Raw genomic sequence first — 249,108 nt, forward strand, 5'->3', positions numbered from 1 at the left:
AGAATGCAAGGAGCAATTAGTGCTATTTTTGCCCTCTGCCCCAAAGAACATGAGTAACACTGCTCAAGATAGGGGGAGAAACATAGGAACAGAAATAGGCCATTCCCACAAGCTGATCATACCTGATTGAAACCTTAATTCTGTTTATCTGTCATTAATCCATATCACGTGATATCCTAATACAATAATAATTTCAATGTTGCAAATTTCGATTGACTCAGCATTCACAACCTGTTGGGAGACTTTGAACTTGTGCCCAAAATGGGCACAAAGTGGGCAGGGCCAACACGTCCTCACCCAATGATTGTGCCTTGCGTTAATACTTTTCAGGTTTGTGGATCCTTTGACAGGTGAGCTCTTGGCATCAATTGTGCTGGTAATTGGGCAGGTCAGCCATGGTGATGAAGGAGTGAGAGGGTGGGGGGAGGAATTTTGGCCAGACTCAACCCCAGTTGCTGGTGACATGCACCTCGTAAAGGCATGGTGCAGTGCTCATTGTAGAGCTCAACTAAAGGCTGCTTGTGCACTGGAAGGCAAAAACTGCTGACTGGATGAGAGCAAGATTGTTTGAGAATGCCCCAGAGGCTTTAGTGAAGTAAGTTAGTTGAAGAAACCATTTCCTAATTTACATCAGGTCGGAGAAGAGTGTCCTGCCACTCTCAGAAGCACAATCTGAGGTTGCTGAGTGTGTAAATGTCAGATATTTAGCCCCTCGGACCTCAACGCAGAGCAAAAAGAAGTTCAATGATCTTACCTGGGCTGCTAAGGTATGACTGCCATTCACAGTTTCGTTGTCATTGTCAGCACAGCCCTGCGCCCCTTTAATGTAATGACACTAGTAAGTTCTGACGAAAGATCATTGACCTGAAACATTAACTCTGTTTCTCTCCCCACAGACGCTGCCTGACCTGCACTTTGCAGCATTTTCTGTTTTTATTTCAGATTTCCAACATCTGCAGTACTTTGCTTTTGTACCAGCGATCACTCCCACTTCAGATTCCTCTCATCCAATCATTGCAACACCCTTCAGTGGCCCCCTTCATGCTACCACTTCCTAACGATGCCACTGCTCTCACAATTAATGCCCCCTCTTGAACACTTGATCTTGTTCATAGATATTTAGAACTCTTCATCACCCCATTCAGTAACACCCTCCCATTTCTCTTGTAGGTCAAACTAGTTCCCAATACCAGAGAGAGCACCCACACAAGAGGAGGGATGCTTTCATTGAGAAACCACTATTTTGCAAACCATTTTGTCTATTCCCTCTTTCTAAGTCCTGCTGAAGTCCCAGGCCCATTGGTGGTTGAGGAGGAGTGCAGTGAAACCAAAGAGATATTGTCACTTTTGCGCTCACAAACATCAGCTTAGAAATTTGCACCCACAGCCATCACGTCACTTAGATGGGTCAGTACTGGGTGATGCAGCAAGCACAGGTGTTTTAGGAGGAAAGGATGGCTTAGGACTCAGCCTAGCAGAAGACAAACTTGTATCCTAGTGCTGCTGTAGAGAGAAGGGATGATGGTTTCCAGGGGCCAGCTTTCAAAAGACCAATATGAACTGAGTACCAGGAAGTGGCGCATGTAGTGGACTGACTGTCGGGGAGGCTATGTAACACAGTAGAGGTGTCTAGTTCCAACTTGTATGCCATGTTCACTCACAGCATCAAGTCACTGTAGCCTACCATGGAGCATATGGTGATCTCCGTATAGGTGGGCTTACTATCCAGGAATCTCTGGCACCAGAAATTCACATACTGAAACTATACAGGCACTGGGCTCCACCATTTCCTGCAGCTTACTAAACTGAGAGGAAAGCACTGATATGGGCTTCCAAGATGTCAAAGCACCCCTGAAATCTGCTCTCTTGCAGATCTGCAGGAGTTCTGAGGCACCACCACATGCGAATGGCAGTGGCACCAAGGGAGAGGTGTGTGCTATGTCCTTTCTTAGGAGGATAGCACACTTGCTTCCCTGCTACCCTCTTGTCCAGTGCCAGTCCTGGCTCTACAGAATGAAGTGAGACCTTCTCAGGTTGCCAGCTATCTCCAGTTCCCAACAACCTTCGACATCCCAAGCTGAAGGTGCTCAGGAATCAATAGAATGATACAGCGCAGAAGGAGGCCATTTGGCCATCATGCCTGTGTTGGTTCTTTGGTAGAGCTATCCAAGTAGTCCCATGCTCTTTCCCAATTGCCTTGTAACTCTTCCCTTCAAGTATTTATCCAGTTTCTTTTTGAAATTTACTATTGAATCTGCTTCCACCACAATTCAGGCCTCCTGAAAACTTTTAAAATGTGTGTTTTTAACGTTAGAGAATAATCTTTTCACCTTGCTTTCTCAAAATTAGCAGTGAAGACAGCATAAAGAGCATAAAGTGCAGCACGCTGTTCTTGCTACACCTTAGTGCCCGTTAAACCAAGGTCTGTCTGCAGTATATAAATGTCTGCTAACTGCACATTTCAGTCGAAAGACCCTAGTATTAGACTGATAGTTCCAATATTGCTGTAGCCTTAAAACATCTTATTGCTTCTAAAAAAAAATCTGGTTCAGAAAGTTGTACATTGAACTTCATTATTTTTAGATTTTTATTTTGTTTGTGTATAAGCAGTTAGGTCAATATTGGCTCATTCTTCATAAGTTGACAAAACAATTGCCCTTTTTTCCAAAATCCCTTTGTGATCTGCAAATTGTTGCTTACAAGAAGTAATTACTTTATTTCCAGCTAAACACTTGTTTTCTGCGAAAGAGCCAGACATAACCTAATTTCCTGTTATGTGGATGTGTGAAGTTAACAATTCCTTTTTGTTGTGTTGCTGTAAACATGTTCTCCTATGAAATCCTGATTATTTACCCTGGTGTTCCCACATCTCAGTCTCCGAGGACGATGGTGACGCGAGTTTGCAGGAAGATAAAGGGTATTTCTCACCAACAGTTTCCTGTTTTTGATTTGCTATTGTTTAGATGTAAACTCCTGACATCTAGGTTCTCTAGAGAAATGTCAACAACAAAGTGATATAGCCCACACATGTGAGCTATCTTTTTACATAATCTAACCAATTAAGTATACAACATAAACTATTGAAGGAGGAAAATCTTCCATAATTTACTTAAGAATAGTTCCTCAAATCCTGAATACTAATAACTTTGAAAGCAGGAATGCTAGCCTTAATGAGCTTATGGAAGTTTACTTTTATGAAAGATATGGGTTCTGAAACTTTGTGAAATAAAACTCCATGACCGGAATTTTACAGGAGTGGGCTGGTGGCAGTGGGTAACATAAAATTGAGTGGGAGGGGGTTGGGGGGTATGCCGTTCCCGAAGTCTTCCCGCCCCCACTCCAATTTTACCAGGGGCGGATACAGCGGCGAGAAACGGCCTGCCACCCCTCCCTCCAGGCCAATTAACTGCCACTTAAGTGCCTTCTCCCACTACCACTGGTATTTTACCAGCAGCTGGCGGGTGTCTTCGGTCCCCAGAATGCCGCCAGGTAAAACTTGGCAGCTTCCTTGCAGGCTGGGTGTGGTGACCCTCCTAATCGGGCACCCTGTGTCCTGCCGAAGGCCCCCCCCCCAAGTCCCAACCCCCCCACCAAAATAAAGATGCCCTCCCCCCCAACCGCCCCCTCTTGCCTTGCCGGGGCCCTGCCAGTTGTCCCCGGTGAGGCCCCAAAACATACCTTTGTTCCGGTGCTGGCGTCTTTCCTGCTGCTGATGCTGGGTGCAGTCCCAGCAGTGGCCACCTCTCCCTATAGCGCTGCTGGGACTAAGAACTGCCGGCCCGCTGATTGGCCAGCAGCTTTTGGAGGCGGAACCTCCTGCCTCGGAGATGTGGAAGTCCTACCAAGTCCAATTAAGGGCCTGTGCAGCGTAAAATTCTGGCATGGCTCCCCAGGCCCAGCAGAGGTGGGCTCACCCCGACGTTTTGGCCATGGGCAGGACCTCTGCCCAAAGTAAAATTCCAGCCTATTTTGCAAATATAATGAGGGAGAAAATTACTTCTTTCTCTAAAATATAAAGCAGTTTCAAAAGCTTTCAGAAATATTAAGTTTGTCATCTATATTTCAGCATAGAAAGTTCGACATGTAGTGGGATAGATTATTAAATTAATAGGTCAGTTATACAGTTGAATCTATATAAAGCTTTAGTAAGACCACAACTGAAGTACTGTGTGCCATTTTGGGTTCTACATTTTAGGAAGGACGTTGAGACAAGAATGCTGTCTAGTATGAGGAGTTACCAATACAAAGAAAGATTTGAAAAACTGGCCTTTTTTCATTAAACAGAGGAGATTGAGGTGATTTGAAAGACGTCTTTAAAATTATGAAGGGGTGGGACAAAATAGATAGAAACAGAGGGAAAGGAATTTGTTCACATTGCGCCACGTTTAATGCTGCTGGGCAGAATTACGTCGATTCCTCAGGGGCTGGCAGCGGCACGGTCCACTACCTATGCAGCCTGCGCGCCTTACCTCATTGATGTTGGTGAAGAACACCATCAGGTAGCAGCTCGCACCATGACCTGCTTCCTGGGAATGGACACAGTCTGCATAGCGCCAGCAGAAGTGGCATTACCCGAACGAATTTCTCTCCAGACTGTTTAGTGGTTAAGCAATTTGGAATGAAAGGACAGGGATATAAAATAAATGTAAAAGAACAGGAGAAACTTTTATACACAGGGGTTTAAGTGGCTGTGAAGTTAGTAGAGCAGAGACCATGTCAACATTTGAGAATAGGTGGTTGAAAGAAAAAGAGGATATTAGGACAGCATGGGCACATAGGATCAGGATTACTGCTGGAGTGGATAAATAATACGAACATGGGCTGACTGGACTAAACTGCCTCTTTTGTCATAATTTCTCTGTAATTATATGCATGCAACCAAGGGCTTATGATGTATCCACCTAGAAATTCACAAACATTTTGGAACCAATTTCCTTGGTACAATGCACCAAGGCTCCTTAGACAGCATCTTCCAAATCCATGACCTCTACCAACTAGAAGGACAAGGGCAGCAAATGCATGGGAACCTGCAAGTTCCCCTCCAAGTCACACACCATCCTGACTTGGAACTATATCCGTTCCTTCACTGTCGCTGGGTCAAAATCCTGGAACTCCCTTCCTAACAGCACTCTGGGTGTGCCTACCCCACATGGACAGCAGCGGTTCAAGAAGGCAGCTCACCACCACCTTCTCAAGGGCAATTAGGGATGGGCAATAAATGCTGGCCTGGCCAGCAACGCCCACATCCCATGAATGAATTTAAAAAAAATTAACTCTACAATAAGTCTTAAATAGTCTTCATGTCACACAGTAAAGATGTAACAAGGGAAATGTGTATAGGATAGCACATTTGGAGTTTAGAAGGTACAAGCAAGGTGATTTCAGAAGAGCACTGATCATAGTAGTAACGGTAAAATGGAGAAAGACAAGAAAGTTGCATGCAGTGGGGGAGAGTAGTAAAATAAACCTTTTTTTCTATTTTGTCTGAGATGATAGGTTAGCTTCCCAAGGTATGGACTATAGAACATTAAAAGGGAAATAGATGTTTGGCACAAACAAGAAAACCAATCTTAAAGGGAGCTTATATTAGACCCAATTAAAGTAAAATGAGGAAAATAGTGAGAAAACGCAGTAGAAGACAAGAGAGCAGAAATGGCATTTCAATGGAAGGAAAAATTGAGTTACCCCCAGCAAAGCTACTCCTGGCAATATTGTAATACGGAGGTTAGGTTTGACCTTAAAATAAAAGCAAAATACTGCAAATGCTGGAAATCTGAAATAAAAAAGAAAGTGCTAGAAATACTCAACAGGTCAGGCAGCATCTGTGGAGTGACAAGCAGAGTTAACGTTTCAGGTCTGTGACCTTTCATCAGAACTGGCAAAGGTTAGAAAAGAATTAAATTTTAAGCAAGTGAAGGGAGTGGGTGTTGATGGGGAAGAGAACAAAAGGGAGGGTGTGTGATAGGGCAGAGGGCCTGGGACAAAAGCAAAGAGTCTGTTAATGCTTGTGGTCTTTCACCACCAGAATGGCACCACCCAATTCTTTTCTAACCTTGGCCACAGACCTGAAACGTTAACTCTGCTTGTCTCTCCACAGATGCTGCCTGACCTGCAGGGTTGGGACCTCTTCAGGACAAAGAAGGTGATTTATGCTTAGAGGTGCAGAGCAAGGCTAGAATACTTAATGAGTACTTTGTATCAGTGTTTACTAAGAGGATGCTGACAAAATATCGGTAGAAGCGAAGACGGTAAAGGTAATGGACAGGGTGCAAATTGACAGGAAGGATCTACTGGAAAGGCTGGTCATGCTTAGAGTGGATAGGTTGGATGGCTTGCATCCCAGGTTGCTAAGGGAGTTGGGGTGGAGATAGGGGAAAGGTTTACCATAATCTTCCAAACTAACCTAGATGCGGGGGAGATGCCAGAGGATTGGAGAGTGACAAACGTTACACCCTTGTACAAGAAAGGGTGTAAGAACATTCCAAGTAATGAGAGGCCGGTCAGTTTAACATCAATGGTGGGTAAGGTTTTAGAAACAATACTGAGGGGAAAAATTAACAGGCACTTGGAGAGGTTTGAGTTAATTAAGGATAGCCAGCACAGATTTGTAAAAGACAGATCGTGTTTGACTATTATAAATGAATTTTTTGATGAAGTAACAGCCAAGGTTGATGAATGGAATGCAGTGGATATTGTCTATAAGGATTTTAAGAAAGCCTTTGACAAAGTACCACAAAAAAGGCTGGTTAACAAAATTGAGGCTCATTAAGGGTTGATGTCAGTTTGGCTAAAAATTTGGCTTAAGGACAGAAAATAATGAGTCATTGAAAATGGTTGTTTTTCTGACTGGAGGCTGGTAGACTGTAGTGTTCGCCAAGGGTCAGTGCTAGGACCACTATTTTTTGTTATATATCTAAATAACTTAGATATTGGATTACAAAGTAAAATTTCAAAATTTGCTGAAGATATCAAACTTCAAACAGTGAGCATGATACCAATCTAATGCAACAGGACATAGAGAGGCTGGCAGAATGGGCACACAAGTGACAGATGGAATTTAATACAGAGAAGTGTAAATTGATAAATTTTGGCAGAAGGGATAAGGAGAGGAAATGTAGACTTAATAGCACAATTCGAAAGAGTGTACATGCACAGAGGGACCTGGCCTGCTCAGGTCAGGGAAACAAAACTCAACCCGAACCCGAACCCGACAGAACTACATCGGACCTGAGCCCGACCTGGCCCGAGTCCTTCCATTTTTTCCCGCGCCGAACCCAACCCAACCCGAGCCCAACCCTACCACCGGAATGTTCACTTTACCTATCTTCCGATTCCAAATCCGTTTTTAACTTTTTCAGTTTATGCAGATAAGCAACAAAAACTGTAATTGGACTTGAAAGGTTGTTAAAAAAGATTGGAGCCATGAAGTCAGTGATTGTTTGGTCACAAGTTAAACAGAAACCCATAGAGTTGTGCCCAGACAGGTTGTCCCACACTGTACCCGTATCTGTATTGCTTAAAATAACCACAGCAATTGCCCGAAGGCTCCGAAAATATCCTCATACATTACCTCAACTCCTGCTTTACAGGTTGAAATACTTGCTGCAAGTTTATCCAGTGGAGAAAAGCACTGGCAAAGACAGAAACAGTTCATTAGTCCATCAAGTCTTTGCCAGTGCTTTTCTGCACATTAACTACCTCAACTAATTTCACTTTCCAGCTCGCATTCCACACTCCTTAAAGTGCAAGTAAATTAAATAAATAATAAATACCTCAGTTACTGCATTGAATAAAATGATGGAGCATTCTGTCATGGAAGGATGTAGAAAACAATTATTATTCATATATGTAAAGCTAATAAAGTAAGGATACAGCGGATGAAACACAAATTTAATTAAAAAGTGACCAGCAACTCTTCTTAAGGCACCTGAGATGTTGTAAGAAATATGTTTCCTCTGATAGAAAACTTACAGTAAACCTATCAATAATTTTCATTGGAACCGTAATTCCTGGAGTGGAAGAGGACACAACTCAGGTTGATCAACTTCCCCCCCTCCCCCGCAACGTCACCTCCCCTTCCCCCCACCACCCTCCAGGGACAGGAATTTGGGGTGGAAGCTGGGTCTCTGGGTTTCTGCCCCACATAAGAAGCATTATCAGTTCCAATGGAGAAGGAGGAATGCAGGCGGCTGAGTCTTTTGCCCATTTCCTACCCATTTCCCCTATGTCTACAGACATTTTTGCGGGAATCTCTGGGGAAAGATCCGGGGGTTACCCCAGGAATTCCACACATTACACTCTTATTGGACAGAGTGGAAGCCACTCATGCTGACAGCATATGTGAGTTCCAAACGAGGCCTTTAGAAGATCACAAATATCTCAATGAGGAAAGATAGTCAATCCCAGAGGGAATCAATTGTCTAAAAACAACTTATTTTGTTTTCCTATGGGGAAGGTATTAATGTTGTAATTACAGTCTACAGCTGATTAATGTTCTTTGTCTTTCCCCAATTGGAGTGGCAGGGTGCTGTTACAGTTTCCAGCACTCTTTTGGGGTGGGCTGTTTTGTTGCCCCTCTACTGGTATGACAGTGCCAACACTTTAAATTAGCCCATCTTTGCAATTTGGAATGGTGTCAACTCCAGGTCACAGTGGCAGATGAAAATCCCACCCCACCATATGTCCAGTAGTGGAGCAGGGATACTGAAATGTTAAGCCATTTGTTTTTTTACCTTAACCCCAACTTCCGACTGTGTCAATTGATATATTGATATATTTTTGCCCCATTGATGCTTGTGTATTTGCCCTAATGAGACCGTTCATTTTTAACCGATTAACAAAAGTTTTGGACTTACAATTACTGCAATTACTAGCAATTGAAAATTGTCCAAATTTTGTTCAGTCAGCAGAGAGATCCTTAAGAAATTTCCTTTAACTCTTAGCATAGTCGACATCCTCATAACCTCTTCCTAACACATTTTATCTCGAGAAGTAAAGTCCTGCAATATTACTCCTTGTTTCAAAACTAAATCAAGCAAACTCCAGCATACTTATCAAATCATACCTCTTAGAGAGACTGTGGATGGATGAAAATTGAGATAAAGTCAGATTTTGGGTTTTGTATTTGGTCTGTGCTCATCCTAACTAAGATGTCCTGTTTTCATTAGATAAAGAACTGGTTTCACTTTGTACAGAGTAAATATTTTCTTAATCAATGCTATTACTGTTTTTGATATCTTTGGTATTTTGTTTATGTTTTCTGCCATAATAGAAATAAAAGTAATTTGGAATGAAGCTAATGGATCCTCTTGTGAATGTGTTGAGATTTTTACTTAAAGTCCCCTTTGATTATTTAACTATGTAGAGGATATTTACAATACAGATTTGAAAAGTGCTTGACATGAGTTGATTGCTTGCGTGAGTTTACTGAGTGGGATCCAGCACTTTTTATGCACTGGGCTGCTTTTGACGGACTTTCATCACATTGAAGACAATAAATATTCTACAAGGAGGTGAAAAGCTGACATGGAAACAAAAGGGAAGCTCAACAAATTCCAAAATAGGAAGCTCAGGATAGGAAGTTAAAAATAAGAAACAGGAAAGAAAGTCAGGCACAGATGCAGCAACTAACTTTAGCCCTGTTCCTTTGTTAGAGCTAATATGCAGATATTGATTTTGGATGCGGTTGATACCATGAGTCACCCTTCATCTCAAAAAAAAGGTGAATTCAAAATGTTTGAATGCAAGATTTTCAGAATTTAGATAGATTTATAGTTTCTGCATCAGTACCCATTGCTGTTTTGCCTTCAAAATACATCAGCTGCAAAGACTGCATACATTTGCAGATTTTGCTGAGTATAAATCTAACAATTCTGTTGTCATTTCATCCTGATAAATTACTAATTTTTTTGAAAAATATCATGTTCAGACTACCATGTTGTGATTTTGAAATCTCTTTGCTCACATATTGTGTGGCATGTTACAGTTTGCAATCAGACGCAACCATATCCGGGTTCGATTCCGGGTACTGCCTGTGTGGAGTTTGCAAGTTCTCCCTGTGTCTGCGTGGGTTTTCTCCGGGTGCTCCAGTTTCCTCCCACAAGCCAAAAGACTTGCAGGTTGATAGGTAAATTGGCCATTATAAATTGTCACTAGTATAGGTAGGTGGTAGGGAAATATAGGGACAGGTGGGGATGTTTGGTAGGAATATGGGATTAGTGTAGGATTAGTATAAATGGGTGGTTGATGTTCGGCACAGACTCGGTGGGCCGAAGGGCCTGTTTCAGTGCTGTATTTCTAATCTAATCTCTAATCTAATATCCAGTGCAGACCTCACAAAATTGCCTAACTGTTCCTGTGGTCACAGAGATCTGTGGTATTTATTGTGTTGTACTATGAAGCTGCTTTCTCTGGGTCTAATCATTTATGCTCCAGCTATGCAACAGTTGATGCTTTACACTGCATTTGAAGGTCTGCACGAGGAAAAGAAATGCTGAGGAAAAAAACGCAGAGCTGAATTTTATGATCACGCTGTTGCTCCCGGCGGCTGGTGTGAAAAATGGTGGCACTCCCGCTTATCCTGTGATTGGCCGTGCCACCGCGATTATGCGGCAGGCGGCCATTTTGCATAATGGAAGCGGCTGTCCCCCCCCCAATCATGTGGCGGGGGCAAAAATGTAGACAGTGTTCACGGCATCACCTGATATAGGACCAGGTGCTGGCGCCAACTTTAGTAGTCTGCCAGCTCTGCATCTACTGTCTCCCTGCATTCTATAGAAACTCTCTGAAGCAACACTTCTGTGCTGTTCCAAAAAGTTAAAACTCAGCAAGTCGCCTCACTGGGCATCCTTCTGATCATGTCAGAGGTCTGAGAAAGGTTGGCCCCACAGTTCAGTAATGCTTCCCTGCTGATTCTCTTTCAGGCTGCAAGGGAAAGGCAGACAGTTCTTTTCTCTAGCGATGGCAAGAAGAGGTCCTCCAGCCTGACCAAGCAAGCCTGGACAGAGATCGCAGAGGAGGTTAGTAACCATGGGGGTCATCTGATGAAACTGGGTCCAGTGTGGGAAGAGGGTCAATGACCTCCTGCATTCAGCAAAGGTAAGTGGCATGTTCCAAAATTGCTTGGTGCAATCTGGTTGTCACTACACGGTATGCCACATCGGTGCCACTGCCATTTCAAACAAACAGGTCTCCCTCATTAATACCTTAAACTAAGTTAGACCCATGACAGGTTGAGTCAGTATGCCAGACAAAGCATCCCCCAGGTGTTGATGAAATGCCCATGTTAGTAGAACTGTGATATTGACATTTGGCAATGTTCAATATCTGCATTCTTGCTCTTTAAGGAAAAGAGGGCCCATAACAGGAGGGAGATGGCCAGGACCGGTGGCTGAGTGCCCAACCTGTGTCCTTTAAGTCAGGCCAAAGAGAAGGCACTGCAACTAGCCAGGAGTCAAAGAGGACGCGCAATCTCAGACATGGAGCTTGGGGTCTCAGCGCAAGAACATAAAAAATAGGAGCGGGAGTAGGCCATTTGGCCCCTCAAACCTGCCCCACCATTCAATTAGATCATGGCTGATCTGCCCCAGACATCAACTCCTCTTTGGTGCCTGCTCCTTCTAGCCCTCAACTCCTCGATATTTCAAAAATCTATCTACCTCCTCTTTAAATACTTTCAGTGATTTAGCCTCTACAGCTCTCTGGGGTAGAGAATTCCAGACTTTCATTACCCTCTGAGAGAAGAAATTCCTTTGCATCTCAGTTTTAAATGAGTGTCCCCTTATTCTGTAACTATGTCCCCTAGTTCAAGATTCCCCCACTAGTGGAAACATCTTCTCAACATCGACCCTGTCCAGCCCCCTCAGAATCTTGTACGTTTTAATAAGATCACACCTCATTCTTCTAAACTCTAATGAATAAAGCCCTAACCTGTTTAGCTGTTCATGATAAGACAACACCTTCATCCCAGGAATCAGCCTAGTGAATCTCTTTTGAACTGCCTCCAATGCCAGTATATCCTTTCTTAAATACGGGAACCAAAACTGTACACAGTACTCCAGGTGCGGTCTCACCAACATCCTGTACAGTTGTAACAAGACTTCCCTATTTTTAAACTCCAACCCCCTAGCAATAAAGGCCAAAATTCCATTTGCCTTTTTAATTACTTGCTGCACCTGCATGCTAACTTTTTGTGTTTCATGCACAAGATCCCTCTGTGATGCACTTTTTTGAAGTCTCTCTCCATTTAAATAATAGTTTGCCTTTTGATTCTTCCTACCAAAGTGCATGACCTCACACTTTCCTACATTACACTTCATCTGCCAAGTTTTTGCCCACTCACTCAACCTATCTATATCCCCTTGCAGATTCCTTATGTCTTCATCACAACATGCCCTCCCACCTATTTTTGTATCGTCAACAAATTTGGATAGATTACACTCTGCCCCTCCTCCAAGTCATTAATATAGATAGTAAATAATTGAGGCCCAAGGACTGATCCTTGTGGCACTCCACTAGTTACGTCTTTCCAACCTGAAAAAGATCCATTAATCCTGACTCTCTGTCTTTTGTGAGTTAACCAATCCTCAATCCATGCTAATACATTACCCCCAATACCGTGAGCTCCTATCTTGTGCAATAATCTTTTATGTGGCACCTTATCAAATGCCTTCTGGAAATCCAAATACACTACATCTACTGATTCCCCTTTATCAACTCTGCTTGTTATATCTTCAAAGAACTCTAGCAAATTTGTCAAACATGATTTCCCTTTCACAAAACTATGTTGATTCTGTTTGATTGTGTTAAGCTTTTCTAAACATCCTGCTATTTCTTCCTTAATAATGGACTCTAGCATTTTCCCAATGACCGATGTTAGGCTGACTGGCATTTAGTTTCCTGCTTTTTGTCTTCCTCCCTTCTTGAACAGGGGCGTCACATTAGCGGTTTTCCAATCTGCTGGCACCTTCCCGGAATCCAGTGAGTTCTGGAATATTTTGACCAACTACCTCTGCAGCCTTTAATTATTGATTATTGCCAATCAGGTAAAAATACAAACAGCAAACGACCACAAACAGCAAAGTGATAATGACCAGATAATCTGTTTTAATGATGTTGAATGAGGGACAAATATTGGCCAGGACTCTGGGAACAACTTCCTGCTCTTATTAATTGTAATGGTTCTATGTGGTAGTTAGTCCTTAGTGGAATCCTTAGTGGTGTTAAGGCGGTTGCTGTTCACCATCATAGATGAAGACATCTAGGGAATTATCTACAAGTTCGCAGTTGATATAAAAATGCTTGTTAGGACCTTTAGCCATGAAGAGAAGATTGCAGACAGATGTACATGTGATGGGAGAATGGGCTTGGGCCTGGCAGATTACTGCTGCTAGATAAATGTCGCATTTTTCACTTGGGTAGGGGCAGCATCAAGCATGAGTACATCATGCAGGGTTCCATCCTATTGGGTGCTGACTGAGTGTTATAGTGTACAGTTTATTGAAGGTCCATGACCAGTGCCAAAAATCTATTAGAAAAATGTTGATGTTGCCAGAATAATTAAATGCGTATCAAGAAATAGTACTCTATTCTACACAAGAACTTGCTAGCACCTCATCTAGAATACTGTGACCAGTTTTGGTCTGAATGATATAAAAGCCCTGGAGAGGTTCAGAGGAGGGTTTTTCACGATTGTGCTCTTGGCTAGGGCTGTTCATTATTCTGTTGTTAACACTTTCTCTGAACTGATGCTTTGTCTTTCACCACACCATTAACGCACTGTCTTTGCCTTTACCCCATGACGCCCTTGTCAATTAATCTTTCCAGCCTTCTGTCCTATCACACACCTTCCCTTTTGTTCTCGTTCCCTCCCACTGCCATTTTACTTGCTTAAAACCTATAACATTTCTAACCTTTGCCAGTTCTGATGAAAGGTCACCGACCTGAAACATTAACTCTGCTTCTCTCTATACAGATGCTGCCAGACCTGCTGAGTATTTCCAGAACTTTCTGTTTTTATTACTTAAAGAAGGAAGATGCTGTATGCTGTGTGTTTTCCTCACTCTGTAGGTTCAATGTGTACATATAGAAACATAGAAAAATAGGAGCAGGACTAGACCATTGGGCCCTTCGAGCCAGCTCCGCCATTCAATACGATCATGGCTGATCATCCAAATTCAGGAACCTGTTCCCGCTTTCTCCTGTATCTCTTGATCCCATTAGCCCTAAGAAGTATATCTAACTCTATTTTGAATATATTTAATGATTTGGACTCAACTGCTTTCCATGGTAGAGAATTCCACAGGTTCACCACTCTCTGCATGAAGAAATCCCTCCTCATCTCAGTCCTAAATGGCTTACCCCTTATCCTTAGGCTGTGACCCCTGGTCCTGGACTCCCCCGCCATCGGGATCATCCTTCCTGCATCTAGTCTGTCCTGTTAGAATTTTGTAGCTTTCTATGAGATCCCCTCTCATTCTTCTAAACTCTAGTGAATACAAGCCTAATCGACCCAATCTCTCTTCATACGGCAGTCCTGCCATCCCAGGAATCAGTCTGGTGGACCTTCGCTGCACTCCCCCCATAGCAAGAACATCCTTCCTCAAATAAGGAGACCAAAACTGGACACAATATTCCAGATGTGGTCTCACCAAGGCCTTGTATAATTGCAGCGAGACATCCTTGCTCCTGTACTCGAATCCTCTCGCTATGAAGGCTAACATACCATTTCCCTTCTTAACTGCCTGCTGCACCTGAATGCTTACTTTCAACGACTGCTGCACAAGGTCACCCAGGTCTCGCTGCACCTCCCACTTTCCCAATCTATCGCTGTTCAGATAATAATCTGCCATTCTGTTTTTGCCACCAAAGTGGATAACCTCACATTTATCCACCTTATACTGCATCTGCCATGTATTTGCCCACTCACTCAACCTGTCCCAAATCATACTGGAGCCTCTCTGCATCCTCCTCATAGCTCCCACTCCCACCCAACTTTCTGTTGTCTGCAAACTTGGATATATTACATTTAATTCCCTCATCTATATCATTAATATATATTGTGAATAGCTGGGGTCCTGGCACTGAACCCTGCGGTACCGCACTAGTCACTGCCTGCCACTTGGAAAAAGACACGTTTATTCCTATTCTTTGTTTACTGTCTGCCAACCAGTTTTCTATCCATGTCAGTACCTTACCCACAATCCCACATGCTTTAATTTTGCATGCTAATATCTTATGTGGGACTTTATCGAAAGCCTTCTGAAAGTCCAAATCCACCATCCACTCGTTCTCCCTTATTTATTCTACTAGTTACAGCCGCAAAAAATTCCAGTAGATTTGTCAAGCATGATTTCCCTTTTGTAAATCCGTGTTGACTTTGTCTGATCCTGTCGTTGTTTTCCAAGTGCTCTGCTATTACATCTTTTATAATGGACTCTAGCATTTTCCCCACTACTGATGTCAGGCTAACCGGTCTATAATTCCCTGTTTTCTCTCGACCTCCTTTTTTAAATAGTGGGGTTACATTAGCTACCCTCCAATCCGTTGGAACTGTTCCAGAGTCTATAGAATTTTGAAAAATGATCAGCAATGTATCGACTATTTCTTGGGCCACTTCATTAAGTACTCTGGGATGTAGATTATCAAGCCCTGGGAATTTATCGGCCTTCAATCCCATCAATTTCCCCAACACCATTTCCCTACTAATACTGATTTCATACAGTTGCTCCTTCTCATTAGACCCTATGTTCCCCAACATTTCTGGGAGGTAATTTGTGTCCTCCTTAGTGAAGACAGAATCAAAGTATGTATTTAATTGGTCTGCCATTTCTTTGTTCCCCATTATAAATTCCCCCGTTTCTGACGTCTCTGTAAGGGACCCACATTTGTCTTCACTAATCTTTTTCTCTTCACATATCTATAGAAGCTTTTACAGTCAGTTTTTATGTTCTCTGAAAGCTTACTCTCATACTCTATTTTCCCCTTCTTAATCAATTCCTTTGGCCTCCTTTGCTGAATTCTAAACTGCTCCCAATCCTCAGGTTTGCTGTTTGTTCTGGCAAATTTATATTTCTCCTCCTTGGATCTAATACTGTCCCTAATTTCTTTTGTAAGCCACGGTTGAGCCACCCTTCCTGTTTTATTTTTGCGCCAGACTGGAATGAACAATTGTTGTAATTCATCCATGCGCTCTTTAATTGCTAGCCATTGCCTATCCACTGTTAACCCTTTAAGCAACGTTCCCCAATCTATCATAGCCAACTCGCGCCTCATACCTTCATAGTGTCCTTTATTTAGATTCAGGACCCTAGTCTTGGAATCAACTCTCTCACTCTCCATCTTAATGAAGAATTCTATCATGTTATAGTCGCTCTTCCCAAAGGACCCCGCACAACAAGATTGTTAAATAATCCTTTCTCATTACACAATACCCAGTCTAGGATGGCCTGTTCTTTAGTTGGTTCCTCAGCGTATTAGTCAAAAAACCATCACGTACGCACTCCAGGAATTCCTCCTCCACGGTATTATTGCTAATTTGGTTTGCCCAATCTATAGGTAGATTAAACTCACCCATAATTACAGTTGCACCCTTATTGCATGCATCTCTAATTTCCTGTTTAATGCCATCCTCTACATCACCACTGCTGTTTGGAAGTCTTTATACAACCCCCACCAATGTTTTCAGCTCCTTGGTGTTTCTTAGCTCTGCCCATACAGATTCCACATCAGGATTCTCTGAGCTAATATCCTTCCTCACTATTGTATTGATTTCCTCTTTTACTAATAACGCTACTCCACCTCCTTTCCTTTTTGCCTGTCCTTCCTAAATATTGAATACCCTTGGATGTTCAGTTCCCATGCTTGGTCACCCTGCAGCCATGTCTCCATAATTGCAACAATATCATATCCATTTACATCTATTTGCGCGGTTAATTTGCCTACCTTATTGAGAATACTCTGCGCATTGAGGCACAGTGCTTTTAGGCTTGTCTTTTTAACATTCTTCGTCATCTTAGCATTATTTCACACTATGGCCCTATATGTTTCTTGCTTTTGATTTCTATGCCTTCCACTTTTGCCTTTTTGTTTCCTGTCTTTTGTTTCTATCCTTGTTTCCTCCTCCTCAGTCTCCCCACTCAGGTTCCCATCCCCCTGCCATTCTAGTTTAAATCCTCCCCAACTGCACGAGCAAACGCCCCTGCGAGGACACCGGTTCCGGTCTTGCCTGTGTGTAACCCATCCCGCTTGTGTAGGTCCCACCTTCCCCAGAACCGGTCCCGATGACCCAGGAATCTAACTCCCTCCCTCCTGCACCATTTCTCCAGCCATGCATTCATCTAGTCTATTTTCCTGTTCCTATACTCACTAACTCGTGGCACAGGAAGTAATCGTGAGATTACTAACTTTGAGATCCTGCTTTTTAATTTAGCTCCTAACTCCTAAATTCATCTTGCAGGACCTCATCCCTTTTTCTACCTATGTCGTTGGTACCGACATGTATCACGACAACTGGCTGTTCACCTTCCCCCTTCAGAATGTTCTGCGGCCGCTCCGAGACATCTTTGACCCTAGCACCAGGGAGGCAACATACCATCCTGGAGTCTCGTTTGTGGCCACAGGAAACGCCTGTCTGTTCCCCTTACATTTGAATCTCCTGTCACAATGGCTCTCCCAGTCTTTTTGCGCCCCTGCTGTGCAGCAGAGCATCCGTGGTGCCATGAACTTGGCTGTTGCTGCTTTCCCCTGGGAGGACATCCCCCAACAGTATCCACAGCGATATATCTGTTTGAGAGGGGGATGGCCACAGGGGACTCCTGCACTACCTGCCTGCGCCTACTACTCCACCTGGTGGTCACCCATCCCTTTTCTGTCTGTGCAGCCATTACCTGCAGTGTGACCAACTCACTAAACGTGCCATACACGATGTCCTCAGCATCGTGGATGCTCCACAGTGAATCACACATAGCGCAGGAGGAGCATATCACGGGTGTGAGCTCTCCTGCCATGACTTACCTTTAGAATAATTAGTTACTCCCTTTAAAAAAAAATACTAATTACACTAGGGGCCTTATTCTACTCCAAACACGACCCACTACAACCTAAATTCCTTAATAAATTACATTAATTTAAAAAAAACACACTTTAGTAGTACTAACCTTATCACTTATAAGGTAGGTTTAAAAAAAATGAACTTCCCCCTGATTTTTTTAAAGCTATTTCCAGGCACTAACAGCTATTACTCACCAACCATTCACCTTGCAACTTTCCTGTCATGTCACTGTTGACTTTTTTTTTCAAAATCCGGCGCACCAGGACTCCTCTCTGCTCCACTGCTGGAAGGTAAGTGACTGGGCCTTGATCCTCAAGCTCAATTTATCCACTTCTCTCGCTCGGCGTTCTCCCCACAGGTCCACTCCTCTCTGTTCCGCTCCCGGGAGGTAAGTGACTGGGCCTCAATCCTCTGCTCAATTTATCCTCTTCTCTCGCTCGGCGTTCTCGCCACAGGTCCGCTCCTCTCTGCTCTGCTCCAGGAAGGTAAGTGACGAGACTGCGATCCTCGGGCTCAATTTATCGGCACTTCTCTCGGCGTTCTCCCTTCAGGTCCGCTCCGCTTCCGGAAGGTAAGTGACTAGGCCGCGATCCTGGGGTTCAATTTATCGGCTGCTCTCTCAGTGTTCTCCCCTCAGGTCCGCTCCTCTCCGCTCCACCTCATTTCCATTTATTACACTCACTTCAAAAGTATCTAATTGACTATGAACATATGAACATACAAATTAGGAGCAGGAGTAGGCCACTTGACCCTTGGAGCCTGCTCCACCATTCAATAAGTTCATGGCTGAACTGATTACTCCACATTTCCACCTACCCCCGATAACCTTCCACCCCCTTGCTTATCAAGAATCTATCTACCTCTGCCTTCAAAATATTCAAAGACTCTGCTTCCACCGCCGTTTGAGGAAGAGAATTCCAAAGACTCACGACCCTCTGAGAGAAAAAATTTCTCCTCATCTCTGTCTTAAATGGGCGACCCCTTATTTTTAAACAGTGACCCCTAGTTCTAGATTCTCCCACAAGGGGAAACATCCTTTCCACATCCACCCTGTCAAGACCTCTTAGGATCTTATATCATTCAATCAAGTCGCCTCTTATTCTTCTAAATTCCAGTGGATACAAGCCTAGCCTGTCCAATATTTCCTCATAAGACAGCCCGCCCATTCTAGGTATTAGTCCCGTTATGTCCTCTTCACAAGTTACTTTCCTACCTATCTTTGTGTCTTCAGCAAATTTCGCAACCATACCTTCGGTCCCTTCATCTATGTCATTTATATAAACTGTAAAAAGTTGAGACCCCAGCACAGATCTCTGTGGCACACCACTCGTTACATCTTGCCAACCAGAAAATGACCAATTTATGTCTACTCTTTGTTTCCTGTGAGCTAACCAATCTTCTATCCATGCCAATATGTTACCCCCTACACCATGAGCTTTTATTTTCTGCAATAACCTTTGATGTGGCACCTTATCAAATGCCTTCTGGAAATCAAAGTACAAAACATCCACTGGTTCCCCTTTATCCAGCACATGTAACTCCCTCAAAGAACTCCAATAAATTGGTTAAACATGATTTCCCTTTGACAAAACCATGTTGACTCTGCCTGATTACCTTGAATTTTTCTAAATGCCCTGCTATAACATCTTTAACAATAACTACTAACATTTTCCCTAAGACAGATGTTAAGCTAACTGGCCTGTAGTTTCATGCTTTCTGTCTCCCTCCCTTTTTGAATAAAGGAGTTAGCTTCGCTATTTTCCAATCTAATGGAGCCTTCCCCGAATCTAGGGAATTTTGGAAAATTGAAACTAACGCATCAACTATCTCACTAGCCACTTCTTTTAAGACCCTAGGATGAAGTCCATCAGCCTGCAGCTCCAACAATTGTTCAGTACCGCTTCCCTGATGATTGTAATTTTCTTGAGTTCCTCTCTCCCTTCCATTTCCTGACTTACAGCTTATACTGGGATGTTACATGTATCCTCAGTAGTGAAGACCGATGCAAAATACCTGTTCAGTTCTTCTGCCATCTCCTTATTATCCATTATTAAGTCCCCAGACTCACTTTCTGTAGGACCAACACTCACTTTGTTAACTCTTTTCTTTTTTAAATATCTATAGAAATTCTTACTATCTGCCTTTATATTTCTAGCTAGCTTTCTCTTGTACTCTAATTTTACCTTCCTTATCAATCTTTTAGTCATTCTTTGCTGCTTTTTATATTCTGTCCAATTTTCTGACCTGCCTCCCATCTTTGTACAATCATAGGCTTTTTCTTTAAGTTTCATACTATCTTTAACTGTTTAGTTAACCACGGATGGCAAGTCCCACCCTTGGAATTTTTCTTTCTTGTTGAAATGTATCTATTCTGTGTTTTCTGAAATATCCCTTAAATGTCTGCCATTGTATCTGTATTGACCTACCCTTTAACCTAATTTGCCAGTTCACTTTAACTAGCTCTGCTTTCATGCCCTCATAATTGCCCTTATTTTAGATTAAAATACTAGTCTTGGACCCACTCTTCCTATAGATTGGGCAAACCAAATTAGCAATAATACTGTAGAAGAGGAATTCCTGGAGTGCGTACTTGATGGTTTTTTTGGACCAATACGTTGAGGAACCAACTAAAGAACAGGCCATCCTAGACTGGGTATTGTGTAATGAGAAAGGATTAGTTAACAATCTTGTTGTGCGGGGTCTTTGGGGAAGAGCAACCATAACATGATAGAATTCTTCATTAAGATGGAGAGTGAGAGAGTTGATTCCGAGACTAGGGTACTGAATCTAAATAAAGGAAACTATGAAGGTATGAGGCGTGAGTTGGCTATGATAGATTGGGGAACGTTACTTAAAGGGTTAACAGTGGATAGGCAATGGCGAGCATTTAAAGAGCGCATGGATGAATTACAACAATTGTTCATTCCTGTTTGGCGCAAAAATAAAACAAGAAGTGTGGCTCAACCATGGCTTACAACAGAAATTAGGGATAGTGTTAAATCCAAGGAGGAGAAATATAAATTTGCCAGAACAAGCAGCAAACCTGAGGATTGGGAGCAGTTTAGAATTCAGCAAAGGAGGACAAAGGGATTGATTAAGAAGGGGAAAATAGAGTATGAGAGTAAGCTTGCAGAGAACATAAAAACTGACTGTAAAAGCTTCTATAGATATGTGAAGAGAAAAAGATTAGTGAAGACAAATGTGGGTCCCTTACAGAAACGTGGGATTTATAATGGGAAACAAAGAAATGGCAGACCAATTAAATACATACTTTGATTCTGTCTTCACAAAGGAGGATACAAATTACCTCCCAGAAATGTTGGGGAACATAGGGTCTAGTGAGAAGGAGGAACTGTATGAAATCAGTTAGTAGGGAAATGGTGTTGGGGAAATTGATGGGATTGAAGGCCGATAAATCCCCAGGGCCTGATAATCTACACCCCAGAATACTTAAGGAAGTGGCACTAGAAATAGTAGATTCATTGCTGGCCATTTTTCAAAATTCTATAGACTTTGGTACAGTTCCAACGGATTGGAGGGTAGCTAATGTAACCCCACTATTTAAAAAAGGAGGTCGAGAGAAAACAGGGAATTATAGACCGGTTAGCCTGACATCAGTAGTGGGGAAATGCTAGAGTCCCTTATAAAAGATGTAATAGCAGAGCACTTGGAAAACAATGACAGGATCGGACAAAGTCAACATGGATTTATGAAAGGGAATGATGTTTGACAAATCTACTTGAATTTTTTGAGGATGTAACTAGTAGAACAGATAAGGGAGAACCAATAGATATGGTGTATTTGGACTTTCAGAAGGCTTTCGATAATGTCCCACAAGATATTAGCATGCAAAATTAAAGCACGTGGGATTGTGGATAAGGTACTGACATGGATAGAGAACTGGTTGGCAGACAGTAAACAAAGAATAGGATTAAACGTGTCTTTTTCCAAGTGGCAGGCAGTGACTAGTGGGGTATTGCAGGGATCAGTGCTAGGACCCCGGCTACTCACAATATATATTAATGATATAGATGAGGGAATTAAATGTAATATATCCAAGTTTGAAGATGACACAAAGCTGGGTGGGAGTGTAAGCCATGAGGAGGATGCAGAGAGGCTCCAGTGTGATTTGGGACAGGTTGAGTGAGTGGGCAAATACATGGCAGATGCAGTATAAGGTGGATAAATGTGAGGTTATCCACTTTGGTGGCAAAAACAGAAAGGCAGATTATTTTCTGAACAGTGATAGATTGGGAAAGGGGCAGGTGCAGCGAGACCTGGGTGACCTTGTGCAGCAATCGTTGAAAGTAAGCTTTCAGGTGCAGCAGGCAGTTAAGAAGGGAAATGGTATGTTAGCCTTCATAGCGAGAGGATTCGAGTACAGGAGCAAGAATGTCTCGCTGCAATTATACAAGGCCTTGGTGAGACCACATCTGGAATATTGTGTCCAGTTTTGGTTTCCTTATCTGAGGAAGGATATTCTTGCTATGGAGGGAGTGCAGCGAAGGTCCACCAGACTGATTCCTGGGATGGCAGGACTGCCGTATGAAGAGAGATTGGGTCGATTAGGCTTGTATTCGCTCGAGTTTAGAAGAATGAGGGCATCTCATAGAAACCTCCAGAGCTGGGAGAACAAAAGGGACTGGTAGAGTAATACCAAAGTAAAATTGTTGATTTAAAGTAAAGGCAGGAGGTTTAGAGGGGATTTGAGGAAAATGTTTTCACCCAGAGGGTGGTTGGTATCTGGAACCCCTGAAGGATTGGTAGAGGCAGGAACCCTCACAACATTTAAGTAGTATTTAGATGAGCACTTGAAACGCCATAGCATACAAGGCTACGGGCCAAATGCTGGGATTAGAATAGATAGGCTTGATGGCCGGCGTGGACACAGTGGGCCAAAGGGCCTGTTTCTGTGCTCTGTGACTCTATGACTCTAACAGGTTGCTGCCTTAAGGGGTTTTCTTAAACAGCAAGTGAAAGACCAGAAAACTGCTGGAAAGAGAGGCAATCATGAGATGTATCTGGACCGGGTCCGGAGGGACACTATGTTCAAACCTCTGGACAAGGGCGGGAAAAATGTACCCAACGTGGCCCTCATCCTGATGACCACCTTCGTGTGCGGCTGCATCAAGCTGTGTGTAGACCTCCAGTACGCAAACTCCAAGTGTCACTACGTGCTGAGGTTCTATCTGTCCCTGGTGTTGCGAAGGATGGGCCTGGTCACATTGCCGCGGAACGCTCCATGCAGTTGGGCCGTGCCGTACCACCTATCCTTCGTGGAGCAGTTTCTGCGGGAAAACACCTTTGACCACCAATCCATCAGGCAGTGGTCTGCACGGAATGTCCTCAAGGCCCTACGGGAAAAGGAGACTGGGGATCCTGTCGGATGGTTCCCCGAGCAGACCGTCAAAGTCATTTGGCGGAATGCCTCATCACCAGAACTTTCAAACAAGCACCAAGACGTAGCTTGGCTAGTGGTGAGAAGGGCTCTCCCCGTCAGATCCTTCCTGCACGCCCGAAGTCTCGCCCCCTCCGCACAATGCCCCCGCGGTGGCTGTGGTGGGGAAGAGACGGTTGCCTACCTCCTCCTGGAATGTGTCTTTGCAAAGCAGGTGTGGAAAGAGATGCAGTGGTTTTTGTCGAGGATCATCCCAAGCAGCTCTGTAACACAGGAGTCTGTGCTCTACGGGCTGTTCCCAGGGACGCACACCAAGACAGACATCAACTGCTGCTGGAGGACTATCAATTCGGTGAAAGACGTCCTTTGGTCTGCCCAAAACTTGCTGGTCTTCCAGCGCAAAGAGTTGTCCACCACCGAATGTTGCAGACTGGCACATTCCAAGGTCCAGGACTACGTGCTGAGGGACGCACTAAAGCTTGGGGCAGCCGCAGCAAAGGCTCAATGGGGAAAGACCAGAGTGTAAGGTCCCCCCACCAAGCTGAACTGAGGGGCTGGATCCATTGGAAACCCCTCGAACTGTATCGGAAAAATTTTCATTTGCTGTAAATTGTAAAAATGTTAATGGCATGACAAATGAATTGGAAGGGTTGTGAGGCACCTCATGATTGTATTGAAGGAAACTGATCTTCCTTGCAATGTTTGTATTTTTTGGTGCTGTTTGAAACTGTTTGGCAATGTAATTTTTCCAGATTTTTATGAATAAAGTATATTTTGGAAATTTAAAAAAAAAAGTATCAAAACTACATTCAGGAACTGAAAAATTGTTTGAAGCATTAGCGGGGTCTTATGCTTGTTGTATCGGGTTGACAGGTTAAAGAACAGAAAAGTTCATGGGCTAAGTAGAATACAATAATATAGCACAGGCTGCTTGGACAAATGCATACAGAAGGGAAGAACAGCACAACCTGAATGTGAGTCCCGGTAACAAAGGCTTAGAGGGAAAGAAGTGATGATGCCACTTAAGGTAACAAAGAAAGATGCAAGAGGATAAGATGTGGGAACTGCCACATCTGTGTGGAAAGAGATGCAGTGGTTTTTGTCGAGGTTCATCCCAAGCAGCTCTGTAATACAGGAGTCTGTGCTCTACGGGCTGTTCCCAGGGACGCACACCGAGATAAATATCAACTGCTGCTGGAGGACTATCAATTCGATGAAAGACGCCCTTTGGTCTGCCTGAATCTTGCTGGTCTTCCAGCGCAAAGAATTGTCCACGACCGAATGTTGCAGACTGGCACATTCCAAGGTCCAGGACTACGTGCTGAGGGACGCACGAAAGCTTGGGGCAGCTGCAGCAAAGGCTCAATGAGGAAAGACCACTGTATAAGGTCCCCCCACCAAGCTGAACAGAGGGGCTGATCCATGGAAATCCCCTTGAACTGTATCGGGAAAATTTTCTTTTGCTGTAAAATGTAAAAATGTATATGGCATGACAAATGAAATGGAAGGGTTGTGAGGCAACTCATGATTGTATTGAAGGAAACTGATCTCCCTTGCACTGTTTGTATTTTTTGACTTGGTGCTGTTTGAAACTGTTTGGTAATGTATTTTTTACGGATTTTTTTGAATAAAGTATATTTTGGAAAAGAAAAATGTGGGAACTGCCACAGTATCATGTGATGCTCTGCAATTAAGAGCTAGCATAGAATATCTCATAGATTAAACCTAGGGAGGATCCCGGTATAGCTGCAGTAGAACAAGTAGCTGACATAAAAACAAGAAATGCTGGAATCACTCAGCAGGTCTGGCAGCATCTGTGAAAAGAGAAGCAGAGTTAACGTTAACTCTGCTTCTCTTTTCACAGATGCTGCCAGACCTGCTGAGTGATTCCAGCATTTCTTGTTTTTATTTCAGATTTCCAGCATCTGCAGTATTTTGCTTTTAAAGTAGCTGACATAAAATTGCAATGAGGGACAAAGGGTGAAATTGATACTCCATGGGCTGGATTTAGTGCGGCTGTTTGGAGCGGGAATGGAGGCATGGGGTGCTGGAGAATAGTATCAGATGCGTCCACCCAGAAATCCGATCTCATGAGCATACGAACATGCGAATTAGGAGCAGACGTAGGTCATTTGGCCCCTCGAGTCTGCTCCACCGTTCAATAAGATCATGGCTGATCTGTTTCTGTCTCGATTTCCACACTCCCATCTACCCCCAATAACCTTTGATTCCCTTGCCTAACAAGAATCTATCTACATCTGCCTTAAAAATATTCAATGACCCGCCTCCATCACCTTCTGAGGCATAGTGTTTCCCTAACAAAGAACAATCAAAGAACAAAGAACAGTACAGCACAGGAACAGGCCATTCGGCCCTCCAAGCCTGCGCCGATCTTGATGCTTGCCTAAACTAAAACCTTCTGCACTTCCGGGGTCCGTATCCCTCTAGTCCCATCCTATTCATGTATTTGTCAAGATGCCTCTTAAACGTCGCTATCGTACCTGCTTCCACCACCTCCCCCGGCAGCAGGTTCCAGGCACTCACCACCCTCTGTGTAAAGAACTTGCCTCGCACATCCCCTCTAAACTTTGCCCCTTGCACCTTAAACCTATGTCCCCTAGTAACTGACTCTTCCACCCTGGGAAAAAGCTTCTGACTAGCCACTCTGTCCATGCCGCTTATAACTTTGTAAACCTCTATCATGTCGCCCTCCACCTCCGTCGTTCCAGTGAAAACAATCCGAGTTTATCCAACCTCTCCTCATAGCTAATGCCCTCCAGACCAGGCAACATCCTGGTAAACCTCTTCTGTACCCTCTCCAAAGCCTCCACATCCTTCTGGTAGTGTGGCAACCAGAATTGCACACAATATTCTAAGTGTGGCCTAACTAAAGTTCTGTACAGCTGCAGCATGACTTGCCAATTTTTATACTCTATGCCCCGACCGATGAAGGCAAGCATGCCGTATACCTTCTTGACTACCTTATCCACCTGCGTTGCCACTTTCAGTGACCTGTGGACCTGTACACCCAGATCTCTCTGCCTGTCAATACTCCAAAGGGTTCTGCCATTTACTGTATACTTCCCACCTGCATTAGACCTTCCAAAATGCATTACCTCACATTTGTCTGGATTAAACTCCATCTGCCATTTCTCCGCCCAAGTCTCCAACCGATCTATATCCTGCTGCATCCTCTGACAATCCTCATCACTATCCGCAACTCCACCAACCTTTGTGTCGTCCGCAAACTTACTAATCAGACCAGCACAAGTCGCACAACCCTCTGAGAGAAAAAATTTCTCCTCATCTCTGTCCTAAAAGGGTGACCCCTAATTTTAAAACAGTGCTCCCTAGTTCTGGACTCACCCACAAGAGGAAACATCCTTCCCACATCCACCTTGTCAAGACTGTTCAAGATCTTATACACTTCAATCAAGTCTCCCCTCACTCTTCTAAACTCCAGTGAAAGCAAGCCCAGTCTGGCCAACCTTTCCTCATACGACAGCCCGCTTATTCCAGGTATCAATCTAGTAAACCTCCACTGAACCGCCTCCAACGCATTTACATCCTTCCTTAAATAAGGAGACCAAAACTGCACACAGTATTCGAGATGTGGTCTCATCAATGCCCTGTATAACTGAAACATCACATCCTTACTTTTATTTTCAATTCCTCTCATAATAGAAGGATAGCATTCCATTAGTCTTCTTTAATATTTGCTGTACCTACATACTAACTTTTTGTGACTCATGCACTAGAACACCTAGATCCCTCTGCACCTCGGAATTCTGCAGTCATTCTCCATTTAAGTAATACTCTGCTTTTTTATTCTTCCTGCCAAAGAGAACGTAATACTCTGCCAGATTTTTGCCCACTCACTCAACCTAGCTGGATTGGTCTGCAAGCTCCTTATGTCCTCTTCACAAGATACTTTCCTACCTATCTTTGTGTCATCTGCAAATTTAGCTACCAAGCCATCACTCCCCTCATCTAAGTCATTGATATAAATTGTAAAAAGTTGAGGCCCCAGCACAGATCCCTGTGGGACTCCACTCGTCACATCCTGCCAATCAGAAATGGACCCATTTATGCATACTCTCTGTTTTCAGCCAGCCAGCCAGCCAATCTTCTATCCATGTTACCTCCTACACCATGAGCTCCTACTTTGCGCAATAACCTTTTATGTGGCACCTTGTCAAATGCCTTCTGGAAATCCAAGTGCAGTACGTCAACGGGCTCCTCTTTATCCACAGCACATGTTACTCCTTCAAAGAACTCCAATAAATTGGTTAAACATGATTTCCCTTTCACAAAACCATGCTGACTATTCCTAATTACCTTGAGTTTTTCTAAGTGCCCTGCTATAGCATCCTTAATGATCGATTCTAACACCTTCCCCATGACAGACGTCAAGCTAACTGGGGCCTATAGTTACCTGCTTTCTGTCTCGCCCCACCCCCTTCTTGAATAGAGGGGTTATATTTACTACTTTCCAGTCTGATGGAACCTTTCCAGAATCCAGTGAATTTTGAAAAATTAATGCCAACGCATCTACTACCTCATTAGCTACCTCTTTTAAGATCCTAGGATGAAGTCCATCAGGACCCAGGGACTTGTCAGCCCGCAGCTCCATCAGTTTGCTCAGTACCATTTCCCTTGTGGTTGTAATTTCATCAGGTTCCTCTTTTCCTTCCTCCTCCTGATTTACAGCTATTATTGGAATGTTTTTTGTATCCTCTATAGTGAAGACAGAGCAAAATATTTGTTCATTTCATTGGCCATTTCCTTATTATTTATTATAAACTCCCCATTCTCACTCTCTAGACGACCAACACACACTTTACTTACTCTTTTCCTTTTGAAATACCTGTCGAAACTCTTGCTATCTGTTTTTATATTTCTAGCTAGCTTCCTAGAGTCATAGAGAGATACAGCACTGAAACAGGCCCTTCGGCCCACCGAGTCTGTGCTGACCAACAACCACCCATTTATACTAATCCTACATTAATCCTATATTCCCTACCATCTACCTACACTAGGGGCAATTTATAATGGCCAATTTACCTATCAACCTGCAAGTCTTTGGCTGTGGTCACAGGGAGAACGTGCAAACTCTGCACAGGCAGTATCCAGAACCGAACCCAGGTTGCTGGAGCTGTAAGGCTGCGGTGCACTGCACCACTGTGCCACCCCTAACCTTCCTCTCATTCTCTAATTTCTTTCTCCTGATTAACCTTTTAGTCATTCTCTGCTGTTCTTTATATTCTGACAAATCATCTGACCTGCCACTCACCTTTGCGCAATTATATGCTTTTTCCTTAAATTTGATGCTTTCCTTAACTTCTTTAGTTAACCATGGATGGTGGGTCCTCCCTTTAGAATTTTTCTTTATAGTGGGAATATACTTATTCTGAGTATTCTGAAATATCCCCTTAAATATCTGCCACTGCTTCTCTATTGATCTATCTCCTAGCTTAGTAACCCAGTTCACTTCAGCTAGCTCAGCTTTCATGCCCACATAGTTGTCCTTATTTAAGTTTAAAATACTAGTCTTAGACCCATTCTTCTCTCTTTCAAACTGGATGTAAAATTCAATCATATTGTGGTCGCTGCTAACCAGAGGTGCCTTTACTCTGAGGTCATTAATTAATCCTGTCACATTACACAAAACCAAATCTAATATAACCTGCTCTCTGGTTGATTCCAGAACCTGCTGCTCGAAGAAACTATCTCGAAAGCATTCTATGATCTTATCATCCAGGCTACTATTGCCAATCTGATTTCTCCAGTTTATATGTAGATTAAAATTACCCATGATTATTGTTATCGCTTTATCACAAGCGCCCAATATTTATTCTTGCATACTTCGCCCTACATTGTGATTATGCTTAAGGGGCCTGTCGACTATTCCCACTGGTGACTTCATTCCCCTAATATTCCTCATCTCCACCCAAACTGATTCTACATCCTGATCTCCTGAACCAAGATCATCTCTAACTATTGCACCAATGCCATCCTTGTTAACAGTGCTACCCTTTACCTAGCTTTCTATTCTTCTTGAATGTCATATATCCCTCAATATTCAGGATTCAATCCTTGTCATCCTACAGCCATGTTTCTGAAATGGCTATCACATCATATGCATTCACTGCAATGAGTACTATCAGTTCCTCTACTTTGTTATGTGTGCTACGTGCATTCAGATACAGAGCCTTTAGTTTTGTCTTTTTGTTATCTTTGTAACATCTTGTCTTGACTGTTGGTGTGTTCTTAGGTTTTTTCTCTCTGTCCCTTCCTGTCATTCTCTGACCCTCACTTCCCATATTACTATTCTGCTTTCCTGCCTCGACTCTACCCCTTGATTTGTTACATCTCCCCGAGCTTGATCCCTCACCCACCTTGTTTAGTTTAAAGCCCTCTCTACTTCCCTAGTTATACAGTTTTCTAGAACACTGGTCCCAGCACGGTTCAGGTGCAGACTGTCCCAACGGTACAGCCCCCACTTTCCCCAGTACTGGTGCCAGTGCCTGACGCACTGAAACCCACTTCTCCCACACCAGTCTTTGAGCCACATATTCATTTCACTAATCTTATGTGACCTCTGCCAATTGGCACCTGGCAGTGGTAATAATCCAGAGATTATTACCCTTGAGGGTCTGCTGTTCAATTTGGTACCTAGCTCCTCATACTGAATAATCTGAAACTCTTTCCCAGTCCTACCTATGTCATTGGTACCTACATGGACCACAACAACTGGATCCTCCCCCTGCCACTCCAAGTTCCAGCCCTGAGCAGATGTCCCGAACATAGCATCACGTAGACAACACAACCTTCTAGACTCATGCTCTCAGCTGCACAGAACAGTGTCAATATTCCTCACTATACTACGCTCTACTACCACTACATTCCTCTTTGCTCCCCCTACTTGAATGGCTTCCTGTACCAGCGTGCCGTGGCATGTCTGCTCATCCACCCTGCAGACCTCACTTTTATCCACACAGGTTGAAAGCACCTCAAACCTGTTTGACAATTGCAAAGTCTGAGGCTCCTCCACTACTGTCTGCTTGGTCCCTTTGCCTGCCTCACTCACTGTCACATCCTCCTGTCTCTCGTTGCTGACCAAAACAGATGACCCTGTTCTAAGAGGTGTCACCATCTTCTGGAACAAAGTGTCCAGGTATATCTGCCCCTCTTTTATGTAGCGCAGTGTGTGCAGTTCGGCTTCCAGATCAATAATCCTGATCTGGAATTCCTCTAGCTGCTTACACTTTCAGCACCTGTGTTTGTCCTGGATCGCCTTGGCATCCAAAATCTCTCAGATACCACAGCTGCACCATAACACCTGTCCTGCCATTGTTGCTTATGCTTTTAGTTAATTTACTTTATTTACTTTCCTAATTAACTTAGAATAATTCCTATGTATAGTAGAATTTACTGTGTTTATTATATGCTAGTAACACCTACAGCTAAAGGTATACTTTTCTTGAATATACAGATATGTAAACCTTTCTACTGTGTCAGACAGACCCCCATGTGCCAAGAATGAGATATATTCATTTTGTCATATGAACATTGATTTTAAACGGTTGCTGGAGTGAAGAAATGACTTGTTAACGGGATCACCAGACATTTGGGCTGGAAGAGCATTTGCATACCAAGAGACACTGTTTGTGAAGACAACCCTCACTCTCTTGCGCGGAGTCTTCAGTCTCACCATCAGCAATTGAGCAGCCGCCTCTTCCTCAGCTATAGAGAGGCTGGATGTCTGATATTCCTCCGCCAGTCGGGGCTGTCTCCTTGCTATCATGGGCCCTCTTGTCCTGCAAGTGGAAAGAGGAAGATAGTCACACTTCGCAGAGAGATTAACGTGACAATTCTGCTAGTGGCAGCTCCTCGTCCCCTACTGGGATTTCCTATATTGCTCATGCTGCCGTCCGCTCTCGGGAGTTAATGGGGGTGAGCTGTGAAAGAAACTGGCCTGTGGCCAAGATGCACCCATGATTCTGGCAGGGATAAAGTGATGTTTAACCCCCTTTGCCAGCGCCTTTGTGATGCTTGCCTCCTCACGTCCCGCTTCCTCCTGATCCCTAATCACTAAAAATGAGAGAGGTATGGAGCAGTCACCTTGGCTGAATGAAGGAGGTCGTTGACCCTCTTTTGGCACTGGACCCATGTTCGGGAGGTGATGCCATGGCTGCTGACCTGCGATCTTCATCCAGGCTTGCTTGTTCAGGTGGGCCAACCTTTTCTTGCCATCGCTGGGCCAGAGACTTCCTACCTTTTCCTTGCAACCTGGAAGAGAATCTTGAGGGAAGTGCCGCTAAACCATGGGGCCACCCGATGTTTTGCCTCTGCCATCCTGTGGCGTCCTTCACCAGGGGAGTTGGGATGGAAGTCCAGGAAATACTACAACACTGATTTCAGCAGAGACGACAAAACAGCAAATGAGTATAAGTCAGCAATTCAAGCAGGGCTGGCAGGACCAGCACCTGCCCTGGAGTCACTTGACACCATATTCGGCGCCTCGAGTCCAGCCCCGTTGCCTGATTGGCTGGGCCCACGCATCCGTTATGCAAAGTGGGCTGTCCATTGCATGATTGTGGTGGGCCGGCCACACATGTGACTAGCGGGGATGATGCCCAGATCCTGGTCTGCCACCAGGACCCACGACGTCCTCACTAAATTCAGCCCCATGTGTTCCATCTGGATGTGTATAAGTCTCTTCCTAACTTGATTAAGAAAGGCACTGGGAAGTGGAAAGGGCTGAAAGGGGCAGTGTGGGCATCAGATCACAATGCCCTAAAAGGCCTGCTGGAATGCAAGCAGGAGATTTGCAAGATCATTTTTCTGGTCCAGAGTCTGCTCCGTTGAGCAGGATGAGATGTACTCGCATTATTCTTCCAAAAGGTACACACAGAGAGCTCTGTGATCAGCAACCTGAAGGAAGAGGATGGCTCGGTAATGTCTTTGCAGTCTGACATACTAAGAATCAGCAAATCCTTTTATGCTGGGCTGTACGACGTGAAGCCCACGGACAGCACGGCTTCCTAGTCCTTCCTGTCATCTATCATGGAGGTCTTAGATGACAGCACAAGGGAGAGACTGGACAATCCGCTAACTCTGGATGAGCTGACAAACGTGTCAGGTCCATCGAGACGAGTAAAACTCCTGGAAGCAACGGCTTACCGGTTGAGTTGTATTTGGCTCTGTGGGACTGGGTCAGCCCAGACCTGCAGGAAGTGTACGAGAGTATGCTTCTGGCCGGCAGCATGTCAGAATCCATGAGGAGAGGCATCATCACCCTCATCTACAAGCAGAAGAGGGAGAGGGCGGAAATCAGAAATTGGCGGCCCATCTCACTGCTTAATGTTGACTACAAGATTCTGTCCAAAATCATCGCCAGTCGGGTCAAGCCTGCTCTGGAGTTGGTGATTCACCCTGATCAGACCTGTACTGTACCCAGCAGGAGGATCGCTGATAGCCTCGCGCTACTCAGGAATACGATCGCCTATGTACGGGTCAGGAGGGTGGACACCTGCCTCATCAGCTTGGACCAGGAGAAGCTTTTGACGGATACCTACATGATGGACGTGCTCTCCAAAATGGGGTGTTGGGAAGGGAATCTGCAATTGGATCAAACTGCTCTACACAAACATCAGTGGCGCAGTCTCAATCAATGGGTGGGAATCAGAACGTTTCCTGATCCAATCTGGAGCCAGACAGGGCTGTCCTCTCTCCCCTGTCTTGTTTGTTTGCACTCAGGTAAAAGCCTCCCTGTACATGGACAACATCGCCGTCTTCTGCTCGGATCCGCTGTCCGTTTGCAGACTGATGAGCATCTGCAACCAGTTCGAACTGGCCTTGGGAGCCAAAGTTGACCACGGCAAGAGTGAGGCCATGTTCTTTGGGAACTGGGCCGACCGATCCTTTGTCCCCTTCACTGTCAGAACTACCTGAAGGTGCTGGGGATATGGTTCGGAAGGGCTGGGGCGTGCGCCAAAACCTGGAAGGAACGAGTAGCCAGGGTATACCATAAACTGAGCACATGGGAGCAGCGATCTCTCTCCATTGCGGGTAAGAACCTGGTCATCAGGTGCAAGGCGTTCATATTGTTGCTGTATGTGGTGCAGGTCTGTCCCATACCCCACTCCTGCGCTGTGGTGGTCACCCGAGCTATTTTCCGCTTTATCTGGAGATCCAAAATGGACTGGGTCCGGAGGGACACAATGTTCAAACTTCTGGATAACGACGGGAAAAATGTACCCAACGTCGCCCTCATCCTGATGACCACTTTTGTGTGCAGCTGCTTCTAGCTGTGCATTGAGCCCCAGTACGCAGACACCAAATGTCACTACGTGCTGAGGTTCTATCTGTCCCCAGCGTTGCGAAGGATGGGTCTGGTCACATTGCCGTAGAACGCTCCATCCAGTTGGACCGTGCCATACCACCTATCCTTCGTGAGAAGGTTTCTGCAGGGAAACACATTTTACCACCAATTCATCAGGTAGTGGTCTGCACGGAATGTCCTCAAGGCCCTATAGGAAAAGGAGATGGTGGATCCTGTTGGATGGTTCCCCGAGCAGACTGCCAAAATCATTTGGCAGAATGCCTCATCACCAGGACTTTCAAACAAGCACCAAGATGTAGCTTGGCTGGTGGTGAGATGGGCCCTCCCCATCAGATCCTTCCTGCACACCCGGAGTCTCACCCCCTCCACACGCTAACTTTGAGGTGGCTGCGGTGGGGAAGAGACAGTTGCCCAACTCCTTCTGGAATGTGTCTTTGCAAAGCAGGTGTGGAAAGAGATGCAGTCGAGGTTCATCCCAAGCAGCTCTGTGACACAGGAGTCTGTGCTCTACAGGCTGTTCCCAGGGATGCACACCGAGATAAACATCAACTGCTGCTGGAGGACCATCAATTAGGTAAAAGACGCTCTTTGTTCTGCCCAAAACTTGCTGGTCTTCCAGCGCAAATTTTTGTCCACGACTGAGTGTTGTAGACTGGCACATTACAAGGTCCAGGACAACGTGCTGCACAGGCTCATTGGGGAAAGACCACTGTGTAAGGTCCTCCCACCAAAGTGAACTGAGGGGCTGGACCCATGGGAAACCCCTCAGGCTGTATTCACCAAATATGCGTTTGCTGTAAAATGTACATGGCATGTAAAATGGAATGGAAAGGTTGTGAGGCAACTCACTCTTGTATTGAAGAAAACTGATTTCCTTTGCACTTTTTGGAATGTCAACTTGGTGCTTTTTTGAACTGTTTTGTGATGTATTTTTTACAGATTTTTATGAATAAAGTATATTTTTGACAAAAAAAAGCAAGCAGGAGGTTTGCGAGCTGCTGAAGGTGTTTACAGACTGATAATGGGATCACTATTAGTCAGTCTTTCTTGGGCTTGATTGTAATAGTGATGATAGGTAAGGTAGTGGATTCAATACCTGATTGGAGCTGTGCATGAAAGATATAATGCAATTAGAGAAGTTTACAGCTCCTCTAATGATAAGCACAATGAGGAGTGGGTTACAGGATGAATGAACTGGAAGTGGGAACAATTAAAATTCCAAAAGGCAAAGGTCCATTCAATCCAATCATAGAACATAGATAGAACATTACAGCGCAGTACAGGCCCTTCAGCCCTCGATGTTGCACCAACCTGTGAAACCATCTGACCTACACTATTCCATTTTCATTCATATGTCTATCCAATGACCACTTAAATGCCCTTAAAGTTGGCAAGTCTACTACTCTGTTGCAGGCAGGGCGTTCCACGCCCCTACTACTCTCTGTGTAAAGAAACTACCTCTGACATCTGTCCTATATCTATCACCCCTGAACTTAAAGCTATGTCCCCTCGTGTTTGCCATCACCATCCGAGGAAAAAGGCTCTCACTATCCACCCTGTCCAACCCTCTGATTATCTTATATGTCTCTATTAAGTCACCTCTTCTCCTCCTTCTCTCTAACGAAAACAATCGTTAATGAATGTTCCACTGCACCACCCCACCCCCACGCACCCATGGAGGAATGAGGGACAACCAAAATGTGGGCTTCATCCGGCATTCCCCTAAAACCTAGGCTGGGTCATCTTCAAGGTGTTTGAGTTGTGGGCAAATAGACCATCTTTACAGGGAATGTCCAAAACAGGAGAAATTGCAAAGAAAATGCCCAGTGGGAAGAGGAACTAACAAGGTGAAGTTTTTGTGGAAGGAGATTGAGGAATTAAAACAACGTATGAGGGTGTCCGGGCAAGCAGGCCAGGTGTACGCAACAGGGCCTGAGCTGGGTAATGCCCCAAGCATGCTAGGATGGTCAGCAGCCGTGCCGGTATGGGGATCTGTGAGTGAGTTGCACTCAGATCCCTACGGCGGGCATCATGTAACTGAAAGTGTTGCGTGATATGTCCCGAATGTCGTTGGTTGATACCAGGGCGACTCACATGAGTATTTGGAAAGGGATTCCCCAGATATTTGCCTCTCAAGGGGTAATGAAGATGGCCAGCAGGTGGCAGACTCTGTGCAGCAGAGTTTCCGGGAGCCCACTGGAGTGAGAGGTGCAGCTGGATGAGGAGCCTAAAACACAGCCTCATATTGATACCTTGCAATGTACTCCATTTACAAGGAGTACATCCAAGAAAGTGGAAGAGACTCCAAGTCAACCATCTGGGCACAGTCATGCAGTTCCAAATACGCCATCGGCCATGGAATTTCGGAGACACTCAGAAGACAGCTGCATCAGAGACTTGTCAACATTTGACTCTGAAAACAGCAAGGTTACATTAGGAAAATCTCCAAGGATATCACCCAGGTGTCAGTGTTACACAGAAATCACCACAAACTGGCTGCTGGAAATAGTCAGCTATCTCTTGTGAAAGGCTCTCGCAGGGAGAAGGGTGTATGGGTGGAAACTCTGAGCCAAAGGAAAATGAAGAACTTTCCAAGATACAGCTCACTTAAGCCCCAGGTACAGAATGGGAGAAGGTGAAGGAGGCAGAGAGGAGGCCACAACTTGGCAGAGGAACACAGAAAACACCACAGAAAAGCATGATTGCTGGTCATTGAAGGTTAACTCTGGTGATGGACTGCCATGGAAAGGGAAGGTGAATAGAAAGTCTGAGGAAAGCAAGTTTCAGACATAAAATGCAACACAAATGAAGAAGACTCTCTGATATAGCACAGTGAAGGACCAGGTGCAGAATTGGAAAGGGTGAAGGAACTCCAAAAGCCTGTCTGAAGGAAATCAGTGCGCATTGCCAGCCAGCGATCCCGGCTAGAGAAGTCATGCTCAACAGTCAGCATTGAACACAATTGAATTGGACACAATGGCAGAAAACCAGAGGATCATGTGGATATGAAGTGTGAGCTAGACATAGCTAAGCAAAGTGAAGTGCACACTCCAAGCCTTAGCAGAAGTCAAAGAGGAGTCTGAAACTGGGAAGGTTAAACAAGAAAATGTGGAAATAGACAAGGAAGAGAATAGAGTTTTGGGGCAATCACCTTGCATCGCTGCCGTCAGCTCTGCTTGAGCGGGAGTCTTTATCAGTAAAAGACATGTGTAGAAGTCAGGCACAAAGTGGCAGGAACTCAAAGGATGTCGTAGGTACAGAGCCGAAGCCCAACCTCGCAGATAAAAAAGTGCAGACAGAGATTTTGAAGCTCGTCATTGAGAATGAGCAAGGGTTGAAGACTGAAGATCCAGAAAAGGAAGAGAGAATATTTGTGGAAGACATCTTTCCAAAGAAATCGCGGAATGATGCTGTTAAAGAAACCCTTTTGTTCAAACAAGCACACTGCAATCTCAGGAATGGAACCAGCAAATTGGGAGCTATGCAGTTGGAGGCAGACATTGAACAGGAAGTCAATGCAGAACCTCTGCCAGTGGGTGAAGAAAGGACAAGTGAAAAATGATGATTTCCTCCCTATCACTTAGCCTGCAGCCAATCTTCAATGCACAGCTGCCTTGCAAGAACATTTGGTTTGTATGCAACAAGATAATAAAGATATTGAAAAAGGAATCAAAACTTTAGGCAATCACAGATGGTGGGATGTGGTATACAATGTGGGACAATCCTTATGGCCTCATATGCTCTCTTATGTTTTCTAAGTTGTTCTGATTATTACTTTGATACGTATATGAGGAGCGTGTCGCTAGTTTGAGAATCAACTGGATGTCTGGCAAACTTTGCCTATTTTTGTGGGCCTTTTGGAAGGTCCCCTTGAGCAAGCTGGAACTCCACACATTTAGCAATATCTGTAAAATTATTAGTAAATGTTGATACTTTGTAATTTTTAAGATTGTGGACACAAAGTGATCCAGCTAATAGGTTAACACAATTGGAAATAAATGAACCAGATTTTAAAACTGAGATTCATTAGGGGGAATGTTAGAATTTGCTTTGTGTTCCATCAAATTTAATCTCTTATAAGGATTTCTGTTAACATCGGCAGTTAATCGGAACGATGGAATTTCCCAACACAGCTCCCCCCAACTTTCCCAGCAACTCCCCGCTTTCAAGTCCTCAGCACAGGGCCAGGAAATTTCAGTCCTCTGACTCAGGCGGGAATGTTACAACCGAGCGAAAGGTGCACTTCTGTGGCGTGCTTAGCTGTTCTTGCTTCCCTCACTAACAAAACGTACTCTCAAAAATAACTCATTTTAACATTGTATACGACTACAATTTCACTTCTGGATAGTCAGTTTTCAAAGAAAAACAAGCATTTTACCCATATTTTCAAACAGAGAAAAATATAGCCCGAGGATTCCTGAACTATGATTGGTAAAGATAACGTGCAAGTAAGTTTCTAATTAAAAATAAATCTGTTTCTAAGCAATCAAATGTGTCTCTTTTTGTTCTATTGTGTAATGTATTTCAGGAAACAAAGCTACATCCAATTGCTTCAGTCTAGACAGGAGAAAGGAAAGAATGCATTTAAAACATCAAGGGATGGCCAGGAAAAGCTTGTGGAATTCAACTCCGCGTACCGTGGAATGAAAGGATATATTTGGTCAAAAACAATGACTATCAATATTGAAAAGCAGAAAGTTATGTTAAACTTGTATAGAACCTTGGTTAGACCATACTTAGCGTACTGTCTACAGTTTTGGTCACAATATTACAAAAGGGATATAGAAGCAGTGGAGAAGGTGCAAACAAGATTTACAAGGTTGATACCAGAACGGATTAGTTCCAACTATCAGGAAAGACTGAATAGACCGGTCTCTTTTCTCTAGTTGACCGAATCAAGGTCTTTAAGATTATGAAGGTGTTTAATGAGATAGTCTTAGAGGCTTTTTATACATATATAAAGAGCTAGAGGGTAACCAGGGAAAGGGTTGGCCCACTCAAGGACAGAGATGGGAATCTATGTGTGGAGCCAGAGGAAATGGGCGAAGTGCGAAATTACTACATTGCATCAGTATTCACCAAAGAGAAGGACTTGGTGGATGATGAGCCTAGGGAAGGGAGTGCAGATAGTCTCAGTCATCTCATTATCAAAAAGGAAGAGGTCTTGGGTGTCTTGCAAAGCATTAAGGTAGATAAGTCCCCAGAGCATGATGGGATCTACCCAAGAATACTGAGGGAGGCAAGGGAAGAAATTGCTGGGGCCTTGACAGAAATCTTTGCATCCTCATTGGCTACAGATGAGGTCCCAGAGGACTGGAGAATAGCCAATGTTGTGCCTTTGTTTAAGAAGGGTGGCAAGGATAATCCAGGAAATTATAGGCTGGTGAGCCTTACGTCAGTGGTAGGGAAACTATTAGAGAGGATTATTCAGGACAGGATTTACTCCCATTTGGAAACAAACAAACTTATTAGCGAGAGACAGCATGGTTTTGTGAAGGGGAGGTCGTGTCTCACTAATTTGATTGAGTTTTTTGAGAAATGACGAAGATGATTGATGAAGGAAGGGCAGTGGATGTTATCTATATGGACTTTAGTAAAGCCTTTGACAAGGTCCCGCATGGCAGACTGGTACAAAAGGTGAAGTCACATGGGATCAGAGGTGAGCTGGCAAGATGGATACAGAACTGGCTCGGTCATAGAAGACAGAGGGTATCAGTGGATGGGTGTTTTTCTGAATGGAGGGATGTGACTAGTGGTGTTCCGCAGGGATCAGTGCTGGGACCTTTGCTGTTTGTAGTATATATAAATGATTTGGAGGAAAATGTAGCTGGTCTGATAAGTAAGTTTGCGGACGACACAAAGGTTGGTGGAGTTGCGGATAATGATGTGGAATGTCAGAGGATACAGCAGGATACAGATCGGTTGGAGACTTGGGCGGAGAAATGGCAGATGGAGTTTAATCCGGACAAATGTGAGGTAATGCATTTTGGAAGGTCTAATGCAGGTGGGAGGTATACAGTAAATGGCAGAACCCTTAGGAGTATTAACAGGCAGAGAGATCTGGGCGTACAGGTCCACAGGTCACTGAAAGTGGCAACGCAGGTGGATAAGGTAGTCAAGAAGTCATATGGCATGCTTGCCTTCATTGGTCGGGGCATAGAGTATAGAAATTGGCAAGTCATGTTGCAGCTGTACAGAACTTTAGTTAGGCCACACTTAGAATATTGCGTGCAATTCTGGTTGCCACACTACCAGAAGGACGTGGAGGCTTTGGAGAGGGTACAGAAGAGGTTTACCAGGATGTTGCCTGATCTGGAGGGCATTAGATATGAGGAGAGGTTGGAAAAACTCGGATTGTTTTCACTGGAACGACAGAGGGGCGACATGATAGAGGTTTACAAAGTTATGAGCGGCATGGACAGAGTGGATAGTCAGAAGCTTTTTCCCAGGGTGGAAGAGTCAATTACTAGGGGACATAGGTTTAAGGTGCGAGGGGCAAAGTTTAGAGGGGATGTGCGAGGCAAGTTTTTACACAGAGGGTTGTGAGTGCCTGGAACTTGCTGCCAGGGGAGGTGGTGGAAGCAGATACGATTGAGACTTTTAAGAGACATCTTGACAAATATATGAATAGGAAGGGAATAGAGGGATACGGACCCCGGAAGTTCAGAAGGTATTAGTTTAGGCAGGCATCAAGATCGGCGCAGGCTTGGAGGGCCAAATGGCCTGTTCCTGTGCTGTACTGTTCTTTGTTCTAGAGAAAATGTCACCACTTGTGGTGGAGTCCAAAACTAGGGGCATAAATAAAACATAAATGTAAATCCAAGAAAGAATTCAGGAGAAATGTCTTTATCTGGAGAATGATGAACTTGCTATTGTATGAAGTCGTTGACATGATGAACGTAGATGCCTTTTAAGGTGAAGCTAGATAAGTACATGGGGAGGAAAGGAATAGAAGGATATGCAGATAGGGTTAGAAGAAGTAGGGTCAGAGGAAGCTCATGTGGAGCACAAAGACGAGCACACACCAGTTGGGACAATTGGTCTTTTTCTGTGCTGTAAATTCTATGTAATAAATTGTATGAAAGATTAACATAATTCCATGTTGAACTAACATTTTCTACACAATTTTTTAAAACATTAAGTTCTCTTGAATCAAACTTGAAATAAATTATTATTGTCACCTCTTGACTCTGTCTCTAAGTTATTTTCTGCCGTCTTTCTGTAATTCTTTCCTTCTTCTGTAGTTCTTCCACTTTCTCTATATGTCTCTTTTACACTTACTCTTTGTATGTTTCTATCTATTTCCTGCTACATGTCAACCACTGGGTACATCTCAGACATTTTATTTTCCATTTCTCTATCTCTTTCTTTCTCTCTTTCTTTTCTAAGGAATCAGACCCTCCGATTGTAGAAGAAATTAGCTCCTGTCCTTGGGATAGAAACAATGTGTGGAAATAGATGGCAGGGTTGGAAGCAGGAAATGAGGGGTGGTGAGGCTCAGTGAGAGCAGGAACCTGGATTGGGATATGCACTACCCTACTGGATGGTCTTTTTTGCTATTTTTGCTCGAAATCCAGAGTTGGGCCTTTATTAGTTTTTCCATATCTGGGAAGAAGAAAGGAGCAGAGTGATGGAGCCAGAAGTAGGAACATAGATGCATAACTTGTTTTTCTGAGTATGTGTTTTACAGATGAGCCAGGACAAAGATTAGGGTGACGTGGACATGTCTGATGCTGTTTGCAGGTAGGAAGAATATACCTGAGGTTCATAATGAAGGTTCATAATGAAGTCCAGTGGGATGCACTGGGCTGAGAAATCTTTGGAGGTGATTATAAGGTGGTAAGCTTAAGGGCTAGTATATGATATTCCTTTGTGAATAGCTGATTTTTCTATGTGCAATTGATTAGGGGGGCGTTTATTGAGCTATTTGAAGATTCTAAGTGAGGTAAATTTTTGTCGAACATACAACTTGACTATTTAAAATGATTCTTTTGTGAAACTTGATTGGAGTCCTCAATTTTGGTACCAACCAGAAACAGTAAACAGGTTAAATCAAGTGGAAAGCTCATTTGTAAGGTATCAAATATTGGAAATTAGGCCAGTGTCCAAATAGGATCGAGTTTATTTAGAATAATTTGCCTTAACCTTATTTTACTGGACAAAATTTTAAATACTTGTGATTTCTTTATTTGGAGAGTATTTACTTTGATCTCTAGCTCGAACAGGTTGAGGTTAAGAGGGAGGATGTGCTGGAAATTTTGAATGATATGAGGACAGATAAGTCCCCAGGGCCAGACGGGATATACCCAAGGATATTACGGGAAGCGAGGGAAGAGATTGCTGCGCCTTTGGCGATGATCTTTGCGTCCTCACTGTCCACTGGAGTAGTACCGGATGATTGGAGGGTGGCAAATGTTGTTCCCTTGTTCAAGAAAGGGAATAGGGATAACCCTGGGAATTATAGACCAGTCAGTCTTACGTCGGTAGTGGGCAAATTATTGGAGAGGATTCTGAGAGACAGGATTTATGATTATTTGGAAAAGCATGGTTTGATTAGAGACAGTCAGCATGGAGCGAAGAAGGATGAGAGGTGACTTGATAGAGGTGTACAAGATGATGAGAGGCATAGATAGAGTGGATAGCCAGAGACTTTTTCCCAGGGTGGAAAGGGCTATCACCAGGGGGCATAATTTTAAGGTGATTGGAGGAAGGTTTCAGGGAGATGTCAGAGGTAGGTTCTTTACACAGAGAGTGGTGGGTGCGTGGAATGCGCTGCCAGCGGTGGTAGAAGCAGATGCATTAGGGACATTTCAGCGACTCTTGGATAGGTACATGGATGATAGTAGAATGAAGGGTAGGTAGTTACTTAGATCTTAGAGTAGATTAAAGGTTCGGCACAACATCGTGGGCCGAAGGGCCTGTACTGTGCTGTACTGTTCTATGTTCACTCTCACCCCCACTCCATATAGCTCAAATCTGCATTTTGATGGATACTGAGAAATGTATTAATTAAACCATTTATTAGTGACAGTTATTGTCTGCATCAATCAGTACCCTAGTGATGCAGTTTATAGATTAAAGGTCATCTCTGTATTTTGTAAATTCTTGCATTGGTGAAATGCATTTGTTAGTAATTCTACCTAATAATTTCTAACATGAAACACACTGGAAAATTATTTGACGCTTGTTATTATGGGTGAGCAAGTACAGCTAGACTTTTTTATTCATTCATGGGATGTGGGTGTCGCTGGCTAAGCCAGCATTTATTGCCTATCCATAACTGCCCTTGAGAAGGTGGTGGTGAGCTGCCTTCTTGAACTGCTGCAGTCCATGTGAGGTAGGCACACCCCACAGTGCTATTAGGAAGGGAGTTCCAGGATTTTGACCCAACAACAGTGAAGGAACGGCGATATAGTTCCACATCAGGATGGTGTGTGACTTGGAAGGGAACTTACAGATGGTGGTGATCCCATGCATTTGCTGCCCTTGACCTTCTAGTTAGTAGAGGTCGTGGGTTTGGAAGGTGCTGTTTAAGGAGCCTTGGTGCATTGCTGTGGTGCATCTTGTAGATGGTACACACTGCTACCACTGTGCGCTGGTGCTGGAGGGAGTGAATGTTTGTGGACGGGGTGCCAATCAAGGGGGCTGCTTTATCCTGGATGGTGTTGAGCTTCTTGAGTGTTGTTGGTGCTGCACCCATCCAGGCAAGTGGACAGTATTCCATCACACTGCTGACTTGTGCCTTGCAGATGGTGGACAGGCTTTGGGGAGTCAGGTTAGTTACTCACTGCAGGATTCCTAGCCTCTGACCTGCTCTTGTAGCCATGGTATTTATATGGCTACTCCAGTTCAGTTTCTGGTCAATGGTAACCCCCAGGATGTTGATAGTGGGGGGTTCAGCGATTGTAATGCCATTGAGTGTCAAGGTGGGATGGTTAGATTCTATCTTGTTGGAGATGGTCATTGCCTGGCACTTGTGTGACACGAATGTTACTTGCCACTTATCAGCCCAAGCCTAGATATTGTCCAGGTCTTGCTGCATTTCTACACGGACTGCTTCAGTATCTGAGGAGTCTGACACAGAACCAAAGAAAATCTTCACCCACAACCATGAGGAAAGCATGAAACCCAAAAGCATTGTTTAAGAATGAAACAAAATGCTGTCTTCAGTATAGTAAATGTTTATTTCTATATTTCATGGCCCCACAGGATGGTTTTGGATTTATTCACATTTTTCTTCTACATAAAATTCATGCAACACTACAATATTTTTAGCAGTTTCATGTTATAGTTACATACATCTGAAAACAACTTCGTAAATAAAAGAACAACCAGGAGCATTTAAATAAAATCAGAAAAAATGGAATGGCATCACTATTCATTGAGCATTCAAAATTGAGAAGATGCTTTAACATTTTGGTCAGATTTCTTCAGAATAGGTTCCCATCTGAAACATCAACCAATCTTTCTCTTTCAAGTACTCAAAGAGCTACAGTGCATTTTCATCTTTATCTATTCATTTAGTAAAGATAACTGTGCCTTTCCTACACATCTATGCTAGGTTTGTGGCAATATGTACATAGCGAAGTACAAATAGGAATACAAAATATTGTTCTCTATTGATGAACATAGTTCCACCAACAGCTAGTAATATCTAATGATGTACATATATATACATTTTTATACTAAGTCGATCAACATGAACGTCTGTCTAGTTTTACAATATTTAACAACAGGAAAAATCTAAGTTATTTGTTAGCAAGCTGAACAAGCTGTACATAATAAATGGCTGATTAAAATAGCTAACTACAGAATATGACCAGCAGAAGATGGCAATGCATTTTAACATAAAATTTTGTTGGCAACATTTTCCAAGGCAAAGCTGTTTTATACCAACCACTACCCTTGCCAATTTACATGCACAATACTTTTTCTTTAAAATGGAGAAACTAAGGTGAAGGCTTGTTGGCTGGGACATTACTGATGGTGAAAATAAGAAATGAGAATAAGCTAAGAAGCAGTAATTAGGTAACATCAAACTTGGAGTTTAGAAAATTAGGGTTGCAGAAGGGAAAAAATGCTGAGGGATATTAGGATTCTGCAATTTTGAGATGGTGAAAAAAAATGAGTTACAGGAGGGGATATTGAGAAGAGAGAAAACATGTTGGATACTATTTAAAAAGTTTAGATAAAACAAGCGGGAAAAGTTCAAAAGAAAATTGAGCATAGTAGTATGGGTGAAATAGTAAGAAAGAACAGTGGATGTAATGGGAGGAGAAACATGTTAGAATGGTAACCTACCTAATGCTTAGCTTTTGCCCCTGTCTTGTCCAGGAATGGGGTTGAGGTGCTTGAGGTATTTTCTTGGATATGGTTAGTATTTAAGCCAAGCCTGGATTTCATTAATGGGGAGGAGAGTGGCACCAAAGCAGATACCAAAGTTCTTGGAAGTAACGTTTGTAATGGAGGACAAATGGGCAAGTCCTCGCTCTGAAGCCTTAACTATTGGCATATTGAAGTGTCATGGATATGGCGTGGTGGCTGTCAACAGTGGTCGGAGCTCTCTCACTACCGTATCTTTCATATTGTTAGGTTAATGTTTGCATGGGATTTGTCAAAAGCAACCATTGAAATTGAAGACCTAAAATATTTGTTAAGGCACTTTCTACAAAATGTAAGAAAGTCAAAATGTCCGTTATAAACAAAATAGTGCTTCTGTACAAACAACATTTCAATGTCTACATAGACATGTATTTAAATACGACATAGAATAGCAATATATAGTAAGTTCGAACATGAGTTTGAATGGCAGGTCCCTTTCTCTTCTGACAGAAATCCAGACAAGCATCAGCGAGGGCTTTGTCGCTTCTCTCCGGTGGAACTGTTTGTTTTATCTTTGAGAACATTCTGCTTTAGATCGTCACTGCTGTAACCCGATCCTTGCTCATTTGCTGTTGAAAAATGTTAGTGAAGTACAGAGTATTATTATTCAGATGTTAAATGTACTTAAAACCTTACCAAGAATAAAGGATTATACATGAAACATCATTCACTATTTAAAATTTCGAGCCTGGTAAAGTTGTGCAGTTATTCCTGTCGAGATGGATAAGATTTTGAGGATTTTTTTCACCGGCAATATTTATATTTAACTATCTCTTGTAATTTTAAAAATTCAAATAGATGCTGGGAGAATTCCGAGTAATTAAATGTAAAACGAAATGTTGCTGTTTTGTACTGAGGTAAATTACCTGACAGAGGTGCAGATTTCTTACGGTTTCCAGGTTTTGTTTCAGGAATTTGAAAAAACGGGAACTTCGTACACTGGCCTGTCTCTCTGTTACAGATCCCAAACGCGCATTTACACGCTTTCCTGCATTCTAGCCCGTAGGTTCCAAAGGGACAATCTGAAAGTGCAACATTGGAATATGAAAGGGAAATATGAAGATGGTTAGTCTTAATACCATAATTAATGTTAAAGGTCACGGTATGTACAATATCGCACCGCGTCACGAGTTTATTTACTTCTGACCCTTTTCTAAAACTAGCTGGTTTATTCATATCGCCTTCCGAATCGTCTACGCCATTTCGCTTGTTCCCTCCCTCACAGTCACACACTGTGCAGCTAGCTGAAGATGTCACCCTCACTCTGACTGGTGTGCACTGTATCAGGCTTGGTCAGTTATCTTCTAACCTGCATTAGAATTTAAACTCTAATTCTGAAATGTAACTTGTCCACTCACTCAGTTACAAATGAAGAATCCAAGTGCTAGGTAAAGCCTTTACATCAGCTTGATCATAACCTCTGTTCAGAACAGCTAACCGAGATAATGCGATCGGCAATATAGGAAAGGTGGTTTATGTAGTTTCATTGTAACATCGCCTTAGGCGAAACAATGGAGGAACAAGCCTGTGAGTGCAGTGTTTATAGTGATAGCAGTTCCATACATGTGGTTTTCATTGCTGACATTTGCAGTGGGCAGATTGACGCCTGTTATCACTGCATCAACAAGCAGCAACCACACTGCACATCTCATTACCGTTTCCTTCGCTTTGATGCATCCACTGATGGTGCCTCATAAAGCTTTCGGGTCTCCGAAGCAAACACCATATTCGACAGCTGGATCCACGGTAAACAGGGGATTCAGACATCATCAACATGTTGCAGTGGGTGATGAAGTTTCATTTTTATTTTTTTAAAGTGTTATCAGGACTACTCAGAGAATGCTGTCAACTGAGGAGAGGGAGAACATTGTGACCTGCACACATTATTCTCTCATTTTGGTCAGCCTAGTGTCTACACTCCATGCATACAATTCTGGAAAAGTAAGTACTGGGACCTCCACACAGGTATCCTTTCTGTTTTCCAATATGGAATACACACTCTTTCAGTAGGGAGACACACCACTTACTTAAGTCCAAGAAACTTGGTTGACAGGGACCCGCCCCCAGGTGTGCGCAGGCGTACTACTGGACTTACTCGCAATGATAGGTTGTCTGCTGCTTTTTCAGCTCCGACCACCCGAATGGCGAGGGCACTGACTGGCAGGAATAAAGAACATCCTACATAGCAGTGATGCTGGCGAGACTGGAGGTAGCTTCAGTTCACTGCCTAACAGAGCTTTCAAACAGTTTTATAAATGCAGTAGCAATTACTCGAATAGTAACAAAAAAGCTTAAAATACCGTGAGCAGGTGCACTGAACCATCACAGAGGGCAGGACTACGATATAATTTTACTTAAACTCCATGTTCCTTGTGTATTTACCTCTGCAAATGCCATATTCATCTCCAAAATCGTCTTCTTCACTGTTAAAATTGCACCGTAGCCCAGGTCCGCATTTAACCCCGTCCATTCCGGCCACTGTGCGGTAACACACCTCTCCTCTCCCGGCTGCACAAACCTTGCAGCAGCCGCAGTCGTCCAGCACTGTCCTTTTGCAGCCCGCCGTCACGGGACAGGCGGTGGTCCGTTCACACGAATAGGAACAATCAACTGCATACTTCAAAGTGAACCCTTCCACAGTGACAGTCAAAACCACAAGCAACAAACTCACACAGGCACTGGACATATTTACAGACTGTGACCGCACTCCACCTGGACTGACACTGATTCTGAACTGAGCTACAGCACTGGGTGACCGTGTGCTTTTATCAGTTGTGTGCCCACATGTTTTTCACCGGGTCAGTTTCCTAAATCCGGTGTTGTCTTCTGGCCAGCTTGTGTTGTAGGTTTCTAAATCCGGACTGGAAGTAGATGGAATTGAACATGTTGCACAGGGTTGCCATCCAGGAATTGAAAAGATGTGTTGACGTAAGATGTTATGTTTAGTTGTTTTGTAAAGATTTTCAGATTCGATCTCTCACGTACTTGTCAAATGTTCAAGGACGCGAAGAACAACAGCAAATTTATAATCTGTGGAACTGCGTACGGCCACCCCAGCGGGCACTGCATATTTGGCACAATTTCAATTTACCACGTCTCTAGAATTTTCTGACACGTGCGTCATGAAGCAGAATTACTAATGAATGAAATGCATTGATGAAAGATATTTTTAACCTTTGGTTCTGTAAATCAACACTTTAAGGAGTTGTCACTTTATAAAATCTGCATCCAAGAAATAACAGGGAGTGACAAAACTGATCTTTTGGAGGACAGAAATTAACAGATTAGGCAGGAAGGACCAGAGTAATGAGAGTGGATCAGCGTTTCAATCCAGGGTCCTTCAAATCTGGCCTCATACCATCTCTGATTTTATTTGCTCCTTCATTGGCGGCCGTGTGTTCAGCTGTCTAAGTCTAATCTCTGGAATTCCCTCCCTAAACATTTCTGCATTTCGAGCTCTCTCCTTTAATATGCTTCTTAAAACCTACCTTTTTGAGCCAGCTTTTGGGCAGCAGACCTCATATCTTTTTGTGTGGCTCCATGTTACATTTTGTTTGATAACCTTCCTAAGAAGCACCTTGGGACATTTTTACTATATTGAAGGCACTATATAAATACAAATTGTTGTAGACTGATGGAGTGAAAGTCTTCTATCTCCACTGGCTGTTTGAACCCAAATGCTACAGTTGAGTGTCACCCTCATTGGTCCATCCAAATAAGCATAATGCTGTAGAAATATTGCAAGCAAAGCACTATTTGACACTTGTGCATGTTTTAAGGGTGCATTTATACAACAACTTTAGAATTGCTGCAAAAGTTTCCACATGGCAGCTGTTTTTATGTTGCATTTTGTGGTATGGAGTTGCTGGCTCCTGACACAGACCTTGCACAGCCGATAGCAATCCCAGTGCAAACGTGTCAGATTTGCTGAGGCTGGTCTTCAAGAAATCCTCTTTCAATCCCCACTTGGTCTTGTCCCACATATCTGTATGATCTCCTCTTTAAACCACTCCAACACTCTGCAGACCTCCTTTTGGCCTTTTCTGCACATCCCTTCGTCTTACCATTTAACCCTTTGAGTCCTTGCCAGCTGTCTGTAGACCAATCCAATCAGACCCATTTCCCCGTGGCCCTGCAAGTGTCCATCCAATTTCCGTTTGAAATCATCATCTCTGCTTCCACCATCCTTGTAGGCAGTGAGTTCCAGGTCATTACCACTTGTTGTTAAAAAAAGTTCTTCCTTACATCCCGCCTACATCTCTTGTCTAAAACCTTAAATCTGTGTCCCCTAGTCCTTGTACAATCAGCTAATGGGAATAGCTTTTCTTTGACTAGTTTATCTAAACCTTGTACACGTCTATCAAAGTGCCCCTCAATCTCCTTTGCTCCAAGTAGAACAATCCCAGCTTTTCCAATCTAACCTGTAGCTAAAATGCATCATCCCTGGAACCATACTGGTAAATTTCTTCTGCACCTTCTAAACGACCCTCACATCCTTCTAAAAATGTGGTGACTAGAACTGGATGCAATCCTCTAGTTGTTGCCTAGGTTCAGCATAACTTTTCTGCCTTTGAATTAATATCACTATTTATGAAGCCCAAGATCCCATGTGCTTTGCTAACTTCTCTCTCAAAGTGTCCTGCCACCTTCAAAGATCAATGCACATGAACCCCCAGGTCCCTCTGTCTTTAGAACTGTGCCATTAAGTATATATTGCCTCTCCCTATCCTTTCTGCCAAAATCCATCACTTTATGCTTCTCTGTGTTAAATTCTATCAGCCACGTGTCTGCCTACCCTCACTGTTTACCACACCTCCAAATTGGCAACTTTGAAATTTTACTCTGTATTCCAATATCCAAAGCATTAATATATATCAACAAAGCAGCGGTCCTTGCACTGATACATGGGGAACACCACTGTCTACCATCCTCCAGTCTGAAAAACACCCCTTTACCACAACTCTGAAATAAAAATAGAAAGTGCTGGAAATAGTCAGCAGGTCTGGCAGCATCTGTGGAGAGAGAAGCAGAGTTAACATTTCTGAACTGGCAAAGGTTAGACATGTAATAGGTTTTAAGCAAGTGGTGGGGGTGGGGGAAGAGAACAAAGGGAAGGTGTGTGATAGGGCAGAGGGCAGGAGAGATTAAATGACAAAGATGTCATGGGACAAATGCAAGGGGAGTGCTGATGGTTGTGGTGAAAGACAACGCATTAGTCAAGAGAGAGTATTAACAGTAGAATAATGAACAGCTCTGTCCAAAAGCACAAACATAAAAAAGCAAGTTTAAGGCAGGCATGTGGTTAAAAAATAAAATGATAATGATAATGAAAAAAGGCTCTGAAATTGTTGAACTCAATGTTGAGTCTGGAAGGCTGTAGAGTGCCTAATCGAAAGATGAGTGCTCTTCCTCAAGCTTGCATTGATGTTCACTGGAACACTGCAGCAAACCAAGGACAGAAATGCACGCATGAGAGCAGGGTGATGAATTGAAATGGCAAACAACCGTAAGCTCGGGGTCATGCTTACTTTACCACAACTCACTGTTTTCTGTCCTTAAGCCAATTTTTTAAAAATCCAAGTTGACACTAACCCTTCTATTCCATAAGCCTCAATTTTGGTAACCAACCTTTTATGTGGTACTTTATCAAAGGTTTTCTTAAAATCCATATAGACAACATTCACTGCATTTTATTCATCAAACTTCTCCGTTACTTCATCAAAAAATTCAATTAGATTTGTCACTCACGATCTGTCTTTTACAAATCTGTGCTGGCTCTCCTTAATTAACTCAAATCTCTCCAAGTGCCTGTTAATTTTTTCCCCTGATCATTGCTTCTAAAACCTTAACCACCACTGATTTTAAACTGACTGGTCTGTAGTTACTAGGACGGTCCTTACACCCTTTCTTGAATAAGGGTGTCACATTTGCCAGTGTCCAATCCTCTGGCACCTCCTCCGTATCTAGGGAAGATTGGAAGATTATGGCTAACACCGCCACCTCCTTTAGCAACCTGGGATGCAAGCCATCTGGACGAGGCGACTTATCCACTCTCAGTATAATCAGCTTTTCCAGTAGATCCTTCCCCATCCATTTTCTCTGCCATCTCTACTTCTACTGATATTTTATCAGCAACCTCTTCCTTAGTAAACACCGATAAAACGTATTAATTAAATATTCTAACCTTGCCCTGTACCTCTAAGAATATACCACATTCTTTGTCCCTAATAGACCCCACCCCACCTCTTCCTACCAGCTTGCTATTTACATGCTGACAGAAGATTTTTGAGTTCCCTTTTACATTAACTGACATTCTATTCTCATATTCTCTTTTTGCCAGTCGCATTTTCCTCTTCACTTCCCAAGTTCTTGCTTGAAGAACTCACCTGACATTCGTCTTACACCCTCTTTTTTCTCTTTCATCATATTCTCTATCTCCCTCGTTATCCAAGCAGCCCTGGCTTTGGTTCCCTTACCTTTCGCCCTTGTTGGAAAGTACCTAGCCAGTACCTGAAACATCTTTTCCTGTCAATCATTGGTTCAATTTTACCCTGGCTAGATTCCCTCTCATCCCATCGAAGTTAGCTGTCTTCCAATTTAGTAGTTCTACTTTAGATTGTTCCTTGCTCTTCTCCATTATTAATCTAAACCTTATGATACGATGATCACTCTTATTCAAGTGTTCCCTCACAGACACTTAGTCCACTTGGCCCCCCTCATTCCCCAGCACCAGATTCAGCAATGTCTCCTTTCTAGTTGGACTGAGAACATACTGGTCAAGGAAGTTCTCCTGAACACATTTCAAAAATTCCTCCACCTCCTTTCTGTAACATTATCCCAATTGAAACTTGGGTAATTAAAGTCCCCTAGTATCACCATTGTATAGTTTTTGCACATCGCTGTGATTTCCCTGCAGATTGCTCCTCTATCTCTCTGTCATTATTTGGAGGCCTATAGAACACCCCAGTAGTGTGATCATACCATTTTTGCTTCTCAACTCTAACCAGATGGATTCTGTCTTTACCCCCTCAAGGACATCCTGGCTTTCGAACACTACAATCTCTTTCCTCATCAGTACTGCCACCCCAACTCCCTTTTCTCCTTCTCTATCTTTTCTGACACTTTGTATCCTTGAATATTATGTGCCCAGTCCTCACCAGTTTTAAGCCATGTTTCTATTATTACCACTACATCATATTTCTACATTGCTATTTGTGCATATAGCTCACCAACCTTATTCACCACACTTTGTGCGTTTACATACATGCATTGTAAACCTGTCCTTGTATTTCTTCGTAGTCCTTCTTAGTCTGCTGCTATCCATGTGGTACTACTTCCTTCTCCAGTACTATCCAAAACTCTCACTCCTTTATGCACCTTATTCCTCTTTTCTACTTCTATATGCTGGTGGCCACCCCTATCAATTTAGTTTAAACCCTCTCCAACCACACTAGTGAACCTCCTTGTGAGGACACTGGTCCCAGTCCTGTTGAGATGCCTTTTGATGTCCCTTTTGAATATGTGCCTCCTGCCCCAGAATTGTTCCCAATGTCCCAAGAATCTGAAGCCCTCCCTCCTGTACCATGCTTCAAGCCACGCATTGATCCTCCCTGTCTTCCTATTTCTACTCTCTCTAGTTCATGGCACTGGGAGTAGTCCAGAGATTACTACCTTCTAGGTCCTACTCTGTAACTTCCTCCCTAGCTTCTGACCTCAATACATGCTCTCTCAATGCCATTGGTACCAATATGTACCACAATTTCTGGCTCACTCCCTTCCCTCTGCCGAATATTCTGCATCCTCACCGTGATGGCCTTAACCCTGGCACCAGGGAAGCAACACATCATGCAAGACTCACAATGACAGTTACAGAAATGCCTGTCTGTCTCCCTAACTATGGAATCTTGTGTACTACTGCACTTCTAGGTTTTGCTGTTCCCTCCTGTGCAGTCCCTTGCCCATTGGTGCCATGGTCTAGACTGCCCTCCTTCATGGTGTTGTCATTCCCAGTAGTCTCCAATGCTGATTACTGGTTTTAGAGTGGCATATACCCCGAAGACTCTTGAACTTCCTGCCTCTTCCTACTCTTCCAAATGACCATCCATCTACTATCCTGGACTCTCACTGCCTGTGGGGTGACCACCTCCTGGAATGTATGATCCAAGAAACTCTCCCTCTCCCTGATGCTTCACTGTGACTCCAGATACCTGAGAGGGTAAAGCAAATTAATTTTGATTGTTGGATGCAGGCACTAAAGGTAGAGGCCACATTAGGGAAATAATTCTCCTGGAAGAATTTAAAAGTTCACACCATGTGTTAGTAAGAACCCATGTAGAGAACCAGAAGGTTTCAAAAGCCAGACAGGCAACTGAGATCGCTGATGATTACGAGCTTGATCACAAGCCCAAACCCTTTGTCCTTCACCCCCACAAACCCGAGAAAGATACAAGCTGGGAGGGTGAAAGGAAGGCAAGTAGCCGGGGACAAGAAGGGACATTTGGGAATGCCCAGGGATCTCCTGCTCAGGCCAGAATGGAAGGTGCTGAGGGTGGAAGTGAGGTTCCAAAGCCTAAGTGTTACCATTGTCACAGGGTGGGACACTTTCGTGCAGAATGCTGGAAGTTGTGGAGTAAACCTATGGGACCTATTGGGGTGCACAGGGCCAATGCAGAGAAAGGGGCCGTGACTGGAAATATGACAGATCAGGCTGTAGCTTTGACTGCAGCTGTAAGGCCAAGTACAAAAACCGCTGTGAGTGGGGGGGATGTGAACAAGATACCTGAGAATTATAGGAAATTCTTGTCAAAAGGAAAAGTAACTCCTTATCCTTCAAGTGAGGCAAGTAAACCTATAGTTATACTCAGGGATACAGGAGCCACCCAAACTCTTTTGCTGGGGAAGGCATAACTTTTCCACCAGAGAGCGCATTGAATGCCAAGGTTTTAGTGAATGGTATTGGCGGAGAGTATATGCCCGTACCTTTGTATCGGGTGCACCTAGAGTGTGACCTAATGTCTGGAACAGTAACTGTAGGAGTTGTCCATAGTTTTCCTGTAGATGGAGTTAAGCTACTCCTGGTGAATGATTTGGTTGGAGTGAAGGTCATAGCTTCTCCAGTAGTCACGGAAAAAACAAATGAAGTTAAAGAGACAGAGCAGCTGCAAGAAAAGGTTCCAGGAATTTTTCCTTCATGTGTAGTAACTCAAGCAATGGCTAAACCAGTTCCATTGCCAGAGGTAAAAGTGGCACCACAGACTGATAGCCGAATATCTGAAACTTCCTTTGGGGATTTGGATAATCTGATGGAAATGTTCATTAAGTCTTCTCTGATCAAGGCTCAGCAAGCCGATCCAGAGTTAAGTAAAGTGGCACAATTGGCTCTAACTGAAGCTGAAGCAAAGGGAGTTCCAGAAGGCTACTCGATTAAAAATGGGATTCTGATGAGGAGGTAGAGACCTCCTCACAGACCTGCGGATGAAGAATAGATGGTTGTTCACCAGACTTTTTGTTTATTCTTTCATGGGATGTGGCGTCGCTGACAAGGCCAAAATTTGTTGCTCATTCCTAATTGCCCTTGACAACTGAGTAGCATGCTAGGCCATTTCAGAGGGCAGTTAAAAGTCAACCACATTGCTGTGGGTCTGAAGTCACATGTAAGCCAGACCAGGTAAGAATGGCAGATTTCCTTCCCTAAAGGACATTAGTGAACCAGACAGGTTTTTATGACAATTGATGATAGTAATGATGCCATTACTGAGACTAACTTTTAATTCCAGATTTTATTTTATTAATTGAATTTAAATGCCACCAGCTGCCATGGTGGGATTTGAACCCATGTCCCCAGGGCATTAGCCTGTTCAGTGACATTACCATTTCTTCACCATCTCCCCAAGATTGTGGTACCGCCCAAGTATCGCCGGGAAATATTAAAGATAGCCCATGAAATTCCTAAAGCAGGACATGTGGGGATCGGGAGGACCCAATCATGTATAGGTCAACATTTTTACTGGCCAGGTCTTTCCAAGGACGTGGTGTAGTTTTGTAAAACGTGCCATACGTGCCAGATTGTGGGAAAACCGCAACCTGCCATAAAACCGGCATCTAATTCCCATACCAGTTTTTGGGGAACCGTTTAGTAGGGTGATGATAGCCTGTATAGGAGCTTTACTGAAAACAAAAGCGAACACCAATATATACTCACTATCATGGATATGGCTACTCGGTTCCCAGAGGCCATTCCCTTGAGAACAATTTCTACTAAGGTTGTGGTAGAGAGGTTAATCCAGTTCTTCACTAGATATGGATTACCGAGTGAGATTCAGTTGGATCAAGGTTCCAATTTTGTGTCAGAAGTTTTACAGGGAGTTATGAATAATTTGGGTATAACACAGTTAAAGTCTTCAGCCAACACCTACAGACACAAGGAGCTTTTGAATAGTATCATCAGACCCTCAAAACTATGATCAGGGTATACTGTCATGAATATCCCCATGATTGGGATAAAGGGCTAGAATGTCTCTTCCAATGCCTAGTGATGCCATTCGGGATAAAAAATGCCCCAACCACTTTTCAGAGACTAATGAACAAAGTGGTAGCTAGTGTTCCTAACTGTGTGGTTTACCTTGTTTATGTGCTGGTATACAGTGACACTTGGAAGCACCACTTGGACCTCTGTTTAGAAAATTACAATTGGCTGACTTAGTGGTAAACCTTGCCAAAAGTGAATTTGCAAAAGCCAGAGTAACCTACCTTGGGCATATAGTAGGGCAAGGACAAGTGTTGCCAAGAACAGCAAAAGTGCAAGCATTGGCGGAGTTCCCTACCCATAAGACCAAGTGAGAAATCATGAGGTTTTTGGGGATGTGTGTTTTACCAGCTCAAGTTGGTACTAAAGTTTAGTTCTATAGCTGCTCTACTGACAGATTTACTATAAAAAAAAACAAGGTAGTGTGGTCAGGGGAGTGCCAAGCATCTTTTGAGAGGCTGAAAGCCATTTTGATTAATGAACCTGTGTTGGGTGCTCCAGAGTTCACTAAGCCCTTCAAGGTAGCAATTGATGCTAGTGACCTGGGGGACGGTGCAGTCCGTTTGCAAGCATAGAAAGGCCAGTGGGATACTTTCCAAAAAGCTAAATCGACACCAAAAAAGATCTTCAACAATGGAAAAAGAAACCCCAGGCTTACTACCAGCTGTTAAGCATTTTGAAGTCTATGTCTGCCACGATTACAGAGAGACACTGGTATATACTGATCATAACCCCCTAGCCTTTATAGAAAAATTCAAAAAACGTAATGCCAGACTATTCTGATAGAGTTTACTATTGCAACCTTATTACTTAAAGATTATCCATATTGCAGGAAAAAATAATGTAATTGTGGATGCTTTGTCTAGAGTCTAACTTTGCTTTGAGCCGAACTGTATTAGCTACAGGTAAAGAGAAAATGGGAATGAGTGTGTAAATGTGCTTTGATAATTTTGCATCTTCTGTTTTTCACTCTTTGTAATGAACTGCATTTAAAAATGGTGTTTCATTCCTCCAAGGATGGAGGTGTTATGAAAGTGCTTCCATTTTTTTTGATATTTTGTTTTTTGAGGGCTTGTGTTAAAACTGAAAAGATTCCATGGATTTTTTTTTACTAAGTTCACCGATAGGACAAGAAATTGTTTGAAAGCCACCTGTGCTGGAGGCCACCTGTGACTTGGGCTCAGAAAACAGCAGAACCCTTGGTGACTTGGGGGAAAACAGTTACAGAGAAGCCACATGTCAAGGTTTATGGAGGTCAGGAGGTCGACTCACTGTTTGGGGTTCGAACTTTGTCTTCAGTTTTAGTTTTCGTGGTGCGCTGTTTGAAGACAATTGGTGTTTTCCTGCTAAGGAGAAACCACACCAGTGTTCCTCCTTCTCTACCTTTTTGAAGAAATCCTGCCAAGATCCAGTGTGGAAAAAAAAATCCCTGGTGCCGTATAGCTCCTGAGGAGCTGAAAGAAAATCCTGCGATTCAGGTGTGTGCTGGCGGAAAAATCTTGGTGCCACATTTCTTCTAGAAAGCTGACTAGAATAATTCTCGACATCTCCAGAACAGACTGCTTCTGAAACAAACCCAGTGACCTGTCTCCATACACCCAGATGCCAGACCAAAAATAGGGACAACTGACTTCCTTCCATATCTTCTTTCATTTTTCTTCAAGAATTAGCAAGTATTTGGCCAAAGTAGTTTATTTTTGTCTTTTTTTTTTGTAACAGACCTCTGCAGAGTGAATTTCTATATTTTTTCCAGTGTGTGTGTAGTTGGGGAATTTTTAAAAAGGGAAATTTCATATTTTAATCGGTGCGTTAATTGCTTTGCTTCATTACTGGTTAAGTTTTGTTTTATAATAAATTGATAATTTTTTTGTTAATTAAAGAAACCTGGTTGGTGTATTTTATTCTGGGATTTTAAAAAAATAGAGTGTATGATTGGCTGTATCGGTAACCGGGTAAACATTTAAATAGATGTTGTGACCTGTGAAGAAGTGGAACTCGAAAAGACAGTGCTCTCCTCCTGCCTTGGTCGTAACAGTACATTATAGTTTCCTGGTCCTAGTTTAAACCATTGTCCTAGTTTAAATAAAAAACCTAATACTCGCCAACCAATCACATACCTGCCTTCCTCTGACATCACATCTTGCTTTTTTTGGAAATACCCTGATCAGGTCTGCGGTATTCCCCCCACTCTCTTTATCTCTCTCTCTCAGTCTCTTTTATTCCCTGCCTCCACTGCTGGTGTCTCTGATCAGGTCTGTGCTGTTCCTCCCGCTCTCTGTCTCTCTCTCTCTCTCTTTTATTCCCTGCTGCCGCTGTTGGTGTCTCTGATCAGGTCTGCGGTGTTCCCCCATGCTTTGCCAGCTCTCTCTCTTTTATTCTCTGCCGCTGCTGCTTGTGTCTCTGACTAGGTCTACACAGTTTTTGGCATTCTCCCTCTAAATCCCTCCCAGCTGTCCATTTCTCTCTCTCTACCACTTCAAGACATACCATTTTAACCAAGCTTTCATTTAATTATTCAAACCTTCACAATATGTGAGTTGGCACCAGTTCCTTTATTCCATTCATCCAATTATCCACTCACCACTTTATGTTGGGAGATGTTCTATATTAAAGGTGCTACATCAATGCTAATTGTTGCTGCCACCTAGCTGGAACCAATATACAGCGACCAGTCTCAGACCATCAGTTACACTATAAATGCTACTGTTATGCCTGGTGAGAAAGGGGTCTAGGGGTCCCTCTCAGCCTTTACCTGGTCTTACCACACCAGGTTTAATTTTAAACACACCGTGTTTTTAGCTCCCCCTTGGTGAAGCCTTGTTCACCGCTTTCCAATTATAAGGCAAAGAAACCATCACAAACAAGTTTTCTTAGTTTAAAGAAGGTTGAAATTTATTAAACTTAAACTCTAATTTGGTTAATGCCTACGGATACACGACGCCCCACGCCAGCAGGCATACACGATACACACATGCGTATAGAGACAGAACAGAGCAGAAGAAATAAAGTGGAAAAGTTTGAGGCAATCTCTGAAGAGGGATCTTCGAGCTCACTGTAGAGTCTTTGATTGTGGGTAGATCTTGCTTTTCGTTGGGGCCCAGTATTCTTCTTAAACCTTGTTCGCTGTCTGAGACTTTTCTCTCTTGGGGTTCATGTGTCTTCAGTGGATTCAAAGGCTTGTGAGAAAGAGATGGTAGAAGACAGGAGAGATCTTCTCAGTCCAAGAGCAAACAGTCTTTCTTTAGTTCAAACCCTCTGTGGCTAGTTCAAAAAACCCTGGAACAGCCAGTTAGTCCTGGCCCCTGTGGATTGCATCACCCCAGCAGGTCTTGGAATGCACTTCCCCACCCCCTCACTGTCCAGTGATCAACATCCATTGCAGGTTGAATGTGACAGGGAATGGTCCTTTGTCTACACAAGCACCGTCTGTTAGTATGCAAATGTTTTTTCCAGCCATGGCTGATCTGTTCAACAAGTCATTTTCGTGCTCCAGCAACAGTTCAAAATCAATGTTAATATGACAAAACCAATGTGCCTCATTCTTGGCAGGTGGGGGCCTGCATGACAGCTATATTAGAGTGGTGTCAGTAATCGTGTGATTGGTCTGCACCTTTATGCTGCCTGACCACCACCCCCCCCCTCCCCCTCCATGGATTCCGCAGCAATGAACATTCTGGACTGATACCTAAGCATAATGAATGTTCAGTTAGGGTGATTTTCTATGGACTCTTGGAGGTTTTCATCAACTACAAAAGACAGAAAAGATTCCTGCAACTTATCCATGGTGGTTTCATCCTACTTTCCCTTGTGTCTCAAATAATCATTGTATTTTTAAGTTTCCAGTAAATGGGAGGAGTTTTAATATGGGTGTGGGTTTGGGTGCTTGTGGGGAGTTAAATCTTCTAAAGGTTATGTTGAGTCATGAGCTCGACATAGGAACATAGGGCTTAGAGCAAGAGAAGGCCTTTCGACCCTTTAAGTTTGCACCGCCATTCGATAAGACCATGGCTGATCTGGTTGTGGTCTCAACTCCACTTTCCTGTTTGCACCCCATAACCCTTGACTCCCTTGTCTATAAAAAGTCTATCTAACTCAGCTTTGAATAAATTCAATGATCCATCCTCCACTGCTTTCCAGGGAAGAGAATTTCACAGATTAATGACCCTTTGAGGAAAAAAAATTCCTTATCTCCGTCTTAAAAGGGAGACCTCTTATTTTTAAACTGTGTCCACTAGTTCTAGTCTCCTCCACAAGAGGAAACAGCCTCCCAGTATCCACTCTATCAAGTCCCTTCAGGAACTTACATGTTTCAATAAAATCGCCTCTCATTCTTCTGAACTCCAATGGGTATAGGCCCAACTTGTTCAACCTTTCTTCATAAGATAAGTTCTTCATTTCCAGCATTAGTCGAGTGAACCTTCTCTGAACTGTTTCTAATGGAATTATATCCTTTTTCAAATAAGTAGACCAAAACAGTACACAGTACTCCGGATGTGATCTCACTAAGGTCCTGTGCAGCTGCAGTAAAACTTCCCTACTCTTATACTCAATTCCCCTTGCAATAAACACCAACCTTCCATTTGCCTTCCCAATCACTTGCTGTACCTGCATAGTAACCTTTTGTGATTCATGTACCAGAACACCCAGATCCCTCTGTACCACTGAGTTCTGCAATCTCTCTCTATTTAAATAGTATCATCCCGCCCACTCTTGGGTTTCACTCGTGGGTTTGCAAGCAAGCAGGAACCCCCTTGGAGCTGTTGGCTATGTCACTACAATACTTAAATATGTCATTAACTGTTGTTTTAACCAACCATGTGGCTTTCACAACCAGCACACCTATTTCCTGAGCTGGCAGCAACTCACCAGGATCAATCAGGTGAGTATACAGCAGGGAATGTTTCTTCAGTGCAATTGACAGGCTGGGAAAGCTTTGATCAGTGAAACTGAACTGCTGCAGCCATGGCCAGGTGAGAGGATGGTGCTCACAAAACCTCTTCTGAGAGTGTGATTTTACTGCTTGACAGATGATTTCCAATTTCTTGGAAGTCTGTTCACCTGTCGAGCACTTCCCTTACCTTCAGCAGCACTTCCCTGCTGCTGGCCCTTATCACAGCATGGGAGCAGCTTATGCAGCTTCACCTTCCAACTCCGATGAGGAACAAGAGGAGCAGCAACACCAACAGCTGCAATACCAACAGCTGCAACAGCTGCTTTCTCCTCATCCATGTGCTGCTCCAGAGGGCAGAGGAGATGGACACAGATCCAGCTCAATGGAGGCAAGACCCCCAAAACAGGGTCTCCAGGCAGAGGATCGGCTCTCTTGACGTGTGACTGCCAGTGCCTCAGGAAGTTCAGGCTCTCACAGCAGGTTGCTGGTGACATCCGCAGCCTCCTGCAACAAGACTTCCTTCCAAGTGGACCAGGTGGGCACCCACTGCCAGTGGCCATCAAGGTGTTGTCACTGGAGGGCCCCAAGTTTCTGCCTCTCCCTGAGGTTGTATGCTCTTTTCTCCAGCAAGGTGAGGAAGCAGAGAGTTCTGAGTGTTAGGAATGCCTTGTGTGGATCAGAGAGAAGGACAACATTTGTGGAGGGTGGCATGGATACAAGAGGGCAATTGAATGAGTTTAAGTTTTGGCTGTTCAGATGGGAAAGTAAGGTGCCTGGAGGGAGAGGAATGAGTGGAGCGGCAAGGTGCGTTGTTCTGAGGAGTACTGTGCATGAGAATGCTGGGAAAGCCAGAGTATGGGGCTTGGCACCTGAAAGTGTTATGCCAATCATCTTGCCTGCCCTCCTGAGTTCCTGGATTATCTTGGTCTACTGTCTTGGAGGGAACTACACTTCTGCTGTTGACTTCCTTGGCCTCTTCCATTCACGAGAGCACCTCACTTCAGTCCCTCAGATCCCACAGATTACCTCCAGGTAAGAGTGAGAAACCCGGGGAGGAGGAGTAGCGTTGCCAGGTCTCCCATTCCATTCCTGTGGTTGCTGCAGCCTCAGGAATCCTTGTCCAGTTCAGTCATTCTAACCAATGCTGATGTCTCTTTAATTTGAAATTCTACCTTTGACAGAATCGATCCTCATCCCACCCACCCTCTCTGATTGGTCGGGAGCCCGGAGATGAAATGCTAATACTATGGCTCAGTTAAATAGCCATGGCAAAGCCCACTGAAATTGTCAACAGGTTCCCGACCCAATACAGGTCCCGTGTTTCAGCTGAGTCTATCAGTTAAACATTCCGCAATATTTCTCATGCAAATACAACTTGTTTTAATTAACTAGAAAAGAGATGAAATAAGAAAACAAAGCCTGTTTGACAGCAGCCTTTATCAAGTCAAATTTCTTTAATGCTTGCCCAAAGAATTCTGAATAACAGAAATAATGTAGAACCATAGAAAGGTTACGGCACAGAAGGGGGCCATTCAGCCCATCGTGTCTGCGCCAGCTAAAAATAAACTAGCCGTCCAATCTAATTCCACCTTCCAGCACCTGGTCCGTAGCCTTGCAGGTTACAGCACTTCAGGTGCATGTCCAGGTACCTTTTAAATGAGTTGTGTGTTTCGGCCTCCACCATCGAGAGGGGCAGTGAATTCCAGACACCCACCACCCTCTGGATGAAAAATTTTTTCCTCATGTACCCTCTAATCCTTCTACCAATCACCTTAAATCTCTGCCCCCCTGGTAATTGACTTCTCCACCAGGGGAAACAGGTCCTTCCTGTCTACTTTATCGAGGCCCCTCATAATTTTGTACACCTCAATTAAGTCATCCCTCAGCCTCCTCTGTTCTAAGGAAAACAACCCTAGCTGATCCAATCTTTTCTCATAGCTGCAACTTTCGAGCCCTGGCAACATTCTCGTAAATCTCCTCTGTACTCTCACCAGAGCAATTATGTCCATTCTGTAATGTGTTGACCAGAACTGTATGCAATACCCCAGCTATGGCCTAACCGGCATTTTATACAGTTCCAGCATTACATCCCTGCTTTTGTATTTATACCACAGCCAATAAAGGAAAGCATTCCATATGCCTTCTTCACCACTTTATCTACCTGTTCAGCCACCTTCAGGGACCTGTGGACATGCCCTACAAGGTCTCTCACTTCTTCTACCCCTCTGAATATCCACCCATTTATTGTGTATTCCCTTGCTTTGTTTGACCTCCCCAAATGCATTACCTCACACTTCTCTGGATTGAATTCCATTTGCAGGTCACTGAAAGTGGCAACGCAGGTGGATAAGGTAGTCAAGAAGGCATACGGTATGCTTGCCTTCATCGGTCGGGGCATAGAGTATAAAAATTGGCAAGTCATGCTGCAGCTGTACAGAACTTTAGTTAGGCCACACTTAGAATATTGCGTGCAATTCTGGTCGCCACACTACCAGAAGGACGTGGAGGCTTTGGAGAGGGTACAGAAGAGGTTTACCAGGATGTTGCCTGGTCTGGAGGGCATTAGCTATGAGGAGAGGTTGGATAAACTTGGATTGTTTTCACTGGAACGACAGAGGTGGAGGGGTGACATAATAGAGGTTTACAAAGTTATGAGCGGCATGGACAGAGTGGATAGTCAGAAGCTTTTTCCCAGGGTGGAAGAGTTAGTTACTAGGGGACATAGGTTTAAGGTGAGAGGGGCAAAGTTTAGAGGGGATGTGCGAGGCAAGTTCTTTACACAGAGGGTGGTGAGTGCCTGGAACTGCAGGTACTATAGCGACGTTTAAGAGGCATCTTGACAAATACATGAATAGGAAGGGAATAGAGGGAAACGGTCCCCGGAAGTGCAGAAGGTTTCAGTTTAGGCAGGCATCAAGATCGGCGCAGGCTTGGAGGGCCGAATGGCCTGTTCCTATGCTGTACTGTTCTTTGTTCTTGCCACTTTTCCGCCCACTTAACCAAACCATTGATATAATTCTGGAGTCTACAGCTATCCTCTTCTCTATCAACTACACGTCTAATTTTTGTGTTATCAGCAAATTTCCCAATCATGCCTCCCACATTTAAGTCCAAATCATTAATATATACCACAAACAGCAAGGGACCCAACACTGAGCCCTGTGGAATACCACTGGAAACAGCTTTCCATTCACAAAAACATCCGTCGACCACTACCGTTGGTAACCCATCACTGAGCCAATTTTGGATCCAATTTACCACATTCCCCTGTATCCCATGGGCTTTTATTTTTCTGATCAGTCTGCTATGTGGGACCTTGTCCAATACCTTACTAAAATCCATGTAGACCACATCCACTGCACTAACCTCATGAATCCTCCTTGTTACTTCCTCACAAAATTCAATTAAGTTAGTAAGACATGAGCTACACTTAAAAAATCCATGCTGACTATCCCTGATTAATCCGTGCCTTTCTAAGTGGCAGTTTATCTTATCTCTCAGAATTGATTCTAACAATTTACCCATCACCGAGGTTAGATTGACCGGCCTATAATTATTTGGCCTATCCCTCACACCCTTTTTAAACAATGGTACAGCATTCGCAGACCTCCAATCCTCTGGTACTTCGCCTGTATCTAGTGAGGATTTGAAGATGATTCTCAGAGCATCCACTATTTCTTCTCTGGCTTCCTTTAACAACTGGAGATACAATCCCTGGTGATTTATTCACTTTCAAGGATGTCAGACCCTCTAGTATGAACCACTCATTCGTTGATGAAATAAAGGTCCAGACTTTTCTGCAGCATAGCATGTCCTGTTAGTTAAATTTATTTGCGCATGTTTAAGTTTTAAAATTTTTTGCCCACAATGTTGCTGGAAGTGCAAGCTCACAACAGTGAGGGCAATAGGGCATCTGGAAAGTTGATGAACAGTGGGAGAAACAGTGGTCAGAGTTTAATGCCCCCCCCCCCCACAGTGAGCAGGCTGGTGGCAGGGCATGCCGTAAAATTGAGTGGGAGGTGGGGGTGCTGGGGGGGAACCGTTCCCAATGCCTTCCCACCTTCACTGCAATTTTACACGGGGCAGCAGCAGCAAGAAACGGCCCGCCCTCCCCAGGCCAATCAAGGCCCTTAAGTGGCCAATTAACTGCAACTTAAGGGCCTCCTTCCGCCGCTGCTGGTATTTCACCTGTGGCGGCCGGATGGCAAAGGCCCCAAGAACCCTGCCTGGTAAAGCGTGGCTGCCTTCTTGTGGGCTTGGGAGGGGAGTGGGGGCCCTCCTGATCGGGCACCCTGTGCCCCCGAAGCCCCAACCACTACCACCGACCCCCCGTTGCCTCGCCGGGGCCCAGACAATTGTCCCCGGTGATGCCCCAAAAACTTACAATTGTTCTGGGGCCAATCTTCACCTTGCTTGCGATGATTGGATGTAGTCCCAGCAGTGGTCACCACTCCCGGTGGCCCTGCTGTGACTAAGAGCTGCCAGCCCGCTGATTGGCCGGCAGCACCATTAGGCGGGACATCCCCCCACCTCCCACTCAATTCTCAATTTTACGGCACGCCCCGCCACTGTCCGCTCGTTGAGGGCTGTAAAATTCCAGCACTGTTTGTCCCATTGTTCATTAATGTTCCGGATGCCCTTTTACCCTCACTGTTGAAGTTGCTGGAATGCAAGCTGACATGGGCAAAAATTTTTTAAACTTAAACATGCCCAAGGCCAATTAAGGGCCTGAGGAGTGAAAACTCCTGCCGTGGCTCTCGAGGCCCGGCGAATGTGGGCACACCACCAACTTTTCAGCCTGTGGGTGGGGCCTCCCGCCCAACGTAAAATTCTATCCGATGTATCTCTTTAACCAATGAGATTAAAGGGTTAAGAATTAAACACAAGAAGCACTGAGAAGGAGGACGAATTAAAGGGGGTGAATTCAATGTCAAATCAGGAACACAAAAAGAAATAAAGAGAGGGAAAGAAACATTGGATTGAGAGAGAGAGTAAAAGAAGAGACTGGAAGGATAAATAAGAAGCATTTAAAAAAAATTGACATGTTTAAAACCTCCTAAATCAATTTACAACCTGAAGGAATGAGACTCCACACTTTTAATTGTACGCTTACTGAGCAAAAGAGGTTGATTGACAGTCATTAACAATTAACATGTTGTTAAAAGGGAGCCTGTGCTGTTAATTACTCGACTTACCTTTCTGTGCAGGAATGTTAAAGATGAAATGCCATTTTCATGAAGCTAACGGCAGAGTGACGCATATCAGCTCGTAACTTATGGCAATTCACAATTCAAGAGGGTATCCTTTCTTTGGCACAAATTGCTGGCTGATATGCACATTTATACCAGCATGCATCGTTCAGATGCCCTTTTCTGAAAAATCTGGGCTAACATCCTTTCTCCAATTTCAGGTGGCATTTCCTATCTTTTGACTTAACCCTATGTATAGCAAGCTGTCTAAAATACCGCATTCATGACAAATGCATGGAAAACTTCTAATATACTTTCTTTCCATAAACTTAAAGAAAAATCCTACCATTTGGTTTATAATGACAGTTTTCTCACTGCTCTTCACTGTCAGTATATTCCCTATCTGTTGTAATGAAAATAATGTTCTTGCATAGAGAAAAGTAAACTGCATAACTTAACATAAACACTTGAGTTAATATTAAATGTTTTCTGTTTTGACAAAGAATTGTTTAAAATCCAAGTGCAAATTATTCATCTCCCTATTGGCAAGCACAGAGTTTGCACAACATTTTCTTGACTGATATCCATGCATGAGAATGCTTTTTCAGGATAATTTTGAATGGAAGCCATAAATAAATATATATGTTAACACTGAACTGGAGATGTGTGTGTGTGTGTGTGTGTGTGTGTGTGTGTGTGAGAGAGAGATAGACAGACAGAGAAATGGACTGAAGATCAGAGAAAGAATTGGACAGGGTCAGTTAATGATGACAGAAAATAGATCATAGAAAAGATAAATGGAGAAAATAAACAAATGAAGACTAAACTAATATAATTTCTTGCAGCATCTATTGTATTTTGGGCCTTAATACAACTTGGCCAGACTGGCCAAGAGAGTGTGGGAAAATGGCGCACTGACACGGAACACAAAAGTCCAAGTGTATCAAGCCTGTGTCCTCAGTATCTTGCTCTACGGCAGCGAGGCCTGGACAATGTTTGTCAGCCAAGAGCGACGTCTCAATTCATTCCATCTTCGCTGCCTCCGGAGAATCCTTGGCATCAGGTGGCAGGACCGTATCTCCAACACAGAAGTCCTCGAGGTGGCCAACATCCCCAGCATATACACCCTACTGAGCCAGCGGCGCTTGAGATGGCTTGGCCATGTGAGCCGCATGGAAGGTGGCAGGATCCCCAAGGACACATTGTACAGCGAGCTCGTCACTGGTATCAGACCCACCGACCGCCCATGTCTCCGCTTTAAAGACGTCTGCAAATGTGACATGAAGTCCTGTGACATTGATCACAAGTCATGGGAGTCAGCTGCCGGTAATCGCCAGAGCTGGTGGGCAGCCATAAACGCAGGGCTAAAGTGTGGCGAGTTGAAGAGTTGGCAGGAAAAAAGACAGAAGTGCAAGGGGAGAGCCAACTATGTAACAGCCCCGACAACCAATTTTATCTGCAGCTCCTGTGGAAGAGTCTGTCACTCTAGAATTTGCCTTTATAGCCACTCCAGGCGCTGCTCCACAAACCACTGCCCACCTCCAGGCATTTGCCCATTGTCTCTTGAGACAAGGAGGCCAAAGAAGAAGAATAAGAATACAACTTGGCTAGTGTGCTCTGATAAATACTGGCATTACAAATCAGATAAAGATGCTCAAGTACTTTCTATGAGAATGTAACAATATATGGCTTTCTGGTACGTGCTTTGAGTCCAGGATATAATTCTTCTTTTACATACTGACGGAAGCAACTATAGCCATACTTGGGAAACTTGAACTAAATATAGTTCAGGATAAAAGAACAAATAATTAGGTACTGAGTTATGCTGGTGCAGTATCCTTTTGCAAAACAGGGCCAATCAAGCACAAGGTACTGGTATCACTTCTCGTAAAAGCCATAGCTGGAAGTGCACAGCGCAATGAGATGCTGAGAACATAGACACATTTGAATACACATATATCTTGCTGTCTGTTTTCCGAAATGGAGGCACTTCCTGCCATAGGATTAACTGCAGCAGTCATATCAACAATGTGTCTGCCAAAGCAAGGCAGCTGTTGGGTACTCTGTGGTAAGTGGTACATCTGCTGACCCCATCAAAGCCTCACCATCAGCTACAAATTTCAGGTCAGGACTCTGATGAAATACTGACCACTTGCCTGGATAAGTGCAGTTGGAACAAGATTCAAGGAGCTTGATACCATCCAGAACAATGTAGCTCACTTGACTGACACCCCTATCACTGGACATAATATCCACCTCCTTCACTACTGGTGTACTATTACTGCATTATGTACTATTAGAGGATGGTGTGCTGCAATTTACCATGCTTACTTTGACAGTAACTCCTCCTGTGAACTTTACCATCATAAAGGACAAGAACAGCAAGATTATGGATACACTATCACCATCAATCCCTCCAAGAACAGAAGAACACAAGAAATAGAAGCAGCAGTAGACCATATGGCCCATCGAGCCTGCTCCTTTTGGTCATACACCAGCCTGACTTGGACATATATGAGCATTCCTTCATTATCATTGAGTCAAAATTCTGGAGCACTACGTAATGCCATCCTGGGAGAACCATCAGCACAAGAACTACTGCTGTTCAAGAAAAGGATCCACACTATCAGGACAACTAGGGATGGACAATGATTATGCAGCTTTTCCAGAATAGCAAAGAAAACTTGCCTGACCAATATGGCTGTCTCATTCATTGTGGAAGGCAATAGCAGGAACAGAATAACTAGGTACATTAGGTAGAAGTGCCAGACTAAACACCCTGGGGCTTGGATAGTGAATCTTTCAATGCTCTTGGCTTGAAGAATGGGGAATGACACGACCGATCTCCTACACCCTTTTGGCACTGCAATGTTTGTGGCATGCCTTTTGCTCATTTCCTTAAATAAATTAGTTTTGTAACTATTCTGTCTATTTGAAATACATGATGAACATACAGGGGTTGAGTTTGCACGAGGTTTGATAATTCCAGCACAATTATTCCAAAACTAACCAAAATACTGCAAAAGATTGCTGAATGTTAGCACCAGTTAGGCTCAGCACAGATCGAGTTATTGCGATCTTTTGCAAAGGTTTGACAAACATTGCACTAGAAGCTGGCCCCATACACACAACCGGCCGTGTCCCCAGATTGAAGTAATCACCATGGTGAGTTTTCTAAAATTGCGCCATTTGCGGACTATCGAGGAGACTTTACAAATTAGGCTTTTGAGGTGCAAAGATGCGATAAGGCATTTTTTCAAAAATTTTAACTATTAAGAAGTACAGAATTTACAAAGAAACTTACTGGTGCTTTTTAAAAAATCAATTCAAAGTCAGCATCTGCAGGCATATAAATAGTAAAGAGGTGCTAAAAGGAGTAGGGTCAAATCCCCTTAAAAGGGGATTTAAGCATAGCGCAGAGGGCATAGCTGAGTTACTAAATGAGTACTTTTCATCTGTCTTTAGCAAGGAAGAAGATTCTGCCAAAGTCATAGTGAAAGAGGAGGTAGTTGATACACTGGATGAGACAAATATTGATAAAGTGGAGGTATTAGAAAGACTGGGCTGTACTTAAAGTTGGTAAGCCACAAGGACTGGATCAGATGCATCCAAGGATACTGAGGGAAATAAGCGTGGAAATTGCAGAGGTACAGGTGATCAGGTTATTGTTGAGTCAGTGCCGCTTGATAGCACTGTCGACGACACCTTCCATTAGTTGGCTGATGATGGAGAGTAAACTGATGGGGCGGTAATTGGCTGGATTGGATTTGTCCTGCTTTTTGTGGACAGGACATAACTGAGCAATTTTCCACATGGTTGGACAGATCCCAGTGCCGTAGGTGTACTGGAACAGCTTGGCTAGGGGTGCGGATAGTTCTGGAACACAAGTCTTAAGGACTACAGTCAGGATGTTATTGGGGGCCCATAGCCTTTGCTGTATCCATTGTTCTCAGCTGTATCTTGATATCACATGGAGTGATTTGAATTGGCTGAAGACTGGCTCCTGTGATGGTGGGAATCTCAGGAGGAGGCTGAGATGCTTCATAAGTTCATAAGAAATAGGAGCAGGAGTAGGCCATTCGGCAGCTCGAGCCTGCTCCACCATTCAATAAGCTCATGGCTGATCTGATTGTGGCCTTAACTCCACTTTCCTGCCTCCACTCATAACCCTTGGCACCCTTGTGGATCAGAAATCTGTCTAACTCAGCCTTGAATATATTCAATGACTCAGCTTCCACTGCTCTCTGGGGAAGAGAATTCCAAACACTAACGACCCTCTGGGAGAAGAAATTCCTCCTAATCTCCATCTTAATTTGAAACTGTGCCCCCTAGTTCTAGATTTCCCCACAAGGGGAAATATCCCCTCAGCATCTACCCTGTCAAGCCCCCTCAGAATCTTATATATTTCAATAAGATCACCTCTCAATCTTCTAAACTCCAATGAGTATAGGTCCAACCTGCTCAACCTTTCCTCATAAGACAAACCCTTCATCTCAGGAATAAGCCTAGTGAACCTTCTCTGAACTGCTTCCAATGCAAATATGTCCCTCTTTAAATAAGGTGACCAAAACTGTACACAGTACTCACAGATCTCACCAATGCCCTGTACAGTTGTAGCAAGACTTCCCTACTTTTATACTCCATCCTACTTGCAATAAAGGTCAACATTCCATTTGCCTTCCTAATTACTTGCTGTACCTGCATGCTGACTTTTTGTGATTCATGTACAAGGACAGCCAGATCCCTTTATACTGTAGCATTCTGCAATCCCTCTCCAGGTGAATAATATTCTGCCTTTCTATTCTTCCTGCCAAAGTGGACAACCTCACATTTTCCCACATTATACTCCATCTGCCAAATTTTTGCCCACTCACTTAACTTACAGACTCTTTGCATCCTTCTCACAACTTGCTTTCCCACCTATCTTCATAACATCAGCAAATTTGGCTACAATACAGTTGGTCCCTTCATCCAAGTCATTAGTATAGATCATAAATAGTTGAGGCCCCAGCACTGATCGCAGTGGCACTCCACTAGTTACAGTTTGCCATCCTGAAAATGACCCATTTATCCCGACTCTCTGTTTCCTGTTATTCAGTCCTCTATCCATGCTAATATATTACCCCCAATACCATGAGCTCTTAGCTTGCGCAGTAACTTTTTATATGGCACCTTATTGAGTTCCTTTTGGAAATCCAAATATATTACATCCCTTTCACAAAACCATGTTGATTCTGCCTGATTGTATTGTGATTTTCTAGATGTCCTGCTACTACCCCTTTAATAATGGATTCTAGTATTTTCCCAACAACCGACACTAGCCTAACTGGCCTTTAGTTTCCAGCTTTCTGTCTCCCTCCTTTCTTGAGCAGAGGTGTTACATTTGCTGTTTTCCAATCCACTGGGACCTTTCCAGAATCTAGGGAATTTTGTAAGATTAGAACCAATGCATCCACTATCTCTGCAGCCACTTCCTTTAAGACCCTAGGATGCAGGCCATCCAGGTCTGCTTTTAATCCTAATAGTTTTCCTAGTACTTATTCTCTAATGATAGTGATTGTTTTAAGTTCCTCCCTCCTTTTTGCCTCTTGATTTTCTGCTATTCTTGGGATTTTTTTGTGTCTTCTACTGTGAAGACATCTACAAAATACTTGTTCAAAGCCTCTGCCATTTCCCCGGTTCCCATTATTAATTCCCCAGTCTTACCCTAAGGGACCAACATTCACTTTAGCTACTCCTTTCCTTTGTATATATTTGTAGAAGCTTTTACTGTGTTTTTATATTTCTTGCTTGTTTTCTCTCATACTTTAATTTCTCCCTCTTTATTATTTTTTAGCCATCCTTTGCTGGTTTCTAAAATTTCCCAAACTTCTGGATTTCCCCACGAGGGGAAACATCCTCTTAACATCTACCCTGTCGAGCCCCCTCAGAATCTTATACATTTCAATGCGATCACCTCTCAATCGTTTAAACTCCCATAATCTTTGCAGCATTGTACACCTTTTTCAATTTGATACCACCCTTAACTTTCTTAGTTAGCCATATTCTAAAGATTAATGACCCTCTGAGAGAAGAAATTCCTCCTCATCTCTGTCTTAAAAGGGAGAGCACTTATTTTAAAACTGTGTTCCCTTGTTCTAAGTTATCCCCTTCTGGGGTAATTAGGAATGGACAATAAATGCTAGCCTTGTCAGCAATGCCACATCCTGTGAATGCATAAATTTAAAAATGACAGAAATAATGTTACAAGGCAAAATGAGGTCACACTGAGAGAAATTAGAGAAACAGATGTGGCCAGAGGATGTGCAAATGGTTACAGCAGAATAGCAGAGGGAGAGGGAAGCATGGAAAATCTGGAAAAGCAGAGAAGGCTTCCCTGGATCAGGAATGTGGCAAAAGAGAAGGCAGGTAAACATTATGCGTTTGAACGACTCTGCCAGCCTTGCACCAATAAGGGATCCCTATTCCAACACCAGCCCACACTTTTCCCATTCCCTGTAGCTCTGGTGTACCAATCCTACATTACCAGCACCTGGTGTCCAAGAGAAAATGGTGCTGTAGTTAAGGTCTGAGTTTGTTAAAATTAATGTTAAAGGCAGAGGGCTATAAAGTCCCTAGTAGAAAGATGAGGTGATGTTTCTCGAGCTTGTGTAGGCCTTGCCCAGCCACACTTCCATCAATGCAGTAGTCTGCCAGGAATTTCAGGGCTTCTACCTTTCAAAATCATGTTGCATCTATAAAGAGAAATGCTCATTTTTATTGTTGTCAGTTGTTCAGCAGAATATTCCAAATTAATGAGTATCTATGGGCAAGATTTTGCCCTTTGGGTTGGGACCTCAACTTCGGGGTCAAATGGGAACAGAATCCCGCATGGTGGGGAAGCAGTCTCCTGGAAGTGATTTTCCTCGAATTGGACAATTAATGGCAAGAGGGCAGGCTCACCATCCAATTAAGGATGGCGGGTGGGTTCTCGAAGCTGGAGGCCCAATAGGAGGCCCTCCAGCACTGAAGAAGCAGCAGGCTATCTTTTCAGATAAGTAACTTTAAAATAAAAGATGCCCTTAGCAGCTGGGCTACCATTGTGGAGGGGTAGCCCCTCCACAGGGCAGCCTATGGCTGCAGCTGAAGCCAGGCAGGTGGGGAGGGCCTCAAAACTTGCCTGGAGCACTGGCACCCCGGTCTGCCACTGGGAGGGCATCTCCAGGCAGCTGGTAGTCCCAGTGCTTCTAGGGGCTCTGGTGGAAAGTTCCATTCGGTTTCTGACAATCAGCCTTAATAGGCCTTTAAAGAACCTTAATTGGCTTCCCACTGCTTGCCAGCGGGTAGCCCTGCTACACCCCCCACCAATCCTGCCTCCAGGAAAATGACTTGGGGGCAGGATGATGCTGGAAAACTGGCATGCCTGCCAGTGGCGTGAAATTCCGCACCCTCCTGCCTCTGTGCTCGCCCCCATCGGGGCCTCAAACTCCAGCCTTATGTTTCCATGGGTCCTTTCTGGCATTTGTATCTTTAGGGTTCAGATATGTAGGTACTTCTTTATAGGCCACTGTGGATAATGAGTGAAAAACTAAGGGTTTCTGTTTTGTTATCCTGGATATGCTACAGGATGTTCTGTGCCATCTTGAGATTCTCCTTATTTCATTAAAATCAATACAGACCATATTTTAGGCTTTAACTTCAAATCAATTTATTGAAGAAACCATGTGAGAGTGAGAAAGTGAATAAATAACTGTAACATCTGCTATATATTCAATTTGCCACATGGGGTGCACATTTCATTGAAAACTTTCACAAGAAGCTTGATTCTTTGGGTAAACTCATTTTAGTAGCTGCAATACCAAGTTACACCTGTAGATGACACTGTTCTTTGAGGGTCTCACACCTTACCTGTCACTAAGTGACCCAGCCTGGTGTTGCACAGAGCAGATGTGATTGCGCTGGCAAGGTGACTTTTACTTTTAATGTCATTACCTATATACAATAAATAAAGTTTGCTTTTCACCTCTCAACTTATGTGGTTTCAATACTTTTTAACCACCCCAACTTGGATTTATATTGTACCTTTAATATAACAAAAAGCCCCAAGGTGCTTCACAAGAGCATTATCAAACCAAATTTGACACTGAGTCACATAAAGAGATATTAGGGCAGATAACCAAAAGCTTGGTCAAATAGGTAGGTTTTAAGGAGCGTCTTAATGGAGGAAAGAGAGGTCATGAAGAGGTTTAGGAAGCGAATTCCAGAGCCTTGGCAGCTGAAGGCACGGCCATCAATGGTGGAGCGATTAAAATTGAAGATGCTGAAGAGGCCAGAATTAGAACAGCACAGTTATCTCGGAGGGATGTGGGGCTGCAAAAGATTACAGAGATAGCGAGGGCTGTGGCCATGAAGGGATTTGAAAACAAGGATGAGAATTTTAAAATTGAGGCATTGCTTAAGCGGGAGCCAATGTAGATCAGTGAGCACAGGGCTGAAGGGTGAATGAGACTTACGAGTTAGGACACAGGCAGTAGGGTTTTGGGTGACTTCAACTTTATGGAGAGTGGACACTAGCCAGGAGTATGTCAGAATAGTCAAGTCTAGAGGTAACAAAGGCACGAATGAGGGTTTCAACAGCAGATGAGCTGAGGAAGGGACGAAGTCAGGAAATAGAGGTGGAAATATGTGGTTTTATTGATGGCATGTATATGTGGTTGGGAGCTCATCTCGGGGTCAAATATGACATCAAGATTGCGAATGGACTGATTCAGCTTCAGACAGATGCCAGGGGGGAACAGAGCTTGTGGCAGGACTGAAGACAATGATTTTGGTCTTCCCAATATTGGAGGAAATTTCTGCTCATCCAGTACTGGATGTTGGACAAGCAATCTGACAATTTAGAGACAGCGGACGGGTCGAGAAAGCTGCTGGTAAGATAGAGCTGGGTGTCGTCAGCGTACATGTGGAAAATGGCCCTGTTTTTTTGGATGATGTCACTGAGGGGCAGCTTGTAGATGAGAAATAGGAGTGGGCTAAGGATGGATCCTTGGAGAACACCAGTGGGAAGTGAAGCCAGTGAAGGTGATTCTCTGGCTGCAATTAGATAGTTAAGAATGGAACACCTTGTAGTCCCACCCAGCTGGAGGATAGAGAAACATTGGAGGAGGATGGCATGGTCAACCTTGTCAAACGCTGCAGACAAGTACAAGGAGGGATGGTTTACCTTTGTCACAGACACATATAGGATGTCATTTCTGACTTTGCAAGAGGCATTTTATTACTGTGACAGGGGCAGAAACTTGATTGCAGGGATTCAAACTTGAAGTTCCATGTTGAAAAAAAATCCAGTATTAAAAATAAGATTCTTGCATGTCTAAATAAATGTGCTTCCTAAGTCGAATATAAACAAATAAACATGCTGGTCTGACTCCGATGTATATTTATACAATAGGATTGCTTAATTTTAAACTGCTCAGTTTCAGTAGGTTTTCTGCTTCCTCCTTTTTCTTGAGCTTTTTATTTTAATATTTGTACATTATAAATCTTTCAACTATTTATATTTTTAATCCTTGTGCTTTGCTCCTTGCTCTCCGCATTGCCTTTTATTTAGTATTCTATTTTATAGCTTTTATTTTTAAAAATGTAACTCTTTGGCCCTCAGACTGTCTTACTGTGCTTCAGTTCTTCACCCCTTTGTAAGTCTCCCTCCATTCTGCCATCCACCAGCAGGATCAGGTTCACTTTTTTATTATTTTTTGGTGGGGTTTAGTTTAAAGTGCTTATTTACTTAGTATTTACTTTTTAAGGCTTCAGGAGATTTATTTAAGATGTTTAATTGAAAAAATAAAATTTATTTGGAGGATGGATTTAAAATAGTTTATATTTTTACATGTTGACTTTTGGCCCTTGTCACTGCACCTCGAGGAAGCCCAGTATTCGAAAACTCCTGCACCTTGGCCCATTTCTGCAGCCACCATTGGGATTTATGAGAAAGAAAGAACTTGCATTTATAAAGCACCTTTCATGATCTCAGAATGTACCAAGGAATTTATGTAATGCAGAGAAACTCACAGCCAATGTGTGGACAGCCAGGTCCTACAAACAGCTATGAAATAAAATCCTTCAGTACTGCACTGAAGTGACAGCCCAGATAACATGCTCAAGCCTCTGGAGTGGGGCTTGAACTCACAAACCTCGGACTCAGCAGTGTGAGTGCTGTCACTGTGCCAAGGCTGACACTGATATTCCTGCATTTAAATTTAATTTTTTGGGCCTCAGGAGATTGATTTTGACCTCAGCAGCCCTTATCTAATTTAACTCGCACCCATTTTGCTCCAGCTCCCCACTCCATCCTCACTCCATTCTCACTCTACTGTTCTACTTCCCCACCCTACCTGCTCTACCTTCTCTTTCTGCCTTCTTCTGTCCTCAAGTATTGCAGTCCTGGCTGTGCTCTGCTCCAAATGCCTCCCTAACCACTACTTGGATCGCCCTGAAGACTACCTGTGTACAACATTGTGGGCTATCAATTAGTAATGTAGAGAGACTAGTTATTAAACTATGCTAACTTCTTGTACAAGAAAATAATTAATGCTCTGCAATCTCTAATATTAAACTGTATCTAATAATTAACATTTTATGTAAATATTTATTATTTTCTTTTATTCTTACCACCTATCTGGTCTAACTATATCATCAAAGTCCCAGAGCAACTCTTTTTGACTTGAACAAGTAAAGCTAGTTATTACCCTCAGAACAATTGCTAGGGGAATTGAGTAATTGTCAACTAAATTCAAAAAGAGTTGCCACTCATACACATAACTGAACAAATGAAACAGTTGTTTGTATTTGAATTATATAGCCTGGCTGCTCCCTCCTGCTAGCTGTTCAGAGACCAAACTGTCGAGTAGTCTTTGTAACAAAAACAAGAAATGCTGGAATCACTCAGCAGGTCTGGCAGCATCTGTGGAAAGAGAAGCAGAGTTAACGTTTCGGGTCAGTGACCCTCCAGTTCCGAAGAAGGGTCACTGACCCGAAACGTTAACTCTGCTTCTCTTTCCACAGATGCTGCCAGACCTGCTGAGTGATTCCAGCATTTCTTGTTTTTGTTTCAGATTTCCAGCATCCGCAGTATTTTGCTTTTAGAGTAGTCTTTGTAACTTTATACTGAATTAGGTTAGGACATGGATTCTGAAAGCAGTTGATCAGTTGATTTTATGAATTAATCTTTTGAATTGACTAAGTTAAAGGAAACTATCTAGCCAAAATAAATCATTTTTGTCAGAGAGCTTTTATCTGATTCTCCATGTTTACGCTGTAACATCATTACTGATCGGTCATTTTCTTGATGGAACACAATATACTCTGTCAAGTTACATTTAATGGGAACATTTTCTTGGCATGATTGAAATCATCTGTTGGTGAAATGTCTATTAATCCTCTTATTCTACATAGAACATAGAACAGTACAGCACAGTACAGGCCCTTCGGCCCACGATGTTGTGCCGAACCTTTAATCTACTCTAAGATCAAACTAACTATCTACCCTTCATTCTACTATCATCCATGTACCTATCCAAGAGTCGCTTAAATGTCCCTAATGTATCTGCTTCTACTACCACCGCTGGCAGCGCATTCCACGCACCCACCACTCACTGTGTAAAAAACCTACCTCTGACATCTCCCCGAAACCTTCCTCCAATCACCTTAAAATTATGCCCCCTGGTGATAGCCCTTTCCACTCTGGGAAAAAGTCTGTGGCTATCCACTCTATCTATGCCTCTCATCATCTTGTACCCCTCTATCAAGTCACCTCTCATCCTTCTTCGCTCCAATGAGAAAAGCCCTAGCACCCTCAATCTTTCTTCGTAAGACTTGCCCTCCAATCCAGGCAGCATCCTGGTAAATCTCCTCTGCATCCTCTCTAAAGCTTCCACATCCTTCCTATAATGAGGCGACCAGAACTGAACACAATATTCCAAATGTGGTCGAACCAGGGCCTTATAGAGCTGCAGCATAACCTCGCGACTCTTAAACTCAATTCCCCTGTTAATGAAAGCCAACACACCATACACCTTCTTAACAACCCTATCAACTTGGGTGGCAACTTTGAGCGATCTATGGACATGGACCCCAAGATCCCTCTGTTCCTCCACACTACCAAGAATCCTGTCTTTAAGCCTGTATTCTGCATTCAAATTCGACCTTCCAAAATGAATCACTTCACACTTTTCCAGGTTGAACTCCATCTGCCACTTCTCAGCCCAGCTCTGCATCCTGTCAATGTCCCGTTGCAACCTACAACAGCCTTCCACACTATCCACAACTCCAGCAACCTTCGTGTCATCGGCAAACTTGCTAACCCAGCCTTCCACTTCCTCATCCAAGTCATTTATAAAAATCACAAAGAGCAGAGGTCCCAGAACAGATCCCTGAGGAAACATCACTGGTCACCGAGCTCCATGCTGAATACTTTCCATCTACTACCACCCTCTGTCTTCTATGGGCCAGCCAATTTTGTATCCAGACAGCCAACTTTCCCTGCCTCCTCACTTTCTGAATGAGCCTACCATGGCGAACCTTATCAAACGCCTTGCTAAAATCCATATACACCACATCCACTGCTCTTCCTTCATCAATGTGTTTTGTCACATCTTCAAAGAATTCTTTAAGGCTTGTGAGGCATGACCTGCCCCTCACAAAGCCATGCTGACTGTCTCTAATCAAACCATGCTTTTCCAAATAATCATAAATCCTGTCTCTCAGAATCCTCTCCAATAATTTGCCCACTACCGACGTAAGAATGACTGGTCTATAATTCCCAGGGTTATCCCTATTCCCTTTCTTGAACAAGGGAACAACATTTTTAACCCTCCAATCATCCGGTACTACTCCAGTGGACAGTGAGGACGCAAAGATCATCGCCAAAGGCGCAGCAATCTCTTCCCTCGCTTCCCGTAATATCCTTGGGTATATCCTGTCTGGCCCCGGGGACTTATCTGTCCTCATATCATTCAAAATTTCCAGCACATCCTCCCTCTTAACCTCAACCTGTTCGAGCATATCAGCCTGTTCCACGCTGTCCTCACAAACGACCAGGTCCCTCTCACTAGTGAATACTGAAGCAAAGTATTCATTTAGGACCTCCCCTACCTCCTTCGACTCCAGGCACAAGTTCCCTCCACTATCCCTGATCGGCCCTACCCTCACTCTGGCCATCTTCTTGTTCCTCACATAAGTGTAGAACGCCTTGGGATTTTCCTTAATCCTACCCGCCAAGACTTTTTCATGTCCCCTTCTAGCTCTCCTAAGTCCATTCTTCAGTTCCTTCCTGGCTACCTTGTAACCGTCTAGAGCCCTGTCTGATCCGTGCTTCCTCAACCTTAAGTAAGCTTTCTTCTTCCTCTTGACTAGCTGTTCCACATCTCTTGTCATCCAAGGTTCCTTCACCCTACCATCCCTTCCTTGCCTCATCGGGACAAACCTATCCAGCAGTCGCAGCAAGTGCTCCCTAAACAACCTCCACATTTCTGTCGTGCATTTCCCTAAGAACATCTGTTCCCAGTTTATGCTCCCCAGTTCCTGCCTAATAGCATTGTAATTCCCCCTCCCCCAATTAAATATTTTCCCATCCCGTCTGCTCCTGTCCCTCTCCATGACTATAGTAAAGGTCAGGGAGTTGTGATCACTATCACCGAAATGCTCTCCCACCGAGAGATCTGCCACCTGGCCTGGTTCGTTGCCAAGCACCAAGTCCAACATAGCCTCTCCTCTAGTCGGCCTATCTACATATTGAGTCACGAAACCTTCCTGGACACACCTGACAAAAACTGCTCCATCCAAACTATTTGCACTAAGGAGGTTCCAATCAATAGTAGGTAAGTTGAATTCACCCATGACAACAACCCTGTTACTTCTGCACCTTTCCAAAATCTGCCTCCCAATCTGTTCCTCCGTGTCTCTGTTGCTATTGGGGGGTCTATATAAACTCCCAATAAAGTGACTGCTCCTTTCCTGTTTCTGACTTCCACCCATGACTCAGTCGACAAACCCTCCTCGACGACCTTCCTTTCTGCAGCTGTGATACTATCCCTGATTAGCAATGTCACTCCCCCACCTCTTTTACCTCCCTCCCTATTCCTTTTGAAACAGAATCTCCTGTCTGTTCCTCTAACCATTGAATCTCCTATCACTATCGCTCTCCTATTCTCCCCCCTTCCCTTCTGAGCCACAGAGCCAGGCTCAGTGCCAGAGACCTGGCCACTGTGGCTTTCCCCTGGTAGGTCCCCCCCCCCCAACCGTATCCAAAACGGTATACTTATTATTGAGGGGTACGGCCACAGGGGATCCCTGCACTGTGCGCCTATTCCCTTTCCCTCCCCTGACGGTCACCCAGCTATCTTTATCCTGTAACTTAGGTGTCACTACTTCCCTATAACTGCTCTCTATCACCCCCTCAGCATCCTGAATGATCCGAAGTTCATCCAGCTCCAGCTCCAGTTCCCTAACGCGGTCTGCGAGGAGCTGGAGTTGGGTGCACTTCTCACAGGTGAAGTAGCCCATGAGGCCATCTAAATGGAGGTTGCTTTTCAGCACTCTGTTCTCTCCATCATCTATTAAGGTCTCACATTCTGAAGATGCTTCCTGATTTCATGAAGCTCTAGATAACATTCCAGGTTTCAGATTTTGGCCCAATTTTAACTGTGTACATGAATGGGTTTTGAGTGAGTTAAAGTTTTCACTTCAGCATCTGTTGTGTAATAATAACTCCTCTTAGCCTTGCACTGATGGAATGATTTAATGAAAAACATAGAGAGTTGCAGCTTTTCCAGTTTCCCTTGCACCTTGAAATTGGTATGTTAAGGTTGATTGTATAAATGCATGCTGAAGATGCCTTGCGCGTAGGACACATTAGGAAATTTTGGGTACAGTATCCACAATCTTCTGATAAGACACAAGCCTCCATTTGATAGATGCCAAAGTGCAGGTGCTGCTGAATTAGGTGAATGTGAGCATGGGTGTCCTCTTTGGCTAAATCCTTTGTTTTTCATTCTTTATCTCCTCACTTAATTGCTTGTTCACTCCCTCAAACAATGTTGCTTCGTCAACTTTGCACCCATTTTGGGAGCAAGTTATCCCATGCAAATATCCTTGGACAACTCGAGGTACAATTGCCTTCATCTTTTTTACATAGGTTGGAGCATTATGGCAGTTCCTTCTTCAGAGCTTAAGGTGCAGATATCAATGAACTGGTCAGGTGGGCAGAAAAGTGGCAAATGGAATTCAATCTGGAGCAGTGTGAGGTAATGCATTTAGGGAAGGCAAATAAGGCAAGGGAATACACAATAAATGATAAGATGCTGAGAAGTGCAGAAAAGTCATAGAGTCATAGAGTTATACAGCACAGAAACAGGCCCTTCGGCCGATCGTGTCTGTGACGGCCATCAAGCACCTAACTATTCTAATCCCATTTTCCAGCACTTGGCCCGTAGCCTTGTATGCTATGGCATTTCAAGTGCTCATCTAAATACTTCTTAAATGTTGTGAGGGTTCCTGCCTCTACCACCTCTTCAGGCAGTGCATTCCCGATTCCAACCACCCACTGGGTGAAAAAATATTCCCTCAAATCCCCTCTAAACCTCCTGCCCCTTACCTTAAATCTATGCCCCCTGGTTATTGACCCCTCCGCTAAGGGAAAAAGTTTCTTCCTACGAACCTATCAATGCCCCTCATAATTTTTTATACCTCAATCATGTCCCCCCTCAGCCTTCTCTGCTTATATTTATATCTATATTTAGAGAAACAGCACTGAAACAGGCCCTTCGGCCCACCGAGTCTGTGCCGACCATCAACCACCCATTTATACTAATCCTACACTAATTCCATATTCCTACCACATCCCCACCTGTCCCTACTACCTACCTATACTAGGGGCAATTTATAATGGCCAATTTACTTACCAACCTGCAAGTCTTTGGCATGTGGGAGGAAACCGGAGCACCCGGAGGAAACCCACGCAGACACAGGGAGAACTTGCAAACTCCACACAGGCAGTACCCAGAATTGAACCCGGGTCGCTGGAGCTGTGAGGCTGCGGTGCTAACCACTGCGCCACTGTGCCGCCCATAAGAACAAAAACAAAGAACAGTACAGCACAGGAACAGGCCATTCGGCCCTCCAAGCCTGCACCGATCTTGATGCCTGTCGAAAGTGAGATCTAAGGAAAACAACCCGAGCCTTTTCAATCTCTCTTCATAGCTGAAATGCTTCAGCCCAGGCAACATCCTGGTGAATCTCCTCTGTACCCTCTCCAGGGCAATCACATCCTTCCTATAGTGTGGTGCCCAGAACTGTACACAGCACTCCAGCTGTGGTCTAACTAGCATTTTATACAGCTCCATCATAACCTCCCTGCTCTTATATTCTATACCTCGGCTGATAAAGGCAAGTATCCCATATGCCTTCCTAACCACCTTAGCTACCTGTGCTGCTGCCTTCAGTGATCTATGGACAAGTACACCAAGGTCCCTCTGACCTTCTGTACCTCCTAGGGTCCTACCATCCATTGTATATTCCCTTGCCTTGTTAGTCCTCCCAAAATTGCATCACCTCACACTTCTCAGGATTAAATTCAATTTGCCACTGCTCTGCCCATCTTACCAGTGCAGCTATATCAAATAGTATTCTCAGGCTTTCCTCCTCACTATTTATGACACCACCAATTTTCATGTCATCTGCAAACTTACTGATCATACCTCCTATATTCACATCGAAATCATTAATGTACACTACCTTAAACCTGTTTTACTTGGCTTAAACCAGTTTTCAGGGGCTCGAGTCAGTCAGTATAAAAGTGAGCCATCTCACAGTGCTGACTTTGTTTGCATTGGAGTGCTGACTTGGGTTGCATTAGAGTGCTACAGTGGAAGTTTGGTAACTGAGGAAGTTCAGTAAGGAGGGAGCGAGGAGCTCCTTTCATTTCCTCCCTGTCCTCAGAGTGAGGGGAGCCCAGAGCTTCCAAAGAGCACAGCTGACTGGGAGAAGACTCGGAGGGCGGAGTTCTGGACCGGTAAGTATAAAAAACGTACCTCTGGTAAAAAAAAAACTGAAAGTGACGTCACAGGAAAGCTGTGACCTGATTGGCTGGTAGGAATTTTTTTACTGAATTTGAAAATAAAACATTGATAAAAATTGATTAAAACCCTAATTTACTAATTAATAAGTAGAGTAACTAAACCAGAGGGAGGAGATTACTGTATTTAGTTAGCATTTAATATTTATAGGAGGAATCTAGCACTAGGGACCATATAGTTAATTATAATAATTTAGCAAGGATTTAATAAGTATTTATTTATTTTAAATTAATTTATTAATTAGTGCTAGAAATGTCAGTTAGAGGGGTGAAGTGCTTCACCTGAGAGATGTAGGAGGCCCGTGACGCTTCCAGCGTTCCGGACGACTACATCTGCAGGAAGTGTACCCAGTTGCAGCTCCTCACAGACCGCATGGATCGGTTGGAGCGGCAACTGGATGCACTCAGGAGCATGCAGGTGGCAGAGAGCATCATAGACAGGAGTTTTAGAGAAGTGGTTACACCCAAGGTGCAGGCAGATAGATGGGTGACCGCTAGAAGGGGCAGGCAGTCAGTACAGGAATCCCCAGTGGCAATCCCCCTCTCTAACAAGTATACCGTTTTGGATACTGTTGGGGGGGGGGATGGCCTATCAGGGGAAAACAGCAGCAGCCAGTGCAGTGGCACCACGGCTGGCACTGTTCTTCAGCAGGGAGAGACAAAGCGCAGAAGAGCAATAGTTATAGGGACTCTATAGTCAGGGACACAGATTGGCGCTCTGTGGACGTGAAAGAGACTCCAGGATAGTGTGTTGCCTCCCTGGTGCCAGGGTCAAGGATGTCTCTGAACGGACAGGGGGCATTCTGAAGGGGGAGGGTGAACAGCCAGAGGTTGTGGTATACATCGGTACCAACGACATAGGCAGGAAGAGTGATGAGGTCCTGCAGGGGGAGTTTAGGGAGTTAGGTAGAAAGTTAAAAGACAGGACCTCTAGGGTTGTAATCTCGGGATTACTCTCTGTGCCACGTGCCAGTGAGGCTAGAAATAGGAAGATAGTGCAGCTAAACACGTGACTGAACAACTGGTGTAGAAGGGAGGGTTTCAGATATCTGGACCATTGGGATCTCTTCAGGGACAGATGGGACCTGTACAAGAAGGACGGGTTGCATCTAAACTGGAGGGGCACAAATATCCTGGCTGCAAGATTTGCTAGCGTCACTCGGGAGGGTTTAAACTAGTGTGGCAGTGGGGTGGGAACCAGAGCAGTAGGACAGCAAGTGAAATAAATGAGGGGGAACCAGTAAATAAGGCCAGTAAGGCTAAGAGGAAGAGCAGGCAGGGAGATGTTGCGGAGCACAGCGCGACTGCTGGTCTGAAGTGCATTTGTTTCAATGCGAGAAGTATAACAGGTAAGGCAGATGAATTTAGAGCTTGGATTAGTACTTGGAACTATGATGTTGTTGCTATTACAGAGACTTGGTTGAGGGAAGGACAGGATTGGCAGCTAAATGCTCCAGGATTTAGAAGCTTCAGGCGGGATAGAGGGGGGTGTAAAAAGGGTGGGGGAGTTGCATTACTTGTTAAGGAGAATATCACAGCTGTACTGCGGGAGGACACCTCGGAGGGATCGTGCAGCGAGGCAATATGGGTGGAGCTCAGGAATAGGAAGGGTGCATTCACGATGTTGGGGGTTTTCTACAAGCCTCCGAACAGCCGGCGGGAGGTAGAGGAGCAGATATGTAGGCAGATTTTGGAAAGATGTAAAGGTAACAGGGTTGTAGTGGTGGGTGATTTTAACTTTCCCTATATTGACTGGGACTCACTTAGTGCTAGGGGCTTGGATGGGGCAGAATTTGTAAGGAGCATCCAGGAGGGCTTCTTGAAACAATATGCAGATAGTCCAACTGGGGATGGGGCCGTACTGGAACTGGTATTGGGGAATGAGCCCGGCCAGGTGGTCGAAGTTTCAGTAGGGGAGCATTTCGGGAACAGTGACCATAATTCCATAAGTTTTAAGGTACTTGTGGATAAGAATAAGAGCAGTCCTCGGGTGAAGGTGCTAAATTGGGGGAAGGCTAATTATAACAATATTAGGCAGGAACTGAAGAATTTAGATTGAGGGCGGCTGTTTGAGGGTAAATCAACATCTGACATGTGGGAGTCTTTCAAACGTCAGTTGATTAGAATCCAGGACCAGCATGTACCTGTGAGGAAGAAGGATGAGTTTGGCAAGTTTCGGGAACCTTGGATAACACGGGATATTGTGAGCCCAGTCAAAAAGAAAAAGGAAGCATTCGTAAGGGCTGGAAGGTTAGGAACAGACGAATCCCTTGAGGAATATAAAGACAGTAGGAAGGAACTTAAGCAAGGAGTCAGGAGGGCTAAAAGGGGTCATGAAAAGTCATTGGCAAACAGGATTAAGGAAAATCCCAAGGCTTTTTATACGTATATGAAGAGCAAGAGGGTAACTCGGGTAAGGGTTGGCCCACTCAAGGACAGAGATGGGAATCTATGTGTGGAGCCAGAGGAAATGGGCGAGGTACTAAATGAGTACTTTGCATCAGTATTCACCAAAGAGAAGGACTTGGTGGATGATGAGCCTAGGGAAGGGAGTGGAGATAGTCTCAGTCATCTCATTATCAAAAAGGAGGAGGTGTTGGGTGTCTTGCAAAGCATTAAGGTAGATAAGTCCCCAGGGCCTGATGGGATCTACCCCAGAATACTGAGGGAGGCAAGGGAAGAAATTGCTGGGGCCTTGACAGAAATCTTTGCATTCTCATTGGCTACAGGTGAGGTCCCAGAGGACTAGAGAATAGCCAATGTTGTTCCTTTGTTTAAGAAGGGTAGCAAGGATAATCCAGGAAATTATAGGCCAGTGAGCCTTGCGTCAGTGGTAGGGAAATTATTAGAGAGGATTCTTCGGGACAGGATTTATTCCCATTTGGAAACAAATGGACTTATTAGCGAGAGGCAGCATGGTTTTGTGAAGGGGAGGTCGTGTCTCACTAATTTGATTGAGTTTTTTGAGGAAGTGATGAAGATGATTGATGAAGGAAGGGAAGTGGATCTTGTCTACGTGGACTTCAGTTGAGCCTTTGACAAGGTCCCTCATGGCAGACTGGTACAAAAGGTGAAGTCACACGGGATCAGAGGTGAGCTGGCAAGATGGATACAGAACTGGCTCAGTCATAGAAGACAGAGGGTAGCAGTGGAAGGGTGCTTTTCTGAATGGAGGGATGTGACTAGTGGTGTTCCGCAGGGATCAGTGCTGGGACCTTTGCTGTTTGTAGTATATATAAATGATTTGGAGGAAAATGTAGCTGGTCTGATTAGTAAGTTTGCGGATGACACAAAGGTTGGTGGAGTTGCGGACAGTGATGAGGATTGTCAGAGGATACAGCAGGATATAGATCAGTTGGAGTCTTGCGCGGAGAAATGGCAGATGGAGTTTAATCCGGACAAATGTGAGGTAATGCATTTTGGAAGGTCTAATGCAGGTGGGAAGTATACAGTAAATGGCAGAACCCTTAGGAGTATTGACAGGCAGAGAGATCTGGGCGTACAGGTCCACAAGTCACTGAAAGTGCCAACGCAGGTGGATAAGGTAGACAAGAAGGCATACGGCATGCTTGCCTTCATTGGTCGGAGCATAGAGTACAAAAATTGGCAAGTCATGTTGCAGCTGTACAGAACTTTAGTTAGGCCACACTTAGAATATTGCGTGCAATTCTGGTCGCCACACTAGCAGAAGGACGTGGAGGCTTTGGAGAGGGTACAGAAGAGGTTTACCAGGATGTTGCCTGGTCTGGAGGGCATTAGCTATGAGGAGAGGTTGGATAAACTCGGATTGTTTTCACCTGAACGACAGAGGTGGAGGGGCGACATAATAGAGGTTTATAAAGTTATGAGCGGCATGGACAGAGTGGATAGTCAGAAGCTTTTTCCCAGGGTGGAAGAGTTAGTTACGAGGGGACATAGGTTTAAGGTGAGTGGGGCAAAGTTTAGAGGGGATGTGCGAGGAAGTTCTTTACACAGAGGGTGGTGAGTGCCTGGAACTTGCTGCCGGGGGAGGTGGTGGAAGCAGATACGATAGCGACTTTTAAGAGGCATCTTGATAAATACATGAATAGGATGGGAATAGAGGGATACGGTCCCCGGAAGTGCAGAAGGTTTTAATTTAGGCAGGCATCAAGATCAGAGCAGGCTTGGAGGGCCGAAAGGCCTGTTCCTGTGCTGTACTGTTCGTTGTTCTTTGTTCTTTGTGTACAAACAGCAAGGGTGCCAGCACCGATCCCTGTGGTACACCACTGGTCACAGGCTTCCACTCGCATAAACCATCACCTTCTGCCTCCTGCCACTGAGCCAATTTTGGATCCAATTTGCCAAATTGCCCTGGATCCCATGGGCTCTTAGTTTATTAACCAATCTCCCATGTGGGACCTTATCAAAAGCCTTACTGAAGTCCATGCAGACTACATCAACTGCTTTACCCTCATCTACACATCCAATCAAAAAATTCAATCAAGTTAATTAGACACGATCTCCCCCTAACAAAGCCATGCTGACTATCTCTGATTAATCCCTGCCTCTCCAAGTGGAGATTAATCCTGTCCCTTAGAGATTTTTCCAATATTTTCCCAACCACTGATGTTAGACTCACTGGCCTGTAATTACCTGGTTTATCCCTGCTACTCTTCTTGAATAATGGCACCACATTCACTGTCCTCCAGTCCTCTGATACCTCTCCTGTGGCCAGAGAGGATTTGAAAATTTGTGTCAGAGCCCCTGCAATCTCCCCCCTTGCCTCACATAACAGCCTGGGATACATCTCATCTGGGCCTGGAAATTTATCCACTTTTAAGCCTGCTAAAACAGCTAATACCTCCTCCCTTTCAATGCTAATATGTTCAAGTATATCACAATTCCCCCTCCCTGATCTCTACACCTCCATCGTCCTTCTCCATAGTGAACACAGATGCAAAGTAATCATTTAAAACCTCACCTACGTCCTCCGGCTCCACACACAGATTGCCACTTTGGTCCCTCATGGGCCCCACTTTTTCACTGTTATCCTGTTGCCCTTAATACACTTGTAAAACACCTTAGGATTTTCCTTTATCTTGCCCGCCAGTGTTTTTTCATGTCCCCTCTTCTCACTCCTAATTACTTTTTTTAGTGTCCCACTACACTTTCTATACTCCTCTAATGCCTCCCAGGTTTTAAGTGCTCAGAATCTGCCATAAGCCTCCTTTTTTTCCTGATCCAATCCTCTATATCACTTGATATCCAGGGTTCCCTGGACTTGTTGGTCCTACCCTTCACTTTAACGGGTACATGTTGGCTCTGAACCCTCACTATTTCCTCTTTGAATGACTCCCAGTGGTCTAATGTAGGCTTTCCTACAAGTAGCTGCTCCCAGTCCACTCTGGCCAGATCCTGTTCTATCATATTGAAATCGGCCTTCCCCCAATTCAGTACCTTTATTTCCAGCCCGTCTTTGTCCTTTTCCATAACTACCTTAAATCTTACAGAGTTATGGTCACTATCCCCGAAATGCTCCCCCATTGACACTTCTACCACTTGTCCGGCTTCATTTCCTACGATTAGGTCCAGTACTGCCCCTTCTCTTCTAGGACTTTCTACATACTGGCTCAAAAAGCTCTCCTCTATGCATTTAAAAAATTACGCCCCCTTTAAGCCTTTTACACTAAGACTATCCAGTTGATATTAGGTAAGTTGAAATCCCCTACTATTATTACCCTATTATTTTTACACCTCTCTGAGATTTGCCTACATATCTGCTCCTCTATCTCTCTCTGACTGTTTGGAGGCCTGTAGTACACACCCAGTCAAGTGATTGCCCCCTTTTTGTTTTTAACTTCTGCCCATATGGCCTCATTTGAAGAGCCTTCTAAGATATCATCCCTCCTTACTGCAGTAATTGACTCCTTGATCAACAGTGCAATGCCACCTCCTCTTTTATCCCCTCCCCTGTCACGCCTGAAGATTCTATATCCTGGAATATTGAGCTGCCAGTCCTGCCCTTCCCTCAACCATGTCTCTGTGATCGCAACAAGATCATAATCCCATGTGTTAATCAACACACTCAATTCATTTGTCTTACTAGTCAGACTCCTTGCATTAAAATAGATGCAATCTAGCCTCGCCTTTTTCCCTTGTGCCTTAACAGGTCTATATTTGCTCTGCCTTCCAGACTGACTCAGTTTCTCTTCTATATTTGACTGAGCATCATCCCCTACTGTACCTCCACTTTGTATCTCATTCCCCTGCCACCCCCAACAGCACAAGCAAACCTCCCAGCAAGGATGTTGGTCCCGTTCCAGTTCAGGTGCAACCCGTCCAACTTGTACAGGTCCCACCTTTGCCAGAAATAGACCCAGTGATCCAGGAAACTAAAGCCCTCCCTCCTGCACTATCTCTTCAGCCACGCATTCATCTGCTCTATCCTCCCATTCCTATACTCACTAACATGTGGCACAGGGAGTAATCCTGAGATTTCAACCTTTGAGGCCCTTGTTTTCAATCTGCTACCTAACTCTCTAATTTCTTGTTGCAGGACCTCATCCCTCTTTTTACCTATGTCGTTGGTACCAATGTGTACCACGGCCTCTGACTGTTCACCTTCTCCCTTCAGAATGTCCTGCAGCTGCTCCGTGATATCCTTGACCCTTGCACCAGGGAGGCAACATACCATCCTGGAGTCACGTTTGTGGCCACAGAAACGCCTATCTGTACCTCTTACAAAAGAATCCCCCATCACTATAGCTCTTCTACACCTTTTCCTTCCCTGCTGTGCAGCAGAGCCATCCGTGGTGCGACGAACTTGGCTGTTGCTGCTTTCCCCTGGGAGGTCATCCCCCCCAACAGTATTCAAATTGATATATCTGTTTGAGAGGGGGATGGCCACAGGGGACTCCTGCACTACCTGCCTGCGCCTACTACTCCGCCTGGTGGTCACCCATCCCTTTTCTGCCTGTGCAGCCATTACCTCTGGTGTGACCGCCTCGCTAAACGTGCCATACACGATGTCCTCAGCATCGCGGCAGCTCCACAGTGAATCTACCCGCAGTTCCAGCTCTGTAATGCACTGGAAGCGTCCCCGATTTCCCACATAGCGCAGGAGGAGAATATCATGGGGCTGAGCTCTCCTCCCATGACTTACCTTTAGATTAATTAGTTACTCCCTTTAAAAAAATACCAATTACACTAGGGGCCTTGTTCTACTCCAAACACTACCCACTACAATCTAAATTACACTAATTTAAAATAAAAACACCAGTACTCACTTTATCACTTGAGGTCTTTTTAAAAAAAAACAACTTTCCCCTTATTTTTTAAACTATTTAAATTGACTAACAGCTGTTACTTACCCAACCAATCACCTTGCAGATTTCCCGTGATGTCACTGTAAGTCTTTTTTTTCCTCTTTCGACTCTCAGTGCGTGCTGAGAGAGACAGGGAACCTGCCGCTGCTTCGGATCAGCTTCCTCGCAGGTCCGCCAGTCGCCGCTCCGCTCCCAGGTAAGTAAAGGCCTCGAGCCCGGCTCTTTATTTATAGCCTGCCGCCGCTCCAGATCAGCTTCCTTGCAGGTCCACCAGTTGCCGCTCCGCTCCCAGGTAAGAAGAACAGTGGGACTTTGGAGTGCATGTCCACAGATCCATGAAGGTAGCAGGACAAGGGTTTCAGCAGCAGATGAGCTGAGGCGGGGCGGAGTCTGGCCATATTACGGAGGTGGGAATAGACGGCCTTAGTGATGCCATGGATATGTGGTCAGAAGCTCATCTTGGGGTCAAATATGACGTCAAGATTGCAAACAGTCTGGTTTGGCCTCTGACAGTTGCCAGAAAGAGGGATGGAGTCAGTAGCTACAGAACAGAGTTCGTGGCAGTGACCAAAGACAATGGCTTTGGTCTTCCCCATATTTAGCTGGAGGAAATTTCTGCTGATCCAGTACTGGATATCAGACAAGTTGTCTGGCAATTTAGAGACAGTGGAGGGGCTTGAGACAGATGGTGTTAAGATAGTGCCATTAGTGTACATATGGAAACTGATGCTGTGGTTTTGGATGATGTCGTCAAGGCGAAGCATGTAGATGAGAAATAGGATGGGATCAAGTTAGATCCTTCAGGGCACCATAAGTACCAGTGCAGGAGTGGGAAGAGAAACCATTGTAGGTGATTCCCTGGCTTCAAATGGATGAGTAAGAATAGAAGCAGGTGAATGCAGTCCCATTCAGTTGGACGACGGTAGAGAGGCATTGGAGGAGGATGGTGTGGTCAAATGTGTCGAAGGCTGCAGACAGGTTGAGAAGGACGAAGAGGGATAGTTTATCTTTGTCACATTCACATAGGATGTCATTTATGCCTTTGCTAAGAGCTGTTTCGGTATTGTCGGGGTGGGTGGGTGAGAGAATCAAAGATGGACTTGCAGGAAGGATGGGGTATGAATTTGGGAGGCGACAACATGTTCAAGGACTTTGGAGAGGAAAGGGAGTTGAAGCTGGGACAAGGAGTTTGCCATAACATAAGGATCATGAGTCGTTTTTTTGAGGAGAGGGAGAATGACAGCAGATTTGAAGAAGGATAGTACCTGAAGAGAGAAAACTGTTAAGATCAGCTGAAATGGGAACCAGGAAAGGAAATTGGGTAGTCAGCAGTTTAGTGGGAATAGGGTTGAGGGAGCTGGAGGTAGGCCTCATTGACAAAATGAGCTCAGAGAAGGCATGAGGGATGATAGGAACGAAACATACAAGTACAGTACCACCTAATTTTTTTATCTATACACTGATAATTATGGCAAGGTTGCACTCTTGCCTCTGAATCAGATGGTTGTGGGTTCAAATCCCAAAACAAAGACTGGAGACTACTTTTTTTTATTGCTTTGAAAATCTACCTTTTTTTATTCTTTCAAGGGATGTGGACATCACTGGCAAGGCCAACATTTGTCACCCATCCCTAACTAGCCTTGAAAAGGTGTTGGTGAGCTGCCTTCTTGAATCGCTGCAGTTCATGTGGTGTAGGTACACCCACAGTGGTGTTAGGGAGGGAGTTCCAGGATTTTGATTCAGCAACAGTGAAGGAGCAGTGATATATTTTCAAGTCAGGATTGTGTGTGACTTTGCGGGGAACTTGCAGGTAGTGATGTTCCTGTGTGTCTGCTACCCTTGCCCTTCTAGGTGGTAAAGGTCATGGGTTTGGAAGGTGCTGTCGAAGGAGCCTTGGCGAGTTGCTGCAGTGCATCTTGTAGATGGTACACACAGCTGCCACTGTGTGTCAATGGTGGAGGGAGTGAGTGTTTTAAGTTTAGTTTTTTTTTTAAGTTTAGTTTAGAGATACAGCACTGAAACAGGCCCTTCGGCCCACCGAGTCTGTGCCGACCATCACCCACCCATTTATACTAATCCTATACTAATCCCATATTCCTACCACATCCCCACCTGTCCCTGTATTTCCCTACCACCTACCTATACTTCTTTTGTTCTTTCTTTTCTTTTGGGCCTCCTTATCTCGAGAGACAATGGATACACGCCTGGAGGTGGTCAGTGGTTTGTGAAGCAGCGCCTGGAGTGGCTATAAAGGCCAATTCTAGAGTGACAGGCTTTTCCACAGGTGCTGCAGAGAAATTTGTTTGTCGGGGCTGTTGCACAGTTGGCTCTCCCTTTGCGCCACTGTCTTTTTTCCTGCCAACTACTAAGTTTCTTCGACTTGCCACATTTTAGCCCCGTCTTTATGGCTGCCCGCCAGCTCTGGCGAACGCTGGCAACTGACTCCCACGACTTGTGATCAATGTCACAGGATTTCATGTCGCGTTTGCAGACGTCTTTATAGCGGAGACATGGACAGCCGGTGGGTCTGATTCTTGTGGCGAGCTCGCTGTACAATGTGTCTTTGGGGATCCTGCCATCTTCCATGCGGCTCACATGGCCAAGCCATCTCAAGCGCCGCTGACTCAGTAGTGTGCATAACCTGGGGATGTTGGCCGCCTCGAGGACTTCTGTGTTGGAGATACGGTCCTGCCACCTGATGCCTATACTAGGGGCAATTTATAATGGCCAATTTACCTATCAACCTGCAAGTCTTTGGCTTGTGGGAGGAAACCGGAGCACCCGGAGGAAACCCACGCAGACACAGGGAGAACTTGCAAACTCCACACAGGAAGTACCCAGAATTGAACCCGGGTCGCTGGAGCTGTGAGGCTGCGGTGCTAACCACTGCGCCACTGTGCCACCCAAGTTGGTGGATGGGATGCCATCTATAATGACATTATATTTCATTTCACTTCCATTGATTTTAAATATTTCCATCTTTTATTACTTTTAACTGACATTAGGAAGTGTTATATTTATTTGTTTCTATGTTTACTTGTTTAACCAGAAAATATCATTGGCATGATATTTGCCTCTTTAGTTATTTATAAGACATAGGTTTACAATAAATCTAGATGGGATAAAAGATATACCAAATTTATTGCACAGTCTGATAAAACAATAATTAGGACAGCTTGCTGGTCTCTGACTGCTGCCATTATTCTGTCAGATTCAGGCACGTTAAGTTATGGTGTGTTGTTATGTGTGGTGTGTGGATTTTCAAGATCCTAGCCAGACATATCTAAATTCTGTTGATTCACTGCAGCTGCTAGTTTGATACTATTACCTACTTTAAGTGAAGGGTCTGCAGAGTGCTGCTCATGTGTACTATATCCATGCACAGTGCTCCACTAGTTTAAATGCTGGTGCTTTATTAACACGATGAAGTTAAAGGCAGCATGAAAATTTCTTGCAGGTTTAACACTACAGCTTTGCACTGGTTGCAGTTCTAGTGCAGTGGGTGTGGAACCTGAGTAGTGTGAGTCTACCTTCTCGAGGTGTGTCACATCCAGAAACTGAATTGGCTCTGGTAACAATGCACATTTTTCATCACTGAACATTGGGTTTAATTTCACAATAATTAAAAATGTGCAGTTTAGCTCCCTGAAAGCAGAGGTGACCAGCAGTCCAGGTGACATAATGCAAAATTCAAAAGCACTGCTGCATCTCTAATTCTCATTAACACTAAATAAAAATAATCATTCCAAAAGTCTTATCATCACGTTCATTGTTAGTATTACAAAAATCCATAAATTAAAGGCGTGACTAGTGATCCAAAGGCCTGGACGTTTAGATAATTTGAGTTCAAATCCCGCCATGGCAGTTTGAGAATTTGAATTCAGTTTAAAGGAAATCTTGAAATATAAAGCTGATATCAGTAAAAGTGACTATGAAACTGTCGGATTGTCATAAAAACCCAACTGTTTCACTAACATCATTCAGGGAAGGAAACCTACCATTCTTACTTGGGACTGGCACATATACGACTCTAATCCCACACCAATATGGTTGATTGTTAACTGCCTTATGAAGTGGCCGAGCAGTTCAGAGCAAATAGGGATGAACAATAAATTCTGGCCTTGCCAATGAGGCCCGTATCCTGTGAATGAATAAAAAAAAGTGGTATTTCCAGTTTTGCTTGGTTTTCCTCTATGTAAGCTATAATACAAACATATCTGAACCTGCAGTGCCTAAGTGCAATTAGGACAGCTATGATTTGAACATTACAACTGAACAATGTAATAGCAGGCCAGGTAACAAGTACTGTATAAATAAGTCGGAAGTTACACTGGCACAACTGGGTATTTCCCAGTAGCACTGTAGCTGAAGGAGCCCTGCATCCAGAAACAACATAGCATGGACTGAATAGACTTCACAGAATCACAGAATTGTTACAGTGCAGAAGAAGGCCATTCAGCCCATTGTGTCCGCACCAGCACTCCGAAAGAACAATTTACTCAGTTCCATTCCCCTGCCTTCTCCCCATCACCCTGCACATTCTTCCTTTTCATATAACTGTCTAATTCCCTTTTGAATGCTTCAATTGAACCTGCCTCCACCACACTCTCAGGCAGTGCATTCCAGACCTTAATTATCCAAACATAGACTGGGATAGTAGTAGTGTAAAGAGCAGTGAGGGGCAAGAGTTCCTAGAGTGTGTTCAGGAAATTTTCTACAGCAGTATGTTGCTAGTCCAACGAGAAAGGAGGCACTGCTAGACATGGCTCTTGGGAATGAGGTGGGCCAAGTGGATCAAGTATCAGTAGGAGAGCATTTAGGGGACAGTGATTATTGTATCATAAAGTTTGGGCTGACTATGGAAAAAAACAAAGAACAATCCAGAGTAAGAATAATTAACTGAGGGAAAGCCAACTTCAATGGGGTAAGAATGGAGCTGGGACAAATAAATTGGAGTCAAAAGTTGGCAGGAAAACCCGTAGATGAACATCTTCAAAGAAGAGATAGTTGCTGCACAGTCAAGATATGTTCCCTCGAAAGGGGAAAGGTAGTGTAAACAATTCCAGAGCTCCCTGGCTGACAAAAGAGGTAGATATTAAGATAAAGAAGAAAAAGTGTGCTTATGACAGATGCCAGGTAGAAAATACTATTGAGAACCAGGTTGAATATAGAAGGTCCAGAGGGGAAATGAAAAAGCAAATAAGAGAAGCAAAGCCAGAGCACGAAAAGATACTGGCAGCTAGCATTAAAAGAAACCCCAAAGTTTTCGTTTGACATATAAATAGTAAGAGGTTGGTAAAAGGAGGAGTGGGGCCTTTTTGGGACCATAAAGGAGATTTGCACATGGAAGCTGAGGTATTAAATGAATACTTTGTATCTGTCTGTAATTTCCTTGCAAATTTGTTCCTCCAGGTCCTTCCCACTAGCTGGTGGCCTGCAGACAACGCCGAGCAATGTAACTGCATCTTTTTTGTTCCTTAGCTCGAGCCAAATTGATTCTGTCCTTGACCCCTCTGGGACATTCTTTTTCTTTAGCACTACAATGCTATCCTTAATCAATAACGCCACCCCTCCCCCTTTTTTTCCTTTTCTATCTTTCCTGAACATCTTGTATCCAGGAATATTTAACACCCAGTCATGCCCTTCTTTGAGCCAGATCTCTGTTATAGCCACAACAGCATATTTCCACATGGCAATCTGTGCCTGTACCTCACCAATCTTATAAACCGCACTCCGTGCATTCACATAGACGGACATTAACCCTGGTTTAGACTTTCTTACTTTCTCCCTTACTCTGACCCCACCTAATATATTACTATTCCCTTCTCCAGTGCTATCTGTCTCCCCCAGTATTCTGTGCACCTTGGTATTCCTCTCTGATACTTGCTCCTGGTTTCCACACCCTGACAATTACCAGTTTTGCTTCCCTCCGATCTGAGTTCCCTCTCCAATTCCCAGCCTCCTGCCAATCTAGTTTTAACCCTCCCCAACAGCACTAGCAAATCTCCCTGCAAGGATATTAGTCCCAGTCCTGCTAAGATGCAACTCATCCATATTGCACAGGTCTCACCTGCCCTGGAACTGGTCCCAATGCTTCAGAAATCTGATGCCTTCCTTCCTACACCAATTCTCCAGCCACGTGTTCAATCGCTCAATTCTCCTATTTCTATGCTCACTCACACATGGGACTGAGAGTAATCCTGAGATTACAGTTTTTGAGGTCCTGTTTTTTAATCTCCTCCTGAGCTCCCTAAAATTTGCTTTCAGGACCTCATCCCCCTTCCCACCTATGTCATTGGTGCCAACGTGGACCACGACCTCTGGCTGTCCTGCCTCCCCAGATGAATGTCCTGTAGCTGCTCCGTGACGTCCGAAGGGCCTGTTTCAGTGCTGTATCTCTATGACTATGACTATGACTATGACCCTGGCACCAGGGAGGCATCACACCATCTTGGAGTCCCGTCTATGACTGCAGAAACACCTGTCTGTTCCCCTAACAAATTCCCAATCACTACTGCTCTTCTACTCTTCTTCCTCCCCTCCTGTGCAGCTGAGCCACCTGTGGTGCCACAAACTTGGCTCTGACTGCACTCCTCTGAGGAACCATCACCCTCATCAGTATCCAAAATGGAAGAACAATTAGCGAGTGAAATCATATCAGGGGACTCCTGCACTACCTGCCTGGTTCTCTTAGACTGTCTGGCAGTCACCCATTCCCTCTGTGCCTGCATGCTCCTACCTTGCGGTGTGACCACCTCCCACATAGTCCTATGAAACCTGGAGCTCAAGCTTCTGCAGCTGGTGACACTTCCTGCAGATGTGTTTGTCTAGGACACATGGTGCATCCATGAATTCCCACATACCACAGGCTGTGCATTTCACTCGGCCAAGCTGCCCTGCCATACCTTACCTTTACAGATTATATATTATAAGTAGAATAGCTTACCAGGTACTCACCAACCAGCTCCTTCCACTGCACTGAACCAAATACTGGCGGGTGAAAATGGTAGAAAAAAGGAGCACCTCCCCCTGCCCCCCCCGCTTCACCAAACTCGCAACTCACCAAACTCGTATCTCCACACTCAGCTTGCAATCTGAATGCTATTTGCAGACTGCACCCAGACCTCTGTATTTATACTTTTTGAAGCTGAAGTTGATCAAGTGAACATCACTTTATGGAAAGCGAGAGGTTTATATTCCTTTAATTCTTGTCTTGTGATTTCCTGTTTGGGAATCAAGGACTTCTGCATTTAATTGATTGTGAAGCTCAATTGCACAGCTGTTTTAGAGGTCAGTCAGTCAGAAGGTCTGTCTGACATTAACAATTACATCAAGGATAGAATCAGGTAAGTAACACAATAAAGCAGTGGCGCAGTGGTTAGCACCGCAGCCTCACAGCTCCAGGGACCCGGGTTCGATTCTGGGTACTGCCTGTGTGGAGTTTGCAAGTTCTCCCTGTGTCTGCGTGGGTTTGCTCTGGGTGCTCCGGTTTCCTCCCACAAGCCAAAAGACTTGCAGGTTGATAGGTAAATTGGCCATTATAAATTGTCACTAGTATAGGTAGGTGGTAGGGAAATATAGGGACAGGTGGGAATGTTTGGTAGGAATATGGGATTAGTGTAGGATTAGTATAGATGGGTGGTTGATGTTCGGCACAGACTCGGTGGGCCGAAGGGCCTGTTTCAGTGCTGTATCTCTAATCTAAAATCTAATCTAATCTAACTCAGGAGTGAATAGAACAAGCAAGGATTTAGGAATCCTGAAGAGAAATATAAGGTGGAGAAATAAAGGTTCAACCATAAAAATTGGTATAATGCTTCCTAAAGCAAACAAGTATGTTTGCAAGAAAAATAATAGAAATTAACTAAATGCAAAAATGAACAAAAGGAGAAATCTGCAAAATGATAAGCCAAACATTGAAGAATATATTAGTGTTTCTTTCACTAGAACGGAGAGGGATAAGAAATGACCTGATAGAGATATTTAAGATTGTAAAGGTTATGATAAGGTAAATAGTGATAAACTGTTTCCACTTGTCTGAGAATCTACAAGAAGAGGACACAAATCACAAAAACAATTAAAAGGGAGGCTGGCAAAAACATTCTTTACATAGAGGGTGCTTAGAAAGAATTTTCAGCTGTAAATTGATTCATTCCACATAGAGATTCCACATTGAGTCATTACAGCCATTCAGTCCATCGAGTCCATGGCGGTTCTCTTTAGAGCAATCCAGTCAGTCCCATTCCCATTCGAGCTGAAAAGTCATAGAGTCATTTACAGTATAGAAGGAGGTCATTCGGCCCATCAAGTCCATTCCGGCTGTTCGCGGAGCAATCTAGTCAGTCCCACTCCCTTACTCGATCTGCGTAGCCCTCCAATTTAATTTCTTCAAGTGCCCTTCCAATTTCCTTTGAAATCATTGATTGTCACCACTTCCATGACACTTGTGGGCAGTGAGTTCTTGGTCATTACCACTCGCTGCATAAAAAGGTTCTTCCTCACATCCCCCTGCATCTCTTGCACAAAACCTTAAATCTGTGTCCCCTAGCCTTTGTACCATCAGCTAATGGCAATGGTTTTTCTTTGTCTACTTTATCCAACTCTATCAATCGCCTTGGAATCTGCTTTGCTCCAGGGAGAACAACCCCAGCTTCTCCAATCTAACATTGTAGCTAAAACCCTTCATCTCTGGAACCATTCTGGTAAATCTCCTCTCCACCCTCTCAAGGACCTTCACATCCTTCCTGAAGTGTGGTGACCAGATGCAATACTTCAGTTGTGGTCTAACCAGAACTTTATAAAGGTTCCGCATAACCTCCCTGTTTTTGTACTCAATACTTCTATTTATGTAGTCCAAGATCCCATATGCTTTGCTAATCACTCTCTCAACATGGTCTGCCACCTTCAAAGAGCTATTCACATGCAACCTCAGGTCTCTCTGTCTCTGGACACTCTTTAGAACTGTGCCATTAAATCTGCATGGCCTCTCCCCATCCCTTCTGACAAAATTCATTACCTCAGCATTAAATTCCATTTGCCACTTGTCTGTCCATCAGCTAGCCTATCTAAACCCTGTTGCAGTCGATTTGTATCAGCCTCACTGGAACTCGCTGCCTAGGAGGGTGGTGGAAGCAGAGACAATCAATGATTTCAAAAGGAAATTGGATGGGCACTTGAAGGAAATAAATGTGCAGGGCTATGGGATACAACAGGGTAACGGGACTGACTGGATTGAGCTGGTATAGACTTGATGAACTGAATGCCCTCCTACTGTGCCATAAACGATTCTATAACTCATTACCACTCAATGAGTAAAAAAGTTTTTCCTCACATCCCATTACATTTGGGAAGACGTGGCCTAGTGATAATGTCACTGAACTGGTAATCCAGAGGCCCAGGTTAATGCCCTGGGGACACGGGTTCAAATCCCACCACGGCAGCTGGTGGACTTTAAATTCAATTAATTAATAAAATTCGGGAATTGAAAGCTAGTCTCAGGAACAATGCCATGGAACTATCATCAATTGTTGTAAAAACCCATCGGGTTCACAAATGTCTTTGCCTGGTCTGGCCTACATGTGACTCCAGACCCAGAACAATGTGGTTGACTCTTAACTGCCCTCTGAAATGACCTAGCAAGTCACTCAATTGTCAAGAGCAATTAGGGATGGGCAACAAATGCTGGTTTTGCCAGCGACACCCACATCCCATGAAAGAATAAAAATAGTCCTGCCATCTTCAAAGATCTATGCACGTGAACCCTCAGGTCCCTCTGTCCTTGTACACTCTTTAGAACTGTGCCATTTAGTCTATATTGCCTTTCCTATTCCTTCTACCAAAACGTATCACCTCACACTTCTCTGCATTAAATTCCATCTGCCCATTCTGATAGCCTATTTATGTCCCACTGTTATAATCGATTGGCATTATTCTCAGTGTCTGCCACACCTCCAAGTTTGATATTGAAGCATTGTTCAGAAATATTTTAAAAAGAGAATTAGTGAGATGCTTGAGGAAAATGAATATTAAGTAGAATAAGGAGCAAATAGGAGATTAAGATGAGACAAGGTGGCTCACTAAGAAAAACACAATTGTGTTCTGTTTCTTTTCTGTAATGTGCTATGATCCTAAAAATAAAATCGATTTTCTGAAGTGGGCCCCACCTCCCCTTACAGCTTTCAACAGGTTAAAAGTTCAATCTGCAACAAGTAAAGCTTTTATAGGAACTTCCTTCCGCTTCCACATTGGATGAACTTGGGCACTGGACATCCCTTCTTTCTACTATTCGGACTTGAAATCTCCTTTTAGAAATAAGATGACTAATTTTAAGTATGATATGTTTATTATAAGAAGAGATGTCCAGTGTCATAGAGTCATTATGACACAGAAGGAGGCCATTCAGCCCATCAAAGTATCTAACAATCAGAATCACCCTTGTAATACTTTCATGATTACTCACTTCTCCGTGAATTTCACCTTTAACATTCCTCCTAGTTGCTTTATCATCTACATACATCTAGTCACAGATTCATCCAATGTGGATGCAGGAGGAAGTTACAGAACATTGTTCCTATAAAAGCTTTACTTGTTGCAGTCTTATAACAACCGTACCATTATAAAGAGTTTAGTTTTGGGAGCAGTGTCTTACTGTTGTCCTGTATGATTTTGTTTTTATTCAATCCTTGGAAAAATAATGAAAATGCCACTTCCTATCTTCTGAATTTGTTATTATTTTGATTAGTTGCTAAAACTTTGTTGCTTTTTGTCAATGTCATCTCCTTACTGTTAAGGTCAAGTAAGTTTAGTATCACTTTTTTTCTGACAAAGCATGGTTTCTTGTTTTGCCTCAGAAATGCTTTTGTTATGTTGAAGCTTGTATTGGTCATTGCCTGCTCTGGTTTGTATGCTGTACATCCTGGACATTTGGCAGCAACAGGTGCAGTGTCTTTGATGCCTACCATCACCGATGAGTTTTGAAACATGCGACTCCAGTGCATGTAGTATTGTCTACAACAGTTGGCTCGCAACAAAGGATGGTTCTTTCTTAATTCATTCTCGTGAAATGGGCAACTCTAGCAAGGACAGCATTTATTGCCCATCTGAGCTTCCCTTGAGAAGGTCTTGGTGAGCCTTTTTGATCTGCTGCAGTCTGTCTGTTGAAGATACTCCCACAGTGCTGTTAAGTAGGGAGTTCCAGGGTTTTGACCCAGCAATGATGGAGGATTGGTGACAAATGTCTAAGTTGGGATGGTTTGTCCTTCTTTGTGGTGGAGGTCGTGGATTTGGGAGGTCTGCTGAATGTGCCTCTTCATACCATCAATGAATTTAAAGCATTAGCTCTGAGGTCTAAATATAAACAGACAATTCTAGTTGAGAGAGACACCTGCTCAGAAGGACATTATCGTAAATCACAGACCAACATATGATTGGAGGCATTTTCTGTGCCTCCTCTTTTACTCTTTTAACTATTTATTATCATCCAGCTCATGGCTTAAAGCTACAAAATGTAATACATTCGGCTGAGTGTTAACATTCTGACCTGCAGACAGTGGAGGAGACCGGCAGCTGGTTGGGAACCCAGATGTTTTAGCAGCGTGTTTGTCAGTGGCTTTTTAATTCAGCCACACCACCTGCATTTGACTTCTGAGTTTCCTGACCAATTGGAGCAGGTGGGCGTGATGAAGACCCGCTGTAGTCTGTTTTAGCTTCACTATTTATAGGGACCTTGCAAGGGTCTTAATGAAAGCATTCTAGGAGTGCCAGAACTGAACCAGCATCTGGACAAATGGTGGGTCAACATGGGAAGGCTCCACCACGGTTCTCAGATGCATCCCTGGAAATCATGTTGTGGGCTGTAAGGGCCTGCAGGGAGATTCTGTTCCTGTGGATGGGAGGAAGAAGGAAGCCACAGAGACCAAGCAGGCATGGCTGTAAGTAACAGAGGAGGTTAGCAGAGGAGTGTGGTGCCTCACTCCTGGATACTGTGTCACAAGAGGTTTAATGACCTGGTCAGGACAGGAAAGGTAATGGCATGCCACATTCAAGCACAAACCCTTCATCCTGCCTTCCCCAGCCTTCCCCATCACTCCTCAGAGCAGCACATCTTGCAGATGAATCCATCCCTCTTTTTCGAGGCACCTCCTGAAGTCCCCAGCTGAACAGCCATCATTGACATTCACCGTCATCTTATTGCAATATCGCATCCATCCATCAGAATGACCCTCCACAAATGTTGCCCTTCCATCCTCTCAAAACATTCCACAACTCACATTCATAACTCTCTTCTTTCGCTTCTTGCAGCAGAAGAGAGCACCGATCATCAAGGAGAAGCAGAGAATTGGGAGTGGCCCTCCAGTCATAGCCACTCTGACAGCAGCAGAGGACGAGACAGCCTGCCTCTCGCTCTGCTGAAGCCACAGAGATTGCAATATGCAGGTGTGAGAGGAAGAGAAAGAAAAAAGATTTGTAGTTGCGCATGGGTATTCATGTCGATGTTTAAGACTGTTAAAATTACACATTTCTGTTCAAAATTTATCAAACATAGGCTTTATTTCAAAGCTTGTCTGTCCTGTCCTCCCCATTATTGCCTGCCATCTGCCAAGTTGTCTTCTGCCTGGTAAAAGTTGGTATGACAAGAGTAAAAGACAAGCAAATGGGTGTCTGTGAGATGGATGGATTATTGACTATGGAACTGCTTTGTGCTAGGCTGGGCAGGGGGGTGCACAGTGGGTTCAGAATTGGTGTGCCAGGTGTTTGCACTGCCTCAGATTATCCATCCCAGGCATCCCTGGCAGCAAGTGAGTGTCTACAGGTGCCCTCTCCACATCAGGTTCCTCCTGTTGCTCCTTCTGTTCTTCTCCTCCTCTGAAGATGCAGAGTGGTCATCACCTTCCTCCTCCTTTAGCTCCAGTCCTCTCTACTGTGCAACACTGTGCAAAGCGCAGCACACCACAATCATTCTGGTACTCTTGCTGGTGCATATTGAGGTGAACCCACAGATCTGTCATCAGGCAATGCAATCGCAGCCCCCATACCTGTTGCTGCCTTTGTGTGGGTAGGTCACCTACTCCTCTGCCCTTCTTGCGAGGATGCAGCAACACTCCATGTCAAATCCAGGAACTCCCCACATCACTTCACAGTACTTCCAGCTACCTGGAAATAATTGAAATTATTCTAAATTACTTAACTAGCAGGTTAGGTGTGCGGCCCTTTAAGTAATGCTCATGCTGGGCCCCTCTTGCAATTCAAAGAGAACAAAGAACAAAGAAAATTACAGCACAGGAACAGGCCCTTCGGCCCTCCAAGCCTGCGCCGATCCAGATCCTCTATCTAAACATGTCGCCTGTTTTCTGAGGGTCTGTATCTCTTTGCTTCCTGCCCATTCATGTATCTGTCGAGATACATCTGAAAAGACGCTATCGTGCCCGCGTCTACCACCTCCGCTAGCAACGCGTTCCAGGCACCCACCACCCTCTGTGTAAGGAACTTTCCACGCATATCCCCCCTAAATTTGACCCCTCTCACTTTGAACTCGTGACCCCTAGTAATTGAATCCCCCACTCTGGGAAAAAGCTTCTTGCTATCCACCCTGTCGATACACCTCATGATTTTGTACACCTCAATCAGGTCCCCCCTCAACCTCTGTCTTTCTAATGAAAATAATCCTAATCTACTCAACCTCTCTTGATAGCTAGCGCCCTCCATACCAGGCAACATCCTCGTGAATCTCCTCTGCACCCTCTCAAAAGCATCTACATCCTTTTGGTAATGTGGCGACCAGAACTGCACGCAGTATTCCAAATGTGGCCGAACCAAAGTCTTATAAAACTGTAACATGACCTGCCAACTCTTGTACTCAATACCCCGTCCGATGAAGGAAAGCATGCCGTATGCCTTCTTGACCACTCTATTGACCTGCGTTGCCACCTTCAGGGAACAATGGACCTGAACACCCAAATCTCTCTGTATATCAATTTTCCCCAGGACTTTTCCATTTACTGTATAGTTCACTCTTGAATTGGATCTTCCAAAATGCATCACCTCGCATTTGCCCTGATTGAACTCCATCTGCCATTTCTCTGCCCAACTCTCCAATCTATTTATATTCTGCTGTATTCTCTGACAGTCCCCTTCACTATCTGCTACTCCACCAATCTTAGTGTCATCTGCAAACTTGCTAATCAGACCACCTATACTTTCCTCCAAATCATTTATGTATATCACAAACAACAGTGGTCCCAGCACGGATCCCTGTGGAACACCACTGGTCACACGTCTCCATTTTGAGAAACTCCCTTCCACTGCTACTCTCTGTCTCCTGTTGCCCAGCCAGTTCTTTATCCATCTAGCTAGTACACCCTGGACCCCATGCGACTTCACTTTCTCCATCAGCCTACCATGGGGAACCTTATCAAACGCCTTACTGAAGTCCATGTATATGACATCTAAAGCCCTTCCCTCATCAATCAACTTTGTCACTTCCTCAAAGAATTCTATTAAGTTGGTAAGACATGACCTTCCCTGCACAAAACCATGTTGCCTTTCACTGATAAGCCCATTTTCTTCCAAATGGAAATAGATCCTATCCCTCAGTATCTTCTCCAGCAGCTTCCCTACCACTGACGTCAGGCTCACCGGTCTATAATTACCTGGATTTTCCCTGCTACCCTTCTTAAACAAGGGGACAACATGAGCAATTCTCCAGTCCTCCGGGACCACACCCGTGTTTAAGGATGATGCAAAGATATCTGTTAAGGCCCCAGCTATTTCCTCTCTCGCTTCCCTCAGCAACCTGGGATAGATCCCATCCGGACCTGGGGACTTGTCCACCTTAATGCCTTTTAGAATACCCGACACTTCCTCCCTCCTTATGCCGACTTGACCTAGAGTAATCAAACATCTGTCCCTAACCTCAACATCCGTCATGTCCCTCTCCTCGGTGAATACCGATGCAAATTACTCGTTTAGAATCTCACCCATTTTCTCTGACTCCACGCATAACTTTCCTCCTTTGTCCTTGAGTGGGCCAATCCTTTCTCTAGTTACCCTCTTGCTCCTTATATATGAATAAAAGGCTTTGGGATTTTCCTTAACCCTGTTTGCTAAAGATATTTCATGACCCCTTTTAGCCCTCTTAATTCCTCATTTCAGATTGGTCCTACATTCCCGATATTCTTTCAAAGCTTCATCTTTCTTCAGCCTCCTAGACCTTATGTCTGCTTCCTTTTTTCTCTTAGCTAGTCTCACAATTTCACCTGTCATCCATGGTTCCCTAATCTTGCCATTTCTATCCCTCATTTTCACAGGAACATGTCTCTCCCGCACGCTAATCAACCTCTCTTTAAAAGCCTCCCACATATCAAATGTGGATTTACCTTCAAACAGCTGCTCCCAATCTACATTCCCCAGCTCCTGCCGAATTTTGGTATAGTTGGCCTTCCCCCAATTTAGCACTCTTCCTTTGGGACCACTCTCGTCTTTGTCCACGAGTATTCTAAAACTTACAGAATTGTGATCACTATTCCCAAAGTAGTCCCCTACTGAAACTTCAACCACCTGGCCGGGCTCATTCCGCAACACCTGGTCCAGTATGGCCCCTTCCCGAGTTGGACTATTTACATACTGCTCTAGAAAACCCTCCTGGATGCTCCTTACAAATTCTGCTCCATCTGGACCTCTAACACTAAGTGAATCCCAGTCAATATTGGGAAAATTAAAATCTCCTATCACCACCACCCTGTTGCTCCTACATCTTTCCATAATCTGTTTACATATTTGTACCTCTATCTCACGCTCGCTGTTGGGAGGCCTGTAGTACAGCCCCAACATTGTTACCGCACCCTTCCTGTTTCTAAGTTCTGCCCATATTGCCTCACTGCTCGAGTCCTCCATAGTGTCCGCCTTCAGCACAGCTGTGATATCCTCTTTGACCAGTACTGCAACTCCTCCACCCCTTTTACCTCCCTCTCTATCCCGCCGGAAGCATCGATATCCTGGGATATTTAGTTGCCAATCATGCCCTCCCCTCAACCAAGTCTCAGTAATAGCAATAACATCATACTCCCAGGTACTAATCCAGGCCCTAAGTTCATCTGTCTTACCTACTACACTTCTTGCATTAAAACAAATGCACCTCAGACCACCAGTCCCTTTGCGTTCATCATCTGCTCCCTGTCTACTCTTTCCCTTAGTCACGCTGACTTCATTATCTAGTTCCTTACAGGCTTTAGTTACTACCTCCTTACTGTCCACTGGCCTCATTTGGTTCCCATCCCCCTGCCACATTAGTTTAAACCCTCCCCAACAGCGTTAGCAAAAGCACCCCCAAGGACATTGGTTCCAGTCCAGCCCAGGTGTAGACCGTCCAATTTGTAATAGTCCCATCTCCCCCAGAACCGGTCCCAATGTCCCAATTCCACACATGTTCTATGGTGAGTGAAAAGCAAATACGTCGAATGGACCTGCATGGCCCAAGTTTGTAAACTGAGCATCAATTCAGCCAGTATAACTGTTTAACATCATGACAGCATCAGTTGGGAGGCTTCCGACCCTTCCAAGTATGGGACGCCATACAGGCTGAGCTGGAAGTTGCTGGAATGACTGTGCGCCCCATTCATGTGTCATCAGTGGCGTTATGGATCTAAATTCTGCACCCGTAGAATGCTACTTTGTCCTTGTGCAAGACCTTGGAAACAACGTCCTCAGTTAGAACACTGTGTCCAGTTTTAGTCTCCTCACATGGTAGGTGATATTGAGGCTTTGGAAAGGGGGCAGAGAAGGGCTGCCATATTAATTCTGAGTATGAAATATTTTAATTAACAAGATATGTTAGAAGAGCTGGGGCTGTAAACTTTAGAGAAGTGTCGACTTGGAGGTGATCTGACTGAGGTTAATAAGGTAATGAAGGGACCAGATTGTGTTCCATTTGACAATTTGTTCCAATTAAGTAGTTGGGAGGGGGACCTAAGGTCACAATTTTAAGTTGTATAAGGCCAGATCTAGGTTTGATGTTAGTTGGGGATTCTTTTCCCAGAGAATAGCGGACCTCTAGAACAGGCTGCCAACTCGTCCGCTGGACGCTGATTTGCTAAATTCCTTCAGCTGATAGCTGGACCTGATTCTGGCTGGGACTGCAGTTGCCTCTTACGAAAGGTAGGTGCTGCGCGGAATTATCAGGGCCAGTGTGATCTCCTGGACTAGTTTTGATTGTCTAGGGGAATTGGAGAAGAATTTCCCAATTTTCCCCCTAAATTGGCCTGGGTTTTAATTTGATTTCAACTCTGCCAGGAGATCACATGGTTTCAGGTGGAGTGAAAAGTGTACATGTTGTGATTCACGGCTGTATCACAGTTGTGTGGGACAGGCTGGATGGACCAGAGAGTCTTTTCCTGTCCATCATTGTTTGTATGTTCGTAAATGTAACTTATTCAAATTCCTGGCCCAGCAGCCATTTTAGCATATCAATTCAGTAAATCTCCTGCCCCCTCAGCAGTAAGCCTAGCGGGACATCATCCTAACCAGCATGCCTAAACCACTACACCTGTTACGAGCTCAAAGGACAACAGTCTCGCTTGTACTGTGTCTTGATTGAACTGCCTTCTGATGGATGCCTTCAGTGAGTGCCTCAAGGTAGAGATCACTTGACTACGGCAAGCCAGGAGGCACATTAGTACGGTATTGTGTTTCTCTCCCAAATATCCCTCTTTTCATACAAAAAAAAGCCAAAAAATATTTGCATGCATTATCATTTACACTGTGAGTTGCCCAAGTTACTCACGATGCACATAACTGTTCTCATGCATTAGCAGTTCATTATTCCCGTCAGTCTCTGCACATGCATTGCACACATAGTCTTGATATCATGCCGGTCTCTTAATGGTGCGCATGCGTGTTGTCATCGGCTGTTCAGCCAGGTGATTTTCCTTCTCCGGGGAGTATTGTTCCTATGTCACTTGTTGTTGCTGTGGTAACTGTTGTTGTTCCATTTCCTTTGTTGGGGTGCTGTGGATCTCTGGCACTGATGGTTGATCTGTGGTCTGTGCAGCTGGTGAGTTCACGTCTTCCTAATCGGCCGCCTGCAGTGAAGGAACAGCTTCTCCAGTTGAGAATATGTGTCTGCGGTTGCGACGGTATATCTGGTCATTCACTTCCACCGCGTATGATTGAGGTGACAACTGCTCCATGCAGGTCCCAAGTTGCCACTTGAGCTGACTCTTGTGAGCGTTGAAGGTTTGTACCCTGACTGGTTCTCCAATGCTCAATTCTGGCAATGGTTTGGCAGTTTGGTCAAAATGAAATTTGGCTTTCTGCCATTTCACCTTGATTTTGTCACTCACACCTGTTACTACTTCTGGTTTTAGTAGCTTTTTTGCTATTGGAAGAGTAGTTTAGGTGCAGCGTGCCTTAGTCTTCGTACTGGATAATTTTCCATGCCTTCAGTAGGTGTGTTTCTCCACTCGAGGATTGCCTTGTATACATCTGTACTGATTTGCTCTATTTCTTTATGATTCCTTTGGCGATTTTCATTTGACTGGGAATAGTGTGGAGATGGTGTATGGTGTTGAATTTCCCAATCCTTTATGAAGCAGCTGAATTCTTCACTTGTGAACTGAGGGCCGTTGTCACTCATCACAATGTCTGAAATGCTGTTCCGACCAAAGTGTGCTTTTAGGCATTCTAAAATCTCACCGGTAGTTTTTGAAGTCAGCTGGTCTACCTCCTAGTAGTCAATATAGTAGTCTACAGTGACAAGATACTCAGTTCCTGCGAGAGTGAAGAGGTCTACTCCCAAATTCATCCATGGTCTGTCTGGGTTGTCATGTGTCATCTGCGGCTCTTTAGCCTGCTTAGCTTGGTACTTGTTACACGCATTGCACTGGCTGATGTGATCCTTGATTTCATTGCTCATGTTTGGCCAGTAGAGCTCTTCTCTTGCCTTCCTCAGACTCGACTCAATTCCTTCGTGCCTTACATGGATCCACTTTAGCATTTCTCCTCTCAACTCCTCAGGGACAATGACTCTAGTTCCTTTGTGCATGATGTCATATTGGACTGTCAATTCATCTCTGTATGCCTAATACACTCTTGTGACCACAGGAGTGTTCTTGATGCTGTCAGACCATCCTTTTATCTCTACTTCTTGCAACACTTGGAGAGTTGCATCTTGTTGGGTAGTTCACTTGATTTGAGCAAGGTGCTTGTCTGGCATATTCAATGTCTCTGCTGGGTTGATGACTTCCAGAGCATGTTAAGCTGCAGCTTCATGTTGGATCTTGAAGATTTCACACTCTGTCGTAGCATCCTCGACTTTCTCCATAGGGAGTGCTGCTCTCGACACCATGTTCGCGATGTACATTTGTTTCCCTTGCTTGTATGTCATGTCCAGATGATATCTCTGTAACTGGAGTAACATTCTTTGCAGACGCTTTGGAGCAGATAGTAGTGGCTTGAGGAAAATGCTTTGAAGTGGCTTGTGGTCAGACTCAACTGTCACTTTGACTCTTCCAAGTAGGTATTGATGAAAATGTTCACAAGCAAAGACTCTTCCTCAATCTGAGCGTAGCGTCATTCCATTTGTGTTAGCGCCCTGGATGCAAATGCAAAGGGTTGTTCTTGCTGCATTATGGTTGCTCCAAGTCCTGACTCACTGGCGTCACACATCACTTATGTCATAATATTTCAGCACTGGCGTTGCCATCACTAGTTGCTTGACTTTAGTGAACGCTGCTTCTTGTTCTGTGCCCCAATACCACTGCATGCTCTTGGCAGTAAGTTGGCGTAATGGTTTACATTCTGATGACAAACTGGGCAAGAATTTTGCTAAATAGTTAACGAAACCAACAAATCGTTGCACTGCTGTTACATCTGTTGGTCACCGCGTCGCTGCTACTGCTCTCACCTTTTCGGGATCCAAGCGAAGACCTTTTGCTGTCAGTACATGACCTATGTACTTGACTTCAGGCATTTTTAATTGCAATCTTTTCCTGTTCAGCTTTAGGTTCATCTGGTGAGCTCAGTCTAGCAGTCACACTAGATTTTGATCGTGGTCTGCAATGGCTTCTTCCATTGTGTTTCCACATCCATAAACTAGCAGATCATCCACTGTAGCTTCCACTCTGGGAAGATCACTAATTATCTCATGCTGTCTGTGTTGATACTCCTCTGGGGCATTAGAAATGCCAAATGGCATGTGCAACCATCTGTATCTCCTCAATAGTGTCCAGAATGTAGTTAGAAAGCTGCTGCTTTCATCCAGCTTCACTTGCCAATAACCATCCTTTGCATCTCAGCAAGTCATAGAGAGATACAGCACTGAAACAGGCCCTTTGGCCCACCGAGCCTGTGCCAACCAACAACCACCCATTTATACTATTTCTACATTAATCCCATATTCCCTACCACATCCCCACCATTCTCCTACAACCTAGCTACACTAGGGGCAATTTACAATGGCCAATTTACCTCTCAACCTGCAAGTCTTTGGCTGTGGGAGAAAACCGGAGCACCCGGCGGAAACCCACGCGGTCACAGGGAGAACTTACAAACTCTGCACAGGCAGTACCCAGAACCAAACCGGGGTCACTGGAGCTGTGAGGCTGCGGTGCTAACCACTGCGCCACTCCTAAGTGAAGATGTTTTCCATTGCAAGTTGTGGCAAAATTTCTTCCATGGTTGACTTTGGGTAGTGCGATCTCTTCAGAGCTTTATTTAGATTCTTTGCGTCGATGCATGCTCTCAGCTTTCCAGGTTGTGTCACTGCTACCATGCTGCTAATCCATTGTGCAGGGGTTGTCACTTCCTTGATTTCTTTTTATTCATTTATGGGATGTGGGTGTCGCTGGCTAGGCCAGCATTTATTGCCCATCCCTAATTGCCCTTGAGAAGGAGGTGGTGAGCTGCCTTCTTGAACCCCTGCAGTCCATGGGAGGTAGGTACACCCACAGTGCTGTTAGGAAGGGAGTTCCAGGATTTTGACCCAGCGACAGTGAAGGAATGGCGATATAGTTCCAAGTCAGGATAGTGTGTGACTTGGAGGGGAACTTGCAGGTGGTGTTTCCATGCATTTGCTGCCTTTGTCCTTCTAGTTGGCAGAGGTTATGGGCTTGGAAGGTGCTGTCTAAGGAGCCTTGGTGCGTTGCTGCAGTGCATCTTGTAGATGGTACACACTGCTGCCATTGTGTGCTGGTGGTGGAGGGAGGGAATGTTTGTGGATGGGGTGCCAATCAAGCGGGCTGCTTTGTGCTGGATGGTGTCGAGCTTCTTGAGTGTTATTGGAGCTGCACCCATCCAGTAAAGTGGAGAGTATTCCATCACACTTCTGACTTGTGCTTTGTAGATGGTGGATCAGCTTTGGGGAGCCAGGAGGTGAGTTTATTTATTTATTTTATTTAGAGATACAGCACTGAAACAGGCCCTTCGGCCCACCGGGTCTGTGCCGACCATCAACCATCCATTTATGCTAATCCTATATTAATCCCATATTCCTACCACATCCCCACAATTCCCCTCCCACCTACCTATACTAGGGGCAATTTATAATGACCAATTTACCTATTAACCTGCAAGTCTTTGGCTGTAGGAGGAAACCAGAGCACCCCGGCGAAAACCCACGCGGTCACAGGGAGAACCTGTAAACTCCAAACAGGCAGTACCCAGAATCAAACCCGGGTTGCTGGAGCTGTGAGGTTGCGGTGCTAACCACCGCACCACTGTGCCGCCGCAGGATTCCTAGCCTCTGACCTGCTCTTGTATGGTGTATAGTGATTCGTCAGAATCTTCGGCTGATATCTCTTCAGTGCTTGTTGTGCTTCCTTCTAGCCAAACAATTGTGTGCGAAATGATTCGGCTGCTTGCAGTGAGAACACTGCTTTCCCTGCACTGGACATGCTTCCTTTTCCTTTGTGTGTTATTCTCCGTAGTATTTGCATCCTGCCCTTTGTCCGTGATCTTTCTGCCCTTTCGGCCTGGAATGTCTATCAGCATAATGCAAGACTGTCATTCTAGTGGTAAAGGTCAGGGGTTTAGAAGGTGGTGTGGTGAGTTGCTGCAGTGCATCTTGTCGATGGTACATGCTGCTGTGGTGTTGGTGGCGGAGGGAGTGAATGTTTAAGATGATGGATGGGGTGCTGATCAAGTGGGCTGCATTTCCTGTTACAGTTAGAACATTTAGAAGGTATAGTCGGTTTACTACATTTACTGACAACACAAACTGCTATCTCAGGCTGTAAGTGTGAAAACAGATCTCATTGTGTGAAAATTGTTTTTTTTTAACTTAAGTCTGGCTTTCTTTTAACTGTGTGTCGTTATTATAAGTGAGAAAAGAAGTGTTAAGTGAAAGGTTTCTCAAAGACACATAGTACATCTGGGTATCACATGACTTCCACATCCTTCTGAAAGTAACTACATTTATTTCTCATGCTAAAAATATTAAGACAGTGAAACAGAAAAAAGCAGTTTTCTGCAGGTATTAGTTAATGTTTTTCTAATCCTTTTTTTAAAATTCACCAATCAGTGAGTATATAAGGGATCTTCCATGAGAGTAACGATTCTTCACAAAAATCAGAATTCTTTATTTTCTGCTGTAGTGTCTGTGTGAAAATCAACAGGGGTCAAAATGGTAAGCCTCATTCAAGCCTCTGGTATCTACTCAGATTAATGTGTATAAGAACTTAACTAATTTGGGTCCTCATTGAAGTTTACTGTGAAACATTCCACTTAAATTCCTTCTAGTGTGGGAATCGTTTCCAGATTTGGTCCAATGTTAAGTCTCATTTTTTCTTTGAGCGTTTAGAAACCAATAAATGCTTCTTTTAATATAACCATGAGCTGCAAAGTAATAGTTGATAATTGGACAGGGTGGCGTGATACTGAGCAATACTGAGCAATAAAGAGCAAAAATGTCACAGAATCAATCTCTGGTCTGTACTGTGTTGTCTCAGCCAGGGTGTTAACATTTTCCCCTGTACCCTGTGCTAGAAAGAGGAAAAACAGCCCGGGTTTCCACTCTTGATTGTTACCCAGTTATTCCTGCTGTGAAGCGTGTGTCTGTGTGCATGTACGTGTGTGTGTCTAGATGTTTGGTGAGGACAGGAAAAGGCTCAGCTGTGATGCCCCTGTGGTGAATAACTTGCTAACATTCCCTACCTAGGGTTACACATGAAGAATGTTCACTTGGCTGATTGTACCAGCTCATCTGTACCCTAGAAAGGAGAGGGAAGGGGGGTGGGGGGGGGGGGGGGGGTGGTGGGGGGGAGCGTGAGGGAAACTGAATTCTAAAACTTAACAGCAAACAAAAATATATGAGGAAAATCTGGAAGGTTTTTTCTATTTTAATTTGAAGTAAAATGGGCCACGTTTTGATGAGGTACACATAAAGAACAAAGAAAATTACAGCACAGGAACAGGCCCTTCGGCCCTCCAAGCCTACGCCGATCCAAATCCTCTATCTAAACATGACACCTATTTTCTAAGGGTCTGTATCTCTTTACTTCCTGCCCATCCATGTATCTGTCTAGATACATCTTAAAAGACGCTATCGTGCCCGCGTCTACCACCTCCGCTGGCAACGCGTTCCAGGCACCCACCACCCTCTGCATACAAATATGTGAATGCTTTGAGAACACTTAGAACTTGTGAATTAACAAAGATGCTGAAGGTGCTATTGCAACAAGTACTGCAAAGGCAGTAGAGATCCATTGGAGGTATATATGTGTTTATGTACCAGTGAAGGAAGTTGTTAAAAGTGACTGGCAAAACTATCACTATTCCTTTGAAAATCGGAATATAACTAGCTTAAATGAGGTGCTGAGCCTCACTGTGCACATCAGCTGATTTACCATCAGTAGAGATACAGTCATTAACATAGCATACTTTAGCAATCATGTCATTTCAGCTGTTTTTGTTCATTTGCCTTCTCGCCACTTTGTAATCGCTTTTAATTTGGCCTTGTTTTCATTTGGATTCCAGGAGACCGGCAGCCAGTAGCTGGTCCCTGCTGTTGCTAAATCTGGCATTCTAGGCATAAGAGTCTGCTTACCATGATAAGGAAACTAGATTTAATAGCAGAAATGCCAAGACCATCTCAGCAATGCCAGAACCTTCGTATTTCAATTTAAACAAGGCCAAGGTAAAAATAATCACTTCTCTGAGGCAGCTTCCTCGAATGATGTCATCAACATTTAAGATTTGAATAAAATATTTATATTAGTAGTACAAAACTGTTGAAGTTAATGAAACTCTTCTGTTACTTTTTAAGTGGGTTTTACTGGTTTATGGGATGCTGGCACTTTGTTTTTAAATAGAAGCTATCTGATGGTGATCTGTAGGGGTGGGACAAAGTAGATAATAAAAGTGTTTCTGGTGATTCAGGGGCTTGTGACAGAGGGAACAATGGCACTTAGATACAAAATTTAAAGTAAGAAATTTAGGGCAGAGAGCAGGAGAAACAGTTTTTGATGCAGAGGGTTGTGGAATGTACTACCAGACATTTTGACTGAAGAAGAAACTATGTCAACATTTAAGAAGAGGTTAGATAAGTGAGGGAGAAGGGAATAGAGGGATATGGGAAAAGGACAGGCATATAGGATTACGACTACTGTTCCTGTGGAGAATAAACATCTACATGGACTGATTGGGCCAAATGACTTGTTTCAGTGTTGTAATTTCTATGTCATATGTAGGTTGGATATACTGTTTGTTCCATAAATTAAGAAAACTTGATAGTCCACAGGAGTGAATACAGAGAGCAGTGTTCGCATTATGTTTGAGCTGTTTACCTTGTCCAGTTGTATGCCTTGTGTCAGGCAACTTTTGAAAAGAAATTGAAAATAAGCATTTTGGAGCTTAGATTAAAGGCCTGCTCAAGTCACAAAATAAAAGCCGACCTGAACCCGACGGAACCACATCGGACCCGAGCCCGAGCCGGCCCAAGTCCCTCCATTTTCCCCCCAAGCACGACCGACCCGAGCACTGGAATGTTCCCTTTACTTACCTTCCAATCCTAATCTTTGGGCAGCTGCAGCATGAGCGTGATGACGTCATAGAGAGGCTCACACGCTCACTGCGCAGACTCAGAGTTTTCCTACTTGACGACCTGTAAATGATAACTCCACAATGCATCAAATGTGATCGAAAAGAACCAGTTCATTTATGCTTTAAAGATTATCTTCTACTGCCTCTGATTTCAATGTATCCCTTATAAGAATCAAGTGTTGTTTACACAGAATTAAATGGAGTTTATACAGAACAAAGGACAATAAAGTGAACATCATTCATATTTGTATTTTACCAGCCTTATTTACTCTTAGCAAAATAAAGAACGATAAACAAAATACAGCAGTGAGCACATTTGATTTTGTTGGAGCAAAATTCTGAAGCTCTGAACCAAAAATACATTTTACTTCTTTATATTTTTCGATACATTTTTCCATATTTTTCTATGTGGCTCATTCCTGGAGCATTTTCTGTTTTAAAATAAACATACGTGAAATCTAATTCAATAGTTCTCAAAACTTTTACAACCAGCCCAATCAAAAGCCTAGCTGCTCACATTGCTGTAAATAAGGATACTCATCAATAGAAGTTGAGAAAAAATTCTCCCTGTCACCGTCCATTCTATGGGGTGGATTTTGCTCTGAGCCTGTTTTAGGGCCTCAGGCCTCATTAACACACTTGGTACAAGCTGCCTCGCCGACAGCTTACCCTTGTGTTAGTCCCAGTACAGGGGATTATGCAGTTTTCTTCCTCGTTCTACAGGAACATTTTTTTAAAACTTACCTTTCATTGGAGGCCACATGGTTCACTGAAGAACCTTGAAAAGAGCAGGTTCTGTGCCAGCCTTGTTCAGTGACAGAAAATTTCTTAATGGGGCTCTTCAGCAGGTCTTCCGTTTTGCCTAAAACAAAAAAAGGGCGAAATGCATATGGTTTTCTACCTCTATATCTCTTTCTTACCTCCTTCCCTTTTTATCTGTGTCTCCCTCTTTCCTTTTTGTGTTTTGTGCTTTCCTCTATCCTTCTTTTCTCTGTATTCTTCTCCTGTAGCATTTCTTCCTTCCTCCCCCATATCATTTTCCTTCCTTTCTGTATGTGCTTCTTCACCTCTGTATATGTCTTTTTTCTTTTTGCCTCTCCTTTCCTTCCCTTCTGTGCCTTTCCTTTCTCCATCCTTTCTGTTTGTTTCTCTCTACTTATCTCTCTTTTCCTTCTCTTTATTTTAATTTATGTTCTCTCTACTTACCTTCTTTCCTTTTTTCCTTTTGTATGCTATCTTCTCACTACCTTCTCTCTCCTCCTTCATGTGTCTCTCTCTTCCCTTCTGTATGAGCCTTTCTTTTCCTCTTTCTCATCCTCCCTTTCCAACTGACCTTCTTCGCCCCTCTGTCTCTTTCTCCTTCCTTTCTGTCTGTTCTCTTTTTCTGCCTTTCTCTCTACCTTTTCTCCTCTCCTCTTTTATCCCTCTTTTACCCCTCTCATTCATGCCTTCTCTTTCTCCCCCTCTCTTGTTTCCTTTTCCCTTCACTTTTTCTCTCTCTTCGCCTCCCCTTCTCTCTGTCCTCCTCTTTTGAGTCATGTGTTCTTCTCTTTTCTCACCTTTCAGTTTCTCTGTCATTTCTCTGCTACATTTATAGTTCTCTTCTTTTTCTCAGTATTCTCCTTTTTTGATTCACTCTTCCTGTTTCCTGGGGTTTACTTACTTTCCTTTCTTATTCATTTCTTCTCTCTGTCCCCTCTCTCCAGTTCTTCTTCACTCCATTCTATCTCTTCCCTCTTCTTTGTTTTTTGTTGTCTGCTTTCCTTCTGCCCTATTTCTTATTGTTTTTTCAATTGCTTATCTTTTCAGGAGGGGATTACTGGATGGGAGGAAAATCACATCACTGTTCCAGGAGATCAGAGAATAGGCCAGGGCTACAGTAAAAATGGGAGGGATCAGCCAGGGCCATTGCACCACCACTGGAAGTGGGCAGAATCAGACTATGGACATGGCCAGGTTTATTGCAATGACAGTGGGACCATGAGGGATTGGGCCAGGACCACTACAGATGCAGTGTGCGTGGGGGGAATCAGGCCTGGCGATGGGTCAGAGCTTTCACAACAGTAGTGGGATCAGGGCCCCAGGCAAACATCACAATGTTCAAAATGAGGTAGGAAAATATACCAAACATCTACAGCTGTGCAAACTGTATAGTGATGTTGGGAATGGCATTAAACAGGAAATTAGAGATACATGCAATAAAGGAACATCTGTAATTATGGGTGACTTTGATCTGCATATAGATTGGGCAAATCAATTTAGTCACAATACCGTAGAGGAGGAATTCTTGCAGTGTATACGGGATGGTTTTCTGGACCAATACGTTGAGGAACCAACAAGAGAACAGGCCATCCTAGACTGGGTATTGTGTAATGAGAGAGGAATAATTGACAATCTAGTGGTGCTAGACCCCTTGGGGATGAACGACCATAATATGAGAGAATTCTTCATCAAGATGAAGAGAGACGTAGTTGATTCCTTTAGTAAAGGAAACTACGAACGTATGAGACGCGAGTTGGCTATGATGGATTGGGAAACTTTACTTAAAGGGATAACGGTGGATAGGCAATGGCAAACATTTAAAGAGTGCATGGATGAACTGCAACAATTGTTTATCCCTGTCTGGCACAAAAGTAAAACAGGGAAGGTGGCCAAACCATGGCTTACAAGGGAAATTAAGGATAGCATTAGATCCAAGGAAGAGGTATATAAATCTGTCAGAAAAAACAACAGACCTGAGGATTGGGAGCAGTTTAGAATTCAGCAAAGGAGGACCAAGGGATTGATTAAGAAGGGGAAAATAGAGTATGAGAGCAAGCTTGCGGGGAACACAAAAACTGACTGTAAAAGTTTCTATAGGTATGTGAAGAGAAAAAGATTGGTGAAGACAAATGTAGGTCCCTTACAGTCAGAAACAGGGGAATTTATTATGGAGAACAAAGAAATGGCTGGCCAATTAAATGCATACTTTGGTTCTGTCTTCACAAAGGAGGACACAAATATCATACCAGAAATGTTGGGGAACACAGGGTTTAGTGAGAGAGAGGAACTGAAGGAAATCAGTATTAGTAGAGAAATGGTGTTGGGGAAATTGATGGGATTGAAGGCCGATAAATCCCCAGGGCCTGATGGTATGCATCCCAGAGTACTTAAGGAAACAGTCCTAGAAATAGTGGATGCATTGGTGGTCATCTTCCAAGATTCGATAGACTCTGGAACAGTTCCTACAGATTGGAGGCTAGCTAATGTAACCCCACCATTTAAAAAGGAAGGTAGAGTGAAAGCAGGGAATTATAGACCAGTGAGCCTGATGTTGGTAGTGGGAAAAATTCTAGAGTCCATTATCAAAGATTTTATAGCAGAATACTTAGAGAACAGTGGTAGAATTGGACAGAGCCAGCATGGATTTACGAAAGGGAAATCATGCTTGACAAATCTACAAGAATTCTTCGAGGATGTAACTAGTAGAGTTGATGAGGGGGAGCCAGTGGATGTGGTTTATTTGGACTTTCAGAAGGCTTTCGACAAAGTCCCACATAAGAAATTAGCGTGTAAAATTAAATCACATGGGATTGGGGGTAGTGTATTGTGATGGATAGAAAATTAGTTGGCAGACAGGAAACAAAGAGTAGGAATAAACGGGTCTTTTTCCAAATGGCAGGCAATGACTAGTGGGGTACCGCAGGGATTGGTGCTAGGACCCCAGCTATTCACAATATATATTAATGATTTAGATTAGGGAACTAAATGTAATATCTCCAAATTTGCAGGTGACACAAAACTGGGTGGGAGGGTGAGTTGTGAGGAGGATGCAGAGAGGCTTCAGGGTGATTTGGACAAGTTGAGTGAGTGGGCTAATGCATGGCAGATGCAGTATAATGTGGATAAATGTGAGGTTATTCACTTTGGTAGCAAAAACAGGAAGGCAGATTATTATCTGAACGGCTATAAACTGAGAGAGTGGAATATGCAACGAGACCTGGGTGTTCTCGTACACCAGTCGCTGAAGGTAAGCATGCAGGTGCAACAGGCGGTAAAAAAGGCAAATGGTATAATAAAAGCAAAATACCGCGGATGCTGGAAATCTGAAATAAAAACAAGAAATGCTGGAACCACTGCCAGACCTGCTGAGTGGTTCCAGCATTTCTTGTTTTTAAGGCAAATGGTATGTTGGCCTTTACAGCGAGAGGATTCGAGTACAGGAGCAGGGATGTCTTGCTGCAATTATGCAGGGCCTTGGTGAGGCCACACGTGGAATGTTGTGTGCAGTTTTGGTCTCCTTATCTGAGGAAAGATATTCTTGCTATAGAGGGAGTGCAACGAAGATTTACCAGACTGACTCCTGGGATGGCGGGATTGACGTATGAGGAGAGATTGAGTCAGTTAGGATTATATTCGCTGGAGTTCAGAAGAGTCAGGGGGGATCTCATAGAAACCTATAAAATTCCAACAGGACTTGACAGGGTAGATGCAGGAAGGATGTTCCCGATGGTGGGGGAGTCCAGAACCACAGGTCATAGTCTAAGGATACAGGGTAAACCTTTCAGGACTGAGATGAGGAGAAATTTCTTCACCCAGAGAGTGGTGAGTCTGTGGAATTCACTACCATAGAAAGCAGTTGAGGCCAAAACATTGTATGTTTTCAAGAGGGAGTTAGATATAGCTCTTGGGTCTAAAGGGATCAAAGGATATGGGGCGAAAGTGAGAACAGGTTACTGAGTTGGATGATCAGTCATGATCATAATGAATGGCGGAGCAGGCTCGAAGGGCCGAATGGCCTACTCCTGCTCCTATTTTCTATGTTTCCAGGAAAGAGCTGGCTGATTGGTTGCAGCCCTTACATACTTCTGCTCAGATTTTCCACTCACCTCGCTGAGTGGGAAATGTTGGTTTTTGTCTTATCCACACCTTTTGATGGAGCAATGAAAATCTTCTTTCTTTCAATTCTTCAGCTTCTTTATTCACTCCAGTCTCTTTTAATGGCTCCCCTTTAGCCCACTTCCATCCATTGCCACCCTCACTATCTTCTGCACTGTCAAACAGAACTCCCACTTCTCCTCCAGAATTAAAGTTACCTCCAAAAATCTTGGTTTGCTCTTCTATGCCAAACACTTTTTTCCTGTCTGATTTTTCTCTCTTTTCCTAAGGGAAAATGTTTGATCTCTGCTCAGCATTTCTTCAGGACAGGTCAGCTGATATCAGAAACTCATAAGAAAAACAAGTACAGATACTCAAAATCTGATATGATATCAGAAAAGTGCTCAATAGGTTATAGCTGCATCTGAAAGAGTAAGATAAGACGCGGAGAGAAATTTGGATCCGTAGTGCTGCTGGAGATGGCGGTAAGGAAGTTGATCGCTCAGCTAAGGGTACACGCTGCACCACCAGTCGCTTCCGGCACGGCCTCCACGGTGCACCATCTTCAGCCGGGCACTCGAGCGGCCATTGTGTGCTCCAGAAAGAACTGAAGTGGTGATACCATGAAGTTACACAGCCCTCCTACTGATGTCCATTTTCCAAATTTGGGCCACACAGGTCCATTCAATGATTCGCACGTCACTTAACAATGATCACACATTCAGCTGCAAGAAAGGCCCATCACTAGCCTTATTTATAGAGCCAGGAACCCAACTTGCAGATAAGGTGATTTTTAACTTCTGTTATTGCAAAGTATCTGAAAGTACACTGAGTGTTTTTGGAGATGTTGTAGTGAGTTCCTGTATTATTTGTTGGATGCTCACAGGGATGGCAGAGGAACAGGTGACCTGCCCATGCAAAGTTTACAACTGGCATGGGACAGTAGTAGCAATGTCTCTGGAGCTGCACAGGAAGATGGAGCAGAGCTTGTGGACAGGGCAAGCTCTGTGCAATGCCATCTGCCAAGTTGGAAACGGACTCCTCCATGCTCTTTGACAGTGACAGGAGGCTGTCTAGTAGGCCAGCCAATGCACACAGCATCTTGGTATACATCTTCATCAGTGTTCTCCTGTATGCTGTCCCATTGAGGTCCTCATCTGGGTTCCCTTGCGTCGGAGTTCGTTTATAACCTCATCCTCCAGTGAGCTGTGTTACAGCCAACTGAGGAAGGGGCCTCAGGCTCTCCCTTTCGCCCTTTCTCTGGATTGATCACAACAGGGTTTATCCTTTTCACACAGTGATTGAACTTACCACCTCAGTGAGCGGTTACTCCTGTTCCTTTAATATAATGGCTAAAGAAACAATCAGACAGGTTTTCTTGAGTTTAAGCAAGAAAGATGTAAGTTTATTATTCTAAACACTCTAAACTAGTTAAAATTACTGAAATGCGCTACGCATTCATGCACACATTCACATGAGAGGCACACACACACACAAATAGATTACAGAGGGAAAATAGCTTTTGTGGTTGGAGTAGAGTCCGGAATAAATGTAATTTAAATATAGCTTATCAGTCCCAGAGTCCTCAGTTGAAATTGTAGCCCTGAAGTCCTCGCTGGGCCACATGCATGGTTGCGGACTTTCTTCTCAGGGCTCCAGAAGGCAGAAGAGGAGGGGGTGTTTTGAGTCTTGCTCCTTGTTGTTGGCTGTGGTGGTCTGTAGGCTTGAGGCTTTAGCAGTTGCAGCCAAGTCTTCTCTGGGTCTTTACTGGAGAGAGTGAGAGAGAGAGCTGCTCCGTGGATGGCTCTTCAGTTACTCCTCCCTCCTTTCTGTCTGACAAAGCTTACAGTCTTTCCAGAGCTGCACAAGCATGACATTACCAAAACCTCTTTATGGGTTGAATGAGGTCCTTCTGGAATCTTCTGAGATTCAAGCTGTCTAGTCACACTTGGTGGGGGTTGGCTCTTTCAAAGTCAATGGGCGTCAATGGTCCCTGATGACCATGTTGATAAGGTCATTTCAGGTAATTTAATCAGAGAGCATCCATTATTCTGGCTAGGTTGAGCCAATCGTGTTGTCTCTTGTCTAATCCTTTGGTGTTTCAAATGTAAATTGCAGTGGCCATCGAGGCTGCCAGTTACTTCAAAAAAAAAGTTATTTGTAAGAATTTCCAGTAAAAGTCTCAGGCAAGGTTCTAAACGATGAAATTTATATTTCCCATTTGGCATGTAGGGTTTTCATGACAACTGGAACATGAACCATTCTTTCACCCTGGCCTGGTTCCAGACCAGTCATGCCCTGTTATGCACCACATGCTGATCACAACTCGACTCTAACCTTTAAAGGTATGTGCAGTACCTGTATCTGAGCTTGTGGCTGCAAGTGTCAGATCAAGTATTGGGACCTCTTCATCAATGCTAAGCTGTTGCTTTCTCTCATCCTCTTGGGGCTGCTGTGACTGGGCAGGCAGTAGTTCCTGGGTATCTGAAAGCAGGAAATCAGAAAGGGGAAAGTTGATGTGAGAGAAGGGGTTTGGGGTGGGAAGAAGAGGTCCATGGTTATACCAAATGCAGCTTGCTCATCACACCAAATAGCAGGATGAGGGTGAGCTGGGAATTGAGAAGGGGCATAAGACAGGAACAACGACAAGGTGAGAAGGGGTCTAGGGGTTCCCTCTCAGCCTTTGCTTGTTTTAACCGTAACAGGGTTTAATTTTAGAATAACTGTGTTTTTAGCTTCCCCTCAGTGAATCCTTATTCACTGCTCCAATTATAAGGCAAAGAAATCAGACAGGATTTCTTAGATTTAAACAAGAAAGGTGGAAGTTTATTAATCTTAAACACTAATCCGGTTAACGACTACGAATATGCGACGTGACCATGCATACGCAATAAACACACATGCAGATAGAGACAGAAAAAGTAGAAAAGAATAAAGGGGAAATGTTTGAGGCAATATCTGTTAGTTATTTACTGTCCTTTGACTTCAATTTGGAGTCTTTGGTTGCTGGTAAGTCCTGCTGTTTGTTGGGGCCCAGTTCACGCTTCAACTTGTTTCGATGTCGGAGTCTTTTCTCTCTTGAGGTTTATGTGTTTACAGTTTACAGATACAGCACTGAAACAGGCCCTTCGGCCCACCGAGTCTGTGCCGACCATCAACCACCCACCCACACTAATCCTACACTAATCCCATATCCCTACCACATCCCCACCTGTCCCTATATTTCCCTACCACCTACCTATACTTGGGGAAATTTATAATGGTCAATTAACCTATCAACCTGCAAGTCTTTGGCATGTGGGAGGAAACCGGAGCACCCAGAGAAAACCCACGCAGACACAGGGAGAACTTGCAAACTCCACACAGGCAGCACCCAGAATTGAACCCAGGTCGCTGGAGCTGTGAGGCTGCAGTGCAAACCACTGCGCCACTGTGTCTTCCATGGGTCCGGTGACTTGGGAGAAAGCGAGAGAGAGACAGCTAGGAGACAGGCTTACTTGTTCCAGTTTCAGTTACACACTGCTTTCTGTTCCTTTCTGTGTGGCACAATTCAAAAAACCCCAGGTTTCCCAGCAGGTTAGTCATGTGACTAGCTTCTTATTTGGAACAGTCTCTCCTGTGAGGTTTGTGGATTATATTATCTCAGTAGTCCCTGGAATGCACTTTCTTACACTTTCAATGTCTGGTGATCAAAATCCATTTGTCGCCACAAGCAACGTCTCTTAGTATGCAAACGTCCTTCCAGTCCAGTGTCTGGTGATCTTCAAACCAATCATTTCTTCACTCCAGAAACAGTTTAAAATCAATGTTCATATGACAAAATTAATATGCCTCATTCTTGGCAGGTGGTGGTCTGCATGACATCAGCAACACTAGATGTCATGGGCTCAGTCATAGACCAATCCATAATGTGGACAGCCATCTTCTCCATAGGGTTTAGGAGATGCAGGTGTCTTTGTGCCCCGTCGGTTGTGCTCTGCTGTTATCTATTATGTGCCACCTTATCTTGCAAGAGAGAGGGCAGAATGTCAATGATTATGTTGCAGTGTGTTTGGGTGATGTGCCTATCTTGCTGAAAAGCTGGAGGTATGTGGAGGCTGCAAGAGGCAAGCATGAGGCTGGCAGCATTAACAGGTGTGTGAGGGTGAGGTGGAGTTTCTGGATGTTAGATGTGAGTCCTTGGTACCAGGGAGTGCCACTGGGTGAATGATGGAGTGTGGTGCATTCAGCAGTATGAAAAGATGGTGATGTGGTGGATAGATGTCATGTGAAGATACACTCACTGACCTTGACCACCCACGTGGCCTTCTTGTGGCACTGCTGCCCAGTCCTGAAGTCAAGATGCTGCGAATTGACCTCCCAGGTCACCTCCTCCCAACATCTTCAGACTGTTGTCTTTGAGGGCCTCCTGCCCCTACCCCCCTTCCCGAGTATTCCTCCTCATGTCCGCCTCTACCACTTAAGGCCTGACATTGGAGCTCCCTGTCTGCCCTGGTGTTCCATGGAGCTCTCTATCTGCCCTGGTGTTCCATTTTCCTGTTCAGAATTGCAGCAATAGCATTCAGCTGCAGCCTTCTGTAATTTAGTGCAGCTTCCCTTTAAGACTAGAAGGCTGGCTGTATGACATGAGATGAGTGAATACTGCTCGGCCCCCTGCTGAGTGCAGAGGCAGCCAGCAGCATGGCAGAAATCTGGCCCTATGCTATAATCATGGAAATGAGGGGTGGCAGCACGAAACTTTTGTGCTGCCCACCTCCACTGGAACCAAAACGGACTGGTGTGCCCGAAAATCAGTGCATGCCCTATCACTACAGATAAACATACAAACATATGAATTAGGACCAGGAGTAGGTAGGGCAGATGACCGAAGCAAAAAAGGGAGGGAAGAGCAACAGAAAGAGTTGACAAACACTATGATAACTACTTTCACAAAGAATTTAATAGTGTGAAGGCTGTTACTAGTCAATAAATATGAAGAAAAATCAGGCAAAAATTCACTTTCAACCAGTGACTGGCACAGGCTGTTGAAGCTCCAATGCAGCGCACAGTTCCAGTACCTGGGACTAAATACTGGACTAACAGCAACTCCAGCATTGATTTTAATTGTTTCCGAGGGAAGGAAACAGGGCGGCACAGTGGCACAGTGGTTAGCACCGCAGCCTCGCAGCTCCAGCGACCTGGGTTCAATTCTGGGTACTGCCTGTGCGGAGTTTGCAAGTTCTCCCTTTTTTTTGAGATACAGCACTGAAACAGGCCCTTCGGCCCACCGAGTCTGTGCTGACCATCTACCACCCATTTATACTAATTGTACACTAATCCTATATTCCTACCACATCCCCACCTGTCCCTATTTTCCCCTACCACCTACCTATACTAGGGGCAATTTATAATGGCCAATTTACCTACTAACCTGCAAGTCTTTTGGGAGGAAACCGGAGCACCCGGAGGAAACCCACGCAGACACAGGGAGAACTTGCAAACTCCACACAGGCAGTACCCAGAATTGAACCCAGGTTGCTGGAGCTGTGAGGCTGCGGTGCTAACCACTGCACCACTGTGCCGCCCTGTGTCTGCGTGGGTTTTCTCCGGGTGCTCCGGTTTCCTCCCACAAGCCAAAAGACTTGCAGGTTGATGGGTAAATTGGCCATTATAAATTGCCCCTAGTGTAGGTAGGTGGAAGGGAAATATAGGGACAGGTGGGGATGTGGTAGGAATGTGGGATTAGTATAAATGGGTGGTTGATGGTCGGCACAGACTCGGTGCGCTGAAGGGCCTGTTTCAGTGCTGTATCTGTAGCTAAAACGAAACTAAAACTGAAACAGGCAGCAGCAGGTCGGCCACCTGTCTTACTCCCCAACCGATTAAATGGAAAGGAAAATCAGGAAGGGTGTATGATGGGCTGCCATTTCCTGGTTGGTAGGAACAATTAAAATTGATCCTGCTGCATTCAGGTTTGGGAAAGAAAACCTTGCAATTATATAGCGTATTTCACAACCTCAGAATGTCCCAAAGCACTTTACAGCCAATGAAATACTTTTCAAAGTGTAGGCACTGTTGTAGGGAAGCAGGCCAATTTTTTCTTACAATGCAAACTGATGGACCCAGTGTAAATATTTAACTGGGATAGATTATGAATTTTGGGCGGCCAACTGGCAGAGCATGTACCCATTCTGGCAGCAAAGTGGCCTCCATGATTTTTAGGCTGAGGCCTTATTTTTATTCATAAAGAAAGGGCCCCAAACTGTCATCCTGATGCAGCTATCCAGATTCAGCACACGTAAATTGACTGTAGCTGCCAGCAGGAATGTGCATTGTGGGGAGTGGGGGGTGTTGCAATCACAGATAGTTGGGCCCCTGAGCAGCATTAGTGCATTCTTGCTCCTCTAGGGCCAAGATCATAATTCAAGACTTACCTTTGCTGTATCTCTTGCATTTTCTGTCTTCCATCTCCTTGCACTGCGCAGGCTCCGCCTTGTTTCTACCTAAAATGGCAATCTACTATAAGTCTCTGATTTACATATTAAAAGGGGCCTATCACCTATAACAGGTGGGCACTTTTCCTTTTTCTAAAATGGTGCCAGCCCCATCACCAGTGTTAACAGGGTGACAAGACTAAGGGCTGGATTTTACCAGCCCCCCCTATGTCAGGGGTCCTGGTGGTGGGGCCCAGAAGATACTTCCGGGAGAGGCCCCTCACGCTCCGATGCTGGGAAGGCACCGCCCCATTTAACCAGTGGCAGGGCCTTGGAGCAGGGTCCCCCCTCCCCCCAACCCCGCCACTCGGCGACGGCAACTTAATTTAAGTATTTAAATAAATTTTAATAAATGCATAATTACTTACCTAGTCGCGGCAGCCATCCCACGCCAATATTCCGGCCAGTTGCCGGACCTCCCATGCCTTCGGATCTCCATTCGGAGATCCGAGGTGGAACACCGGTGGGGAGGGGGGATGAGTGAAGTTTTCAGGGCGGGAGTTGGGGAGGGGGGCAGCCTCTTTCTATTGGTTGAGGGGATGGTGGGAAGGGGTTGAAAGTCAAAGCTCCTAAAGTTCAGAGAGGGAAAAGTTCAGGATTGGAAGGAAAGTTTTTTTTAGGGGGGAGAGGGCAATTAATAAATTGATTAGTCGTGGGGAGGTGGCAGAGGAGATTGGAACTCTGAATAAAATTTTAATTTTTGAAAAACTTTGCCCTTAAAAATTTAAATGCCTCAAAACTGTGCCCTTTAAAAATGGCGCCAGTGCCTGCGCCGTGGCGCTGGATGCCATTGCCGGGGAACGAGCGCCCGCCCCCTCTACATTAACAGGTGCGGGCATTCCGCCCCTCCATGTAAATGAGCTATCATGGCGGCTCAGCGGCGCGCATCTCGTGCGTACACCCTGCCATTTGTGAAACTCGTTGGCGAGCTGTAAAAATTCAACCCCAGGTTTTGAGGCTATTACCATCCTGTTAGTGTCAGACAAAATCAACCCTACTGTCTTCGGTTTGTGGCACTGTACATGGAACATCTCCAACAGGCTTTGTGATGGACTGAGCAGTTCTCCATAAAGACAGAAGAATTTTAAACTATTTTGTTTACAACATTTTGAGAGTACTTTCCCTTAAAATACTGCTCTCCTTCAGTTATGTTTGGCAAAGTCAGACAGTAGAGTAGTTATTTTCATTACGTTAAGTAAAATTCAGAATTGTAATATCATTAAGTTCAGGCCAACATTAGATGACAGGATTTGTGTCTGTGGTCTACAAAATGACAGTTGAAATTCAATACAAATGTGTGTAAAGTAGCTTTCATAGGTGTGAAAGACTGTGGTTTACATGCATATCTACTGTGTCTTGGAAACTGACACTTGTGCAACATGTATAGGTTGACCAGCTCCTTGTGCAAAAAATATTGTGGCAAAGGAAACAGTACTTGCAAATTACAACTCCAATTAAGCAATTGGTTGGAAAGAACCTGACAATTTTCTTTAAAATGTGCAACATTCATAGGCCACAAAACAACATGCTTTGCCAATATCTACTGCTGCTTCAGTTCATCTGCTGCTAAAACCCTTATACATGTCTTTGTTACTTTGTGTCAAATTGTGTTTGATAACGATCCTAAGAAGCACCTTAGGATGTTTTACTATGACTGGATAGATAAGAATGAAACAAAGGAAGTGCAGTCCCATCCAGCTGGACGATGGTAGAGAGGTGTTGGAGGAAGATGCTGTGGCCAATCATGTAAAAATCTGTAGACAGGTCGAGAAGGACGAAGAGGGATAATGTACCATTATCACAGTCACATAGGATACCATTTTTGACTTTGATAAGAGCCGTTTCAATATGAGGCAGGGGCAGAAATCTGATTGAAGAGATTCAAACATGGAGCCCCAGGAAAGACTGGCCTGGAATCGAAAGGTGACAGCATGTTCAAGGACTTTGGAGAGGGTGGTGGGGCCAGGGGTTGCTTTTTTGAGGAAAGGGTAATGGCGGCAAATCTAAAGGAGAGGGGGACAACACCTGAAGAGAGAGAACCGTTGACAATATCAACTAACATGAGGTCTAGAAAGGCCCACACCTCATCTTCAATACTATATTCAGTTCCTGGCACCACACCTCAGGAAAGATATATTGGCTTTGTTTGTGGATACAGCAAAAATTCATCAAAATGATACCTGGATATAAAGGATTAAGTTATGAGGACTGGTTGCATAAACCTGTGTTGTATTCCGTTGAGTTTAGACAAGGTAATCTGTGTTTATAATGATAAATGGGTTTGATAGGGTAGATGTAAAGAAATTATTCCCTGAACAAGGAAGCATAATCTTAAAATTATAGCTAGGCCATTCAGGAGTGAAATCAGGAAGCACTTCTTCACACAAAGATTAGTAGAAATCCTCCAGAAGGCTTTGGATGTTGGATCAATTGAAACTTTCAAGCATTAGATTGATAGATTTTTGTTAGGTATGGTTAACAAGGAATATGGAGCTAATGTGGGTAAATGAACATGAGGTATAGATGAGCCAATATCTAATTAAATGGCAGAACAAGCTCGAGGGACTGAATAGCCTACTCCTATTCATATGTTCCAAAGGTGGGTATCGAAAAATGTAAAAGTCAAGAGTCAGGTATGCTAACTACTATCATCAAGAAATGGTAAACTACAAATATCTTTTCTGACAAACTTTTTTGTTAGAACCAGAGAAAAACTACAGCACAGAAGGAGGCCATTCAGCCCATCGTGCCTCCGACGGCTGAAAAATCTAGCCGCTCAATCTAATCCCACCTTCCAGCACCTGGTCCATAGCCCTGCAGGTTACAGCACTTCAGGTGCATGTCCAGCTACATTTTAAAAGAATTGAGGGTTTCTGCCTTCACCACCATTCCTGGCAGTGAATTCCAGACACCCACCACCCTCCTGGTAAAAAAGTTTTTCCTCATGTCCCCTCTAATCCTTCTACCAATCACCTTAAATTAATGCCTCCTGGTAACTGACCTCTCCACCAGTGGAAACAGGTCCTTCCTGTCTACTCTATTTAGGCACCTCATAATTTTGTAAACCTTAATTAAGTCACCCCTCAGCCTCCTCTGTTCCAAGGAAAACAACTCTAGCCTATCCAATTTTTCCTCATAGCTGCAACTTACAAGCCCTGGCAACATTTTTGTAAATCTCCTCTGTACTCTCTCCAGAGCAATTATGCCCATCCTGTAATGTGGTGACGAACTGTACACTAGACTCCAGCTGTGGCCTAAACAGCGTTTTATACAGTTCCAGCATTACATCCCTGCTGTTATATTCTACACCTCAGCCAATAAAGGAAAGCATTCCATATGCCTTCTTCACCACTCTATCTACCTGTCCAGCCACCTTCAGGGACCTGTGGACATGCACTCCAAGGTCTCTCACTTCTTCTACCCCTCTCAAGATCCTCCTGTTTATTGCCTATTGCCTCACTTTGTTTGCCCTCCCCAAATGCATTACCTCTTACTTCTCTGGATTGAATTCCATTTGCCACTTTTCCACCCACTCAACCAAACTATTGCTACCTTTCTGGAGTCCATGGCTATCCTCTTCTCTATCAACTACATGGCCAATTTTTGTGTCATCAGCAAATTTCCCAATCATGCCTCCCACATTTAAGTTCAAATTATTAATATATACCACAAACAGCACTGAGCCCTGTGGAACGCCACTGGAAACCATTCGCAAAAACATCCGGCGACTACTACCCTTTGCTTCCTATTAAGTTCTCCCATCCATCCTCTACTTTTTTACAAGGTAAAGTTTTCTCTGTGTGCCATGTATAACAAAATTAATTTTTTTTTAATGGATGCATTCATGGGTTACATGTTTGCAAACAGAGGATATCACTCCCCTCTATTTTTGAGCAGTTGTAACTCTATCTTTCTAACTTATTTTGCTTTCCTGACTGATATTTTTAATCATTTGAAGCTTTTTCTTCTAAGTACAAAAGAAATTGGAGCAGGAGTAGACCATACAGCCCCTTGTGCCTGCTTGCCATTCAATATGATCATGGCTGATCTTCAGCCTCATTCCACTTTCCAGCCATCTCCCCATATCTCATGATTCACTGAGAGACCAAATATCTGTCTATCTCAGCCTTAAATATACTCAATGATGGGACTCCAGAACCCTCTGGGGTAGCGAATTCCAAAGATTCACAACTCTCTGAGTGAAGATGTTTCTCCTCATCTTAGTACTAAATAATTAGCTCCTTACCCTGAGACTGTGCACCCCACCACCCCCCCCCCCCCCATTCTAGATTCCCAAGCAGGCGGAAACAACCTCTCTGTATCTGCCCTGTCAATCCCCTTCAGAATCTTGTATGTTTCAATGAGATCATCACTCTTTTTCTAAACTCCAGAGAGCAGAGGCCCAATTTACACATCCTTTCATCATAGGATAACCATCTAAACAAGGGGCTGGAGTGGGGGGGGGGGGGGGGGGGGGGTAAGTGAGAGTTCAAGCTTGGGTAGATGTGGCAATTCAAGGGGTAGAGTCAAGGCAGGAGAACTGAATAGTAATATGGGAAATTAAGGTCAGAGAATGGCAGGAAGGGATAGAGAGATTAGATCTCTGGTCAAGACTAGATATTACAAAGATAACAAAAAGAAAAAGAAACTAAAGGCTCTGTATCTGAATGTACATAGCATTCATAACAAAGGAGATGAACTGGCAGCACACATTGAAATAAATATGATCTGATAGCCATAACAGAGTCATGGCTGCAGGATGACAAGGATTGTGTCCTGAATATTGAGATGTATATGACATTCAAGAAGAATAGAAAGCTCGGTAAAGGTGGAAGGGTAGCACTGTTAACCAAGGATGGCTTTGGTGCAATAGTTAGAGATGACCTTGGTTCAGGAGATCAGGATGTAGAATCGGTTTGGGTGGAGATGAGTAATAGTAGGGGAAAGAAGTCACTCGTGGGAGTGGTCTACTGGTCCCCTAATAATAACAACAATGTAGGACTAAGTATACAAGAAGAAATATTGGGTGCTTGTGATAAAGGGATGGAAATAATCATTTTAATCGACATATAAACTTGAAAAATCAGATTGGCAACAGTAGCCTCAATGAAGAGTTCAAAGAATGCATTTCAGATAGTTTCTTAGAGCAGCACATTCTAGAACCAACCAGAGAGCAGGTTCTGTTAGACTTGGCATTGTGTAATGTGACAGGATTAATTAATAACCTCAGAGTAAAGGCACCTCTAGCTAGCAGTGACCACAATATGATTGTATTTTACATCCAGTTTGAAAGTGAGAAGAATGGGTCTAAGATTAGTATTTTAAACTTAAATAAGGGCAACTAAGTGGGCATGAAAGTTGAGCTAGCTGAAGTGAACTGGGTTACTAGGCTAGGAGATAAATCAATAGAGAAGCAGTGGCAGACATTTAAGGGGATATTTTAGAAAATCCCAGAATAAGTATCTTCCTACTATAAAGAAAAATTCTAAGGAAAGGACCCACCATTTGAAGTTAAGGAAAGCATCAAACTAAAGGACAAGGCATATCATTGCGCAAAGATGAGTGGCAGGTCAGATGATTGGTTAGAATATAAAGAATGGCAGAGAATGACTGAAAGGTTAATCAGGAGAAAGAAATTAGAGTATGAGAGGAAACTAGCGAGAAATGTAAAAACAGATAGCAAGAGTTTCTACAGGTCTTTAAAAAGGAAAAGAGTAAGTAAAGTGAGTGTTGGTCCTCTAGAGAGTGAGAATGGGGAGTTAATAGTAAATAATAAGGAAATGGCAGATGAAGTGAACAAATATTTTGCTTCTGTCTTCACTATAGAGGATACAAAAAACATTCCAGCAATAGCTGTAAATCAGGAGGTGGAAGGAAGAGAGGAACTTGGTGAAATTACAATCATCAGGGAAGCGGTACTGACAAACTGATGGAGTTGCGGGCTGACGAGTGCCCGGGTCCTGATGGACTTCCTCCTAGGGTCTTAAAAGAGGTGGCTAATGAGGTAGTAGATGCGTTGGTATTAATTTTTCAAAATTCGAGAGATTCTGGAAATTTTCTTCCTTTGTGCTCGGTATGATTCCAACCAGCGGAGAGTTTTCCCCTGCTTCCCATTGACTCCAGTTTTGCCAAGGCTTCTTGATGCCATACTCCATCAAATACTGCCTTGATGTCAAGGGCAGACACTCTCACCACAGCTCTTGAGTTCAGTTCTTTTGTCCACGTTTGAACTAAGGCTGTAATGGGGTCAGGAGCTGAATGGCCCTGGCGGAACCCAAATTGAGCATCACTGAGCAGGTTATTGCAAAGTGAGTGCCGCTTGATAGCACTGTTGACAACAGCTTCCATCACTTTACTGATGATCGAGAGTAGACTGATGGGGTGGTAATTAGCCGGGTTGGACTTGTCCTGCTTTTTGTGTACAGAATATACCTGAGCAATTTTCCACATTGCCGGTAGATGCCAGTGTTGTATTTGTACTGGAACAGCTTGGCTAGGGGCACGGCAAATTCTGGAGCACAGGTCTTCAGTACTATTGCCAGAATATTGTCAGGACGCATAGCCTTTGCTATATCCAGTGCCTTCAATCATTTGATGTCATGCAGAGTGAAATGAATTAGCTTCCAAATAGTATATTGTGGAGGAAAAATGGATTTCCGTGTTCTTCCTGAAAAGCACCGTCCAAAAACTTCAATAGAGCATTTACATGTAACTGCGCTTGAAGAGGGTGCAGCAATATAAATTTCATGCAAATAGACTTCAGAGATGTCTGCACTCAAACTTCCTCTAAACTGCGAAATCAGAGGTTACTGATTCCAGAGTTGGTATCATCAACAGAGGTCTTTATGCTTGGCTTTTAAATTTTTAAAAAATGCTTTTGCTGTTCCTGCATTTGATGTAGAATGCTGTTAATCGTCGATAGAGGTCATGTTCAGTAATGTGACAAGGGTTTTCCTGAATAGCAAATGAGGGAAAACAACCACAGTCTCCAAGGCATCATGGAATATGAGTATCACTAGAAAGGCCAGCATTTATTGCCCATTCTTAATTGCCCCTGAGAAGGTGAGCCATCTTCTTGAACCGGCACAATCCATGTGGTGTATGTACAGCCACAGCAACGGTGAAGGAACGGCAATATTTAGGAAGGATGTGAAGGTATTAACATCTGTGGCATTGCCGATACTGCTGAGCTGCTGGCCTTTGATTGGCTGGCAGCTCTTGGAGGCGGGATCCCGTCTTTAAAGGGACGGAGATCCTGGCTCCTGAAACTTTGATTTCAAGACCAGAGGGTCACTCTGGGGTGGCGGCGGGGGGTGGGTGCGTGGTGCATGGTATGAAAAGGCAGAGGTGGGCTTTCCCCTGCCTTTTCAGCCTGGCGCTGGGAGCCTCAATTCCAACACAAAATCCAGCCATTCGAGTTTGAATAAGATCCTTTCAGAGGTTTAGGTACACCATGGGCTGAATTTTATGAGCGCGCTGCAAATTGCGTTTTGAAGTTGGCAATCCGCCCGCACGAATCGCCTGTCGCTGAGCCCTCATGATATTTCACGCGGGGGCTCATTTAAGTGGAGGGGGTGAACGTCCGCCCCCGATGACGTAGAGGGAGCGGCCGCTCTGGCCCAGCAATGGCGTCCGGTGCCACCATGCAGGGGTCGGTGCTATTTTTCAAGGGCTTCAAGCCCTTCAATCTCATTTCAATAATTAAAGGTGCCGCTTCACCAGAACCTGCCGAACACTTTTATTTCAACATAGATTCCCCTCTCCCACACCACCTTCCCCCCCGCCACTGAGTCCCCACGTGTTAAAGTGACGTATCCCCTCAAAAAAACACCATTTAATTTCCTGAACTTTGCCCCCTAACTTCAGAACCTTCGACCCTCAACTCCTTCCCTTCATCTCCACAACCAATTACAATAGTTCTCCCCACTCCCCACCCCCCTCCTGCCCTGGAATTTTCACTCCTCCCCTCCCCATCAATGTCATGTCTCAGAACCCAGAGTACCGAAGGCATGAGAGTTCCAGCCAGCGGCCGGAATATTGGTGTGGGATGGCCATCGTTCCAGGTAGGTAATTATTCTTTCATGTTAATCTAATTTGCATATTAATAAACTATGGGGCCTTCCTGGTGCCGTGGGTCATGGCGGGCCTCTCCTGGAAGAATTTTCCGGGCCCTCCTGCCACGAACCCCTATGCCAGAGGGCTCATTAAATTCAGCCCTATGTCTCCATTGGCTCCCGATTTCCCAATGCACGAAATTAAAACTCATTTTCCTCATCAATAAACACCTCTATGGCCTTGTCTCACTCTAACTCTGCAATCACCTCCAGCCCTATATTCCTCCTGAATGCTTCAGTCCTTTGTCTCTGGTTCTTTGTACATTCCCCCTTTCCTTTGCCATACCATTGGCAGTAGGTCATTCATCTACCTCAATCCTATTTGCTGGACCTCCTTTCATAAACCTCTCCGGATCTCTGCACCTTTTATAACCTCCTCAAAAAACAACTTTTCAGCCAGGCTTACAGTTACCCCTCCTAATCCTTCCCTTCCTGGCTCAGTGCCTGCTTTCCTAACATCTAGTTATGAGACATCTTATTTGGATGTTTCTTTACATTAAAGGTGCTATATAAATGCAGGTTATTGCTCTCGCATGCAGCACAATCTCTTGGAGAAACCACAACAAATGTGAACTGCCATGATTCATTCTGAGTAATTCAATAAGCAATATTATACAGCAGCAAGTTAATAATTTAATATTTTTGTTATTAAATAAGCTTTGTACATTCAGTTTAATATTCTAGTCTCCTTTTCTTTTGACGCAAGTGGCTCATTACTGTGCAAGACAAATTAAATCAAAAGGTATTCATTAGCATTTCTACATTTGTGGAGAGTTGCAGAGTTTCCAACCAACCTGGCATTTATACTCAGCTAACAGAAAAGTATCTGTCCTGGATCAAGAAACAAATTGGAGTTATAATTGAAAGCGTAATGGTGGAGGTAATCTAAGGGAACAAAATACAGTTTACTTACTTCAAAAAGAGCTGTATTCCTTCACTCGAATGTGAATTGTAGTTTGTTTGTTTCAACAATGTTGAATAGGTCAATAGGTGACTATGTCAATACAATAATTTGGCTGCCTGAAATGTAAAAAAAATCTCTGAATAGAGCACTTACCATTAGATGGCTTTAGTTACTCACACTTTCTGTTAGATGGTTTTTGTTTTTTTTGACTATAAGAAGCTATGAGCTTTTGCCAAAATATTGATATTTTCTCTTTGCTAAAGCGCAAACTTTTTCTGTTCCATGTCTTGCCAATAAGAGTGATGCACTATCATCTCCAATAATGGAAGGAATTGCCCATGTGGAAAATGCAGAATAGGCAGTCATTTTGGTCTTACATTATGGCACAGTACCCTAGGTTTGGAATGAAGATAAGGATAAAGAAGCAAAAAAAAAACATTATTTAAATTTAACCATCTGCACAAGCTTTTGCCCTGCAAAAAAGATCTGGTAGTTAATTGTGTGATGGATAATTGTGTAAATAACTAAGGTGCTACTGTATTAATAACCCTCATAATTGCCTTTTCCATATCTATATCATCATTCTAAGTCAGGAGAGAGCATGATCCCAACAGGTCATCAGTACTGCTGTTTGGTTGACATTAAAGGAAGGGATTCTGTATTGTGCCCAGGCAAAATGGAAAATCAGCAATGGTTCTCATTCCTGATGGCTATATAGTGACCCTGATGAAAAGTGCATGTATGTGAACATCAGGTTTAGAATTTGCTGCGAAGACCCTCTGAATAGCCCACTGAAACTCATTGCTTGGAAACATACATGAAAAATGATCCCTTGAATGAGATATTGGATGACTGCCAGTGATCATCAAACTGCACCTCCAGCATGAATCACAATCCCACACCAAGAAAAAGATTTGAGCTAAGAGTCACATCAAATTTAAATTACCAGAGTCAGGGAAATTCGGGGACCCGTGCTAGGGTGCTGAGAACATTTAGGGCAGACTACTTTATTTTTCTTTTCTCTTTTTTTCAATGTATTGGATTACTTAAAGGGAACAGAGGGGCACAGTCAGAATTATTATATTGAAATATTTGTACGACATGTTGAAGTTAGTATGTTATGTTCAGCGGCGCCCGAGATGGCTTGGCCATGTGAGCCACATGGAAGATGGCAGGATCCCCAAAGACACATTGTACAGCGAGCTCGGCACTGGTACCAGACCCACCGGCCGTCCATGTCTCCGCTTTAAAGACGTCTGCAAACGCGACATGAAGTCCTGTGACATTGATCACAAGTCGTGGGAGTCAGTTGCCAGCGATTGCCAGAGCTGGCGGGCAAGCATAAAGGCGGGGCTAAAGTGTGGCGAGTCGAAGAGACTTAGCAGTTGGCAGGAAAAAAGACAGAAGCGCAAGGGGAGAGCCAACTGTGTAACAGCCCCGACAACCAATTTTACCTGCAGCACCTGTGGAAGAGTCTGTCATTCTAAAATTGGCCTTTATAGCCACTCCAGGCGCTGCTTCACAAACCACTGACCACCTCCAGGCGCTTACCCATTGTCTCTCAAGACATGGAGGCCAAAGAAGAAGGAGAAGAAAAGAAGATGTCTGCACTCTTGATGGGTTCTTCTTATAGTTTGTAGTTCAACCTGAAATCAATACAACTTCATTCAAATGAGCATTCAAATAGAGAGTCGGGAGAATTCTGCCTTTTAACTGAAATCTTGGAGTTGTACCACATCTCAAGGTTTGGTTACTTTTTATAACCTTCAGGCAATATCACTGTGGTCCACATCCAGGTTTTGCCTCATATACCCATTAGCTTTGAAATTATGCCATGTGAAGCTAACATATGAATATTTAATACGGTGTTGCAAAATTCTTCTCCATTATTTTAGTGGAGGTGTTAAGTTATTTATTTTAAACAGCTAACAATTCTGCTAAAAATGGCAAAGATGGATTTCAGATGCCTGCATTGTGTTTGTGCAATTGTAATCAATTTCAAGCACATGATCTGTTAATCATTGCCAAATATAAATATTTATCCTTAATTGGACAGCAGTCATGGAGGCAGCCAATTAGGAGGCTACTCCCATAAGATCGCGCCAGTGGTCACAATACCAGCAAGTGCAGGGTTTGGACCCAGATATGTTCCTGATCTGCAATTATTTTTAAAGGGGATAGGCTCCTGTCTGTGTGTCCTCCTCATATCTTTCTTTCCAACCTATCTTTGTTATGTCAGCCAATTTGGCTATAATACACTCGATCCCTTCATCTAAATCATTAATATAGATTGTAAATAGTTGAGGCCCCAGCACCCAACTAGTAACAATTTGCCAACTTGAAAATGACCCATTTAACCCGACTCTCTGGGGCAAATTTTACCAGCCCCCAGAAGTTGGGGGTGGTCGCGGGGGGGAGGCAGGGGCCCAGAAAATGCCTCCTGGAGATGCATGCCATGGTCCTCAATGCCCTAACCCCTTCCCATATTATCGGCGGTGGCGAGGCCTCATGGCAGCCCCCCTAACGCTCAGTGACAGGAGCAAGATTTAAATATTTAAATGATGTAAATTAATGAATTAATGACCTTCCCGCTCCCGTTGGCCATCCAGCTGCCCTCTTCCGGTCAGTTGTTGGGACTCCTGCGTCTTTGGATCTCTGTCTGGAGATCCGAGGCAGAACACTGGTGGGGAGGGGGGAGGAGGTACGTTTTCAGGGCAGGAGGAGAGAGAGCAGGATGAAACCATTTTGATTGGTAGAGGGGGTGATGGGAAGGGGTAAAGCTCATAGTTCATAACTTTGTGGGGGAAGGTCGGGATTGCAAGGTAAGTTTTTTTTGAGGGGGCGAGGGCAAGTAACAAATTGCTTAGTCATGGGGGGGGGGGTGAGTGGGAAAGAGGCACCCCTATTATTATTAAATTTTTTACTTTAAATTTATAATGCCTCTCACTGTAAAATACAGACACCCACCCCCTCCCACGTCATCGGGGGGCATTCCGCCCCAGCCATTTAAATGAGCCACGGCATTTATTATCGCGGTGGCTCCGCAAAGCAAATCCCACGCATGCGCCCAGACATCGGCGATGAGCTGGTAAAATTCAGCCATCTGTTTTCTGTTGATTAGCGAATTCTCAATCCATGCTAATATATTACTACCAACACCATGAGCTCTTATCTTGTGTACTAACATTTTATGTGGAACCGTATCGAATGCCTTTTGGAAATCCAAATAGACTACATCTACTAGTTCCGCTTTATACACCCTGCTTATTACCTCAAAGAACTCCAATAAATTTGTCAAACACAACTTCCCTTTCATAAAGCGATCATAATGAATGGCAGAGCAGGATCGAAGGGCCGAATGGCCTACTCCTGCTCCTATTTTCTATGTTTCTAAGCCATGTTGACTCTGCTTGATTGTATCATGATTTTTCTAACTGTTCAGCATTTTGCCAATGACAGATGTTAGGCTAACTGGCCTAAGTTTTGTGCTTTCTGTCTCCCTCCTTTCTTGAATAGGGGCATTACATTTGCGGTTTTCCAGTCAGCTGGAACCTTTCTAGAATCTAGGGATTTTTGGAAGATTACAACAATGCATCCACTATCCCTTCAGCCACTTCTTTTAAGACCCTAGGATGCAGGCGATCAGGTCCAGGGGTCTTGTCAACTTTAGTCCCATTAGTTTGCTTAGTACATTTTCTCTAGTGATATTAATTGTTTTGAGTTCCTCCCTTCCTGTTGCTCCTGATTTCCTACCATTATTGAGATGCTTATAGTGTCTTCTACAGTGAAAACGTATACAAAATATTTGTTCTATGTCTCTGGCAATTTCCTTGTTTCCCGTTATTAATTCCCCAGTTTTATCCTGTAAGGGATCAATATTTACTTTAGCTACTCTCTTCATAAGATCATAAGAACTAAAAGCAGGAGTAGGCCGTCCGGCCCCTCGAGCCTGCTCCACCATTCAATAAGATCATGGCTGATCTTTTCGTGGACTCAGATCCACTTACCCGCGCTCCCACCGTATCCCTTAATTCCTTTATTGTTCAAAAAGATATCTACCTTAGCTTTAAAGACGTTTACTGAAGACGCGTCAACTACTTCACTGGGCAAGGAATTCCATAGATTAACAACCCTCTGGGTGAAGAAGTTCCTTCTTAATTCAGTCCTAAATCTGCTCCCTCGAATCTTGAGGCGATGCCCTCTGTCCTAGCTTCACCTGCCAGTGGAAACATCCTCTCTACTTGTATCTTATCTATTCCCTTCATGATTTTATATGTTTCTATAAGATCCCCCCTCATTCTTCTGAACTCCAATGAATATAATCCCAATCTACTCAGTCTCTCCTCATAAGCCAACCCCCTCAACTCCGGAATCAACCTAGTGAACCTCCTCTGCACCCTCTCCAGTGCCAGTATATCCTTTCTCAAGTAAGGAGACCAAAACTGCACACAGTGCGGCCTCACCAGTACCTTATACAGCTGCAACATAACCTCTCTGCTTTTAAACTCAATCCCTTTAGCAATGAAGGACAAAATTCCATTTGCCTTCCTAATTACTTGCTGTACCTGCAGACCAACCTTCTGCGATTCATGCACAAGGACACCTAGGTCCCTCTGCATAGCAGCATGCTGCAATTTTTTACCATTCAAGTAATAATCCTTTTTCCTGTTACTCCTACCGAAATGAATGACTTCACATTTATTAACATTGTATTCCATCTGCCAGACCTTTGCCCACTCACTCAATGTATCTATGTTCCTCTGCAAAGTTTCACAGTCATCTGCACACTTTATTCTGCCACTCATCTTAGTGTCATCTGCAAACTTTGACACCCTACACGTGGTCCCCAACTCCAAATCATCTATATAAATTGTAAATAATTGCGGTCCCAACACCGATCCCTGAGGCACACCACTAGTGACTGATTGCCAACCAGAATAGCACTCATTTATCCCCACTCTCTGCTTCCTGTTAGTCAACCAATCCTCTATCCATGCTAATACTTTACCCCTGACACCATGCATCCTTATCTTATGCAGCAGCCTCTTGTGCGGCACCTTGTCGAAGGCCTTTTGGAAATCTAGGTACACCACATCCACTGGGTCCCCATTGTCCACCTTGCTCGTAATGTCATCATAGAATTCCAAAAGATTTGTCAAGCATGACCTGCCCTTCATGAATCCATGCTGCGTCTGCCCAACGGGACAATTTCTATCGAGATGCCCTGCTATTTCTTCCTTGATAATATACTCAAGCATCTTCCCCACTACAGAGGTTAAGCTAATCGGTCTATAATTCCCCATCTTTTGTCTGCCTCCCTTTTTAAACAGTGGCGTCACATCTGCTGTTTTCCAATCAACTGGGACTACCCCAGAGTCCAGCAAATTTTGGAAAATTACCGTCAGTGCACCTGCTATTTCTCCCGCCATCTCTTTTAGTACCCTGGGATGCATTCCATCAGGTCCAGGAGACTTATCAATCCTTAGCTCCATTAGCTTGCCCAACACTACCTCTTCCGTAATAATGATTGTTCCCAGGTCCCCACCGACGTTCGTCTCTTTGTCAATTACTGAATTACTCTTCTTTTTTATGTACTTGTGGAAATTCTTAGCCTGGATTTTTTGAGGCCCCCAGAGGTGGGGTTGGAGGCGGGGAGGGACAATGTAGTATCGTGACCAGTGGTGGGTGGGGGGGGGGGCAGCGGGGCAGAGTCCTATCACATTCCCATTGCCCAGCAATCATCCCAGGGGCGAGATAGGCCGACGATGGCCTTCCCACCCAGAGGCCAATTGAAACCCTTAAGTGGCCTATTAACAGCCAATTAAGGGCCTCTTCTTGCTGCCGCTGCGGCAGGGGAGGACTCCGTCACGTGGGGGGATGCCTTGTAAAATGAGGTGTCCTCCAGAGGACTCCGTCACGCGGGGGGAATGACTTGTAAAATGAGGTGCCCTCCCTGCGGGCTTGTGGAGCGGTGGGGGGGGGGGGTGGTGGGGGGCGGTTCCTCCTTCATGAGCAACTTGTGGCTCACAAAGGACTCTCACTGGGAACAACTTTACCGCCCGGGACTTCCCTCCCTAAAAAAAAAGCCCAGTGCTGGGCCTGGAGCATAGGCCTCTGCAGTACCGGAAGTGGCCACTGCTCCTGGTGGTGCTGCCGAGCTGCTGGCCCTCTGATTGGCTGGCAGCTCTTGGAGGCAGGATCATTATCCCTTTAAAATCTTTAAAGGGACAGGGATCCCGGCTCCTGAAACTTTGATTTAAAAAGACAGGAGGATCGCTCTGGGGAGGCATGAAAAGGCAGGGATGGGGTTCCTCCCACCTTTTCAGCCTGGTGCTGAGAGTCCTGCCTCCAGCACAAAACCCAGCCCTTACTGTCTATTTTTACATTTCTTACTAGTTTACACTCATAACCTATTTTCTCCCTTTTTAAAGCTGTTTTTCTAAAAAAAAATTCTAATTTTCTGGCCTACCACTAATCTTCACAACATTGTATGCCTTTTCCTTCAATTTGATACCATCCTACACTTCCTTAACTAGCCAGGGATGGTTTATCCTTCTCGTAGAGTCTATCTTTGTCAATGCAAAATATCTTTGTTGAGAATTATGTGACATCTTCTTAAATGTCTGCCATTGCTTATCTCCCATCTTGTCTTTTAATCTATTTCCCAGTCCACTTTAGCCAATTCTATCTTCATACCTTTGTAACTGCCTTCATTTAAGTTTAAGACACTAGTTTCAGACCCATTTTCTCAACCTCAAACTGAATATGCAATTCTATCATGTTATGATCAATCCTCCCTAGAAAATCCTTTGCTATGCAATCAATAATTAATCCCATCTCATTACACATTATCAAATCTAAAATAGCCAGTTCCCTGGTTGGTTTCACAATGTATTGTTCTAAAAAATTGCTCTGAATACTTTCTATGAACTCACCCTCAAGGCTACCTTTGCCAATTTGATTTGTTCAATTTTTTAACTTTCTGTATTTACCCTCACCTGAGCCCTTCCCCAAAAAACTTTAGTTTAAAGCCCTTTCTACAGCTCTAGTTATTCAATTTGCCAAGACACTTGTCCCAGCTTGGTTCAAGTGAAGCCTGTCCCAATGGACAAGTAACATTTGCGCCACACAAGTGCCAGGCAATGACCATCTCCAACAAGAGAGAATCTAACCATCTCCCCTTGACATTCAATGGCATTACCATCGCTGAATCCCCCACTTTCAACATCCTAGGGGCTACCATTGACCAGAAAATGAACTGGAGTAGCCATATAAATACCGTGGCTACATGAGCAGGTCAGAGGCTAGGAAGCCTGCAGCGAGTAACTCACCTGACTTCCCAAAGCCTGTCCATCATCTACAAGGCACAAATCAGGAGTGTGATGGAATACCCTCCACTTGCCTGGATGGGTGCAGCTCCAACAACACTCAAAAGTTTGACACACCATCCAGGACAAAGCAGCCCGCTTGACTGGCACACCATCCACAAACATTCACTCCCTCCACCACCGACGCACAGTGGCAGTAGTCTGTACCATCTACAAGATGCACTGCAGCAACGCACCAAAACTCCTTAGACAGCACCTTCCAAACCCGCGACCTCTACCACTTCGAAGGACAAGAGCAGCAGATGCATGGGAACATCACCACCTGCAAGTTCCCGTCCAAGTCACACGCCATCCTGACTTGGAACTATATCGCCTTTCCTTCACTGTCGATGGGTCATACCTCACATGGACTGCAGTGGTTCAAGAAGGCAGCTCACCACCACCTTCTCAAGGGCAGTTAGGGATGGGCAATAAAAAAAAAGGAACAACTCCCTCTTTCCCCAGTACAGGTCCAGTGCCCCAGGAATTGAAACCCATTTCTCTCACACCAAACATTGAACCACATATTCAACTCTTTGCTCTTATTGACCCGATGCCAATTTGCTTGTCATTCAGATCGAAATACAGAGATTATTACTTTTATGGTTCTGCTTTTTAGTTTGCCGCTAGCTGCTCATACTTCCTCAGCAGAACCTTTTACTTAATCTTGCCTATGTCATTCGTTCCTATATGGACCATGGCAACTGAGTCTTTCCCCTCTCACTCTACAAATTCCTCTCCAGCCCCGAGGAGATGTCCTTAACCCTACCCTTGAAAAATAACCTGCACCTGCTCAGTAATATCCTTTACCATATACCATTTGGGAATCACGTTTGCAATTACAGAAACATAGGTCTATGCCCCTAACTATCGAGTCCCCTATGACTGCAATGTTTCTTCTTTTTCCCATGTGGAGTCAAGTCTCCAATGATGCCTGGGGTTTAATTCTTACTTCATTCCTCGAAGGAGTCATCGACCTCCCTGGTATTCAAAACTGAAAACCAGTTAGAGAGTGCCACTGACTTGGGGGATTCCTGCACCACCTGTGTCTCAGAACTGATTCTGATGGAGGATACACATTTTAAAACATTAACTTGCCTATTGTCTTTCCAGATCCTGACTGAGCTCCTGGTGCTTCCAGCAGTTTCAGTTTTTCTTTTTGTTACGTCAGTGATGTAACTGGAATACCAAAATTAACAGCATATACTGGGGTGTATTGGGGAATTAAGGCAATATTAGACACTGGAGTATTTCCCAGTAAAATCAGAGAATTTTCTGGCCAGCAAGGATTTTGCATACCAGTATTTGATATCTTGGTGTCAGCCAATCTTAATTGACAGACAAACTGAGATAACCAACAATGGAATGGATGAAGAATTCTAAATATAACTTCCTTTGTTGTAGACAATATTTATGCCATATTCTTTATAGTCAAGTCTTTGGACAGCAAGAACTTTGCAAGTTATGACAAATTGTGAGCTACTATCAGTTTCTAATGTGAATGTTGGTGCAATGTTGTTTTTAGAGCTATATCTTTATGACATTAAACATTTTGATAAAACTGGTAAGAAAAATAACAGTTTATCGCTATAAGAATACAAAGTGTCACGTCGGTCTAAATCTGGTTAAACCCACATCCTCCTCTAAATGCTACAAAAGCTGATCATGGACTAAACTTCTGCATTTGAACAAAATGGTCAGCATGCTTCATGTGGTGTTCGTTGTTTCAGTAATCAGTGTCTTAGCTGGCCATGGATGTAAGTATACAATAAACTGGGTTCGTAAGTTCACTAAATTGAATGCTTTTTTTAATCGTTAGATGTTTTTTACTCCTATAGATGACTGCATGGAAATCATCGGGGGTCGTGACGTTAAACCTCATTCAAGACCTTATATGGTGTCTATCCAGACTAACAACAAGCATGTATGTGGAGGAATGTTGGTCCAAGCAAAATGGGTTCTGACTGCAGCAAACTGTCAACAGTAAGATATTTTATTCATTTTAATCTCTTTCAATGTACTTTCCTGGACAAATCAGAGGGAACTATACAATTTTTCAGGCTGTAAATTGGTAGTATAATTCCATCTGCTTTAACATAACAATGAACAGAGCGCAGCTGCACATTTCCCATTATAAAGACCAGCTTAACATAACCAACTGGAAACATCCTCCAATGTTAAATGGTAATGAGTGATCAAACATTCAACAGGTCTGGCAGCATCTATGGAGAGCGAAATAGTACCTTAAAACTGTCTGTAACGAAAAGTAAAATGGCAATGAGAGGAGAAAATACACTCTGTAATTTCCTGCATTTTTTGCTATTTGTCCAGCAACTATCCCATGCCTTCGTGTAATTTTTCCAAATCACTTCCGCTAACCATAATAGATAGATAGATATTATTTTTAGAACAGAATGGAATTAATATACAGAATTACAATCATAAATGGCAAGGTTATAATTGCAATAGCAGTGAAGTCCTTTTATGTCCAGGATCTGAAAAATTTGAATATAAACAGATAAGGGAATAGAAATACAAGTTAAAGATGACCTGATACTAAAAAAATGAAATAAAAACAGAAAATGCAGGAAGTGCTCAGAAGGTCTGACAGCATCTGTGGATGGAGAAACAGAGTTAATGTTTCCGGTCGGCGGAAAGGTCACAGGCCTGAAACATTAACACTATTTCGCTCTCCATAGATGCTGCCAGACCTGTTGAATATTTCCAGCATTTTCTGTTTTCATTTCAGATTTCCATCATCCGCAGTAGTTTGTTTTTATAAAAAAATGAAATCCATTTTATCAGAACGTGCTGTTACTGTGTCAACTGATTTCTGGTTGGAGGCTCCGATAACCATTTTCAGCTGGTTTTACCTTGTCCATATTCCAGGGAGTGATTTGGACTATCAGATCCAGATGAGAGCTCTGTTCAAGTATGTTTACATGTACATAGTTCTAGCCTTAACTATTATATTTATAAACCCTGTTTGACATTTACAAGTTACAAAGTGTATTTTCTCCACTCATTGCCATTTTACCTTTAGTTACAGACAGTTTTAAAGTACTTGTGTTTGACCACTAATTACCATTTAACATTGGAAGACGTTTCCAGTTGGTTATGTTAAGCTGGTCTTTATAACGGGAAATGTGCAGCTGTGCTCTGTTCATTGTTATGTTAAAGCAGGCTGATGATTAAATTGAAATCAGCAGTGAGTGGAGGAATTGACTGGGCAATCATTTTGGAACGTAAAAATCATGGAATTTGTCATGGGAAGTCAAACTGCGACAAATTGCTTGCCCTAATAACAGCATTTAAATGTGCCATTTAAACTAATAAAGTGGGAGAGGGTTCAGGCAGAAATAATAAGTAAGAAAAAGAGATGAGAGCTAAGTCCAGATCATAAATAGTGTTAAAGAGAATATAAATACCTCATATTCAGAAAGCAATGTAGGAAATAATAACAAATAACTGATAAAATGCAATGGGAGTGATGAAAAACAAGAAAATGTCAGAAAAAATATCAGGTCAAAAAGACAGGGTAGGGTCCCAATTAACAGTTCTATATATAACTGCGCGAAGCATAAGGAACAAAACAAATGAATTAGAAGCCCAAATTCAGCTTGAAGGGTATGGCATAGTGGTCATGACTGAGATTTGTCCACAAGCTGGGCATGATTGCGAGATAAATACACCAGGTTATATGGTCTTTAGAAAGGACAGGAAAATTGGAAAAGGAGGAGGAGTGACAACACCTTCCAAACCCGCGACCTCTACCACCTTGAAGGACAAGGGCAGTAGCTGCATGGGAATATCACCACCTGCAATGTAATGTATCAGTTGATGTTGGGTAAAGACTGGCAAGAACCAGTTTGGTCTGGTAGTCCAGCAAAGCCTTCTCTCCATGAAGGAAGGATTTCATTTCCCTCAGCAGAAAATCAGACTGTGTTACGCCTGAAGAGGAAAAAACCCTGAAAAGGAATCTTTGCATTGCTGGAGATAGCATATTCCTTTTAACTTCCAATCTCTAAGAGGTCTGTGCCTCAGGAGTGACTTTCTGTTGCCTTTTTGTGTTTCTGAGAGTTCTGGAATTCTCAGTAAAGTTTCTACTGATAGACTGTCAATTTAAAAATCCAAATAGACCTGTTGCTATAGTACTTGTTGAAAGAACTGTGTGATACCTGCTATAGCGGAAGTACTTTGAATGCCTATCCATTATAGACTGTTTGTCAAATTCGCCTGGCGACTTTGAGTGGCATCTCACTATTCAACTCTGGGACACCTCACCAAACTGGAAACAGAACTCACCAGGACTTACAAGCCAGCTATTTATTTATTCCGAAGAAACAGCTCTAATTTTAAAAATCATTTTTTGAAACCAGTTAACCATTGGTTTTGAATGTATATGTGTGTACGCATGAGGGTTAAGAGGAATAAGAAGTTATAAAGTCTATAGGCACAGATTTATCTGAAAATTGTTTAAGATTTAATTTATTAATAGATAGTTAATTTGTTGTTGTTTAAAGATACCTGGTTTGGTGTGTTTTATTCTGGGGGTTAATAAAGTGTTTAATTTGGCTCATTTCTGGTAGGTGGGAAAACTTTAATAATATGCTGTGACCTGTGGAGTAATGGGACTGAATTGACAGTGCATTACTCCCACCTCGGTCATAACAATGTTATTGTTGGAACGATATGTGTTTTCATTGAAGTTGGTTTAACTATTGGGACCCAAGAATTCGCCAGATGCTACACTGCAATATGCACTTCCTGGGTTTTTGTTTATTTTCTAGGCTTGATGTGTTTAATCCGAGCTTGTTATTGGGGAGCCATAAAAGTTAGTCATTCTGAGCACACCTTTGCATAGACAAATCATTCATCCACTGCAGAAGATGCGATCATCTACAAAATCTTTAATTCCAAGAAAATGGACATTTTCAAGTTAATGTAAATCAACTTCATAAACTGGTTAGCTCCAAAGAGGCTAATGATGTTAGAACATGTGCATATTGCATTATGATTTATAAGCTGGGCACTCTGCACGGGTAGGCTCATTGTCGGGTACAAGGGTGGGGTGGGCACAGTATTGTTGCAAGAGTCACGTGGGCTCATTCTCAGCTGAAAGGGTCAGGTGGGCACAGTACTGGGCTCTCTGCAAAGGGGAGCACTGAGAGGCATTGGTGCATATACTGAGTGGAGCAGCAACAGGAAGGTGCCAAGGCAAGTTCAAATCTACAAAGGACAGTGCTTTGAAGGGATACTGATCAGATGGCACGGGTCACATACACCCCGTCTTTGTGAACCCCCTTGCCACGCAACAGCGGCTCAGAGGGAGGGAGGGCCAAGATGCAGCTGGGCACACCCATGAATCTCCAAGAGGAGAGCAGCAGCAGCTGGCCACACCACAAAGGGCCTACACATGCCAGAAAGTGTACAGGACTCAACTCAACTATTTCCAAATGTCCAAGTGGCAGTGTCAGCAACTTATGCGCCATGATGCAGGATGAGCTGTGGCCTTCTGTCAGTAGTCTTGAAGATAACCATGGTACTCAACTTCTACGCGTCTGGCTCATTCTAGGGATCCACTGGGGACATGTGTGGGGTCACACAGGCAACAGTCCATCACTACATCAAGGAGATGACCAATACCCTGTTCAAGAGGGTCGGAGACTATGTGTCCTTTTCGCCAGAAAAAACAACAGACCTGAGGATTGGGAGCAGTTTAGAATTCAGCAAAGGAGGACCAAAGGATTGATTAAGAAGGGGAAAATAGAGTATGAGAGTAAGCTTGTGGGGAACATAAAAACTGACTGTAAAAGTTTATATAGGTATGTGAAGAGAAAAAGATTGATGAAGACAAATGTAGGTCCCTAACAGTCAGAAACAGGGGAATTTATTATGGGAAACAAAGAAATGGCTGACCAACGAAATGCATACTTTGGTTCTGTTTTCACAAAGGAGGACACAAATATTGTACCAGAAATGTTGGGGAACACAGGGTTTAGTGAGAGGGAGGAACTGAAGGAAATCATTATTAGTAGAGAAATGGTGTTGGGGAAATTGATGGAATTGAAGGCCGATAAATCCCCAGGGCCTGATAATCTACATCCGAGAGTAAGAAATGGCCCTAGAAATAGTGCTTGCATTGGTGGTCATCTTCCAAGATTCTATAGACTCTGGAACAGTTCCTACAGATTGGAGGGTAGGTAATGTAACCCCACTTTTTAAAACGGAGGTAGAGAGAAAACAGGGAATTATAGACTCAACTCAGTAACCTGTTCCCGCTTTCTCCCCATATCCTTTGATGTCTTTGGATGATCAGCCATGATCATAATGAATGGCGGAGCAGGCTCGAAGGGCCAAGTGGCCTACTCCTGCTCTTATTTTCTATGTTTCTATGTCCTACTGAACACACCATGACAGTCAGGCAGAGAGGTCTGTCGGATTCAGGGCCATTGCTGGATTCCTCCAGGTGCAAGGTGTCATCGACCATCGTATGTGGCCATCATTGCTCTCACAGACCAGCCAGCCGCCTTCATCAACAGGAAAGGCTTCCATTCCATCAATGTGCAACTGGTCTGCAATTACCAAAAGTGTTTCCTTCCTGGGAAGCAGCCTCGATGCTTACATACTTCAACAGTCCCAGGTGCCACAGCTTTTGAGGCCCCCCTCTTGCCTCAGGGATGGATTCTCAGGAACAAAGGCTACCCATTGAACACATGGCTATTCACGCCTGCGGCAGCGAAGAGGTACAACACCTGCCATGAGTCCACCCAAGCGACCATCAAGCAGGCCATTGGGCTGTTGAGGATGAGATTCTGGTGCTTGGATTGATCTGGTGAAGCCTTGCAGTATGCCCCAGCAAGGGTCTCGCCTATTGTGGTGGTCTGCTGTGCTCTGCACAACCTAGCACAGCTGAGGGAAGAAGCCTTGCATGAAGAGGACATGATTTGATCGCCAGTCCTCATATTACGAGGTGGATGTGTAGGAGACTACTGAGCAGGCACCACTGGATCTTGATTTCCTTGCACCGGAGGCCAGGGCTATTGAGAGACACACAAGGGAGGTGCAACCCGATCTCATACATACACAGTTCCTGCCATCATGATGGCTTCTCAAGGTGAACTCAATAAAGTTGTGGCAAACAGTGATCCCAGTCAACTGCAACGGGATATAAATAAGCTAAGCAGAATGGGCGGACAAGAGGCAGATGGAATTTAATATAGAGAAATGTGAGGTGGTGCAGTAGGGATAAGGACAGGCAATATACACTTAATGGCACAGTTGAAAAGAGTGTGCAGGGACAGGGGAACTTGAGGGTTCATGTGCACAGATCTTTGGACATATTGAGAGAGTAGTTAGCAAAGCATATGGGATCCTTGGTTTCATAAATCGGGGCATTGAGTATAAAAGCAGGGAGGTTATGCTGAATCTTTATAAAGCTCTGGTTAGGCCCCATCTGGAGTGTTGTGTCCCGTTCTGGCCCCTATACGTTAGGAAGGATGTGAGAATCCTTAAGAGGGTGCAGAGGAGATTTACCAGAATGTTTCCTGGGATGATGGAATTTAGCGACAAGGTTAGGTTGGAGAAGCTGAGGTTTTTCATTTGGGAGAAAATGGAGTTGAGTGGAGATTTGATAGAGGTGTACAGGATTATGACAGGTTCAGATGAGGTAGACAAAGAAAAGCTGTTCATATTAGCTAATCATACAAGGACTAAGAGACACAGATTTAAGGTTTTGGGCAAGAGATACGGGATGGGGGGGGCGGGTGGGGGGGTGGGAATGTGAGGAAGAACTTTTTTACACAGCAATTGGTAATGATCTGGAACTTGCTGCCTATGAGGGTGTGGAAGCCGAAACTATTAATGGTTTCAAAAGAAAATTGTATGGGCACTAGAGGGAAATAAACTTGCAGGGCTATGGGAATAGGACTGACAATATTGCTCTTCAGAGACCCAGCATGGATTTGATGGGCCGAATAGACTCCTTCTGTGCCATTATGTGGTTAAAATGAGAGACTTTAATTTTCACATAGACTGGAAGAAGCAGTACAACTTGATCCTAAAGGCTATGAGCTGTTTAGTGCATTCAAAACAATTTTCTGTAACAATATGTTCTTGACCAAGTGTCTATTTTTCATGTGTGATAGTTAATGTGGGTGAACTATTTCACCTTTTAACTCTCCCACAAGGCATTGCATCTGTTCCTTTCTTACTTTGCAAAACCTCTTTGAAGCTGCTATTTAAATGCAAATTGTTGTTGATTCACCAAGTAATGTTTCACTATTCAAAATCTGCAGGTTGCTCGAGAAAAAGAAAACTACTGTGATTCTTGGAGTTCACTCACTCCGAAAGAGGGATAAGTTCGAACAGAAAATTTCTGTTAAAAGGTTTTTCCCAAACCGTGAATTCAAGAATACAATAAACAATGACATCATGCTTCTAGAGGTGATTATTATTCAATAACGTATCTGTAAATATCTGCAATGTGTTTGAACTTAAAAAGAAAGGGGTAGGATTGGTGCAGGGTTCTGCTGTTGTAATTTTGGCAGACAATTTGTGGAAAACCTGGTGTAAACGAATGGTCTTGATGTCATTCATATTTGTATTCATTTTCGTACGTATTTCATTTTTACTTCTTACCACGTGACGGTCCCATCAACTGGTACTTTTCACACACTTAGGGTTGGATTTTACAGCTCAGTGATGGGACCAAAATTTACATGCTTTAATTTATGTAAATTAAGAAATTAATTACTTACCCACCGTCCATTTTGATGCTGGTGGCTGGCACTCCTGTGCCTTTGGATCTCCATCTGGAAATCTGAGGCAGAACACTGGTGGGGAGGGGGGAGCAAGTAGGTTTCTCTCTGTGGGGGTGAGGGGTGGGGAGCAGCTTCAGAGTGATTTAATTGGTCTAGGGGATGATGGGAAGGGATAAAGTTTAAAGTTGATGAACTTTGGGGGAGACGGTCAGGAGCTCAAGGTGACTGTTTTGCGGGGTGGGGGGGGGGAGGGCAGGTTTTTATTGCTATAGTTATTGGGGGGTGGGAAGAGGGTCAGGATAAATGTATTTCATTTTTTACGAACACTGTATCTTTAAAAATTTAATTAAATGGAAGGGCTGGAAGCCTTTTAAAAAGGGTATCGGCAGCTGCGCAGTGGCGCCTAATGCCATTGCTGGGGACGGACTACCCGCCCTCTCCAAGTCATCGAGGAGGGGGCGATCTGCCCTGGCCATTTAAGTGAGCCATGAAGCAGGGTGCGCCATTGTTTACGGCGTTATCGGCAGCGGCAACATTAATCTCAGCCCCTACTGTCCAGGTTAACACATCCAAATTACCCTCTTGGGCCTGAAATAAAGGACTGGAGGAAACCTTTGGAGCTATGCACTAGGAACGACTTGTACCTCTTGACTGATCTTTTCACATTTTGGACTTTGTACTTGAATAAAATAAGTGGTACAAGAAAAAAAATTGATTACTTGCATATTTTATGAGCTTGGCTGCAGCTACTCTGAGAAGCAAGAAGAGACAATAACATTTTTCTTATTGTTTCAGTTAGCAGAAGCTGCAATTATTAAGAAGAAAGGTGTAGAAATCTTGCATCTGCCAACTTCCACAAAGGACCTTAAAGCTGGAGTAAAGTGCACCATCGTTGGATGGGGACAAACTAGTCCCAGGGATAAAGCACAGTCTGACATTTTGAAAGAGGCATCTGTATCTGTGATTGACCGAAAAACCTGCAATAGTAAAAAATATTACAACGGGAAACCAGTTATAACAGACAACATGATTTGTGCAGGTGATAAAAAGGGCAAAAAAGATTCCTGCCTGGTAAGTTACACTCTATCATTTGAAGGATTTTTTCTAAATAGATATTGTATTCCGCACTGAGATACCGCTATAATATTTAACCTGTGTGATCGAGACCAAGTGTAAGGAACAAAAATCTAAGAACTTGCTTTATAACGCCTTTCACAACCTCTGGATATCCCAAAGTGGTTCCAATTAAGTATTTTTGAAGTGTAGTCACTAGTGTAATGTAGGAAATGCAGCAGCCAATTTGTGCACAACAAGATCCCAAAACACCAATGTGATAATGACCACACTCTCTGTTTTAGTGATGATGGTTGAGACACAAATATTGGCCAGGCCAGCAGGGAGAACTCCTCTGCTCTTCTTTGATTAGTGTCATGGGATCTTACACATCCATCTGACAGGGCAAATATAATTAACTTGTTCATAGACATGAATCATATGGATGGGCTTAAATGTGCATTTACTATCAAATAAAAAACAACAAACAAGAGTCAAAAACAGAAAACACTGGAAATACTCAGCAGGTCAGGCAGCATTTGTGGAGAGAGAAACAGAGTTAACGTTTCAAATTGTGACCTTTCATCCCAAATGTTCTGTTGTCCTATTGTGCCCTGGAAGTGCATGGGTGTGAATCTTCCATTATTTACAGCCTTGACCCCTAGCTACTTCCCAGGATCAGCAGCATTTAAATATTTTGGATAGGTGCTGGCACCATTTGTGGTGCCAATGAGAATAAGGTTGATAAATGTGATTAGAGGTCTAGATGGAGCAGAATTTATAGGGAGCATCCAGGAGGGTTTTCTAGATCAGTATGTAAATAGTGCAACTCGGGAAGGGGCCATACTGGACCTGGTGTTGGGGAATGAGCCGGGCCAGGTGGTTGACGTTTCAGTAGGGGACTACTTTGGGAATAGTGATCACAATTCCGTAAGTTTTAGAATACTCATGGACAAAGACGAGAGTGGTCCTAAAGGAAGAGTGCTAAATTGGGGGAAGGCCAACTATACCAAAATTCAGCAGGTGCTGGGGAATGTAGATTGGGAGCAGCTGTTTGAAGGTTAATCCACATTTGATATGTGGGAGGCTTTTAAAGAGAGGTTGATTAGCGTGCAGGAGAGACATGTTCCTGTGAAAATGAGGGATAGAAATGGCAAGATTAGGGAACCATGGATAACAGGTGAAATTGTGAGACTAGCTAAGAGGAAAAAGGAAGCATACATAAGGTCTCGGCGGCTGAAGAAAGACGAAGCTTTGAAAGAATATCGGGATTGTAGGCGCAATCTGAAACGAGGAATTAAGAGGGCTAAAAGGGGTCATGAAATATCTTTAGCAAACAGGGTTAAGGAAAATCCCAAAGCCTTTTACTCATATATAAGGAGCAAGAGGGTAACTAGAGAAAGGATTGGCCCACTGGAGGACAAAGGAGGAAAGTTATGCGTGGAGTCAGAGAAAATGGGTGAGATTCTAAATGAGTACTTTGCATCGGTATTCACTGAGGAGAGGGACATGACGGATGTTGAGGTTAGGGACAGATGTTTGATTACTCTAGGTAAAGTTGGCATAAGGAGGGAGGAAATGTTGGGTATTCTAAAAGGCATTAAGGTGGACAAGTCCCCAGGTCCGGATGGGATCTATCCCAGGTTTCTGAGGGAAGCGAGAGAGGAAATAGTTGGGGCCTTAACAGATATCTTTGCAACTTCCTTAAACACGGGTGAGGTCCCAGAGGACTGGAGAAATGCTAATGTTGTCCCCTTGTTTAAGAAGGGTAGCAGGGATAATCCAGGTAATTATAGACCGGTGAGCCTGACGTCAGTGGTAGGGAAGCTTCTGGAGAAGATACTGAGGGATAGGATCTATTACCAACTTAAGAGAATTCTTTGAGGAAGTGACAAAGTTGGTTGATGAGGGAAGGGCTGTAGATGTCGTATACATGGACTTCAGTAAGGCGTTTGATAAGGTTCCCCATGGTAGGCTGATGGAGAAAGTGAAGGCACATGGGGTCCAAGGTGTACTAGCTAGATGGATAAAGAACTGGCTGGGCAACAGAAGACAGAGAGTAGCAGTGGAAGGGAGTTTCTCAAAATGGAGACGTGTGACCAGTGATGTTCCACAGGGATCCGTGCTGGGACCACTGTTGTTTGTGATATACATAAATGATTTGGAGGAAAGTATAGGTGGTCTGATTAGCAAGTTTGCAGACGACACTAAGATTGGGGGAGTAGCAGATAGTGAAGGGGACTGTCAGAGAATACAGCAGAATATAGATAGACTGGAGAGTTGGGCAGAGAAATGGCAGATGGAGTTCAATCAGGGCAAATGCGAGGTGATGCATTTTGGAAGATCTAATTCAAGAGTGAACTATACAGTAAATGGAAAAGTCCTGGGGAAAATTGATGTACAGAGAGATTTGGGTGTTCAGGTCCATTGTTCCCTGAAGGTGGCAACGCAGGTCAATAGAGTGGTCAAGAAGGCATACGGCATGCTTTCCTTCATCGGACGGGGTATTGAGTACAAGAGTTGGCAGGTCATGTTACAGTTGTATAGGACTTTGGTTCGGCCACATTTGGAATACTGCGTGCAGTTCTGGTCGCCACATTACCAAAAGGATGTGGATGCTTTGGAGAGGGTGCAGAGGAGGTTCACCAGGATGTTGCCTGGTATGGAGGGCGCTAGCTATGAAGAGAGGTTGAGTAGATTAGGATTATTTTCATTAGAAAGACGGAGGTTGAGGGGGGACCTGATTGAGGTGCACAAAATCATGAGAGGTATAGACAGGGTGGACAGCAAGAAGCTTTTTCCCAGAGTGGGGGATTCAATTACTAGGGGACACGAGTTCAAAGTGAAAGGGGAAAAGTTTAGGGGGGATATGCGTGGAAAGTTCTTTACGCAGAGGGTGGTGGGTGCCTGGAATGCGTTGCCAGCGGAGGTGGTAGACGCGGGCACGATAGCGTCTTTTAAGATGTATCTAGACAGATACATGAATGGGCAGGAAGTAAAGAGATGCAGACCCTTAGAAAATAGGCGACAGGTTTAGATAGAGGATTTGGATCGGCGTAGGCTTGGAGGGCCGAAGGGCCTGTTCCTGTGCTGTGATTTTCTTTTCTTTCTTCTTTTCTTTCTTCTAGAACTATTTGCTGACGTGTAGGGTACCACCGACTTGGGCTGGTTGGGCCGAATGGCTTGTTTATGTGCTGTAAATTTCTATATGTTTTTAAGTAAATGATTTAATAAAAGTAGTGTATAATCCAAACTTTGTCATTAACTTTCGTATATTTTCTGGGCTCTTAAATATTTTATAAAAGCATTTTAAGCATAACTTTTTAAATATTTTACTACAGGGTGATGCAGGAGGCCCATTAATGTGCAAAACAAAGACCCTGAACCGAAAGGAGGTGATTTCTGGTATTTCGTCAGCTGGAGGTGATTGTGCAATTGCCAGACATCCTGGCATTTATACCCGGCTAACAGACAAATATCTAGCCTGGATCAAGAAAACAATTGGAGTTGTACATTTTAATGAAACAAAGGAACAAATCTAATAGAAAGAGGCTGCGCTTTTGTTTATCTCTACTTTAATTGCAGTTTGCTTGTAGTTTGGATGAATCAAAGGGAACCTGACATATGAAATATGTTACTGAAACAGCTTCAAATGTTAAAGAAACTCAAAATGCTTATTTTTAGTCATACACATGAAAAAGCTACTCAGTATCCTCAGGTATAATGGTGGTTTGTGCTTTTGAAAGCCCTGGTCACATAGCTTTTCTGTTTATTTTTAGCAGATTTTATAATTATCATCCCTGTCCTACACGCTGGTATCTCTATAATGGATCAATATTATTTCCATTTGGTCCAGTATGTAGACATTATTGACTTTATTGTGGACTTATTGATTTTATTTCCTTTGGCGATGTGCCCCAGATGTGCTATCTGCAATGTGGCTTCATCAGCTATTGCTGCCAAAGCAACACTGTAAAGTTTTAGTTAACAGCTCTCAAAATACACTGTCATTGATGCATGTCAGATCCCATCACTCCAGATTGTGGAGCTGGTTAGAGATGTGCATGGCCAGGAAAGGACAAATCCTGCCTGAATTTGTGAACAGAACAGGAAACTTGTACGAGGGAGATAGAATGGGCTTCGTGTTTATGCTTTTATTGCAAACTCAGTCATTATTAATCTTTTTTGTATAATTCTAAAATTTTTTTGTCAATTTAAAAACATTCATTGATATTTGCATTTGTGAAAATTTACCTGATACACAGTATGATAAATGACAATGATGGTGGAAACCTGTGTATAATTTTCTTTGTTTATTTGGCCATTGACATTCTCAGATTATTTGGAACATAATTTAAATTGTCGCTATATCTTTTTTACAGAAAAGTAATGTTGATTGTAAAGATTTAAATGTAATTTGCAGGAAAACTGAAACTGAACCCTTAAAATTTTGCTTATGATGTGCTTTGATGACTAATACATAACAACATTTTTAAAAATCTGCTGGATACTATTTTCTGCTATGGTTCTAATTATTAAAAGATGTTATTGTGGAATTTTGGGAGAAATAACTAATAAGAACAAACTAGAGGCAATTTTGGCTTAGGCCGCTGGATGGAAACAGGGAAGTGATGCCCTTAAAATCAGAGTGCTGCTCTTGTCATTTCGTTCCTGGACGAATCCCACCCTCTACCATTTTGCCCAGTGCTTTTCCCAGGGCCATCCAAGCACTAGCTTTAATTAGACTGGAGTCTCATTAAATTATTGGGGTTGACGTTCTTTGGAGTTTCTCGCATTTCACACATGTAACTTCTGCAGAAACCTACTTAAGCGCATAGACAGGGCATTGAGCGATCTAACCAACAGCTCTTAAACAGCCTGCCAGAGGGTATTCATAAATATCTAAATTTCACAAATATCTAAATAAGTCTGTTTCTCTCTCCACAGATACTGGCAAACCTGCTGATTACTTCCAGCATTTTCTGTTTTTGTTTCTAATAATTGTTTTGCTGTGGCTAGGAGGAGCAGGAGTGGACCCACAATAAAGATCTATGCCACCCAAATACATCACAGGCCCCTGCAGGATTGGCTCCCACCCCCAGGCTCTGACTGTTGGACAGCTCCCTATGGGAACTTGTTGATTTTCTGACCTCCCAGAATTGGTGACCTGGGGCCTTGAACCAGGGAGAAGATGGTGCTCCCATGGCCATTTGGTACCAGCAGTCAGGCAGTGGAATAGACATGAGGTTCAGCCCTCTAAATGACTCGAGCCTCCTGCAGCCAAGAATGGGCAGGAGGTGAGAATGCTCTGCTCACCATCTGCCAGTTCCCCACTGGTAGTTAAAATCAGCCTTACAGAGGGTGCTTTTGATTTCTGGAAGTTCTTGTTCCTTTCAAAATTGTCACAGGGAAGGGCTTTTTTGACCAGATTTTAAAAAGCCCATCTTCTAATCCTTTACTTTTTCCATCTACTGTCCAATTTCTAGCCTGATCCTCCTTTTCAAACTGGGTTTCCAGTTTTCCCATTACTCCTTGTTTGAATTTTTCTAATCTGATTTCTCACCTGTTAGTAGCACTGAGACTGTCCTGCTGAGTGCCAATGGTAACATCTTGTATGACTGCAATCGTGGCTTCTAATTTCTCCTGGCTGTTCGTGTTTCTGACACCTTTGCACCTGAAGTTCTTTTCCATTGTCTTTCTTTCATGGTACAACTCCATGAAACCACACTATGCTTGTTCTGTTCCTGCAAATGCAACCGTTTTATCTTTTCAAATGTTCTTTCCCCCCATATCTGTCCGGTCATTTGTAGTGTGACTCAGGCTGTATCCTTGGCCTTCCTATTTCACCATCTGCACCTTGATGATACCTTCAGAATGACTTTTCACATAAGTGCTGGGGACATAACACTCCACCTTTCTACATTCACCATTGACCCCAAGCCTGTCACAATTCTAACTGACCCAGAAGAGTGGTGATGTCTCCCAGCTTGACACTGGCAAAACCAATAATATCCTTTTTCATTTCCACCAGCACTTATGATTTTCTGGAACTGGTTCTATCAAGTTTTCCAGCTATCTGCTCTGCCTGCATGATTTGTGACACAAGCTGACTTTTATATTGTCGTCAGGTCAGTTTCTAAGGCCGGAATTTTACTGGGCCGGAGGGGAGCCATCCCCCGACTGAGAAGTTGATGGCAATCCCGCCTCCACCGAGCCTGGGGATCCAGACTGGATTTTATGGTCCCCGGGCCCTTAATTGTTCTTAGGTGGAACTTCCACCTCATTGAGGCAGGTGGTCCTGCCTAATGGAGCTGTCAGCCAATCAGCGGGCCGGCAGCTCTTAGTCCCAGCAGCGCCACGGGGAGGGGTGGCCACTGCTGGGACTGCAACCCAGCTGAAGAATGAAGATGTTGGGGAGTACCAGAGAACGGGTAAGTATTTGGGGCCTTGCGGGGGCGATCAGTTGGGGCCTGGCAAAGCAATGGGGATTGATTGGGGGGTGTGTTGGGCATTGGGGGCGGCCCTCCGTTGGGCAAGGGTGCCCAATCAGGACGGCCGCCCCTCCAGGTCATCGGAAGGCACCTACTTTTATCAGGCGTTTTTCTGAAGTCTCAGCTGCCAACTGTAAAATCCCCGTGGTGGCGGGTGGAGGCCCTTAATTGGCCACTTTAGGGCCTTGATTGGCCTGGGGCAGGCGGCTGTTTCTCGCCGCTGGACAGGTAAAATGGCACCGGAGGCGGGAGCAGGAGTGGGTCAGGAAGGGCCCCCCCCACCCCCCGAGCCTCACACTCCATTTTACACCCCTCCCCCACACACTCACCGTCACCAGCTCACTCTTTGGGGGGTGTTGTAAAATCCCAGCCTTAGAATGCATTATTCTACCTTTCCTCTCAACTTCTGCCACTGAAACTGTACTCTTTTGCTATCAGAACGTCAAGGATTGACTCCGTGAATATCCTTCTCATCAGTGCCTCCTCTTTCAGCCTTCACAAGCTTCACTCAATCACAACCTCGGTGGCCCAAATCTTTGCATTTGCTAGATTGAGCACTCCCATTACTACAATTCTTGTAAAGCTCTAGTAGTTATTTGTTTCCTGATATAACAATAACAACAACTAACTGTATATTTATTGAGTTCTTTTAACATAGAAAAATGTCTCAAGGAACTTTACAGAGGCATAACAACTTACATTTATACAGAACCTTTAACATAGAAAAAACATCCCTATGTGCTTCACAAAGGCTTAACCTAAAAAATGAATACTTAACCAAAGGAAGAAATATTAGGAGGTTTGATCAAAAGTTAGGCCAAGCAAGTGGGTTTCAATTCTTGGGGCTGGGGTGACAGGTGGAGAGGTAGTGGGGCTTAAGAAGGAAATTTCAGAGCATGGGCTTGAGGTGGATGACGGGACAGTCACCTAGGTTGGGACCAAGGGAGTGGGGACACATAAGATTCCAGAGTCAAAGGAGTAGACCTTGTGAGGGGTTGTGGCGGAGGGGGTTGTAGCATTGAGTAAGGTTAAAGATCGGAACGGGTGAGGCCATAAAGTGTTTTAAACATGAAGATGAGGACGAGAATCTTACATTGGAGGTGTTGGGAACCAGGAGTTAATCTAAGTCAATGTGCACAGAGGTAATGGATGGAGGTGAAAGTAGGCAGATTTTGTGGTGGAAAGAATATGGGATCGGAAATTGAGGCTGGGATCGGTCTGGCTCAGTTTGCAACAGTGGCCGGGGAATGGAATGGAGTTGCTAGCTAGGATATGGAGTTTGAAGGTCTGAAGACAATTACTTTGTCATTATGCCCCTGCTATCTGGAACTGTCCCCCTAAAGTAATGCTTCATCCATTGAAAACCTCTTACAAACCTCTCTATAGGTGCTTCCAGCTTCTCCTTATAGTCTCTCACTTGCATCCTTGGAGCAAATTATTTAAGTATAATAGTTGCATCTATGAGGAAAGATTGGATAGGCAAGGTTTGCTTTTCCTAGAACAGAGGAGGCTGAGGGGTGACTTAATTGAAGTGTACAAAATTATGAGGGGGCCTAGACAGAGTAGATAGGAAGGATCTGTTCCCCCTAGTGGAGAATTAGAATTAGAATTAGAATATTACAGCGCAGTACAGGCCCTTCGGCCCTCAATGTTGCGCCGATCATCTGACCTACACTATTCCATTTACATCCATATGTCTATCCAATGACCACTTAAATGCCCTTAAAGTTGGCGAGTCTACTACTGTTGCAGGCAGGGCGTTCCACGCCCCTACTACTCTCTGCGTAAAGAAACTACCTCTGACATCTGTCCTATATCTTTCACCCCTCAACTTAAAGCTATGTCCCCTCGTGTTTGCCATCCTCATCCGAGGAAAAAGACTCTCACTATCCACCCTATCTAACCCTCTGATTATCTTGTATGTCTCTATTAAGTCACCTCTCCTCCTCCTTCTCTCTAACGAAAACAACCCCAAGTCCCTCAGCCTTTCCTCGTAAGACCTTCCTTCCATACCAGGCAACATCCTAGTAAATCTCCTCTGCACCCTTTCCAAAGCTTCCACATCCTTCCTATAATGCGGTGACCATAACTGCACGCAATACTCAAGGTGCGGCCTCACCAGAGTTTTGTACAGCTGCATCATGACCTCGTGGCTCCGAAACTCGATCCCCCTACTAATAAAAGCTAACACACCATATGCCTTCTTAACAGCCCTATTAACCTGGGTAGCAACTTTCAGGGATTTATGTACCTGGACACCAAGATCTCTCTGCTCATCTACACTACCAAGAATCTTCCCATTAGCCCAGTACTCTGCATTGCTGTTACTCCTTCCAAAGTGAATCACCTCACACTTCTCCGCATTAAACTCCATTTGCCATCTCTCAGCCCAGCTCTGCAGCCTATCTATGTCCCTCTGTACCCTACAACATCCTTCGGCACTATCCACAACTCCACCGACCTTCGTGTCATCCGCAAATTTACTAACCCACTCTTCTACACCCTCATCCAGGTCGTTTATAAAAATGACAAACAGCAGTGGCCCCAAAACAGAACCTTGTGGTACACCACTAGTAACTAAACTCCAGGATGAACATTTGCCATCAACCACCACCCTCTGTCTTCTTTCAGCTAGCCAATTTCTGATCCAAAGCTCTAAATCACCTTCAACCCCATACTTCCGTATTTTCTGCAATAGCCTACCGTGGGGAACCTTATCAAACGCCTTACTGAAATCCATATACACCACATCCACGGCTTTACCCTCATCCACCTGTTTGGTCACCTTCTCGAAAAACTCAATAAGGTTTGTGAGGCACGACCTACCTTTCACAAAACCGTGCTGACTATCGCAAATGAACTTATTCTTTTCAAGATGATTATAAATCCTGTCTCTTATAACCTTTTCCAACATTTTACCCACAACCGAAGTAAGGCTCACAGGTCTATAATTACCAGGGCTGTCTCTACTCCCCTTCTTGAACAAGGGGACAACATTTGCTATCCTCCAGTCCTCCGGCACTACTCCTGTCGACAATGACGACATAAAGATCAACAACAACGGCTCTGCAATCTCCTCCCTGGCTTCCCAGAGAATCCTAGGATAAATCCCATCTGGCCCAGGGGACTTATCTATTTTCACTCTTTCCAAAATTGCTAACACCTCCTCCTTGTGAATCTCAATCCCATCTCGCCTAGTAGGCTGTATCTCAGTAATCTCCTCGACAACATTTTCTTTTTCTACTGTAAATACTGACGAAAAATATTCATTTAACGCTTCCCCTATCTCCTCTGATTCCGCACACAACTTCCCACTACTATCCTTGATTGGCCCTGTTCTAACTCTTATCATTCGTTTATTCCTGATATACCTATAGAAAGCCTTAGGGTTTTCTTTGATCCTATCCGCCAATGACTTCTCGTGTCCTCTCCTTGCTCTTCTTAGCCCTCCCTTTAGATCCTTCCTGGCTAGCTTGTAACTCTCAAGCGCCCTAACTGAGCCTTCACGTCTCATCCTAACATAAGCCGCCCTCTTCCTCTTGACAAGCGCTTCAACTTCTTGAGTAAACCACGGCTCCCTCGCTCGACAACTTCCTCCCTGCCTGACAGGTACATACTTATCAAGGACACGCATTAGCTGCTCCTTGAATAAGCTCCACATTTCGTTTGTGCCCATCCCCTGCAGTTTCCTTCCCCATCCTACACATCCTAAATCTTGCCTAATCGCGTCATAATTTCCTTTCCCCCAGCTATAATTCTTGCCCTGCGGTATATACCTGTCCCTGCCCATCGCTAAGGTAAACCTAACCGAATTGTGATCACTATCGCCAAAGTGCTCACCTACATCTAAATCGAACACCTGGCCGGGTTCATTACCCAGTACCAAATCCAATGTGGCATCGCCCCTGGTTGGCCTGTCTACATACTGTGTCAGAAAACCCTCCTGCACACACTGGACAAAAACAGACCCATCTAAAGTACTCAAACTATTGTATTTCCAGTCAATATTTGGAAAGTTAAAGTCCCCCATAACCACTACCCTGTTACTCTCGCTCCTGTCGAGAATCATCTTCGCTATCCTTTCATCTACATCTCTGGAACTATTCGGAGGTCTATAGAAAACTCCCAACAGGGTGACCTCTCCTCTCCTGTTTCTAACCTCGGCCCATACTACCTCAGTAGACGAGTCCTCAAACGTCCTTTCTGCCGCTGTAATACTTTCCTTGATTAACAATGCCACACCCCCCCCTCTTTTACCCTCTTCTCTGTTCTTACTGAAACATCTAAATCCCGGAACCTGCAACATCCATTCCTGCCCCTGCTCTACCCATGTCTCTGAAATGGCCACAACATCAGGATCCCAGGTACCAACCCATGCTGCAAGCTCACCCACCTTATTCCGGATGCTCCTGGCTTTGAAGTAGACACACTTTAAACCAAGTTCTTGCTTGCCAGTGCCCTCTTGCGTCCTTGTAACCTTATCCCCTACCTCACTACTCTCAACAGCCTGTACACTGGAACTACAATTTAGGTTCCCATTCCCCTGCTGATTTAGTTTAAACCCCCCCGAAGAGCACTAACAAATCTCCCCCCCAGGATATTGGTACCCCTCTGGTTCAGGTGAAGACCATCCTGTTTGTAGAGGTCCCACCTACCCCAGAAAGAGCCCCAATTATCCAGGAAACCAAAACCCTCCCTCCTACACCATCCCTGCAGCCACGTGTTCAACTCCTCTCTCTCCCTATTCCTCTCTTCGCTAGCACGTGGCACAGGCAACAACCCAGAGATAACAACTCTGGTTGTTCTCGCTCTAAGCTTCCACCCTAGCTCCCTGAATTTCTGCCTTAAATCCCCATCTCTCTTCCTACCTATGTCGTTGGTGCCTATGTGGACCACGACTTGGGGGTGCTCCCCCTCCCCCTTAAGGATCCCAAAAACACGATCGGAGACATCACGTACCCTGGCACCTGGGAGGCAACACACCAACCGTGAGTCTCTCTCGTTCCCACAGAACCTCCTATCTGTTCCCCTAACTATGGAGTCCCCAATGACTAATGCTCTGCTCCTCTTCCCCTTTCCCTTCTGAGCAACAGGGACAGACTCTGTGCCAAAGACCTGCACCCCATTGCTTACCCCTGGTAAGTCGTCCCCCCCAACAGTATCCAAAACGGTATACCTGTTGTTGAGGGAAACGGCCACAGGGGATCCCTGCACTGCCTGCTGGTTCCCTTTCCTTCCCCTGACGGTAACCCATCTACCTACTTCTTTTACCTGAGGTGTGACTGCCTCCCTATAACTCCTGTCAATAATCCCCTCCGCCTCCCGAATGATCCGAAGTTCATCCAGCTCCAGCTCCAGTTCCCTAACGCGGTCTGCGAGGAGCTGGAGTTGGGTGCACTTCCCGCAGATGCAGTCAGCAGGGACACTCTTGGCGACCCCTACCTCCCACATTCTGCAGGAGGAACATACAACTGCCTTTACCTCCATTCCCACTATTCTAGATTCCCAACAAATCTATGAAATTGACCGCTCAGCTGAAAGTCCGCTCCGCACCTCGTTCTGTCAAAGTGAAATTGACCGCTCAGCTGAAAGTTCGCTCCGCACCTCGTTCTGTCAAAGCTGCTCCTCGCAAAAGTCAACTGAGGTGATTGGTAGGATTAGAGGGGACATGAGGAAAGACTTTTTCACCCAGAGGGTGGTGGGTGTCTGGAATTCACTGCCAGGAACAGTGGTGGAGGCAGAAACCCTCAACTCATTTAAAAGGTACCTGGACATGCACCTGAAATACTGTAACCTGCAAGGCTATGGACCAGGTGCTGGAAGGTGGGATTAGATAGCGGCTAGTTTGTTCAACCAGCATGGGCTCGACGGGCTGAATGCCCTCCTTCCATGCTGTAATTTTTCTCTGGTTCTATAATTCTAGTGTATGTATGCACACAGTATACTGTACATCAGCAGATACAAAGCAATGGGGTAGAAAAAGCAGAGCCAGCTGCTGTCCATAGAACCATAGAGAATCACAACCCAGATGGAGGCTATTTGGTCAATTGTGTCTGTGTCAGCTTTTTGCTAGAGCAATCCAAAACTAATCTACTGCTCTGGTCTCTCCCTAGCCTGTTCCCTTAAAAGATGAAATGTTTTCTGCCTCAACTACTCCCTGTGACAACAAATCCTTTCCTATTTCCATAACTACATCAAAAACATTTCTCCTAATCCCTGTCCTCGCTCTCTCTTACTGATAATTTTAAATTGATGACCCCTCATCGTCACCTCTCCAATCAGAAAAAATAGATTTTCCCTATTCACCAGATTGAAGTAGTTCATAAGTTTTTTTTTTAAACTGTCAAATCGTTAATTGTCTGCTCCGCTCAAGGGAAAAGAACCTTAATGCCTCAAATTTCCCCTTAGAACTATAATTTCCCATCCCTGGCGTCATGCTAGTGACTATATGCTGTATACTCTCTGTGATGGTGCTGATGCTACGGAAGCCTCAAAGCAATAAAATGACACAGGTTGCGCTTCAGGCCACTTGCAGCATGTTTCATGTGATGCTCCATGCTGGGCAGGGTGCTGGCGAGGCGTGCTGTGTGTGCATGACAGTGTGAGGAGCAGTCTGATTGTGATGTCAATCAGCCATTCCAGCTGAATTGATGCACATTTCACAAACCTCGTCTGTACATGTGCAAGGAACGCCTGTGCTAATCACTCACAGCTGTATATGCATTCAGCTGTATGAGGAACCACCCCTCACTAGCATTATTTAAAGGGTTAGGCATCCAAATTGCATGTGAGGTACTTCTGACTTACTTCTGCTATGGGAATGTTAATGAAAGTGCTGTGGCTTGTTTTTTGGAGGTTTTATGGTGAACTGTTGCCTACATTCAGGGAGGCTGAGAGGATCTGGTGACCTAACTCTAGGTAAAGGGGCTGTGGTTTCAGTGCCTCTGGGTCTGTAACAGGATCAGCAAGTGGAGCACAGACTGCGGAGAGGGGAAGCCCTGCGAAGACAGAGGAGAAGGAAATGCTGCACAGAAGACCCTACCCACCACAAGTTTTTCAGGAGCACTTCTCTTAGCTCCACCTAACCCAGGAGCAGTGCCTGAGATGACTCAGTTTCAACAAGGAGGCAGTCACCTCCTTCAACAGAACCTGGGGCCTTGAACCAGGGAGAGGACGGTGCTGCCAATGGCCATAAAGATCACAGTGGCATCCGGATTTTTCCAGGCAAAAGCGGGTGACATATCCATGTCTCCCAGCACGCTGTCCAGTGATGCAAACAGGAGGTGGCACAGGCCATCTACGTCAGGAGAGCAAATACAGATTTTATCCCTTGGCAAGGATGAAAGGGCATGTGGCTTTCCAGGATAGTTGGATTCCTGATGGTGTGGGGCACACGTGTGGCTCCATGGACCCCATGTCAACAGAGAGAGGTATAAGAACCGCAAGTCTACCAATCAATTAATGTGCAGTTAGTGTGCTACCAGGCACAATATATGTCAGTGAATGCCCACTATCCTGGCAGCAACAGCAACGCTTTCATTCTGTGGCATCTGCTGTTCCAGCTGTCTTCAAGGCTCCAAGAAGAGCCAGAGGTTGGCTACTCCAGGACAATGGCTACCCCCTTTTCATATGGCTGATAACAGCCTGCTACCATCCGACCATGCAAGGATCTCAGGACTTTTGTCTGAACTTCCACTGCAGCACTGGGACATTGAGTGGCTTCTGCCTGTGCTGTAATGGAAGCTGAGACATTGGTCACGTGACACTGTTTCATGGCTGGGTCTACAGTTGCTGTCATGGAGTTGGTCACCACTTCCATGCCTGAAAGGATGAGCTCCTAACTCTACATCATGCTGTCTACTGTGGTGGAGTTGGACTCCTCCATGCTCCTTAACCAGTGACAGACCTGCCTATGCACCAAGCATCTTGGTGTGCATCCACATCAGTGTTCTCCTGTACACTGCTCCATCGGAGTTCTCATTTGAGTCCCAACAGCAGAACATGTGGTGAGCTGGCACATGCACTATCCTTTCCCCCAGCCTGGCTGCAACCCAATTGTGCACAGTGGCTCACCACACACAGATTGTGACTTTATACTAGCCTCTAAAGTTCATGCAGCACCAGTATCTGAGTTGGTAGCTGCAGGTTTCAGATTGTGGGACGGTGCTTCTTTCTCGGAGGTCTGGTGAAGCCCTCTCTCTTTCTCCTGGGGCTGCTGTGACTGGTCAGGCAGCAGTTTTTGAGTATCTGCGAGCATAAAATCAAACAGGCAGGTTGGAGTGAGGCAAGCTGGAATGCGGGGTGAGGGGGGTGGGGTTTGTAAAACAAGAGAGGTCCATGATCACACAATCTGCAGCGTGCACATCATGCGGTGGAGCAGGATGAAGGCGAGGTTGGAGTTAAGAAGGGGAGAAAAGCAGTAACATACTGTCATCTTGAATACTCTCGGCAACGCTGGATCCCATGGTCCCTGTTGCAGCTGGCACCATGATGGGCAGCACCATCTCCTGTGTTGGTATCAGAGGATGAAGGCTCGTCTGTTTCCTGTTAATACAGCTTTGCTTTCTTCTATTCTGGGCAACCTTCCCTGCAAGATAGAGGGCAGAATGTCGATGATTGTGCTGCAATGTGTTTGTGTGACATGCCTGCCACAGCCAAATAGCTGGAGGTATGTCGAGACAGCGAGAGGTGGGTGTGAGGCTAGCAGCACTGGAATGTGTGTGAGTGTGAGGTGGAGCATCTGAATGATAGGCTTGAGTCTGGAATGCGAGAGATTGCTGATGGGTGAGTGATGAGTTGTGATGCGTTGAATAGCATGAGAGGTTGGTGGTCAGGTGGGTCTGAGATGTCCCATGAAGATGCATTCATTGATCTTGATTACCCACATCAGGGGCTGAATATTATGGGGGCGCCGCTGTCTGCGGCGGAGCCGTTTGAACTCGGAGCGCCTGCATATTAAACGCGGGGGCTCATTAGAATCACGGCGCCGAGCTGCCCTCCCCATATTACGTGGGGAGAGGCGGGACATTCAGCTCAGTGAGAGAGTTTTTGACAGCTGTGCAGCAGGTGCTGGGGCCCTATTTTAAGCACTCCAGAACCTGCTTCCTGACAGCTGTCAAAGAAATACTTACTTGACTACTGAAGAGTGGGACTGCTATCAATCTGGCAGCAAAGCAGAAAGTCCTGAAGAAATCCAGCAAGTCAGGCAGCATCTGTGGAGAGAGAAGCAGAGTTAACTTATCCAAGTTCACAGACCTGAAAGTTAACTCTGCTTCTTTCTCCACACATGCCGCCAGACCTGCTGAGTTTCCCCAGCACTTTCTGCTTTGCTGCCACATACTTACCCTGCTGTGTCCCAGTGTCCTGTGAAGTTGTGATCCTCTTCTCCCACTCAAGTGTAACACTCCTTCTGGCAGACGTGCCGCACCTGGGTGAATAATCTTAATTTTGCACATTCCAGGATGTGAGATTTAAATGGACCATAAAAGGAATTAGAGTTTTACAGAGAACACACTGACACAAATGGGAATGCATGGGTGTCACAGCAATGTAAATACATCTTTCACTAAATGATGTGTGCCAGCATGTAGTGTTAATGTCACATCCCTTTGCACCACTGGCCCTTCAGGAGAGCCAACATATGTAATAACATCATTGCCATGCCACCATTACTCATGAGTGTCTCCACAGACTGTGAGATGGACATTGACTCAGTCAGCTGCTGCCTCTAATGGTTTACACAGAGATGCTGCCAATGTAGACTGGTGCACGGCAGGTGAGCGAGGGTGACGTGTGGCTTGCAGAGCTCTTGTCAGTTCCTATGGAGCAGACAGCCTTTGTCTGATAAGCCACTTCTGTACATCCCTACCTCACTGCTAGCCCTGCGTGAATCAGATGGGTGCCATCTTCCATGCGTCTTTCATATTGTAGGTCCTCAGTGTCCTCATAGTCCGAGGAGGAATCCTGTTGATGTCTCTGCTCATCATGCCAGGATTATTGGGTGCATACACAAACAAGAAATGTTGGAAATACTCAGCAAGTCTGGCAGCATCTGTGGAGAGAGAAGGAGAGTTAAAGTTTCAGGTCAGTGACCTTTCAACTATTGGATGCGTAGATGTGCAGAGCAGCAAATAAAGGAGCTGGCCTTTTTGGCCTATAGTACAGCTCATCACCCTATCCATACAGGCATTGGAGGCACTCTTTCAGGATGCCGATCTCCTGCTCAATGGTGGCTCATGTAGCGCCGTGGCTGGCGTTGTATCTCTCCTATGTTCTATTAGAGTTAGATTAGGGCCAATCAAGGATAGTAGTGGGAAGTTGTGTATGGAATCAGAGGAGATATGGGAAGCGTTAAATGAATATTTTTCGTCAGTATTTACAGTAGAGAAAGAAAATGTTGTCGAGGAGAATTCTGAGATACAGACTACTAGGCTAGATGGGATTGAGGTTCACAAGGAGGAGGTGTTAGCAATTTTGGAAAGTGTGAAAATAGATAAGTCCCCTGGGCCAGATGGGATTTATCCTAGGATTCTCTGGGAAGCCAGGGAGGAGATTGCAGAGCCTTTGTCCTTGATCTTTATGTCGTCATTGTCGACAGGAATAGTGCCGGAAGACTGGAGGATAGCAAATGTTGTCCCCTTGTTCAAGAAGGGGAGTAGAGACAGCCCTGGTAATTATAGACCTGTGAGCCTTACTTCGGTTGTGGGTAAAATGTTGGAAAAGGTTATAAGAGATAGGATTTATAATCATCTTGAAAAGAATAAGTTCATTAGAGATAGTCAGCACGGTTTTGTGAAGGGTAGGTCGTGCCTCACAAACCTTATTGAGTTTTTCGAGAAGGTGACCAAACAGGTGGATGAGGGTAAAGCCGTGGATGTGGTGTATATGGATTTCAGTAAGGCGTTTGATAAGGTTCCCCACGGTAGGCTATTGCAGAAAATATGGAAGTATGGGATTGAAGGTGATTTAGAGCTTTGGATCAGAAATTGGCTAGCTGAAAGAAGACAGGGGGTGGTGGTTGATGGCAAATGTTCATCCTGGAGTTTAGTTACTAGTGGTGTACCACAAGGATCTGTTTTGGGGCCACTGCTGTTTGTCATTTTTATAAATGACCTAGATGAGGGTGTAGAAGGGTGGGTTAGTAAATTTGCGGATGACACGAAGGTCGGTGGAGTTGTGGATAGTGCCGAAGGATGTTGTAGGTTACAGAGGGACATAGACAGGCTGCAGAGCTGGGCTGAGAGATGGCAAATGGAGTTCAATGCGGAAAAGTGTGAGGTGATTCACTTTGGAAGGAGTAACAGGAATGCAGAGTACTGGGCTAATGGGAAGATTCTTGGTAGTGTAGATGAACAGAGAGATCTTGGTGTCCAGGTACATAAATCCCTGAAAGTTGCCACCCAGGTTAATAGGGCTGTTAAGAAGGCATATGGTGTGTTAGCTTTTATTAGTAGGGGGATCGAGTTTCGGAGCCACGAGGTCATGCTGCAGCTGTACAAAACTCTGGTGCGGCCGCACCTGGAGTATTGCGTGCAGTTCTGGTCACCGCATTATAGGAAGGATGTGGAAGCTTTGGAAAGGGTGCAAAGGAGATTTACTAGGATGTTGCCTGGTATAGAAGGAAGGTCTTATGAGGAAAGGCTGAGAGAGAAGGAGGAGGAGAGGTGACTTAATAGAGACATATAAGATAATCAGAGGGTTAGATAGGGTGGATAGTGAGAGTCTTTTTCCTCGGATGGTGATGACAAACACGAGGGGACATAGCTTTAAGTTGAGGGGTGATAGATATAGGACAGATGTTAGAGGTAGTTTCTTTACTCAGAGAGTAGTAGGGGCGTGGAACGCCCTGCCTGCAACAGTAGTAGACTCGCCAAATTTAAGGGCATTTAAGTGGTCATTGGATAGACATATGGATGAAAATGGAATAGTGTAGGTCAGATGGTTTCACAGGTCGGCGCAACATCGAGGGCCGAAGGGCATGTACTGCGCTGTAATGTTCTATGTTCCTCTGCGGCAGTGGTGGAGTCTCTCACCCGATAGGATAGCCCTTATCTCCAAGAAGCCACCCCTCCATCTGAGCCAGTTCAGTGAACAGCGGTGGCAGCCGGGACTGGCGCAAGACCCAGGTGTCCTGGCAGCTGCCTGAGAAGCAGTCACACATTTGCTGCAAGCAGCTGCGGTGTTCACATACCAGCTTCACCTAGATTGAGAGGGCTCCTTTAATGGTGACGTCTGCAGGTGGTAGCCTGGCAGTGGGCCTGATGGCCACATGAATGCAGTCGATGAACATTACAAACTATGGTTCTCGGCAATGGTGCCAGAATCAATGCCCCTCTAAGCCTGGCTGTGAGGATCCGTCCTGAAGCGCACATCATCACTGGCCTGCCGGTGCAGGGTATTGGTGACCTCCCTGATGCAGTGGTGCACTGCTGACTGTGTGGCCCCACAAAGGTCTCTGGTGGGCCTCAACAAGGTTGCAGAGGAACCGCTGCCACTATGAGGAACAAAGGCATGGGATGTCCACCGGAGCCCATGGGCTGTATGTCATACTTGAGAAGGGCACAGAGATCTGTCACCACCCTCTCTTTATGCACAATCTCCTCTGACACCGGTGCTCTGACATCCGATGGCATGTCATGTGGGGCCTGTAGATGCATGGCAACCATAAAGGTGGGCTCCCCTTGGGGACTGCTGCTCAAGACTGGGGACCTCTACGTGGATCGCACCTACCTGTTGGTATTGCCTCTGGTGCGTGCGGATCCTCACGTGCAGAGAATCACACAATGTAGGATGAGCCATACCTATTTCCATGTGATAAATAAAGTTGAACCCTGCATATATTCGAAGGTTCCTAATAGGGCATGGATTGGTGTTGATGGGTACATTCGCTGCTTTCCTGGATCAACTATGTAATGTGCCATGGCATTGCCCATCTTAGCCAACACTCAGAGTGGCACAACATGACCACATCAAGATCCTACCAGCTGTATCGATTGCCCCCACGATCCATAACACCTTAATGCTCCTGCCCTTTCTGGCACCCTCCCCACACACAGGTTGCCTAGTGTGCCATTGCCCCCTCACAAACACAAGAGCGTACACTGTTAACGGAGGGATGGTACATGGTACCTCCCTTCATGCCAGCACAGATTTCTCTCCAGTAATCCCAGACCCCCTCACTTCCAGAATGCACAGTGAGACCCCTGCATATCCCCCCTCCCTCCTCCCTTTAAGAATGCAGAGGTAGACCCTTGTGTATCCACCCCCACTCCTCTCTTCCATAATGCAGTGAGGACCCGCCGGCTTTTCAGATTGTGAACGGGATGGCATGTGACGACCACCTGTCCAACAAAAAATCCGGCAGTGTCGGTGGAGAGGCACCAGACTGCATAATCAGCATTACCGTATGCTAAGTAAGCATTACCATATGCTAACTGTGGTGCCGCCGCTGTGCAGCGGGGGGGCCGCACTACGGTCCTGTCACCGGTACAATGCGGTGGGCCCGACTTGACGTTGCGGGTTGAGGCAGGCCTCTCCCCGCAGCATTTTACCAGCCTCTGCACCGCAACCCGCGGCATCGAGGGGCCGGTAAAATTCAGCCCCAGGTCATTGAATTTCTCCCAGGACTGCTGCCGGGTCCTCGGGACCAGACTCCGAGAGCTGACCTTCCTGGCAACTTGTTCTCATTCCTTCTAAGGGCCTTGAGATCCTCCTGGTCCCAGCTGAAAAATAGCATCACTCCTCCTGTTCAGCTCCATAATTAAGACCCCCATTACCACATCTGTGAACAGTGGTGCCATACTCTGGCCTGACGCTCCAGTTCTTATCTCTCTAACTGCAGTAGCTACAGTCAGCAGCAGCCCCCTTTCATTCAGTGCAGCTTGATTGCCCATGGAGCAGGCTCCCAGCTGTCTTGTTTCACTGGGTGACCTCTTCACGTGGCGGGGCTCCCACCAGTTGCTGTAAAATACCAGTGGTGGTGGGAAGAGGCTTTTAAGTGACCATTAATTGGCCACTTAAGGGCCTCAATTGGCCTGTGGGCAGCAAGGCCGTCGCCAGCCTTCCCCACCCCAGACTAACTTTGAAGGCATCGGAGAGGTGACAGGCACTCCATCACCCCTGCCTTTCCATGCAATGTTATGGGGACGCACCCCCACCCCTGCCTCTGTTCCTGTCCCTAGGGACCCATAAAATTCAGTCCAATATTGTTAGTGAGGCCTAACCATTGCCATTTAAAAATATCATTACTCTTGTACTCTACATCCCTATTATTAAACTCAAAACGCTATTGGCCTTCTTCTGGATTTATCTGCCTAAACCAATAGCATGATTACAATGTGCAAGGCTCAAATTTGATGTTTTACTGGTTACAATGAATGTTGCAAACCATTAAAAAGACAGATCAGAAAAACTTTCCTAACAGTAAACATAAGGATATTAACTGTGATACTGAGGGTATCATAGAATCCCTTTTTATCTCCTTCATATGTCCTAAACTGCTTTCGATCCATTAGCTTATGTTTGAAGTAGTCACTGTTATGTACACTAATTTGTGCCTAGCAAACTCCGACAGTGAATGAATGAATGATCAAGTAAGTGGTGTTAGTCAAGGGACCAAATATTGGCCAGGTCAAATCCTTGATATTCTTTCTATTGTGCCATAGGAACTCTTACATCCACTTCAACAGTCAGATGGGGCCTTGGCCTAGCACCGTATCCAACATGTGGCATCTCTGACAATGTAGCATTTCCTCGGATTTGTTCACTTGTATTAAGCTAGTTTTAAGCTTGAAAACAAATCTTCTGACTTGCAGTGGAATTAACTGGGCCAAGTTGACAGGCAGTAAAGCTGCTGCAGGTGACTGAAATTTGGTCCAGAAAGGCTGAGTTTTCCTTCTGTGCTTTGCTGAAGAGGACGCATGATCATTGGTGATTGGTACTTCGATGTTTGTTAATCTTTATCTAACAAAGAAAAATATGTAATGGAATTATTGTGTGATTAAAAATATTCAAATACAATGTAGCATAACTCTTTTTCCAGTCAAAATATATTTCTTCCTTACATTGGCAAGGTCCTTGGGAATCAAACATTTTTGTCCATTAGAACATAGGAACATAAGAAATAGGAGCAGGAGTAGGCCATTCGGCCTCAAGCCTGCCCTGCCATTCAATAAGATCATGGCTGATCTGTCCCAGACCTCAACTTCTCTTTCGTGCCAGCTTCTCATAGCCCTCAACTCCCCGATATTCAAAAAACTATCTGCCTCCTCTTTAAATACTTTCAGTGATTTAGCCTCCACAACTCTCTGGGGTAGAGAATTCCAGACATTCACTACCCTCTTCGTGAAGAAATTCCTTTGCATCTCAGTTTTAAATGAGTGTCCCCTTATTCTGTAACTACGTCCCCTAATTTGAGATTCCGTCACTAGTGGAAACATCTTCTCAACATCTACCCTGTCAAGCCCCCTCAGAATCTTGCACGTTTCAATAAGATCACCCATCATTCTTCTAAACTCTAATGAATTAGAGTTTAGCCGTTCTTGATTTGTCAACCCCTTCATCCCAAGAATCAGCCTAGAGAAACTCTCTAGTATATCCTTTCTTAAATAAGGGGACCAAAACTGTACACAATACTCCAGGTGCAGCCTCACCAACACCCTGTACAGTTGTAACAAGACTTCCCTATTTTTAAACTCCAACCCCCTAGCAATAAAGGCCAAAATTCCATTTGCTTTTTAAATTACTTGCTGCACCTACATGCTAACTTTTTGTGTTTCATGCACAAGAACACCCAGATCCCTCTGTAGTGCACTTTTTGGAGTCTCGCTCCATTTAAATATAAGTCTGCCTTTTGATTCTTCCTACCAAAGTGCATGACCTCACACTTCCTACACTAAACTCCATCTGCCAAGCTTTTACCCACTCACTCAAGCTATCTATAGCCCCTTGCAGATTCCTTATGTCCTCATCACAACATGCCCTCCCACCTATTTTTGTATCATCAGAAAATGTGGATATATTACGCTCTGCCCCCTCCTCCAAGTCATTAATATAGATAGTAAATAACTGAGGCCCAAGGACTGATCCTTGTGGCACTCCACTAGTTACGTCATTCCAACCTGAAAAAGACCCATTAATCCTGACTCTCTGTCTTCTGTGGGTTAACCAATCCTCAATCCATGCTAATACATTACCCCCAATACCATGAGCTCCTATCTTGTGCAATAATCTTTTATGTGGCACCTGAACGAATGCCTTCTGGAAATCAAAATACACTACATCTACCAGTTCCCCTTTATCAACTCTGCTTGTTATATCCTCAAAGAATTCTAGTAAATTTGTCAAACATGATTTCCTTTTCACAAAACCATGTTGACTCTGTTTGGTTCCATTAATGTCCTGCTATTTCTTCCTTAATAATGGACTCTAGCATTTTCCCAATGACTGATGTTAGGCTGACTGGCCTATAGTTTCCTGCTTTTTATCTCCCTCCCTTCTTGAACAGGGGCGTCACTGGGACCCTTCCGGAATCCAGTGAGTTCTGGAATATTTCGGCCAATGCCTCCACTATTTCTGCAGCCACTTCCTTTAAAACCCTTGGATGCAGGCCGTCAGGTCCTGGCGACTTGTCTGCCTTTAAGTCCCATCAGTTTGTCAAATACTTTTTCCCTCATGATAGAGACTGTTACAAGATTTTTGGTTCCCATTAGCTCCATGCTTATCTGGTATCTGTGGGATGTTTGTAGTGTCCTCCACCGTGAAGACCAATGCAAAATATTGGTCTAAATTATCTGCCATTTCCCTGTTCCCCGTCATCAATTCTCCAGTCACATCCTCCAAGGGTCACTTTAGCTACTCTCTTTTTATATACTCGTAGAAGCTCTTGCTGTTTGTTTTTATATTTCTTGCCAATTTACTTTCATAATCAATTTTCTCTCTATTAGCTTTTTAGTCATCCGCTGCTGGTTCCTAAAAAATTTCCAATCCTTTGGCCTACCATTAGTTTTCACCGAATTGTATGTCTTAATTTTTGATTTGATACCCTCCTTGACCGCCTTTGTTAAACACGGGTGGTTCATCCTTCTCATCGAGTCCTTCTTTTTGACCGGGATAAATTTTTGCTGAGTATTATGAAATATCTGCTTAAATGTCTGCCACTACTCATCCACTGACTTTCCTCTTAGTCTATTTTCCCAGCCCGCTTTAGACAACTCTTTCTTCATACCTCCGCAATTGCCCTTGTTTACGTTGAGGACACTGGTTTGAGACCCGAGTTGCTCGCCCTCAAACTGAATTTGAAAGTCTACCATGTTGTTATTGCTACCCCCTAGAGGATCCTCAACTACAATATCTCTTATCAATCCTACCTCATTACACATTACTAGATCTAAAATAGCCTGTTCCTGGGTAGGTTCTGCAACGTATTGCTCTAAGTAACAATCCCTGGTGTACACAAATTCGTCTTCCATGTTACCTCTGTCAATCGGATTTGTCCAGTCAATATGCAGATTAAAATCACCCATGACAATTATAGCGTCCTTCTTACATGCCTCCATTATTTCCCGATTTATACTTTGTCCTACAGAAAGGCAACTCTTCGGGGGCCTAGAGATGACTCCCACCCGTGACTTCTTCCCCTTGATATTCCTCATTTCCACCCAAACTGATTCCACATCATGATCTATTGCACCTCTATCACTACTCACCACTGCACTGATAACTTCCTTTATTAACAAAGCTACCCCACCTCCTTTCCTTTTTGCCTATTTTTCCAGAATGTCGAATACCCTCGACTATTAAGTTCCCAGTCTTGGTCACCCTGCAACCACATCTCTGTAACTGCTATCAAGACATACTCATTAATTTCTATTTGTGCCATTAACTCATCCATCTGGTTACAAATGCTGCGTGCATTCAGATAAAGAGGCTTCAGCATTGACTTTTTATCATTATTACTCATTCTGGTTCTAATTTCTGCTGCACTCTTCTGCTTATATTTTCTGTCCCTTCCTGCCATACTTTGATTACCGTTTGCCTCTTCACTACCCTGCATATCTGCCCTCTCGTTTCTTTTTGATTTTTGAAACTTGCCTTCAATTGAATCCGCCCCCCCTAGTAATTAGTTTAAAGTCCTATCTACCACTCTAGTTATATGATTCGCCAGGACACTGGTCCCAGCATGGTTCAAATGAAGCCTGTCCCAATGGAATAGCTCTCTCCTTCCCCAGTACTGGTGCCAGTGCCCCATGAATTGGAACCCATTTCTCCCACACCAATCTTTGAGCACGCATTTACCTCTCGAATCTTATTTACCCTATGCCAATTAATACAAATAGTTACATTCTCCTCAGAGCATGGGTGTAATTTTGAACTTTTGTGGTTACGGCAATATGAGCTATGACAAAGCTGTTAAAAACTTAAGGTCTTACCAGCATATTGTCAACATTTTTATATTTCAGCCTGTAACTTGTTAATACCACATCCTCCCGTAACTGCTAGAATACTAAGCTGCTGTTACATGGTTGGCAAAATGAGCAGTATGCTTCAAGTGGCCTTCATTGTTTCAATAATCAATGCCTTCGCAGGTCAAGGCTGTAAGTGTTTAAATAATGTCATTTTGACTTCTCAGAAGTTAGAATTTGTAATAATAATGCTGCTTTTTTATTGCAGGTATCTGTGTGGAAATCATTGGGGGTCATGATGTTAAACCTGGTTCAGGGTCTTACATGGCATCCATCCAAACAGAAAATAAGCACGAGTGTGGAGGAACTTTAATCCATGCCCAGTGGGTCCTGACTTCAGCAAACTGTGCAGTGTGAGTATTGAAATATTTGGTATTTATCGTAGAATAAGAAATTTACAGTGCAGAAAATGGCAATTTGGCTCACTCATTTCACTTTGTGTGAGCTGTCCTGCCTAATCCCATTTCCCTGCTAATTCCCTGTATCCTTTTATAAATTCCTTTTCAAAATGAATTATTTTTTAATGTTATTAAACCATGGAAAATTCATAATTCTGTGTTTTCTATGCAGTATTTTTAAAATTGTTCAGAATTATACTTGAATGATTGGCTCCTTTACACGGTTGGGATTTGGTTTTGGATCCAGTATGGACTGATATTTTTTATCTTTTGTGTGCAATAGCTCCTGGGGATTACACCACACATAATTTGAGTTTCCTTCACCCAGATCCAGGCTGATTACTGTATGTAACAGAAAACAATCACATTGTACAGGTAGACAACTTTACTCAGATCATAAAGATAACTGATATGGAGAACAGAAGTGAATTGTTATGACGCAGGTTTTGTCAAAGGCAGTGTAAAAGCATCTATACTTTTAAAATACATAACAGAACCATCAACATCCGTAAAGGGATAGGTAATCTGCTGTACATCCCAGAATTTTATTTCAGATGAGGTGTACATGATTATGACAAGTTTAGATAAGGTAAAGAAAAGCTGTTCCCATTACCCGATGAACCAGGACTAGGAGACACAGATTTAAGGTTTTAGGTAACAGATGCAGGGGGGAATGTGAAGAAGCAGTTTTTTTATGCAGCGAGTGGTAATGACCTGGAACTTGCTGCCTGCAGGGGTGGTGGAAGTGGAGACGATCAATGATTTCAAAAGGAAATTGGATGGGTACTGGAAGGAAATAAACTTGCAGGGCTACGGGGATAGATCGGGAGCATGGGACTGACTGGGTTGCTGTACTTGATGAGTCTAATGAACTCCTTTTGTCCTATAATGACTCTATGACTCTATTTCTATGTCCTCCATTTTTTTCTTTCTTTTTGAGCATATGAATATGATTAAAAAAATTAATTTATCTTTGGGATGAGTTCTGTGCGATTCAATATGTGAAACAGCAATCTGAGGAAATGCAGATTTTCCATATATTTTTCCAGTGATAGTTTAAAAACAAATTTCTAGTCCTAATTTTTTTCATGTCCCCACAAACAAGTACATTTATATGGCACCCTTAGTGCAATAAAATGTCTCCAGGCACTTCAGAGCAGCATTATAAAAATGACACCGAGCCACATAAAGAGATATTAGCTCAGATGAACAAAAGCTTGGTCAAAGAGATAGGTTAAAAAAGTGTCTTAAAAGGAAGAAAGTGAAGTAGAGAATTGGAGAGGTGTAGGAAATGTTCGGGCTAGAAATATGCAACCAATTTAAAATAAGGATATTTTTAATCTCAAAGTTTCATTATGTTCATTTTTACATGTTGTAAAGGTTTTTTGTTAAGCACAAAGACTCCACAATTGTTCTTGGAACCCACTCCTTGAAGAAAAGAAATAATGCGCAGATATTTAAAGTGATCATGGTTAAACCACATCCCAACTACGACCGTAAAACAAAACGGAACAACTTGGCACTACTCAAGGTATTAAGTGTTAAATCCTGCACTCTTTCAGCCCACCAGCTGTTCTTTATGTCACAGGTTTTTTGTTGTACCTCGCCTTCAATTGCCTGTATACGTGCTTTTTTCCCTCATATTTTGGTGATCCTTCCAGTTCATGAACGCCTTGCACTTGAGATTTAGTAGCTCCTGGATCTCCTGGTTGTTCTCATCAAACCAGTCTTGATGTTTCCTGGTTTAGAAACCAAGAGTATCTTTGCAACTGCTGATTATTGTAGCTTTGAGGGCAGACCAGGCATTGTGGATATTCTGTTGGTTCCTGTTCGTTGAGCGCAGGAAGAACAGCAACTCACTGAGAGCCACGACATGTGTGGATTCTTCTGCGCAGTCAAAATCACTTATGGCCCAAGTACCTGTCTCACTGAGAGCAAAAACTGGAGTGGTGCTGATCAAGGATAGAGAAGCAGTCAGCACTCGTTGGAAGGAGCACTTTGAAGATCCCATCAATCGCGACTCAGTGCTTGATGAAAGTGACCTCGAACACATTCCACAGCATGCTACTCACCACGACCTCAGCACAAGCCCAGTCCGACACGAGATCAAAAAGGCCATCCAACAGCTAAAAAACAATAAGGCCGCCAGCGTACATGGAATTCCTGCTGAAATTCTAAAATATGGCAGATTGGCACCACATGGTCTCACCTCCCTCATCTGGAAGGAGGACAGCATGCCAGGGATCTCCGAGATGCCATAATTGTGACCATCTTCAAAAAAGGTGACAAGACCGACTGTGGTAACTACAGAGGGGCATCCCTGCTGTCTGCCACAGGGAAGGTCATCTCAACCACCTCCTCCCTGTGGCTGAAGAGCTCCTACCAGAATCACAATGTGGATTCCGTCCTTCAAGAGTTACAGTGGACATGATCTTCACAGCAAGACAACTCCAAGAAAAATGTAGTGAGCAGCAGCAACCTTTATACATGAAAATAAAAGCAAAATACTGCGGATGCTGGAAATCTGAAATAAAAACAAGCAAAATACTGCGGATGCTGGAAATCTGAAATAAAAACAAGCAAAATACTGCGGATGCTGGAAATCTGAAATAAAAACAAGCAAAATACTGCGGATGCTGGAAATCTGAAATAAAAACAAGCAAAATACTGCGGATGCTGGAAATCTGAAATAAAAACAAGCAAAATACTGCGGATGCTGGAAATCTGAAATAAAAACAAGCAAAATACTGCGGATGCTGGAAATCTGAAATAAAAACAAGCAAAATACTGCGGATGCTGTAGAGTTCCGAAGAAGGGTCACTGACCCGAAACGTTAACTCTGCTTCTCTTTCCACAGATGCTGCCAGACCTGCTGAGTGATTCCAGCATTTCTTACCTTTATACATGACCTTCTTTGACCTCACAAAGGCCTTCTACTCTATCAACCAGGAGGGATTATGGAACATCCTCCTCAAATTTGGCTGCCTGGAAAAATTCGCTACCATCCTCGGCCTGCTACATGACGACAGGCAAGCTGTAATCCTTGCAAACAGATCTGCCACTGGTCCAATCTGAGTGCAAACTGGGGTCAAGCAAGTCTGTGTCATCGCACCAACGCTCTTTTCCATCTTCCTCGCCGCAACACTCCACCTCATCTCCTTGAAGCTCCCTTTCAGAGTAGATCTACTCTACAGGATGAGCAGGAAACTATTTAACCCACGTCACCTCCAGTTCAGAGCCAAGGGCACCCCAACCTCTGTCAGCGAGCTGCAGTATGTTGACGATGCTTGCGTATGTGCATACTCAGAGGCTGAGCTTCAAACCCTTGTCGATGCATTAAAAGAGGCAAATGAAAGAATGGGCCTTAAGCTAAACGTCCAGAAGACAAAGGTGCTCTACCAGCCTGCACCCACAGCGCAACACTGCCCCCTGACTATCAAGATCCACAGTGACCCACTGGACAATGTGGATCACTTCTCATACCTTAGGAGCCTCCTCCCAGCAAAGGCAAACATCAACAGTGAAACTCAGCATCGCCTCCAGTGTGCCAGCGCAGCCTTTGGTCACCTGAGGAAAAGAATGTTTGATGACAAAGACCTCGAAACTGGCACCAAGCTCATGGTCTACAGGGCTGCAGTGCTACCTGCCCTCCTGTATGCATCAGAAACTTGGACACTGTACAGCAGGCATCTCAAAGCCCTGGAGAGATATCACCAGCGGTGCCTCCGCAAGATCCTGCAAATTTAGTGGCAGGACAGGCGCTCCAATATCAGTGTCCTCTCTCAGGCCAACATCCCCAGTATGGTCAGTTACGCTGGGCGGGCCACATCATCCGCATGCTTGACACAAGACTCCCAAAATAAGCTTTCTACTCTGAGCTCCATCACAACAAGAGGCTACCAGGAAGGCAGAGGAAACACTACAAGGATGTCCTTAAAGCCTCCCTGACAAAATGTGACATTTCCACTGATTCGTGGGAATCTCTTGCCTGAGACCGCCCAAAATGGAGAAGAAACATCCGTAACGGTGCCAGCCAGTTCGAACAACGTCGACATGCCCAGGCAGCGATCGAGTGCAAACTGCGGAAGGAGCATTCAGAAACTCAAGCATCCCATTCACTCGCCTCACCAAACACCACCTGTGGCAGTGTGTCCAGATCCAGAATTGGACTATTCAGTCACCTAAGGACCCGCAACCCTGGAGTGGAAGAAAGTCATCCTCATTCCCAAGGGACTGCTTTTGAAGAAGTATTAAATGTGTAAATGTGTATACATGCTGTAATGTATAGATTAGATGGACTCCTCAGCATGGGAGAATTGTAGATGTTTCTTGAAAATGAGGTTGTTGTAGGTCTTAGAAACATAAAGTATAAGAGGCGGTGCAGTGGTTAACACCGCAGCCTCACAGCTCCAGGGACCCGGGTTCGATTCCGGGTACTGCCTGTGTGGAGTTTGCAAGTTCTCCCTGTGTCTGCGTGGGTTTTCTCCGGGTGCTCCGGTTTCCTCCCACAAGCCAAAAGACTTGCAGGTTGATAGGTAAATTGACCATTATAAATTGTCACTAGTATAGGTAGGTGGTAGGGAAATATAGGGACTGGTGGGGATGTTTGGTAGGAATATGGGATTAGTGTAGGATTAGTATAAATGGGTGGTTGATGTTCGGCACAGACTCGGTGGGCCGAAGGGCCTGTTTCAGTGCTGTATCTCTAATCTAATCAAGGAGGCCATTTGGCCCATTGTGCCTGTTAATCACCCTACTCTCCTTTTTCTCCAAAGCCCAGTAAATTTTTTCTCTTCAAGTATTTATCCAATTCTCTTTTGAATGTTACTATTGAATCTGTTGCATCACCCTTCCAAGCAATGCATTCCCGTTCATAACAACTCGCTGTGTAAAACAAATGTCCTCACGTCACCTCTAGCTATTTGCCAGTCATCATCAATCTGTGTCCTCTGGTTACTGACCCTTCTGCCACTGGAAACAGTTTCTCTTCATTTACTCTAACAAAACCATTCATGATTTTGAACACCTCTGTCAAATCTCCTCTTAACGTTTTTGGCTGGAAGGCGAACAACCAGAGTTTCTCCAGTCTCTCCACATAACTGAAGTCCCTCATCCCTGGCAGCATTCTAATAAATTCCTTCTATACCTAAGGGTTTGACATCCTTGTATGGTTTGGTGCCCCGAATTGAACACAATACTCATGTTAAAGCCTGACCAATGTTTTAGAAAGGTTTATCATAACTCTTTCGCGTTTGTATTCTATTTCTATATTGAAAAGCCAAGGACCTCAAATGCTTTTTTAACAGCCTTGTCAACTGTCCTGCCACCTTCAAAGATGTATGTACATACAGCCCCAGGTGTCTCTGTTCCTACAACCATTTTATTATACAATGTAATAAAATAATTTGAACAAATTCAATTCAAAACTTTCATATAAATTTGGAAAATGTGCACATAGAGGGTGCAAACATTGGGAATTCTATTCAAACAACATTCTATTTTACACAAATTCTTGTCACAAAAATTTTCGCTTATTAGTAACCTCTCTTCTCTGTGCTACAGTTGAATCAAACTGCAAAACTGAATAAGTTTGTAAAGGTCTTCTCACTGCCCAAATCACCGAAAGTTATCAACGATGGAGCAATTTGCAAAACTCTAGGATGGGGACAAACTGATGATGATGATGATGATCCATCTGACACTTTGAAAGAAATACGTTTAGCTGTCATAAAACAACAAACTTGCAACAGTAAAGATTATTACAACCATCATCCAGTCATAACTGATGATATGATATGCGTTGGTGATAAAAATGGTACAGCTAAAATGTGCAAGGTAAGGTACAAATTTCATATAAACTCCATTAACATATATATATTAAGCATATTTCATACAGCTCCATCATAACCTCCCTGCTCTTACATTCTATGTCTTGGCTAATAAAGGCAAGTATCCCATATTCCTTCCTAACCACCTTATCTACCTGCGCTGCTGCCTTCAGTGATCTATGGACAAGTACACCAAGGTCCCTCTGATCCTCTGTGTTTCCTAGGGTCCTACCATCCATTGTATATTCCATTGCCTTGTTAGTCCTCCCGAAATGTATCACCTCACACTTCTCAGGATTAAATTCCATTTGCTACTACTCCGCCCATCTTACCAGCCCATCTATATCATCCTGTAATCTAAGGCTTTCCTCCTCACTATTTATGACACCACCAATTTTTGTGTCATCTGTGAACTTACCTATCATCCCTCCTATATTCACATCTAAATCATTAATGTACAATACAAACAGCAACGGTCCCAGCCCCAATCCCTGTGGTACACCACTGGTCACAGGTTTCCACTCACAAAACAACCCTCAACCATTACCCTCTGTTTCTTGCCACTAAGCCATTTTGCCAAATTGTCCTGGATCCCGTGGGCTCTTACCTTCTTAACCAATCTTCCATGCGGGACCTTATTCAAAAGTCTAACTGAAGTCCATGTAGACTACATCAACTGCTTTACCCACATCTACACATCTAGTCACCTCCTCGAAAAAGTTAGTTAGACAATTACAAACATTTTGACCAGATAAAATTTCACAACTTCAAGAGATGGGAAATTTCAGTAAATCAATTTAGTGGAAATGGTAGCTAATGATATTACCATATGTGGATAACAAAAGCAGAAAAAAAACACACAGAAAGGTAACACCTACATTCAAAAGATGAGATGATAGATTAGAAATAATATAAACATGAGAGTTTTGAATCAAAAAACCAGAAGTATTGAATTCCTCATCAATGCTTCTCAACTTATGGCATGAACGCTGACTGTATGACAAGAGAATTCTGCTCTGAACCGGGAGTGCTTTGTCTTGTTACGCAGGAGGCTTACTTGGGGAATTTAAGGTAACAGTTTACTGTGAATTGTATGAAACGCTAGTTAGGCCACAGCTGGAGTACTGTGTACAGCTCTGGGTACCACATTATAGGAAGGATGTGATTGTACTGGAAAGGGTGCAGAGGAGATTCACCAGGATGTAGCCTGGGCTGGAGCATTTCAGCTATGAAGAGAGACTGGATAGGCTAGGGTTGTTTTCATTAGAGCAGAGAAGGCTGAGGGGGGACATGATTGAGGTATACAAAATTATGAGGGACGGAGATAGGTTAGATAGGAAGAGACTTTTTCCCTTAGTGGAGGGGTCAATAGCCAGGGGGCATAGATTTAAGGGAAGGAGGTTTAGAGGGGATTTGAGGAAAAAATTTTCACCCAGAGGGTGGTTGGAATCTGGAACACACTGCCTGAAGGGGTGGTAGAGGCAGGAATCCGCACAACATTTAAGAAGTATTTAGATGAGCACTTGAAATGTCATAGCATACAAGGCTATGGGCCAAGTGCTGGAAAATGGGATTAGAATAATTAGGTGCTTGATGGCTGGCACAGACACGATGGGCCGAAGGGCCTGTTTCTGTGCTGTATAACTCTACGACTCTATATGTCATGCGCATAATTGATACGAGTAAAATTACAGTTGACGTTTCCTTTATTTTATTTTTCCTCATCTGCAGGTCCAAATATTCCTAGTAGAATGGGGAATGGTGCTGTAGGTCATGGTGACAGGTCCTATGATTTGTTTGGTAATATTGGGGGTGAATTTGGTCTTTGGCGAAAACAGCATAGCGAATCGGCAGCCTGCTTAATACCACACACAATTTTCTTTTCCATTGACTTGCGCCAAAGTCCAATTTAACCCGATCCTGCCAGCGAGCAAACAATAAGACAGGCAATTTTTTATTTTCACTGGCTGGAGCCTTCCTTATAAGAGAGCTTGGAATGAGAAAAATCCAATTAGCATATCAGACCTATTCCTTCCACAGATCATGGCAATCCTCCTTATTTTGGATTTGATTTCACTTACTTAACCTTTAGAGGGAAAAGTTCTGCAAAATGCCCCCTTCTGTTCTAAAATAATAAAGTGAAACTGCAGAATATTTATATGCCCTTATACATCAGTTGTTCCAGATGTTTTCCACAGGTAACATTTCCATGATTCAAGCTTAAACTACTGAGAAACATTGTCAGTGTTTTCATCTTACACCGTGTGTGCATTGCTCAAGGATACAAGTACAAACAAGTGAAACCAAAACTCAGAAGATAGTTTTCCATGACAACATAACAGATATGAGGAACTGATGTCTTCTCAAAAGTCATGTTGACTATTTGATTCAAAGAAAAGCCTGATAAGTGTCTGGCTTGGCACTGGGTTTGAAGCTGTTAGGCATAAATACAGACAGAAATGATCCAAAAATGTACAATGATAGACAATGAATTATAGAATGGTTACACTGCAGAAGGAGGCCATTCAGCCCGTCGTGTCCATGTCAGCTCTCTGCAAGAGCAACTCAGCTAGTCCCACTCACTCCCCCTGTCCCTGTGTCCATGCAATTTTTTTTCTTTTCAGGTGCTCATCCAATTCTCTTTTGAAGGTGTCGATTGAATCTCCCTCCACCACACTCTCAAGCAGTGCATTCCAGATCCTAACTACTTGTTGCATTAAAAAAAAGCTTTTCCTCTTGTTGGTTCTTTGGTCTTCTGGTTCTCGACCCTTCTGCCTATGGGGACAGTTTCTCCCTATCTACTCCGTCTAGATCCCTCATGATTTAAAACCTCTATCAAATCTCTTCTCAATCTTCTCTTCTCTAAGGAGAACTCTTCTCTTCTCTAAGGAGAACAACCTCAGCTTCTCCAATCTATCCATGTAACTGAAGTCCATCACCCCTGCATTCATTCTTGTAAATCTTTTCTGCACCCTCTGTAAAGCCTTCACATTCTTCTTAAAGTGTGGTGACCTGAATTGGACGCAATACTCCAGTTGTGGCCGAACCAGCGTTTTACAAATGTTCATCATAACTTCCTTCTTTTTGTACACTATTCCTCTACTTATAAAGCTCAGGATCCCTTATACCTTTGTAACCACTTTCTCAACCTTCCCTGCCACCTTCAACAATTTATGCACATTTACCCCCAGGTACCTCTGCTCCTGCACCTCCTTTAGAATTGTACCCTTGCACCCTTTATTTTATATTGCCTCTCTTTGTTGTCCCTACCAAAATGTAGCACTACAATCTTCTCCACATTAAAATTCATTGATTTCATTTCAAAGCGTGAGTACAGAAGTCTGTGTTGCCTGCCCGGGTTCGGGACATCTGCTCAGGGCGGGACAGTAACTTGGGAGTGGGAGGGGGAGGATCCAGTTGTCATGGTCCATGCAGGTACCAATGACATAGTTAGGACTAGGAAAGAAGTTCTGCTTAGACAGTATGAGGATCTATGTGCCAAAGAGAAGAGCAGAACCTCAAGGGTAACAGTCTCTGGATTATTACCTGAGCTAGGTGCCAATTGGCAGAGGTCACACGAGATTAGTGAAATGAATATGTGGCTTAAAGACTGGTGTGAGAGAAATGGGTTTTGGTTCATGGGGCACTGGCACCAGTACTGGGGAAAGCAGGGGCTGCACCGTTGGGACAGTCTGCACCTGAACTGTGCTGGGACCAGTGTTCCAGCAAACCGTATAACTAAGGAAGTAGACAGGGCTTTAAACTAAACAAGTGGATGAGAGATCATGCTTGGGTAGATGTAGCAAATCAAGGGGCAGAGTCAAGGCAGGAGAGCAAAATAATAATATGGGAAATGAATGTCAGAGAATGGCAGGAAGGGACAGGGAGGAAATAAACCTAAGAACATACCAACAGTCAAAACTAGATGTTGCAAAGATAACAAAAATACAAAACTAAAGGCTCTGTATCTGAATGCACGTAGCATTCATAACAAAGTAGACAAACTGATAGCGCACATTGAAGTAAATAAATATGATCTGATAGCCATTACGGAGACGTGGCTGCAGGATGACAAGGATTGGGTCCTGAGGGGTATATGACATTCAGGAAGAATAGAAAGCTAGGTACAGGTGGAGGGGTAACACTGTTAATCAAGGATGGCACTAGTGCAATAGTTAGAGATGACCTTGGTTCAGGAGATCAGGATGTAGAATCGATTTGGTTGGAGATGAGGAATAGTAGGGGAAAGAAATCACAAGTGGGAGTGGTCTATAGGCTGTTTAATAGTAACCACAATGTAGGACGAAGTATACAGGAAGAAATACTGGGTGCTTGTGATAAAGGGATGGCAATAATCGTGGTTATTTTAATCTACATATAAACTGGAAAAATCAAATTGGAAATAGTGGTCTGGATGAGGAGTTCATAGAATGCTGTCGAGCTAGCTTCTTAGAGCAACACGTTCTGGAACCAACCAGAGAGCAGATTATGTTAGACCTGGTTTTGTGTAATGTGGCGGGATTAATGACCTCAGAGTAAAGGCACCTCTAGCCAGCAGCAACCGCAATATGATTGAATTTTACATCAAGTTTGAAAGCGAGAAGAGTGGGTCTAAAACTAGTATGTTAAACTTAAACAAGGGCAACTGTGTGGGCATGAAAGCTGAGCTAGCTGAAGTGATTACTAGGTTACTAGGCTAGGGGATAGGTCAATAGAAAAGCAGTGGCAGACATTTAAGGGGATATTTCAGAATGCTCAGAATAAGTATATTCCTGCTAGAAAGAAAAATTCGAAGGGGAGGACCCACCATCGTGGTTAACAAAGGGAAAGCATCAAACTTAAGGAAACAGCATATAATTGCGCAAAGATGAGTGGCTGTTCAGATGATTGGTCAGAATATAAAGAATGGCAGAGAATGACTAAAAGATTCATCAGGAGAAAGAAATTAGAGTATGAGAGGAAGCTAGCTAGAAATGTAAAAATGGATAGCAAGAGTTTCTACAAGTATTTAAAAAAGGAAAAGAGTAGGTAAAGTGTGCATTGGTCCTCTAGAGAGTGAGAATGGGAGTTAATAGTAGATAATAAGGAAATGGCAGATGAAATGAACAAATATTTTGCCTCTGTCTTCACTACAGAGAATACAAAAAACATTCCCATAATAGCAGTAAACCAGGAGCTTTGAAAGGAAGAGAGTAACTTGGTGAAATTACAATCACCAGGGAAGTGGTACTGACCACTGATGCAGCTGTGTGCTGAGTCCCTGGGTCCTAATGGACTTCATCCTGGGGGCTTAAAAGAGGTGGCTAATGGGGTATTAGATGTGTTGATGTTACTTTTTCAAAATCCGCTAGATTCCGGAAACGTAAAATCAGATGGGAAAGTAGCAAATATAAACCCGCTATTCAAGAAGGGGTGGGGGGAGGGGGAGGCAGAAAACAAATAACTATAGACCAGTTAGCTTGACCTCTGTCAGGGGAAGGTGTTAGAATCGATCATTAAGGATGCAATAGCAAGGCACTTAGAAAACTTCAAGGTAATCGGGAACATGGTTATGTAAAAGGGAAATCATGTTTAACCAATTCATTGGAGTTCTTTGAAGGAGTAACATGTGCTGTGGATACAGGAGAGCCCATTGATGTACTGTACTTGGATTCCCAGAAGGCATTTGACAAGGTGCCACATTAAAGGTTATCTCAAAAAGTAGAAGTTCATAATGTAGGGGGTAACATATTAGCATGGATAGAAGATTAGCTGGCTAGCAGAAAACAGAAAGTATGCATAAATGGGTCCTTTACTGATTGGCAGGATGTGATGAGTGGAGTCCCGCAGGGATCTGTGCTGGGGCCTCAACTTTATGCAATTTATATCAATGCCTTAGATGAGGGGAGTGATGGCCTGGTAGCTAAATTTACAGATTAATTTTATTTATTTATTTATTTAGAGATACAGCACTGAAACAGGCCCTTCAGCCCACCGAGTCTGTGCCGACCAAGAACCACCCATCTATACTAGCCCTACAGTAATCCCATATTCCCTACCACCTACCTACACTAGGGGCAATTTACAATGGCCAATTTACCTATCACCTGCAAGTCTTTGGCGGTGGGAGGAAACCAGAGCACCCAGCGAAAACCCACACGGTCACAGGGAGAACTTGTAAACTCCGCACAGGCAGTACCCAGAATTGAACCTAGGTCCCTGGACAGTGAGGCTGCGGTGCTAACCACTGCGTCACTGTCCCGCCCATTGCGCCACTGTGACACAATCAGAGGTAGGAAAGTATGTTGTGAAGAGGACATAAGGAGTTTGCAGACCGATAGAGATAGGTTGAGTGAGTGGGCAAAAATATGGCAGATGGAGTAGAATGCGGGAACATTGAGAAGTTGTTCACTTTGGTAGGAACACTAAAAAAACAGTATTTCTTAAATGGGGAACAACTGCAGAACTCTGAGCTGCAGAGGGATCTAGGTATTCTAGTGCATGAGTCACAAAAAGTTAGTATGCTGGTACAGCAAGTAATAAAGAAGGCTAATGGAATTCTATCCTTTATTATGAGAGGAGTTAAAAATAAAAGTAAGGATGTTATGCTTCAGTTATAAAGGGCATTGGTGAGACCACACCTCGAATACTGTGTGCAGTTTTAGTCCCCTTATTTAAGGAATGGCGTGAATGCATTGGAGGAGGTTCAGAGGAGATTGATACCTGGAATGAGCGGGTTGTCTTATGAGGAATGGTTGGACAGACTTGTTTTCACTGGACTTTAGAAGAATGAGGGGAGACTTGATTGAAGTAATAAGATACTGAATGGTCTTGACAAGGTGGATGTGGAAAGGATGTTTCCTCTTGTGGGTGAGTCCAGAACTAGGGGAAACTGTTTTAAAATTAGGGGTCGCCCTTTTAGGACAGAGATGAGGAGAATTTTTTTCTCTTAGAGGGTTGCATGACTTTGGAATTCTCTGCCTCAGAAGATGCTGCTGGCGGGGTCATTGAATATTTTAAGGCGGTGGCAGATAGATTCTTGTTAGGCAAGGGAATCAAAGGTTATCAGGGGTAGATGGGAGTGTGGAACTTGAAGCACCAGCCGATAAGCCATGATCTTATTGAATGGTGGAGCAGGCTCGAGGGGCCGAATGGCATACTTCTGCTCCTAATTCATATGTTTGTATGTTCATCTGCCACATGCCTGCCCATTCCATAAGCCTGTCTTTGTCCCCTTGAAGTCTATTACTATCCTCCTCACAGTTCACAATTCCAAGTTTGTAGTATTGGCAACTTTGAAATCGTGCCCTGCACATCATTAATATACATCAAGAAAAACAGTGGTCCTAACAACGACCCCTGTATACCTTCCTCCAGTGTGAGAAACAGCAGTTCACCACTACACTCTATTTCCAGTCACTCAGGCAACTTCGTATCCATGCTGCCACTTTTCCTATAATTCCATGGGTTCTAACTTTGCTGACAAGCCTGTTTGTAGCGTTTTATCAAACGCCTTTTGGAAGTCCACATGCACCACATCAACTGCATGACCCTCATCAACCCTCTCTCTTACCTCATCAAAAAACCCACCAAAGTGAGTTAAAACATGATTTGTCTTTAGCAAATCTATGCTGGCTTTCCTTAATTAATCCACACTTGTCCAAGTGACAGTTAATTTTGTCCCAGATTATCGTTTCTAAAAGCTTTCCCACCACCGAGGTTAAACTGACTGGCCCGTGGTTACTGGGCTTATCCTCAAACCTTTTTTGAACAAGAGTGTATCATTGGAAATTCTCCAGTTCTCTGGCACCAACCCTGTATCTGAGGAGGTTTGGAATATTATGGTCACTAAGTACCTTCGTAATTTTCACTATTACTTCCCTCAGTATCCTTGGATGCATCCAATCCGGTCCTGGTGACATATCAACATTAGGTAGAGCTAGCCTTTCTAAAGCCTCCTCTTTATCAGTTTTTAGCCCCCCAGTGTCTCAACTGTCTCCTATATTTTGAGTTTCACTCATTTATTCTTGTGTCCTCCATGCTAAGCACACAGTATGGGTTGGATCTCTGCCGCTCTGCGGCAGGACCATGCTTTAAATATTGAAATTAACTCTTTGCGTACATTGTAACTGAATTCGCTGCGATCCTACCAGCCATTTCCAAAATTCAGCTCAATGTGCGGCACTCGTGTGCCTTTACATTCCCGTCCTTGAAAAGCTGGCGCCACCGAGGCGAGTGTCCTCGGTGCCTGCAAAGGTTGGTAGGTAATACCCTGCTCTTATTCATTTTTGCAGTGAGCTCAGACATTTTCATTAAATTTAAGTAGCCAGAAATGAGGGGGGCAGGGTGGTACGGGTTGGAATGCTGCATCTATTAATCATATATTGGCAATGGGGGTGGAAGAGGTCAACTCTGCATTGCTCTGTCAGCAAGGGGGGTGGAAGGGGTGAACTCTGCATGTTTTGCATAGGGGAGGGTTGGAAAGAGTGAACCCTGCATATTTTCAACAGGGTAGGGGTGGAAAGGTTTTAAAAATGGCACCAGCTCCTGCTCCCATCTCAGGTGATGTCGTTAACGGCTGCCGTGCAAATGTTAATGAGCCACCAGATGTAAGATCACAGCGACATGCGTTCCAGCTGCCATTTTTTCACCCATTCAGCCCTATAATTCAGAAGGTTCAACTCACTTTGACTTTTTGTAAACTCTCTAAAGCTTCTGAATTGATGTGATATGATTTTCCTATCAAACTGATAGACAAAATGCAACTCAACTCTAGTTTGTGGCTGTTGATTTGGGTTTTCAAATAGTTTGTACCAAAACTTGCAGACGAATTCTTGGCAGTGCTCCAATATTGATTATGTTGACAAAAATACTGATAGTAAAGAATCATAGTCATAACAGTGGGTTCACCATCAGCCACAAAAATAGGCTCACCATTAACAACATCTGGATTTAAATGTTTGGCTTGCGAGCTAATGACTGTAAAGCTTTGTTGTTTAGGTATATTAACCCTTTAAGGCTGAAAAGTGAAAGCTACACAAAATATTTGAAGTATCACTTCATCAATAATCTACATTTCTCAGTTTGGTTTAGTCATAGAACTTGTACCACTGGGTCTGATGGTTCCAAGTCAAAGCCTCACTCCAGGACTTGAGCACATGGTCTAGGACGCGAGGATATCAATTCATCATAGTACTGAATGAATTCTATGTTGTTGAAGGTGTTGCCATTTGGATGGGATGCTAAACCCAGACTTTAGTTGGATTTTCAAATGAATGTAGAAGTTTATGAAACAGAATGATGTAATGGCCCTCTGGACTTTAGTGAGGTCTGACCAACTTTTAGTATAAGATGTGAGACTTAGACTGAGACAGCATGGTGAGACAGAGCATAATGGAGTGTTCTTTACTCTCAGTTTTACTTTCACTTTCCATTTGCTATCATCAATGTTCTACAGCTGCCTCAAGTGTATACAATCCACAATGCAATTGCAATTTCAAAACACTACAACACTACAAAAAAGGCCATTCAGATCATGGTGTCTATGCCACACTTCGCTGATAAATCCAAATCTAATCATACTGCACTGTTCTGCTCTCTCTCATATTCCTGTATATTTAGTTGCATCACTGCTTTACCAATTTTTCCTTCAAAAGATGCCATGGGCTCTACTCTCTCCCATTGGCAAAGCATCCCACGCTGCAGTGAATTTCTAGGTGGACAGATTTTTCTTAAATTTTCTCCTCACTCTAAGTGATAATTTTAAACTGATGACACTTGTTGCTGACTCCTCAACCAGAGGAAATAGTCTTTCAAATCTACTGTATCAAAACCTTTCATAATTTAAAAACTTTGTTCAATCTCCTCTTTGCCTTATCTGCAGTGCAAATAACTTCAGTTTCTTTAATAAAAGCAAAATACTGCGGATGCTGGAAATCTGAAACAAAAACAAGAAATGCTGGAATCACTCAGCAGGTCTGGCAGCATCTGTGGAAAGAGCAGAGTTAACGTTTCGGGTCACTGACCCGAAACGTTCACTCTGCTTCTCTTTCCACAGATGCTGCCAGACCTGCTGAGTGATTCCAGCATTTCTTGTTTATGTTTCAGTTTCTTTAATCTCTCCTCATGACTAAAAGATCACAAAGCATTACTCAAAGAAGAACAACAGGTCCTCCTGATATCCTGGTTAACATTTTTCCCTCAACTAACTGCCACCAAAACAGATTAACTAATCATTCATCTCATTGATGTTTGGGAGATCTTGTTAAGTGCAAATCAGCTGTTGCAGTTTCTTACATAACAGCATAGGAACATTTGAATTCATTGGACCAGAAGTAAAGAATAACTATCCATCAGCAGACTTTTTAGTGCTTACTGTCACAACAAAGGATTGTTAGTCTGGCAACACTAACTCTGCTTATGATTCACACGAGTGCTTTTCAGAAATACAAGCTTTATTACAGTGACTGATTGGGTCTTCCAAATGGCACCAAATAATACACCCAGGTACCCAGGCACTGACTACCTTGAGAATGCTCTCTGAGATCATAAGAACAAAGCAAGCCCTGCAGCTATCAGCTCCTGTCCTCCAGGCCCTCCACATAGCTGTGTCGCTCCTGACCCTTGAGAACACTTTGTCTTAGAGGAGAGCTGGTTCTATTCCAATACTATAATACAAGCTAGGCCTGTGTTTACATAATATGGAGGCATATGTAGCTGCACATTTAGCTGTGGCCTCATTTTTAGGTGTTTACCCAGCTTATACCTTTCAACCTTTGTCTCTGTGCTTTGTTTATAGTACTATAAGTGTGTAAACTAAATCTTAATGCTTACTGTGGTATGTGCTGCCTTGGAATTGTCTGTTGTTCATATATAGAGACAACCCTTCTCCCATATTGCTATAATAATACAAACATAAGCAAAAGGATACTGGAAAGCTTGACTAACTAAACCATCTTAAGCCATTCTAACACCGTCTCTCATGAAACTCAATCATTTTCTGCCAGACATCAAGTCAGTTCCCTCCTGAATTAATTGAGATTATTCACCTCCACTGCCTCCTCTAGGCAATCGGTTCCCTGCTTTCATCTCTTGTTGTAGAAAGTAATTAAATTCAAATTTATCTTCGCATTAGCTCTTCTGAGCTTGAACCTTTAACCACGAAGACACTGGAGTTGAAATTATTACGTTCTAGTTATGTATATCTATTAGAACATTGAATAACTCCATATTTCTCCTGAGGCTTGCTTTCTGTTATACGATCTTTCCCAGTTTCCACATCTGTCCTTGTAGCTTAATTCAATGTTCCAATTTAGTTGCCATTTGAAGTATCTTCTTGATTATTCGGATATCCTCACAATTGTTCAATGGCCAGACGCGCACATACATTGGTTAGAATAAACCTGGTGTATTGAGGCACTTGTAATAATGTTGCCTTTTGCAAAAACCTTGTTTGATATCATATAATCTAATATATAATATATTTATCTATTTTGCCACAGGGAGATGCAGGTGGACCATTGATATGTAAACCCATATTTTGGAAAAAACAGTTAACTGGTATTGCTGCTTTTGCCAAGGGTTGTGAAATTGAGAAGAAACCTGGCATTTATACACGTTTATCTAACAATTACATCAAGTGGATAAAGAAAACAATAAAAGGCCAAAACTGCAACATCACATTTGAGCAAAATTGATAAGGAACTGCTTGAAAAGTAAGCACATGTAGTTTAGGTAATGATTTTTGAAAATTTAACGTAAGTAGTTGGCTAGCGAACACATGTTAAACTTGGTAAAATACCCTTTTATTTGCATTAGATATACAGGCCTATAGATTTGGCTATGCAGCACCCGATTTTTGAGTGCTAACGGCCTACTAAGCTCCCAGAATGCTACGTGAGAGAAGAAAGCTAATTGGCATCAGATTTAACTGAGTAACAATCCAAAGAATTGGGATTATGGTGCTTTTTGGTCCAGTAGTAATATTTTTTACATAGGGACGCTCTCCATTACTGCAGAAAGAGAACCAGTAGGACTATGCGCTATTTCTGTCACAACTGTATCAATCACAAGCTATGGTATTTCTTTCAATATATTGATGTATTTTGATGTAATTTAAATCTATTCATTATGTCTGAAAGGAAATAAAAAAGGTTTGCCACACATTTTTACACAAAGGCAAATCTTATTAAGTGACCATCTATTGTTGTAGCCTTCACAACCTTATACTGCAGGATGTTGAATATATTTGAAATAAAGAACAACAGGATGTGTCTTTTGACATTCTGTGTAATGTGGCACATTTTATTCTATTTGATGCCTTCATCATAATCTGCATCATTTTCTTTGAGTTCTTACAGAGCTTTTTATGTGGCATTGTTGAATTGTTAAGTAATGACAGCTGAGTGGCATACTTCTAATCTTGTATTTTCCCCACTCCCTTAACCTCTTACACTGCTCCATAGCTTCCCCATAACTGAGATCAAGACAAGACAATTTTGTAAGTCACCTATAGAAGTCCACATCTACCAACTTTATTGTGAGTTATTATACCACTGAACACAATTCCCTTTTGATTCTGAATTTGAAATAGTAAATGCTACAAACTGATTTAACATACTGCCTTTATGAATTTGGACCATATTATTTAAGCTTCTGATGTCATGGTCAGTTATTTGCAAACTATTAACACGTAGAAAGTAGGAGAAAAGACTTGCATTTATGTAATACCTTTCACGACCTTAGGACATTCCAAAGCACTTTACAGCTAATGAAGTCTCTGGAATAGCCTTGCCTAGATTTGAAGTATAGTCATTGCTGTAATGTAGAAAATGCTGTAGCCAATTTGCTCAGAGCAGGATTCCACATTGAGCAAGGTGATAATGACTAGAGAAGCTGTTTTTGCCGATAAATATTGGCCAGGACCAGAATAACTCCCCTGCCCTTCTTTGAAATGGTGCCTTGGGATCTTTTGCATCTACCCAAGAGAGCAAATGGAGTTGAACTTCACATTGGAAAACCAGGAGATCCAACAATGCAGACTTTCTTCAGTACTGCCCTGGAGTGCTCTTCTAGTTTTTGCGCTCAAGTCTCTGGAATGGGACTTGTACGCACAACCTTCTTACTCAGAGGCGTTACCACCTGAGCCACAGATGACTGTAATGCACAAAAGGGCAGCATGGTAAAATGTGTCCCTCTCATCTTTCTTTATGTATGTGACAAGAAGGAAAGCCAGGCCCCAATACATCTGGGCATACCAGCAATTCATAACATGAGCCGGGGCTTCATTAATCCCACTGTTGCCAGTGAGACTGCTGCCACACAAAACCAGTAACCATGATGAGGCAGTGTTAGTTAGTCTGAAGGAAATGGGCAAGGCTGACATTACTTTCTTGCCAGATGCAAACACATCCAGGTCCTTTTATCTTCTCACAAAACCTGCACATGTGGGACAAAGTATGCAGGCCTTGGCCGGCTGCTCCCACTGTTGTAGAAATGGCACAATCTGCAGAAGACCATTTCAGAACTCAGCTGCAAACAGCGAAGGCGACCTCAATAGCAAAAGGCTCCTGTACAGGCATGCAATCCTGCGACTGAGGTAGCACATAGTCAAAGTACAAGACTTGGTTTAAAATCATATACCACACCCATTGTCACCTCGAGGAACAAACATGGAAGGAAACAAAGGCACTCTCACATAAATTTAGTTGTGGCAGTTTGCACCCAAGTAGAAAAATACATAGAGGTAGAGCTTCTGCTCAGTTGCGTTTTTGTTTTGGTGTAATTTGCCTGAAATTGGCGAAATCCGTGAAAAAGACCAAGGAATTTTAAGCTTAAGTTATGTCCTGTGAAAATTGAATTTCTGTAATTTTTGATACTAGTTTAGAAAACATCACCCTCAAAACCGTCTCTGTATGCAAACATGGTCATGTTCCTATGATGAAGTAATCACGACTGGGAATTTCTGCTGTGTCCATTTGTAGGCCTTCAAGGAGCATCTGAAAATTGAACTGGTTCTTTTGGGCACAAGGAAATTAGTTGACACATTTTCAAATCTTTTGATGTAATTATTTTTAATTTACCAAGAAATTGATACTGCACCTTAATATAACTAGTAAATGGTTCTATGTTGTTTTTAAAAGTATTTTCAAAGATGTGGATTGACACTGTGATGTGATTAAAAATGCTTATTATTTGTGATAAACCCATTCTCAGTTGTATTAATCAAACTGCACCAAGTTACCACTCTTAAATATATCAAAGAACATCTTTAAAAGCATTTTTTAAAAATTACTTTTTAAAATGCTGCCCAATACCACTGGCTCATGGTAGATTTGCATTCAGTGATGTGCAAATGAGTTTGGTGGAAATTCGAGAAAAAGATACACTTCTCACAATGGTGCAATTTGGGCACAATTTGCTCCCAGAATGCCAAATGCACCCAAAGTGGATACTCTACCCCTTACTGTTAATCAACTTCGGATGTTGCATCACTCATAAGGTATTCTGTTGCTCTAATTTGGAGGCAGTCTGCCACACACTATCAGGTGAATTTATTGGTAATAATGCAGAGAGCGACTAGAACATATTTAAAGTAGGATTACCCCCAGTGCCAAGCACGAGCGAGAATAAAAATAGGATGATATGACAGGTTAATGCAGGGTTAGAGATATGGTGCAGGAGCGAGGACTTCAGATTCCTGGGACATTGGGCTCAATTCTGTGACAGGAGGGTCCTGGTCAATATGAACAGGTTGCACTTGAACAGAGCTGTGAACAATGTCTGCCCAGTCAGGTTAACTAAGTGCTATGGTGGAGGGTTTAAATAATATGTTAGGGGTTTGGGCACCAAGATGTAGTTTTGAAAAGTAGAAACAAGATGCACAGAGAACTGGGAGGGCCGGTTAGAGTGTAAGAAAATGGCTTTTGATGTAATAAATTGTGTTGGAGTTTCATTTTAAAATTATGATATATTTTCATTACTACTGTTTGATTGTTAAATTTTGAGCATGTGCTTTGAGGTGTCTTGATTACCTTATAGCACCCCAATTGACACTGGCCAGCCTCTGATAATTGGCCTTAAAATTATCTTAATGAGCTACCCACTGGGTCAAGAGGTTAGCCATTTGGTCCCAGAAACAGCCTCCAGCAAAATGGTTCGGGAGCGGGATGGTGCCAGGAAAACAGCACACCAGCTGGTGGCACAAAATGACTCACTTGCCCACCTCCGATCTCACCCCTGTATTGCGGCGAAAATCCTGCCTCACATCTCAGCTTAGTAAAATTGACTTTTCCCCAGTTTCGAGCTTTTACTCTTGGTCTATCTTTATCCTTTTCCAAAACTACTGTAAATCTAACAGAATTACAATCACTATCATGAGACTGTGACCCACTTCCCAGGCGCAGGTAATATTAATCTGTTACGTGCTGCTGTTAAATTGCTGTTCAGAGCATTAAAGCGTACTAAGACTTGTTAGGTTTTTTTTGCAATAAACTCTTGCTACTGTTAAAAATTATTACATTTGTGTTGAGATCTTTTAAGTCTTACAGAGTTAGAAGTAATACAGAATTAGATACGATCATAGAGAATACAAAAAGGTCCAAGTTAGGTTTGGACTGCATGTGTGTAAATGCATGATGTATGATTCATAAGGGTTGGTGAGCTGCAGGCACAAATAGCCATATGAGAATATGATGTCGTTGTGATAACCTGGCCTCAAATAAGGGAAGGATTGGGTGCTTAATATTCCAGGCTACAAGGTATTCAGGAAAGGTAGTGAAGGAACAAAAAGGCTGAGGGGTAGTACTTTTGATTGAGGAAAATACTACAGTTCTAGAAAGAGATAATTTGGGGCAAAATGTGGATCTGTAGTGCAACTGGAGATGGTGCTATGGAAGGCAATCGCCCTCCTGGGGAGGTACACATTGTGCCGCCAGCACTGTGTCGGGAGCAGTCAGCCGACAGTGATTTTGCCTGAATTGGCCAATTAGTGGCCAGAGGGTGTGCTCGCCATCCAATTAATGACTGGCTGTTGAACTAAAGGGCTAATAGGAGACCCTCCAGCATGCAAGGAACTGCCATTGCAGGTTAGAGAGAGAGAGCGAGAGCGAGAGCGAGAGCGAGCGAGGCAGAGAGAGGCACCCTCTCAGCAATTTTAACAAATTTGAAATAAAAAATGGCTACAGCTGCCGAGCCACCATAATGGATGGGGGTGCCCCTCCACGGGATGGCCTGTGGCCACAGTTGTGGCTAGGTAAGCAGGGAGAGCTTCAAAGACATCTGGAGCACTGGCCGCCCCCTTCCCCTGGTCTGCTGCTGGGAGGCCACCTCCAGGCAGCTATCATGCTCCCAACACCATGTAGGACCTGCATGCTAACTGGAAAATTCCAAATCGGTCTCCAATAATTAGCCTTTAAATTATCTTATCAAGCTACCCAATGGGGCAAGCAGGTAGCTGCTCGGTCCCAGAACCAGCCTCCAGCAAAATGGTTCGGGAGCGGGATGGTGCCAGGAAAACAGCACACCGGCTGGTGGAACAAAATTACTCACTTGCCCACCTCCGATCTCACCCCTGTATTGTGGCGAAAATCCTGCCTCACATCTCAGCTTAGCAAAATTGACCTTTCCTCAGTTTAGAGATTTTACTCTTGGTCTAACTTTATCCTCTTCCATAACTACTGTAAATCTAACAGAATTACGATCACTACCACTAAAATGCTATCTCACTGATACCCCTTCCACCTGCCCAAATTCATTCCCTAAAACTAACTCCAGAGCTGCCCTTTCTCTCGTTAGGCTTGGGACATACTGGCTAAAATGTTCTCCTGAATTCATTTTAGCAATTCTAAGCCCTCTATACCTTTTAAACTGAATTTATTCAAATTATTAGATTTGTTGAAATCCACTACTATTACTGCCCTACTGTTTCTGCATTTCTCAGCAATTTGCTTCCATATTTGCACTTCTATCTCCCTCTGACTGTTTGGGTGTGTATTGTACACTCCCAGCAGTGTGATTGCTCCTTTTTTGTTTCTCAATTCAACCTATATGGCCTGATTGGATGTTCCTTCTAGCCAAGCATCGCTCCTCACAGATGTGATTGTTCATTTAACCAATATTGTGACACCTCCCCTTCTTTTTTGATCCCCTTCTGTATCTCATCTGAATGCTGAGCTGCCATTTCTGCCCTTCTTTAAGACATGTTTCAGTAACCGCTATGATATCATACTTTCAAGTGTCTATCTGTGCCCTCAGCTCATCTGCCTCATTCACTAGATTACTTGCATTGAAGTATATACCATTAAGCACTGCCAAACTCCTTTGTTTTCTATTTTCTACCCTTTGTATTCTAGACCTTCAATATTTGCTTACTAATTATCTGGCTTCGATTTCCAGCTTTGCTTCTCTCCCTTCTGAACCTACTCTCAGGTTGCCAACCCCTACCAAGTTAGTTTAAACCCTCCCCAACAGCACGAGCAAACCTGGTTGCCAAGATATTGGTCCCGACCCTGTTAAGGTGCAACTCATACACTGTGTACCAGTCCCATCTCCCAAAACTGGTCCTAATGCCCCAGGAATCTAAAGCCCTCCCTACTGCACCATTTCTCCAGCCATGCATTCATTCTACTATACTCCTATTTCTGTACTTACTTGGGTGTGGCAATGGGAATAATCCAAGGATTACTACTTTTGAGGTCCTACTTTTTAATTTATTTCCTAACTTCCTGAAATCTGCCTACAGGATCACATCCCTCTTTCTGCCTATGTCATTGGCACTGACATGGACCATGGCCTCTGGCTGTTCACCCTCCCCTTCAAATTGTTCAGCAACTGCTCAGTGACATCCTTAACCCTGGCACTAGGGAAGCAACATACCATACTAGAGTCACATTTGCAGCCACAAAAATGCCTGACTGTTCCCCTAACTATTGAAGCTCCTATCACTATTGTTACGACCAAGGCTGGAGCAGTGCACTGTCTTTCTCTAGTTCCACTTCTCCACAGGTCACAACATATATTTAAATGTTTACCCAGTTACCGATGCAACCAAATATACACTCTATTTCAGAATAAAATTCACCAGCCAGGTTTCTTTAATAAATAACGAAGTTATCAATCTATTATAAAACATTTATCTAGTAAAGATGCAAAGCATTGACACAAAAATTGAAATATGATTTCTCTTTTTTAAATTAGCCCCAACATACACACACCAGTTTTTTTTTTAAAAATTTTCTCTGCAAAAAAGACAAAAAGCAATACTTTGTGAAAATACTTGTTAATTCTTGAAGGAAAATGAGAAGATATGGAATGATATCACTTGTCCCTTTATTCCAGTGTCCCAAATATGAGTAGAGGGCTGTCACTGGGATATTTCTGGAGCAGTTCTTTTCAGGCAGCATCAAGAATTACTCTGGCAGGCTTTCCAAGAGAACATGTGGCATCAGGGGTTTCAGCTTTCACACATTGGCTTTTGCAGGGTTTCTCAGAGAAGTGGAGAAAAGATGAGCTGGGTGTTTCTCTCAGCAGGCTACACACCCAACTGACTCAAAACAATCTTCCAAAATGAAACCAACTCTTGACCGCCATAAATTTTGACATGTCACTTCTCTGTAAACAACTCCCCGAGTCCCCAAGGATTCTGTTGTTTATTTAGCTTAAGACATGTAAAAAATGTTATTTTTAAACAGAAAGCTCAAGTACTTCCAATGACCTTTTAAAAAAAACCAAAGTCCAGCATCAATGGAACCACTTCAGTCCCAAATGAATCCATCTCCAAAATCTTCACCCATGAGTCCTCAAAAGAAAATTTTAAAAATTGAAGCACTTTCATAACATCTCTATCCTTGGAGGAATGAAACAAAGTGTGGAAAAGAAACAGAAGATGAAAATATTAAAACACATTTACACACTTATTCTCATTCACTCTTTAACTGCAACTAATACAGTTCGGCTTTGTACCATCTTTGTACTCAGATAACTCAAAGCAAAGTTAAATTCTAGACAAAGCATCAGCAATTACATTACAATGTCGATAATCTTTAAATGATAGGGCAGCAATAGTAAACTCCATTAAAATAGTCTGGCATTCAGGTTTTTGAATTTTTCCACAAAGGCTAGGGCATTATGATCAGTATATAACAGTGCCTCTCTTTAGTCATTGGGGATATAGAGTTCAAAATTTGGATCTGTAGCTTAAATGCTTAAGAGCTAGTGGTAAGCCCTTTCTTTTTCCACTCAAATGAAAGCAAAATACTGCAGATGCTGGAAATCAGAAATAAAAACAAGAAATGCTGGAAATACTCAGGTCTGGCAGCAACTGTGGAGAGAGAAGCAGAGTTAACGGTTCAGGTCAGTCACAGTTCTGATGAAAGGTCACTGACCTGAAATGTTAACTCTGCTTCTCTTTCCACAGATGCTGCCAGACCTGCTGAGTGGTTCCAGCATTTCTTGTTCTCTCTATCTATCATGTCCAGACCACTCATGATTTTGAATACCTCTATTAAATCACCTCTCAGCCTTCTCTTCCACAAGGAAAACAGTCCTAACTTCTCCAGTCTATCTTCATAACTGAAATTCCTCATCCCTGAAACCATTCTCGTGAATCTTTTCCTTACTCTCTTCAATGCCCTCATATCTTTCCTCAAGTGCGGCTCCCAGAATTGGAGGCAATACTCCAGCTGAGGCCGAACTAGTGATTTATACAAGTTCAACATAAGCTCCTTGCTCTTGTACGCCATGGCCCTATTAATATAGCCCAGGATAATATATGCTTTATTAACCTCGCTCTCAACCTATTCTGCCACCTTCAATGACTTATGCACATACACCCCCTCTGCTCCTGCACCCCCTTTCGAATTGAACCTTTTATTCTATATTGTCTCTCCATGTTCTTCCTACCAAAATCAATCACTTCACATATCTCTGCATTGAACGTCGTCTGCCACCTCACTACCCATTCCACCAACTTTTCTATGTCCTTTTGAAGTTCTACACTATCCTCCTCACAGTTCACAATACTTCCAAGTTTTGTATCATCTGCAAACTTTGAACTTGTGCCCTGTACACCAAGGTCTAGGTCATTAATATATATGTCAGGAAAAGCAAGGGTCCCAAAACTGATCCCTGGGGAACTCCACTACAAACCTTCCTCCAGCCAGAAAAGCATTCATTAACCACTACACTTTGTTTCCAATCACTCAGCCAATTTCATATCCATTTTGCTTTCGTCCCTTTTAGCCCATGAGCTACAAGTTTGCCCACAAGTATGTTGTGTGGCACTGTTTCAAACGCCTTTTAAAAGTCCATGTACACCACATCAACAGCATTACCTTCATCAACCCTCTCTGTGACCTCCTCAAAAAAACTCCAACAAGTTAGTTAAACATGATTTTCCCTTAAGAAATCCATGCTGGTTTTCCTTAATTAACTCGCATTTGTCCATGTGACTATTGATTTTGTCCCAAATTATTTTTTCTACAAGTTTTCCCACCACCAAAGTTAAACTGTAGTTGCTGTCTTATCTTTACACCCTTTTGTGAACAAGGGTGTTACATTTGCAATTCTCCAGTCCTCTGGCACCACCCGAGTCTAAGGAAGACTGGAAAATTGTGGCCAGTGCCTCTGCCATTTCCACCTTCACTTCCCTCAGTATCCTTGGACGCATCTCATCCGGCCCTGGTGCTTTATCCACTTTAAGTACAGACAGCCTATCTCATATTTCTTCTTTATCAATTTTAAACCCCTCTGTGTCTGACTATCCTCCTCTTTCAACATTGCCTGGGTTGCATCTTCTTCCTTGGTAAAGACAGATGTAAAGTATTCATTTAATATCTCAGCTATGCCCTCTGCCTCCAAGTGTAAATCCCTAAATAGGCCCCACTCCTCCTTTTACCACATTTTTACTATTTATATACCTCTGGAAAACTTTGGGCTTTCCTTTAATACTAGCAGCCAATCTCTTTTCATGCTGTCTCTTTACTTCTCTTATTTGTTTTTTCACTTCCACTCTGGACCTTCTATATTCAGCCTGGTTCTCAATAGTATTTTCTACCTAGCATCTGTCATAAGCACACTTATTTTTCTTTATCTTAATCGCTACCTCTTTTGTCATCCAGGAAACTCTGGATTCGTTTGTCCTACTTTTCCCCTTTAAGGGAACATACCTTGACTGTGCCGGAACTATCTCGTCTTTGAAGGTAGACCATTGTTCATCTACTGGTTTTCCTGCCAGCTTTTGACTCCAATTTATTTGCCCCAGCTCCATTCTTACCCCACTGAAGTTGGCCTTTCCCCAGTTAATTATTCTTACTCTGGATTGCTCTTTGTCCTTTTCCATAGTCAGCCTAAACCTTACAATACAATGATCACTATCCCCTAAATGCTCTCCTGCTGATACTTGATCCACTTGGCCCACCTCATTCCCAAGAATCAGGTCCAGCAGTGCCTCCTTTCTCGTTGGACTAGCAACATACTGTTGTAGAAAATTTTCCTGAACATACTCTAGGAACTCTTGCTCCTCACTGCCCTTTACACTACTACACCCCAGACAAATTACCAGTTTTGCTTCCTTCTAATCTGAGCTCCCTTTTAGTTTCCCATCCCCCTGACAATTTAGTTTAAACCCTCCCCAACAGCACTAGCAAATCTCCCTGTGAGGATATTCATCCCTGTCCTACTAAGATGCAACCTATCCATCTTGTACAGGTCCCACCTGCCCCAGAACCAGTCCCAATGTCTCAAAAATCTGATGTCTTCCCTCCGGTTCTCCAGCCACGTGTTCAATTGCTCAATTCTCCTGTTCCTATTCTTACTTGCATGTAGGGCTGGGAGTAATCTTGAGATTACTACTTTTGAGGTCCTGCTTTTTAATCTCCTTCCTAGCTCCTAAAAATCTGCTTTCAGGACCTCCTCCCCCTTTTTACCTATGTCATTGGTACCAATGTTGACCAAACAGTCAGAAATGGGGGAATTTATAATGGGGAACAAAGAAATGGCAGACCAATTAAATACATACTTTGGTTCTGTCTTCACTAAGGAGGACACAAATTAACTCCTAGAAATGTTGGGGAATATAGGGTCTAGTGAGAAGGAGGAACTGTATGAAATCAGTATTAGTAGCCAAATGGTATTAGGGAAATTGATGGGATTGAAGGCCGATAAATCCCCAGGGCCTGATAATCTACATCCCAGAGTACTTAAGGAAGTGGCCCTAGAAATAGTAGATGCATTGTAGGTCATTTTTCAAAATTCTATAGACTCTGGAACAGTTCCAATAGATTGGAGGGGAGCTAATGTAACCCCACAATTTAAAAAAAAGAGGTAGAGAGAAAACAGGGAAATATAGACCGGTTAGCCTGACATCAGTAGTGGGGAAAATGCTAGAGTCCATTATAAAAGATATAATAGAGCACTTGGAAAACAATGACAGGATCGGACAAAATCAACATGGATTTACGAAAGGGAAATCATGCTTGACAAATCTACTGGAATTTTTTGAGGATGTAAGTAGTAGAATAGATAAGGGAGAACCAGTGGATGTGGTGTATTTGGACTTTCAGAAGGCTTTTGATAAGGTCCCACATAAGAGATTAGTGTGCAAAATTAAAGCACATGGGATTGGGGGTAAGGTACTGACATGGATAGAGAATTGGTTGGCAGACAGGAAACAAAGAGTCGGAATAAACGGGTCTTTTTTCGAGTGGCAGGCAGTGACTAATGGGGTACTGCAGGGATTAGTGCTAGGACCCCAGCTATTCACAAGATATATTAATGATATAGATGAGGGAATTAAATGTAATATATCCATGTTTGCAGACAACACAAAGCTGGGTGGGAGTGTGAGCTGTGAGGAGGATGCAGAGGAGCTCCAGTGTGATTTGGGCAGGTTGAATGAGCGGGCAAATACATGGCAGATGCAGTATAATGTGGATAAATGTGAGGTTCTGAGTCTGGATGATCAGCCATGATCGTATTGAATGGCGGTGCAGGCTTGAAGGGCCGCATGGCCTACTTCTGCTCCTATCATTCTATGTTTCTATGACCTCAGGCTGTTCACCCTCCCCCATAAGAATATCCTGCAGCTGCTCCGTGACATTCTTGACCCTGGTACCAGGGAGGCAACACACCATCCTGGAGTCACATTTACTGCTGCAGAAACGCCTGTCTGTTCCCCTAACTAACGAATCCCCTATCACTACTGCTCTTCCACTCTTCTTCCTCCTGTTCTGTGCAGCTGAGCCACCTATGGTGGCACAAACTTTTCTCTGACTGCAGTCCTTTGAGGAACCATCACCCTCACCAGTATCCAAAATGGAAAACTGATTACCAAGTGAGAACCTGCCTGGTTCTCTTAGACTGTCTGGCAGTCACCCATTCCCTATCTTCCTGCATGCTCCTAACCTGTGGTGTGACCACCTCCCTAAACGTGCTATCCACGTAGTCCTCCACCTCGCAGATGCGCAACAGTGACTCCAGCCGCCACTTGAGTTCCGAAACCCATAGCTCAAGCTTCTGCAGCCAGTGACACTTCCTGCAGATGTGTTTGTCAAGGGCACATGGTGCATCCATGATTTCCCACATGCCACAGACTGTAACATTCTACTCAGCAGAGCTGCCCTGCCATACCTTAACTTTACAGACTATTTATTATAAGAAGAACAGCTTACCAGATACTCACCAAACAGCTCCTTCCATCACACCGAAGCAGGAACCAAATTCCGAAAGGTTAAAAAAGTAGAAAAATGGAGCACCTCCTCTCCCCCTCCACTGAACTCACCACTCAGCTTGCAATCTGCACACCGTTTGCAGGCTGCACCCAGACCTTCTTTTGAAGCTGAAACTGCAGCAACCAGATTTGATTGGTCAGCTACTTAACTAATCAGCTACTGTGCAGTAGAGCCTGCTAATCCCTAAGACTGTACGAAACTTACTTTACTTTCTTAACCCTACTTTATCTAGAGAGGAAATCCCAGTTAAATGCTAACTGCAGACTTTTATAAAGATTACAACACTTAAAATCCTCACTCACCACACTCAGCTTGCAATCTGCACTCCGCTTTCCCGAGAAATTATCTGGTAGGCTTTCCAGGAGGCATGTGGTATCAGGAGTTTCAGCCAACACACACTTGAATTGTAGGGCTTTTCAGCTCAGGGGAGATGCAGGAAGGGGTTGCAGGGCAAATGTGACGAAGTTGGAGGGGAAGTTCAGATTCAGAATAAAGTTAATTTTCGTGATATAGACCAATAAAAAAAACATTGGTGGTGGGGGGAGTAGGGTTGGGAAAGGGCCTCAAGCTTTTAATTATTTTTTAAAGAAAATGCACAGTAATGTAACTTTAAAACTTCATTTTTTTGTTAAGGACTTGAAGCTCTTTAAAAATGGCACTGTTGCCTGCGAGGTGGCGCCAGACGCCGTTGCTGGGGACGGAGCTGCTGCCCCCCTCTACGTCATCAGGGGCGACTGTTCCGCCCCTCCATTTAAATGATCTCTCGCTCAAAATATCGCGGGGGTGCAGCGGCGCCCAAGTCACGTGTGCGCTGCGCCTTCTTTTAAACTTTGCCACCGAGAACGGCAGTGAGCTTATAAAATTCAGCCCAAGATACTTCATGCACAGGACTAAAACTTTCATGTACAGTCACAGCTATTTCATGTGGATTATATGCATTGCTGCACATTGCTGTCTTTGACATTTTTAATCCTCTGCGCACAATTATATTATTTTTTCTTTAGATTGAACTTTTGGTATTTCATTTTTTTCCCTATACTCTGCACTTTCAAGCAACAATACTTAGTCATGGTAAAACAAACTCTAACATGCTAGTATGAGGACTCCTGGTGGTAATGTCCTTCAATGCAAAACTAGAATTTGAACAACTGGTTCTGAGACAATATTCTAAGCCAAATAGTTTCTGTATTGTTTTAATTTTTATCAATACAAGGCGCTCAATCCATTTTTAAAATTCATGCAAGATAGAAGTATCACAGGACTCTTCATGGATATCAGGCAATGAATTGAACATAAGAAGCATGCAAAAATGTCACACTTTGCACAGACAATGGACAGTATTCTATCATGAATTCTATCTGAAGAAAGTTTTTGAAACATTTCTCTCTGTTCCAAGAGGTCAATTCAGCAAAACTACAGAATGACTGTCTAATCTTATATTCTACAGGACACATCCCAAACCAGTTGCTTTGCTTGGCATGACTTTTTTATGCTCCCACAAGTTCAAAAATCATTATGGCCAGGCCGTATTTGATTAATGTGAACAATCTCTCGCACATGTTGGGATTGTTACATAAAATCTGGCACTTTCTACTTTACCAATCCATACCAAGGAACCAATATTTTAAGGTGGATGAGAGCAAATAAGGTTTGAATGATTGAATGCAATTAAGGTAGCTAGAGTTGTTATGAGTCTGCAAATGTTCTAATTAAAAATACTGTATGTTCCTTTTAATGTAAGATTGTGTCCTCAAAGAGAGATTTAGGGAAACCTTTGTACTTTCAAAGGAATCGTTTGCTTTTGGTCTCGTGCGAAGGGTCAACATCAGTAAATACATCCTCACCCAACATCTCCTACCCACTGCACCACCAACCTCTCATGTTGCTCAATGCATCACACCCTCATCACTCACCCAGCACCAGTACCAGGTACTCAGAACTCATACCTAACGTCCAGATACTCCACCTCACCCGCACACACCTACATATGTGGTCAACCTCACACCCATTACTCACTACCTCCACATACCTCTAGCTATTCAGCTATGACAGGCACATCAGCCAAACACTGTGCAACACAATCACTGACATTCTCTCTTGCAGGACAAGATGGCACACAATAGAATAATAGCAGAGAAGAACTGACGAGCAACATGGACACCTGCATCTCCTGAGTCCTACGGAGGAGACGGCTCTCAGCATCATCGTATCGGCTGCGACAGGACCCGGAGCATCCGATGTCAGAGAGCACTGAGGATGACAGCATCTTCCTGTCTTATGTCCCCTCTCGGCTCCCAGCACACTCTCATCCTGCTGTCTGGTGTGATGAGAAAGCTGCTGATGGTGTGACCATGGACCTCTTGCTTCCCACCCCGCCCTCACATCCCTAACACCAACCTTCCCTTTCTGGCTCCCTGCTTTCAGACACCTCAGGAGGGGGAAAGAGAGCAACAGCACAATGCTGATGGAGAGGTTCTGTCACTTGATATCACACTCACAGCCATCAGCTCAGACACTGGCACTACACTTAACTTGGAGGCTAGGACAGAGTTGGTATCAGCACATGGTGAGTCACTAGCCACCAGCAGACTGCAACCAGGCCAAGGTGACAGGATGGTTAGTTTGCCATCTCAGCAGAGAGTGAGGTGGCAGACAAGTACTGCTGTAGAGGACTCAGAAGAGGCCCTCGAAGGGCAGCACAAAGGACAGTGCTGATTGGCATGCACACTGAGTTCCTGGGTGCATTGGGTAGCTTAGCACCTGTCACTGTCAAGGAGCATGGAGGAATCTGGCTCTAAGTTGGCAGAGGGCATTGCATGGAGCTTGCTCTCTCTGTAGCCTCTGCTTCATCTTCCTGTTGTACTGCAGACCCAGAGGCACTGGCACTCTTGCACCCATACTTGTTCTCAGCCATTGTGTACATACGTCATCCACTTCTCTACCATCGCTATGAGGATGCGGCAACACTCTGGCAAATGCAGGAACTCATCAAGACAACTTCAAAAACACTCCAGTGTACCTTCAGTGACAGTTTACAATGGAAAAAGTTCCAAAAATGTAGTTTACCTGCAATCAACATGCCGGACCCTTTAAATAGTGCCACTGAAGGGTGCATCTTGCCGCTTCATGCCTTTTTTTCAAGAGTGGGCATCGCAGGCATTGCAAGGACCTGCGTTATCCAAATTTGGGATCCTGGCATCAAATCAGTTGATTGGGCTGTGCAACGTCAGGATAGCAGCAATTCAATGTGTTGAGATACAAGCAGGGGATGCAGCTGCGTGCACCTATATCCGCAGAGAATGCTGTGCAGGCTGCACAGGTAACACCTCACAGAGCAGCCTGGCCCCGGTGTATTTCACACTCATGCTGTATGAGTATTTTTGAGTAGCAGCTTCAAATGATACCAGCATGCTTACTACTTTGAAAGTAGTTATGGAACAAGTTCTTTTGAAGTGGAAAATCAAAGTGTTTGTGATGCTTGTTTATGAAAGAAATATTCACCAAGAGCAAATAGAACAGTTAAAACTACGCTGAAGGAAGCAGTCATCGAGATTGAGATCTTAAAATACTTTGGACTTTGATGGTCCTTGAACATGCTGTCACCTCCCAAATCAGCGCCCATCTTTCCTGAAACTCCATATTTGAATTCCTCCAAACAGGCTCTCGCTCCTGCCACAGTTTCGGACTGGCTTTTGTCAAAATCACAAACGACATTTTATGTGATTGCGCCAAAGATAAACTATCCCTTCTTGCCCCTATTGACCTGCATGCAGCCTTTGACATGGTTGACCACATCATTCTCCCTTGATGCCTCTCCATTGGTGTCCAGCTGGGTGGGACTGCACTTGCCTCATTCCTTTCTTATCTATCCAATCTTGCAATGGCATCACTTTCCACTCCCGTACCATGATCTCTGGTTTTTCTCCAAGGATCAATTCTTGGCCATGTCCTATTTCTCATTTACATGCTGCCCCTCGGCAACATCATAGAAACATAGAAAACAGGAGCAGGAGTAGGCCATGCGGCCCTTTGGGCCTGCTCCGCCATTCAAAAAAGATTATGGCTGATCGTCTAATTCAGTACCCTCTTTCCACTTTGTCCCCATATGCTTTGATCCCTTTATATAAATATATCTATCTCCTTCTTGAATATATTTAATGACTTGGCCTCCATTGCCATCTGCAGTAGAGAATTTCACAGGTTTACCACCCTCTGAGTGAAGACATCACCTGCAAACACAGCATTAGTTTCCTCCAACTAAATACTGGGAAAACCAAAGCCATCACAAACTCCATTCCCTAGCTACCCATTCCATCCCTCTCCATGACAACTGTCTGAGAGTGAATCAGACTGTTCGCAACCTTGGTTTCATTTGGGCCCAAGGTGAACTTCTGACCATATATCCATTCTATCACTAAGACCACCTATTTCCACCGCTGGAACAGAACCTGATCTACCCCTGCCTCAGCTCAACTGCTGCAGAAACCCTCATCCATGCCCTTGTTAACTCTAGACTTGACTATTCCAATGCATTTCTGGCTGGCCTCCCACTTTCTTACTCACTGAAACTGTGATGTGGTTGAGTTAGGAGGTGGTTTATGCTTGCAATGTTTCACTCTGTAAATAAATGTTAGACTGAGTAAAGATTGACTCCAGTACTAACCTTCACTAACTGGCTTTCTGAAATATAACACCTAAAACCTCCTTTTATGACCAAGCCTTTGGGCATCAGTCCTAATATCTCCCTATATGATTCAGTGTCAATTTTTGTTGATAACATTCCTTTGAAGTGCCTTAGGATGTTGTACTATGTTAAAGGCGCTATATAAATAAAAGCTGTTGTTGGTGGTATGGTAATTAGAGGAACCCTATTTAAAAGAATTAATGTCTTCTGAATTTTAAAGTCAAAACAAGTCATAAAAAAGAATCAGTGAAGCACCTCTATGCTGAATCAGTGACTGATATGTTAATAACAACATTCAGGGGAACAGACTGTTGAACAGCCTTCCCTATTCAATTCATACATTTGGTTGATATCTGATTAAATTCTAATTTGAATGGAGAGTTATTTCATTTTAGATTCTAACAATGGCATGGATGTTCCTTGCTGCTTTGAGGAAGGAGACACCAGAATACCTGATTACTTCAATTACAAATGGCAACTGGCTAATGGGTTGATATTTATCTCGCAGAATGATGCATCCAAAACTTGAAGTTTTTCATATTTCTGACAATGACATGAAGGCGAATTAATTAATGTTCATCAATTGTGGTAATTGTTTGAACTGTGGTCTCATGTTAAAGGATAAAGGCAAGATCCTGATGATAAGAAAACTAAACTGGAGAAGGATGGACAATGAAATGTCTAAGACAAGAAGAAGGATCAAATAATGGACTATTGGTAACTGGCAATTTGGGATATTTCCTACTGTGTTAAATGCACCTCTTTATATCTTTGTCTTCTGATTTATAAAATTATATGTATTGTCATGCAGGCCCCCACCTGCCAAGAATGAGGCACATTAATTTCACCACATGGACATTAAACTTAAAATTGTTGCTGGGAAGAAAAGAGGGCCTATCACAAATAATTGCCAGGCCCCTCGCCAGAAAGACATTTTTGCATACTAGTAGACAGTGTTGGAACAAAGGAACCAGTCCCTGCTCCCCAATACACAGAAGACGTGGTCAGACCAGTTTAGTCACATGACTAACTGGCTGTTGCAGAGTTTTGAACTGAGAGGTCTTACTGTAACAGGGTTTAATTTTGAATACACCATGTTTTTAGCTCCCCTTTGGTGAATCCTTGTTCACCACTTTCCAATTATAAGGCAAAGAAACCTGCACAAACAAGCTTTCTTAGGTTTAAAGAAGAAAAGTTGAAATTTATTAAACTTGAACTTAAACTCTAATTCAGTTAACGCCTATGGATACACGCCATGCCCCATGCTAGCATGCATACGTGATACATACTTGCAAATAGAGACAGAAAAGAGCAGAAGAAAATTAAAGTGGAAAAGTTTGTGGCAATATCTGAAGAGTTTTTGTTATGGTTGTTCGAGCTCACTGTAGAGTCCTTGATTATAGGTACATCTTGCTTTTCGTTGGGGCCCATTATTCCTCTTAAACCTTGTTTGCAGTAGCAGACTTTTCTCTCTTGGGGCTCATGTGTCTTCAGTGGATTCACAGGCTTGTGAGAAAGAGATGGGAGCAGACAGGAGAGATCTTCTGAGTCCAGCAGCAAACAGACTTTCTGCATTCAAACTCTCTATGGCTAGTTCAAAAGAAAATCCTGGAACAGCCAGGTAGTCATGTGACCAGCTGATCTAACCAGTCCTGGCATTTGTAGATTGTATCCTCCTTAGCAGGCCCTGGAATGTGCTTCCTTGCCTTCCATGTCTGTTAGTATGTAAATATTTTCCAGCCACGGCTGATTTGCTTAACAAGTCATTTCCTCGCTCCAACAGTTAAAAGTCAATGTTCATGACAAAATTGATGTGCCTCATTCTTGGCAGGTGGGGGCCTAGCATGACAACCATTAATATGATTTGGTGGTTAACATATTGCCTTAGAGCAACAAAATTAATAATGACTAAATTGGACTAATTTTGGTCACCTCATTACAGAGAGGATGTAATGCACTAGAGAAGGTACAGAGGAGATTTACAAGGATGTTGCCAGGACTGGAAAAATGCAGCTCTGAGGAAAGATTGAATAGACTGGGATTGTTCTCCTTGGAACAGAGAAGGCTGAGGGGCGATCTGATTGAAATATACAAAATTTTGAGGGGCTTGGATAGAGTGGAGGTGAAGGGTCTATTCACCTTAGCAGAGAGGTTACTGATGAGGGGGCATAGATTTAAAGTGATAGGTAGAAAAAGTAGAGGGGAGATGAGGAAAAAAATTTTCACCCAGAGGGTGGTGATGGTCTGGAACTCACTGCCTGAAAGCGTAGTTGAGGCAGAGACTCTCAACTCAATCAAACGGATTCTGGATATGCACCTCAAGTGCCGTAAGCTGCAGGGCTACGGACCAAATGCTGGAAGGTGGTATTAGAATGGGTGAATCGTTTTTCGGCCGGCACAGACATGATGGGCCAAGTGGCCTCTTTCTGTGCCTTAAACTGTCTATACTTCTATGATTTCCAACAGAATTCAACAGGTTTACCATGATCTGCCTCTGAAACCTATCCCCGCTTACCCTTTTTTCTCTCTGTCTCTTTTTTTTTTAAGAGAACTGAAACAGGCCCTTCGGCCCACCGAGTCTGTGCCGACCATCAACCACCCATTTATACTAATTCTACATTAATCCCATATTCCTACCACATCCCCACCTTCCCTCAATGCCCCTACCACCTACCAACACTAGGGGCAATTTATAATGGCCAATTTACCTATCAACCTGCAAGTCTTTGGCTGTGGGAGGAAACCGGAGCACCTGGCGAAAATCCACGCGGTCACAGGGAGAACTTGCAAACTCCGCACAGGCAGTACCCAGAATCAAACCCGGGTCGCTGGAGCTGTGATGCTAACCACTGCGCGTGTATGTGCAAGCAAATGCATGAGTAGATGTGGTTGTGATAAATACAGGATAAGGTGTATTGATAATAAATAATTGATTTTAAGTTTTAAACCTACTAGAAAACCTGTCTTTTTCTGCTTATGAGACAAATAAGCAAGGCGTTTGATAAGGTTCCCCATGGTTGACTCATTCAAAAAGTGAGGAGGCATGGGATACAGGGAAAGTTGGCTGTCTGGATACAAAATTGGCTGGCCCATAGAAGACAGAGGGTGGTAGTCGATGGAAAGTATTCAGCATGGAGCTCGGTGACCAGTGGTGTTCCGCAGGGATCTGTTCTGGGACCTCTGCTCTTTGTGATTTTTATAAATGACTTGGATGAGGAAGTGGAAGGCTGGGTTAGCAAGTTTGCCGATGACACGAAGGTTGCTGGAGTTGTGGATAGTGTGGAAGGCTGTTGTAGGTTGCAACGGGACATTGACAGGATGCAGAGCTGGGCTGAGAAGTGGCAGATGGAGTTCAATCTGGAAAAGTGTGAAGTGATTCATTTTGGAAGGTCGAATTTGAATGCAGAATACAGGCTTAAAGACAGGATTCTTGGTAGTGTGGAGGAACAGAGGGATCTTGGGGTCCATGTCCATAGATCGCTCAAAGTTGCCACCCAAGTTGATAGGGTTGTTAAGAAGGCGTATGGTGTGTTGGCTTTCATTAACAGGGGGATTGAGTTTAAGAGCCGCAAGGTTATGCTGCAGCTCTATAAGGCCCTGGTTCGACCACACTTGGAAGATTGTGTTCAGTTCTGGTCGCCTCATTATAGGAAGGATGTGGAAGCTTTACAGAGGGTGCAGAGGAGATTTACCAGGATGCTGCCTGGACTGGAGGGCATGTCTTACGAAGAAAGATTGAGGGAGCTAGGGCTTTTCTCATTGGAGCGAAGGATGAGGGGTGACTTGATAGAGGGGTACAAGATGATGACAGGCATAGATAGAGTGGATAGCCAGAGACTTTTTCCCAGGGTGGAAAGGGCTATCACCAGGGGGCATAATTTTAAGGTGATAGAGGAAGGCTTCGGGGAGATGTCAGAGGTAGGTTCTTCACAGAGAGTGGTGGGTGCGTGGAAAGCGCTGCCAGCGGTGGTAGTAGAAGCAGATACATTAGGGACATTTAAGCGACTCTTGGATAGGTACATGGACGATAGTAGAATGAAGGGTAGGTAGTTAGTTTGATCTTAGAGTAAGTTAAAGGTTCGGCACAACATCATGAGCCGAAGGGCCTGTATTGTGCTGTACTGTTCTATGTTCTAAAAAAAAACACCAAGGTGTTAAACCTAATAACAAAACACACTTGCCGTGGTCTGGTGGGAGTTGAACAGTGGGAACCACCCTAACCTAATCATGTGGCGCTAACATAATGAAATGGTTAAATTGTTCATACCCAGGTGCTTTAGGGTTTAACATATCAGTCAGTATACAATCTAGCTGACTGTGCAGTCAATCTTCTGCTGTGCTAAAGGATGTGTGATTCATGCTTGTGCACTTGACTTTGGCAATATAATGTGAAACACATTAATCTTGAGATAGGAAATAGGTCAATGGGCCCAAGGTGTTAAACAAGTTAGCATCTGGTGTTTTGTAGGAACTACAACATTTCTGGGGATCTTGTTCACAATAATACTTGTCATGCCATAATGAATCTCCAAGGACAGTGTGCATGACCACATGCCAATAAAGATCTTGAGTTTCCCTTCACAATTTGGAGTGGTATTTCCTGCAGCCCAATAAGATAGCCTGTAAACAATCCCCATGATATGTCTCTTCCCTGTCATGAATGAAATGCCTGACCACCATCTCTACCCCAACCCAATCTCTCCCCTAATCACCAGCTCACTCCCCTAAGCACCATCTTGCTCCCGACTACTAACTTGTTCCCCTGACCCACCAACTGCTCCCCCCGACTACCATGACATTCCTCAACCCACCATCCCGCTCTCCCAACCATCATTTTCTCTCCCTGACCACCATTTTGTTCCTCTCATGATCTCTCTCCTCCCCTAATAGCCTCCACACCACTAATTTTCCCTCCTACCTAACCTGCTCCTCCACTGTATCTTCTGCTGCAGGTTTTCCCACCCAACAGGCAGCCAGCCTGAAGAAAAATGTTAAAACTGGTGGATGTTTGTGAATCCTCCAGGTTTCCCTTCTACAATTCCTTTCCCCATATGGAACACGCATTCCCATGAATATTGGGGCCATTGAGTGTACCCAGACTTGGTCGAACACAATGATAGTTTTATGTTACAACCGTATTTGGATGGTAAACCGGTATGAATGGGACTCTGTCATACAAACCATCCAATTTTAACTTTCATTTAAATTTGGATGAATTCAACAATCATGTACTGGTATTCCATGATATAATTTCAGATTCTTTGTCACACATATTTAATTTTGCAGTGCAGAACTATCTTGTCTTATTGCATTGCAATCATTAGTTTGTGAGCAGTAATGTCAGAAGCACTGACCATCTTGGTCAACAATTACCCTTCCCACTTCCTGCTCAGTTGCATAAAAAAAGGTTGTTGCTTTTGTGCTGAACATACAGAGACTACCAATATGAACAATTTACTATCCTTGGTGCGAATCATTACAGCAGTGACCTTCCTATCCATGCAAGGCTGTAAGTATTTAAAATATATAATTCTGTATTTATAATTCTTGAGTCTAAACCTTATTACTGTACCTTGCTTTGATACTAATTCTATAAAGACGAGAGTGGTCCTAAAGGAAGAGTGCTAAATTGGGGGAAGGCCAACTATACCAAAATTCGGCAGGAGCTGGGGAATGTAGATTGGGAGCAGCTGTTTGAAGGTAAATCCACATTTGATATGTGGGAGGCTTTTAAAGAGAGGTTGATTAGCGTGCAGGAGAGACATGTTCCTGTGAAAATGAGGGATAGAAATGGCAAGATTAGGGAACCATGGATGACAGGTGAAATTGTGAGACTAGCTAAGAGGAGAAAGGAAGCATACACAAGGTCTAGGAGGCTGAAGAAAGACGAAGCTTTGAAAGAATATCGGGAATGTAGGACCAATCTGAAACGAGGAATTAAGAGGGCTAAAAGGGGTCATGAAATATCTTTAGCAAACAGGGTTAAGGAAAATCCCAAAGCCTTTTATTCATATATAAGGAGCAAGAGGGTAACTAGAGAAAGGATTGGCCCACTCAAGGACAAAGGAGGAAAGTTATGCGTGGAGTCAGAGAAAATGGGTGAGATTCTAAACAAGTACTTTGCAACGGTATTCACCGAGGAGAGGGACATGACGGATGTTGAGGTTAGGGACAGATGTTTGATTACTCTAGGTCAAGTCGGCATAAGGAGGGAGGAAGTGTTGGGTATTCTAAAAGGCATTAAGGTGGACAAGTCCCCAGGTCCGGATGGGATCTATCCCAGGTTACTGAGGGAAGCGAGAGAGGAAATAGCTGGGGCCTTAACAGATATCTTTGCATCATCCTTAAACACGGGTGAGGTCCCGGGAGGACTGGAGAATTGCTAATGTTGTTACCTTGTTTAAGAAGGGTAGCAGGGAAAATCCAGGTAATTATAGACTGGTGAGCCTGACGTCAGTGGTAGGGAAGCTGCTGGAGAAGATACTGAGGGATAGGATCTATTCCCATTTGGAAGAAAATGGGCTTATCAGTGATAGACAACATGGTTTTGTGCAGGGAAGGTCATGTCTTACCAACTTAAGAGAATTCTTTGAGGAAGTGACAAAGTTGATTGATGAGGGAAGGGCTGTAGATGTCATATACATGGACTTCAGTAAGGCGTTTGATAAGGTTCCCCATGGTAGGCTGATGGAGAAAGTGAAGTCGCATAGGGTCCAGGGTGTACTAGCGAGATGGATAAAGAATTGGCTGGGCAACAGGAGGCAGAGAGTAGCAGTGGAAGGGAGTTTCTCAAAATGGAGACGTGTGACCAGTGGTGTTCCACAGGGATCCGTGCTGGGACCACTGTTGTTTGTGATATACATAAATGATTTGGAGGAAAGTATAGGTGGTCTGATTAGCAAGTTTGCAGATGACACTAAGATTGGTGGAGTAGCAGATAGTGAAGGGGACTGTCAGAATACAGCAGAATATAGATAGACTGGAGAGTTGGGCAGAGAAATGGCAGATGGAGTTCAATCAGGGCAAATGCGAGGTAATGCATTTTGGAAGATCTAATTCAAGAGTGAACTATACAGTAAATGGAAAGGTCCTGGGGAAAATTGATGTACAGAGAGATTTGGGTGTTCAGGTCCATTGTTCCCTGAAGGTGGCAACGCAGGTCAATAGAGTGGTCAAGAAGGCATACGGCATGCTTTCCTTCATCGGACGGGGTATTGAGTACAAGAGTTGGCAGGTCATGTTACAGTTGTATAAGACTTTGGTTCGGCCACATTTGGAATACTGCGTGCAGTTCTGGTCGCCACCTTACCAAAAGGATGTGGATGCTTTGGAGAGGGTGCAGAGGAGGTTCACCAGGATGTTGCCTGGTATGGAGGGTGCTAGCTATGAAGAGAGGTTGAGTAGATTAGGATTATTTTCATTGGAAAGACAGAGGTTGAGGGGGGACCTGATTGAGGTGTACAAAATCATGAGAGGTATAGACAGGGTGGATAGCAAGAAGCTTCTTCCCCAGAGTGGGGGATTCAATTACTAGGGGTCACGAGTTCAAAGTGAGAGGGGAAAAGTTTAGTGGGGATATGTGTGGAAAGTTCTTTACGCAGAGGGTGGTGGGTGCCTGGAACGCGTTGCCAGCGGAGGTGGTAGACGCGGGCACGACAGCGTCTTTTAAGATGTATCTGGACAGATACATGAATGGGCAGGAAGCAAAGAGATACAGACCCTTAGAAAATAGGCGACATATTTAGATAGAGGATCTGGATCGGCGCAGGCTTGGAGGGCCGAAGGGCCTGTTCCTGTGCTGTAATTTTCTTTGTTCTTTGTTGGGAAGGAACACATCTGGAATCAAATTTAGCTGTTAACGTTCTACAATCTAATCATATTTGTTTCTCTATTGTAGATGATTGTGTGGATATCATCGGCGGGCGCAATGTTGAGAGTCATTCAAGACTTTACATGGCATCTATTCAGGTTAACAACAAACATATCTGTGGCGGAGCACTGATTGAACCTCAGTGGGTATTGACTGCAGCACACTGCAGCAAGTAAGGCACTGAAGACTGCTTTAAGTCCATATGTTCCATTCACAGGGAAAACTGAAATCTACAATGAAACTTTAGATGTCAGACTTTGCTCAGTGATAGCACTCACTGCTGAGTCAGAAGATTGTAGATTGAAGTGTCTCTCAAGAGACCTGAACACATAACCTAGGCTGACACTTCATTGCAGCACACTCAGAGGTGCTTTCTTGTGGGTGTGAGACCTCATCTTCCTTTTCAGATGTATTTGTTCTGAGAGCAAGTATGATACACCCTGGGCTGTTCTCGTGTGGTCCATTTCAAGGTGCTGTTATCAGGTGCCTGATAAATGTTGTTTGCTCCCCTCTTTAGCAGACTCACCCACCCTGAGTATTAACTGTGGTATATTTTTTAAACATTCACTTAATTCCATTGTATGTGATGTATGATTCTTGTCCCAGTCTAACCCAGCAGCAGCATAAACGTATAAAGTAGCCACCCTGACAGAAACTTTATTATAGAATTAAAATTCAGTGGGCTATGCTGCAGATTAAGAAAGTTTAATTCTCATGCCAGTTATACCAAAGTTTTCAGCATTTCCTTCCAGCAAGCCATAGATTGGCTTTCAGGAAAATAAGGAGATTACTGTTGCCACCCAGTCATTCATTCAGCTGGGGCCAATGGTTTGCTCTCTTTGAAGAATGGGAAGGGCAGAAATGGGAATGCATTAAATAATTTCTTTGTACCAAAATATTTGAACTCACTTTTGACTTGCAAATAACCAAACTATGCTCAAAACAATTGCAGAGATATAATAGAGGAAAAAACATACGTGGTTCTTGGAGTTCATTCACTTTCCAAGCAAAAAATAGAACAGAAAATGAAAGTTGAGAAGATGTTGCTACATCCAGACTACACAAAGAAAGATATTGGAAATGACATCATGCTGCTTCAGGTAGAATCTTCATTTTTAGAAAACAAGAAAACAATCTAATGGGATAGAAATTCATTCAGCTAGCGCTGCTATGCATGCTTGACTTGATTCCCTGCTGGCCCGCGGTGCTATGGGTCACTAACTGCGCGATACGTGCAGCATTCTTCAGTGATATGGGCTCAGGCAACTGTGTCCCATGTGCAGCCAAACATGTCCTGACCTCACATGGCCCAACCAACTGATGTGACAGCAGGGGCCAAATTTTCAATTGAGGTCAGGGTCTGGACCGGAGTCAGGCAGGCCCATAATTTGACGCTGCTAGTCGTCGTGCCGGTTCACCACCATGATGTGACATTGTGGCCCCAGGTTGAAGTAGTATGGGGAGGGGGGATGGGCTGGCACTGTGACTGTTCACACGAGGGACTGTCACCCCCGCACTCGTAATGACAGCTTTTTTTAGATTAGAGATACAGCACTGGAACAGGCCCTTCGGCCCACCGAGTCTGTGCCGACCATCAACCACCCATTTATACTAATCCTATACTAATCCCATATTCCTACCAAACATCCCCACCTGTCCCTATATTTCCCTACCACCTACCTATACTAGTGACAATTTATAATGGCCAATTTACCTATCAACCTGCAAGTCTTTTGGCTTGTGGGAGGAAACCGGAGCACCCGGAGAAAACCCACGCAGACACAGGGAGAACTTGCAAACTCCACACAGGCAGTACCCGGAATCGAACCCGGGTCCCTGGAGCTGTGAGGCTGCGGTGCTAACCACTGCGCCACTGGGCCAGAGCAACCCCCTGGAGGTGTTGCCTCTTCAGGATCATGCCCAGGCAGCTGTGGCCATTTTAAAAATCCAAAACATTTCCCTGGCCTTCTCTCTGTCTCTCTCCATCTCCAGATCGGCAGCTCCCAGCTCAGCCGATCACTGGGTGCTGGAGGGCCTCCTACTGAGCTTTCAGTGTCGGGAGCCCACCTGCTGGCCCTGATTGGACGGTGAGTCCACTCCTTGGCTTTTAATTGGCCCCCCGTTTCAAAACAGTGGTGGGCGTGTCTCTAATACACCGTGTGGGGTTGGGACCTGGAACTCACCCTCATGTCAGGTTCCCAACCCCTAACTGAAAATTCAGCCCCAGGATACCAAAACTGAACAACGCATGTCCTTGCAATGCCTGTGTTGTTCAGTCATGAATAAAAGGAGCATGCAGCATCAAGATGGGCCCTTGCAGAAGTATTATTTAAAGGGTCAGACACCCTGATTGCAAGTAAAACTTATGGAACATTTTCGATTGGAAAGTGTCTGAAAGTACTCTGGAGTGTTTTGGAGGCTTTTTGGTGCATTTTCCAGAGAGTGTTGCCTCATCCTCACAGGAAAGGCAGAGGAGTAGATGACCTGTTCACACAAAGGCTGCAGCAGCTACTTGGGGAGCAGTGCCAGTGCCTCTGGGTCTGCAGTGCAACAGAGAGTTGGAGCAAAGACTGCAGAGAGGGTAAGCTCTGCACCATGCCCTCTGCCAACTTGGAACCAGACTCTTCCATGCTCCTTGCCAGTGACAGGAAGCTGTCTGGTAGGCCAGCCAATGTACCCAGCAACTTGATAAGCATGCCCATTCAGCTGTCTCCTGTATGCCGCCCCATTGAGGTCCTCATCCGAACCCTCTAGTGATCTGGCAAACGAACCATCCATTATCGCTGGCCTGCTTGTGGCCCACTCATGCCCAGTGACTCACTATGTGCTGATCCCAATTGATGCTAGTCTCCAAGGTAAGGGCAGTGCCATTGTCTTAGCTGGTGGCTGTAGGTGTCAGATTACGTGATAGGGCATCGTCATCACTGCTGTATTGTTGCTCTCTCCCCTCCTCCTGGAACTGCTGTGGCTGGGCAGGTGATAGTTCTTGGATGTCTGAAAGTAGCAGCTCAGAAGGGGAAGGTTGTTGTGGGGGAAGGTGGGTGGGGTGGGATAATGCAGAGAACTATTTCCTCTGTAGGGCTCAGGAGATGCAGGGCGGCACAGTGGTTAGCACCGCAGCCTTACAGCTCCAGCGACCCGGGTTAAATTCTGGATACTGCCTGTGTGGAGTTTGCACGTTCTCCCTGTGTCTGCGTGGGTTTCCTCTGGGTGCTCCGGTTTCCTCCCACATGCCAAACACTTGCTGGTTGATAGGTTAATTGGCCATTATAAATTTCCCCTAGTATAGGTAGGTGGTAGGGAAATATAGGGACAGGTGGGGATGTGGTAGGAATATGGGATTAATGTAGGATTAGTATAAATGGGTGGTTGATGGTCGGCACAGACTCAGTGGGCCGAGGGGCCTGTTTCAGTGCTGTGTCTCTAAACTAAACTAAACTTCTGCCCCACCAACACTGACTGCCTCTGCCACTCCCACCATAACATCTGAATCACTCTTTAGGGGCTTTCTCTTTCTCAGTCGATCCCTGACTTCATCACATTTAAGGATGCACCTGAAATCTTTGGGGTCCTTCCAGCTGCTGAATATCCACCCCACTACCACCCCCATCGCAACCCGGCACCCACCCCCACCCCCCCCCACCACCCCACTCCACCCCACCCCAGCAGCAATGGGAACAATTATTCTGGGGTTACAAATGGGAGTGAATTTAGGAAAACCTTCTAAACAAAAAGGGTGCTAGAAATTTGAAACTTTCATCCAAAGTTACTTACAAAGTTATGAGCGGCATGGACAGAGTGGATAGTCAGAAGGTTTTTCCCAGGGTGGAAGAGGCAGTTACTAGGGGATATAGGTTTAAGGTGCAAGGGGCAAAGTTTAGAGGGGATGTGCGAGGCAAGTTTTTTTACACAAAGGGTGGTGAGTGCCTGGAACTTGCTGCCGGGGGAGATGGTGGAAGCAGGTACGATAATGACATTTAAGAGGCATCTTGACAAATGCATGAATAGGATGGGAATAGAGGGATACGGTCCCAGGAAGTGCAGAAGGTTTTAGTTTAGGCAGGCATCAAGATCGGCGCAGGCTTGGAGGGCTGAATGGCCTGTTCCTGTGCTGTACTGTTCTTTGTTCTTTGTTCTATATAGCAATTGATGTTTGATCAATTGTTAATTTTAAATCTGAGATTAATAGACGTTTTGTTAACCAAAGGCATCAGCGGATATGGAGCAAAAGCAGGTATATGAAGTTAGGTTGTATATCAGCCCATGTTCTCATAGAATGGCAGAACAGGCTCGAGGGGCTAAATGGTCTACTCTAGTTCCTATGTTCCTTTGTCCTGTGTCCTAAACTGGGCAGTTTTATTATAATTCCATGTGTGTTGAATAATTAGCTAGCAGAAATGATACTTTTGTCTGTTGCAGTTGAAGGGGAAGGCCATTCTGAACAAGTCTGTGCGAATTCTAAAGCTGCCTAAGTCAGCAAAAAATGTCAAACCTGGAACCAAGTGCGTTGTCGCAGGATGGGGAGCAATTTCTGCAACTGTCTCTCAATCTGATAGCCTAAAGGAAGCAAACTTGACTGTCATAAAAATGAAAATCTGCAAGCAAATATATTCACTTAATTCAACAAACGACATGATATGTGCTGGTGATTATAATCAAGAACAGGATGCATGTTCGGTAAGCTGACAACTTATGTTGGAGCAATTGAATTAAAGATAACAATTTAAGCTTCTTTTTCTTTTAAATTTCTTCTGTGGTCATCAAAGTGAGGAATGAAATGTTTCAATTTTTGTTCCCCTGCTTCAAATTCAAGCCTTCCCAGCTCAGGTACAGCACAGCCAGATGCTGAGTATAAAACAATGTGCTTCAGAGCCAATCTCAGAACAGCAGACCCTCCAGAACATGTCATTTTTCTATTTCATATGTGAACCATCTGCCTCCACCCCCACCCCCAACTATGTAATTGGTCAGTCCCTGTGCCTCATTGCCCTTTATTGGCCAGCTACCGCTGGATTGCATGCGGCCAGTTACTCCTGAACCCAACGTGACACACACCTTCCGGTCCTGATGGTGGGACCAGTATCTGTCAAACAAAATCCAGCCCTACCAATTCACTAGCACCACCGGTAAGAAATATAACAGAAGGAAATCTGTAATTACAAACTATTCTATAAAATAATGGTGTAGCAGTAGACTGTAATCTTTACATTGTTTTCGTTTTGAGAAACTAGAAACATTGCAGCTGTAAATATATATTGTGTGCTGTATCACAGTTTATTATATGCTTGTTCATCTTTTGCTACAATTCCAGACATTGTGTATGTATGAACATGGGTCACCAATACTTTACTGTAACTTCATCAGTAGATTGGTGTAAATGCCACAGAAACTGGGTAAACAGGAATTATTTCTCCCAGATTTCTGCCAATATTCCACTGGAGGTAGGGCAGGTGATCATAAGAAACTCCCCCAACTCGGAAATTCCAAGCATAAGTACCTTCTAATTTACAGTGAGCAACACCAAGGGAGATCTGCTAATATTTTCTATAATTATGATCATTGCTAGATGGATTTACGATTTTAACATTTGTTTTAACAGGGTGATTCCGGTGGTCCATTATTGTGTAAAATGAATAAATGGATAAATCGAAAAGAAGTGTACAGTGGCATTGTTTCATTTGGAAGTCCCTGTAATGGTAACACCAAACCTGGGGTTTACACACATTTATCAAAAAAATATGTCTCCTGGATCAAGGGAGTAATTCGAAATGAAAGTCATGGTACGACAAAGGATCGGCTATATTCGTAAGAACAGCTGCTTCTGATTGTGAAATATCACAATTGGTTTCTTGGTAATCTTTTTATTTCTATCTTGGTTGAGTTGAAAGTAGTTCAAAGCCTAGAACTGTAAAACCTGGGTCATTTAAAATCTTTTGACAATTTTCATAATTTCAATCACATTTTATATTTTTATGTGGAATTTTTAAAACATTTATTCCTTGAAAATGGCACCATGGGGGAGCTTAAATGTTAAACTAACACCTCCACTAAATTTTCTGTAAAGCTAATATTCCACTGCATAAATTCAAAGTATAGTAATTTTAAACTGATATTTTCTTTCTAACTCTGTTTTAACAGTTGCATTGCCTGTGATAATTGATTTGTTATTAATAAATGTTTCTGGAGTGGAAGATTTTAATATGATCTTGCAAATATTTGATCTTGTGCTTTATTCAAAATGCAGTTACAAAAATGTACAATACAATGTTTCATTAAAAGCAATTCTTTGTAAAGACCAGATCTTAATTATCGTATATATCATACACTAGTCTAATGCTTGTAACATTGGCCAAAAAAATTAAAAACAAATGGGCTGGATTTTTCTTGGAGGTCAGGAGGCAGCCAGGGGGTGGGATGGAGGGAGGGGTGGGGGAGGGGGCTGCGTGGCTGGATTGAGGTTAGGAGACCCAAAAGGACAGATTTCCCTCAGGTCATGTTGAATTGGACAGGACCAGATTCACATTTTTTTCTCCATTTCCTGGCCACAGCTGGCCAGGATGAAGCAGGCTGGATGCGGGGAGATAGGCCTTCATCACAAGTCTGCAGCTGGAGAGCAGAGACGAGGGAGAGAGGGATCAAGTCTGGGGGGGCGTTGGAGGCTGGGGTGGTGGGTGGTGGGGGGGGGGTGGGGAGGGTCAGGAGCGGGTGATGGGAGATTGGAAGCCTGGTTAGTGGGGGAGGCGGGGTGTGTTGAGGGTGGGTCGCAAGCTGGGTGGGTGGAAGGTTGGAGATCAGAGAACTCAGGGAAATGTTGGAGGCCTCAAGGAGCAAAGAACAAAGAACAGTACAGCACAGGAACAGGCCATTTGGCCCTCCAAGCCTGCACCAATCTTGATGCCTGTCTAAACTAATACCTTCTGCACTTCCGGGGACCGTATCTCTCTATTCCCATCCTATTCATGTATTTGTCAAGATGCCTCTTAAACGTCGCTATCGTACCTGCTTCCACCATCTCCCCCGGCAGCAAGTTCCAGGCACTCACCACCCTCTGTGTAAAGAACTTGCCTCGCACATCCCCTCTAAACTTTGCCCCTTGCACCTTAAACCTATGTCCCCTAGTAACTGACTCTTCCACTCTGGGAAAAACCTTCTGACTATCCACTCTGTCCATGCCCCTCATAACCTTGTAAACCTCTATCATGTCGCCCCTCCACCTCCGTCGTTCCAGTGAAAACAATCCGAGTTTTTCCAACCTCTCCTCATAGCTAATGCCCTCCAGACCAGGCAACATCCTGGTAAACCTCTTCTGTACCCTCTCCAAAGCCTCCAAGTCCTTCTGGTAGTGTGGCGACCAGAATTGCACGCAATATTCTAAGTGTGGCCTAACTAGGGTTCTGTACAGCTGCAGCATGACTTGCCAATTTTTATACTCTATGCCCCGACCGATGAAGGCAAGCATGCCGTATACCTTCTTGACTACCTTATCCACCTGCGTTGCCACTTTCAGTGACCTGTGGACCTGTACGCCCAGATCTCTCTGCCTGTCAATACTCCTAAGGGTTCTGCCATTTACCGTATACTTCCCACCTGTATTAGATCTTCCAAAATGCATTACCTCACATTTGTCCGGATTAAACTCCATCTGCCATTTCTCCGCCCAAGTCTCCAACCGATCTATATCCTGCTGTATCCTCTGACAATCCTCATCACTATCCGCAACTCCACCAACCTTTGTGTCGTCCGCAAACTTACTAATCAGACCAGCTACATTTTCCTCCAAATCATTTATATATAATACAAAGAGCAAAGGTCCCAGCACTGATCCCTGCGGAACACCACTAATCACATCCCTCCATTCAGAAAAGCACCCTTCCACTGCTACCCTCTGTCTTCTATGACCAGCCAGTTCTGTATCCATCTTGCCAGCTCACCTCTGATCCCGTGTGATTTCACCTTTTGTACCAGTCTGCCATGAGGGACCTTGTCAAAGGCTTTACTGAAGTCCATATAGACAACATCCACTGCCCTTCCTTCATCAATCATCTTCGTCACTTCCTCAAAAAACTCAATCAAGCCTCATGGGGACGGTTGGAGGGAGAAGGTAAGTTCTCTGACTGGAAGATCAGTGGAGGTGTCTGATAACAAGGGATTGGTGAGGCAGGTATGCTGGATCTAGCAGGTAAGTGGAAAGGCACTTAATTTCTAGATCCATCAGTCCTTGCCTTCCTGGCTGGCCAAGGCTAGAAATGGACACCTCCTGTTGATTACCACCTACCACCTCCCCTCGGCTGATGAATCAGTGCTCCTCCATGTTGAACACCACTTGGGCACAGAATGTACTCTGGGTGAAGGACTTCAATGCCTATCAAGGTTGGCTTGGTAGCACCACTATTGATCGACCTGGCGAATCTTGAAGGACATAGTTGCTAGACTGGGCCTGTGGCAGAAGTAACCAACAAGAGGGAAAAACCTGCTTGACCTTGTCTTCACCAATCTATCTGTCGCAGTTGCATCTGTCCATGACCACCACACAGTCCTTGCGAAGACAAAGCCCTGTCTTCACACTGAGGATGCCGTCCATCATGTTGTGTGGCACTACCACTGTGCTAAATATAATAGATTAAGAACAGATCTAGCAAATCAAAACTGGGCATCCATGAGGCTCTGTGGGTCATCATCAGCAGCAGAATTACATTCAACCACAATCTGTAGCCTCACGGCCCGGCATATCCCACACTCTATCATTAACATCAAGCCTCAGGATCAACCCTGGTTCAATGAGGACTTAGGAGAGCATGCCAGGAGCAGCACCAGGCATACCTCAAAAGGAAGTGCCAATCTGGTAAAGCCACAACACAGGACTACATGCATGCCAAACAGCGGAAACAGCATGTGAAAGACGGAGCTAAGCAATCCCACAACTAACGGATCAGATCAAAGCTCTATAGTCCTGCAGTCATGTATGATGGTGAACAATCAAACAACTAAACAGAGGAGGAGGCTCCAAAAACATCTCCATCCTCAATGATGGGGGAGCCCAGCATGTCAGTGCAAAAGACAGGACAAAGCATTTGCAACCGTCTTCAGCCCAAAGTGCTGAGTGATATGATTCATCTCCACCTCCTCCTCAGGTCCCCAGCAGCACAGATGCCAGTCTTCAGATAACTCAATTCAATCCACATGATATCAAGAAATGGTTGAAGGCACTGGGTGCAGTAAAGACTGTGGGCCCTGACAACATCCCAGCTGTAGTACTGTAGACCTGTGCTCCAGAACTAGCAGCGCCCCTAGCCAAGCTGTTCCAGTACCGCTACAACACTGGCATCTAACCGGCAATGTGGAAAATTGCCCAGGTATGTCTTGTACACAAAAAGCAGGACAAATCCAACCAGGCCAATTACTGCCCCATCAGTCTACTCTCGATCATCAGCCAGGTGATGGAAGGTGTCGTCCACAGAGCTATCCAGTGGCACTTACTCAGCAACAACCTCCTTACCGATATTTAGGTTGGGATCTGCCAAAGTTACTTAGCTCCAGACCTCATTACAGCCTTGGTCCAAACATGGACAGAAGAGCTGAATTCAAGAGCTGATCAAACAGCCTGCTTGCTTGGCACCCCATTCACAAACATTCACTCCCTCCACCTCTGCTGCACATTGGCAGCAGTGTGCACCATCTACAAGATGTACTGCACCACGGCTCCTTAGAGAGCACCTTCCAAACCTGTGACCTTTACCACTAAAAAGGACAAGGGCAGCAGATGCATGGGAACACCACCACCTGCAAGCCACGCACTGTCCTGACTTGGAACTATATCGCAATTCCTTCACTGTCGCTGGGTCAAAATCCTGGAACTCCCTTCCTAACAGCACTGTGGGTGTACCTACCCCACATGGATTGCAGCAGTTCAAGAAGGCAGCTCATCACCACCTTCTCAAGGGCAATTAGGGATGGGCAATAAATGCTGGCCTAGCCAACGATGCCCATATCCCATGAATGATTTTAAAAATGTAGTAGTCAGGTGCAAAAAAATAATCAAAAAGCCTAATGGAATGTTTGCCTTCATAGCTAGAGGTCTGGACTATAAAGGGAAGAATATTTTGCTACAGCTATACAAAGTATTGGTTAAACTAGGTCTAAAGTACTGTGCATAGTTCTGGGACCACACCTTAGAAAGGAGTGCCACACCTTGGAAGGAGTGCAGCGCAGAATCACCAGAATGATACCAGGGCTCCAAGGGTGAAATTATGAAGGGAAATTAAATAAACTAGGCTTGTAATTCTTAGAATACAGATGTTTATGGGGTGACTTGAATGAGGTTTTTACGATTTTGAAAGGAATTGATCAGGTAGACAGAGAAAAACATTTTTCGCTGGCTGGAGAGTCTAGGACAAGGGAACATAACCTTAAAATCAGTGACAGGCCATTCAGGAGAGAAATTAGGAAACACTTCTTCACAGAAAAGGCAGTAGAAGGTTGGAATTCTTCCCAAAAAAAGTAATAGATTCTAGCTCAATTAATAATTTTAAATCTGAGAATGACTTAGGTTTGCTGGACAAGGGAATAAAAGGATAGTCAAAGAAAATGAATGGAGTTAAGATACAGATCAGCCATGATCTCACTGAATGACAGAATAGGCTTGGGGGGTGGGGGGGCTGAGTGACTTACTCCTGTTCCAATGTTCTTACTCTTAAATGTTATCCTGGCCTCTGCTTCAATCACTAACTCTGTTAGTGTGTTACACAGCCTCACAACCCTTTGTGCACAACGGTTTCTCTTAGATTTAATACCTATGTCCTCTCAGTCACCGGAAATAGTTTATTTCTACATACCTGTTGTGTCCCATTCCTTCATAATTTTAAACAACTTTACAAGAACACAAAAAATAGGAGTAAGAGTAGACCATATGGCCCAACAAGCCTGCTCTGCCATTCAAAACGATCATGGCTGATCTTAGGCCTCAACTCAACCTTCCCGCTCGCTCGCTCGCCATATCGAGCGAGGAAAGCATCAAGGCATCATCATTGCCCCAACTTACCTTCCGGGAGAGGAGTGGACTTGCGGGAAGAACATGAAGCAAGGAGGGGATAAATACAGCCCAAGGATCGCGGCCTAGAGCACTTACCTTCCGGGAGAGCAGCCGAGAGGAGTCCAGGCGGGCCTGAGTTTGAAAACAAAGTGAGCAGTGACGTCACAGGAAAGCTGCAAGGTGGTTGGTTGGTGAGTAACTGCTGTTAGGGCATAACTCTAAATAGCTGGGTTAGGGTGCGTGTGTAAATAGCTTAATAAGAAGAAACAAGTGAGCAGCTGTTTTTTTTGAGTAATGCTTCTTTTGTCTTAGCAGTAGCAAAGGGTCAACTAATAAATAAAGGAATGGCAGCATTGTTTCAACCTCGAGAGTGCACCTTCTGTGCTATGTGGGAGCTACAGGATGCTTCTTGTATCCTGGAGAACTATCTGTGCAGGAAGTATTGTCAATTGAAGCAGCTTGAGCTCTGGGTTTTGGAACTTGAGCAGCAGCTGGCGACACTGCAGTGCATTCATGTGGATGAGAGCTACATGAATAGCATGTTTATAGATGTGGTCAGCCCCCAGTTTAAGATTGTGCAGGGAGAAAGGGAATGGGTGACCACCAGACAGTCAGAAAGAATCAGGCAGGTAGTGCAGGAGATCCCTGAGTGCATCTCACTCTCCAACCGGTATTCAGTTCTGAATACTGAGGAAAGTGATGCTTCACCTGAGGAATGCAGCCAGAGCCAAGTCCATGGCACCACGGGTGGCTCAGCTGCAAAGGGTGGGGGGGGGGGGGTGCGGTACAGGGAAGACTGGAAGAGCCATAGTGATGGGTGATTCAATAGTCAGGGGAACAGACAGGCATTTCTGTGCCTGCAGACGTGAATCTAGGATGGTGTGTTGCCTCCCTGGTGCCAGAGTCAAAGATGTCACTGAGCGGCTGCAGAGCATCCTGAAGCTGGAGGGTAAACAGCCAGCAGTCATGGTCTACATCGGAACCACCGACATAGGTAGAAAGAGGGATGTGGTCTTGCAGTCAAAATTTAGGGAGCTAGGTAAGAAATTAGTAAGCAGGACCTCAAAAGTAGTCATCTCTGGATTACTCCCAGTGCCATGCGCAAGTGAGTATAGAAATAGAAGGATAAGATAGATGAATGCATGGCTGGAAATATGGTGCAGGAGAAAGGGCTTCAGATTCCTGGGACATTGGGACTGGCTCTGGGGGAGATGGGACCTGTATAGGCCGGACGGGTTGCACCTGAACAGAGCCGGGACTGAGTTCCTTGCGGGACGTTTTATTATTTTACCAAGTTTGCAGACGACACTAAGATTGGTGGAGTAGCAGATAGTGAAGGGGACTGTCAGTGAATACAGCAGAATATAGATAGATTGGAGAGTTGGGCAGAGAAATGACAGATGGAGTTCAATCAGGGCAAATGCGAGGTGATGCATTTTGGAAGATCCAATTCAAGAGTGAACTATACAGTAAATGGAAAAGTCCTGGGGAAAATTGATGTCCAGAGAGATTTGGGTGTTCAGGTCCACTGTTCCCTGAAGGTGGCAACGCAGGTCAATAGAGTGGTCAAGAAGGCATACGGCATGCTTTCCTTCATCGGACGGGGTATTCAGTACAAGAGTTGGCAGGTCATGTTACAGTTGTATAGGACTTTGGTTCGGCCACATTTGGAATACTGCGTGCAGTTCTGGTCGCCACATTACCAAAAGGATGTGGATGCTTTGGAGAGGGTGCAGAGGAGGTTCACCAGGATGTTGCCTGGTATGGAGGGTGCTAGCTATGAAGAGAGGTTGAGTAGATTAGGATTATTTTCATTAGAAAGATGGAGGTTGAGGGGGGACCTGATTGAGGTGTACAAAATCATGAGAGGTATAGACAGGGTGGATAGCAAGAGGCTTTTTCCCAGAGTGGGGGATTCAATTACTAGAGGACACGAGTTCAAAGTGAGAGGGGAAAAGTTTAGGGGGGATATGCGTGGAAAGTTCTTTACACAGAGGGTGGTGGGTGCCTGGAACGCGTCGCCAGCGGAGGTGGTAGATGCGGGCACGATGGCGTCTTTTAAGATGTATCTAGACAGATACATGAATGGGCAGGAAGAAAAGAGATACAGACCCTTAGAAAATAGGCGACATGTTTAGATAGAGGATCTGGATTGGCGCAGGCTTGGAGGGCCGAAGGGCCTGTTCCTGTGCTGTAATTTTCTTTGTTCTTTGTTCTTTGTATTGCTGTTGGGGAAGGATTTAACTAGTTTGGCAGGGGGTTGGGGACCTGAGGGTAGACTCAGCTGGGACAAAATCAGAAATTAAAATGGAAGGCAGAAAATTAATGGATGAGTCTGGAAGACAGAGGAAATGAGGGCTAGAAAATTTAAAAAAGAGTTTGACAGTGCTCAAGGGTATCTATTTCAATGCAAGGACTGTAGCAAATAAAACAGATGAGATGAGGGCACAGATAGACACCTGGAAGTATGATATCATAGCTATTACAGATTCGTAGCTTAAGGAGGGACAGGAATGGAAGCTGAACGTTCCTGGTTACAGGGTTTTCAGATGCGATAGGGAGGAGGAAAAGAAAGGAGGGGGAGTGACAATTTTAGTCAATTTTTATTTTATTTAGAGATACAGCACTGAAACAGGCCCTTCGGCCCACTGAGTCTGTGCCGACCATCAACCACCCATTTATACTAATCCTACACTAATTCCATATCCCTACCACCTACCTATACTGGGGGCCATTTATAATGGCCAATTTACCTATCAACCTGCAAGTCTTTGGCATGTGGGAGGAAACCAGAGCACCCGGAGGAAACCCACGCAGACACAGGGAGAACTTTCAAATTCCACACAGGCAGTATCCAGAATTGAACCCAGGTCGCTGGGTGCTAACCACTGCACCACTGTGCCGCCCTGGAAACTATTACAGCTGTGAGGAGGGATGAGGCCATATGGATTGAGCTAAGGAACAAAAAAGGGGCAATCATACTGCTGGGAGTGTACTATAGACCCCCAGACAGTCAGAAGGAGATAGAAGTGCAGATATGTAGGCAAATCTCCAAGAAGTGCAAGAACAACAGGGCAGTAATAGTAGGGGATTTTAATTACCCCAATATTAACTGGGATAATTTTAGTGTGAAAGGAATTGAGGGAGAATTCTTGATGTGCATTCAGGAGAACCTTTTTGGCCAGTATGTAGCAAGTCCAATAAGAGAGGGCGCAGTTTTAGACTTAGTTTTAGAAAATGAAGATGAGCAGGTGGAAGCAGTGGCAGTAGGAGAGCATTTTGGTGGTAGTGATCATAATTCAGTCAGTTTTCACATAATTATAGAAAAGGACAGAAATAAAACAGGAGTTAGAGTTCTCAACAGGGGTAAGGCCAATTTTACTAAACTGAGGAGTGATTTAGCGAAAGTGGACTGGAAACAGCTACTTGAAGGTAAATCAATGTCAGAACAGTGGGAGGCATTCAAAGGGTAGATTCGAGGGGTTCAGGGTAAACATGTTCCCACAAAGAAAAAGGGTGAGACAGCCAAATCTAGAGCCCCATGGATGTCAAGGAGCCTACAAGGTAAGATAAGGCAGAAAAGGAAAGCTTATGTCCGACACCGAGATCTCAATACTTCAGAAAGCCGAGAGGAGTATAGAAAGTGGAGGGGTGAAATCAAAAAGGAAATTAGGAAAGCAAAGAGAGGGCATGAAAGAATATTGTCCAGATGAAATGTATCCTAGGGTGTTAAAAGAAGCAAGAGACGAAATAGCATTTTCCAGTCCTCACTGGATACAGGTGTGGTGCCGGAGGATTGGAGAACTGCTAACGTTGTACCTCTGTTTAAAAAGGGAGCGAAGGATAGACCGAATAATTACGGGCCAGTCAGACTAACCTCAGTAGTAGGCAAACTATTGGAATCTATTCTGAGAGACAGGATAAACTGGCACTTAGAAAGGCACAGGTTAATCAAGGATAGTCAGCATGGATTTGTTAAGGGAAGATCTTGTTTGACCAACATGATCGAATGTTTTGAAGAAGTAACAAGGAAGATAGATGAGGGTAGTGTAGTTGATGTGGTCTACATGGATTTTAGCAAGGCTTTTGACAAGGTCCCACATGGCAGACTGGTTAAAAAAAATAAATCCCATGGGATCCAGGCAAATGCAGCAAGGTGGACACAAAATTGGCTTAGTGGCAGAAAACAAAGGGTAATTATTGACGGCTGATTTAGTGACTGGAGGGCTGTTTCTAGTGGCGTTCCGCAGGGCTCATTACTGGTCCCCGGCTTTTTGTGGTGTATATTAACGATTTGGACGTAAACGTATAGGGCATGATCAAGAAGTTTGCGGACGACACAAAGATTGGCCGTGTGATAGATAGTGAGGAGGATAGCTGTAGGCTGCGGGATGATATTGATGGTCTGGTCAGATGGGCAGAAAAGTGGCAAATGGAATTCAACTTGGAGATGTGTGAAGTGATGCATTTGGGGAGGTCAAACAAGGCAAAGGAATACACGATTAATAGGAAAATACTGCGAAGTGTAGAGGAAGTAAGGGACCTTGGAGTGAATGACCACAGATCCCCGAAGGTAGCAGGACAGGTCGATAAGGTGGTTAAGAAGGCATGTGGAATCCTTTTCTTTATTAGCCGAGGTATAGAATATAAGAGCAGGGAGATTATGTTGGAAATATATAACTCATTGGTTAGGCCACAACCTGAGTACTGTGTGCAGTTCTGATCACCTCATTACAGAAAGGATGTAATTGCACTAGACAGGGTACAGAGGAGATTTATGAGGATGTTGCCAGGACTGTAAAAATGCAGCTATAAGCAAAGATTGGATAGGCTGGTGTTGTTCTCCTTGGAAGAGAGAAGGCTGAGGGGAGATCTGATTGAAATATACAACATTTTGAGGGGCTTGGATAGAGTGGAGGTGAAAGGTCTATTCACCTTAGCAGAGAGGTCAGTAACAAGGGGGCATACATTGGTAGAAAAATTAGAAGAGAGATGAGGAAAAACGTGTTCACCCAGAGGGTGGTGCTGGTTGGAACTCACTGCCTGAAAGGGTAGCTGAGGCAAAGACCCTCAACTCATTCAAGAGGAGTCTGATATGCACCTCAAGTGCCGTAAGCTGCAGGGCTACGGACCAAATGCTGGAAGGTGGGATTAGAATGGGTGGAACGTTTTTCAGTCAGCACAGACACCATGGGCCAAGTGGCCTCTTTCTGTGCCTTAAACTTTCTATGATTCTATTCTACGTGTGTAAATTAAATTGCATAGCAAGTAGTTTTAATGCATTTGGATGTAATTGTAAATAGTTCAATGGGGGACTTGGGATTGAGTGAACAACGGGCGGCCCTCACATGCCTTCAGAACTCTGGCCATGAAAGCTGGCAGCACCAAGACAGGACCTCAGTGCCATGACAGATAGGCAGTCATGACCAGCACTGCATAAGGGAAGAGAGGGGGGGAGTGAGGCCATTGTTGGCCTGCAGTGCTATACATTCTGCATGGGTGGGCTGGGTCTCGGGTGTTAAGCAAGTGTGAGCAGGGTCTCGGGTGTTGAGCAAGCAGGGGCTTGGTTTTGGGTGTCAGTATCGACACCGAGCCTGACAGTCAGGCTGAGAGGGCAATCGGATTCAGGGCCATTGCTGGGTTCCCTCAGGTGCAAGATGTGATAGATTGCACGCATGTGGCCAGCAAAGCTCCAACGGACCAGCGAGCCACCATCATCAACAGGAAGGCCTTCCATTTAATTAATGTTGAACTGGTCTGCGAACACCGGAAGCTTTTCCTGCCCACTTCCAGGGAAGCAGCCACAACACCTACACACTTTGACAGTGCCAGGTGCCACAGCTTTTCAGGCCCCGCTGCCTGCCTTCAGGGATGGATTCTTGGGGACAAGGGCTGCCCATTGAAGACATGGTTACTGATGCCTGTGAGGATCCCTCGCACTGCAGCAGGGGAGTGGTACAACACTTGCTACAGCTCCACCCGAGCAACCATTGAGCAGGCCATTGGGCTGCTGAAGATGAGATTCCACTGCCTGGATCAATCCGGTGGAGCCCTGCAGTATGCCCCAGTAAGGGTCTCATGTATCGAGGTGGTCTGCTGTGCTCTGCACAATCTAGCACTGCAGAGGAGGGAAGCCTTGTATGCCGAGGAATGCCACTCCTCCACTGATGAAGAGGGCACGGAGCAGAGTGAGGAGCAGGCAGCACTAGATGTGGAACCCCTTGCATCAGAGGTCAGGCAGATTGAGCAACAGGCCAAGGAGGCAACAGGCAATCTCATACTCACCCACTTCCAGTCACCATGACGGCCACTCACAGAAAAAACAACAAAGACTCACCTCAATGCATGTAGTCTGTTGTCTCCTTTCCATTTGTGCCCCATGCCTAGCACCCAGCCCAAACATGAGATAGTGGCCATGGGAGATCATATTATCATGAGGGCTGTGCTTACATTGGCATTCCACTATGGGTAAAGTCAGCAGCTCACAATTAAGGCATGATAGAATAATTACTTTTATACAATGAACATTAATGGCTTGAACAAAAGAACGTTATATGAAGCATCACATGTCAGATATCAAACACCCGTGAATCCCTAAATGTGTCTAGTTACTTTTCTTTATACATTTGCGAGTGCTTTTCTACGCAGTGTGATCCCAGTGACAACAGCTTGGGCTGGAGGCAGGCTGCTGATCAGGCTGCCCTTTGGCCTGTGATGACCGGCAGCCGTCCTTTGGTTGCTTGAGGCCTGGACGGCTCCAGCTGCCTGAGGGTCTCCTGTACTGGTACAGGACTCTCCTCAGCCGTTGTGGCTGCTGGAGCTGGGCTCACTAGCGGAGGGGCTAAGGAGCCGGTGTCCACACTTGGAGTGCCCTGAGGAGAGCCCCCAGCTGTAGGGCAAGCCTCTCATCCTCCCTTTCAAGACACAACTGAACCTCCCTTCTTGCCAGAGAAGGACGAGAAGCTGGAGATGACTCCAGGCACCTTGTCCTTCTTTTTTCTTGTCACTGTTGCATGTAGCTCATGGCCAAGGTGATGGTGTGCAGGTCTAAGCACATCTATGGGACCTGGCACTTCATGAGGATGCCATGTACTCACAAGCCTGAGACATGGCATCACTCCTGACATGGATGGACTCCTCTATTGTCTGTTCATGGCTGTGCATGGCCTCTGGCATCTCCACCAGATGTTGCTTTACCTCTCTCTGCAACTCCAGCATGCCCTGTGCTGTTGACACCAGAGGCTCGTCATCAGCCTGGGGCTCAGCATAGGCCTGGCCACCCACAATCCTCCGACTGTCAGAGGCCTCGACTGACTCAGTCTCAGACAGCTGCTCGGGCGCATGTGCAGTACTCTCATCATCTTGTGACCCCAAATCTAATCCTGATCGCATACCCACTGAGGTGAAAGTATCTGCGCTGGCGGAAGGTGCAGGTGACAGTGCATCCTCTGATTGATGATCCTCCTCAGAGGTGGATTTATGTTTCTCTTCTACTGGAGTCTCGTGCGGACGCTGACCTGTATGATAGAACACAAACATGTGTGGGTTAGATGGGCAGATCTTGTCTTGCTAACCATGCGAGATGGGGGGTCTCAAACAGTGATCTGTATGTCGATGGAAGACAATCCTCACTCTCTTGCGTGGAGATTCCAGTCTCACTAACCTCTATTGAGCGGATGCCCTGGGTCACCGCTAGTTCAAGTGCCTCCTCCTCAGCCATGGAGAGAGGCCAGATGTCTGGGATGCCTCCGCCAGTCCGTGATGTCTCCCTGCTGTTATGGGCCCTCTTGTCCTGCAAGTGGAAAGAAGGAGATGGTCATTCTTTGCAGAGAGATCAACATGACAGTTCTGCTAGTGGCAGCCCCTCATCCCCTACTGTAGTGTCCTATATAACTCATGCTCCCATCAGCTCTTCGGGGAGTTAATGGGGGTGAGCTGTGAAAGAGGATGGCCTGTGGCCAAGTTTCAGTCATGCAGGATGAGGTGATGCCTAACTCCCTTTGCCAGTTATCTGTTCACCAATTTAAATTACACTCCAGTCGCATCGGGATGGCGACGCCGCCTTGGAGCTTTCCCGCCGCTGACTAAATCCAGAACCAACGTTACGACGTAGGATTTCCGGGTAGATGTGATAGACGCTATTCTCTAGCCCCCCCATGTCTCCATTTCCACTCCAAACAGCCTCACAAAATTCAGCATTATGATCCTATGAGCGAGTGATGGGACAAAAACAAGGGTGAAGCAAATTTAAGGAGAAAAAGAACATAGTCAATTTGTAAATTAATAACTTTGGAACAGCTTTGACAATATGGTAATAATGAAATTGGCAAGTGGTGTTCAACTGTTGAGTCAGATTTAAAGAATGAATTTTTCAATCTGAAAGTTGGAATACCAAAGTTTAACACAAATGAAATGTGTGTGGTTGTGGGGTGGATAGTTTTGCTCATAAGCTTAGTAATTTACTATTCAAACTTTAAACTTCAGTTTGACATAACTGAATAGCATATTGATCTGTTTAACAGCTAATTTAACATTTTGAAAACTGCTTCAAAATCAAAAGTCCCAGATTTTGTACCGATTCCTAATAATTCTTCCAAATATCAGTTATTAAATTTAGAAAAATACTTTTCAGAAATTGCTTGCAAAACTGAAACCACTGTTAATTATCAAAGGGCTAAAAAAAGTAGTTGCTCCATTGATCACTCAGAGCTGTATAAAGTTTAGATAGAACATAAAGTTTGGAGCAAGAAAGGCCATTCAGCCCATCAATCCCTCCATTTTGTACTTGTCTTCACAGCGTAGATTATATGATTGGTTTTCCTGGTAAATCGTCATTATTTGGCAAAAACAATCAGAAATTGGGGGAAGATCTGCAATGCCTAATTTCTACTCATTCAGCTCTGTTGCCAATTTTGTGATATTAAGTTTGAAGGTTGCCAGAGTGTCTGCTTGTGTGTGGATCCATGATAATTGACAACAGAACCAGAGGGTAAACAAAGAGAAATTGTTTTATGTGGCGAGTTGTTATAATCTAGAATTGATTGCCTGAAAGGGTGGTGGAAGCAGATTTAATAATACCATCAAAAGAGAATTGAATGTATACTTGAAAAGTAAACTGTTAGGCTGGAATTTTGTCAGTGCGGTGGGGGCCCTGATGACAGGCCAAAAGCCAGTGGGGGTGGGGAGGGCAACTCTGCTTCGGCTGTTTGTGAGAACCCCCCCAGCCACCTTTTTTGGCTATCCAGCAGCTAATTCGTTACCTTTGGGGTTCCTGTTCCTTTAAAGGATGGGTACCCACTCCCAGGAGCTGCCGGCCAATCGGAGGGCCAGCAGCTCAGCAGAGCCGTTGGGAGCGGTGGCCACTGCCATGGGAACAGGCCGCTTTCCCAACCTGGTAAGTGAGGTCTGAGGGTGCCAGGGACAGAGAGGTGGGGGGGAGGGGGGGAGGTTGTGGGGGGTTGTCATGGGGGCAGTGATTGTCACTGAGGGCCCCTCCGTGGGCACAAAGTTCCTGAATAGGAGAACCCCCACCGAGCCCTCAGGGAGGCTGCCAGGGTTCACCAGGCAGTTTCCCCACACGACGGAGGACCCACCCACCACTGGCAAAATGCCTGCCGTGGTGGGAAGAGTCCCTTAATTGACCACTTAAGTGGCTCAATTGGTCTCTGGGTAGGAGGACCATCCTCCACCTTCGCCACTGTTGGCAAAATACCATGCTGGCAGGAGGACAATGGGCACTCCCTCCGCCTTCCCTCTCCATTTTATGCCTACCCCCACCACCACCCCAGCCTACCAACCCGTCCCCAAATGTGTGGTAAAACCTAGCCCTTTCAGTGCTATGGGGTAAGTGCAGAGGAGTGAGACTAATCGGATAGCTGTTTCAAAGAGCTGACACATGCATGATGGCCCAAATGGCCTCCTTCTGTGCTGCTGTAAGACACCATGATTCTATGACATGGGGCCAAAATGGTCTGAAAAAAATCATGCATGGGATTTTGCAGCATTCACAATGACAGAGCACCATTTTGTGCATCCACTTATAAAAACTGGGCATTCATAGTTGCTCCAGATCGTGCTACTTGTGGAAATAACATTGTAAGGTAACTGGTTAAGAGGTTGGAGGTGATTTCTATCATATATTTGGTTCTTTATGCTGCCGCTGCATAGCGTCTAGCCAGAGAGGTTCTTAGACTGTAGTGTTTAAACATTAATCTTTATTGTATAGTAACTATATATACTCCACACAAGCCTATGTGTCCCCCATGCTGTAACTGTTCTCGAGTCTCTCCCACATGATCTCTTACCTCATCCTGTTGGGTGGTAATCTTTGCATTTTCTCAAGATTAACCCTTTGATACCCTTATTCTACAATTCCTGCACTGCTTTTTCTATTTCTTTTCTTCTGCCACTTCTGTTGCTTGCAGCATTTGATTTGAGTCAATTATTCAGGCACTGTCAATTTTCAACTATTACCATAACAGTATCACAATGGATTTCCCTATGGAAATTCCCCTTTGTATGTAAAAGAGGTGAAAGATCAATGGAGGGATGCCAGATGGGTCAGGCTGCACCAGATATGGTGCCCTCACCCACTAGTGCCCCACACGTCATGTGTGAATGTCTACAGTTTTATTCCTCGGTGCTTCCCTTTCATAATGTATACTCTTCAGCCTCTTAAACCTTCTGTGTTATTTCTAAGTGTTAGTTGACTGACAGGAATACTGTGTGTGTGTCTGCATGGGAACCTCTTGGGATCTTGAAGTGGCCATCAATTTTCTTCTCTATTGTTATGGGCTGTACTCTGGAAGCAGAGCAGAAAGTTGTAAATGTCATGATGACATGTAATAAATACCCAGTCCACTGTGGGTGTAATGGGGCTGTTACATTTTGGGCTTTACTCAACATTTGGTGTTCATGATTAAAAGTCAGTTTCTGTTGGCAGACTGAGTCACCCATGAACTGAAAGCTATGTCATTCCATGTGCTGTACAAGGTTTGGGTTTGACTATTAACTTGCAACAGTGATATGTTGATCACTCGAGTATACTTGGGACATCCATCATTCTTTCCTGTCCCTTGCAGGCCAAATAATACATGAGTTCTACCAGCAGAATGGAGCAGGCGGATATCAGAGATGTACCAGCTGTGATACAAGTGATACAACATTCAGCAACATTACACTGGAGACAACATGCATTTAATAATGTTGCTGAAGAAACACATCCAGACGAAACTTGGGCCATTCATGGCAAAGTTTGGAAGTAAGGTAATTGTGAGTGCATTACACGCTTATTACACAATATTAATGGGAGGTAATGGTGAGTTATATTTATCCGGGCTGACTTGTTAAAGTCATTAAACTTCTTTTAGCACTGCATCCAGGTACCTTGTATTTTGGAGTTAACATTAACAACACCTCTCCCATTCTCTTTGGGCTGCTCTTCTTGGGGGTCCTAGGATGCTTTTTTCCCATGCATTGCTGTTAACTGACAGTACAAAGCCTAAAACCGACTGGGATCTGGAGAGGATAGAGTCATAGACTCATAGAGTTATACAGCACAGAAACAGGCCCTTCGGCCCATCCTGTCTGTGCCGGCCATCAAACACTATTCTAATCCCATTTTCCAGCACTTGGCCCGTAGCCTTGTATGCTCTGGTGTTTCAAGTGCTCATCTAAATACTTCTTAAATGTTGCGTGGGTTCCTGCCTCTACCACCCCTTCAGGCAGTGCGTTCCAGATTCCAACCACCCTCTGAGTGAAAACATTTTTCCTCAAATCCCCTCTAAACCTCCTGCCCCTTACCTTAAATCTATGCCCCCTGGTTATTGACCCCTCCATTAAGGGAAAACCTTTCTTCCTATCTAACCGATCAATGCCCCTCATAATTTTGGATACCTCAATCAGGTCCCCCCTCAGCCTTCTCTGCTCTAAGGAAAACAACCCTCGCCTTTTCAGTATCTCTTCATAGCTGAAATGCTCCAGCCCAGGCAACATCCTGGTGAATCTCCTCCACACTCTCTCCAGGGCAATCACATCCTTCCTATAGTGTGGTGCCCAGAACTGTACACAGTACTCCAGCTGTGGCCTAACTAACATTTTATGCAGCTCCATCATAACCCCCTTGCTCTGATATTCTATGCCTCGGCTAATAAAGTCAAGTATCCCATATGCCTTCCTAACCACCTTATCTACCTGTGCTGCTGCCTTCAGTGATCTATGGACAAGTACACCAAGGTCTCTCTGACCCTCTGTACTTCCTCGGGTCCTACCATCCATTGTATATTCCATTGCCTTGTTAGTCCTCCCAAAGTGCATCACCTTACACTTCTCAGGATTAAATTCCATTTGTCACTGCTCCGCCCATCTTACCAGCCCAACTATATCGTCCTGCTATCTAAGGCTTTCCTCCTCACTATTTACACCACCAATATTCGTGTCATCTTTGAATTTACTGATCATACTTCCTATATTCACGTCTAAATCATTAATGTACACTACAAACAGCAAGGGTCCCAGCACTGATCCCTGCGGTATGTCACTGATCACAGGCTTCCACTCGCAAAACCAACCCTCGACCATTACCCTGTTTCCTGCCACTAAGCCAATTTTGAATCCAATTTGCCAAATTGCCCTGGATCCCATGGCTCTTATTTTCTTAACCAATCTCCCGTGCGGGACCTTATCAAAAGCCTTACTGAAGTCCATGTAGACTACATCAACTGCTTTACCCTCATCTACACATCTAGGCACCGTCTCGAAAAATTCAATTAAGTTAGTTAGACACGATCTCCCCCTGACAAAGCCATTCTGACTATCTCTGATTAATCCCTGCCTCTCCAAGTGGAGATTAATCCTGTCGCTCAGAATTTTTTCCAATAGTTTCCCTACCACTGATGTTAGACTCACCAGCCTGTAATTACTTGGTTTATCCCTGCTACCCTTCTTGAATAATGGTACCACATTCGCTGTCCTCCAATCCTCTGGTACCTCTCCTATGGCCAGAGAGGATTTGAAAATTTGTGTCAGAGCCCCTTGCCTCACATAACAGCCTGGGATACATCTCACCTGGGCCTGGGGGTTTATCCACTTTCAAGCCCATTAAAACAGCTAATACTTCCTCCCTTTCAATGCTAATATGTTCAAGTATATCACAATCCCCCTCCCTGATCTCTACTCTTACATCATCCTTCTCCATAGTGAACACAGATGAAAAGTAATCATTTAAAACCTCACCTATGTCCTCCGGCTCCACACACAGATTGCCACTTCGGTCCCTAATGGGCCTTACTCTTGCCTTGGTTATCCTCTTGCCCTTAATATACTTAGAAAACGCCTTAGGATTTTGCTTTATCTTGCCCGCCAGTGTTTATTCATGTCCCCCCTTCGCTCATCAAAGATATGTTTCATTGATATATTGCGTGGCTAACTAAGGAAGCTAAGGATTGTATTAAATTGAAAGAAAATGCACACAATGCTGCAAAGATTAGTGGTAGGCCAGAAGATTGGAAACATTTTAGAAACCAGTAGAGGATGACTAAAAATAAATAAAGAAGAAATTAGACTATGAGAGTAAATTAGCAAGAAATTTAAAAACATACAATAAAAGATAAAACAAATATATCAAAAGGAAGAGAGCAGCTAAAATAATTTTTGGTCCCTCAGAGGACAAGACTGGGGAATTAACAATAGAAAACAAGGAAATGGCAGAGACTTTCAACAAGTATTTTGCACATCTTCACTGTGGAAGATTCAACAAGCATCCCAAGAATAGCAGTAAATCAAGAGGCAAAGGGGAGGGAGGAACTTAAAACAATCACTATCACTATAGAAAAAGTACTAGGAAAACTAATGAGACTAAAGATTGGCCTGCATCCTAGGGTCTTAAGGGTCTTGAAAGAAGTGACTGCAACAATAGTGGATGGACTGGTTGTAATCTTCCAAAATTCCCAAGATTCTGGAAAGGACCCAGCAGATTGGAAAACTGCAAATGTAACATCTCTATTCAAGAAGGGGTGGGGGGTAGTGACAGAAAGCAGGCCAGTTAGCCTAACATCTGTCAATGGGAAAATTCTAGAATCTATTATTAAGTAGTAGCATGACATTAAGAACTCCACGGGCGGCACAGTGGCGCAGTGGTTAGCACCGATGCCTCACAGCTCCAGTGACCCGGGTTCAATTCTGGGTACTGCCTGTGTGGAGTTTGCAAGTTCTCCCTGTGTCTGCGTGGGTTTCCTCCGGGTGCTCCGGTTTCCTCCCACATGCCAAAGACTTGCAGGTTGCTAGGTAAATTGGCCATTATAAATTGCCCCTAGTATAGGTAGGTGGTAGGGAAATATAGGGACAGGTGGGGATTTGGTAGGAATATGGAATTAGTGTAGGATTAGTATAAATGGGTGGTTGATGGTCGGCACAGACTCGGTGGGCCGAAGGGCCTGTTTCAGTGTTGTATACTAAAACTAAAAAAACTAAACTAAAACCATAATGTAATCAGGAAGAGTTAACATGGTTTTATGAAAGGGAAATCATATTTGACAAATTTATTAGAGTTCTTTGAAGGTGTAACAAGTAGGATGGATAAAAGGGAACCAGTAAATGTAGTGTATTTGAATTTCCAGACGGCATTGAAGAAGGTGCCACATAAAAGGTTACTACACAAGATAAGAGCTCATGGTGTTGGGGGTAATATATTAGACTGGATAGAGGATTGGCTAACACGAAACAGTCAGGATAAATGGGGCATTTTCAGGTTGGCAAACAGTAACTAGTGGACTGCCACAGGGATCAGTGGATGATACAAAGATTGGTAGGAAAGCAAATTGTGAGGAGGACACAAAGTGTCTGCAAAGAGATATAGATAGGTTAAGTGAGTGGGCAAAAATTTGGCAGATGGGGTATAATGTAGGAAAATGTGAGGTTGACCCCTTTGGCAGGAAGAATAAAAAAGTAGAATATCATTTACATGGAAACAGACTGCAGAATGCTGCTGCACAGAGGGATCTGGATGTTCTTGTACATGAATCACAACATGTTAGCATGCCGAAACAGCAAGTAATTAGGAAGGCAAATGGAATGTTGACATTTATTGCAAAGGGGCTGGAGTATAAAAATAGGGAGGCCTTGCTACAACTGTACAGGGCATTGGTGAGTCCACACCTAGAGTACTGCATACAGTTCTGGTTTCCTTACCTAACAAGGCAGATACTTGCATTGGAAGCAGTTCAGGGAAGGTTCACTAGACTGATTCCGAGGGTGAAGGGGTTGTCTTATGAGGAAAGGTTGATTAGTTTGGGCCTATATTCATTGGAGTTTAGAAGAATGAGATCTTATTGAAACATCTAAGATTCTGAGGAGGCTTGACAGGGTAGATACTGAGAGGATGTTTCCCCTCGTGGGGGAATCTAGAACCACGGGCACAGTTTCAAAATAAGGAGCCACCCTTTTAAGATGGAGATGAGAAGAGGATCGTCAATGTTTGGAATTCTTTTCCCCAGAGTGCAGTGGAAGCTGGGCCATTGAATGTATTCTAAGGGCGGCACAGTGGTTAGCACCGCAGCCTCACAGCTCCAGCAACCCCGGTTCAATTCTGGGTACTGCCTGTGTGGAGTTTGCAAGTTCTCCCTGTATCTGCATGGGTTTCCTCCGGGTGCTCTGGTTTCCTCCCACATGCCAAAGACTTGCAGGTTGATAGGTAAATTGGCCATTATAAATTGCCCCTAGTATAGGTAGGTGGTAGGTAAATATAGGGACAGGTGGGGATGTGGTAGGAATATGGAATTAGTGTAGGATTAGTATAAATGGGTGGTTGATGGTCGGCACAGACTCGGTGGGCCGAAAGGCCTGTTTCAGTGCTGTATCTCTAAACTAAACTAAACTATTCAAAGCTAAGTTAGACAGATTTTTGATCTACAAGGGAGTCAAGAGTTGTGGGAGGCAGGCAGGAAAGTGGAATTAAGGCCACAATCAGATCAATCATGATCTTATTGAATTGTGGAGCAGGCTCGAGAGGCCAAATGGCCTACTCCTGCTTCTATTTCTTATGTTCTTATTTCTTATTTTTATAGCATTAGTTAAAAGATAAATATTGGCTGGGACACAGGTAGTGCTCCCTATCCTTCATCAAAAAATACAATGGGATCTTTAGCATCCATTTGAATAGTCCGATGGGGAGCTGGTTTAATGTTTCATCCAAAGGATGGTGTCTCTGACAACACAGAACTCCCTCTGTGTTACTTTATAGCAATAGCCTGGGTGAGGTGCTCAATATGTGGAAAGAGGCTTGAATCCACAACTTTCTGACTCAGAAGCAGAAGTGCCAGCAATTGGGCCAAGCTCATATCACAGCCTACATATCAAGATCTACATAAACAGGAAAGTATTCTACTCCATTAATGCACAGCTGGTTAGTGACTAAACACAGCATCATGCATGTCAATACCTGCTTCCTAGGTGTGTGCCATGTTGTCTTGAGCAATTTTGAGATGTTGTGATGTGAAGGAATATAGGTATAATAGGCTTGATTGAATAGAATTTGGAAATAGTTGGTGTTATTATGCACTTAGAGTTAAAGATTGAATAAATGGATAGTTTTCAGAGATCACTGAAGTTCCCCTTTACGATGATAGAGTTAAACATTTCAAGGGCTCTGTTAGAATAAAATCTCTGTTACCAGGGGTCTCTGTTAGAATAGAACTGCTGTTACCAAGGGCTTGGGAGATAAACACACATGTTGAAATATCCTGTGTGACCTCAGTAAGAGGTAGCAATAAAACTTAATTGGTTTATGGGGTTGTTGTTCAGACCGGTTGGCTCCGGAGGTTGCTGTGGGTACCATGGAAAGGGTAATTAACAATAAATGGAATTTACTCACAGGAACGAGAGGTCAGGTAAACACAATTATGAACATTTTGACCAGATAAAAGCTCACAAACTTCAAATTCCAGTAAAAAATTAAAGATATAGATTTTAAAAGGGAACACAGGAAGGTCACATCTAATGCAAAAGTTATATGACACCTTAGAAACAGTATAAATACCAGGTTTTGAAGCAAACACTTAGGAGTGTTGCATCCTCAAACAACACTTCTCATCCCATGCCTTATTCGGGGATTTAAGGTACAAGTTTACTTTAAATTTTGATGGATATTCTAAGATAATTTTGCTGTAACATTAGCAGGGTTAAACTTTTGGATTCTGTGTTAAAAATGAGAATATGTGTTACATCTCTCAGTAATATTTGATATTGTGATATACTTATCCACTTAAGAAGTTTATTGCATGTTTAATTCTTTAATAAATATATAAAAGTTTATAAATTTTCTCATGTAGCATTCTGTATACAAATACAAAGAGGCCACTTTCTGTTTCTCTTTAATTGGAGAGGTGTGTATTGAAGAGAGTTCCCAGACCCTTATATCTGGGATATTTATGACTTAGCCATAAAAATATTAGAAGTTGGCTATCCAAAAGATGGTAAAATTCTCTGTTGGTTTGCTTTCTTTGAGGGAAAGCTAGTGCAATTCTTTGGACCCAAATAACTATGAGAATTTGTCTGGTTTGAACTTGATTAAAGGGGATTTGTGGGGATGTGGTCCTGATTTGGTTTAGTCCCTACAAGGGGTTAAAGCCATAAATCACTTCAGCGAACAGGAAAGGTATGATAGTGGAGTGATTATGTTACCTGACTAGTAATCCAGAGAATATGGGGATAATTTTGACTTTGTGCGATATTGTAAAACAACAGATAGCAACTGGACAGCCTGTTATACACCTCTGCAGATTTTTATTTCAATTGAAGTTAATGGTGATATTGAAAATTAGGAGCCAAGCAATAGTAATGCCATTGAATGTCAGGACGAGATGGTTAGGCTCTCTCTTGTTGGAGACAGCCAGTGTCTAGCGCTTGTGTG

At 43.9% G+C, this 249,108-nt stretch overlaps 4 protein-coding genes across 5 annotated transcripts; 3 read left to right on the forward strand and 1 right to left on the reverse strand.

Annotated features, from left to right (window-relative positions):
* Positions 1–43,960: 43,960 nt before the first annotated feature.
* esm1 (endothelial cell-specific molecule 1) lies at positions 43,961–48,169 on the reverse strand. The gene is made up of 3 exons (XM_068032931.1): positions 47,560–48,169; positions 46,044–46,199; positions 43,961–45,746 (listed from the first exon to the last, which is right to left on the reverse strand). Exons 1-3 carry the CDS (start codon positions 47,861–47,863, stop codon positions 45,643–45,645), a joined length of 564 nt encoding a protein of 187 aa, XP_067889032.1. The 5' UTR covers positions 47,864–48,169; the 3' UTR covers positions 43,961–45,642.
* LOC137371009 (granzyme K-like) lies at positions 46,941–157,238 on the forward strand. 2 transcript variants are annotated; one of them, XM_068032919.1, is made up of 5 exons: positions 46,941–47,118; positions 144,761–144,905; positions 151,220–151,367; positions 152,480–152,755; positions 156,079–157,238. In XM_068032919.1, exons 2-5 carry the CDS (start codon positions 144,769–144,771, stop codon positions 156,277–156,279), a joined length of 762 nt encoding a protein of 253 aa, XP_067889020.1. In that variant the 5' UTR covers positions 46,941–47,118; positions 144,761–144,768; the 3' UTR covers positions 156,280–157,238. The 2 variants fall into 2 exon arrangements, with proteins under 2 accessions (XP_067889020.1, XP_067889013.1); XM_068032912.1 differs by lacking the exon at positions 46,941–47,118 and adding an exon at positions 144,572–144,679.
* A 20,447-nt stretch (positions 157,239–177,685) lies between these two features.
* Positions 177,686–198,097, forward strand: LOC137371034 (granzyme K-like). The gene is made up of 5 exons (XM_068032940.1): positions 177,686–177,821; positions 177,898–178,042; positions 179,468–179,618; positions 183,650–183,922; positions 195,396–198,097. Exons 1-5 carry the CDS (start codon positions 177,746–177,748, stop codon positions 195,588–195,590), a joined length of 840 nt encoding a protein of 279 aa, XP_067889041.1. The 5' UTR covers positions 177,686–177,745; the 3' UTR covers positions 195,591–198,097.
* A 19,642-nt stretch (positions 198,098–217,739) lies between these two features.
* LOC137381639 (granzyme K-like) lies at positions 217,740–226,320 on the forward strand. Its single transcript, XM_068054375.1, has 5 exons — positions 217,740–217,813; positions 220,202–220,346; positions 221,127–221,274; positions 224,594–224,851; positions 225,774–226,320. The coding sequence occupies exons 1-5, from the start codon at positions 217,750–217,752 to the stop codon at positions 225,981–225,983; spliced, it is 825 nt and encodes a 274-aa protein (XP_067910476.1). The 5' UTR covers positions 217,740–217,749; the 3' UTR covers positions 225,984–226,320.
* Positions 226,321–249,108: the final 22,788 nt, after the last annotated feature.

Source organism: Heterodontus francisci, chromosome 1, assembly GCF_036365525.1.
Source record: "Heterodontus francisci isolate sHetFra1 chromosome 1, sHetFra1.hap1, whole genome shotgun sequence".
In the NCBI taxonomy this organism is placed as follows: domain Eukaryota; kingdom Metazoa; phylum Chordata; class Chondrichthyes; order Heterodontiformes; family Heterodontidae; genus Heterodontus; species Heterodontus francisci.

Bases quoted from the DNA above. Each gene is read 5' to 3' on its own strand.
- esm1 (XM_068032931.1), bottom strand. From the start codon at position 47,863: ATGTCCAGTGCCTGTGTGAGTTTGTTGCTTGTGGTTTTGACTGTCACT. The intron at 46,200-47,559 runs GTAAATACACAA...TTGCACTTTCAG, and splicing joins TGAATATGGCATTTGCAGAG to ATTGTCCCTTTGGAACCTAC. The intron at 45,747-46,043 runs GTAATTTACCTC...ATTTTTCAACAG, and splicing joins GAAATCTGCACCTCTGTCAG to CAAATGAGCAAGGATCGGGT.
- LOC137371009 (XM_068032912.1), top strand. From the start codon at position 144,616: ATGGTCAGCATGCTTCATGTGGTGTTCGTTGTTTCAGTAATCAGTGTC. The intron at 144,680-144,760 runs GTAAGTATACAA...TTACTCCTATAG, and splicing joins TGTCTTAGCTGGCCATGGAT to ATGACTGCATGGAAATCATC. The intron at 152,756-156,078 runs GTAAGTTACACT...ATTTTACTACAG, and splicing joins GCAAAAAAGATTCCTGCCTG to GGTGATGCAGGAGGCCCATT.
- LOC137371034 (XM_068032940.1), top strand. From the start codon at position 177,746: ATGGTTGGCAAAATGAGCAGTATGCTTCAAGTGGCCTTCATTGTTTCA. The intron at 179,619-183,649 runs GTATTAAGTGTT...TCTGTGCTACAG, and splicing joins ACAACTTGGCACTACTCAAG to TTGAATCAAACTGCAAAACT. The intron at 183,923-195,395 runs GTAAGGTACAAA...ATTTTGCCACAG, and splicing joins GTACAGCTAAAATGTGCAAG to GGAGATGCAGGTGGACCATT.
- LOC137381639 (XM_068054375.1), top strand. From the start codon at position 217,750: ATGAACAATTTACTATCCTTGGTGCGAATCATTACAGCAGTGACCTTC. The intron at 221,275-224,593 runs GTAGAATCTTCA...TGTCTGTTGCAG, and splicing joins ATGACATCATGCTGCTTCAG to TTGAAGGGGAAGGCCATTCT. The intron at 224,852-225,773 runs GTAAGCTGACAA...TTGTTTTAACAG, and splicing joins AAGAACAGGATGCATGTTCG to GGTGATTCCGGTGGTCCATT.